At 33.9% G+C, this 288,358-nt stretch overlaps 9 protein-coding genes and 3 long non-coding RNA genes across 15 annotated transcripts; 10 read left to right on the forward strand and 2 right to left on the reverse strand.

The window, feature by feature from the left end:
- The first annotated feature begins 6,199 nt into the window (after window positions 1-6,199).
- On the forward strand, window positions 6,200-26,801 carry LOC123553557 (uncharacterized). The gene is made up of 15 exons (XM_053524165.1): window positions 6,200-6,220; window positions 6,665-6,857; window positions 7,421-7,459; window positions 9,364-9,453; window positions 13,649-13,812; window positions 16,030-16,185; window positions 16,494-16,650; window positions 18,517-18,737; window positions 19,529-19,751; window positions 20,723-20,926; window positions 21,083-21,325; window positions 22,671-22,866; window positions 24,103-24,323; window positions 25,692-25,742; window positions 26,794-26,801. The coding sequence occupies exons 1-15, from the start codon at window positions 6,200-6,202 to the stop codon at window positions 26,799-26,801; spliced, it is 2,187 nt and encodes a 728-aa protein (XP_053380140.1).
- A 155-nt stretch (window positions 26,802-26,956) lies between these two features.
- On the forward strand, window positions 26,957-28,146 carry LOC128548873 (uncharacterized). The gene is made up of 3 exons (XM_053524390.1): window positions 26,957-27,265; window positions 27,631-27,678; window positions 27,979-28,146. The coding sequence occupies exons 1-3, from the start codon at window positions 27,098-27,100 to the stop codon at window positions 28,090-28,092; spliced, it is 330 nt and encodes a 109-aa protein (XP_053380365.1). The 5' UTR covers window positions 26,957-27,097; the 3' UTR covers window positions 28,093-28,146.
- A 1,195-nt stretch (window positions 28,147-29,341) lies between these two features.
- LOC123560988 (plasminogen-like) lies at window positions 29,342-40,782 on the forward strand. Its single transcript, XM_045353140.2, has 7 exons — window positions 29,342-29,576; window positions 30,680-30,758; window positions 31,278-31,423; window positions 32,733-33,308; window positions 33,505-33,616; window positions 40,071-40,316; window positions 40,501-40,782. The coding sequence occupies exons 4-7, from the start codon at window positions 33,183-33,185 to the stop codon at window positions 40,719-40,721; spliced, it is 705 nt and encodes a 234-aa protein (XP_045209075.2). The 5' UTR covers window positions 29,342-29,576; window positions 30,680-30,758; window positions 31,278-31,423; window positions 32,733-33,182; the 3' UTR covers window positions 40,722-40,782.
- Window positions 40,783-41,168: 386 nt separating this feature from the next.
- Window positions 41,169-56,925, forward strand: LOC123553696 (very low-density lipoprotein receptor-like). The gene is made up of 6 exons (XM_053524166.1): window positions 41,169-41,366; window positions 42,720-42,833; window positions 43,315-43,434; window positions 49,585-49,770; window positions 54,347-54,555; window positions 56,818-56,925. Exons 1-6 carry the CDS (start codon window positions 41,177-41,179, stop codon window positions 56,923-56,925), a joined length of 927 nt encoding a protein of 308 aa, XP_053380141.1. The 5' UTR covers window positions 41,169-41,176.
- An 11,740-nt stretch (window positions 56,926-68,665) lies between these two features.
- On the forward strand, window positions 68,666-121,347 carry LOC123550629 (G-protein coupled receptor GRL101-like). The gene is made up of 10 exons (XM_045339061.2): window positions 68,666-69,716; window positions 70,254-70,391; window positions 70,906-71,022; window positions 71,759-72,283; window positions 90,194-91,241; window positions 93,052-93,581; window positions 94,277-94,404; window positions 96,512-96,560; window positions 116,301-116,539; window positions 117,154-121,347. Exons 1-10 carry the CDS (start codon window positions 69,581-69,583, stop codon window positions 117,289-117,291), a joined length of 3,048 nt encoding a protein of 1,015 aa, XP_045194996.2. The 5' UTR covers window positions 68,666-69,580; the 3' UTR covers window positions 117,292-121,347.
- A 7,525-nt stretch (window positions 121,348-128,872) lies between these two features.
- LOC123550641 (GTPase IMAP family member 4-like) lies at window positions 128,873-132,121 on the forward strand. Of its 3 annotated transcripts, none has more exons than XM_045339075.2 (3): window positions 128,873-128,996; window positions 129,975-130,105; window positions 130,521-132,121. In XM_045339075.2, exons 1-3 carry the CDS (start codon window positions 128,972-128,974, stop codon window positions 130,641-130,643), a joined length of 279 nt encoding a protein of 92 aa, XP_045195010.1. In that variant the 5' UTR covers window positions 128,873-128,971; the 3' UTR covers window positions 130,644-132,121. The 3 variants fall into 3 exon arrangements, 2 of the variants coding, with proteins under 2 accessions (XP_045195010.1, XP_045195005.1); XM_045339070.2 differs by having other exon boundaries at window positions 128,910-129,020; XR_006686250.2 differs by lacking the exon at window positions 128,873-128,996 and adding an exon at window positions 129,605-129,797.
- Window positions 132,122-137,398: 5,277 nt separating this feature from the next.
- Window positions 137,399-143,468, forward strand: LOC123534257 (uncharacterized). The gene is made up of 4 exons (XR_008367418.1): window positions 137,399-137,499; window positions 139,550-139,688; window positions 140,364-140,453; window positions 140,801-143,468. It is a non-coding gene; the product is annotated as an uncharacterized LOC123534257 (long non-coding RNA).
- A 17,916-nt stretch (window positions 143,469-161,384) lies between these two features.
- Window positions 161,385-203,002, reverse strand: LOC123550549 (steroid 17-alpha-hydroxylase/17,20 lyase-like). Of its 2 annotated transcripts, none has more exons than XM_053524960.1 (7): window positions 202,827-202,986; window positions 179,039-179,607; window positions 178,445-178,657; window positions 169,687-169,825; window positions 168,814-169,079; window positions 167,826-167,953; window positions 161,385-165,289 (listed from the first exon to the last, which is right to left on the reverse strand). In XM_053524960.1, exons 2-7 carry the CDS (start codon window positions 179,597-179,599, stop codon window positions 165,067-165,069), a joined length of 1,530 nt encoding a protein of 509 aa, XP_053380935.1. In that variant the 5' UTR covers window positions 179,600-179,607; window positions 202,827-202,986; the 3' UTR covers window positions 161,385-165,066. The 2 variants fall into 2 exon arrangements, with proteins under 2 accessions (XP_053380935.1, XP_053380936.1); XM_053524961.1 differs by having other exon boundaries at window positions 165,150-165,289; window positions 168,902-169,079; window positions 202,827-203,002.
- LOC128549015 (uncharacterized) lies at window positions 171,829-174,938 on the forward strand. The gene is made up of 3 exons (XR_008367419.1): window positions 171,829-172,224; window positions 172,818-172,985; window positions 173,513-174,938. It is a non-coding gene; the product is annotated as an uncharacterized LOC128549015 (long non-coding RNA).
- Window positions 203,003-221,175: 18,173 nt separating the features above from the next.
- LOC123550582 (uncharacterized) lies at window positions 221,176-227,940 on the forward strand. The gene is made up of 3 exons (XM_045339017.2): window positions 221,176-221,432; window positions 226,986-227,100; window positions 227,491-227,940. Exons 1-3 carry the CDS (start codon window positions 221,256-221,258, stop codon window positions 227,664-227,666), a joined length of 468 nt encoding a protein of 155 aa, XP_045194952.2. The 5' UTR covers window positions 221,176-221,255; the 3' UTR covers window positions 227,667-227,940.
- Window positions 227,941-255,663: 27,723 nt separating this feature from the next.
- On the reverse strand, window positions 255,664-262,621 carry LOC128548689 (uncharacterized). Its single transcript, XR_008367237.1, has 3 exons — window positions 262,548-262,621; window positions 261,370-261,454; window positions 255,664-259,981 (listed from the first exon to the last, which is right to left on the reverse strand). It is a non-coding gene; the product is annotated as an uncharacterized LOC128548689 (long non-coding RNA).
- A 13,355-nt stretch (window positions 262,622-275,976) lies between these two features.
- LOC123560963 (uncharacterized) lies at window positions 275,977-287,047 on the forward strand. Its single transcript, XM_053524962.1, has 3 exons — window positions 275,977-276,179; window positions 282,610-282,740; window positions 284,438-287,047. Exons 1-3 carry the CDS (start codon window positions 276,152-276,154, stop codon window positions 285,833-285,835), a joined length of 1,557 nt encoding a protein of 518 aa, XP_053380937.1. The 5' UTR covers window positions 275,977-276,151; the 3' UTR covers window positions 285,836-287,047.
- Window positions 287,048-288,358: the final 1,311 nt, after the last annotated feature.

Raw genomic sequence — 288,358 nt, forward strand, 5'->3', positions numbered from 1 at the left:
TCAGAAACTACTGTCATACATACGGATATGTCCGTGCGTTGAAATACGGTGCGGATGGTATTGGTCTGTGGGGAAGGGGTGGGGGGGGGTGCGGCGGGTACTGGGGCGGCGGACACGGATAAGTACGGAGCAGTGCGTCTTAGTACGAGTAACGGGGAACCAAAGAACACAGGACGCGGATAAGTACTACATAGTTCTACTGCGCCTGGCAACTTGCCTAGCCAACGGACGGGTCTGCGTCGAACTACGCTTAAGTACGGGCAGCCTCGGATGACTACGTTTAGCTACGGATCAATACGGCAAGGTACGTTTCAGTAATGATAGCTGAGTTTTAGTACGTTTAACTACGGATGAATAAGTTTCAACTAAGTTGGACTAAAGTCACGCCCAAATGGCTCAGTGTGCATGTTCAAAAGTTGGAGAAACTTGCAAGTTTGGGATAATTCTTGAATACGTCTTGACGAAGTGTTGGTATGGATCGATACGGATTACTACGTTTCTATCCTTGGCTAGACGTAGCTATCCGCGCCGTATGTGTGACTGGGGTATTAAACTAAAACTAAAACGTACTTATCCGTACTGAAACGTATCTTGCCGCAGCTGAACGTAGTTATCCGAGGCTGCCCGTACTTAAGCGTACTTCAATTTAGTTTACCACAGACCCGTCCACGCGCTGGGTAAGTTGCCAGGCGTAGTAAAACGTAATTAAAAGTATTACGTCCTACCTATCCATACCTATTTGGGTCCCTGTATCTCACAATTTTACCGTACTAAGACATACTGCTGTGTATTTCGCTAACAGGGTTCATTCCAAATCACTCCAAGGATTTCTAATTAGTCACCATTCCCAGGAGTCAGCAAGCGAAATTTCTTGACTGAAAATTGACGGGTCAATGAACTTTCGAGACGGAGTCTTTGAACTCGATTTGGGAAAGGATTGAGTAGAATGTTTGTTGTTTTTTTTTTTTTTGCTTTAGCTGTTCTTTCTCTGTTGATAATATCACCGCTTTTCCATGATTGCTAGTAAAGATTCCAGATACACTTGTTCCGAAAATTGGAAGACAATTGTGCATGTGACCTAAATGCCCCACCTCTTCCTTCAAAAAGCTTTGTTTATAACTGAAGAATTTCCACCAACAATCAAATTATATTATCGTAAAATTGGCTTTGTTATTTTAAAGAAAAAATGAAAGAGTAAATCAAAGAGAAAATAATACGAGACGTTTCTGGCTTTTGACATGATCGATACATGACTTTAAAGACACTTGCTGCAGTTTCTTGCATGTGAGATGGGGCAAAAGTTCCCAATAACAGAATCTTTTCAAACTATGTATATGAACACACTCAGTTTCTTGTTAGAAACAGAAAACTGCAAAAACATTCATAGGTCACCGTGCGTGGTTTGGTGTTATTGCATTAAAACTAGATTGTTCTTCAAATGTGCTTATTCTATTGCAGATAACTCCTGAACAGGCATGGTGACCTTCGATTTATTTCATAATTCTGTTTATAACATGATATTGTGTTTATATACAAAGTTTGAACAAATTCTTTTATTGGGATTTTTTTCCCCAAAACTGCCAAATGCGTCCTTAACTCGTGACTGTTCTGAGTGTTTTCATTGATATCATGGCACAATTCAAGAATGAATGATAAGGATAGACTGAATGGTAGGATTGAGCACACCAAATACAGCCAGAATCACACGTCGCAAAACTTGTCAACCACAAAAAGAAATATTGTATAATTATAGTAGACGTGTATCTTAAAATACCCTTCAACAAGTACATTTTATCAATATGAAAGATGTATAAATGGGGATGGAGTAAAAATGGGAGGGAAAATAGTAAAAAAAGAGGTAAAACAGCATATAAAACACTAGTGAAATTGCATAGCAACTATCAAGGCAGCGCAAACCGAAAGACGTATGCTGGGTATGAAGAAATAAACTGGCGTGGCGCAGAGATAACTTCTTTCATAGATGTTTGAAAAGTGAGGCGAACTGTTCATCAATACTTCATGAACCACATGGAATCGAGCAGCTTAATCAGTCTTAAAGAGAAAGGAATTTCAAACTGCTTAAATTAAGTTACATTTACATAACAACATAACAAGTTCATGTTATAACACGGTATAACGAATGACGGAATAAATATCTGGACAATATGATATGTCACGTTAACTCATCTATTCATCTACTGTTATTGCTAATCTATTAATCACTTAAGCAACAGCGTGTTTCTTTCACAAGAAACATATATGTAAGCCGTCCAATGTGATCATAATGTTGCCCGACGTAGAAGTGTGCCCAAATTAAGAGACAATTACCTATAGGGTAAAATTATGAAACAAGTAGTGAAGACATAGGCTTGACAAGAACCATTAAGACAAGGTAAACTTAAAAGCATGTATATTGTTTCTGAGATAAAGCGGACTCACCAGGTATGAGGTTTGACAAAGGACATTCAACCTGCTGTTTATTTGTCTAAAACAAAGTGACCTCAGAGATAGGACCGTTTCCACTGCTCTGATTGTAAAGGCGTAGGCACATCCCTGGGTTGTAACAGGAATACTGTCATTCAAATATGCAACTACTAAAAATGTTAGACTTAACAACACATAATTTAGATAAACAACTTTTTAGTATCTTAGACTATTTTTCGAATATTGTTACTGCCACACACTGTAGTATTTAAAAATTACAAATACAACCGTCAAATGTGTCACTTCTGAATATATTGGAATTTGAAGAACATAATTTGATTGTTTCATCATTGTGTATTTCAAAACAAAACGAAACGAAAACAATAAAACTCAATGACCTCATTTACGTGTCACTTTTCTATACATTTCAGAATTAATAATTAGGTACTTTCTCATTACTGTTTTAGTGTTTTAAAAACACACAGATCAAATACAATAAACGAAGAATTAAAAGAATAACGGTTCAAGCATATCACTATCGAATATTGAAATAAAAATTTAATTATATCATTATATATCTTACTTATTTTAAAATGCAGAAGTACTTTTCAGCTTTGGGGAATTTATAAAAACATTATAATAATATCCCTTATTGGCAGTCACGATTGGAAATTTCACATATTTTAAAACAAATCTTAATTTTAGATTGATCGTCTTTATTATAATTATTACTATTATTATTATTATTATTATTATTATTATTATTATTATCATCTTCATATAACTAACGAACATTTCAGAGTTCGAAAAACATTATTCGAATATGTCGCTCCCGAATATTTCACGATGGGATTCCAATGGATTTTTACCTGATTTCAAGATTTACAATGATGGCACGAAAGGTATGTTGAAAATGTACTTACATTTGAAAGGTTCTTATATTTATATAACACATACATATTTAAAATTGCTGAAATGTCAAAACTGATAAACTTAAACATGCATATAAATATTAAGGAGCATGTTTTGTTTCAGCAGTGTTTGTGCATTTCATCTGTTACTTTATATAAAAGTTTCAACGGAACAGCTAAACTGATGTTGAACGTAATCTCATTGCATTTTCAAAAACTGCATAAATTAAAGAAATGTTTTCACTTATCATGTTTAAAGGTAAAAAGTTAAAGGTATGTTTTTATTCACGTCATATGGTCAGCAGACAGTCAGACAATATGTGCTGCAAATCTCCTAGGCATCCGACTACGTATCCACAGTGATAGGTCTTTTTTAGTCTCCTGATGTCCGTTCTCAGTTCATTAATTTCATTTTATATTTAGACATCGCTAAATGTATTTAAAATATATCTCAAGTAATATTACTTTTTATACGCCCGTCTGAAATACGGAACGTATTATTGGAAGGGTGGGTGGGTGTCGTCCACAAAAATTGTCCGGAGCATTTCTTCTTCATGCATGGAGGGATTTGATATAACTTAGCACAAATGTTCACTATTATATGTTCTTTTTTTTGTAGAATTACCTTCCCTTTGTTTTTACTTTAAATAACTTACATCATAACTTATTTATAACTGGCTAAAAAGAGCCATATGCAAATATAGGTGGTAGTGTATAGAAATTTGCGACGACGGGCGTATATAATAACATTATGACACTCTTCTTATATTTGTTATACTTGTGATCTCTTTAAACATTTATGAACAATCGGTCCCTACAAATATAACTAAAAGAATTGCTATAAGATAACAAAATTATCTGGAATTCTGGACATTGTAAGTTGTAAAATTTCAAGGTTGTAATGCATAGTCGTATTATTTAAAAACAATTATCTTCCTTTCTTGAAAATCTAAACGTTTGGTAGTTGATATAAAATCCGTCGTCAAATGTGATAAATATAATGTAGTGAATCTAGTCTCAATGCACATAGTTTGAAGATGTCGAACACAATATCGCGCAATAAGGTAATATTTGTTATGTACTTCACGGCTCTTATGCAACATTACTAAATACTGAACGATACCTGCATCTTGATAAACCTTTAAAATATAAAATTTCATAAGTTTAGAATTGAAACAGGCAGATATGTGAATATCCATCGAGATGCAAGGACCTTTCAGTATTGTGTAGACAGTAATGATATCAATTATGTAGAATGTGAATTTCATATAGTTTTCCAATGTCCAAGATTTGATGCAATTCGTAATCAATATTTATACAACCGTTACACATCGGCTACAACGGTAAATGACCTTTATGAATTGTTAAAATGTGACACTACCTAAAAGAGTTGTCCTTCTTTTACTTTAATTGCAAAATATGATTGTTGAATTGAGTTGAGTTGAGTACTTTCATGTATCACCAAGAATTAAAAAGAAGTTTCTGGAAAAAACACAGACTTCAAAATAATATTAACACCCTGTTGATTGAAACTTCTAGAAAACCACAGACAAAAGATATTTTATTGACATTCTTGATGTCTCAAAACTAGGACAGACTTTAAGTAAACAATGAGTCATCAATATAGAAACAATAACAAAATGAAGCATTATTTGGAATGACATGTACACAATACTTTGTTTCCAAAGTATCTTCTTTTGAAATTTACTTGATACAGAATGTATCTTTTTAATCAGATGTTCTACAAATGCAACTTTGTACTCGGAGGATTACATATAACACATCTGTTAAAGAAGAAGATGCTACCGCTTTTGAATATTCTCGTTTCCCGGGCATGGATTTAGACTCTCAGTGGACATCTTTCTTTTTGATTAAGGTAATTATTAATAAATAACATTGCCGCAATTAGATTTTAATATCCAAAAAAATCTGTCATTATATTGCTACTGTATAGATAGTGGAAAAATATATCTAAAGCTTCAATGACAGTTCTTAAAAGTTAATACTAAAAATTGTTTTTCAAAGACTTTTGAACACATTAAATGGTTGCGTTTTGTTTTCGAAATCAAAATTACCTTTTTTTATAAATAAAAGTTTATAAAAGGGTTTTCTCCATGTAGTTGGACTCAGTGTTGTATAATTATTGTTGGTCCTTTTGGAATCATAGATTATATTCATTTTTACTATTTTAATAGAACTCCGCTTAAAGCCCCAACTTTTACTACCCTGGCAGTAGGTTTTGTAGGAGGAGCCTATCAAATAACAACGCTACTCTAGGCTGTCTGTTAGCTAAAAATAGCTCACTTTAAATGATTCACAGGCAAATGTAAACAATGGTCAGTTGAAGAAGAAACTTGAACTAGTTTGCATGTTTTGATGGTTAAAAACTATTATTATCCATATTGTGCATCCATATCAGTATCAATCCTATGAAAAATTGAGTCAAGACTAGCATTCCTGATTTTTAATCTTGTTTATGTAAATTTAACAATGAAACTCAAAATCAAACATTCATTTAACTAAAATTCTGTCATTGCTGGCTGGTCCATTAATTGAGATAACCTAGCAATAAATGTAGAAATAATAAATTATTTAAGTCTGGTATGCAGAACAATACACACAAATTCGCAAGTGCTGCTGTGATAAGGACTAATAAAAATGATAAGCTATTTGAAATAATATTTATCACTGTATGTCTGTAATTAGTAGTTCCCTATTTCTTTAAAACATTTTTTTATGATATGACATATAAAAATATAACTGTAGAAATGACTATGATATTCTACTTGGTTTAAAAATTCAAAATTATTTTCTGGAGAAGTTTTGCAATGCACTCTAGTTAGGTGTTAATTCCATTGATACATATGAAGCCTTCTGACGATCAGGTTTGTTGATAAAATTAACCACGTGGGAATTGTTTACATTCTCTGTTCCTCTAGGGTTCATGACCTCATTAGCTCCTCCCGGCAAATTCAAATTTTTGGCAGCTAGGTTTAAATAATTTTTTGAAACTATACTTCAACATTTTTTGTTTTAAAAAATAAAACACCAATTGATAAAGAATATTTCAATGTGTATTTATGCAATTTTTCATAACGTTTGATTAAGTGAATTATTTAAATTTTGAAAAAGGGCTCTCTGGTGTGAAACATGCATGATTTATATAAAAACCTGCCCCGGCACCATCTTGTGGCTTTTATATGGCAGTTGGGGGCTTAAGCCGGTGCTAGGGGGCGTGGGAGGTGTTCCACATTGCATTACCTCTCATGAACAGACTACATCAAGTTGAGTTTGCTATCTTGTTGCTTGGTTGTGTTCTATATTTCCAGAGGATTCTTTTCAGAGATTTCATTGCTTATACTCATTATTTCTTCCAGAACGATAACATTTCATGTCCGACATTTAAATACTCCACAATGACCGAGGAAACGATGTATCTTGAACAATATAGAGACAATAGTTCATATATGATAAAGCTGTCTGACACGTTGTGCTATTATGAAATAAGCACATTTTCTGAAGGTAAGTAAAGTGGACGTTTTCATTGTTCGAGTACGTATCTTTAGGAGCAACTTTGGCGATCATGCATTAGCTGCCAGTAATTGCCTCTGTTACTTCTTTGAAATACTATTACCCGCCCACATAAAAGGTACAGACTGTAAATTTTTATCAAATTATGATTGCAAGTATATGCTTTATGTACAAATTAAAATAGTTTGGTATGAAACTTGATATTGATGTCACGGTATACTGAATGCCTTAATATTTCCCCGGTTTTAAAACGTAGTTTTATACTGTAACTGTTTACACTGGAAAGCTGGGAATGGCAATCTTTTTAGCACCGATCCGATCTAGACAACACATTTCCATTACTTGTTGTTTAATGTTTAATTATATTTTTACTTTTTTTAATTATTTTTGTTTACTTTCTGGTATCTGCAATCTTCATTTTATCTTATATAAGAGGACACGTATTAAGATTTTATTTCGTTCAAATAAATGAATTGCGTTTAAAAGGAATACGAATGATGTTAAGTTTTAAAGTGAAATATATTTTTATGTATCTTTTTGGGTTTGTTTTTCAGATCAAGAGGCATGGCTGCTAGAAAAGAGATTAAAAAACGGTAAATTACCTTATAACAAACATATTTAGGTAATGCAGCATGTTCTGCGATAGCCTTTCTGCAGCTTGTATATCAGTATCAATTAACATGTCGACAGTTGTTTTTGACATTTACTTAAATGTAATCTGCATCCATGTTTTACCGAAACTTCTATTCTCTCTCGATATTTAAGTGATATTTTCCGTACAATGAAGAGTACGTTATCAATATTCTCACACGTTTAGCTACATAAGTAAGGAATAATATATTAACAAAACCAAAGAGAAATCATTTCATTTATTTTACGACCTCAACTCATTTTTAAACATTCCCAAAATAATCATAAAAGTAGTGATTTTATAAAATAAGTGCAAATATCAAGCAGCCGATAGACTCTTATTTTAGTGTACTTCTCACAACAGTATGCCTGGGCAACTAGTAAACGGCAGAAATTCGTTGACATGAAAAACTTTCGTTAATCTGTTCGCGAAAGAGAAGTATATTGATATAATATTACGTTCGGGTCCGAATGACTATTATGTTTTGAAAGAAATAATAGACATTAAAGCAACACAATAAGTGTTATTTGTTAAAGTTTTGGATATCTCCATGCATAAGAATGAAAACTGTGACCATTGCGTAAAAATACATGAAACAAACTCTTTACAGAAGTGCTTTCTAATTTCATATATGAACCCCTTTATAATAAACACCACTACAGCACTTTGTGGAAAAGGGCGGAGGATTTAATCTTTTAACCGAAAGCATTTGAATCTAATACTGTACAACGTCTTCAGACCGACCCTCTGTTAAGCAAAATCTTCTCTATTAAAACATCACCAAAATTTCCCTATGATGAAATATACAATTTAATTTACCTATCCTGAACAACCTCTACAAAACAGTCAATATTTATATCTCCTAAAGGTTGTTGCTCTACAGTGGTTGCACTGTACTTATAAAGAGAGTTTGCCCCTGTGTTTAATATTTTGTTTTTGTTTTGTTTAATTTTGTTTTAGTAAATGAAATCTGTAATATGTTCCGTTTGATGCATAGATTGCAACCAGACAACATAAAAGCAGATTGATTGAATCAGTTCACGAGAAGTAAATGTAATGTGCAATAATCCTCACGTCCTCTAGGAGCGGTTTTAGCGGAGCTCTATTGTAGTACAAATGAATATGATCTGTGTCCTCCCAAAAGAACCAGACAATATAGTAGCCCTGATATACAAGCATGTTTTCATATATTTTAACACTCTCTCATCTCAGGTGTACGTGTTCTGAAGTTTAAAACTTACTTTCATTTCTTGTTAGCTTCATGTTATACAACATTATTTATAAAGTTTGGAAGTTCTTATTTATATGTGTTATATATTTAAATACTATGTATTATTACATTAATAGAAAAGCAAATATTTCAATACTGTATATGGACTTATAAAATAACATTCACAAAGGAAAGTAACAATAAACAATGGATTCAATAAAATTCTACTATGATGATCAATATTCAAAAATTTGGCAAACAACTTGGAAATAGGATTTAACAAGATATATATATCATTTCTAACGAGGTCTATGTTTTCAGCATACAGTGTGTATACAGCAAGCATTACTAATGGCAATTCAACTGTACGAGTACTTTCATTCTTTGGTATTTTTCTTTCTTTCTTTTATTGATAAAGTAGTAATATCTTTTCCATTCAAACTTCGAAGATGACGTAAATAAATGTTTTAATTTGATGGGAAATTATACGTTTTCTGATAACTGTTTTGAGTTTTAAAAATTTACAGTTATTTATTCCTTATAGATATTGATTTGTAGTTATTCTTACTGATTTAAAAAGAAAGCACGCAACATTTCATTTATCAAATTCTTTTCTAGTATACTAAATGAAATCAATTAGTTCAGAACTGTTTCAGATTTCTGGATCACTAAATATATTCACTGGAAAATTGTTGATCTTGGAAGGATGGTTGTTGTGTCTGCAGTTGACATTACAGACAATGCAGGTTGGTAACAACATACTCTTAGTTCGCCTTGATTTATAATTCATGCAAAAAAAGCTTTCAAGCGAAAAGTTCAGAACATCCAGTACCCACTAGCTATGTCCTTTCACAAAGAACCTAAATATAACCAAGCGAAATAATTGCCCACTGATTTTCAACCTTGTTGGAATCAACGTTACCGTAGAACCTCCCCATTTTTTAAAACATTAAGATGAAGATTTTGCGTTATTGTTCCGAAGTTGGTATCCACCCTTACCCAGCTAAATCTCTATAAATGAACCTGTCTGTCTTTCAATTTTGACAGTGCTATTAACTGTTAAAAGGAGTGCTTAACAATGTATATTGACTGATCAAAAGGCAGAATAAGTTGTGTCCAGCATGATAAGTTTTGATAAATAGCTTGACTTATAATCACAATGTAATACAGAAAATGTAGATTTATAATTTTTGGAAAATTATTATTGGAATTATCTTTTATTTATACAGTGTTGAGCGACCTGTTGAGTTTCCACTTTCCATTTTGTAAAAGTGTACATTTTGAAAGTTTCATCAGCAGAGAGAAATGGGATTTTAAGAATGGAGGTGCTTTGTTATGCCAACACATTCCTGTTTGCCGGATTCAGGACAGGGCTGTCAGTCTACTTTTTCTAAGGTAAGGTGACTTTTATCATACAAATCCTTCAAAGTAATTTACATTGAAATATTTTATGTAGAAGAATTAAACGAAATTGATTTTATCAAATGTGCTGTAACCTTCAGTCCTGATATTGCTATCATTTACCTTAAATCATTAAATTACCATTTAGAGTTTAGTGACAGAGCAAATTGTTGGAATAGTTATAGAAACGTCCATTGGTATTAAATGATTTCATAGAAGATATATCTAACTAACTTTACCTTCATCGGTAGTTGCTCAATAAATAGTTCTTAATGTCTAAATACACTTGCTGTTTGTACGTGAGTTGAATGTAGCCATGTATTTTAACTTTTTATTCATTTTGATAGGGACATGGAAGGACGTTTCCTGACTTTGTCGCACGATGACGCTCAACTAAATGTTGATGGATTGTTTATAAAAGTATTTACAGAACATATTGGTAATGGTAAGGAAATGCATGCTTTATTTCATCTTTCAAATAAAAGTCTAATATTTTATTTACTATTGTCAGAAAATTTTGCAACAGATGTTTCTGTTGACATGATGTCCAAGATGGTGAAAAATTTTAGAGTTATCATTAACGATACAAATATTTAGGTGGTAGTCTTGATAGCAGTATAAACTAACAGTTTCTAAACACATGCAAAGATAATAACTCAGTGAACCTTGGTAGTACGAAGGGCTTGTTCACTTCATATTTCTATCTTAAGTCTAAATTTTCTTCGCTTTTAGTAGAGATGCTTTGAACTGAATCACTTTCATGTACAACGTACATTCGTGATTTTTATGCTTAATTATCGTTATAATCCCATGTAATAGGTAAGGTTGAAACTGTGAATAATACTGTAAATCGGCTAATGGTCGAAAGAACGACACAAAACTTTAAATTATAGTTATAAGTTGATTGTATGTAATTTACGTAATAAGTAAGGGTGGAACAGAATCTGAAGTTGTGAAACGTACCTCTTAATTAGGCAAGACTCGATTGGAGAGCATGAATTATTTTCTTTAGGTCAAAGCGCCTTCGGTAATATTTCTAGCAGATTTAATTACATTTTTGATTGTGCATAGTTATTTAATTGGAGAACATATCTAAGAATTGACTAAACTTTTGAAACGTAAAGGTACAAACAAGTCTTCCTATCATATAGTAATGCAGCATTCAAAGCAAAACACTGCTGAAACCTTTTGATAGACGTTTGTTTGGCATGTTAAAATAGTTCAAAGTAACTCGAAATGATTAATATTCCCTACAACCTTTTAAACACCCTTCGTTTTAAATGGGTGAAAAACAATAGAGAAAGGAAATTACAATGATTGTACACCTAAAGTGGTACATAGAGACTAACAACCTATTCGCAACGCAACAAGCTGGCTTCAGACTATCCCGCTCCACTGAGGACCAGACCACTTATCTATCGCAAGAGATAGAGGACGCATTCCAAAAGCAGAACGTCGTTCTTACAGCATGGATTGATCTGCAGATGGCGTTTGACAAAGTCTGGACTGATGGACTCCTCGTCAAGCTGATGAGGACTGGAGTAGGAGGTCACATGCTGAAATGGATTAAGTCGTACCTCCACAACAGGAGAGCAAGAGTCAGTTTAGAACATGCCAGCAGTAGGAAGTTCCTGTTGCGTCATTGTGTCCCACAAGGCGGAGTCTAAGACCCTACACTAGCACTCTTCTTGCTTTTCATCAATAATCTGGTGTCTGAACTACCAAAAGGAGTTAAGGCTGCTCTCTATGCTGACGATCTGGTGTTATGGTATAAGGAAGAACATGCCACTGTAGCCACATACAGGATGCAAGAAGCCAACAATAAGCTTTCAGCTTGGGTTGAAGATTGGTGTGTATCGATCAATACAGAGAAATCGTCCACCACATTATTCTCTCTGTCGTCAAAGCAGAGGGCGGGTAAAATCAAGATGGGAAATACTTCGCTGATTGAAGCAGACGAGGCAAAACACCTCGGAGTTACTTTTGACAAACGGCTAACCTGGAAGCCCCACATTAGTCAAGCAGAAGGGAAGGCCCGTAGGAAGCTTGTCATGATGCGCAAACTTGCTGGAACAACGTGTGGAGCAAATGAGCAAATACTCAAGACAGGATATCAGGGAACAGTGAGACCCCAATTAGAGTATAGCTCAACTGCCTGGTCCACTACTGCCTAAACTAACCAACAGGCTTTAGACAAGGTTCAGAACCAAGCATTGCGGATCATGACAGGTGCTACAAAGTCTGCACCAATCTCCTTCATGGAGAAGCTAACAGGCACACAGCAGTTACAATACAGAAGACATGCAAAGGTTCTGCTTCAAGCAGAGAAGTTCAGGTCTTTTCAAGACCATCCCATGAGAGCCAAGCTAGATGGCTACACAAAGAATCGGCTCAAACGTAGCAGCTTCGTACATGATGCAAAGAAACTCAACCGAGAGTTCAAAACTGACCTGAGCATAACAACGACTCCCCTAGGTAGTGAAGACATTATAGACCCACTAGCGAATGATCCGTCCTCAGTGACTGTGAGACTTGCTGTTCCTCGTCTTGACTACGGGAAGCTAGAGGATGAAGGCATTCGAAAGAGCCTCACACTTGCTATCATCAATGAAGATTATCCTACGGAATCATGAACTCATGTCTATACAGACGGATCAGCCACATGCGCCGTCAAAGTTGGAGGAGCAGGAGTTTTCATGAAATATCCATCTGGCAAGAGAGAAACACTACATGCAGCCACAGGAAAACACTGCAGCAATTACAAGGCAGAGACTGAAGCACTCATGAAGGCCGTCTCAATGGCTGAAGACTCGGCAGACGAAAGCTCCTCAGTCGTCTTTCTCACAGATGCTCTGTCTGTCATGGAAGCTCTGACCAAAACTAAAGCTCCGCAGCTAGCCAGGAGAATGCAGAGCCCGAGTATAACCTGCAAAGTAGCACATCAGTGGATTCCATCTCATTGTGAACTTGCAGGCAATGAAGAGGCAGACAAACTGGCTAAGCTAGGAGCTCAGAACAACCAACAGAACCTGTGAGTTAGAAGGAGAAAGTCACCATCATCAAGGCATCACTAACGAGACCAAGGATGGAGGAAGATGCTTTTCATCTCCTTGATCGGTCTGACCAAGTGATGATGGTCAGGCTCCGCACAGGGCACAACAAGCCCAATGCTCACATGTACAAGAAATACAGACTGACATCATCGTCAACTTGTTCATGTGGTGAAGAACATCAGACTGCGGAGCATAAACTTGAGAAATGTAAAAGGCATGACCAGAAGCGAGCTGCGACTTGGCCGATAGATACCTCAATCCACGAGAAACTGTATGGAGGCATTGAGGATCTGCGGCAAACCACAAGTTTCATCGAGGCTACTGGTGTGACAGTGTTGTCGCAAACGACAAGAAGAAGAAGACAATGATTGTAAAATAAAAATTGACCTGTCACAAGACCAATAATTTTCGTTTCAGTTTATACTTCACCTTTCCCGTTCATCAAATTCTGAAATACTATGTAAATCATGCATTTTTATTTTCATAGATGCTTCAAGCAGTTGTAATACTGATCTTGGAATGAGTGACCTAAGTGTTACAGATGATCAAATTTCAGCCTCGTCTTACCTACCAGAGTTCCCGCCGTACATGTCTAGGCCGTATTATTCCGGTTGGTGTCCACAGTTTAATGACGAACAACCGTTTATTCAGGTACTTAATTGCTTCAAGCTCCTCCTATTAACGAAAGTATGACCATATTGTTCGGACGTTTATATTGATTCATGTCTTATTCTTTAGGCGATCATAAAAAAATGAGTTTTCCTCGAGCAAGAGCAATTAGGGAAAGTTTTAATGTGCTCTTCTGTATTGTGTCAAGTATCAACCAAAAATAAACGCGAGTCAGTTTTGGCAGAAAAGAGAAAGGTCGCAACTCATGATTTACCTAAATCATGATTTTCAAAAAAATATATACATTATTTTTCATCCTACTTAAACCAAGTCTTGCAATTAACCTATATTATGCTGGTCACGATAGATTCTGCCTTTGCGACCAGTGTAGATCATGATCAGCTTTCACATCCGTGCAGTCTGATCAAGACCTGTACTATTCGCCATTCAGTCAGTATCTGTTTGCTTAACACCCCTTTTAAATGTTAATGATACTGTCCAAATTGAAAAATGGACAAGTTCATTATAGAAATTTAGCAGGGTATGGACTTAACTTGACACGCACCTTTATTGACTTTCATTTTTCGTCATTCGGTTTGGAAGTATGTTTATACTTTGTTATACAATCCTTGAATATGAATAGGGCGTAAAAATGTTTGTTTCCGGTATCCCAACCTACCATAAATATTTGGCCAGACCCTTATTTTTTTATGGCCTTGGGAAATATTTTTGTTTAACTTATTTATAAAAAGTTGCTAAACTGCGCTTTACACATAGTCAGTGATGTTAGAAATCAACTTACTGATGCTCTAAAGGCATCAACCCCTTATATATTTTAATTTATTGACATAGAAATTATTTCCGAAATTTTTCACTGAATATACAGTTGAATATCGTTACCTCGATATCGGTTAGCTCGATACTCCGGTTAGCACGATGTGTTTTGGTCGGTCCCGATTTTTCCCTATATATTCTAATGTAATTATTTATCATTACCTCGATATGATTAGCTCGATATTTTGTTTAGCTCGATGAGATTTTTCAGTCCCGTCAACTTACCTGTAATGTTTTTACACCTGGTTTCGTCGATATCACAGCGTGTCAAAAATATCCATGTTATTTGTAAAGTGTGAAAAGCAACTTATTGTTGTCCGGCGATGTATTCATCATTATCAAGTTAGTGTGTTGTTATTTAATCTTTAATCCAATTCAAATGTTAGGAAGTTTCCTTTAATTCCCATTGTTTTCCAATACAACAACTAATTTGGATGAAATATTTTTCTGTATCTGCCGTTTAGGATTGAGTAAAAATACGCGTATTAAACAGGTAAACATTTTCGTTATCGAACACAGTCAAAATGACTACACAACTGAGAACATTACAGCTGCATTCAGACTTGTTTATGGAAGGAATAAAATGCTAAATTTTAATGTTTACACGTATATTTTGAAAAATTTAAAACTTAAATGAGTGTATGTACTATTTAATTAAGATGTTTTTTGTCAATAAAATCAAAATATTTACTTCTTATATTATTTCTTTTCCCTTTAAAACCCTCTGAAAAAAAAAACCAAAAACCTTGGATATAGTGACAGTAAAGACGTCCGACACAAGTATAAAGTAGTCCCAGAAAGCCGATATCGTTACGTCGAACTTCGGATACGTCGATGCAATTTTTACAGTCCCTTGAATATCGAGGTAACGGTATTCGACTGTATATTATTTTTAATCCGACCAACCTACCCTATTCTTGAGCATGTTACCGGAAACTATATGTTTAGGTCTAGACATACATCTACGAGTAAATGCTGGAATATGTTCTGGCACTGGAAAACTTGGTTGTATTTGAGATATTATTTCATTGTCTGTTCACAAAAAGATCATCTCTTGTCATGACAGGTATATTCAATATACCTAGGGTCGAACAGTTTACAGATGGCGAGTTTCAATGAAGCAAACAAGTTAGAGGTATATGCACTACGTTTTTGTAATGCTGATCAAGTGGCTAGTCATCTTAACAAGTATAGAATAACAGGCTCCACCTTCTATAAATTAAGTTTTTGTTAAGGCTAGATTTAGAATCTAAAAACAAGACTGATCTTAGCCCTTGAATGAAGTCATAGATCGTCACATAACTGTAAAAATATATGGAGAACATTGAAGTTATCAAAAGAAATATCGATATATAAGAGTGCCCGACATATATCACATCCTATTCACAAAAGCCAATTAACGCAAAGCTTACTAATTTCATTCAGATTGAGATGCCATTTAAAACAACGATTGAGGGAATTACTGTGTATAATTCTCGAGAGGCAGTGTGTATTGGAAAGACGAAATCTATAACGCTCAGTCAAATTGCACTGGCAGTATATTTTGCAGAAGATGTCAAAAGGTCTTTCATATATTACCATGTAAGTAAAATGACATGTCAAGTTTTGATCAGAACATACAAAAAAACTAATACAAGGGTTTTATATCGGAATTTCATTTCAACCCTGATTGTCTACGTAGACCAATTTAGCAAAACTATGAAAATACAATACAGAAATTCAACAATATGTTATAAACAAAAAGGTATTAATGATAAATCTTTTAATTGACTGTGCTAATTTTAATTTATAATCGTTTGTTCTTGGCAACATTTAGATATAATTCATAATAGTTTATAGGTAAACGAAGAATGAAAATAAATGTTTATTTCAGTCTGGTAATTTTTCAGACTTTTATCGTCGATACCTCTTTGCCGGATTCCCACCCACAAACATTCTGGTTCCAGGAAAGGTTACAAGCCATGCTAGTAAAGGTCGTCATACAAAAAGGCGATTTGTCAGAGATGACCTGTATACGAATCGAACTTCACGGCTGTAGACATGCTGGTAAGTTCAAAGGGGTTAAACACCGTTTTAAATACCATTAAATTTATTTAAGAATGTATAGATATACGTTGTGCATTCGGGCGTAAAAGTACTTTTAATATTGAACTAATCCAAGTAAAGGGTTGCTATAGTTTACTGAATACGTATTTTATACATAAAAGACCCCAACCAATCGGGCATACTAAACCTGTCTCGTTGGCGCAGTAAGTTGGAGTGAACGTTGCATACTATGTATGAGGTGTAGGTGTGGGTTCGAATCCCGGAATGGTAAGACTCTTTTCCTTTTTGGATAACTACATTGTATTATGTCCAGCTTTTTTCTCGAAATAAATGTGCAATTTTGTGAAAGCAAGTTTGTGAATATACTTTATATGTAAAATATGTCACAGTAACAATGTCGAAACCGGTGTACAGATAAAATGATGAAGCTAGAGAAATTATTAGAAACGTGTACTCATTTTTTATGGAAGAGAAGGAATCTGGTTTGAAACTTTCACTTGTTCGTGCATGGGACAGAATCTCTGCTTTCCCCGGCGTCAGCAGATCTACGGCACAAAAGATTGCTACTGAGAAAGATGCCAGACAAAAGAATGAGAAGACAAAGAATAACATCATCTTAGATGACAATCAATCAGGGTGTGGTGCGAACTATTGCAGGGATGCACCCACAGAAGAAAGCTCTTCCAACGTTGGCGAACGTTCAAGTTGCGCGTGATGAGATTCCTGAACTAGTCGTTATCAACGTTCATGATTCAACGGACGATTCATAAACTGACACTGCCAGCGAATCTGAGGATTAACTTTGTTTGTGAATTGAAATAATATTTTTTTCTGATATGTATTAAATTTTGAGAGAGAAAAAATATATAAGAAAACGAATGGGAAAATAATGAGAAAAAAAAATTCAAAACAGTAAATATTAAAATTAAGGCAAGGAAATTTGATACGTACTTTTTGAATTATAATTCATAATACAATAAAAAGAAATTCTGTTGGGATTCGAACCCACAGGTTGCGTGCATGCCATGTATCAGCGCCAATCACACTTACCAATACACTCTGCAGTCTTTGATCGCAACTCGGTTAATTTCTAACACTACATACCTATTTCTTACATAAATCATCAGCCGAGGTGATCCGAATACCAGATCCACCTTGGTTAATGAACTCGCCCAAAGGTCATTTTTGAAGTTCAAAGTATATCTATACTTTTGTGCACATTGCCAATCCTAGTAACTACTTATTTGAAGGACAGTTAGTTAAGCCAGGCCCAAATTTCACGCAAAAAGCTAAGTGATTGTTTAGCTTAGTTATTTCAAATGCTTGTTTTTACCCTTTTTGAGTTTTCAAAGTTGACATTTTCATCTATAATTTTCCATGCCGTATGTCGAATCTCATGTTTTGTATGTTAGTATTTACATCCTTCGTATTCTTTTCCATTTAAAATTATGACGTTCATTTCGTATGAACAGCAAAGTAAAGGCACGAAAGTTACGTCAAAGCTGCATAGAGATAACGGGCCGCTGTTTTGACGACAACCGCGTATAGTCAGGGAGAACGTTACTTAGGTGACGTCGCAGCTGTTCCGTCTTGTGTGAACAGAATGGCCGGGAAGCTGATTTCAATGTTAATTGCAACAAAATGTGTGAAATTGATAATGTCAACCTGCTTACAAATGGAAGGGAAAGGTAATGTAGATATAAGAAATGAAACATTTTTCTCGGTGTTCATGCAAAATGGAAGACAGAATAGGATCGGCAAATCCATGAATCGCAAATAAGTTGGTAAAAGACGTCACACCATGACCTGTGGTTTATCAGTTGTACAGAACTACCTTGATCGGAAATATTTTTTTTTTCCTTTCAGAAACTTTTCAGACAATCAATGCATTTGTACGAAAAAGACAAATCAATTATCACGAAGTTGTGGGATTTACTAGCGAAATTGATGAGTTCGAAAGTATACTTACAAGCATTGGTTTTCCAGGACATTATTCAACCAGCCAATCATATAATTGGATTATTCGATATCCTGAATTTCACTTCATAAAATTAGTCTTTACCCACATTGAGTTAAACACCTTGAAGGTAATTATCAAATATTTGTACAGCCATGTAGGAGTTCAATTCTTAATCACGTTCAATCTATTCATTGTTTAGTTTTGTTAGTTTTAATGACGCAATGGCGAAATTTATGTGAGAGTCAAGAGAAAAGCTAGATGTCGCTTTTATTGTTGCAGTCAAAGGTTGCCATCATACGTTTTATTTCAAGTTTCAAGAAGCTTTTAATTTCGTGTTCTAGATAAATTTACAAAATAACGCCAACTAAATAAATTGTTTGATATACAATTCTACAACATTTCTGAAAAAATACATTGATGTATTGATGGCTATATTATTGTACACATGATTTAAAGACTCATGCTTCCAGACGAAATTTTATCTGTAAAGTATTTTATGGACCTGCTCCCGTCCTATCTTTTAACATTAAATTGTCACTGAAAAAATATGAAAATCCTGACAATGAACAGTGACGCCTGTCAAAATAGAGTTTACGTGCTAAAGTGTCGCGCGTGGCCGTTAACTGTTACCTATTGTAATCATGGGTTGCACACACACACACACACGCACGCACGCACGCACACACACACACTTTGAATAGCCGCGGAGCAGGGCTTTAAGTACAGAACATGTATCTTAAACAATTTGAATGCATAAATCAATAATATTTTAAGTTGAATTAATATAATCAATATATTCCTGTTTAAGTTATTTAATTTACTTCCATCACATTTTCATTGCGAGTTTCTACATATCCTAAGTTAACAATACTTTGATCAATGCAACTTTCTTTACAGACATCTAAATTTCTATTTCAGGGTACTGATCACACGTTCTTTACATGCAATGATTCCATAATAATATCAAATGACCTTGCAGACAGCGATTTTGCAAGAGTTATCGATAGCAGATACAATGGAGTGAAACATTCTTTAACTGTGGAAACAAAAGAAACTCAAATTGTTGTGTCTTTTGTAACATGTGCAATATCCTCCCCAACCAATTTAGGAAATGGTTTCAGAACATTTGCAACATTTGAAAGTATGAATATATTGTTTTAGTAAAAGTATCATTAAACGTTATGAAATATTAATTCGCTTTTTCCAACTCAGCCAAAAAGATGGTTTACGTTTTAGACACATAATTGAGTAATAGAATAATAAAAGATCATACCTGGCGATATGCAAAATAACTTTATATGAGGAGATATGCTGCAGCTTCAGAATATTATAATATATTCGTCTTATGATACACGCTGTACAAAATTTGAGTTAGGTTTGTAAATAGAAGCTCTAAACTACGTGACAACGGATTTTCAAAAATGGCGCACACTTTGAATTTGTTCATTCTTGTTCTACTTCCCCCTTCAACTTCCTCCCTCCCCCCCCCCCCACCCCCCCCTTACCGCTTCCTCCCCCTCTATTTATATTTGGCATAGATTTATATGTACTTGCTAGATTTTTGAAGCAACTCGTCTGTAATATTTTTCCATTACGGCTTCTTTTTGTTGTCGGTCTACTTTGCAAATGCGTGGCTCTGAGGCTGTGTTTTTACTGCTCTGTGCTTCCGAGAAATCTACCCTTACCTATTATTTATTGTAGTAATGTGCTTGTTAATCTATTATTACAGTTCTCGATATTTACGTTTTTATCAAGGAGTCCTAAGCCAGTGCACTAATTGTACAGCCCCAGGAATAACTATTCATTCAATTTTAGAGTTTAGTAAAATATTGTCAAAGAATCGTTTGTAAGTAAGAATATCTAAAATAAAACAAACGGCCCAAAATGCATAATGTTGGATGAATATCAGATCCCCTTTCAGAAAGAGACAACTGTCGCAGGACTACACACACAGCTTTCGTGTAATTTAGATATATTAAAACGATAATTCAGTTCGTTTGAATGACTCATAGTAAAAGCTGCAGGGCAAGGTATCTAGGTTTGTATAATTGCTCCATATATAAGTAAGGATTTAGATTCTCTGTATTCAAATATTTACTTTTCTTTTTGCAGATATGCCAGCTTGTTTTTCACTCCGTCCAAATATACCTTGGCACGAAGGATTGCGGGAGACGTGCAATCAGTTAACGATGCTTATTTCATCAATGTCTTATCTTGGGTTTTCTTTTTCACAAACTTCCGAACAGTGGACAATTCATATTCCAAATAAGCGAGTTCATGTTGAAATACTTAACTTCCATGTACCCTGCCAAAACGGTAACTTTTTTTCATTTTGTGATACCTTATACTGACAATTTTCCTTAGTGCAAAATCTCGTAGTAGCGTGTATCAAAACGATGACATACATTTACAGTTTTGGGTTACATATTTTCTGTTGCAAAACCTAAAGAAAAAAAACTTTCTTTATTTCAGAAAACTACCCGTTAGAGTTCAAGATAATCGAGAATGGACAATCAGTGTCTTACTGCAATATAAATAGACCTCCGGATAGTTTCTATTCTTCATCAGAAAAGCTTACAATATACTTTTTAAAAGGTTTTGTAACCCCAATGTACAAAAACGTTGTTGCTAGTGTAGAAGGATTTAGAATTATTTATAGTACAGTTCATGACTCCGAAGAACATCTGGTAGACTACAAGGATGCGTTTTTTAAAGGTAGAAACCAGTCTCAAATATATTAAATTGTTATAAAAGCTTTTTGCGTGTGCTTGTGATTTAATCTATATTTACCCCAGCCAGACATTTAGCTGAAAGAAATTACTAAATTATTCAGCGATAGATTGACGTAGACCCTTTAATAAGTTCTAGTTTAAAATTAAACGTTTACTATATTTAAAAGACCTGCTACAGTCCTACCTTTTAACAGTAAATTGTCACTGAAAAAGCATGAAAATCCTGACTATGCACAGTGACGCCTGTCAAAATAGAGTCTATTTCATACAAAAAAAAATCTATATAAAATACCTGTGGTTTTGCATGCTGAAGTGTGACGCGTGGCCGTTTACTGTTACCTATGGTAACACAATAGAATTTGAACAGCCGCGGAGCAGGGTTTTAGCACTTAATCCAAAACTTTCAAGTGTTTTTGAAATCGTAAAGCATTTGGGTTTAGTAATGATAGCTAAGGAATATCTATAACACTGAAAACAGCAAATATATCTTAAACACATCTTTTGAATGTCAAAATTGAATTGCTCAAATAAAATAAAATCTATAAAATGCAAAGAAATAGCTAAGTGTTTATCATAGGCACGAATACCGGAAATATCTAAGAAAGCGGCTCTACAAAAACCATCGGGTGATGTAAAGACATATCAAATGCGCATTTAAGGAAACTTACTCTTAAATGCAAATGGTAAAAACTACCAGATAATAAGAAATGACATCCGAATAGTTGATATAGTAGTTAATAGCTGAGAGTAATGACTGGGGTTGGTTTTTGAGTATGAAATGACAAACGGTTACACTTTTAAGTGTTCCATTTTGAAATGCTATGACCTTTGTGTTGCTTCCCTTGCTATACAGATGTCATGGTTTTTGATATTTGTCTTTGTTTTTTATGAGCACACCTGTGCCGTGTGGCGGCCGTAAAAAGTCTATATATTATATTTTCATCCTTCAGGGATTGTTATTCGTTCTAAACTCTCGGCCTCTATCAAGATGAGCTGTGGGTTTTGTTTTGGGGAGGCTGCGTTTTTGGTACGTGGCATTCCCTGTTTGATATTTGTCTTTGTTTCTTATGCGCACAACTGTGTTGTTTGTGCCGTGTGGCGGCCGTAAAACGTTTCTCCGTACATTCAATCAATGTTGTTATATTTTCATCCTTCAGGAATTGTTGTTCGTTCTAAACTCTCGGCCTCTGTCAAGATGAGCTGTGGGTTTCGTTTTGAGGAGGCTGCGTTTTTGGTACGTGGCATTCCCTGTTTGATATTTTGTCTTTGTTTTTCCATGTACTGAATGCCTTTATTAACATTGAAAAATTAATTGTTCTTATTTGTAGTCAGAAATATTGCTTTGGATAAGCCAGCTGTTTCGAGAAATGTTCATGTTGACAGGCCTGCTGTCCTAGCCACTGATGGAATAACATTTCAAGACTGGTCGTCTGGTTTGTGTTTTGGTAGCGATTCAACTTGGTGGCTGTTAGATTTGCAAAATGTCTACAACGTATACTACATAGTATTATATAATCCAATTGGGTAAGTATTCTTTTAATATCAAAATAAAGGTATATTAGATCCAAATTTAATATTTTAAAACATGAACAATTTCTTTATGTACATTAACTACGTGTAGTTTATGTAAACATAACATTAACAAATTTATGTATATTAACATGTATAAAACAGTAAGCAAAGTATACATGACTGGATAAATCTCCGTATAAATGTGTACTAATAAACAAGTATGCCCACTGCCAGAATGTCGAGCTCGCCAGCTGTCAAGTGCGACCTTGACTTAGACCTAGGGACCTGGTTCTCGAGCATGAAGATCCGTCTCATAATAGTGAACACTCATGCCAAGTTACATCAATGTCCGACTATGCATGAAAACATGCTCTGGACAAACTTATATTTGATATTTGACCTCCAACTGTGACCTTGACCTTTGAGATAGGAAATCGAGGTTTGCTCGTGACACTCTGTCTTACTGAGGTAAATATTCATGCCAAATATAAACAAGATTGGTCGATGCATGTCAAAGTTATGGTCCAGACAAAATTGGACGGACACATGCACGCCAAAATTCTCGACAAAATCGAGCTCACCGCAAGCGGGCTCGACAAAAATGGCTGTGTTTAACATTCTATGGTTATTTTATGACATTTAATTATGAATGTAGCTCTGTATTATGCAAACTTAATTTATATACTTAGTAAATTTAAATACACTTAATGCGAATTTTAGACAGTTTAAGTAAATATCTAAAGATGAACTGTTTTAAAAGAGGACCATTTGGTATCTTTAAATATCGGTTTAAATGTTTTATATAATTGTTCAAGAATAAAACTTCATAAGGTACTGGAGAATTTAAATATTTTGTATGTCCTTTTATAGTGAAAATTTAAAAAAAAATGTATTTCCTTTAATAGTGAAAATTTAAATTTAAAGTGATTGAAGCTGGTAGTATATGTAATCATTAAGAATTATTGCGAAAAGTTAAGATTATTTCCAAATAACATAACCTGAATAAGTTAATCCACAAACAGTGTTTTTACAGGTTTTATGCAATAACATTTTCCAGCTATAAAAGTGATCAGTCAAAGTATTTAGCTAAGTGAATCTAATTTTCGAATACTTTTGTTAATTTCAACTGGCAACTTTATGTATCCTCTTCTTACCATGTGAAACCTTGTTAAAGTGTACACTGTAAGTCAAGTATCTGATAACTTGCACCCGGAGAAATATACAGACATTGAATTATTTCTTTCTTAGCACTAATAATGAATTTCAATGCGGCGCAATGGTTATTTTGTCTGGCTTGGCTGCCTTCAACATGCAAAGAACTGCCTATCTATGTGATGAAATAGAAACAGGCAGAACAATACGTTTGCATAAAATCGTTGCAAGATACATTCAACTGCAGTTAATAGAATGTGTAGTAAAGGATTTGGCGTCTCTTTCATTATGTGAAGTGCAAGTGTATGGCGAATTAGGTATACTTTTTGTTATTATTCAATAATGACGAAGAGAAATAGTAATGAGAGACGTCTTTTTGTGCGTCCCTGTCGTTTTCAGACTTCGACGAGGATATATTTCCACAATCATTTGCAGATGAATTAGAATAAAAGAAACAATAAACTTGAGCATGCGTTATGGCTTCATTGTGTTAAAATGTAACACGAATATCTTCATTTCCTATTTAAAATATTTCCTGCAAATCTGTTCAAATACTAGTAAGAAACAACAGTAAGATGCATGTAGAGAAGCATTGTTATCAGAGATAGGCGTTTATTGTAGCTATGAATTACATGTACCTTATGTCAATATTTCTACACTTGGTCTATTTGAACATTTTCTCGTTTATATATTACAGAATACTAAGTTCAATTTAGACTTTGCCCATGAACAGACTCAATCAAACCGAGTCTGCAATTTTCACTATTTGCCTTGTTCTCGGTGCTTCCGAGGGATCTACTTTCCAGATTTTATTTAAAGAAAGGGTTCTTTCCAAGTAGTTATTTCTGTGACAGCATATACGTGTCATTCAGTGATTCGTTTTATCTTTATTCAATGGTAAATATTCTCTTACAATGTATTCACATGATTATAAAGCTCTTCAAGCGTTTGTTCAAGTGCTAATTCTGTCATTTTTCAAAAAGTTAGAGGTAACCAAGTATGCTTATAACCGCCCATTTGTAAAGTCAAATCGCTTTTTTTGTATAATCTTCTGTAAAAATGAACAGAATATTCGTGCGTATAATGAATATGACTTGGACTAACTCGGATCGGATATACCGAGTAAATTCGCGAATGATAAAGTAATGTGCTGTACTCTCTATCAAATACTACAATAGTAACTAAATAGTTATATTTTTCTGTCACAATGTAGAACTTGAAAATGACCCGCCATCAAAGAAGAGTTATTGGGGTATCCCGTCGGTGAGGCGGAGGAACATTCTTTGGCAAACATTTTGTTTCCATTGCTGATGTCTATGAAATATGATTACGCTATTGTTAATTTTTGTTGCACGCCCAATGACTTAAAAGCAGCTCTTTTTTGAAACTAAAGCAGTCTGTAAAGAATTATTTTCAGTTTAATTAGACTAGAATATATGATCTCTTGACCGAAAAAAACAAACATTCTAATTGGAAATAAGGTCAAACTGTAAGATAAGGTCGTCATAAGTTGATTCCATTGTCTTGTAAAAAGATAATTTTATTTATATCAGTATGCAGTTGGTAACCTTTAAAGTAGAAATATGTCTTTCTTAAGTTTCAATGTTCAATGCTAAATTGACATATGGCAATAAATCGACCTTATTTCTCGTATTATTTATTCTTATACATGTTTATTTTTTAAGAAATGGGATATGCTGAACCTACAAGGAAGGAACCGTTTTTTCCAACTAAAGGTAATATTAATAAGATTTTCAGATCGGAAATATTTCACGTCACTTTTATTTTGCTGAATTTATATTCACGCTTTCTAACATTAATAAGGAAAAACTTTCAATGTATAGTACGTTTGACAGTTTGCAAAACGTGGCTGATGTTTTCTTTTCGTTTCATTTCAATTTATTTTATGTTTTATATATATAGTTTGAACCTTGTTATCCAAAATGATAAATGCCAATGGTACTAATAGCATTTTCTTCCAAAACTATAAAATGTTACAAACAGAGTAATTGAATTTTAATTTGCAGACACAATTTCAAATTTACAGTATATTGCGATCGCTTTAAAATCACACGCTTTGGATCTGATGATTGGCCATTGACTTGTTCTGACGACCTTTCCGCTGGCCAATCATAGCATTGCTTTCAACATTTTAAAAGTGAAAGAAGAAGTTTAAAACATATAGATTTAACCTGCGATTCCAGTTTTCGATATTTCATTATCACGTACGGGTTTATAATTCTAATAAATAAACTTATATAAACACAGGAGAATTAGCTGTATTCCTATTTTGTCCATTCAAAATGGAAAAGCGTTTGTAAAACTACCGGAGGTAAACTGCCTTAATTATAATTTTATATTCAACCATCGATAATTACGTGTTCTTCTGTTGTGTATTGGTCAAGTACGCAGGAAAATATTTATTGCCGCAAAACCTTATGTTCCTATGTTCATAATATGACGGAACTTTTCATCGAACGAAAAAAAATAGCAAAAATCTGAGTCCAGTCCCATTTTAGCTAAACGCTTGTTGAACCGAGTCGCCTGACTGGTTCAAATAGAAATACATTGGTGGAAATAAAAATAGCAATATTGGAAGTCTGATTATACAGATAGATGACTTTGAATAGGCTGTCTTCAGATCGAACTTTTAGAATGACCGAGAACTTCAGTGAGACTGTACGATATGTTACTGAGAGTTTTCAACTTCAATCGGCTCATAAATTGGGAAAATATTTATATTTTTTTATTTTATTAGAAAGTAATGTTAGTAATTTTATATTTAAGCATTTTAATACAAAAGGAGTGTTTATTGTCCGAAAAACATGAGTAGAGACATTTTATTTAGTTTTGTCACTAAATTGTATAAGCAAAATGATATTGTGTTAGACAAAAATAAAATGACAATTTCTATGCTTCAAAATTTGGTTCTTGGATCTAAGTTTACTAGAGTCCCTTAAAATTTGCAAATAAGATGGACGTCCTTCCTGTTAATGCTGGTCTGTAATATCTATCCGAATTTTGAGTACATTTTAGATTTGTGAATTTTAAATGGTATAGATTTTATGTTTACACGCTTGTTGATCAGTTCATGGGGAATGGGGTAAATGGTCACCGTGGACAGGGGAGTGTTATTGTGAAGGCCGCCAGTTCCGGCACCGACTTTGCGACAGTCCGGAGCCACAGTTCGATGGAAACACCTGTCCTGGAAAACCTATTTCTTCCCGACCATGCACAAATGCCACAACCGATTGCAAAGGTAAGGTAATACAGTCAAAATCATCCGAAGTAAAGACCACATGTAAATAGAAACCAGCGTTCTCTTAAGACATCTAATTAACTCGGGTGTATTTTTGCCTACAAATAAAAAGCTGTTTTTGTCATTCGGAGCAAATTTGGCTTTGTACAGGTTTGTCTGTACATATATCTCCACCGCTTATTATATATAACAATAAGAACGAATAAGAACGAGAATACGTTCCTTGTCTTAATACATGTATCTAAGTTTTTGTTCATGAGGTTGTATGGTAGAACGTTATATGCTATGCTTTTAACGTTATCACAAAATTTAGAGAGAAAATTACGAGAAACCCTGTAACCAATACACGTTTTGCTTGTTTATAGCATATGATGAGCCTAAGAAACAAAGTGTTTGTGAAGATGACTTGTCAGGTTTGTGAAATATTTATCAAAATTTGTGTTACAGTATTACAAATTTTAATTTTTATATTAAATATGATAGCTTTGATTTCGTGTGAATTAAATTAATAGTATTTAATCAAATATTAGCACATTGTACGATGTATGTTGTAGGTTTTTAAACGTCTTCCTATTCCACTTTGATATTCTCGTTATAAGGAGGGGCAATAAATCATCAACGTTAAATTAAAAGTCGATGAAAATATAGGGAGCACATTACCACAATAACTTTTAATCGACTTTTTAATCCTTGAACATGATTTTTATTTGAAGACTATGGTGGGTTTAGTAGTTGGTCAGAATGGAGCTCATGTTCCTCCGAATGTGGACACGGGCTCAGTTCAAGAACCAGGCAATGCAAATGGTCTGCGCCTATGGCGGGTATAAGACCTTGCACCGACGATGTTGTCGAAAGTCGACCCTGTCGAGGGAAAGGAAACTGTCTAGGCATGTAATCTTTTTCAGTTTGTTGAACATATTATTACTTATATTACTTATGCTAATTCAAAGAGAAGTGCATTTATTCGGAGAAAGGAAGGTCCTTTGTGGCCGAGTGGTGGCTAAGGTAGCTTGCGACGACGGCTTTCCTTTCCTGAGAAAGAGTTTAACTGTATATAAAGCTAAGAGATTAGTTACAATATTTTAATTGCAGCGTGTCATCCTGTTTGGACCATATATGTAATTATCATTATTGAACGAAAGGGAATTCTACTAGCTACTATATACATACCAGTGTGTCTGGGCAAACCCTTGAATATTTAAATATTTGATTATTTGGAGATTTTTAAACTTTGATCGCTGGTTAATAGAATTATTTCCGAAAAAAAAAGAAGGAAAATGTAACAGCCTTCAACTGATAGTCTGCGTTATCAAGCGGTTTGATTTTCTTTCCTTGAATTCTGGAGAACCATAAACATTGTTCAAGAAAGAAAAAACTTAATAAGGCCTTTGAAGTTTTAACAAGAGGAGAGACATATTTTTTACCTAAACGTGCAATAATACAATTATAAATTATTTCTATTGAACGCTTCTTATTAATTGAGTTTTTTATCATAAAGTTCTTTCAATGCGTGTGTGAGTTCTGCTTAAAGCCAGTGCTAGAGGTCATGTCAAGGGGTGTTGCATATTTCATTACTTCGTATAAACTGACTTAATTGAATCAAATGTGCTACTAGCGTGCCTGGTTTCGTTCTAAGTTACCATGGGACCTTCCTACAGATTTCATTATTGTAGTTATTTCTCATGTTTATTGTAAAATGTAATTTCACTTCAAATTATATGGTTTTGGTTTAAAAAATATGTTTCAGGACCATGATTTAGTTTGTATGATGTGTATAGTTCAATTCAAAAGTGCTATTTTAATAAAATCTTGAAGTTTCAATTGTTATCTAGCGTGTCTGTCTGGCTGCAAAGAAAGGTGGAAGATCTGTTATTGTATTCAGCTATGAAATTTCTGTAACGGAAGATGTTGTCGTTTTACATTTCATACATTAATTAAACAGTTAGAAACATGTACGTGAACTATTTGTCTTTGTTTAAACACAAAGGACTTTCTCTAATGTTGGATCATCAGTTTTTATGATTCTCACACAGCTGAGTTCAATACCGAGCTTACGTTTTACAAAATGAATACCTTTTCTTAAATATGTTTTTTCTAGTATGCACAAAGACGTTTCAGAAGTGTTATAGCATAATATCACAACTCACTAACTGGAACCAGGCCCGACTGGAATGCTTGAGAAAAAATATGTCGCTTGTGTCAATGCTGTCATTGTCTGAAATGCGTTTTATCAAGTATTTGCTACGAGAGAGAAGATATCTGGACGGACTTCCTTCTAAATTCTTTGATGCCGAGTTTTACGTTCACATAGGTACGTGCACTGACTGTGAGAGACAATTTACAGTTAATCTGGACAATCATAAAATGAACAATTTTAACATTAACATATCTATGAATTCATGAATGGAACACATTAGGGATTGTCTGATAAGAACTGCAAATCTCAGCCTGTTGAAGCATTTCTTTTAAATTAAATATTCTTTTGAAAAGAAAATGTTCATGTTTACATGAAAAACATAGGAATTATATATAATAGGGTTTTTATTAGTAGCTCGATCTGGAATGCTATATTCGGCTCGAGTGGATTTTTGTCAGATCGGATTTTACGAGGGTGTGATCCGACCTTGCAAAATCCACGATAGCCAAATACAAATCCCAGATCTAGCTACTGTTATAATGACACTTTTATAATATACCGCTGCCTTTTTGTTTTTTGTTTCATTATTAAACAAAATCTTCATTTGTTCGATATTAAAATGGAATTCAGTGAAGTTTTCATGTGTGCTATTTAAAGAACTGTGTTAGGTCATGCATATTAATGAAAGTAGTCCGGCAGCATACGGTACGAAAGGTACAATACGGAATTTAAAATGTACAATACGGATTTTTTCTCTGCTTTTTCATATTTAATTGTGAAATACAAGCCAATGTTTTAATAGAATTTATATAGGTATTATATAAATAAAAAGCAGAATTTATACTTTAAATTTGTAATATATTACATATATAACATGTTTTATACTCCTCATTTGAGTTTGACAAGGGCATTTGGAGTCTTTTCGATTAAATCGTACGGATTTTACAATGTACTGAAATTTGAAATGTCAAACGCACTATGAAATGAAAAACGAGCTGTTACACCTATGCGTATGTGTAAATATAAAATCTAAAACTCCTATATAACGTTTCGCGCATATTTCTTTAACATTTATATGGTGATACATGGTACATTATATTTATATATACTGTAACACCAGAAAACTACAAGTGGAAAGTTAATTCGCCGAAATACCAAAACCTACGCCGCCTTCGTAATAATCTTATGATGAGATGATGTTTGTTAAACACCTCTTCAAGGTGTATTAGTTTACATAATATAGGCTTCTAACAAAAATGTATATCATTTATTTTCAGGATTAAGTCTTGGATCAAAATTTAGTTATGAGTTTCCTATTTGGGATAACGGATTTTACGCAACATATTTCACAGCATGGTGAGTATATGAATAAAAATGCTCATCGTCAAACCTGCGTAAACTCTGATAGCACACTTAGAAAAGCAAACAAGCGGTCTTATCTGATACAAGAACAATTTAAAGGCAAGACTAAGCGAAGAACAGATTTTACATAAGGTAGGCCCTACATTTAAAACGACGAGCTGAATTTCGTAATTTTAGCGTCATTTTTTTCTGTAGAAAAAGTGAACATACATCTTTATATTAAGATAACATCGGAAATAAAATCGATTAATTTCTTTTCTTTTCGAAAATTGCAAAATGGCTAGTGTTTTTAAATGTACTATATATACCAATATTCTTGATAAAGAGGCTAAAGTGATCTTGAAATAAAAACATCTTTAACAAACTTTATTTTGTCCGTAATTAAAACGCGTATGTTCGGAAAAATAGCCATTTTGGAATGTTTTTAATTCACACACATAAAAAAAGAAAAATTAGGAAAAAACATCGATTTGCTTAAAATATTTAAATTGATCATTTTCTCGTTTTTAACAGGAACAGACAGAAAGTTTCAAAAGGCAATTGCACTCGGATGAACTTTAAGCTTTTCGATGAAGATTTTACATGGGAGTACGAGGATTGCGAACATAAACTTGCGGAATATACTATGTGTGAATACAGACAGCAAGGCACACGCACTCGTTAGTATATATCATTATAAGAATATACCTTTTCGAGGGCTGAGCGCGAAACTATTATAACTGTATCTCAATAAAGAACAAGATAAAATAGTTTCACACTTAGCCCAAGTTTTTGAATATATAATGTGGACATGGCACTGCACAGTTAAAATCCGTTTCGGTATGATAAAATTTATAATGAATTTCGGTTGCTAATAAGATTAAAGAGAGTTGAATATCATTGTAGGTCATTGACTATATTTTGACGGTCCACTTTGCCCACATATTGTTATTTGTCCTGTGACTACCTAAAAGCGGATATTTTGCACGATGCTGAACGTAAGCGATGGATGTGAGAAATGTTAACAGCTAAATCTACACTGGCTCGTTTTCAACGACTTAGGACACTTCAATATAGAACATGACGCAGGAAATTTGATTAGCGCATAAACCAAAACCTAGTGACCTAATTTGTCCACCCACATAAAATTCGTGAAAAACGTTCTGAAAATACTAGTATAACACATCTATACTACCAGATGCAGGCATAGGAAATAGAGATCATTATAATTGCACATTTAGTAATCCTACCTGTTCTGTATTACAAAAGTGCTTCTATTGAGTTAATTTGATACAAGTAAAACTGTATTATCTGCACTACAAAATACTTACTGGTATTTCATTTTATTATCGGCCTGTTAAAGGTTTATTTTTTACCAAAAGTAAGCCCACAACATCTTATGAAGCAGGTTTTAAAGAGTAAATCAAACACATATGAATAAATCCTAAATGTTTTTGTTGTGCAAAAAGGTAAGATGTTGTGTCTTAAATATTTATCATTTTCCACTCAATTGTACAATTGCAAGGGAAGTAACATTACATATATCTCTGCTTATAAGTACTGACCTAAGGCAGGAGTTGATCACAACTTTAAAGTATTATATTAAAACTTCTGTTATTGATATCAACAAAACTGTTATAAAATTCACAGTTTTAAAATCATTTTTGGCTGTCTCAGGGACTTAAAAATTTATTTCTAGACTTTATTTAATGTATTTCTATCGTTGAAAATGTTATGGTCTATCTCTACAAGAAGGTGGCCCCCCTTAATTTATGTGTTCACAACTTCTTCTGCAAACATAATCGGTCAATCTCTTTTAAACATAGTTTAAGAAACGTAGATACTGCTTTATTCTTCACATGGTAAACATATTGCGTTTACCTAATATATGTCACTGTCAATTTGTAACTTAATACTAATTGTCCCATTTTTGTCTATCTAGTATTTATTCCATTAATTACCATTAATCTATTTTTGGATACATTAAAGGTCAAGCAAATTCGCTGTCTACTTGGGTTGATACAGAAGTAGTTGTATTACCGGAGCAAATACCAGCTTCAGAGTATAACAGCAATATAGATATAACAGTGTCTGGTAAAAAGTGCAAAGACTCACAGTGCGAGTTTAGTGAGTCCCTGAAATTTGTTGCCTGTGTAAGCATCGATGGAAGATGGGAAGAATGTAGTGTCAAGCGTATGCTCCAAATTAATATTTTATTTTTTAGTTTTCATATTAAACAGCATTAATGAAAATCAGCTCAATAATAAATCCTACAAAATAATTATTAGCGTACCTTGCATAAAATCTTTAATTGTTATATATTATTTCACAAAAATACATCGTACAGCTATAAACTACGTTGGATTTATAGAATTATTACTACGCTTTCCAAAATTATAATGCTTGTAATAACTTGCCAATATATTAGTACCCACCAGGATGAATTCAAGCAATGTCTACTACAAATATTTGGGAAATCAGAGTACATCCTTTAGTGGAAAAATATGTCAAAGATGGGATGTAACGTATCCACACAAGCACGATCTACATGGAAACCTTTTTAAGGTAGATCAAATTTTTACATAATTACCTTTATACATTTTTTGAAAAGTCTGTATATACTATTATTCATTACGCACATCTTTTTGCAACGCAAAATTGAGTACGTGTGGATGAATAATTATTGCTGCCAAAATTTTCATAAGTTTCGCTCCTATACAGTATATATTTAAACAACTTAAGTTTTGTTTTCTACAAATAGGGAGAGGGCATATCAGACGCTTCGAATTACTGTAGAGACCCTTCAGGAATGGGATATCTTTGGTGCTTTACAACAGATGCAGACACAAGATGGGAACCCTGCTCATTAAATGGTACATTTTGATATTAGCTTACCTAAGCATAAAGTCCTCATGGTAGGCTTTTGTTATCACGCTGCGCCCGTGGCCAATCGTGTATGCATGCGTACGTGCTTGTGCCCGTCCGTCTGTAAGTCGTAACAACTGCTTTACCGACATCTTTTCCATAACCACGTCATCGATTTTGATAAAACTTGGCTTAGATGCTCCTTGGATGGTCCTCTTCTAAATTTATTATATCAGTTTTGCTCGGCATAGCGTCAGAGTTAAAAAATGTATTAACTTTTAAACGCCATCTCCTAAACCGCTGATCCGATTATGAATACTTTGACACAAATTGTCAACTTACTTCGTGGGTTCTGCGAAAAAGTTAACTCATTGCGTTTCTAAAGTGCTACGTTTTATCAATATTATTTTTATTAAATTTTTCAAAAGTATAGCCCCTTTACCGAAACACATTTGGTAACCGTTTTACCCAATTACGAAAAGCAGATAAATAGTTTTCTTTTGGTATCTGTTTGAGACACTGATAAATGGCGCTGGACTTGTATTTCTTTTCAGAAAGCATTTCCTTAAGCCTTGGAAATACAACAGTCACAGGGACTCAGGTCAGGTGAATAAGGCGGATGGTTTAACTTCCGCCTTTTCAGAAGACAAAAAGACATAACAACTTCGGACTTGTAAACGAGGCGTTGTCGTGTTTAATATCGACTCCTGGCCCCGTGTTCACACAACATTTTCAGTCTCAGCTGAGTTTGATAATGAAACTTTATTCGTCATTTATATCTAAAAAGCATGTTTAAAACTAAATTTTAAGTTAATTGCTATTTTAAGGTGGCAATTTCATGCAGATGGTCAGTCTCAGTTAGAATTTAACGTTGAAGTTTGGGTAAAATTTTTATTAAAATTTCAAACTGAAACTCAGCTGAGACTGAAAATTGTTGTGTGAACACGGGGCCTGACGATCCTTTGCTTGGACGCTTCTTAGTGTAAAGTTTTTTCACTTTTTTCAGAACAGAGTTCTTGTAGAATCGTCCAGTGATAGTATGATCAGATTGACAAGGCACTTAAACGAATGGCCTACTAGAACTGAAGAAAATTGCGTACACCATCTTTTCAGAAGTTGTGGTTGTCTTGGCAATACAGGGGCTTTTCGCTTCCATTGCTTATTATCAGCCCCTTCTCTGTGGCTCAAACATGTGCACCTAGGTTTCGTCACATAACCCGACAATCACAGCCGTTTTATGTTTTCAGAAGTTCCCGGGCACATTTAAGGCGTTGTTTTTTGCTCCTCAGTGCGCAAATGAGGTACCCGCCTAGAAAAACCTTTCTCAAAAAGCAAACGCTTTTTCAAAATCTCTTGCACACTGCCTTATGATATTCCAGTACAAAACAGGCTCTCACCGACACTCATGCATTCTGTTCGACCACAGCTTTTACAGCATCGATGATTGCCTTGGCAATACTGTTTCAGGCCTACTAGAACGGGTATCATCTTCGACAGATAATTTCACAGTTTTAAAAGTTTTACCCCACCTAACATCTGTGCGCATTAAAATGTCCTGAGGTTCATATATACCACACAATTCATCAGATATCTGCTTTGAATCTATATCTAGGGATGGTAATTAAATAATTCAAATTCATCTTTATGTCTTTTTTGTTGTTATTTTTTCAGTGTGAAATGATAGCTAAGTGCACCATCTTACTAAATATATTGATAGATTTCCTCCTCTCTTTGTAAAAATAGAAATATTCGACCTGAAAGCACTCGTAAACAGATAATTAAGCAAAAATACTTGGCCGCCAAAGGACGTAGTCACTTTTTTACCACATGTTTAGAGATAAAATTTAAAACTTTTCTTGTTTGAATCTGCTTGTCCGATTTAAAGTAAATGTTTTTTACGCAAATGGTCCTTGTGTGACCCTCTACAAAGATTGTTCAAATGATTTCGATTCATTTTAAAACATGGCACCAGACGGCGTTGTAACTTTCCCCTGTATGTATGTTGCCGAAGCATTAAAAGTGCTCTTGTGTGAAACTGCTGGCCCAAATTTGAAATTATTTCACAAAAATTGTCCTTTAGCGACCTTCTACAAAGATTGCTCATATTATATTGATTCGTCTAAAAGAATGGCCACCAGAATGGCCACCAGAGGGCATGGCCACTTTTCCTTAAATGTATGAAGTATACTTTTGCTTGAAACTACTGGCCCGATTTTAAAATGGTGTCACATAAATGGCCCTTGTGTTACCTCTACAAAGTGTGTTCAAATTATTGTGATTCGTCAAAAAAAAAAAAAAAAAAAAACAGCCGCCAGAAGGCGTGGTTACTTGTGCAGGCATGTATACAAAGAATGTTCAAATTATTGTGATTCGTCAAAACAACATAGACGCCAGAAGGCATAGTTACTTGCGCATACATGTATACAGCGGAAACTTAAAAAAATTCTTGCGTGAAACTGCTGACCCAATTTTTACAATAATTTCACAAAAATGGTCCATGCGTGACCTTCTATCAAGATTGTTCAAATTATTTTAATTTGTCACAAAACATTGCCGCCAGAGTGACTTGTCTCTTTTTCCCCATACAGTCTAACCCCTCCTAACGGTCACCCCTGATCGGCGGTTACCCCTTTCCAACGGCCAGTCTGTGACGCTCCCGTCGATTTTTACTCTATTTTATTACCCGCTTCAGCGGTCACCCCTCGTACGCGGTCGGTGGTCAACGAATTTGTCTCTCGGCCACAATATTTACCCCTATCAGCGGCCAACTATTTCTATTTTTCCAAAATCTCGGGACCTTTCGAGCACAAAGGACGTACCCGAAAATATGAACATTTGTTTATTCAGCGACGGATTGTTTATTTCGCGACAGTTTTATAATTATTACTGATTATGATCTCTTAGTTGGAATTCTTTGTGTTAACAAGGATCTTGTCTTTTAAACGGAAGTGTATGACTTTTGATGCCCACTTCGCGGTCTTGAAGATACAAAATGGCATGAGCTTCTCAATTCAAACTGATAACAAAAGGTGTGATCGTCTTTTTGTTATGATCAAATGGTCAGTAATTTTCGGCAATTAGCGTGTCACCTCGTGCCAGTTTTGTTATTCACAGACTGACCTCGGTAAATGATAATACTCGATCTTTAATTAGTATCAAGAGGTTTGTGAATTTATTTATATTTTTTTTCAAAATACTAAAAAAAATGTTTTGAAAGAAATTGAACCATCCGATTCTTTTAAGGAACATAACGGCGATCATAGATTTTAGTCTAGAAAAAAGGCGCGTAGAGTACTTTTCCTTTACCGAAATGGCGAAAATGTCACTTTGTTCCAACACACGCCGGAGTTGTCGATTGCGGAAAAGACCATTAGAATTGCGAAGTTAAATGCACGTCCATGTATTGTGGTAAAATGATAAGAGTAAAACGAAAAAGAAACGGGCCTGAAGTTATGATTGAACACTGGCCAGAAGTCTGTAATATGAGTGAACACAGGTCAGAAGTCTGAAATATATAGATATTCTGACTGCCCCTCCGATCAGCGGTCAGCTCGGTTAAGCGGCCAAATGGTCTGTTTCCCATGGCTTGCTGCTTAAGAGGGGTTAGACTGTATATATATATTGGAAGCTTTAAAGGCACTGACCTCTAGATTTTGCTAAAAAAAATCTTTATTTCAAATTGAAGTTTGGTCATATTATGAACATTAGAATATGAGTTTTTTTTTTTTCTAAAATATTTTTAAAATTCCAAATCAAGAAAAAAAGCTGACCTCGTCGGGAATTGAACCCCGGACCGCCGCGGCAATAGAACATTTTTCCATCGTTTAAACCAATAGAGCTATAAAAGATTTAGTGAATTATGTCTCAAAAATATAGTTACATGTATTTATAATAAAGACGTTTACCTGGACTAAAGCGTTACAGACGCTTTTCCATTTTCATCAGTAAAAACGTAGTAAAAACAGCAAATTCCTTAACATATAATTTGTCAGTAATGAAGTTTTAAAGCCTTCTTAAGAAATATAGCATATACTTCCAGATATCAAAACAAAGTGATTTTGTTGTCGAACGCACTGGCGGCCAGTTCCTTTAAAAATGTTCTTGTCAAAAACAGGAGGTCTAATTTGAACATAAAACACACCTATGTTTCTTGGATATGTAGCTTGTGGCATCAGGGTTTGACTGTCTACCGTAATTGTTCAAATTATTGTCCTAGGTTAAAAAAGACCATCCCCGTGCGTTACATGTATATATTGTATAATATTGATTAACATAAAAGAAAGTTTGAATATCTTCTTCGCTGAATCCATAATAGCTAGAGCCTTGATATTTATATAAACCTAACTTGTATCATTACGTTATACAAACACACTTGAGGCCTTTGAGCAGTTTAGGGTCAATGTCCCTGTTGTTTTCATATCATAAACACCCGTCAACGGTTTTCACGAAAAGCAAACTACAAAACAAACTTTTAGACTGGATCATGAAATGAAAAAAAAAAATCATGTTTCGGTGCAGTTAAAGCAGTTTGAAATAGATGACTGAAAGAGAACAAGTCTACAGAAATTTAAAAAAGATAATAGGAAAGGGTAGATTTCTCAGAAGGACAAAGCACCAAAAACACAGCCTCAGAGTCACGCGTTTGCAAAGTAGGCCAACAACAAAAAGCCATAATGAAAAATATTACAGACGGGTTGCTTCAAAAATCTAACAAGTATATATAAATTTATGCCAAATAAAGATAGAGGAGAAGGAAGTGATAATGGGTAAAAAAGGGGGTAAGGGGAGGGGAGGAAGTTGAAGGGGAAAGTAGAACAAGGATGTATATACAAAGGGAATGCTACGTTCCTTAATCACAGCTACACTACAACGTAAACCACACTAGCGCAGGCATTTATGTACCAAAGATAAACACACAACCACACCCAACTAACTAACATAGAAAAATAGACAAGTTAGATACAAAATAGAAAAAGTGGAAACTCCACAGGTCGCTCAACACAACAAAAACGAAAATGTTGCAGGCTCGGTTTGATTGAGCCTGTTCATGGACGGTAGTGGAAATGCATGTTACCGTCCACGCCCTCTAGCCCCAGGTTGAGCAGAACTCAACATTTACACATGTTAAAAGTTCAAAAAACAATTTAGAGATATCCGCAGATGTGTTCATACGGCGGTGCACATGGAACCGTCAATGCTACACTAGTGTGTAATTCCATGAAAAGCGGCGTATGGTCCCCAGTTAAAATAAGGGGTTTGCCCTAAACGAGAAAACAATGAGCAGAACTAAACAAACTGGAATTTAGAAAGGGGATCTGAGGTTATGGAGCCTGCATATCACAAAAACTGCCAAAAGACAAAATTAAAAAGCAGGCGCCATATCCAAGGGGTGATTATACAATACCCAAAGCTATAAAAGCGGGAGTATTGGAACCACCCAGACCGAAATGCTCATGTTAAGAAACTAAACAGTACCAATAACACGACATAAAATTCGTGCTGAACGATCTGAGAAGATCGAAATATAACAGCCCTGATTGAATGTACGGGGAGACTTTTTACGGCCGCCACACGGCACAAACAACGCTGCTGTGATAATAAATAGAAAAAGTGGAAACTCCACAGGTCGCTCAACACAACAAAAACGAAAATGTTGCAGGCTCGGTTTGATTGAGCCTGTTCATGGACGGTAGTGGAAATGCATGTTACCGTCCACGCCCTCTAGCCCCGGGTTGAGCAGAACTCAACATTTACACATGTTAAAAGTTCACAGTAGGGCACCGTTTGAGACTCAAAATCACACAAACGCACCACTATAATTAGGAAAAACAATGTGTACCGCCTTATGATTCCGGCACAATGTTGTTGACCGTGTTGTTGCACTTGCGGAAAGATTTGGTGTTTAAATAATCAATGGGAATTTTGGTTGTAAATTCCTCTCACTTGAAATATATTGTACATTTAGTGTTGATAGGTTATCTAAATGGTGTCAAGTATAGAAATACAAGTTTTTGAGTATTAAGAATTTGACAATTTGCGTGTATCAAACGATAAGCTGTGAAAATAGAAAATAAAATCTGTAAAAAGATCCTTTGGAAGCAAAGAATACAAAGAAGAATAATAGCAAACTCGGTTTGATTGAGTCTGTTCATGAGAGGTAATGGAATTGAATTGTGCAACACCTCTCACGCCCCCTAGCACGGGCTTAAGCGGAACTCTATTACACATGTGTTGAATGGACTCCATGATCCCAAAGGACCAGAAATATAATCTAAGTTATTAAGCTCTCTAGTCTCTTATAGCAATTTTAATACGGAGAAAGCAGTCACTTTGTGTTGTGAGTATCTGTTCAAGAGTGACCATCTAAAATTATGACGGGTGATTCTTTTTCAAAACATATAAAAATAATATAAATTACAATAAATGAATTTTTGTAAGTATTACTTTTCATATTTCTCACAGAAATAAAAGCAGAGCGTCATTGTACAACAAATTCAAGTCGAAAATATACAGAGAATAGAAATACAACAATAACTGGAAAGACGTGCCAGAGATGGGATGAACAGGATTTGAAGGACGCTGAATTTCCAAAAATAGATCTAGCTGATGCATCAAACTATTGTCGTGATCCTTATGGCTTTGGTTATGATTGGTGTTACATAGAATCCTTCCAGCAGGATCAGACATGGGAACCGTGTCAAATTAATGGTATATTCTGTAAATTCGTGTAAGGAAAATAGAATATATGACTCAAAATATGTTACATAATTGCCTTTCAAAGTTTACATTTTCGGTCTTATTTTTTAAAACATTTGTTAAAATTGTGGTTTGAACGACAATAACGTTTCTTTTTCTATTCAAGAAATGAAATGTGATTTTTACATATTTTCAGAAATAGATAGTGTTGAACTTATTGAAGACATCATGTTTGATAATACCTCGGATAATGCACTTATATGTGACAATGGAAGATTGATTCAATCGTATTTCAAATGTGATGGCAAATTTGACTGTAAAGATCACTTTGATGAAATAGATTGTGTGTACCCAGGCAAGTTTATCAACATTGAATTTTACTGTTGTGATTTCTTTTTAAATGTTGTAAAGTTTTAAACAAGAACTCAATGGACCGCAATGTATAACAAGTTTTAAGAGCAGAATATTTCATGTTGAATTGTTGAGCCTGTTTTTCGTCGGGTCCTTAAGTGAACAAGTGACTACTGCCTTAAATTCGGGAAAACGTAATGGAAAAGCATTAATTAAAATCTGCATATGCGTACAATATCTGTAAATGTTACAAAAGCGAATTACAGCTACGCCATAATTTGCCGTTCTGGCTCTTGTGTTAAAGAGTTGAAGGAGGACTCCAGCTCCTTTTGGACTACTGAGTTCTGATTTTGATCACATTGGCATAGCTATACACTTTGGCTTGTCTAAAACATAGGTTGATTCAAGTAAGATGTATTTAATAATAATAATAATAGAAATTTAGCAGGGTAAGGGTTAATGAAATGTTTCTTCTACAGTGATACCAGTGAAGTCTTTATAATTGAATTTCAGTGCATCCAATGATGAAATCACATATCAATAAAACCACTTACGACAATACAACAAATTCGACAAAGTCTTCATTTGAGATAGGATCATACTTCAGATGTAAAACACAGGAATGGATATCTATTCTTGCAAAGTGTGACGGTGTAATAGACTGTTTTGACGCTTCAGACGAAATAGAAGATTGTTATGGAGGAAATTTTGGTATGTTCTTAAATTCTACTTTTAAGTTAGTGATATGATGTTAATTAGTATATGAATAAAGATTTATCTTTAGGTGACACTTCTGGGCTTATTTGGAATTTGGTTAACAGTTATCACATTGTGTGACGTATTTCCATGTCGGAGAAATTTTATTCAGGATTTATATTAAATATCGACAGTTCAGCACAAACTAAGTCCAACTTGATATAGTGTGATGAACACATGTTTGTCCAATTAATTCTGGAATAGTTGTGAGAGCAACAAGTTTGAATATTTCTCTTCCAATAAATACATTTTGATAATTTTCACGCATATTTTAGCTTTTATTGACAAAAGGCAATTTCAGAAAGCATGTAAGTTGAACATTGTTTGAACTGGCTCTTCGAGATATGATATTAGTATATAGATTAACTGTCTTATTCAAACTTTTATGTAGAACCAAATTCAAATGTGCTATACATACAAACGCAGCCTGGTCCCCTAACATTCTCAGAGTAAATCATAGATTTTACGAAAGCGTACATGGAACAAATTACAGCTACGTTTTAATTTGCCGTTCTTGCTCTTGTATTATAAAGTTGAAGAATGACTCCAGCGATGGAAAGATGTCATCTAAGCTCCTTTTGCGTAAATTGATTCAATTTTTTTAAAACAATCTGGGTACCACAAGAACATAATATTAGCTTTAACCCTTACCGTGCTGGACACGATTGGTTCTGCCTTTGCGATCAGTGTAGATCATGATCACCCTGCACATCCGTGTAGCCTGGAGATTGAAGCACTTTTTCCATGGAATAAGAACTATGAATAGATGTCATTCCAAAGCATCTCAGAAATTTCTAGTGCCAAGACTAAGACTTGAAACTTTGCACTCAGGATGTACATTAAAACGTGTTACCTCTAGATTACCGGTTCATTGTAATAAGAGAAAAAAAATTCAAAGAATCTTTTACAGGTTTTAATCTTATATATTCCATGGTACATATTCCATTCAATTCAATTTTCAAAATTGTTGCAGTACTTTTATCCAGACGCTCTAGACTAGTTTGCATTTCATCTGATTTATCCAAACCTGACAACACGAAAATGTGGTAAAAACATACTCATTTTCTTTCATTTTTTAATTTAGTCTGGTATACATATTGATTAAAACGCTACTTTGTCACAATATCCTGTAACGACAATTTTCACATATGTCGTCTGATGTACAATAGCAGGTGAAAGAAGTCAAAAAGCGGCTAGTGTAAGTTCCATTAAGAAAATTCATTTTGACTAAAACAAATTAGAAATAGCTTCTGTCCTAAGCAACACAGATGAAGCATTACACTTAAACTTGATATTTTCCTTCATTAGGAGATCTTGTTTGTAGTAAGGAACAATTCCAATGTGCTGATGGAGACTGCATTCATATAAGTCAAGTATGTAACTTTATAGATGATTGCATTGATGGATCGGATGAATATTGCGGTATGTTACATTGTATTTTGTACTTTGAAACCTGTGCTTAAAGCATTTGTGTCACTATATAAAAGTATTTTTTTCAGAATAACGGACACTTATTTCATCAACGATTACTAATTATTCACACACATACAGTGAAGTCACAAGAATCATTTTGTAGAAGCGTTTACAACAATGATCGTTGCGACTTTATGTATATATATTTGACAAAGTATGTGCGGTTTTTTTTTCGTTTGTTGTTTTTTTTTTTGGAAGAGGAAGAAGAAATAGAAGAAGGTTATTACAGTGTATTATGTAGTTATTTATAGACCATTACTAAAATAAAACGTTGAACTATTTTTTCTTCCATTAGCATGATAAGGAACGTTAAAAATATACAAATGCAAAATTTACAGTACCAAAGTACTATCGAAACTTTACAGTACCAAAGTACTATCGATATACACAATGCAGAAAGTGGTTGTACAATTATTTGTTATTTCTGCAGAAATTGTGCAGTGCTCATCTCTGACCGAGTTTCGCTGCAACGATGGACTATGCATTCCGTTACATCAACGATGTGATTCTGTTCAGCACTGTAACGATGGTTCTGATGAATTTGCTTGTGGTTTGTCCTTTTTTGTATTTATTAAAGAAATATTTGCACTATTACTTTAATCACAAATGCAAAGCATTGGGGAAACTGGCAGAACTGGCGTGTTTGTTGCAAACCTGTTGTGTTATACCACTGACTGTTTACCTTATGACTACTCGTTGACTGTTCAGATAACTTAAAGCAGATGATTGCATTGACAGGTTGTCTGTTAACAATTACTATAAGAACTGTAATAAATAAAATCTTATTTACTCTTTCAAGCGACATTGAACTTAAAAAGAGAAACAAATAGATTAGGTGTTTGAATTGAAAATGAGAGCAAATGCAACATAAAATCAGCTTTTTACACCTCCGCAAATATATGAATTGCAATTAATTGTGCAATTAATAGCGCACTTATAAATAGTGATTTTGCATTCAAAAAGAAACGAACGCCTAAGTACTCAAACATTTTAGTATAAAATCAGCAAGCCCAAATACAGATTTTTTGTATTGCTAATCATTTAGGAAACGCAAAATATCTACGTTTTATGGACAAATAGTAAAATGAATGTAGAATTATCATTCCTGGTTCGTCGATATTGGATATACCTTTCTTTGATCTGTTCAAAGTAATGTTTATCCTGTAGAATGAAGACCTCAGATATAAAGCCACACATCAATCAGGAACTTGCGTAATCTAAACTGCCGTCAGTGACTGGATTAACCGTTGATTGGATTACGTCATCATTAATGAATATTAAATTTTATCTAAATAATTAGCTTGACAGTTAGTGAAAAGAGGCCAACAGTTTTTATTTTCTGTTTTACGGGAGGATTAAACAAAATGAGTCGAGGTGTGTGTGTGGGGGGGGGGGGGGCAAAAACAATAAAATAAAATCCACAATATTGAGCAGTGGAACATTAAATAATGTTTGTACGAAAATAAATGCTTTCAAACTTTAGTAGTGCTGTTTTCTGTATCCGTAACTTGTATGCATGATTGAGAGGTTCCATGTTCATCGCCGTTTGAATACATCTGCGGATGTCTCTAAATTGCTTTTTGTACTTTTAACATGTGTAAATGTTGAGTTCTGCTCAACCCGGGGCTAAAGGGCGTGCACGGTAGCATGCATTTCCACTACCGTCCATGAACAGGCTCAATCAAACCGAGCCTGCAACATTTTCGTTTTTGTCGTGTTGGTCGACCTGTGAAGTTTCCACTTTTCTCTATTTTATGGCCACATTTTGCAATCAACATAAATAAAACTGCACACAACTTGTATGTGCATACTATCTAGGTTTCTTTTGAAAACTAGGCAGATCCCATCATTGGTTTTAGAGTTATGGCCCCTAAAAGGGCCAAAATTAGCCATTTTTGGCTTGTGAACACAAAAGAGACCACATTTTGCAATAAATTTAAATAAAACTTGCACACAACTTGTATGGGCATAATATCTAGATTTCTTTCGAAAACCAGCCAAATCCCATCATGGGCTGCAGAGTTATGGCCCCTTTAAGGACCAAAATTTGCTATTTTTGGCTTGTAAATGCGATAGAGAACATATTTTGCAATCGACTATTATCACTGGTATAATATCTCGGTTCCTTTTGAAAACTGGCCATCATGGGTTGCAGAGTTATGGCTCCCTAAAAGGCCAGAATTTGCTTTTTTGGCTTTTGCAGCCATACAGAGACTTTATTTACGGTTGATTTGATACAAACTTGCAAAATTTCTTGAATAACAATAAATCTTAGATTCTCTGATGAATCTGTCAGATCTTGTCATAGGTCTTGGAGTTACGGCCCCTGATTGACCCCTGAAAGAGCCAATATTTGGTAATTTTTACATTGTTAACACGATAGAAGTGACATTTTATATTTGATTTTAACCACACTTACATGTACATGTACATACAACTTAAGGCAAAATAAGATCTGAGTTCCATTCGAAAACTGACTGGATTTCGTCATGGGTTCTAGATTAGCTGCCCCTGAAAGGAGCAAAATTTTCTATTTTGGCTCTTTCAGCCATATAGAGATATCATTAATGCTTTGTTTTGATAAAAATTGCAGAGAATGATTACCTTGATGATCTCCAGGCCTATATCGAAACTAGGTCATGTCGGGAGAAAAACTAGGTCATCAGGTCAAATCAAAGGAAAAGCTTGTTAACAACATAGAGGCCACATGTATGATCCTATCTTCATGAAACTTGATCGGAGTGTTTATCTTAATGCTTTCTAGGCCAAGTTTGAAACTGAATCATATGGGGTCAGAAACATGGTCATGAGGTCAAATCAAATAAAAAGCTTATTAACACTCTTCTGGCCACATTTATGACCATATATTCATGAATCTTGGTCAGAATGTTTATCCTGATGATTCCTTGGCCAAGTTTGAAACTGGATTATATGGAGTCAAAAACTAGGTCAACCAGTCAAATCAAAGGAAAAGCTTGTTTACACTCTTGTTCATTTGATGTGCATGAAATATTGTCAGAATGTTTGTCTGCATGAAATATCAGATGAATTTTTATCTGCGTCATGTGGGGTCAAAAACTAGGTCACTAGGTCAGATCAAAGAATAAGCTTGTTTACACTCTAGAGGCATATGTTTTATTATATCTTCATAACATTTAGTCAGGATTTTTGTTATCATAAAAAATTGGAAGATTTCAAATCTGGGTCACGTGGGGTCAAATACTAGGTCACTAAGTAAAAACAAGGAAAGCTTGTATACACTCCAGAAGCCACATTTTTGTTCCAATCTTCCTGCAATTTTGTCAGAATGGTTGTTTGCATATACTTTGGACAAGTTTGAATCTGGCTCATGTCGGGTAGAAAAGTAGGTCGCTAGGTCAAATCACAGAAAATGTTTGTTTACATTCAAGAGGCCACTTTTTTGTCAAATCTTAATGCAAATTGGTCAGAATATTTGTCTCAATGAAATCACTAGGTTAAATATGTTTACACTGTTATGGTTAACCAGGTTATTGACCTACGCCATCTTGGTCCTCTTGTTATTTTGTTTTATCAAAAAGGATGAGGTGGTGTTCTCATAAAACATAAAATAAATGAATGCTGACCTGATGTAACCATGGTCTGGACTACTACTTTATCACTGATAATTCATCCGCGTTGTTTTTGTAAATGAAACAGTTACTATATTATATAGCGCTGGAATTAATATCTATCACAAATGATATAAAGTAGAATTGTGTCCCTTAGACACTGATCCCCCAACCACCCCCACCTACACACACATACCGCGCCATCCTCTATATTGCAGAAACAATCAAAGGGGTATAACTGCAGTAACATTTTCCCGGAAGCTTGTTCATCAGTGAAAGTATGAAGCAAATCAGGCTTAAAGTCTAGGAGGTGTTGGACATATAAGACTTTGCTTTATTTTCCTTATAGCAAAACTATATCAAAGGGTCATTACTGCCGCGGTAGAAAAAGTCGCTGAAAACATTTATTCCTTTATTGTCATCTGCACATCAAGCTTGTTCATTTGTGATAGCGTGAAGCATATCAGGTTTATAGTGTTAAAGGAGTTGGACACAATAAATCGTGCAGGAAAAATTCATGAGATGAAAAAAGTCACTAAGGAAACCCGTTTATGTTATGAATGACTTAAAAGAAGTGAACCATAATGTTCTTATGAGTGTTAAGCGTAAGCAGCAGGAATTTGTTGATTATGACTGGAAGAGTAATGGTCAAATATACTATAAAAATAAAGTGGGAAATATACATAGAGTGCACTTCTATGAATACGATAGTTGGTTAAATCTTAAGTGGCCAGCGAGAGACACGATAAAGTAACCAAAAACTTGTAAACTACTAATATTATATCTTCAACCAGTGACCAACGGATTTTGTTTTACAAATCGACCAAACATGAACTGCTTATATAATTTGACTACTGGTATAGTAACAACTCATGATTTTTGCATGACAAATTAACTATATATATATTACTGTGTGAATTTGCTGAATATTTGTTAAATATGTTACCTTTTCTCGTAATTACATACTGTAAATGTTTTTGAGAAAAAAAATGGTTTAGCCTAATTAAAAATAAATTAAAATGTGTGATAGAAGAGATTTCATACATGCAAATATTGAACCTGACTTTTCTCTATAAACCTTCGGGATCATTGATTATAATTCATTCAGATTTGAAGATTGAATACTGCAGAAATATGTGTTAAGAGATGTGTACAACAAGGATGTCCCCTTTCTACGTCATTATTTATTCTCTGTATGGAAATACTATTAAGTAAAATTTCTAATTATGACAGTATTAGTGGAATTACTGTAAATGTTACAGAAATAAAAGATACCCCTTTCGCCGATGATGCAACTTATGTTAACAATGGTGAAAAAGAATATTTTGAAAATCTTATAACTGTAATTACAGAATTTGTGAAAATATCAGGATTGCAGTTGAATTGAAAAAATGGTAGTATTACGACTAGGAACTTTAGAAGAAAGTAACTTAAAATTTTGTGTAGATAAACATTTCTTATGGACCTCGGAAAGTACAAAAACTCTGGGATTTACATTTACTGCAAAACACCTAAAACATTTAAAATTGAATTTAATGCCAAAATTAGATCAATTAAAATTGTTTCAAACAGTGGCAGCATAGAAAATTGAGGCTATTAGGCAAAGTTACTGTTTTGAACCTTCGCATTACCAAGAAACATATACCCCCTAACAGTCTTGACCAATCCATCAGAAATAATTCTAAATGATATATAAAAGCATTTATAAATTTCCTTGGGATGGAAAACCAGACAAAATTAAACGAAAATTACTACAAAAATCTTACAAAAATAAAAGGATTAATTGACAGATATTTATGCCTTTTTAAATTCATTAAAAGCTTGCTGGGTTAGAAGAATTATTGATGAAAACTATCAAGGCTTATCAAAACAGAATCTTACTGGAAAAATATAGATTTTAGAAAGGAACAACTGGACCCCTTCACACAAAAATGGCAAAGATTCCTTTGACATCTTCATTACTTTTTTCTCTCAATCGTTCTATCTTTTAAACATCTACAACAGTGTAAAACGTTTTTAGCAGTGTTATGCCTTTTTAAATTCATTAAAAGCTTGCTGGGTTAGAAGAATTATTGATGAAAACTATCAAGGATTATGGAATTTTACTGGAAAAAGAATAGATATTACAAAGGAAAAACTGGACCCCTTCACACAAAAAAATGGCAAACATTCTTTTGACATCTTCATTACATTTTTTCTCTCAATCGTTCAATCTTTTAAACATCTACAACAGTGTAAAAATGATACAATCATACTTTCCCACATCTTGTTGTCTTTTGTTATCCTTTTAACGTAGTCTTTTTAATGTTATTTCATTTCTCAATTCTTTTATTAAGTGAGATAGCAACAAAAATGTCATTATTTTTCTTAACATTTTATATTATTAAATACATGACATTTAAACCTAAATTGGAATAAAAGATTATGTTAACCATAATAGTGTCATGTTTGTGCATATATATATATATATATGAACTGTATGTTTAAGTATAACGTATAAAAATAACAAGGTTAACCACAAGGTTCCTCAAATGAAAAAAGTAAATCGGCACGTACGGACGGACGAACTCACGCACAGCAGCAACGTTAAACGCATCCAAACACTTTTAACTATTTCAAATTTACTGTTTCTAATAATCAATACACAGCTTTCGTTCTACAAATAGATTATATATTGTCAATCGGATAAAATATATAAACATTGCTGCGGATAAGAAGTCTTTCGAGGTGTTGATGTTTAGACGTGTAATCATTGAGGGAGTTGGACACAAATGATTTTTCTCTATATTTCATATAGCAAAATATCAAAGGGCCAATACTTCAATAAAAAATAGTCACAGAAAGCATTCTTTTCTTTATGGTTATCTGCACATCAAGGCTGTTCATCTGTGATAGCTTGAAGCAAATAAGGCTAATAGTGTTGGAAGAGTTGGGCACACACTTTTTCGGAACCTACGAACAGCTTTCGTTCTAAAAATATATATTGTTGATTGAATAAAATATATAAACATTGTCGCGAATAAGATGGATGTCCTTCCAAGTGTTGATTTTAAGACTTAAACATTGTACGTTAACGCACTTTTTGTAATGATTTTTTTCTTTTAAATTAGAGGAATGCCAACTGGATATTGCCTTTCACTGTGACGTTGGAAGGTGCATACCAATGCGTCTTAAATGTGACAATTATGACCATTGTGAAGATGGAACTGACGAACATGCTTGTGGCAACAGGGTTTACACATCATGTCAAGATGTTTGGGAAGCCGGATTCCGAAAATCGGGATACTATATGATAGGTTTGTAGAAATGTTGTAGTAACCGAACTACATGTATCAAAATTCTTTTTTGGAGGTACAAATTTAGTACAAAGACAAGTGTTTTACAGGATTGTTTTCTTTCCTGATATCTTTGATTAATAATCATTGCATGTACGGAAACAGTGTCAAAATTTCATCTCAATATTACCAGCTGCTATGCGCAATTTCTTCGCACCACAAAACAAAATGCTATTTACAGTTATAGGACAAGGGTAGAGAGGGAATTTCTCCTAGATTGCTAAGATGATGCATGTAATTAATATTAACCCCCAAGTCAATAAGATGGACATTAACACTCAGCAGTGGGACTATAAATTACGACAGTGGTCAATTCTGGACAATGTGTGAAATGATAAGAAGGATTGTGTAAAACAAAAAAAACTACACATGTATATTGCAACAGCACCGACTCTTTAAGTCCACAGTTTTGATGGCTTAGCTTTCTATTTCTAGTCTCAATGTTTCAATGTTGCATAATTTTATTAATGTATAGAATGCATTGAGATACATTTTTCTATCAAAAAATGTGTGTCTCATCTCAGCTATGTTCACAATGTAACTATATACAAAAAAGCATTGATTTGTTTTTATTATTAATGAAAATCACACGGCTCTTTTTCAACAAGTTCAGTGTCTGATTGCCTGAATTATTCCTTTGAATTTACATGTTTGTGGAGGTAAATAGCATTTACTACACTTTGCTGAGAGTTATTCCTTGCACTGAAAGCAGTCTTCTCATCTTTAGACGGACAACTGCTACACACTTAGTCATTGTATGGTCAACAGACTTTTATTTACCCAACTTGACATAAGAGTTGTGAGTTTAGGTTTGTTTTTCTGCATTACTGTCATAGTCATTCTGGATTAATTCTGAATTAATGTCACTTTCATTGTAGTTACTTGATTTAAAGTCATTGTGAATAAAGGTCACAGTTATTCTGACTTGTGATCGCAGTCATTTTGGCTTAAGGAAATAGGCATTCTGAACTTGATTCAAAGTCATTCTGAATAAAGGTCACAGTTATTCTGACTTGTGATCGCTGTCATTTTGACTTAAGGGCATGGGCATTCTGAAATTGATTCAAAGACATTCTGAATAAAGGTCACAGTTATTCTGACTTGTGATCGCAGTCATTTGACTTAACGGCAAAGGGATCCTGAAATTGATTCAAAGACATTCTGAATAAAGGTCACAGTTATTCTGACTTGTGATCGCAGCCATTTGATTTAAGGGCATAGGCATTCTGAACTTGATTCAAAGTCATTCTGAATAAAGGTCACAGTCATTCTGACTTGTGATCACAGTCATTTTAACTTAAGAGCATATGCATTTTGAACTTAATTCAAAGACATTCTGAATAAAGGTCACAGTTATTCTGACTTGTGATCGCAGTCATTTTGACTTAAGGGCATAGGCATTCTGAAATTGATTCAAAGATATTCTGAACAAAGGTCACAGTTATTCTGACTTGTGATCACAGTCATTTTGACTTAAGGGCATAGGCATCCTGAACTTGATTCAAAGACATTCTGAATAAAGGTCACAGTTATTCTGACTTGTGATCACAGTCATTTTGACTTAAGGGCATAGGCATTCTGAACTTGATTCAAAGATATTCCATTCTGAAGAAAGGTCACAGTTATTCTGACTTGTGATTGCAGTCATTTTGACTTAAGGGCATAGGCATTCTGAACCTGATTCAAAGACATTCTGAATAAAGGTCACAGTCATTCTGACTTGTGATCATAGTCATTTTAACTTAAGAGCATATGCATTCTGAACTTAATTCAAAGACATTCTGAATAAAGGTCACAGTTATTCTGACTTGTGATTGCAGTCATTTTAACTTAAGGGCATAGGCATTCTGAAATTATTAGTCCCAGTTATTCTGAATAAACGTCAGACAATCTGACTGAAGGTCTTTCAGGCATTCCGACTTAAGATCGTTATCATTGACTTAATAGCATAGGTATTGTGAATTATTGTCAGGTAGAGTCAATAAAAAGTAATATTCTGTAAGTAAATTTGGAAGACCTTTAAGTATTTACTTATTGTACATAATGTTAAAATATAAATTGAATATTAAAGTACTAACGGTATTTCTTCATTAAATGTACACACAGTTTTACAGAAAAAAAAACTGGAAATATATGTGTGTACTAAATAAACATTGGCGTCTTTTACTTTGGAAAGAGGCAGTGCAAAACATATATCATTATTTTATACTGGCCATGCATTCCCTTTCCAGTGTTTTAGTCTGCAGCATCGATGATTTAAACACCGGAAAGATTACAAAATACGCCAAAACGCATCATTTTGCATTTAGAAATTAACTAAGAATGCAAACATTTTCCAGGGGAGCATGCCTCCTAACCCCTTGAACAATTGCTTACACTTCTATTTTGGCCCAGCTACACTGACACGGATGTACTTTCTTTGAGGTACAGTAGTTGCCCCCTGACCTACACTTCATTAGGAAAAATGTTGAAGTCCTGATATACACCAAACTTGCACCACTTTGTATGTATATTGTAAAAATTCTGCAGGGAGCCTGCTTCCAAACACTCTTATTACAGTGGCTTAAACTTCCATTTTGGCCTAGCTACGCGCCTGAATTATGAATTTCGCCAGAAAGCACCATATTTTGCATTTAGAATGTAAAAATCTTCCGGGAAAGCATAACTGTCCCTCCCCCACTAAACACCCTAAAACAGTGGCTTACACTTCCATTTTGGTCCTGCTACCCACTTGAAACTGGTGTACTTTCTATATGGTACAGTAGTTACCCCGGGCCTACACTTCATGAAAAAGTTTAAAGGTCCAGATATACACGAAAAACGCACCAATTTGTATCTTTAATGTGTATTTTTTCCTGACCCGTTCACCCCCCTAGGACAGTGGCCTACACTTCCATTTTGGCCTTGCTAAAATCCGAAATTATTAATTTTGCAAAAATACACCATTTTGCATCTAATTTGTGCAATTTTTATGGGGGAGCATGCCCAAGAACCCCAAGGACAGTGGCATATACTTCCATTTTAGCCTAGCAAAGCCCTTGAATTATGAATTTCGCTAAAACGCATCATATTTTATCTGGAAAGTATTTTTTCTCGGGAAACACCCCCATCACCCTTAGAACAGTGACTTTTACTTCCATAACGGTCCGGCTACGCCTTGGACACTGGTGTACATTCTAAATTGTACAATAGCTTTCCCGGGTCTACACTTCATTTTGAAAATTGAAAAACATAAAAGTCCAGATATAAACCAAAAAGCACCATTTTGCATATATAATGTGAACATTTTCTGTGGAAGCATGCCATGTGAGACACAAAAATTAACATTGACTAAAGTTATACAATCATTAAACATGTTCTAAAATTCTCAAACCACCATTAGAACAGATTCCAAGCTTATCAAATTGGTCAGTGCCATTAATTCACATTATCTGATTCTTCATGGGACATCATGCTGACAAGACAACAAGCCTGAAAGTTCCAAATCAAAATTGATTCTCCAGCTACCCCTTGTCCTGTAACTGTTTACTTTAATTTCCTTTCGCAGATTTTGTTTAATAATGAAATAGACTGCGATAAAGAAGTGACAGGGTTATTATACATTTCGAAGAGAGATTATCTTTCTTAATCATTATATAAATGTCAAAATTTAAAATTTGATATTAAGGTAGTTCTGCACATTTGGGCCGAAATTTTTTCCACAATGTAGAATTTGATTAACTGATTTTTCAAAACTTCATAATATACCTAAAAATTCAGCAAATAAAAAAGATAGGGTCGTGTGCTTGATTTTTTGCTAGACTGATTTGAAAAATTTGGACCTCACGCAAAATTTCGTAATGGGAGTCTATTGGAAAATCATAACTTTCATAACATTTTCGCAAATAAATTTTTTTCTACAATGTAGATTTTGATGAAACTTCTCACAGTTGTAAATAAACATATGACCTTTAATTTGGTGAAATAAAATGTATAGGTCAGTGTGCTTATTTGTGAGATGTTTGACCAAGATTAAAGTGAACCGGACATTTCACGCTAATTTTAAGACAGGGTTTGAATATTTAACGTGTCATATATTTTAATACCATATTTTGACTTTAGTAATATAGCAACAGTGCCATTGTAATAAATTTACTCACAGGTTTCGATTAAATCATAAAATTATCTTCATTTCCATACGCCGAATCCAAGCTTTATTCTACATTTTCCGGATAAATGACGTTACGCCACCACTCCCGGTTTATCAAACGTGCAGGACTACCTTAAAATAGTAATAGACACGTATCAATGCTATGAAGTATTCTCCATATGCGATAGCAGCTGGTTGCTAGTATGAACTTCATAAGCAGCTTGAAAATACAGAAACTGCATACATAGAACATATCATGGCACGTAAAAAAGCGAATTTTTTAATGGACCGTTTACCTTAAACATAAGAGGTACCAATGAATAATTATTCATTTTGTAAACTGTTTCACTATCAGCACTTATCTTTGTATTAATATTTATACTTTATCTATACATAAATATTTGGCAGGAAATGTGAAAGTTGAGTGCATGTTTGGTGACGTTTACAAGAAGAGTACGATCACCACTGTCTTCACGTTTGACTTCCATTATACATCATTTTTATTTTATTGGGTGCGCTTTCGGGAAGCCCATTTTTACAACATACCAACTACAGCTAAAGAGAGTACGATCAATTTTGCAATCTACAACAGAGATAGTAGTAGCTGTATTCAGCAGGTAACGAGCATTTTAACGTTCGTTGAACTACCAGCATCAATATACATGTACATATAAAGTCACCAAGGCCTATATGCACGCAAATAAATCATCTTCGACATTTAAAGTTCATTTAGGCATATACGTACGCAACAAATTTCTTATAGGCAAACATGCCAAGTTTATCTATCGTTGTGGCATAAATGTAATGTTTAACCAGGCTTATCTGCCAGAAAATTATTTTTCGGCATATACAGATCTTCTTGGCATATATAGAAAGATTGCCTAGGCCTATATATTTGCAAATAAAACATTTGGGTATACACGGAAAGTTAATTTAGTCCTTCATGTATGCAACACCTTTCCTCTTCGCATACATATTCCTAGGGTAATATTTATGAAAATAAACTAGATTCGTTTCAATATACATATTAAGTTCACCCTATATATAGCACAATGAATGCAAGTTCATCTATGTCCATATTTAAACAAATAGATCTTTGCGTTTCATACTTTAGATCCATTTAGTATGCAAATGTATGTAAATTTGTGACAAACATGTAAAGGTCAACTTGGCTTTATGTACGCAAATTATTAGTACAATATTATATGAAAGTTCAACTAGGCCTACATATATGCTGATAATTTGTTTTCCTTTTAAGCATACATTTATGTTCATCTTGGACTAAATATACATAAATTTCTTTTTGAATTTATGCAAGTTCATCTTAGCCTAGATGTATGAATATAATAAATTGCTTCTTGATGTACATTTAATGCTCATCTAGGCCTCATCTAGGCCTTCTAACACGACCTCTTTGTATGCAAGGCCTCTGTATGCAATCGAATTTCCTTTAAGCAAATATGTAATGCCAATGTTTGCTCAATCTTAGAACTTCAAAGAAGAAATGTAACAGAAAATGTAACACAAGATTTGTCGAATATTGAATATATTTTACATTGAAATGTTTATAATTTTTTCTGTAGTGAAATAATTATACCATACCAGTTTGTAAACATATGTACCTTGTACGTTATTTTTGAAAATTTCCCAAACTCACAATTTTCTTAAACTTGAAAGACGACATGCTTACCAATAATTCAGATATCATTACTATTTTTGTCTTGGCACTTTATATTTTTCAGTTCAATCTATACATATAGAAGCACATGTTTTTTACCTTCAGATAAAGGAGGCATGTGTTCCTACATATGAAAACGTCGTAAAGCTTAATGATACTACCAGCCCATGTTATTGTGGTATATTTCATTATGAAATAAAGACGTGAGTACTCAAACAGCAATTATATCTTATTATTGATTTGTTATTGCTAGTTTTCGCAGATACAGAGACTGGCAAATTCAAATCAGTTTTGAACGTCGTCGTCCGACATTTTGAAAAATACTTCACAAACCTTAAATCACTCTTAAAGAACCAAAATAGCTTTGTTTGTTTGCTGTGGCTGCCGTTTTTCAACAGTTTTTCAGTTATGTAACGCCGGGCAGTTAACCTAACCAGTGTTTCTGGATTCTATACCAGTACAAACCTGTTCTCTGGATGTACCTGCCAACTCCCCCACATGAATCAGAGGTTGAGGACGAATGATTTTAGACACAGTGTTTTTCACCAAATCGTCACGGAGAACAAGCGCCCCGCCCGGGAAACGAACTCACGACCCCACGATCCATAGGCCAACGTTTCTTGCTTAGCTCAGCGAGCGGGCCCAAATACTACGGGCTGTAAGTCTGGAAATTAACCAAGTTTTATTTATAAATATTTATTTTATCCATTTAGTACATAGTTATCCGAATTTATTTCCAGTCCGAAATATATGTATGTTATGAGACTCGTGCATTTCAGTCTTTCTGAAAATGACATAATTGATCTGCAGTTGACTAAAGGTTGTCTTGATAGGAACTTATTTGTTTTTGCAAAAACGGAATGCAAAGTCTGATTACATTAATAACTTCAACTGATCAATTGGCTATTCTTTAAGAACACTTTACGCTAGAAATATATCGTTGTCATCATCTTACAAATGATACGAAATATATTTTCAAAAACTATGTAATGGTATAAATTGATATCGTCGTCGGATTCATTTGGTTAAATTGGTTTGTTTTAAACATTATCCAACGATTTAAATGTTATGAAAATCATACATTTCAAGTTGTCTCGTTGCGTTATTGAAGTTTACAGCGCTAATGTGTTAACGAATGCTATATTGTACCCGAAGATTAAAGTTGAAAAAACTACCTGCAGACCTAATGCTTCTTTTACAGTTGAAGCCTCGGCGGGATCAGGAAGTCCCGGTTCCAACGGCGGAGGGTGGCAACTTTGCCATTTTTCAACCATTGAAAAATACTAGTCATATCGTCAACGATAGATAGTTATGACTTAGTATCATAAAAATATATTAACGTATTTTCTCGGAGAAAAGATGAGAATGATTAAGATTGTTTCTGATCAATTTTATATATCCTCTTGAATGTTACAAAGATTATTCGCACATGCCATTGTTGTTTTAGAGTAACTGCGCAGGCGCCATTCATAATAGGACTTCAAACATCTCGTTTATTTTAGTTGACCCTTAAATACTTTGTCATACTTTACCTTATCATAATGTCAATTAACAGCAATTATCAGTCTTGTTGTTTATTAAACAAGGCCATAAAACGGACCGCTCTGATTGACAGGCAATACGTGGTAATGCCACATGTGGTACTAGCGATTTCAACGGAAAAAAAATGATTTGTTTTTTAATTTTATATTTTTCTTTCTAAAATTGAAAATACTTTAATTAAAGCCCGCGCGAAACAGTCTTTTTTTCACGTTTGCGCAAAATTTCATGCCAGCGAACTTAAATGATTTCCTAACATTAGAAACCTACCAAACATGACACATACGAGTAAAAGTTCTGCTAAAACTGCTTAATATTCCATGAAATAAAACAGAATTTTATATTTGTTATATCTTTTATGATTAGCGCTGTGTTCTGTGTTACGACGGGCAGTTAACCAGCAAGTGTTGCTTGATTCTGTATTCTTATCTAGTAACTTTAAATTCACTACTGTAACATACATTAGAGGTTAAGGACGAATGCGTCACGATACGTGCCCTCTATCAAGTCGCCACGCCCTACCAGGGGACCGTACATACGATTCATAAATCTGCGCTCCTTCTACTGAGCTCAACGTGCGGGGGTAAAAAAAGAATCGCTGTTATCCAACGGAGGTTGAATGTTTAATTTGTGTAATTCTATGTTGCCATTATGTATATGGGCGGCTCAAGAATCGTAACTTTGTACGGAGCAGCGACGGCACAAACTTGCAACTCTTTGTTTCGTATTTACGATATATTACAATTTGCACAAGAACGTGTATATATGTGTAAGGTTTTACTTCTTATTTTGATAACCGTCTAAAATTCTGAATGCAACTATTCTAAGACAATTTAGCTGTACACTCACTGGAAACTTATAAGGATACGCTAACGCATATATGTCACGTTGGGATAGTATCTCATATATCATGATTGCGGAAATTATAGAAGTTATGATTTCTTGCAAATAGCGCCTGCGGTATAAAATTCAAAATAATGAAAAATTACATTGACCTTTTAAATCGAATTCAGCCCTCAATATATGTAAACATTTGCTTGGAACAGGTAATTAACCGTGCAAGCCTATGGCAATTATTCTTATTGTCAGATGTTACAAGGCTAAAGTATGACCTAGGGGTGTTTATGCGTGCTTAGGAAGGGTTATGGATAATACTTATACGAAAAACAGATTCAAATATCCTTTACACCCGTGGCGGGACTACTAAGTCAATGGTCATACGTTTGCAATCACAATCTTTAAACTATTTGAACTTGCTGCATGAGGCTACAATAATGATGTTTCAAGTGTTAAAACCCAGAACTATATAAACAATCGCATATGCATATATTCTTAGCAGTGAATTACGATTGAAAAAAAAATGTTTATTTGTATTTTGAATGAGAAAAACCATTGAAAAAATAATCAATATTATATAGAAAATAAATTTAAAGCGAATTTCAAAAATAGCATGATCAGTACTATACGCAAAGTTGTCGCATTGGCGAATGGAAAACATTCTGCATTTGGTGGTAGGGGAAGCATATTGTAATTTTACGCGAAAATGAATAAATGAATTCGGTGACCCCATAATTTTATTCCTATAATCGACAGAAACTGAAGGTTTCATCATTATTAGATTTTTCCCAAATTCTATCGTTTGGGTTTTACACGAGACAATATTAAAGAAACTATTTATTAAAAACTCAACGTCAAGGTTGTCGGTCTGACGTCACTTTAACGTTAATTTCGACTTTTACGTTAAAATGATCTCCACAAATAATACACCATTTTAAAGACATTTTGTAAATAAAACTATGGTGAGTGACAAGCAAATCGATATTTGTTGAATGAAAAAAGCGATTTACGAAATCAGTCTGACGGATGTGAAATCATGATAAAAAAAGACGTCAATGGTCGTGTTGGCATGTTTGCAGAGAAAAAAGGAATATAAAAAGAAAATACGCATTATATGAGGAATATGTTGAAATTTATATTATACAAAATGTCGATACATAATCTAATAACTTCAAAGGTAGCGCATTCCACCTTATAGAGCAACAATAAGCGTCATCGATAAAAAGTTGCGTTTTATGTCAAAAACTCAGGACAGTTTGTCTTCAACACAACATTGCGAAAAACTGAAGAAATCAAGTTCCCTTTGTCATTTGACATTTCCTTTGAAAATTGATCACTTGTGCTGAAAAGCAGACTTTTGATGGGCCTGTAGTTTTTTAAAGATGTCAGTTTTGCCTATATTTTCCGATTTTTGACAATGCTTTAATCTAAGAGTACATTTGATACGGATGTCACTTTTGCCTGGCAAATGACCTATAATTATTGGTTTGAGGTCAGTACGTCAAACATCCAGTGCAAGGTTCCAAATACTTTTTGTTCCTTGTGCAGTTACTGGATACATCGAAGGGGTGGGTGGGGGTGCATTTCGTCTTCTACGAGCTCTTGTTTCTCGTTGATTTTACACTTTGTATGTTTAACCTTATGGGTTTTCTCAATTACCTTAGGGGCAAGTTTTGTCTTTGTTTTCATGTTTTTGCATAATACATGTCCTTAGGGAATATTTACAGTAAAGGTCAAAGTAAGCATTTTTACCATTTTAAAGTACATGTACAACATTCACATAAAGAAATATACAGTGAAAAAATAAGTAAAACAATCAATTTAATCTCATTTCCTGCCTAATAAATCTTGGGGCAATTTTGCCAGCATAACGATGGTCAAAATTATTGGCTAAAATCGCCAAGAGCTGCTGAAGCTCGCATAAAGAAAATGCATGACAATAGAAATAAAAATGTTCTGTTAAAGGATTTAGGCCCATCGTTTTCCTCTTATCCTCTTTTTACAAAACAAAATGATTGAAAGAATCATTAGTATGCATTTACTAACTAATAGCCGGCACACCATTCTGTAAGTGTGTTATTGCATGTTATCGGACATTAATTTCTATTATATTTATCATTTTATTGTTACTTTTTATATAGAAAACCTGTATCGAATAAAGGCTTGCCATATAATACACACTACGGACAGGCATCTTAAATAAATATTCCAGTAATACTTCTACATCTGCACACAAACTTGGTAAAAAATCTTAAAATTCTTACTGGTCATTCCAAACTTGAATCTCTTTTATTTAGTGGAAATAATTGCAAACACGTCGTATACGTTTTAATAAAAGATGACGTGAACACGCCTTCAAAAGTGGGTATGGCATAAATTCCATTAATAAGCTTACACATTTCAGATATTAGTCACCCTGAAGATGAAAATTCGCAAAATATTAAGCTAATCTAATTCTAATATATGTGACATTTGTATGCAACCGATAAAACAGAGCATTGAGGACTTTTGCAGATATTCCTCAATAGAACTATTCCAAATTAATTAAAGCTTTAAAGTACTAGAGTTACACACATTACGGCAGATGCTGAAATGCTATTTCAAAAAAAAAATGGTAAATTGTTCAATTTTTTTTTCTTACTGGAAATAATTGAAGTTCTAATGTTTGAAATAAACATTCCTCAGATAATTTCAAAATAAAACCCAAGTAAAACATTCAAGTACGGTTATAGAAAACGGTTATTGTATTTTCTAATAAGTTAACTGATATCTTTAATGTTACAAAAGATAGATATCTGTGTCATACCAGAGCATTGCTATGCGGTTGCAGACGCTCATCTGATTATCTTTGGTCTCTGTGTTAGCAGAATAGCAGACTAGCAGAATAACTCCAGCAGAATAGCAGAATAACAGAATAGCAGAATAACTCCAGCAGAACAGCAGAATAGAAGAATAGCAGAATAACTCCAGCTGAATAGCAGAATAACAGATTAGCAGAATAACTCCAGCAGAAAAGCAGAATAGCAGACTAGCAGAATAACTCCATCAGTATAGCAGAATAACAGAATAGCAGAATAACTCCAGCAGAACAGCAGAAAAGCGGACTAGCAGAATAACTCCAGTAGAATAGCAGAATAGTAGAATAACTCCAGCAGAATAGCATAATAACAGAATAGCAGAATAACTCCAGCAGAATAGCAGAATAGCAGAATAATTCCAGCAGAACAGCAGAAAACAGACTAGCAGAATAACTCCAGCAGAATAGTAGAATAACTCCAGCAGAATAGCATAATAACAGAATAGCATAATAACAGAATAGCAGAATAACTCCAGCAGAACAGCAGAAAAGCAGAATAGCTCCAGCAGAATAGCAGAATAGCAGAACAACTCCAGCAGAATAGCAAAACAACATTAAAAAGACAAAAATGCTAAATGACTTTTTTTTCATTTTACCTCTCATCTGTATGACAATTAAAATTAGCCTAAGGCTATATTTGCGGTAAACATGTTACCATTATAATTATAATGCTATTTTGCTGGAGTTGTTCTGCTATTCTGTCTGCTGTTCTGCTGAAGTTGTTCTTTCAACAGACTAAAATGATTTACTTACAGTCATTAAAGCAATAATGGTAGCATGTGTATCGCAAAAAGAGTCTTATGTTAATGTTAATTGGAAGACGTATAATGTTTAAAGGTGTTTTAACTGACAGAAATGTATTTCTAACAAAATATAAGGGTAACATGCTTACTGCAAAAGTAGTCTTAGGCTAATTTTAATTGTCATACAGATGCGAGGTAAAATGAAAAAATGTTATTCTGCTATTCTGCTGGAGTTAAAAAAAAATCATGTAGCATTTTTGTCCTTTTAATGTTGTTCTGCTATTCTGCTATTCTTCTAGAGTTGTTCTGTTATTCTGCTCATCTGCTGGAGTTATTCTGCTATTCTGCTGGAGTTATTCTGCTGCTCTGCTGGAGTTATTCTGCTATTCTGCTGGAGTTATTCTGCTATTCTGCTGTTCTTCTGGAGTTATTCTGCTATTCTGTTATTCTGCTATTCTGCTAGAGTTATTCTGCTATTCTGCTATTCTGCTTCACAGAGACTTATTTTTGTCTCTGTATAATAAAAATATTGACCTACCCATGTTTTTCTTAGTACAAAAGGGGACACAATTCTTTCTAAACGCAATGCAGAGTTACAGTACTTGGTGTGCAGTGTCAGCTCTTAATGGCGAATAAATGATCGAAGTTTTATAGCAATAGCTTTGACCATAAAGGAGAAAAGTTGACCTAAACGCAAAACTTAACCAAGAAATCTGATATTTTCTAAGTCCAAAAGGGGCCATAATTCTTGCAAAAAGCAGGATGGAGTTATGTTTCTTGTTGTACAGAGTCAGCCTTTAATGGTAAACAAGAGCTGCAAGTTTTAAAGCAATAGCTTCGATAGTTTAGGAGACAAGCTGACCTAAACACGAAATTTAATAAAAAAATCTGATTTTCTAAGTCCAAAATGGGCCATGATTCTTGCAAACGCAGGATGGAGTTATGTCTCTTGCTGTAAAGAGTCAGCTTATGATGGTGAACAAATGATGCAAGTTTTAAAGCAAAAAAAATTACAGTTTAGGAGAAAAGCTTACCTAAACATAAAACTTAACCAGACAACGCCGACGCCGATAAAGTGATGACAATAACTCATCTTTTCATTTTTCAAAAAGTCAGATGAGCCATAAATGACTCACAGAGAATAAATATATCCGAATAAAATCGTACGAGAACCTCAAAATTGATTAAAACAACTTGAAACAAATTCAGATGATACCAATTAATATTTTTTTTACTTTTGACTTAAACGTTAAAAATTGCATCCTTAGCAGTTTGTGGCAAGCTGTTTCACAGGTTACAACCATTATATGCGAATTTCACCGGAACCTTTTACTTTTAGAATTGCAAATTGTTCAGTTTCTGAATAAGAATTGTTCATATTGTCCAAAGTAGAATTAACTTTTACACTAAATATTGTAGGGTACTTATGTACTGTACTGCTCTCTCATGTAAGCAGATGCAATGTTAGAGTGTATCTTATAGAAATGACATAGGGTTATTTAATTGGCCTTACTTTCCACAGGTGACGAGTTAAGGCGTGCAAAATGTTTTTGTGCCCCTGGGAATACTGGGAGATTTGGTCTTGTCTGTGCGTGCGTCCGTCCGTCCGTCCGAAGATCGTGAAGCGCCTAGCTCAAAAAATGTTTGATATAAATTGATGAAACCTTGCATGAATCTTTATCATGATATGAACTTGCGCACCTTCTACTTTTTGTCTGGCTCCGCCCTCTATTTCCAAAGTTATGGCCCCTGAAATAGCCAAACATCCACATTTTCACCTGGTGACACGCCTAGCTCAAAAAGTATTTGATGTAGATACAAGAAACATTGCATGAGTCTTACATGTAATCATGATAGGAACTTGCGCACTACCTATATTTTATCTGGGTTTGTTCTTATTTTCAGAGTTGAGGCTCCTGAAATAGTCAAAAATGCACATTTCCACCTTGTGACGAGCCTAGCTCAAAAAGTATTTAATATAGATTTATTAAACCTTACATGAGTCTTTATCATGATGTGAACTTGTGCACCTTCTATTTTTCAACTAGGTCGGCCCCCTTTTATCCAGAGTTATGGCCCCTGAAATAGTCAAAAATGCACAGTTTCTCCTTGTGACACGCCTAACTCAAAAAGTGTTACATATGAATTGATTAAACCTTGCATGAGTCTTTATCATGATATGAACTTGCGCACCTTCTGATTTTCTTTGTTTGCATCCGCCCCTATTTTCTGAGTGACGGCCCCTGAAATAGTCATAAATGCACAATTTCACCTTTTGATGCACCTAGCTCAAAAAGTATATGATACATAGATGAAAACTTGCATGAGTCTGATATCAACTTGCACACCTCTTTCTTTTTTGCTTGGCTCTTTTCTCTATTTTTTAAGTTCTGGCCCCTGAAATAGTCAAAAAAAGCACATTTTCGCTCTAAGCGCTTATTACATAGTTATGATCCTTGAAATATACAAAATAGTAGATTTTTTTATTGTGATGCTCATAGCTCAAAAAGTATATGGCCTAGAATAATGAATCCTTTTCATAAAATGTTTGTTTAGGCTATATCCCATTAAGACTGCAAACTTTTGAATTATTTCCTCTTGTTTGTGACAAATGTAGCAGGGGAGGGGCACACCCTGTGTCCTACAGGCACATTCTAGGTTTAATTAAAATATGTAACCTTGTGTTTAGATTGAAATAATTTTGAATAATTTGTTCTGTTTTAACTCTTTGATTAACTCCCTGAGGCCGAAATCGTAATATACCAGCTGCGGTGTGGTAAAAGATATCGCCTAACGTCGGAGAATATTATCTGATTTTATCATAATCACATGTAGTCTGTTTAAATCATGCACGGAAATAAAAAAAACTTAGGTGTAAATTAAAATAAATTAACAAAAGCTTCGAATATTTTATATCCAATTTCATATGTAATACCACAGTCACACATACGGCGCGGATAGCTACGGAAAGAAACGTAGTAATCCGTATCGATCCGTACTTGAACCGTACCTTAACGTAGTAATCTGTACCTATCCGTATCAGTCCGTACCAATCCGTGCGGCTCAGGTACGGATCGATACGGATTACTACGTTTCTATCCGTGGCTAGACGTAGCTATCCGCGCCGTATGTGTGACTGGGGTATAACTTATATCCAAATATTCGAACTATTTACAATTTTAACACATATTACGTTTAATAATTATCTGAACATTTCTGATCTTTTTACTTTTTCACAATAAAAAACATTGAATTTCAATAAATAGAATTGCGTTATTAAAATAGAGAAAAGTGGAAACTTCACAGGTCGCTCAACACGACATAAACGAAAATGTTGCAGGCTCGGTTTGATTGAGCCTGTTCATGGACGGTAGTAGAAATGCATGCTTCCGTCCACGCCCTCTAGCCCCGGGTTGAGCAGAACTCAACATTTACACATGCTAAAAGTACAAAGAGCAATTTAGAGACATCCACAGATGTATTCAAACGGCGGTGAACATGGAACCTTCAATGATACACGTGTTGGAGCGTGTAATTTCGCGAAGAACGGCGTTTGGTCCCCAGATAAAGTAAAGGGTTTGCCCCAAACAAGAAAACAATGGGCAGAACTAAGCAAACTGGAATTTAGCAACACATACTATTTACATCAGCATTACTTGTAATTTACAATCGTTTTTTTTTTTTTGTGAATTTCAAAGGTTTATTTGATGTATAATATATTTGTAAACATGTACATTTATAAACATGTACAAGTATTTGATGTAGATTCATGAAACCTTGCATGAGTCTTAATCATGATATGAACTTAAGCGCCACATATTTTCATCTGCGTATGCCCCCTATGTTCAGAGTTATGGCCCTGAAATAGTCAAAAATGCATATTTTCATCTTGTGACGAGCCTAGCTCAAAAGGTATTAAATATAGATTTATTAAACCTTGCATGAGTCTTAATTATGATATGAACTAGCGCACCACCTATTTTATTCATCTGGGTCAGTCCCCTTTATCCAGAGTTATGGCCTCTGAAAAAGTCCAAAATGCACATTGTCACCTTTTGACTCGCCTAACTCAAAACGTATTACATATAAATTGCTTAAACCTTGCATGAGTCTTTATAATGATATGAACTTGCGCACCTTCTATTTTTAGTCTGCCTCCACCCCCTATTTTCAGAGTTATGGCCACTGAAATAGTCAAAAATGCACATTTTTACCTTGTGATGCACCTAGCTCAAAAAGTATATGATATAAATGGACAAAAACTTGCATGAGTCTTTACATTGATATAAACTGTCAAACCTTTATTGTTTGGCTAGTTACTTTCCCTATTTTTAAAGTTATGGCCCCTGAAATAGTAAAAAAATCACATTTTCACCTAATTTTGTGGCCAGCTGAAAAAGTATTTGATGTAAATTCATGAAACCTTGCTAGAGTCTGTATCATGATGTGACCTTGCACACTTGGCATTCTTCTAGAGAATCTAAGCGCTTATAACAGAGTAATGGCACTTGAAATAGGCAAAATAATGGATTTTTGTTTGTGATGCTCATAGCTCAAAAATACATGGCCTAGAATAATGAATCCTTTTCATAAAATATTTGTTTAGGCTATACCTCATTAAGACTGCAAACATTTGAATTATTTCCCCTTATTTGTGATAAATGTACCAGGGGAGGGACACACCATGTGTCCTACAGACACATTCTAGTTTTATATAGATATGTGACCTTATGTTTAAATTAAAATAATTTTGATTAATTTGTTCCGGGTTACTTGTAACTTCTATTTTAACTCTTTGGTTAATCCCTTAGGCCGATATCATAACATACCTGCTTCGGTGTTATAAAAGATACCGCCTGACGTCGAAGAATATTATCTGATTTTATCATAATCACACTCGCATGCAGTCAATTGAAATCATGCAGGGAAACAATAATAACTTTGGTGTAAATTAAAATAAACTAACAAAATCTTCGAATATTTTATATCCAATTTCATGTGTAACTTATATCCAAATATTCGAACTATTCACAATTTTAACACACATATTACGTTTAATAAATATCTGAACATTTCTGATTTTCTTACTTTTTCACAATTAAACACATTAAACTTCAATAAATAGAATTGCATTATTAACACATACTATTTATATCAGCATTACTTGTAATTTTCATTCATTTTATTTTTTGTGAATTTCGAAAGTTTATTTTGATGTATAATATATTTATAAACATCTACATGAACTTGCTGAGTTACACGTGCTGAGGAAGTTATGTAAAGAACAGTGAAGTTGTGATATTTACATCTTTGAAGAGTTACACAAATGGATAAAATAAACACAACAAATCATATTTCCTAGAAAACGCATGTTTGTAAATTTGATAATTCTTCAGCTAACTGAATTAACTGAATTCCGTCTTCGGAATCATCATCCGTAAGAATCAGAATATTAATGATTATTTTCTTCATTTTCAGAAAGATCACTGGCAGACGACATCATTGTACTCAAATACAAAAAAAAACAGCGTTCATCTTTTTCATTTCAATAACATGATCGCATAATTACTAACATTTATTTTAACAAGGGAACTAATTATTAGCTCATTTGATAATTATAGCATCTAAGAAATAATAGCCAGTATGCATATTAATTTTGTTTTTGTTAGGATTATCAAAAAATTACAAGTACATGATGCAATCAGCATGATTTCGGTACCGTGACTATAATTGTCTCGTCAATGGCCGTCCCGGGGAGTCCTAATAACGCGCATATAGTCGGATATCCACGCTTCAGAGGTAGAACTAAAAACCCTTTAGTCGCATTTCGGCTCCAGGGAGTTAAACTATAGACCAAGCAGAAGATGCATAATTGGAATGGCATTGTATGAGGGATGCTGTTTCTTTGTATGTGAGGAACTGACTTTTCCTGTACAAAACCTTTATTCTCGTATCCGATTTCTTTATCATAGACCTTGTCATAGTTTCAAAAGATAGACTTTGATCTACAGTTGCAACAAGGTATTTGACAGTTTTGGATTCAATGCTATGATTTTTGCATTATATGTTGTGCTGGGACTGGGACCTAACCCTTTTATAGACCCAAATAGGATGGTGTACAGTTTGTAAGCAATAAGCCACTCGCTAACAGTATTCAAGCCCTCCCTCAAGAGACATTCTATGTTTTTCTGATATTTGGCACTGACTAAGATTGCGTCGTCTGCATAAGTAGTAGTTAATGTCTAATAATAACAAACATATCAGTTACGGAAGTTAAAAAACAAAGAGCCTAATATTGACCCTTTAGGAACACCACAAGAAATATTTGCTTTCGTAGACAATATACCTGATATGTCAACTAACTGAAGTCTGTCAGAGAGATAAGACGTAACCCAGCTGACTGTAGGAACACCAAGGCCAAAGGCTTTTAATTTCATTAAGAGAATTGAATGGTTGACTGTATCAAAGGCCTTTTGTAGGTCAAGAAGGACCATAACAACAAGGTGACCTTTATCCATCTCTAAACTAATATATTCTGACTGGTGGATTAAATAAGTCTCTGTTGAAAACCATGTCTGAACCCTGGTTGAAACTAAGAGGATTATTCTGAACAAGATATTAATCTAACTGGTCAAAATAACCCTCTCAAAAAAATTATACAATACTCAAAATCGAGACAGGACGGTAATTCCCAACATCCGTCTCGTCCTTTTTTAAATAGGGGAACTACCCGTACACATTTCAAGTCATCTGGAATCACCCCTTGTATTATCGACAAGCTAAATAATATCTGAGAGAGGTCCAGAAATGGAATTGGTAATGCAGAGTCTTTCACAAAACGTGATGGGATCCCATCTTAGCCTGTTGCGTTGCTGATACAAAAGATTATTTAGGTATTTAAATATTTTTGTTACTTTCATGCATAATAGAAAATGAAAAAATGTCCTGTTTAACACCTTTGGAAGAATAAAAGCTATAAACAAAACTGCTTCCAGACTTATTCACCACATCTATTATGTAGTTTATTAACAGGCTTATCTGAAACTGTAATATAAAAATGTTTCGGCAATTTTCAACTTGTCAAAACATATTTCTCCCTTTATGTTCAAACTACTTGAGCAGTGATCTTTCTTACATGGCATACTCAATTCTTTAAGACTTTTCCACATGGATCTGAATGATAACTTTCTAATGATGACTTGAACAATAATTCTTTTAGCATTCAAAATAACAATATTAGCCTTATTTTTCATGGACCTAAAGGGTTTTAAGTTTGCTTCAGATTTATCTCGCTTTCTTTATCTCTTGTCTTTTATACATTACAGGTCTTCTGAATCTGCTCATTCTTCATTTCTTTTCTTAATACGTATAGACATAACAGGAGCAATGGTATCTAATGTAGACAGTAAAATAAATTTAAAAGTATGTCAAGCTGTATTTACATTCATCACTTCATAACTCTTAGGAAGGACCTGTCTGCTCCCAAAACTGCAGAAAGCTAATTCTTCAAGAAACGTACAGTGACAGTGTTATGTTTACCAATGGAGTCACGTAACAATGTCCTGGTACAAAAAAGTCATCATGTGATCAATAATGCAAGAGAAAGTTACACCACTCTTTTAAATTTAATGTGGATCAGATTCTAGAATCAAATCAATAGTTGATGAAGATGAAGTTGATTTTCTGGTGAAGTCGTTTAGCACGTGTACAAAACATGTCACAGAGAGTTTTCAATTCCTCGATTTATGAACATTTGCTGGCAGACTCAGTTATATCGTATCATTTTTCACATCTTTGATGCCTCACACCGAGGGTGCCAGACTGCCGAGGGGGCATTTCGAAGGAAAATATGTACGCATATATATTTTGATTTTAAATGTAATATTCATTTTTAATATAAGTAAGGATAAAAATATATTTACAGGTCTAATTATGAAAAATATATCAGCGTAGAAAAATGTACAAGTGCGGAGAATAACAGTTGGGCAATGTCTTTCGAAAACACTATTCCAAAAACGTCAGGATTTTCTTACTACCAAATTCCTGGCTCCCGCAGTGTTAGATTAAATCTTGATTTTCGGGAATATAACCAAATAGTTGCAGGGCCGGCCACATGTATACAAGGTAAATGCTTTGTTTTCGAAAGGGTCTGCCATTTGCTTAAAAGAAAACTTTCAATTAAACAGTTTTCCATCTGTCATCGAGGTAAATGAAGAGTTTGATATCTGAGGATAGAGTAAATGTCGCGTTCATTATGTGCACACAATGGAAATTTCGATGGCAGAGTTCGCAATATGTGAAAAAGATAGATATATCGATTACAGGATTGACTCGCGGTGCACACGGAAAATTATGATTACGTAATACTAGTGTGCTTTATAGGTACAAAGTGCATTTCGATATAAATTAGTAAATGTTGATTGCATGGTTTTGCATTAGAGGGTAAATTCGATTAATATCCTTGCCAATAAGGTAAATCTAATAAGTACAAAAACTGATTGTACATTACTATAAATTGTAAATAGGTTAATATAGATAACAGAGTCTGCCATTTGCTAACAAGAAAAATGTTGATACACAGTCGACAGGTATACTAGTAACTTTGTAGGTTCGATTAAAACGAAATATGTCTCAAATTTTTTAATTGTTATCCAAAAACAGATTATCAAGCTGATGACAATGACTTTGTTTGTGATATCAATGGTAAACACATTCCCGCCTATCTACGATGCATGTATGACATTGACGAGACTGGTTTTCCTGTCGGCTGCAGAGATGGGAGTCATTTAGACAATTGTGGTAAGTAAACCGCTGTATTAGTGTGCAAGATGCGTCGTTCATATGTCGTCCCCTTCAATGAATTAGCACAAGAATTTACCAATCTTTCAGCAATCAGTCATTAAACATACCATGGCACGTCAACTTAGTCCAATTAAATTTTGTTGTCAGCCTGTCTCTGATTAAAAGAAGCTGTCAGTGAAATACGGAGAGCAAGACAACAAACCAGTATCCTCGAGACAGGAGAAACTTGTAGGTGGCTAATACTCGCGTATTACTCAATTATTGATAACAACGTTACAAATTACAAGCAAACAAGCATGCCTTTAATTTATTTGAAACCTAGAACCAAAATGACATAAATTGAATGAACAAACATTTGCTTTAAACTGTTCTTGACGGGTAGAAATGTAGCAATACTTATTGTTCATTTCGATTAAGTAATTAAAATTGTGTACATATTGCTACAACAAATTAGATAAACAAAAAGATTTGTTTTATTTCATTTTTGGTTTTATTTTGACTTCATTTAAAGACAAATTTGAATGTCCTCGAAATACAGTAAAATGCCCCGACAGTTACTGTATTCCACAACGATTTCTTTGTGACGGGCTGTTACAGTGTCAAGGTGGGGAAGATGAGGAAAGCTGTGGTAAGTTCTTCTCTGCATTAATTTTACCTTGTTTGGGTTTGTATTTTTGCGTAAATATCAATGTAAAACTGCCGCATGGTTTCATTTTAGAGAGCCTGAGACTCTTGGAAACTCTAATATTCTTGTTTCACTCTACTCTCCATGTCCCAACACAATGACGCGTTTGAAAACTGATTTAATAAAAAAATAAAATTGCATAAGCTATAGTATACAATTTCTTAAAGGAAGCATTCTAGAAAAGTTATAAACCGTTAAAAGAATTGAAGCAACGTGTTTACTTGACGATTCCACTACGTTAAGAATATAAGTATAGGTAGTCCGCTTACTGATAGGAGTGTTTGCCAACGAAATAGTTGTCAGCCGATATAACATTGTACTTATATAGTTAATCATTTATTAAAATGGTTGCCAGTACATAACATAAAGGATCAAAACGAACACAAACACTTGACATAGGTTTCTTTCTTGAAAGCGCAAGCTCAATTCCATTTCATTTTTTTTTTGTTCGAGCCCTGCTGGTGTCGTCAAGTGAAGCTAAACTATATCTCTGGCTTGCGGATAATTGGTGGTTCTACCTGAATATCAGCTAACGTTTGAAAAAAGTTAGTAACTCCGTCCGCTATAAATACTTGCAAATTTCAAGTAAACTACAATCTTTTATCAAATTTATAAAGTTTAAATAATCTCCTTTCAAATATCAAATGTCAAATATTATCGTTATAAATATAAATTTCAGGCTGCAGTCCGTCTAATAATGAAATAATCATCATTCATGACGAAGAAAGTTCAAATGGCCCGCCGATAGCTCAGTTTGCTAGACAGTTCAGCACACATAAAAACATCGTACGGATACTGGGTTACAAAGCATCGAGACCTTTACAAGAGTTCGGTATCAGCAAAATTTTCCTTGAAATACGCGACAAAGAAATTAACCATGCACCAGACATTGAAACATCGTTTGAATGTCGTTACAAAATCATGGCAAGGGAACTGTTAGAATCTATTCATTTTACAAATGATGAAATCAAAGGGATAGTTATTATTCAAAGTAGTGAAATATCAAAAGAGGTCATCAATGAAATGTTAGAAAAAGTATTTTTCTCGAAACCTGACTTTAGAATTTACAAAGTAACTGAGAATTTCAATACGTCATACGCTTCCAAAGTCAACGTGCCTATATCGAATGTTTTTGACGTACGAGTAAAAAGATGGCGAGTTCTGGCGGGAATAGGTGCAGAGTATTTTAGCGAGATATGCAAAGGTACGTAGTTTCACCACAGTGATGTTATGGAAATCTTACAGCCTATATAAAATTTGATATTACGGTTATTGTGAATGTTTTCAATAGAAAAACCTAAATGCTTCATTATTTGGGTCTTAGCTTAAAAGCTTGTAGTTTTATTTTGATTTACACATCCTTGCGCCAGGGAATATGAAAATTGGAGAAGTGACTTTCTTTGTACTTGTCTATTCGTCCGTCTGTAGAAATGATACTTAAGATTTGTTTGTTGAACTAATATTTTGATACAATTTCGATTCAATTAATAGTGTAAATCTTAATGGTCTTCAGCATCATCATTTTTATCATTGACATCAACAAATGTGAGTCAGTATTATATTCACATTCGTTTTTTTTTTCATAACTGCCCAAAATAATTCTTGAATATGGGCAAAATATAAAACAGCAAAATAATATGTATATCTTAAAGTCAAAATAAACGATGAGTGGAACGACAAACGTGCATTGCCAAAACAGAAGACTCGAGCGAAGGCAAGCATTGTCTCATTATACAACCCATAAAATCACGGAAAAAACTAACATCTCTCAGAGGAGATATTTAGTTACATGCTTTACGAGTTTCGGTGGTGGCCACAAACCAGATTGTCCCCCTGGAAACCAGAATAATTCCATTGATATACAATTGCTTACTATAACAAATTATATCATTATTGTAGATATTAGTTTGATTATTGGTTTTATTATTCAGACATGATTCTTTAAATTACTATTATTATAATTATTATTTTTTGTGAAAAGAAACGCGTGTTTGTCCAATGTTTTGCTAATTGCTTTGATTACATCCCTAGTAGTACAGATTATAGCGCGATTAGCGCTATTTGACCTTATTTAGCCTTTAGCCCTTGGTCAAAAGTGATCAATGCCGACCAATTTAAAAGATATAAAAACACAGGTTTTAACAACTTACTGTAAAAACCCCTGGTTCAACCACATGAAAACCTTCAGTTTAACCACAGGTTTTAACAAAGTGAAGAGAACAGATATCTTATATCAAATATATTTCTCTAAAAACCGGAAGAAAACTTTAAACTCTACACTGAAAAACAATTTACAATAGTTTTGTCCTGATTGATTAAAATAATTTATAATTATTTGTTCATTTTTTCTTTGTTTATGAATATTTAGTATTTTGTACAGTAAATTATACAACGGTACTTTGTCTTGTAACATTTTCATGCAAAAAGAACAATAGTAACCGCATAATACACTTGTTTAGTTTTGATATTGTAAATTATTGTATTTTACATCCGGGATGTAATTAATTACTTCTTTTGGTGGAGAAAGTCCAAATGGGTCAAAGTACAAAGTACTACGAAGAAAACCCTTGGTTTGATCAAAGTATATTTAATTTACATAACAAACCCAATGTGTTCCAGACCCAACAGAGTCGTCCAAATTTATATTTCCACATTCATTCTTTAACTTTGTTTTTGGTAGTTTTTTTTCTACTTAATACACCCCTAAAGTTTTTAATTTTTAATTGTTTTACCCATTGTTCAATTTCAAAGTTAGAAATTGGTTTGTTTATAAATTTTAACTTTTTTACAATAGGAATTTATCTGTACGGTCTTCTTTGATAGTCAATTTGTATGCCTTTGCCACTTAATAGGGATGTAATCGAAGGTATCCCTAGACTAGCAGCCAGCATACCCAGAAACCCACCGTCTTGTTTTTTGTGTGTGTGTGTTAATTTAATTACTCCAGATCCCACTAATTGTTTTCTTTGATTAGGTGTAAGATAGGGTGATATCATATTGCTCTTATTATTAGCTACCATTTCCAAGTAACTTACTGACACCAGTACTTGCAAGTCCTGAAAAAGCTCCAACGCCTAACAGTCCTAATAATTTTTGAGCTTTTTATTTGCAGCAACCGGAAGTACTTTTCGGCTTAACAAACCACCCAAAGCTCCCAAACATCCGCCATTTTGACCTTGACTGGACATTTGTTGTTGTTGTTTTTTTATTGTTTTTTGATATTGTAATTTCTAATCCCTTCTTATTTTTAATAGACTTTTTCAATTTGATTAATCGGTGTTTTGTTAAAAGTAAAGGAAAGTCCACGTAATTGTTCATGTTTTAATCTAGAAGTATGTGGAATCTTGTTGTTATAAGCTTGTGCTAACTTTTTTTTCTGTCCGTCTGTTAAATTTACATTCTATTCAATATAATTTGATGTCATTATATATTTTATATAAATATTATTTACACAATAACGAGTTCATTTCCAATAGTATTTATTTCAACTGTTTCTTCATACAATACAATTGCGTAAACACGAGTATTAGCTGCTGGCGGAATATTTATTTTAGCTGTTAATGTAATATGCTTAGGATCTTCTGTAATTCCTTCCTTTTTAAATTCTAAGTTAAAATGAACAAATCCAAACAAACTTAAAATTTGATACATTTAAGAGATTTCCAGTGGTTTTGTTTATTTGTTTATGAAAATAATTAAGAACATCATCATAAATTCTTGATATACTTGTGTATTCCGTTTCGGGATAAAAACACCATTACCAACTTCAAGACGGCAATATTCCAATGTGCAATTATAATTTGCTGCATTAACTTTAAATGTATTCAATAAATGTGGGTTATGTTCTGGTGAATTACTTTTATCAGGTCGTTGTAAATAAACAAACACATGTTCGGGGTTTTTACACCAGCTGTTATTCTTAAAGTTATATTATTTTGCTGTGTATCTACAGATTGTGTTATCATTTCACGAAGATATTTCCAACTAGTTGCTTTCATATGTCTTTCAGAAATTAAATTAAGTCCATATGGATTAAAAATTAAACGTTGAACCCACAAAATTAATTTAGTTACAATACCCTACCTGCATCAGCAGCATTAGCTCTGTAAATTAATTCATCATCATTTGTTAATTGTAATGTTATTTGTATTTGGCTTGGGGGTACCCTGTTTTGTTCCAAACTCTGAAAAAAAATGAATAATTATTTAACGGTATTTTAGCATTTACATAATTACCACCCTGGATTAATCCCTTTGTAACAGCAAAACCTTTATTATATCCAGCTTGACCATCCCTGCTTTTAGCACTAGCGGTATCATCTAAATAAATAAATTCGTTTGTTCCAGTTGATTCTGCATAATCTTTAGATAGTTCAACTATTTTATTTTTAAAATTAATTACCTTATATAAATTGTTACAATCATAAACAATTTTTCCATTTTGTTTAAATATTAGCTGATCAATTATTGAGGCTACATTATTAGTTAAAGCAATTTTATCTCCATCAGTATACTTATTACCATTAGCAAGTTTATTAACTTTAAAAACTTACTTCAAAATAACCATTAAACCAATCAAAATATGAACTTCTATCATTAATTGTAAAGTGATACCCACTAATTTGTTGTTTAACATAATTTCCCAAGACAGGCGTTAGTTCGTATTTTTCACAATACTGTTTTGTTCTAAACATATATATTATACATTATTTTATTTTTCATAGATTAATCTGTTAATACGTTTACGCTGAGCTTAAGTCCCAGATCCTGATAATATTTTATTTATTCTTATATCAATATTCTCCTCCTCATTATTTGAATTTGCTTTTTGTAATTCCTTGGCAATTAACTTACCAACAGGGGTTCCTTGCATAACAGGCGTTACAGGTTTTTTAAAACTTTTGATTTTTTCTGTAATTTTATCAGCAGCTAAATTCCCGACTTCCGTTTCAATTTTTTTTGTTTTGTTTCACTTTCAAGGGCTGTTTCTGCAGTTGCCAGGGCTTTTTTTTTCAAGCACTACTAATTGAAGATGCAACGGAAGATGAAAACTATTTCGTTAAAGTGTCAAAGATACCCGAACCTTGCATAATTTCTTCTCTCGTTTGATTATCAACATAGATAAATATTCCTTTATTTTTGTCATAAACTTTCTTGTACATTATATATTTATATTTCTTTTAAAATTAGTGTAAAACTTGTTTTAACTCCTTTAAAATTAATTATTCTACCAAATACATCTGTAATATATATTCTAATTGAATTTATAACATTTTTGTTAATTTCAGAATATCCGACTCTGTTTGGCTCTTTTGTAAATGGATAAGCTCTTGTTAAATCTGCAGTACTTAAAGCATAGATAATATCACTAAAATTACCATCAACAAGTGAATTATCAATAAGATCACAATTAATGTAAATTGTATCCACAGAGTTAGTTATATATTGGTGTTGTAGTTCCCAATTCGGTTTTGTTTAAAAATATTATCAAATCCAAGCAATGTATGAAAATTTGACATTATTAAATCCAACATAAAATTATCTTTAATTGAAATTAGGATTTTAAAACTACTTAAATCAAATTCTAAACTTATTGAAGCAATGTCTGATTTATCAAATTCAGAATCACCATTGGTTATTAATGTTTCTTTGATATAATTGTTAATGTCCGTATAACTGTAAGGGCCATTTGTAAATATGACATCTTTCCATTCTTTACCATTATTATAACGAATTCTTTTATTATCGTATTCATCACTAATAGTATGCCAAGAGTAAGTCATAGTGTTAATACTATCCAAACCAACAACATAAGTTCTATTTCTATCTAAAATTAAGGAACGCCTAAATCTGACTGTAAAATCGCTTGGAGTATTTTTATTATCGTTTTCAACAGCTTCAGAACTTAACACTATTTTTTGTTCCATTTATATATTCAAGAAAAATAATTTTTATATAACATTTCATGTTGTTCTGGTAACAATTTATTCATTTTTATTAGCTCATCAATTATGCTAATACCTTCATTTTTAAGTTCTTCATTATTATTTCCAGCATCAATTGAACCACAAATAAGCTCTAAGTTATTAACCAGCTCTTCTGGATTACATGGACAAACGTCATAGCCTTGACCCCTAATTACCTTTTTAAATTTCATGGATCTTTTATTGATAGGTAATCCTGATTTTTCTGTTAATTCTTTAAATATTTTTTCTAGAAAGTATTGAACGTTTTTATTATTGTTATATCTTTTATTAATCAAATCAATTAAATCATTATCTACCATAACGTCAATTACTTTTTTCCAGTGTTTTTATTTTTAGCAATTAATTTGTTTTGACCATAAAGTTTATTAAGATTTATCAATAAATTACCATATTGTCCATTTGGTAAAACTTTATATGGATTATGATATCTTATTCCTTTTCCAAATACCTCTGAGTCTTTAATCATTTTGATAAGCGTTCATTGTATTTTCTAAGATTTTCTCTGTGTAATACTAACTCCAAAACATACTCACCTGCAGCCATAGGTTCTGCATTTGTAAATTCAATTTTTTCATCTGGTTCTTTTTCGCTATATTCATTTATATCACGAGTAAAGTTCTTTAAATTCTTGGTAACCTCTTTTCTTGTTTTTGTCCAATAGCCTTTATCTTTGCTTATTGCTAACTTTGTTAATGTGGGTAATCCATATTTTGATAATATATCTTGATTGATATTTATATCTAAATTTGCCTTAAATCCTTCTTCTGATTCTTCTGATTCTTCAGGAAATTCTTTTTTTTTCTACTATAATCCTTATATTATTTTACTAAATCAAATTCTTTTTCCCTGTCATAATCTTCCAGTATTTTATCAACCTCTTTGTCGTCTAGTTTTAGTGGTAATGGTGGTAATAATGGTTGTTGTAGTTCCGGAGGTGGCGGTTCTTCTTATATCTCTGCCAATTTGTGTTGCTGTTCTACTTCTTGTATTTTATCAACAAACATTTTTGGAAGTAACGTTAACTGCTCCTTGATTCCAGGTAATGCTTTTAACTGACTCAATTCTTCTTTTTGACTTTCTATTCCTTCTGTAATTGGTTTATAAATTTCACTATACATTTCTCTACCAGTAGCTTTGCTTAATTTTTCTCTTCTTATTTCTTCTCTTTCAGCTTTTACTTTTTGTCCAACTAGGTTGTTTATTTCTCTCATTTCTTTAAGTTTTGCTAGCATTTATTAATAATGTAACATAATGTAAGATAATGTAATATTATTATATAATGAAAATTCCTAATTATGATACAAAAAGTGATAAATTTTATAACTTTAAGCGAATTTATCCTTTTATGCCAGATTCATGTTTTAGAGTGTTAATATGTGGATCTTCCAGATCAGGAAAAACAAATACATTAATGCATATGCTAGGAAAACCTCTTATATATTATGATAAATTATACCTGTATGCTAAAAACCTATAACAATCTAAATATCAGGTTTTAATAATTCACTTAAATGAAATTGCAGATGAAATTGAAGTAGATCCAAATGAAATACTTGAATATTCGGCTGATCCCAGCCAAATTGAACCTTGTAATAGCCTTGAATCAGAAAAACAAAACGTAGTATTAAGTAATATTTGATGATTTTATATGTGAAGAAAAAAAGGTTCAGAATAATATAACAAAATACTTTATTCAAGGACGTCACAAAAACTGTTCTTTTATTTATTTAAGTCAGTCTTACTATAAAACACCAAAAGATATTCGAATTAACTGTTCACATTATATTTTGTTTGAAAGTCCAGGTAAAAAGGAAAATGATATGATTTGTAATGAACAAAATATAAATCGTGATTCTTTTTCTAATGCAGCAAAACAAAATATGATTTCTTATATGTTGACAAACCAAGGAAGTTTTTAAGAATTTAAGAATATAATAATTATATAATGGGAGTTTTTAATGATGTAAAACAAATAAGTGAACCCGACAGTATAAGTAAAGTTAAATTTGATATTGATTTAAGTGATTATGCCACTAGAAAAAAATCAAAAAGCTTAAAAACGAAACGGAATCGTATCTTCATAAAAATAAGAAACTTGATAACACAATGAACAGAGCATTAGATATGGGCGGTAATGAACTAATCAACCTAGGAAATCAAGATAAACCCAATGATGCAGTTCCAAAACAGTTTGTGTTTAAAAAAAGTCAAAGTGTAATAGAAGACTATAATCTTGAAGATAACAAAAGCATTAAAAAACACTAGAAGAAAAAGTAAAGAATATTGAAGAATTAGAAACAAGGTATTGGAGAAGAAATGAAAGCTATGGTTGATTTAAAGAACTTGAAGAGAAATCTGATTTGACAGATAATCAGATAAAAGAAATATTCAGAACCAATTTTGAAAGCTTATACAATCAAGTTCAGGAAATAAATTATACTATGATTAAACATGAAGAACTAAGAGATAAGATTATTGAAGCCGAGAAAAAGTTACAAAATATGCATCAGTTAGAAGTCAGAACAGAAATAAATAAACTAAATACTGAATTTACAAAAAAGCATCAAGATTTGTTGGATACATTTTCAAATAAATTTGCAGAATACAAATCTGAACACAAAGAGGTGATGACCATGACACGGTATTAGATAACCTTGGAAAAGAGTTCAATTCTAAAATAGAAAATTTTAAGAAACAACTTCGAATCTTGATTAGTACTGTTGACACACGTCACAATTTAAAGTACGCGGACATAAGAACATTTACAAGTCTATTACTAAAAGATATTAACGAATATAATGCTAAAATTAGAAAAAAGTAAAACTGAACTGGACTTTGTAATTGAAAAATCTGTTAAACAAGGAGAATCAATTGCTGCTAATAATAAAGCAATTTCCACTAATACCGAAGAAATTACAAAAGTAAAAAATGTTTTTTGAAAACAAGAAACACTATTAGCTAGAACAAAATATACTGTTGACAATTTGTCTGCTTCTGAAGTTGCTACAACAAAACGACTTGATGATTTAGCTGAAGTAATTCTTGAACATGAAAATAAATATAAAGCAATAGAAGAAGAACTGGAAAATATAGACGTGAAGTGTTTCTTTTTGAATATTACAATAGCAGGCAACTAAATGTAAAGATATATTCTAGTTTAATATATTATGATATTGAAGATAAACAGTTACAACAAAAAATAAGAGACACCCAAGATTTTTATGTATTAGTGTGAATACGAGTTAATGAGGTTACAGATAATAAAAGTTTTATTGAGAGAAAATGAAAAAGATAAAGATTTTGGATTTGAAATCCAACAAGACGGGGATTACATAATTGAAGTTAAAATTGAAGTTAACATTATTGGTGAATACTCTGGATTTGAATTAGATCGTTTTATTTTTAGATGGCGAGATGATAACACAAGCAGACATGAGTATATAACAGCTGAGGCTAAAAATACAACACGGGTTTTCAAAAAAAAATAAATTTAAGAAGAGGAACATGGTTTGCCATTTTTCCAGATGTAGAAGTATTGCCACCATTTAATTTTGATACTAAAATTACTAAAGAACCAGGAAGTTATGTCAGATTCTATCTAGTTAATTAATTACTGTGTTTTTTATATATATATAATGGGAATATTTAATAATATAAACGAAAAAGTAAATAAAATAGAAAGATGGACGTTAGTCCCTGAGAGCTGGAAGCTCACACAAATAATAAGAAAACCTCCATTGTTTTTAAAATCTGCAACAGAAGATGTTGCTGGATTATTTCAATAGAAAGTTGTAAATGCTAGTCCTGGTTTAGTTCAAAATGGTAATGATGTAACAATTAAACAAAATTGCATTTTAATTATTCTTATAGATGCAATTAAATTAGATAAAGGAGAAGCTAAATTGGATTTTTTTTAAAAAACAAAGAAAATAAAGTCCTTCAAAGATATTATGCAAAAAATAACAGAACAAAATGAATCTATTTCTATTAATTATGCTAATGAATTTAAAATGAATGATGTAATTTATATAGATGGCTTAAACGTTATGAATATTTAATTAACAATTTATGGTTCTGTAATTTAATGATAAGCTAATGTATCAATACCATTATCAAGAATATATCTTCTACCATCATAACATAATAAAGACGTTTTATTCATAAAATAACTGGAAAGATTGTGCTTATCAGAACGAATAGGTTTAAAGGTGTGATTACTTTGAGTTGAATTAAATAAGGTATCTTTGTAATTTTTATGAACATTTGTTTTTTTACAACATGTTTTTTCTTATTCCTTTACATTTTTAATATTAACCTTAGCTTGATGCTCAGATGAATTTTCTAATAAATATGAATACAATTTACTTCTTAATCAAACAAATGCAACAATGGGAATGCCGGCAGCTTCATCTTTGAATTTTCCAATTACTTTTTTGTTGTAATCAAAATAAAACTTTGAATTTGGGTTGCAATCACTATTATCAAACAGTTCCGAGTCTTTATAAAAAATCCTTATATGTATCTTTGGTTTTTATTTCATAACATAATGTGTCAGTAAATAAAAGCTTTGCTGAATCTTTATATTTTTCTTTCATGTAATTATAATGAAAATCATACATTAAGTATTTTGATAAATCTAGAATACACATTCCAACATAACAAGTTCTATTTGATAATAAACTTTCTTTTATTTTATGAATACCAAACAAATTCTTATTAAACATTGTTGAACTAACAAATGAAGGTTTTGCTATATATTTTAATAAAAGATTTTCATCATATATTAATTCAATATTGATTCTTTTACGTAAATTCTCCATACATGTAGTCTTACCGAATACACTGTTGTTCATGAGTTTAAAAACGTCTGTTTCAAATGAATTTTTTGCTTTGTCTTTCTTTTTGAGTGTTAAAATCAATATATCATTTTAACCAAGGACTTTCGTCAAAAGTTAATATTCTGTGTATTTTTGTTATTTTTAATCCTATTTGTACATTAAGTTCAAGATTTTTATAATGAACAACATAATTTATTTTTTTTCATTAAAGTTGGAACTAATTTTTTTACATTACGTTTTCCTATTTCAAATTTCGTTTTAATATTTTTACTATAATTTGAAAGCCATTGATCAGGTATTTTATTTTTTTCAGGAGCTAAGGCCTCACCTAATTAAAAAGTTGTTCATCGGATTTGCCGCTCGTATATTTTCAGAAACACAAAAAAAATATTTTTTTTTTTGTTTTTGGCTTGCGCTCGCCCCATTGAAAAAAATCAATCCAAAATTTTTGGTGCGCTACTTTTTACGGACGTAAAAGTGTATAAATGCTTATACTTCCAGTCCCAGATTGTTCTCAAATGGATTTTAATCAAAATAAATACATACTACGCACACATCGTTTATAATAAAGCATAATACTTATATTTAGTTGCATTAAAGTTATTTCCCCTTCATGCAGTTACGCCATTTTCTTCAAATGTTTACCAAATTACATACTACAAAAATCCATTTATTTCATTGAAAACTGGATGAAGAAAAACATACTAATTTGTTTGATAACATCAATCTACATTATTTTGGTAAGGGTAAATACTTATTGATGCATGTCACTTATCTGTTTTCTGTTTTTTCCTGTCCAAATCATCAGCATTTGCATACGAAAGTTGGTGGGGTAAGGAATTTACATTACGAGTTGTTTTCAGGACAGTTTTGATTTTCAAATTTTCCAATCATTTAGTAGACTAATGTTAATGCACGTTAATCTCCATTTCAAACTTTAATTGAGACTTTGTTTCAACAAATTTAATATGTTATGGAAGTTTAAAGTTAGAAAAAAGAGCTGTACATAAGACATCATGCTCGACTTTTCTAATTCAGAGCTTTGCCAGTAAAAGGGGCATAACAGTTAGAAGCTATTAAAGTACAGAGCTATTGGTCATTTAATATATAAAACTTAATTAAAAATATTCTATGTTAAAAGGGAGTATAACTCTGTCTAGATTCAGACTTAAGAGTATTGTTTCTCCTGGTGTAGACTTTGACAGTAAATAACTGTTCTAAGTTTTAAATCAGAAGCTTTAATAGATCTAGCAACACTCACATAGATATTTGATGTATCAAAAACTTTGTAAAGTCAGCTAAGAATGCCACATTTTCATAGCAGTAAATATTCGATTCGATATTTGATTACAGTGTACTGTATGACAATGTTATTACCTTTTTTCACGAGTTCGCTTTGTTGTGCGTCTGCGGGTTAGATTTTCTCAATCTCTGGGGACTTTCTTTTTAATTTAAAAGGGCTATACATTCTATTTTAAGATTTTTATTAGTCAGTCGAGAGCCAAATGAGGACAAATATATTTCTTCGCTCTTCGCTCGCTCCTGATTTTCTCAAAAACCAAAAAAAAAAAATTTTTATTATTTTTTCGCTCGCCGCCTCAAAATTTTCAGAAGAAAATCCGATGAACAACTTATCAATTTGGTGTGGCCTAAGGGATAATCATTGTGAAGATCATATAATTCTTTTGGATATTCAAGATCACATTCAATTATAAAGTAAGTTTTATCTTTTGCAATTAATTTCTAATATTGTTTTTCAGTGACCCATTTAAAATTTCCAGAGGGTAAAGGTCGACACATAGCCCAACCGTAAAGGTTATTAGCATCTAAGTACATAATGTATTTAGTTTCTAATGCAGGATCATAATCTTTCATATATTTATTGTTTGCTATACTGTAATGATTAGCTATAAAACTTTTTCCTCCTCTCAGTCCCTTTTCAATAAAACGATACATATTAATATCAGTTATTAAATCCAAATTTATTCCAGTCATTTTAACATTGCATCCCAAGCTAACCCAGTACTACTAAAGTAATGACAAGGGTCAAGTTTATAATATTCCAAACATAGTTTTCTAAAATTTTCAAAAACATCAGCTAAAAGTAAATGGTCAGTTTTAAATATAGATCATGATATTCTCCCATTCTTTTAATTTTAAATTTATTCCAAACATTTTGAGCATGCTCATATTCATTGTCAGATATATGTGTTTCGTTTAAAATTGAATAAAACTCTTTTTATGAGGTAATTTTGTTTCTTTGAATATTTCAAATGAATCCATGTAATCATATGGATAAATACCTTTTGTTTTTAATAAAAAGTTTACTTTTACTAAATTCTTGAGATGTGTACTTAAATTCTTGAATATTTTTTACTAAGTTATCCAATGATTGAGACATAAATTGAAAACTATCTATAAAAATCAAATCACTTACCATAAATGCCATATATCTTTCCATATTGTTAGGAATTACAATAATTTCCTTTTTGAATTTTTCTATTTGTTGCATAATAAAATGACCATCATAACCTCTTAAATTATGAAAAATAGCAGGCATTTTGTGTGTTAGTCTAAAATTAATATTACAGTCTTGATGAGCACTTCCTCTAAATTTTCCTGTTATATGACAATGATCTCGTACCGGAATGTCAGTTTTCTTATATTCTTTTATACAATATGACAAAACTTGTTTGATTTTTTAAAATAAAGCTTCATCTTCCTCAGACATTCTCAAATTTTTGTTCAAGCATTTTTTCAATAAACTTATAAACTGCATTAGAACCTCTGTAAACTTGTGTTGATTTAGTATATTTAACATCATAACAAACAACTTTATAACCGTAACCACAATCTATATGTTTTTGATATGGTTCTGTAAATGAAGATTCAGGTGACGGTAATGCAGTTGATTTAATATTCTTTCTTGTAAAAAAACATTGTAAACATGATTTGCAAAAATGATTTTATGTTGATATTTGTTTTTTTAACATTAATCTATTAAAGTATTTTATCCAAACATAATGTGTTATTTCGTTATTACTGATTAGCAACATGTCACAGTGTTCTTCATATTGATATTATGATACGTACAATGGATAAACATTATTATCTTCATAACCAAATATATTAAATGAAATATCATTCGGAGTTTCTATTTTAGGTATTTGATTTAATGTTACAGAAAATTTTATTCCTTTATAATTGAGTTCTTTTCTATGCTTTTTATATTTTAAAACCCTTTGAGGATCTTTTTCAACAGGATATTTGTAAACTAAATGACACCATCTAAAACATTCGTTATCATCATTCTTTATATTTATTAATCCTTCCCTTGGATGTTGTAATGGTTTTGGTAATTCTAAATAACTTGAAGCAGCTAATGGATTATATTTATATCTATTTATATAATGAACATCAACTGACTCTATTCTCCAGCCACTTCCTTCTGAAATACAATGACCAATCCTAAGTTGTATAAGAAACACCGCAACGGGCGCATTTTAACCCCAAACTGACCCTAACCCTGAGCCCAAAGTGTCCAATGCCGGCTAATTTGCCAGTTTGTTTTGGCTTTTTTTGTTGAACGTAAGTGGACTAAAACGTCCCCGGAAGATTTTAGATTAAAATAAAGTACTGAAAATTATATATTTAACTTTAAAAAATATATATTTAACCTTAAAAAAATATCTTAAAAAATATCTTAAAACCGATATTAACTTTACTAGAATTAGGCGGCATTGGACACTTTGGGCTCAGGGTTAGGGTCAGTTTGGGGTTAAAATGCGCCCGTTCCGGTATTTCTTATACTACTTTCCTATTTATTATTTCATCAAAAGCTTGATGTAAACTGTTTTTTATTTCGTTTGTGTTAATAATGTCTAAAGCCCTTGATTGAAAATAAGCTGATTTACTCATTTTCACAAAAGTTATTTTTAAAACAACATTTATTTTTATACTTTTCAAAGTTTTAAATTCAGATTTAAGAATATCAAACTTTTGGATCTTGTCTATATGTAATTTTAATTTTAAATTTCTTAAAATATTGCTTTGTAGTTTTCTCAATTTCTCTAACAGCCATCTATATGTTATATTTAGAAAAAAAATCGCTAAGTTGAAATAAAATAAATCAATAAATAAAGTTTCAGAAGGAATAAAATATTTAAGTTTATATCTTTTTCCATTAGTTTTTGATATTCCACTTTTTACTCTGTTTTTCCCTTCACAGCACATTTTTATTAACCCAGAATTAATATCAAGGTCTTTAAATGCTGCGTAAGTACTTCTATATATTTTTTCTTCATTAGTACCACAATCGGTTGCAATAACTTTTTCAGGATTGTTTCGATGATTATTTGGTCTAGGACAATCACATAATATTTTAAAATCAAAGGTTTTAGTACCCAAGGGTACATTATTTTCCTCTTTTAACATTAAACACACAATCCCATTCAAATATATTCTTTTTTAAAAGATAAGGATCTATAACATTTTGTAATTTATCAATCACATGTCTTTTATAATCATCGCTAACTATTTGATCAAGTTTTGTTTTAATAACGTTTCTTCTTTTTAGTACTTTTATATGACGTTTTATCTTCATTCATTATTTCTCCTAAAGTGCTAGATAGTTTTGGTATAATCATTCTATCTAACTTTCTATTAACTATCTATATAATATACTTATAGAAAAAAAATCTTTAAAAACGCACATAAAGAAATAAATTCAGCAATCTAAATTTAATACAACTATTCTTCTTTCATACTTTTATATCCGTTAAGCTTAAATTCCTCCATATGCATTTCAAGTGGCATTGAATAGTCTTTTTCTTTCTGCATTTCTAACAGTATTATAAACAAATGACTTCAATACCTTTTTTTCTCATTTTGTTTACTTACTTTTCCAATCCGTGCTTCTGTTATTAGTTGTTTTATCTTTTTATGATGTGATTTTAAAATATTTTTTTTGTCTTCAACCTTTAAACCTTTAATAAATATTGTTATTACTGCTGGAACAGCGGCAGCAAATGCCACAAATATAGGAATAGCAGGAACAAGTACTAATGCAGTCGAGCAACCAAAATACCTGCTGTAATTTGTAATTTTGTATTTACTCTTCAATAAAATTTATAAATTTTTCTATAAGCAGCAGCAAGTTTAGTTAAGTGGTCTATTAACTTATCTATTGTTTCTATTTCATTACAAATTAGACTTTTATTACTCATTTATATAATATATTTTTTAAATTTAATTTCTTCCAATTCACTAAATGGTGCCAGCTATTAAATTTTTCATTATAACCTTCCCATTTTACTAAAGCTTGTTTCTTCTTAAAGCCTCGCCTAATAACTTTTTCTATTCTAAAAACCTCTTGTTCAGTAGGTAAAAGTTCTTGCTTATAAAATGAACCCTGAATTAATTCATTATTTAAATCTTTAATAGTGTATGTTCTAGGAGTTGTGTTATTAATTCCATAAATTATAAATATTTCCTCTGTCCAGTTTGGTGTTTATCCTTTTTCAAATTAAATTACCGTATAAATTAAAGTAAACAGTACCTTTATTTAAGTGTTTACTGGCTTCAGATGGTGTCATTTTTTATACTAGAATGTATTCTTTTGTTATATTTGTCAACCATATCCTGCAAATTATCTAAATAAGTGTAAGTATTATTTGCTCTAAAATATTTCCACATTATTCTTACATTAAACTTCCACATTAAACTTTTATTAAATCTTTCGATTACTACAGTTTTTCCTTCATTAAATGTATGATTCATGTTAATCTTATTTTTATTCAAAAATGATTCAAACTTTTTATTATAAAATCATTTTCCTTCATCTAACAGATTCTCCAGTTTTATTCTTTAATGGAATAACCCAAGCGTATTTGCTGAATATATCGATAACGGTTAACAAGTACTTTATACCTTGATTATATTTTGAAAAAGCTTGCATATCAACTAAATCAGCAGACCAAGTATCATCAATATCATTAACTATCACTCGTCGTTTCGTAAATTTTCGTTTAATTGGTTTATGTACATGTAATTCTTCTGCTAATTCGTCACTCCATGTTGTTTCGGAGGTCTTTCTGAGTAAGCTTTTAGCTCCCAAGGACTTACGTTCAAGTAAATACTCTACCCCCTTTTCCCGTTTTTTTTTTTTTTACTTTTGTTTTTTGTCAAAGCCCAAGTTTGTAGTTAATTGCTGGTTTTACAACTAAATGTTTTACAATCTTTTCTTCAAATGTGTTTGATTTAGTGTTCTTTAAATTAGATAACATTTTTATCGCATTTGCTTTTATTTGTACTAGTATCATTATAGCAAAAGTCATGGTCCGTGCATATTGTGTCTAGTTCATTAACAGGAGGTCCATTATCCAAAGCATTTTCTGGCCCACAATATTCATATCCTGGTAATGTTATACCTTTCTTAGGTAATAAAGGTAACATTGCTTTGTGAATATCAAATGCTCCTCCGACGAGTGAATCTTGATCCCCGGTGGCTTGCCGCCGCTTCGCTGCTCACAAACTGTGTTTTTATATTACCGCAGGATGCATACTGAGCTCTTAACATAAGTTTACCACTTTTTGTTGTAACATATTAAGGATTTATACTATCAGTAAATTTCCTTTCTTTTACACAATATATTTGTTTCTGATTCATTTATATTATATGTATTTAAAATTATTAAAAGAACATTTTTACCAAGAATACTATCAGTAAATTTCCTTTCTTTTACTAAAACACTTTTGCTAACAAAATACAGCGTAATAACAAACGTCATTACGTGCAAGTGGATTACAGTGTAATTCTCAATCAGCTGTTTCAACAAAAAACTGACATATATGTTTATTTTAAAAGAAATGCAATAAATCGTCTGTTTAACTTATCATACCGATTGTAAACACTGTGCGTCATCAAATTACAAAGATATAATCTATACGTTTAATGTTTTTAAACATTTCTTCATGAATTACAGCGTAATTCTCAATAAACTGTTTCAACAAAAACTATTTATCAACACCGGTGTCATTTTCAAGTTTATCAATATCAACAACTTTAAACAAATATTGGTTTAATGCACCGGTGCCGCGTTATTGATTATTGCAAATAACAACTGATCAAAGGAATGTGATAATGAATCGTCTGTTTAGCTGCGGTATAATAGTTAGTATATAAATAAGAAATTCGGAAGTAATATTACAGGAGGTACATTTTATAGTTAATTATTTTTAATATATTTTAGATTTTGTTCTCATTTTTGTTAACTGGTAAGGTTTTGTCAATTTAAAGCAACCTGCCAAAGTTATGCAAAAGTTTGCCAAATGTTTGCCAAGTTGGCAGCAATGTAACAGTATCTACCACCGTGGCAGAATTTTGGCAGAAATTTTGCATAAGTGTTTAATTATGATTTACTGCAGGTATTCATAAAGTACTGTGAAAACCTTTGTTTTTTTTTTATATTTTTTTAAATTGGTCGGCATTGGTCACTTTTGACCAAGGGCTAAAGGTCAAATAAGGTCAAAAAGCGCTGTTCGCGCTATATTCAATACTACTATCCCTAACAGACATTTAGCTATCTTTTTATTACATGGATGTATTTTTATCAGTTTCTTGGCAATATGTCATTCTTAACAGATTCTGACAATACATATGCTACTGACATGTCATTATTTGTGTTTATAAATTTAAACATACTTAACAATTAATAAACTGTTTCAGTAAAATAGTATAATTAATATCGTCGAATGGTGTTTAACCCTTATCATGCTGGACACTGCCTTTGCGACTAGTGCAGATCATGATCAGCCGGCACATCCGTGCAGTGTGACCCGGATCTGCACTGTTCGCCATTCAGTTAGTATTCTTTTGGTAAGCACCTTTTTAACAGTTACTGGTACTGTCAAAATTGTTTGTTTGTTTGTTTGTTTTGGGTTTAACGCCGTTTTTCAACAGTATTTCAGTCATGTAACGGCGGGCAGTTAACCTAACCAGTGTTCCTGGATTCTGTACCAGTACAAACCTGTTCTCCGCAAGTAACTGCCAACTTCCCCACATGAATCAGAGGTGGAGGACTAATGATTTCAGACACAATGTCGTTTATCAAATAGTCACGGAGAACATACGCCCCTCCCGAGGACAGAACTCACGACTCCGCGATCCGTAGACCGACGCTCTACCTACTGAGCTAAGCGGGCGGGCCTGTCAAAATTGAAAGATGGAAAAGTTTATCATAGGAATTTAGCAGGGAAAGAGTTAGTAACCCATTGTCACACTTCATTTCAGTATCCACGAAAGTACATTGTCCAGACGGATATAAGTGCGCTTCGAGTAAAACGTGTATACCAACAGAGCAAGTATGTGATGGATTCAAAAACTGTTTACATGGAGACGATGAAGTTATCTGTAACTTTCAATGTCCATACAAATGTAAATGCGTTGGATTTATTTCAAACTGTAGTGCTACAGACTTCAATATAACGAAGTTGAATACAGTCCCAAAGAATACACGTTCTCTTGATTTCAGTTTAAACAAAAAGCTCAGTCCAGTCTTAGAGGAATCAATGCTTAATATTCGGGCATTATCAGTCTTGAGTCTTTCAGGTTGTAACATAGAACGGTTATCCCGCTATGCATTCGAGAGAATCAAGAACTTGCTGTCTCTAGATTTAAGTTTTAACAATATAACCACAATCTCAAGTTATGTCTTTAACAGCCTGAAACATCTTACAGTCCTTAATCTTCGGGGTAATTTTCAGCTATCAGTAATTGAAATATATGCTTTTGCCGGTCTGAGCCTTATTCAAAACTTGGACTTGGCAAACGCTAAACTGGTAAAAGTTCGAGCAGACACATTTTCTGGGCTGACACTAAAAAAACTAGATTTGTCAAATAACAAACTTGAGGAATTAGAAGACTTTACATTTCGTGACTCATCAATCGAAGACATCAGTTTCAAAGAAAATGGTATCAAAAACTTCAATAGAGAAATATTTACTGGATTAATCGGTTTGAAGAAGCTGGTAACACCTGCTTTTAAGTTCTGCTGCATTCGACCTAATTATGTTCAGGAAGGAGATTGCTACCCACAAAAAGATGAATTTTCATCTTGCGACGATCTTATGAGACATTCTGTTTTGCAGTTTTTGATATGGTTAATTGGAATAACAGCGTTTTTTGGAAACTTCTTCACGGTTATTTATAGAGTGAAATACGACAGGAAAAGGTTGAAACTAGGTTTTGGTATATTTGTCACAAATTTAGCAGTGGCGGATTTTCTGATGGCTATATACCTCATTATCATAGCCGTAGCTGATTCTGCATTTAGGAAAAGGTATTTTACAATTGTTTCGAATAAATACTTTTGTTTATAAAGTTCTTCTTTAATTTTATATATGTTTGCATCAGTGTATATCTTTTCTCCAGCATTAGTTCTCTATCTATCAGTCATTTTTACGATATTGAATAATATCACTCAATATTAAATATGAAATTGTACACAAGTGGTAGTTGTTTTTGCTTTTGTTCTATCTATCAATTTTCCAGTTGTTGTTGTTCATTGTGGTGTTTCTTCTTTTTTTTCTTTTTTTTTCTCTTTTTTTTCTGTTATTCAATTTAATCATTCATAATGAAATAAGTTTACATGACATATATGTAAATGTTTATGATTAGGTTACGAACGCTTTATTTGTTACCTCCGCCAAATAAAGCTTTTATTACTATCTTATCATCTTCATCATCATTATCATTATTATTATTATTATTTTTAAGGTCATGTCTGTTACTTCAAGTGATAGATTATTTTTCCTTTCCCCTTGCATATATTCCTGAATATACAAATGTTACAAGAAATTGAATAACAAAAAATCTTTCTGCACTAGTTTCTTATTGACGTGTATTGAAACGAAGCGCGAGAAATGTATGTTCCCTGCCCCCCCCCCCCCCGTATATAGAAATGCCGTCATGACCTTTACCTTTCAAAATGTGCGGCATAGTAGAGGTATGGTTTAGTGTTATAAGTAACTAAACGTTATGTTTTTTTCTCTTATTAAAAGAACAATCAGGAACGAAACACGCGCGCAAATGCCAATGTATTTGTTTTTTATCCTGTTACATGTAAAAATATTTTGATTTTTGGGGTTAAACTAATTACAACATAAACCTTTTGGTGTTGAATAAGTAGTATATAAGGAAATGAAACACACAAAAAATGTCCTTAAAATATCATGGTACTGCATCTGGAATTCTGAAATAACGTCTAACACGTATTTTGCTGTTCTATGGACCATACTATTCTGCTGTATAGTTGTTTAATTGTATACTATAACATAAATCTTTGCTTGAAAATCAGGAAAAAAAGATATATATTGAGATTTCTAGCAAGTACTGGTAGGCTACGTATAGTGTCAAAAAGCGTCAGGGTTTCAAAATTCCAAACATAGGTGGCAAAATTCAGAACATAGAATTTCTGCCAAAGTATATACATACTTATTTCTAAAACAAACGCGTCGTCATTGGCGGTAAAAGGGGTTGTATACCAAACATGTGTATCTGTAAGTCAGAAACAAGATGTTATTTATAAAATGTTTCTTGAACTGCTTTATTAATGTACTGCATGCATGTAATTAAAGAAACGATACTAATATTTCGTTTAATTGATTTTATTTTGAATAAATTTGCAATACCTTTTTAACTAAGATCCAAAGGAAGCTACCCATAAATATCACCTAATTTTCATAGTCTGGCTTTGATTTCGTTTAAGGACAATTTCCCTGTATTGCATATTTAAGTAACTAAAATTAAAAATAATTATTAAAACTTTATGTTGGAATTAGTTTAAGGTTCTGACGTTATTTCCAGTGCTATAACTGGCCTATTACACAAAGTTATTACTTAAGTGTATTTCGATATCATGTTATTTAAAAATGTTTATTTTAAACCATCTTGCACTCTCGCCATTTTATCCGAAAACTGTAAACATTGATATCTGATAGGGGAGAAAAGTCGTTATGTTCCAGTGAATGCGTGTTTATTCTTTTTTTAATTTGTGCTGTTATTATTAACTGTTCATTTACATGTATATTTTGTTTAGCTTTCACCGTACCCCTACCAATTCACAAATATTTCTTTTGTTCATTTTTAAGATATATCTTCGTCGACGACTACTGGAGACACAGTGTATGGTGTAACCTTGCTGGGATACTGTCTACTATTTCTTCGGAAGCCAGCGTTCTTTTTCTGTGTCTCATAACCTTGGACAGGCTACTTGTCATCAAGTTTCCCTTTGGTGGTGCTAAAATGTCCCCAGACAAGGCTGTCACTTGTGTTATTTCCACATGGTTGTTTTCTACTAGTGTCGCCATATTTCCTGTTGCATACGAGGGGTATTTCAAAAACGAATTCTACTCAAAATCAGGAGTTTGTATCGCTCTGCCGTTAACAGGAGATCGTCCGTCTGGTTGGGCTTATTCTCTTACAATCTTTGTTTGCCTGAATTTCGTCACATTTCTATTGGTTGCAGTTGGGCAATTGTCTATTTTTATTGAGATACGCAAATCTGCCGGAATTGCCACTTCTGTAGAATCTGCAAGAAAGAGGGATTTGAAAGTTGCAAGAAACCTATTGCTAGTGGTAGCAACCGACTTTTTGTGCTGGTTCCCTATTGGAGTTCTTGGTGATTGTTTTCATATGAATATAAATCTGATATTTCAATTCCTGATTTGATAAAAATTGCGAAGATTGAAACAACTTTTTCAACTTGTTTGCTGTATTTTTCGGATATTTAAATCTTAAGACAAATGTAAATAAATGCTGTAAATATGCGCTGAAGGTAAACTTGCACTAGTATTACATCAGTAGTAATTCCAAATTAATTTATGCAAAAACGTCGGTTGCATTGAAAGATTTATTGTATCAAACACAACGAAATACTGAGATAATCGGAAAACACAAAGACACTACCATTGAACTAGTAATTATAACTATTTAATTCAAATCACCGGAAAATGTTTACATCGGAGCACACTGATGTTAAGTGATTTCTTAAATTTGAAACTTTAATTAACGTGTGTGCATATTTAATCATGTTAATCTATTGTTTTGAATATTTTCAATATTTTATGTCATAAACACAGTCTTTAAGTCTTAAAAAGGGATGATTTAATCGTTCAGTTTGTGCGGAACATTTCAATGTTACTTCGTCAAATATAGTTTGAATAATATGCATGTCAACTGACAATTTGATATTTTAAACATATTTAAAGTTAAAATTAACATTTATGGTTAAAAAGACAGATTTGCTAAATTTATATGTTTTTAATTTATTTTTTGATATTCTTATTTCAAACAAAACTTTACGATTCTTTACAGGAATGCTTGCGCTGACCGGTTACGTGATTTCCGGCGAGGTTTACGCTTGGGCGGCGGTCTTTATACTGCCTGTCAACTCGGCTCTTAATCCAATTTTGTACACTTTGAGTGCAATTATAGGAAAAAAGGTAATAAAACTATCTTATTTAAAAATTAAATTTTTGTACAATGTATCATAATCATACGGTGGTATGTTTAGGACATGCATTTATTGTTTTCAATATTATATTTTCTCGTGCGCACTACATCTTTCCTCGAGAGCTCGACATCTTATCTCGTGCGCTCGACATTTTCTCTCGTACACACAACATCTTATCTCGTGCGCATGACATCTTATATCGAGCGATCGACATCTTATCTCGAGCGATCGCCATCTTATCTCGTGCGCAAAAAAATCTTATCTCGAGCGATCGACATCTTACCTCGTGCGCACGATATCTTATCTCGAGCGCTCAACATATTATCTCGTGCGCACGACATCTTATCTCGAGCGATCAACATATTATCTCGTGCGCACATCTTATCTCGAGCGATCAACATCTTATCTCGTGCGCAGGACATCTTATCTCGAGCGATCGACATCTTATCTCGTGCGCACGGCATTTTATCTCGTGCGCTCGACACATTATCTCGAGCGATCGACATCTTATCTCGTGCGCACGACATCTTATACTACATGACATCTTATCTCGAGCGCTCGACAACTTATCTCGTGCGCACGACGTCTTATCTTGAGCGATCGACATATTATCAATATATATTAAGGCCCTTTTTGTGAACTCAGATCATCAGTAAAAACATACGACTGCCACCGTTTTTGCTTTTGTTTCGATTATACTTATAACCGTTTCACGTGTTTGCAGGGTTATAGTTTAAATACGCAAACTGATAAAAAAGGCAGCAGAAATTCAGTGATGACGCAAAGAAATATATTTAAGTCCTTGACAAAAAAAAAAAAGATTTAGTATGTAGGCTCCGCCCATATATTAAAGAATTTCCTTGTTTCACCTTAATTCATGCATGCAATTTCATAACTTTTCTGCGCGAATTTATCAGTCGAACTGCGATTTGTTGCTATTCTAACATGCAGTAAGCATCATTGATTATATTCATTTAATTTTAAAGATAGGATGACCAATTATGTGCACTGCTCTCCCAAATGATGTGATAAACTTGTACATGTACTTGTGGGAAGTTTTAATAACGTCGGAATACGTCCCTAATAATCAACTGGTCCGTGTATTTTACTGATGACCTAAATACACATCAAGGGCTTTAATATATATAGATAAGATGTCGTGCGCTCGAGATAAGATGTCGATCGCTCGAGATAAGATGTCGTGTGCACGAGATAAGATGTTGATCGCTCGAGGTAAGATGTCGTGCGCACGAGATAAGATGTCGATCGCTCGAGATAAGATGTCGTACGCACGAGATAAGATGTCGATCACTCGAGATAAGATGTCGTTCGCACGAGATAAAATGTCAATCACTCGAGAGAAGATGTCGTGCACACGAGATAAGATGTCGATCGCTTGAGATAGGATGTCGTGCGCACGAGATAAGATGTCGAGCGCTATAGATAAGATTTCCTGCGCACGAGATAAGATTTCGAGCGCTCGAGATAAGATGTCGTGCGCACGAGATAATTTAATCTTAAAAATATAATTGCATGTGCTAATCATACCACCGTATAATCATGTGTAACTTTTTTATAAAAGTACGTATAATCCAGTAGCTCTAACTTTTACTGACGTTTTGTCCTGAATCTCACGCACGTAATGACTGTCCTAAAATGTAATATCCGTAATAAAGTTTCTTTTTGTAATAATACCAATGGCGCTTTGTCTAACAATCACATGTACATAATAAAGTTTTGTTGTTATATATTATTTTCTTCCACACTTTCCATACATGAAAAGGAAGTATAGAAATGAAACAAACAAGACATTTTCCTTAACTATCCTGTTATAGAAAGACACAAACACGATTCTGGGCAAACATATCAATATAATATAACTTAATATATTTGAAAATGATACACATATGGTTAAAATGTTTGGGTTAAATGTAAATGACATGATATTTTACACAAATGCTAAATAATAAACAGAAGATAACGTGTCTTTGCTTGTGTAACACTTTTGATTTTTGTTTTCCTCAGAATTCTACTTTGAATTAAGCAAACAAAAGTGCTCAGAAATTAACCTTTTGTTATATTTGTTTTATTCTCAGAGTTTCAATCCTAGTACTGACGAACAGTCACTCACGAAGATAAGTAAAGGTTTGTTATTTTCCTAGCTGTTACTCAACCCGATTTTCGTAACACATCTTGCATTTTATGTGAATACGCTGATCTAAATTTCTAAAAATATGGGATATGAGTTGAATTCTTAGAGTATTTGGAAATTGTCGGTCCGAATGTTTTCATTTTGTCTCTAACTGGCTCTATGACGTGACCCTATGACTCAAAATTCATCGAACTAATCCAGTGTCTACTTAGTAAAAGTTACTCATATGTCAGTTAACTTTCCAGACTGGGCACTTTGTCAAGTTTTCACAGATGTTCAATATTTTCAATATTTTGTTTAAATTTACCAAATCATATGTATATGACAGTAAAGTTGGTAGGCAGTTGGTAGTTGGTAGTTGAACATTCGAATAACCAACTACTTACTAGTTGCCAGTTGGTTATTCAAAATGTATAAGCAAGTCTGATTACCTTTTAAAACATAATGATAAAAAATCATTCTAATCCATGTTTTGTTCTTTAATATTAATTTTTATTTCTTAAAATGCATTCAGCAGTCTCAAAAAGTACCTTGAGACCCAGTTGCCAATTCGCGATATGTTTCAGAAAAGCTTTTTTCAGTCACAAATGGATAAAATCATTCAATATGACATTTTATATTGTTTTTCATATAAATATCTGACACTTTCAACATAAAGATCAGTCTTGGAAACACTAAGGAGAGCCAGTTGCCAATGCGCGTGCGAATAACCAACTGCCTACTGGTAGGCAGTTGGTTATTCGACATTTTACTGACAATCAGTGTTTTGGTAGAACATGATAAAAAATTTATTCTAACCCTTGTTTTGGTGTTGTTTTATGTTAGTATTTATTCTTTTAAATGCATTAAAGAGTCTCAAAATGCACCAGGAGAGTCAGTTGCCAATTCGCGATATGTTTCAGAAAAGCCGATTTTTCAGACACATATCTATAAAATAATTCAATTTTAAATATATTTTGTATTTTCATATCAATATCCGACACTTTCAACGTATAGGTCCGTTTTGGGAAACACTCGGGAGAGCCAGTTGCCAATTCGCGTGCGAATAACCAACTGCCTACGGGTAGGCAGTTGGTTATTCGGCATTTTACAGACAGTCATAGTTTTGGTCGAAAATGATAAAAATATCAGTCTAGTCCTTGTTTCGTTCTTTACTGTTAATATTTATTCCTTTCAATGCATTCAACAGTCTCAAAATGCACCAGGAGAGCCAGTTGCCAATTCGCGATATGTTTCAGAAAAACCGATTGTTCAGACACATACAAATACAATAATTCAATTTTACATATATTTTGTTCTTTCGTACCAATATTCGACACTTTCAACGTATAGGTCAGTCTTGGAAACACTCAGGACAGCCAGTTGCCAATTCGCTTGCGAATAACCAACTGCCTACTGGTAGGCAGTTGGTTATTCAACATTTTACTGTCAGTCATTGTTTTGGTAGAACACGATATAAAATTCACTCTAACCCTTGTTTTGTTGTTGTTTTATGTTAGTTTTTATTCTTTTAAATGCATTCAACACTCTCAAAATACACCAGGAGAGCCAGTTGCCAATTCGCGATATGTTTCAGAAAAGCCGATATTTCAGACACATATAAATAAAATAATTCAATTTTACATATATTTTGTTCTTTCGAACCAATATCCGACATTTTCAACGTAAAGGTCAGTCTTGGAAACACTCAGGAGAGCCAGTTGCCAATTCGCGTGCGAATAACCAACTGCCTACTGGTAGGCAGTTGGTTATTCGACACTTTACTGACAGTCATTATTTTGGTAGAACATGATAAAAACTTCATTCTAACCCTTGTTTTGTTGTTGTTTTATGTTAGTATTTATTCTTTTAAATGCATTCAACAGTCTCACAATGCACCAGGAGAGCCAGTTGCCAATTCGCGATATGTTTCAGAAAAGCCTTTTTTTCAGACACATATAAATAAAATAATTCAATTTTACATATATTTTATTCTTTCATATCAATATCCGACACTTTCAACGTATAGATCAGTCTTGGAAACACTCAGGAGAGCCAGTTGCCAATTCGCGTGCGAATATCCAACTGCCTACTGGTAGGCAGTTGGTTATTCAACATTTTACTGACAGTCATTGTTTTGGTAGAACATGATATAAAATTCATTCTAACCCTTGTTTTGTTGTTGTTTTATGTTAGTATTTATTCTTTTAAATGCATTCAACAGTCTCAAAATACACCAGGAGAGCCAGTTGCCAATTCGCGATATGTCTCAGAAAAGCCTTTTTTGTCAGACACATATGAATAAAATAATTCAATTATACATATATTTTGTTCTTTCATATCAATATCCGACACTTTCAACGTATAGGTCAGTCTTGGAAACACTCAGGAGAGCCAGTTGCCAATTCGCGTGCGAATAACCAACTGCCTACTGGTAGGCAGTTGGTTATTCAACATTTTACTGTCAGTCATTGTTTTGGTAGAACACGATATAAAATTCACTCTAACCCTTGTTTTGTTGTTGTTTTATGTTAGTTTTTATTCTTTTAAATGCATTCAACACTATCAAAATACACCAGGAGAGCCAGTTGCCAATTCGCGATATGTTTCAGAAAAGCCGATTTTTCAGACACATATAAATAAAATAATTCAATTTTACATATATTTTGTTCTTTCGAACCAATATCCGACATTTTCAACGTATAGGTCAGTCTTGGAAACACTCAGGAGAGCCAGTTGCCAATTCGCGTGCGAATAACCAACTGCCTACTGGTAGGCAGTTGGTTATTCGACATTTTACTGACAGTGATTATTTTGGTAGAACATGATAAAAACTTCATTCTAACCCTTGTTTTGTTGTTGTTTTATGTTAGTATTTATTCCTTTAAATGCATTCAACAGTCTCACAATGCACCAGGAGAGCCAGTTGCCAATTCGCGATATGTTTCAGAAAAGCCTTTTTTTTCAGACACATTTGAATAAAATAATTCAATTTTACATATATTTTGTTTTTTCATATCAATATCCGACACTTTCAACGTATAGATCAGTCTTGGAAACACTCAGGAGAGCCAGTTGCCAATTCGCGTGCGAATAACCAACTGCCTACTGGTAGGCAGTTGGTTATTCAACATTTTACTGTCAGTCATTGTTTTGGTAGAACATGATATAAAATTCATTCTAACCATTGTTTTGTTGTTGTTTTATGTTAGTATTTATTCTTTTAAATGCATTCAACAGTCTCAAAATACACCAGGAGAGCCAGTTGCCAATTCGTGATATGTTTCAGAAAAGCCGATTTTTCAGACACTTATAAATAAAATAATTCAATTTTACATATATTTTGTTCTTTCGTACCAATATCCCACACTTTCGACGTAAAGGTCAGTCTTGGAAACACTCAGAAGAGCCAGTTGCCAATTCGCATGGTTATTCGGCATTTTACAGACGGTCTTAGTTTTGGTCGAAAATGATAAAAATATCAATCTAGTCCTTGTTTCGTTCTTTAAAGTTAATATTTATTCCTTTAAAAGCATTCAACAGTCTCAATATGCACCAGGAGAGCCAGTTGCCAATTCGCGATATGTTTCAGAAAAGCCGATTTTTCTGACACATATGCATTAAATATTTCAATTTTACATATATTTTGTTCTTTCATATCAATATCCGACACTTTCAACGTATAGGTCAGTCTTGGAAACACTCAGAAGAGCCAGTTGCCAATTCGCGTGCGAATAACCAACTACCTACTGGTAGGCAGTTGGTTATTCAACATTTTACTGACAGTCATTATTTTGGTAGAACATGATAAAAAATTCATTCTAACCCTTGTTTTGTTCTTTTATGTTACTATTTATTCTTTTAAATGCATTCAACAGTCTCAAAATGCACCAGGACAGCCAGTTGCCAATTCGCGATATGTTTCAGAAAAGCCGATTTTTTAGACACATATGCATAAAATAATTCAATTTTACATATATTTTGTTCTTTCGTATCTATATCCGACACTTCCAACGTATAGGTCAGTCTTGGAAACACTCAGGAGAGCCAGTTGCCAATTCGCGTGCGAATAACCAACTGCCTACTGGTAGGCAGTTGGTTATTCGGCATTTAACTGACAGTCATTGTTTTGATAGAACATGATAAAACATTCATTCTAACCATTGTTTTGTTGTTGTTTTATGTTAGTATTTATTCTTTTAAATGCATTCAACAGTCTCAAAATACACCAGGAGAGCCAGTTGCCAATTCGTGATATGTTTCAGAAAAGCCGATTTTTCAGACACTTATAAATAAAATAATTCAATTTTACATATATTTTGTTCTTTCGTACCAATATCCCACACTTTCGACGTAAAGGTCAGTCTTGGAAACACTCAGAAGAGCCAGTTGCCAATTCGCATGGTTATTCGGCATTTTACAGACGGTCTTAGTTTTGGTCGAAAATGATAAAAATATCAATCTAGTCCTTGTTTCGTTCTTTAAAGTTAATATTTATTCCTTTAAATGCATTCAACAGTCTCAATATGCACCAGGAGAGCCAGTTGCCAATTCGCGATATGTTTCAGAAAAGCCGATTTTTCTGACACATATGCATTAAATATTTCAATTTTACATATATTTTGTTCTTTCATATCAATATCCGACACTTTCAACGTATAGGTCAGTCTTGGAAACACTCAGAAGAGCCAGTTGCCAATTCGCGTGCGAATAACCAACTACCTACTGGTAGGCAGTTGGTTAATCAACATTTTACTGACAGTCATTATTTTGGTAGAACATGATAAAAAATTCATTCTAACCCTTGTTTTGTTCTTTTATGTTACTATTTATTCTTTTAAATGCATTCAACAGTCTCAAAATGCACCAGGACAGCCAGTTGCCAATTCGCGATATGTTTCAGAAAAGCCGATTTTTTAGACACATATGCATAAAATAATTCAATTTTACATATATTTTGTTCTTTCGTATCTATATCCGACACTTCCAACGTATAGGTCAGTCTTGGAAACACTCAGGAGAGCCAGTTGCCAATTCGCGTGCGAATAATCAACTGCCTACTGGTAGGCAGTTGGTTATTCGGCATTTAACTGACAGTCATTGTTTTGATAGAACATGATAAAACATTCATTCTAACTCTTGTTTTATTCTTTTATGTTAGTATTTATTCTTTTAAATGCATTCAACAGTCTCAAAATGCACAAGGAGAGCCAGTTGCCAATTCACGATATGTTTCAGAAAAGCCGATTTTTCAGACACATATGAATGAAATAATTCAATTTTACATATATTTTGTTCTTTCGTATCAATATCCGACACTTCGAACGAATAGGTCAGTCTTGGAAACACTCAGGAGAGCCAGTTGCCAATTCGCGTGCGAATAACCAACTGCCTACTGGTAGGCAGTTGGTTATTCGACATTTTATAGACAGTCACAGTTTTGGTCAAAAATGATAAGAAAATCAATCTAGTCCTTGTTTCGTTCTTTAATGTTAATATTTATTCCTTTCAATGCATTCAACTGTCCCAGAAAGCACCAGGAGTCCCAGTTGCCAATTCGAGATATGTTTCAGAAAAGCCGATTTTTCAGACACATATGCATAGAACAATTCAATTTTACATATATTTCGTTCTTTCGTATCAATATCTGACACTTTCAACGTATAGGTCAGTCTTGGAAACACACAGGAGAGCCAGTTGCCAATTCGCTTGCGAATAACCAACTGCCTACTGGTAGGCAGTTGGTTATTCGACATTTTACTGACGTCATTGTTTTGGTAGAACATGATAAAAAATTCATTCTAACCCTTGTTTTGTTCTTGTTTTATGTTAGTATTTATTCTTTTAAATACATTCAACAGTCTCAAAATGCACCAGGAGAGCCAGTTGCCAATTCGCGATATGTTTCAGAAAAGCCGATTTTTCAGACACATATGAATAAAATAATTCAATTTTACATATATTTTGTTCTTTCGTATCAATATCCTACACTTTCGACGTAAAGGTCAGTCTTGGAAACACTCAGAAGAGCCAGTTGCCAATTCGCGTGCGAATAACCAACTGCCTACTGGTAGGCAGTTGGTTATTCGACATTTTACTGACAGTCATTGTTTTGGTAGAACATGATAAAAAATTCAGTCTAACCCTTGTTTTGTTGTTGTTTTATGTTAGTATTTATTCTTTTAAATACATTCAACAGTCTCAAAATGCACCAGGAGAGCCAGTTGCCAATTCGCGATATGTTTCAGAAAAGCCGATTTTTCAGACACATATGAATAAAATAATTCAATTTTACATATATTTTGTTCTTTCGTATCAATATCCTACACTTTCAACGTAAAGGTCAGTCCTGGAAACACTCAGAAGAGCCAGTTGCCAATTCGCGTGCGAATAACCAACTGCCTACTGGTAGGCAGTTGGTTATTCGGCATTTTACAGACAGTCATAGTTTTGGTCAAAAATGATAAAAAAAATCAATCTAGTCCTTGTTTTGTTCTTTAATGTTAATTTTTATTCCTTTAAATGTATTTAATAGTCTCAAAATGCACCAGGAGAGCTAGTTGCCAATTCGCTATTTGTTTCTGAAAAGCCGATTTTTCAAACACATATGCATAAAATAATTCAATTTTACATATATTTCGTTCTTTGATATCAATATCCTACACTTTTAACGGATAGGTCTGTCTTTGAAACACTCTAGAGAGCCAGTGCGGTTGGTTATTCGGCATTTTTACGCCTTATGTCCGAAAAAAATTGTTTATGAAACGAGAACTTGCTCTCCTGGTCTTGCAAAGACTAGGAAATGTATTTAAACGGATTAATATTAATATTTAATTTTCGACTGAAAAAATGACTTTCTGAAAATGGCATCAACAATCTTACTGCTACATGTACGCGTCAACATTAAATCGCCTATATTTAATATACGCACCTATTGTGTGTTCTATTGTGTTCTATACACTGACTAAAGGTTATGGTTAGGTTTAACATAGGTTTTACTAGTGTACATTCAATGTATGCGTAAACTCAATGCGTGAGATTTAATGCCGACTACAAGTAGGCAGTTTTTTTTTGTTTTTTTTTTTTTTGTTGTTGTTTTTTTGCACGCCACAGGCTCTTCTGAATGTTTCCAAATGAAAGTGTCAGATATTGATTTGTAAGTAAACACTAATGTTTAAATGGATATTTCTATTAATATTGAATACTTCTATGACTTTCGACCGAAATAGTGAATTTTTGACAAATGTAAAATAACCAACTGCCTACCAGTAGATATATTCACATGGCAGCAAGTCACCAATGAAAATCCTCGGGAAAACAAAGCTGCAGATCAAGTTCAATAACACCGTTCATGAGATCGAGTTTCAAGAAGTTTCAAGTCATAAATCAAGCTGGACGAGGAATCTTAGGTCATAAATCGGTTGTGCTAATGGGGATATTACGCATCGGAATGTAAACAATGTGCAGAGTTCATCAGGGCCGAACATCTGACTGGGGTTAAAATGTCTAAGTTCATTTCAGGACAGGTTCAAAGGCATTGTAAAATTGAAAGATTTTCAGTTAAAGGCCGATCAAATCAGTTGCTCAACCCGCGAGAAAATTTACCTTCCAAATTGGAAAAAAATGTTGAAAACGAAAAAAGACAAAAAAGGATAAATAAACAAAAAACTGGTCTTCCTGAAAAATGCCGAAAAACAAACTGTTAGTAGACAGTTTCTTATTCGCGACCGAATTGGCATCTGGGTCTTCTGATTGTTTCGAAGACTCTAAAATAATCCAACCTAAAGTACTATTTCTCTTCGCTATTTACCGGTCCTCATAAAAAAGTCGCCTTTGGATAACAACTGTCTATTCACATTTTTTCAAAATATCTGTTTTTCTGTTGAAAATGAAAAAAAAATCATTCAATTAAACTGTTGGTTTGTTCTGAAATGTTTAAAACATTTAACCGTTTAAATGCATGCATTCGTCGTAAGAGCCAGGAAAACAGTTGCAATTTCGCGACCTGTTTTAGAACAGATTGTTTTCACTACTAAACATGCTAAAAGGGTTAAAGCATTGAATTTAACGTTTAGCTGCAAATATCAGAGTTGTGTGTTCGAGTCCTACGTCTGACCATATCCCCAACACCCGCCCCCTGCTGCAATTTTATGTGCAAACTACCACTTATTGTATCAAACGTATAGATCTTATATTTATGGTTCATTTATTAAAAGTTATCATATTTAGATTTACCCGTTTTAAAGAAGTGGAATAAAATTGTTTTATTTAAGTGTCTTAGACAAAAAGACAAATTACTTGACACCAGCGTCCCAGAAAAGAAAAAACAATTAAAATTTTTGAAATATGACACATAAAATAATGTAAATATTGCGTAAATCAATGAAAACGCCCGGAAATATTTGAGAAGATTAATTAGTGCCAGGTCAATACTTACGAACAATCGTGGATATATTGTCCGGAAGTATTGACCTGGCTGTCATGTATATTCCGTGTATTTCCGTAATTTAATTCTCTGTGTCCGAATCTAAATAGCGATCTAATTATTGCTTAAATAATATCGCTTGTGCAAGTAGCTACGGGGACAAAACGGTTAAACATCGATCTTGGGCTTGTGAGTCCGAGTCCTCAGTCTGATCATCGTTTGTTTTTTTGTTTTTTCAAATTTCATCTCCAAATTTTACAGGCAGGAAAATTGATACATCTATCTCATCAAATTTTATGGTTCATTTATTGAAAGAAATACACTTGTATTCAAGATATTATGTTATGATAATTTTGTATTTTTATTGATATGGCATTCAAAGCGAAGGAAAGGAAAAATGCCGAGAGCACTCGGAACTGGGCCTTGCACGAAAAGTGACGTCAGGGGCCATGTTTCTAACACAATAGCAAAAATCTCGAACAATATGGCGACAAAGTAAAATCGAAACTCAATCGCATATATCCTGAATTTTGTACAGTATAAATTTCAGGACGAAATTCAGCAAAACAATTTGGAGCGCATCCCACCTTAACTTTAGACGTTGTCATTGTAATAAACTTACTAACGGGTTGTTATTTATTCATAAAATGACGCAAGATTTTGGTTATTGCTTTGATATTTTCAATAACTAAATAGTCGAGTTGAAGTGTTTCAAATTCATGATTTATATATATTCTACATATCATAATGAGCCGCGCCATGAGAAAACCAACATAGTGCGTTCGCTAACGGTTTCTCTAATTGCAATAGACTTTGAAAGTGAACAGCTTGGATGCGCAGTCTGGTTGGTTTTCTCATGTCACGGCTCATATAACCATGTTTTTGTTTTACACATTCCTTCTAATTATTTCACACACTGTCCAGTGTAATTACCAAAGTTGACCACTGCCGTAATCTATAGTCCCGCTGCTGAGTGTTAATGTCCATTTTATTGACTTGGGAGTAATATTAATGACATGTATCGTCTTAGCAATCTAGGACCTGATATATGATGTGGTAAATGCACTTCCGCATTTGACCTATTTATACAAAGACATAGCTACTCTATATAATGAACAATCCACTACGCATATTTTCATTTTTTTTGGTCAAGTATCCGCTTTATATACTGAGCGTTTCCAAGACTGTCCTATACGTTGGAAGTGTTGGATATTGATACGAAAGAACAAAATATATGTAAAATTGAATTATTTTATTCATATGTGTCAAAAAAAAAGACTTTTCTGAAACATATCGCGAATTGGCAACTGGCTCTCCTGGTGCATTTTGAGACTTTTAATCATTTAAAGAGATAAAAATAACTTTAAAGGGAAAAAAAAGGATAAATGAATTTTTTTATCATTTTCAAAAAAACTGCTGTCGTAAAATGTCGAATAACAAACTGCCTACCAGTAGGCAGTTGGTTATCGCACGCAAAATTGGCAACTGGCTCTCCTGAGTTTTTTCCAAGATGCTATACGTTGAAAGTGTCGATATTGATAGAAAGAACAAATAATTAAAATTGAATTATTTTTTTCTTATGTGTCTGAAAATCGCTTTTCCCTGAAACATATCGCAAATTGGGCAACTGGCTCTCCTGGTGCATTTTGGACTGTTGAATGCTTTTAAAGGAATAAATACTTAACATAAAAGAAAAACAAGGTAGATATTTTTTATCATTTTCACCAAAACTAGGGCCCGTCGTAAAATGCCGAATAACCAACTGCTACCAGTAGGCAGTTGGTTATTCGAAAGCGAATTGGCAACTGGCTCTCCTGATGTTTCCAAGACTGCCTATCCCTTAAAGATTTTGGTTATTGATACAAAGAAAAAATATATGTAAAATTGAATTATTTTATTCAATGTGTCTGAAAAAAAGATTTTCTGAAACATATCGCGAATTGGCAACTGCTCTCCTGGTGCATTTTGAGACGTTGAATTCATTTAAAAGAATAAATATAACATAAAAGAACAAAACAAGGGTTAGAATAAATTTTTTATCATGTTCTACCAAAACAATAACTTCAGAAAAATGTCGAATAACCAACTGCCTACCAAAAAAGTAGCAAAGTTTGGTTTTTATTCGCTTTTTGCGAATTGGAACCAAGCTCGTCTTTTTGGGGAAGGGGGTTTTTTCCAAGACTGTCCTATACGTTGGAAGTTTTTGGATATTGATACAAAAGAACAAAATAATGAAAATTGAATTATTTTATTCATATGTGTCTGAAAAAAAGACTTTTCTGAAACTTATCGCGAATTGGCAACTGGCTCTCCTGGTGCATTTTGAGACTTTTGAATGCATTTAAAAGAATAAATATAACATAAAGAATAAAACAAGAGTTAGAATGAATTTTTATCAGTTCTATCAAAACAATGACTGTCAGTAAAATGTCAATAACCAACTGCCTACCAGTAGGAGTTGGTTATTCGCACCGGAATTGGCAACTGGCTCTCCTGGTGTTTCCAAGATTAGCTATACGTTGAAATGTCGGATATTGATATGAAAGAACAAAATATATTAAAATTGATTTATTTTATTCATATGTGTCTGAAAAATCGGCTTTTCTGAAAAAATTATCGCAAATTGGCAACTGGCTCTCCTGGTGCATTTTGAGACTGTGAAGGGCATTTAAAAGAAAAAATACAACATAAAAGAACAAACAAGGTTAGAATGAATTTTTATCATGTTCTACCAAATAATGACTGTCAGTTAAATTTTGAATAACCAACTGCCTACCAGTAGGCAGTTGGTTATTCGCACGCGAATTGGCAACTGGCTTCCTGAGTGTTTCCAAGACGGGCTTAACTTTTAAGTGTTGGATATTGATAGAAAGAACAAAATATATGTAAAATTTGAATTATTTTAATCTATGTTCTGAAAAAAAAAACTTTTCTGAAACATATGGGAAATTTGGGCCCAAATGGCTCTCCTGGTGCATTTTGCGACTGTTGAATGCATTTAAAAGGGAATAAATTTTTTAACATTTAAAGAAGAAACAAGGACTAGTTTGATTTTTTATCATTTTCAACCAAAACTATGCTGTCTGTAAAATGTCGAATAACCAACTCCTACCAGTAGGCAGTTGGTTATTCGCAGCGAATTGGCAACTGGCTTTCCTGAGTGTCCCCAAGACTGGCCTATACTTGAAAGAGTGGGTTATTGATACAAAAGAAAAAAATATATGTAAAAATTAAATTATTTTAGCACATGTGTCTGAAAATCGGTTTTTTCTGAAACATATCGCGAATTGGCAACTGGCTCTCCTGGTGCATTTTGAGACTTTTGAATGCTTTTAAAAAGAATAAATACTACATAAAAGAAATAAAACAAGATTTTAGAATAATTTTTTATCATGTTCTATCAAAACAATGACTGCCCAGTAAAATGTCGAATAACCAACTGCCTACCAGTAGGCAGTTGGTTATTCGCACGCAAATTTGGCAACTGGCTCTCCTGAGTGTTTCCAAGATTAGCCTATACGTTGAAAGTGTCGGATATTGAAATGAAAGAACAAAATATATGTAAAATTGAATTATTTTATTCATATGTGTCTGAAAAATCGGCTTTTCTGAAACATATCGCGAATTGGCAACTGGCTCTCCTGGTGCATTTTGAGACTGTTGAATGCATTTAAAAGAATAAATACTAACATAAAAGAACAAAACAAGGGTAAGAATGAATTTTCTTATCATTTTTGACCAAAACTGTGACTGTCTATAAAATGTCGAATAACCAACTGCCTACCAGTAGGCAGTTGGTTATTCGCACGCGAATTGGCAACTGGCTCTCTTGAGTGTTTCCAAGACTGTCCTATTCGTTAGAAGTGTCGGATATTGATACGAAAGAACAAAATATATGTAAAATTGAATTATTTTATTCATATGTGTCTGGAAAATCTGCTTTTCTGAAACATATCGCGAATTGGCAACTGGCTCTCCTGGTGCATTTTGAGACTGTTGAATGCATTTAAAAGAATAAATACTAACATAAAAGGAAATAAAACAAGGTTAGAATGAATTTTTTAAATCATGTTTACAAAACAAGGGACTGTCAGTAAAATGTCGAATAACCAACTGCCTACCAGTAGGCAGTTGGTTATTCGCAAGCGATTGCAACTGGCTCTCCTGGTGTTTCCAAGATGTCCATACGTTGGAAGTGTTGGATATTGATACGAAAGAACAAAATACATGTAAAATTGAATTATTTTATTCATATGTGTCTGAAAAAAAGACTTTTCTGAAACATATCGCGAATTGGCAACTGGCTCTCCTGGTGCATTTTGAGACTTTTGAATGCATTTAAAAGAATAAATACTAACATAAAAGACAAAAACAAGGTTAGAATGAATTTTTTATCATGTTCTACAAAACATGACTGTCAGTAAAATGTCGAATAACCAACTGCCTACCAGTAGGCAGTTGGTTATTCGCACGCGAATGCAACTGCTCCCTGAGTGTTTCCAATTACTATACGTGAAGGTCGATATTGATAGAAGAACAAATAATTAAAATGAATATTTTCTATGTGTCTAAAATCGCTTTTGAAAATATCGCAAATTGCACGCTCTCGGTGCATTTGGGACTGTGAATGCTTAAAGAAAAATATAACATAAAGAAAAACAAGGAGATTATTTATCATTTCACCAACTATGACGTCGTAAATCAATCCCAACGCCACAGAGGCGTTGTTATTCGAGCGAATTGCAACGCTCCTGATGTTCCAAGCCTATACTTAAAGGTGGTTTGATAAAAGAAAAATATATGAAAATGAATTATTTATCAATGGTCGAAAAAATTTCTGAACATATCGCGAATGGCAACTGCTCTCCGGTGCATTTGAGGTTGAATCTTTAAAAAAATATAACTAAAAGAACAAAACAAGGTTAAATGATTTTATAGTTCTACCAAAAAAAATTAAAACTCTCAGTAAATGTCGAATCAAAAACTGCCCAACCATAGGCAGTGGTATCGCACGAATTGGCACGCTCTCTGAGTGTTCCAAGACTTCCATACTTTGAATGTTGATATTGATAAAAAGAACAAAATAAGTAAAATTGAATTATTTATCATATGTGTCTGAAAAAAGCTTTCTGAACATATCGCGATTGGAAATGGCTCTCGGGCATTTGGACTTTTGATGCATTTAAAAGAATAAATAATAACAAAAAGAATAAACAGAGTTAGAATGATTTTTTATTCTTTCTATCAAAACAATGATGTATAAATGTCGAAACCACGCTACCAGTAGGATGGTTATTCGCACGCGAATGGCACTGCCCCTGGTGTTCCCAAGATACTAACTTTTGGAAGTGGGTATGATAGAAAGAACAAAAATTTTAAATTGATTATTTATTCAGGTCTGAAAATCGTTTTAAACATATCGGATGCAACTGGCTTCCTGGGCATTTGGACTGTTGAATGCATTAAAAGAATAATACAACAAAAAAACAAAACAAGGGTAAAGATTTTTATCAGTTCACCAAAATGACTCATAAATTGAATAACCAACTGCTACAGTAGGCAGTTGTATCGCACGCGAATGCAACGGCTCCTGAGTGTTTCGCTCTATACGTTAAGTGTGGATATGATAGAAAAAAATATGTAAAATTGAATTATTTTATGCATATGTCGAAAAAAACTTTCTGAAAAATCGGAATTGGCATGCTCTCGGGTCATTTGGAACTGTTGATGATGAAGGAAAATAAATTTAAAATAAAAAGAAAAACAAGGACTAGATGATTTTACATTTCACAAAACTATGCGTCTGTAAAATGTCGATAACCACTCCTACGTGCAGTTGTTATTCGCACGAATGGCAACTGCTCTCCTGAGTTCTAACTGCTATCATTGGAGAGTCGGTTATTGATACAAAAGAACAAAATAATGTAAATTGAATTTTATTCCCCCCCCCCCCCCCCCCCCCCCCCCTGAAAAATCGGCTTTTCTGAAACAATCCGAATTGGCATGTCTCCTGTGCATTTTGAGACTTTGAAGATTAAAAGAAAAATAAACAAAAAGAATAAAAAAGAGTTAGAATAATTTTTATCATGTTCTACAAAATGATGTAAAAATTCGAATACCAACTGCCTACCAGTAGCTTGTTATTCGCACCGAAGCAACGGCTCTCCTGATTTCCAAGATACCTACGTGAAGTGTCGAATTGAAGAAAGAACAAAAATTTAAAATAATTATTTATTATATGTGTCTGAAAAATCGCTTTCTGAACATACGCAAAGGAACGGGCTCTCTGTGCATTGAACTGTGAATGCATTAAAGATAATACTAAAAAAAGAACAAAACAAGGTAAGATAATTTCTATCATTTTGACAAAAGTGACTGTCAAAAATGTGATAACAACTGCCTACAAGGCATGGTTTTCGCACGCGAATGGCACTGCTCTCTTGAGTGTTTCAAGACGTCTATCTTAAAGGTCGGATATGTACAAAGAACAAAAATATGAAAATGAATATTTATCATATGTGTCTGAAAACTGCTTTCGAACATATCGCGAATTGGCAACTGTCTCTGGCATTTGAGACTGTTGAATGCATTAAAAGAATAATCTAACATAAAAAACAAAACAAGGTAAATATTTTTTACATGTTTTTACCAACCAGACGCAGTAAAATGTGAATAACCTGCCACAGTAGCGTTGGTTCGAAAGCGATGGCACTCTCCCTGGTTCCAAAAGCCAAAGTTAATTTGGGGGGGGGGATTATACAAAGACAAATATGAAATTTGGGGAATTATTTTTTTTATAGTGTTGGTTTTAAATTATGTTGGTGGTTGGGATTTTGGATTTGAATGATTTAAAGATAAATATAAATAAAGGATAAAAAGGTTAGTGAATTTTTATATGTTCTATAAAAAATGAGAGTAAATGTCGAAAAACCCAAACTGCTAAGTAGGCAGTTGGTTTTCGCACGGAATTGCATGGCCTCTGAGTTTCAAGATAGCTATACTTGAAGTTCGATTGATATGAAAGAACAAAATATTAAAATTAAATTTTTTATTAATGTTCTGAAAAATGTTTTCTGAAAATAGGATTGGATGGCCGGTGCATTTTGAATGGAATGTTAAAAAAATACAAAAAGAAAAACAAGGTTAGAATGAATTTTTTATCAGTCACAACATACTGTCAGTAAAATGTCGAATAACCAACTGCCTAAGTAGGAGTTGGTTATTCGAAGCGAATTGGCAACTGGCTCTCTATGTTTCCAAGACTGTCTAACGTTATAAGTGTTGATATTGATAGAAGAAAAATTATGTAAAATTAAATTTATTTTTTCATATGTCGAAAAAAGATTTCTGAACATATCGCGAATTGGCAACTGCCTCCTGGTGCATTTGAACGTTGATGAATTAAAGAATAAATAGTAACTAAAAACAAACAGGTTGAAGAATTTTACATGTTCTACAAAAAAATAACTCTCATAAAATTCGAATAACAATGCCTACATAGGCAGTTGGTTTTTTCGCATGCGAATTGGCAACCGCCCTGAGTGTTCAAACGTCCAACTTGAAGTGTTGATATTGATACAAAAGAACAAAATATGAAATGAATTATTTTTCAAGTTTGAAAAAAAACTTTCTAAATATCGCGAATGGCAACTGCTTCTGGCATTTTGGACTTTGAATGATTAAAAAAATAATACATAAAGAATAAAACAAGAGTAGATGAATTTTATCATGTTCTATCAAACAATGACTGTCAGTAAAAGCGAATAACAACGCCTACCATAGGCAGTTGTATTCGCACGCGAATGCAACTGTCTCCTGGGTGTTTCCAAGATAGCCATACTTGAAAGTGTCGATATTGATAAGACAAATATTTAAATGATTATTTATTCAATGGCTAAAAATCGGCTTTTCTGAAACAACGCGAATGCATGGCTCTCCTGGTGCATTTGAGACTGTGAATGCATTAAAGAAAAAACAACATAAAAGACAAACAAGGTTGAATAATTTTTATCATGCTACCAAATAATGATGCATTAAAGTTGAAACCAACTGCCTAATAGCATTTGGTTATTCGCACGCGAATTGACGGCTCTCGTGATGTTTCCAAGAGGCTTAACTTACAGGTCGATATGATGAAGTACAAATATATGTAAATTGAATTATTTTAATGCATATCTCTGAAAAAAAGTTTCTGAACATATCGCGAATGGCATTGCTCTCCGGTGCAGTTGAGCGACGTGAAGCATTGAAGAAACATTAATTAATAAAATAATAACTAAAGAATGAAACAAGGACTAATGTTTTATCTTTCGACCAAAACATGGCTGTCTGTAAAAGTCGTATAACCAACTGCCTCCAAGGCAGTGTATTCGCAGCGAATGAACGGTCTCCTGGTGTCCAAGACTGCCTACATGAAGGTCGTTATGAACAAAGAACAAATAATGTAAATTGATTTTTATGACTGTCTGAAAAATCGCTTTCTGAACATATCGCGATTGGCAGGCCTCCTGGTGCTTTGAGACTTTGAAGCATTAAAATAAATAACATAAAAGAATAAAACAAGAGTGAATAAATTTTTATCATTTCTATCAAACATGACTGTCAGAAAATGTCGAATAACCACGCCTACCAGTAGGCATTGGTATTCGCACGCGAATTGGCATGCTCTCCTGGTGTTTTCCAAGATTACCTATACGTAAAGTGTCGGAATTGATATGAAAGAAAAAAAATTAAATTGAAATTTATCATATTGTTGAAAAATCGCTTTTGTTTAGTTTTGGTGGTTTGGGTTTGAGATGTGTGTTTTTTTGGGGGTGATTTTTTTTTGGTTGTTTGTGTGTGTGTTATAAATTGTGGTTGGTGTTTGTGTTTTTGGGTGTTTGTCGGTTTGTTTTTTTTTGTGTTGTTGTTTTGAAACATACGCGATTGGAACTGGCCTCCTGGCATTTGAGATTGAAGCTTTAAAAGAATAATCTAATAAAGAAAAAACAAGGTAGAAAATTTTTTATCATTTACAAACTGATCATAAAACGAATAACCAATGCTACCAGTAGCATGTTATCGCAGCGAATTGCAATGGCTTCGTGTTTCCAAATGCAACGTGAAGTTGGATATTATAGAAAGAACAAATTTATTAAAATTGAATTATTTATTCTTTGCTGAAAAGCTTTTCTGAAACAATCGCGAATGGCAACTGCTCTCCTGGGCATTTTGGACTTTTGAAAAAGAATAAAACACATAAAAAAACAGGTTAAAATGATTTTTACATGTTCTCAAACATGATGTCTGTAAAATGTCGTATAACCAACTGCCTACCAGTAGGCAGTTGGTTATTCGCACGCGAATTGGCAACTGGCTCTCCTGAGTGTTTCCAAGACTGATCTTTACATTGAAAGTGTCAGATATTGATACGAAAGGCCATATAAAATGTCATATTGAATGATTTTATCCATTTGTGACTGAAAAAGAGCTTTTCCGAAACATATCGCGAATTGGCAACTGGCTCTCCAGGTACTTTTGAGACTGCTGAATGCAATATAGGAAATGAAGATTAATATTTAAGTACAAAGCATGGATAAGAATGATTTTTTATCATTATGTTTTAAAAGGTAATCAGACTTGCTTATACATTTTGAATAACCAACTGGCAACTAGTAAGTAGTTGGTTATTCGAATGTCCAACTACCAACTACCAACTGCCTACCAACTTTACTGTCATCATATGTATTTATTATTCTAGCCGGTACAAATGCAACTCAAAGATATTACATCATGCAGTTCCCTCTTTCATTATGCCGACAGCTATAACTATTATTATACTAGACCTTTAAGGGGAAATGGGATAGTCGCCTATATGTACATAGGGCAACAAATTTCCTACGGGCAGAATTTTGTGTACTGCCTGGGAAACAAGTTTAAAACAGAAATATGTATCAAAAATCATAGGTACCCAGGCTTGATTTTTTCAGTTTTTTCCGACTTTCAAGGGCAGATAATTCATGACCAAGGCTGGGTTCCTATGGTTTGTTTTATTTCATATTTCTGTTTTTTATTTGATTCTGTCAGTAAAAAAAGTTTAAAGAAGAAATTCCTTCTGTAAGAAAATATTTGCCCCATGTCAATATAGAGACTGTTGCAAATGTCATTAAATATGAACATGACAAAATGATACCGCAAAGTCCTAGTCTTCCCCATGGACCGAATTTCTTTAAAGTTTGTATACTGACTGCAAGTGAAGTCTGAAACAGAAATAAAATTTAAAATACACAGTTCCCTTGCCTTGATCTTGAATTATCTGCCCTTGGAAACTGGATTTTTTAGTATTTTCTGATTTTCAAGAGCAGATAATTCAAGATCAAGCCTGGGTACCTATGATTTTTAATACATATTTCCGTTTTAAACAGGATTCTTAGTCAGCACACAAAGTTTAAAGAAATTCTGCCCGTAGGAAAATTTTTGCCTATAGGCAACTGTACCATTTACCCTTAAAACGGAAAGTAGAAAATGTATATAATTGTTCTGCGTAAGAATTATCCCTTTTTAAAAACCATGTCCATCCCAGACATTATCTTGAGCCCTAAGACGGTGAATGGACTAATTATATTTTATTAATTGCGACTCAATTCCATGACTACATTTGTTCTGGCTGATTTAAATTCCGTATGTCGTTTATCCGGATAGTTTGACCTATAGCGTCACGTAAATGTTCAGTCGTGTTCTAGTCGGATGAAAGTGCAGGCCGTAGATGAATATTTCTCGGTTCCTCGCTAGAGATAACCGGCGGTATGACATTGTGGTGTCGTGCATAATGAAATAACTATAAAGTCCATTTGAAAGCATAGAACATAAACAACCAGTATGTTTCATGCCCGGTTTGAGTTATTTCAGAGGTAGAGACCACCTTAAGTGGAACTCGAACAAAACCGTTGAATGGACTCCCGAATTCCTAGGGACCAGAAAATTTAACAAAATTATGTCCACTACGGGGACATTTAATGTCGCTACTCGGCACTTAAAGATTATGTTTTACAAGAAGATAATCTGGAGCCAGTAAACATACCCAGGCAAAATAATAGCAGACTCGTTTTGATTGAGACTGCCCATGTGAGGTAATGAAATGTGCATAGTTGCATATCATACGAAATACAGATAGTGTCTTCATCACAGTGCTAATGAAGTTTTACTACATACGCTATGTGATGAAGATTTATTTGAACATTAAAAGTTATGTGTAGTTCTAGAGAAAATTTTAACCTTTCTTGCATATGTTTTGCTTAATTTGATGTCTTAAACATTCTTTAAAAGATACAAGAACAGTTTTTATTTGCAGAAATCGGCGAAAATGCGATAAGATGTTTCACCGCAAGCCGTCGACTAACTGCGAAGAAAACACTCCCGAGGTTTCAAGCCATAAATGAACTTGCCGAAGAAGATGTGCATATAACTGTAGATGTCATTCTAGCAGTTGCTGCAAAACTTGCCCAAACTCTAGACGCGACTCATTCTAATTCTTTGGGAATTAAATGTCTGGACGTGACAACAGTCATCGTTGGCATTGCCAATAAGAAGGTATCATTTATTTATCAGATATTTAATTCAGCTATCGTTTTCAGTCACAAGTCAGTCCACTTATTAAGGGATGAATTAAAAAAGGTCTGAGTTTGAAACTAGGAAAGCGTTGTTATTTAGTAATGCTATTTTCAAAATGCAATCCGTATTATACTAATAGATATAAAACTCTATTACACTGGCACTAGGAATAACCTTAATTGTCTCGGGGTCTGAAATGATAATCATGCTACATCAGTTTACGAGTTGCCATAACGGCACAAAAATGTTGACGTTAATCAATTCTGTTAGAAAATTGCATGGGTGTGTAGGACACGAGCAAGAATAGCTATCAGAGCGAAAACAGACTGTCTGGGTCTGATTATGAAAAGTTATAAAACGTGTAACACCCCTAACGTACCTTTGAACTCTGTAATACAGAGACAACGAATGGACCCAGTGATCCTGAAGGACTCAAAATAATAACAACAATGGGGAAAATTACGGGCCTCCTACCACTTTAGAGTAAATGTATAAATTAAGAACTTTAAAAAACATTGTTTATTGGCTTTATTTGTATGTCTGTTTTGTTTGGCTTTATTTGTACATCTGTTTTGTTTTCTTTTTTGTATCAGCTTACAGGAGCGGTGAAAATTAAAGGTGAGCTGTTTATTTCTTACAAACCGGAAGATAAAACAAATGATATCAACCAGCTAGGAGTACTGTTGAGGAGCATTCTTGCTGCGAGAGAAAGGAAACGTTTATCAAAATAGGTGGATTTAACACATGGACATGTCAATTCGAAGGATCAATATTGACTACGAACACATGTTTTTGCTAAATAGAACTGAAATTGAACTGAATCAAAAGAAGATCATTTCATCTGTTAAGCTTAGTTTTATAAGACGTCTATTCCTTTAAGCTGTTGTCTATCTATGTTAATCAAGAAACAATTAAGCGTCAGCTCGTGGAAACACAAAAATATCTATGTTCACCTTTTTATCGACAATTTTAAGTACTGACCCATACAATAGCTAGGTTTAAAATGTATACAGACTATACGAAACGATAATTAAATTATTGTTTTGTTATTTAAAAGTTAATGTTTTGTTTTTGTTTTTATAATTATCAATGAGTTGCTTTTAAATGCGTATTTTACTTATAGACATTGTCTTTTTGTAATAAGTGTATTTTATCCATTCCTGATATAGTTTTGTTTCACTTGTTAAAGGCATTGTTCATGAAACATTAAATAAAGAATGTGCTATTTAACTTTATAATGTCTTTTATAGTTTTAGATTTTTGTATTTATTTGTTTTATCATTGTTACTTTTAATCTGTTAAGCTTAATTATAAATATTAATCTATTGTCTAGAAATGTGTAAAGCAGTAATTCTGCGTGTTATTTCTAACAACTAAACAATATAGCCAATGCAAAATATTGAGCCATACAAAAATCATTAAATATTTTATTTTGCATAGCTTGGATTACAATCAATACAAACAGCTGTAGTTGCACAAAACGGTATGCAGTAGTGCAATATAAAAAAAACGTTTTGCTTAAAAAAGTCATATACAACAAAAAACACCTTACGTGATTAATTCTTAAAGTAATTAAAACAATGTTTGTTGTCGTTGGTTTATCTAATGAAAACCTGAATGCACCAGTTATGTTTAGCATTAGTTTTTGTTTCTGTTTTAACTGCATTATCTTTATTTCTTGTCTGACTATATTCCTTAAAAGGGTTACTATAGATGGCAAAGTCGTTTATACGTGATATCAACGTTTATCGTTATGTGCTAATTCTGTATGTATTAGCCGGGCTGCCGCTTCCTTTGAGTAATTTCAAGGCCGCATTTATAATCGACCACACTTCTTTTCACCGGCTTAATTGGAACTTGAACGGACTCCCTGATTCAAAAGGTATCAAAAATGATGCATGAAAAATATACCGGCAGCGTAAGGCCTAAGGTTAGTTTTTAACTTTAATCTTTAAGATTTTGCAAAGGTTGTGCAAGTAGACTGTAATTCTAAATAAAGTTTGCATTAATAAAACATGTACTAGTATCCAAAATTATCAATACGTGTTTTTTTATCATCAAGTGTTGAATTAATGCGAAATAATTAGTACTATAGCAACATTGTGAAAGCTCTCTTTGTATAAAATAAAGTCCTATGCCTAATTTTCATTGTCGTGTAAACACTGATATGACTATCGTATATCTTATTTTAGGAGTATCATCCAAATTCTCATAATTATTCTGTTTATATCATTGTTCTGTACAATACTGTGATATATCTGGACGAGTACCCTTTCGAAAATATGCAAGACTAATGTTTTTTTCGGATGGGTACGAGTCAAAATATATCCCGTATTATAAAGGGAAATGTTTCTTTTTATTGCTTTAATTTATTTATGTTTTATCTTATATAATGCTATTTTTCTCAGTAAAAATGAAAACAATCAGATGGACGTGATTCCATCTTTAAAACGTATACCGAAACATCGTATCAAGCGTTTATTGATGTTTCATCTTAACTTAATGGATCAGATTTATTCATTTCCTTGTTCAAAGTACTAAATCAAATTGTCTGTCTATTGAAAATCTTTGAGGAAAATTTTGTACAATTAGTCATGAATCGTGTCAGGTTTATTGCATAATAAAACTGTTATGGTCATGTTCCTCTAGGAGTATGTAAATTTTACAATGTAAAATGAAATATAATAATAGACATAAAAATTTTTGGTTATTTCTCAGAATCAGAATTCATGTTAAAAATTAGAGTTTTACAGGCAAAAATATATCGAAACTATCGCAAATCCCCCTATACAAAAAAGCTCTTTCTTGACCTTTGACGAAGTTCTAATTTTAAAAGATCCCTAAAATGGGTTTACGAAATGTGAACTTAAGAACGCGACATCCTACTGAAGTGTTTCCGATTGTCGTAAAAGTAGCATCGAGTGTTGGCTTCCTGTACGAAATATTACAGCTGTAAAATACCTGTATTTTTGTTCAAAATAACAGCCATGCTTATTCCAAATTTACACCTGTAGATTGTATATAACAATATTGATTTTACAGCTGTAGATTTCAATTTACAGCTGTCAAACGACTGTAAAACAGTTCGAAATATTCAAATGAGCTACACCTGTAAAAAAAGTTACAGCTGTAAAAATGCCCAAAAGTTACAGCTGTAGAAATATTATAGATATTGAAAAAGAGGGCATTATTTTAAGGGACGAAAGTAGAGGTGAAACAGTTTTAGGATGAATTGCAGTTCTTAGATAAGGTAGCAATTACTATGAAAATGGCAAAATAAATGATCTAGTACTAAAGTATCTGTGATATGATTACAGTACAGCAACAGCAAAATTCAAGAATAGGATACAAAGAAGAACATATGCAGATCTTGTTTATAAAACTTTCTTTGTTAGTCATGAAAACATATGACAATCTTGTAATTATTTCTTTTAAACTTATCAGCTTCCAGTATAGAGTAAATAGTTAATGTATGTACTAATACATGTCCTTTTACAACTATAAATGATAATTAAACATCTGTACTTACTCTATACCGCTTTAAATTCCAAAATTTTACAAGATGTGATGTCTGTGTGAATTTCAGTTATATCCCGCCAAAATGCATTAAAGATGGCTGACAATACTCATGTTTCCCTCCAAAAATGTTACAGCTGTAATTTTGAGACATGACTATTTTACAGCTGTAACTTTCAACAGTAAAATTTTTACAGCTGTAAATTGAGACCTTCATATTTTACACCTGAAAATTTTAACTGTATTTCTGATCAGTTTTCCACTTACAGGTCTTTTACAGTTGTAATTTCAAAATACAGGTCTTTTACAGACGTTTTACAGCTGTAAAACAGGCCCTTTTTTCGTACAGGTTGGAGCATTAAAAAGTGTGCCTTCAGGAGTTAGTCCTTTTGCAAATTCATTGATATACAGACAAACCATTTATATCGGTTCCAATATGTATTGTAGTATGTGCCATACTTCTGTAACTTATGTAATACCTTATTACAAGTTTTTTTTTTTTTCGTTTTTTTTTTCATATATATATTTTATTCGTAAAGCACACACTTATAAGTTTGATGCATATATTACTATGCCTGGCTTTGTTTGATTCTTGATATTTTAAAGTTTTAGGGCAAGTTGTTTTCGGTACTATTCTTTAATTTTTATTATGTTTGTTTGTATGAATATGTTATTGTTTGTGTTCGTAAAATAATAATGTGCTGCTTTTAAATAAGTAGTATATTTTCTTAATAGATGTGGTCCATTTGTTATTTTTTACCTATTTCAAATACTTTTTTATTTCTTTGGTTTAAGACATTATTTTAGAAAAAAAATGTATATAGAATGAAAGTTTTCTGTCTGGTATATCTTATCGTCGTTTATGTACACAATAGCTGTGAATTATGTCCTATATTTTTGCCTTGATATTTAAGTTTCTTTTTACATGTTTTTGTCAATCTTATTTTAAAAATATTAAAATAAAAGACAGACGATATTCTACAGAACAGCTTTAGTGCATGCTGTGTGTTATTTTCTGAAGTAAGTAACAACATTTTGAGATAAGGTACCCCGTTCGCCCTAACTTAGAATTGCTTACTCATTCTTTTCAGATACATTACTCGACATTTGGACCCCAAAATGAAAACACAATGAACGAAATAGCTCTTTAAGTAAGATATATATATTATGACATCTAGCTCTCATTAAATGTTAGGAAATAGTTTAACAACATCTTTGCCCGTTATATTTTTATTTCCTTTCAACTGGCGAATAAACGATCAACAAATGAATTTGCTATTTTCTGTTCCGCTGTTATCCCTTCCAGCAGTATATATATTAATTGTAGTATAAGCTTTTAATTATACCTTATTTTTTATACAGAGTTTATGGTCTGAAATACAGCCTGTACACTAATAAAACTAACCCTGTATAATGAAACAACTTCCGTCGGATATTGAAATGTATTCAACGGTGGGACTACTTGTTTCAGTCGTGATGAAAAAATGTTCAAAAAATCCATCGTTTGATATGAGCTTTTAGTCATATCTGTCTAAAGTATATTCCATTTTGGCTGATTTAGCATATATATAAGATATATAAGATTTTACATATATAAAAGGGTCGTTAAGACCTTGCACTGCAATCATGCGTTCGGCTCTATTGGATTTTACCAAATGCTTTTTCAGACCGATACAAGCCAGAAGATTCTCAACAAGTAACATATACTTTTAGAAAATACTCTGAAGTCAAAGTTAACGCTATTCGGCAGACAGTAATGTACTAACAGTATACAACAGCACAAAAAAACGCGATATGCAAATTAATGATTCATTTTATAACTTGTAAAAAGATATTATTTCATAAACTAATAAAACAAAGTCATTGAAATAATCATTTAAGTAGTCCGGCCAGCAGCCGTGATAAAAAACTGGAACGTCTGTCAACAGTATTTAGAATACGACTCGCAATGCTAGGTTAACCACTGTTTGGAAATACCGTTTTGCTTGAAGTCAAAAGATGGTAACCTCAAACCACGATGTAGCAACATTCCTAGTTATATATAATGCAACGTTCTTAAAAATTTGAATAAATACCTAAGCCTGTAATAGGAGACACGAAGAGCTATGTAAATGTTGCGTCCGGTAAGTATGATTGTAGCATTGTAATTTTTATATCAGATACTGTTTTCACATATCAGACATACGTGATCGAAAAGTAGGTGTTAAATCTGAATCCTGCGTTGTATGCATGTTGACTGACATGTAACGTGCAATTTGGATTTATATTTCAGACACTTGTTATTTGTAAAGGTGTGTCTAAACATGATTCACCTGTCTAAAACTTTGTGCTACTCTAATAAGTGTTCACGTTTATTTGAAATAAATAACCTCATTTGAAGTAGAAAATTGAGGCATATATACCAACAACCATATTCCGACCTATAAAATGGTTTCATGACACTTATGTATTCAAAATACATCAAAAAATGCATTGGCAGATCTTTTGAAATGCCGTCATATCCACTGTCTTATGTAGTTTCGTTAGGCTTTCAGACACAATCTATGACAAAATTTTCGTGACATTCCAGCTTATATGCGACTTTCCAGCATATAGCGGAGGTCTTCAGTCATTTTTTCAAGTAGGCCTTTAGAAAACTAGCTAGATATTACTAGTTAGAGCTGAAACTAGTAAAGGATATAACATGTGTGATTTACAATTGATTTTGTGAAGAAAGAATAAGATATGCACGTTTGCATTTGCGACTGAAAAATTTATTGGACAAAGATTAAACGTGTGACGTACTTTATGTAATTATTAACCGGTTTACACAGACTTAAACTTTTACAGATGTTTTGAACATATTTATGAATGTTCAGAAAATGAAGCAAGCACCTGTGACGCTTACACGACGTATCTAGAAGGCAATATTGTAGCGAGAGAAACAACTGTTCTCCTTCGACAGACAGTTTAATGCTTGGAGTACCTGTAGATGTATGTTAGTTACACCATAGTGCTGGCTCGCCTCGGCGAGACAGTATTACATTTGTACGATAGGACTTTACTATAAAAACTGCCTAGAACGCCGAACATTTCCAATTGAAGGGATCTGTGCAAAAAGGTACCTATCTCCATTTAGTAAAAATGTTGGGAAAACGCAGTTTTGTAAAATTTCGGTGAAATAATTATGATATTTCCCAAAATAATTGCAGCTGTAGATTGTATACTATTTATACAGTCATATTACAAAATTTCGTGTATTTTGCACTATTTATATCATTTTTATAACATAAAATATTGTTTTTGTCGATTATATTTATGCAAAAAATCGGCGTGAGCAGTAGCAGCAGTAGCAGCAGTTAACTGCTGTAACTGCTGGCAGTAGCAGCAGTTAACTGCTCCTACTGCCAGCAGTTACAGCAGTTTATTGCCTGTCGCAGTTAACTGCTACCAGTTACAGCAATTGATCGTGTTTGCTAACATCAGTTAACTGCTACTACTGCCAGCAATTATAACAGTTCATCTAGCTGTATTACCAGGTGATGAGAATGACATAAGGTATTTATTTTGTCGGTGTCCTACATATAATACTGCCAGTAGTTAAATTGTGTTATTAAAATCATTTACAAGATTCCTTCAGATGTGTAATAGGCCGTAAAACCTACCCTTCTCGCGTATCGTTTAAAGATCATTGAAGCGTTCTTAATCTATCATGAATTATCTGGCCTTGAAACCGATATTCAAGGGCAGTAAATTCAGGATCAAGCCTGGGTACCTATGATCTTTAATACATATTTTCGTTCTAAATTTGATTCTCAGACAATATACAAAGTTTAAAGAAATTCTGCCCGTCAGAAAAATTTTGCCCTATAGAAAATAATTGTCCCATTGACCCTTAAATTCTCCTGTAAACTGTATAATACCAGCAGTTAAATGGTTTAAAAGTCTCATTTATGTTTCTGCCAGCAGAGTGGTCTATGAGAACATGTCACTTCCAGCATTGAAATGAGTCAAATGACCAATGAAAGCAGTTTTCTATGTGTTACTGGCAGCAGTCAAATGGTTTATAAGACCAGTATACCAGTTTTTTAGATGTAACTACCAGTGATTAAATGTTTACAAGGCTCCTATTACTGCTAGCAGTAACATGTTTATGACAGCAAATAACAAGGCTCCTGTTACAGCTAACGAGAGCAATTTACCAGTTTCGTATATATTTCTGGCGTATTAACTCCTGAAAGAAAACCACTCAAGTAGCATTCAGCCTCGAGTCCCTAAAAAAAAGAGTTCTCCTTGGAAACCCCGCCTCACACCTCACCCCGGGTTCCTCCCAGACAAGAGTTTTCCCCGAATGGCGGCCACCCGTGCCGGGTGGGGGACGACCCCCTCTACAACGGCCACCAGGTCCGATCCAAAAGTCAAGGTCTGGGGCGGAGCTGGGGGTGCCCAAACTGAAAACTGTGAAAATTTCCAAACACGGCCTCGGACCAAGTTTGAGACCCGCTCACGAGTAAACAAGAGTTTTTCCGGGGTAGCCGCTCTGCTGGGCCCAAACACACCGACACCCTCTACAACGGCCACCCGGTCCCGTCCCAAAGTCAAGGTCCCGTACGGTCCTCCTATTAACAGCTGTAAGCATTTTAGGCCACCCCCACCTCACACCTCACCCCGGGTTCCTCCCAAACAAGAGTTTTCCCCGAATGGCGGCTACCCGTGCCGAGTGGGGGACGACCCCCTTTACAACGGCCACCCGGTCCGATCCAAAAGTCAAGGTCTGGGACGGAGCTGGGAGTGCCAAAACTGAAAAATGTGAAAATTTCCAAAAACGGCCTCGGACCAAGATTGAGACCCGCTCACGAGTAAACAAGAGTTTTCCCGGGGTAGCCGCTATGCTGGCCCCCCACACACCGACACCCTCTACAACGGCCACCCGGTCCCGTCCCAAAGTCAAGGTCCCGTACGGTCCTCCTATTAACTGCTGTAAGCATTTTAGGCCATCCCCGCCTCACACCTCACCCCGGGTTCCTCCCAAACAAGAGTTTTCCCCGAATGGCGGCCACCCGTGCCGGGTGGGGGACGACCCCCTCTACAACGGCCACCAGGTCCGATCCAAAAGTCAAGGTCTGGGGCGGAGCTGGGGGTGCCCAAACTGAAAACTGTGAAAATTTCCAAAAACGGCCTCGGACCAAGTTTGAGACCCGCTCACGAGTAAACAAGAGATTTCCCGGGGTAGCCGCTATGCTGGCCCCCAACACACCGTCACCCTCTACAACGGCCACCCGGTCCCGTCCCAAAGTCAAGGTCCCGTACGGTCCTCCTATTAACTGCTGTAAGCATTTTAGGCCACCCTCGCCTCACACCTCACCCCGGGTTCCTCCCAAACAATAGTTTTCCCCGAATGGCGGCCACCCGTGCCGGGTGGGGGACGACCCCCTCTACAACGGCCACCCGGTCCGATCCAAAAGTCAAGGTCTTGGGCGGAGCTTGGGACCCCCAAACTTCTGTCATTTAAATTTCATGATTTTAATCTGTACAATGTACATGGATGAATACATTGATGGATGACTGCACTTTCCTGTTTTGCATGATCTAACTCGCCATTCTATTTTTAGTCAGGAGCTGGGTAATTCGATTTTAGCACACAACAACTTCCTTCAAACTGTTACTGTTGTTTGTATTTTTACTTCGTTTATCGTTGAAAATAACTATTTGAATATAAATGCCTATAAAATACATGTACTCATTTTATTCAGAAAACGTGCCCGGGCCTAATACGAAACCATCCCTTCCTATTTAGTAAAGTGCGAGATTTTCTACTTTCAGTTTCTTCAGATGCAAACCGGGGAGGTAATTACATCATAGTTAAGGCCAATTTATAGGATTGTCTTTCGCGTGTTTTATTATGTTCACTTCCTGTCTAAATAAAATGGTGTTGTAGTGGTTGCCTGTAGTATTGTCACGTTAGAGGTTGGGACTCTGTACTCTGTCAATTCATTTTTAGGAACCTTTTATGTGCGATAAAATTCATTCTTTCACTTATATGTTTTCCATTCTTCTTGTACAATAAATTTCATCTTAACACAAAAAATCATGCATAATTTTCATTATCGGTAAGTCTCGCCAGCTATTTCGTCAGAGTACACTTTTTTCTAGGCAAAATAATAACTAATTCTATTTGCACATGCATGCATCTCATACATTGTGCATTATATAAAATATTTTGTACTAACTTGCAAAAAATACTAAAATACGCATTACACTTCTACGGTGGCACAGAGGTGACATAGATGTTTTTATATTAATACGTGCGCACGTAATAACTAATACGTGCGCACGTTATAACTAAAAAACATCTTCGTACGTACTGGTACAAAAAACATCATCGCACATACTATAAAAAACATCTTCGTACGTATGAAGTAATACGTGCGCACGTAAAAGATTTTACGTGCGCATGTACTAGTTTATAAAAAATATCTACATACGCATAAACTTATACGTGCGCACGTAAACCCTTTACGTGCGCACGTATTACTTTATACGTACGACGGTGTTTTTTTATACTAGTACGTACGCACGTATTACTTTATACGTACTAAGATGTTTTTTATAGTATGTGCGATGATGTTTTTTGTACCAGTACGTGCGCACGTATTAGTTATTACGTGCGCACGTATTAATAAAAAAACATCTTTGTCACCTCTGTGCCACCGTACACTTCCGATCTGTTATGGCTTTGCATAATACTATGTTAAAAATGAAAATTTATGTAGATAAAAATACGGATGGATATTTAAGCAATGCTTATACATACCATACTATCACAGCTATTAAGGCGGTTCATCTTTTTGTTGCAAAAATTAATTATTATACAAAATAAATCTATACTGCTATATTGTATATGCAAACACTATCTAAATTATAGACCGTTCCTTTATAAAAAGTATAAAGCATCACTAACTTTATAATTGAAAAGTAACTCATGCCAATAGCAGCACTTCACTTCTTTAGTGCAAGCATTGAACTGTTCTAACTGCTGACAATAGCATAAGTTAACTGTATATGCTGGCAGTAGCAGCACTTCACTTGATCATCTTCACTTGTGGTAGTACAAGCATTTAACAGTTGTAACTGCTGGCAGTAGCAGCAGCTAATCATTGTAACTGTTGGCAGTAGCATTGTATATGCACAAACTATCCAAATTATATACCGTTCCTTTATAAAAAGCGTAAAGCATCGCTAACTTTAAAACTGAACATTAACTCATGCCAGCACTTCACTTGTGGTAGTAGAAGCAATTTAACTGCTGTAACTGCTGGCAATAGCAGCAGTTAACTGTTGTAACTGCTCGCAGTAGCAGCACTTCATCTTCACTTGTGGTAGTACTAACATTTAACTGTTGTAACTGATGGCAGTAGCAGCAGTTAACAAATGTAACTGTTGGCAGTAGCAGCAATTAACTGCTCCTACTGCTGGCAGTAGCAGCAGTTAACTGCTCCTACTGCTGCTACTGCTGTACTGCCAATTTCACGCCGATATGCAACAAGGGTTCTAAGTCCATGGAGTTATGCAACAAAGGTTCTAAGTCCATGGAGTTAGGACCATTGTTGCATTTAAAACATGATTTGCGAATCCTTTTTGCCTCAATATATCAATGAAATATATTAATTTCACATATCTGGTGACTTTTAAAATTGTTGATATAGTTTATTTACATTAGGCTTGTGTTCTTTTGATTAACCGATACAGCCGTCAAAGCCCTGAACTCCTTGATGTAAACTCATTGTGGAGTTAGACCAAATGTTGCATACATGAAATACTATTTTTTCACTCTTAAATAAAAGAATACGTTGCTGGGGAAGTTAATCAGGTGCGGAATGTTCTTTTTCATGCCACAAATGCCCTAACTCCATTTTGACCAAAAATGGAGATAGGTACCTTTTTGCACGGACCCCTTCAATTTCCAGCTGCCAGCTTTTCCTTTAATTAGCAACCTAAAATAGAATGTCAGTTCAATTATGAAAAGTGACCAATCGAAAGCTGGCTTACAAAAGCTATTGTGCTCAATAATGTCGCGGCAATCTTTAACGAACAAAAAGAGCTAGATGACACTCATGACACTCTGACGTCATTATCGTTACAGACCGGAAAATTTAGTTTACTCTATCAACACCTTTTAGGCAGCCTTGGGCATAATCACAAACTTACAAGTACTCATGCCCAGTAAAAAATAGTTCAATATGATTTTTGAATCTAAAATATTTTTGAAAAAGCTAAAATTGCGGAAGAAAAAATATGAGTCTGGAGCTGGCGGGTTTCCTCAGAAAAAAAATCCTACCATCTTCACCAATATACCACAAAGGAATAATTAATGATCATTTATAACTAAGATGCAGTTTATGTCGGTACCCCGTGGCAAACGCTTTTCAATTTTAATGGAAAAATAGTAAATAAAGCTAATGTCAGTAACTACGCTTCAATGCTTTCTAATCCTTTACCCTGCTAAAGTTCTAAAATGGACTGGTCTATCATTCAATTTGGGCAATACCATTTATTAATCGAAGGAATGTTCACTGAAAATATACTGGCTGAATAGCGAAATGTGCAGGCCATGATCAGCCTCGCAAAGACAGAATAACTTAATGCCAGCAGGCTAAAGGTTAAGACATATAGCAATAATTTCTGATATCTGAAACTTTTATTTTTATTTTTTATTGTCGCACGATCTAGAAGTTTAATGCAAAAAAAACTGACTATTGTCATTTTAAACCCATGCAAAATTTAAACTTGAATTCCCCCAAATTTATTTCAATCTATTAATAGTTGCAGTAATACAACAAATTGTGTTTACATTTCGAAAGTGTTTAAACCCGGAAGATCTAAATCGAAAGTAGAGCTCTTTGTTTGGGATATGAAATGGCTTCTAACTTATCCGAGTCAGGTGGGATTATCAGTAATAATGATTGTAAATGTTTATTATCATTATTATTTACAGGTTAATTTTTGGCCGTGTATATTTTTGCCAGTTTTGGAGGATATCCTAGTTAAAGTTGTAGTTTTGACTTGTGATTTATGCGAGGTTTTAATTATTTCGTTCACACTTTTATAAACTGAGTATATCATTTAAGTAAAATCCATGTAAGTTTTATGTAATGACTGGTACAATAGTGCATAACGATGATTTCTGTAAATGTCACGCTTTTCATTGAAACGAATACAATCTAATATTTAGCAGCCAGTCACACAATTACTAATCTGTTTTCTTAAGTAAAGTAGAACAAAAGGTCAATTTGGAAAGTTTGAATTATTACATAGATCCCTTTATATTGAAAACGTAGTTGCTATTTATATGAAATAAGTTATAATAGTATAGTTTAGCTTTACTCTTTGTTTACTATACTATGTAGTTTCGTATCTTATATATACTTCATTAGATAAAATGAGACGCATTCATTTTACTGATTTATATCATCATTCTCTATGTCAGTTTATGTAAATTTTAACATTTATATCCGGATAAAACTATTATATCGAGTAGTTCATTTATAATTTTTGAGAGCAGTGCATTCTCCACTTATAATACATGTGATAATTTTAAGCGATATATCCTGTCACGATATCGGAATGCAAACATAATGCACTGGATATAAATAAAAAGAAAACAACAAAATACAAAATATGATGCTTCTCCGTTTTGTTTCCGCTATATATAAGTAAAACCTAATCACGAATGAACTATTATGTAAGCTTCTTTATAATATTAAGGGGGAATAGTGCATGGGAGATGTCGGAACAGTTATGTTTAACCAACGCAAATATGACAAATCTCTAACACATAGGCTAACTTAAATTACGCTTGTTTAGAAAGTCTTTCGACATTTTGCAGTACATTTCTAATTATTTAATATCTTATTTCTAGACTTCAGAATTTTGCTGATTGGACGTACTGGACATGGCATAAGTTCCACTGGTAAAACAATCGTAGGGGATAATGTGTTTGAAGTTTCTGAGTCATCAAAATCGAAGACAAAGACATGCAAATGGTCAAATGTGAGACAATTTATAATTTTTATTTTATATCAAAAGAAATATTTCATTTATTTTAATAATCGACTATTGACAACTTATTTGTTTTTCATGCCCTCTTCGGTAAGATAATATATATTAGCATTTTTATGCCACGGGTCTTAAAAAATGTTATTAAGATATCCGTGCGTACATGTGTGTATCCGTGCGTGCGTGCGTGTGTTTGTGTGTGCGCAAAATTGTGTCAGGCCGATAATTTTGTTGTGCATTGTAACTTGACATAATTAGACGATGTACAGTCAAATTTCATATATATAAACTATTGAATTGTTTAAGTATGCTGGGTATGTGCAAACATATCAGATGAAAACAAAACAGTTATATATTCTAACGTTTTCTTAGCCCTAACTTCAATTGTGCTTATTACTATGTTTTGTAGAAGTACATGCGATTTGGAAAAGTAGTAGAAGTAGTGGACACTCCGGGATTTTTTGACACGGATTCCAATCACACTGCCGTACACAAGGAACTGCTGACAGCTCTAGTTCTGGCCACTCCTTGATTCCATGTCATCGCATTTGTTCTGATGAGAGGTCGATTTACAGAGGAAATACAGAAAACACAAGATCTATTTTTTCAGTGGTTTGGTCGTGGTGTAGAAAAGTTTGCATGCGTTATACTTACCGATACGAGTAGTGAAGATGCAAAACGTAAGTATATATATGACGATCCACATGATAAGCTTGCAGAATTGGTGAGAACTTGCAATGACAATGTTGTACCTTTGAACAATGTCGCTTCTGATGAAATAAAAGACAGGCAGATAAGACGACTTTTCGAGGTGGTTGAAAATATTAAACAAACGAATTGTAATCAACATTTTTCTAATGTTGCGTTCCAACTCGCAGAGGCAAATATAATAAACAAATGTCCAAGTGAGCTGACCCAGGAATCAATTATGATTTTACAAAACTCTGGATTACGTATGAAAATATCAGACGACAAGTGCAAATATTTAGATAGAGTTTTTACAGTAGAAACTGAAGACGAAAGTACAAATGAAGAAGATCAATACAATGTAGGTTTAGCCGTGAATATGCAAGACAAAATACAATCAACACCCGCAAGTATAGTTGTTGTCAATGAATAAAGTGATATATGTGGAAGTGGAAGCGTTGGAAATCTCCCAATATTTGACAGCAGCTCGAACACACAGGCAAGTCAGCAGCATTTGAGACAAGAAGTAGCAACTTCAAACTCAAAGAATCCTCCATCATCCGAAACACAAACTTCGGAAAAACACTCTTTTTCCAAGACTTTTGAGGTACCTGGGAGTTTTGATAATCAGTCGAACAGCAATATATCTCAGGATTTTGTACATGCCAAACAATATCAAAACCAAAGTGGAGATTATTCAGATAAAATGCAAGCCTCTGCATCTGACCAATCAGAAGAACAGATTCACCGCGGTAAGCGCGAGGCAAGTTCTAGACGAAACCGTAAAATAGACATCGAAAGTGTACACTATGAGACACCTAGGCAGCCAATAGATGATTTTAAAGATAAGATTAACAAAGGTGAAAATGGAGATGAAGCATTGCATGGATTATCGGCATTTTTTAAGAAAGCTTGGAATTTCTGTAGGCACAAGCTTAGCAGCTGCACTTTGCTGTAAAGTTACAAGGACATTGTACGGTTACTGTAATACTTTGTCATGCTCATCTCTCGTTGAAATGAATTAGGAACATAAAGCTCGGTTTTATCAAACAAATGAAAAATGTAAAATGGCATACAATGAGTTTACGACACCAGAGGCCATAAATTAGGCACCTGTGTGTGTATGATGTTATTTCAAGTTTTGTACCATGTATACTAATAATTATGAGGAAATAGTGATAAATCTGTCAAAAAAGCCAATTGTATTGATAAATGTTTTAAAGTTTTGTAATACTTCTATATATGATAAGTAATGTCTTTCAAATAATGTAATACATACACAAATGTTTGAGGCTTGAAACGAATAAATTTTATAAAGCATTATGTGACAACCACCTTAAAATAAATTGCAGATAAGTGGTTTACATCTATGTATGAAATAAACCTAATATTTCGACAAGAATATACTGGGCGTCATTTACCATTTAATATATACCTCTTTATTTTTTTATACAATATCGACGTCACTTTTTCATGGCCTGTGCGCGGGCTATCACTCAAAGACCCTGTCTGATCATGTCTTCTAACCCATTTCATGACTGTCAGGCGAGAATAGCACATACGACGTGCAATTTCACGATATGAAAGTTGGGCGTCAACCACGCCAATGGCCTGATGGCGTTGATCGTGCCTTAAACGCGGCATTCTACGCAAAGATATTTTGGTTTCTTAACGTATTCCTTTTAGTCTGTCGACTAACTTTCAAGTGCGATAATGATTTGGGGGATAAAAATTTTCATACATATCCACATTGCTTGAAAATGCAGCCTGTGCCTCAAATGAATTTCATTGAATTTGACAAATCTTTACACCAGTGACGTCTTAGTTACGTCAAAATGATAGTCGAGTTATGCTTGTAACACAGTCCAATGCGTGTTTTTTTTTTTTTTTTTTTTTGTTTTTTTTTTTTTAAATATAAGGGCCATAAGGGTGGTGACTTTTCAGTGAAACCGAGTATATATACTGATGAAAACAAAGATAAAGATGTGGCGAAATACTTAAATTATCAAGTTTTTTTTCTCTACGGGTACGCAACTCCTGAAAATATTGCATCCAGTGTTCTCTTGGAGAAATTTTTATTTTTTATTTTAAACCAAAAAAAAAAACAACAATTATCTATATTTAATACATTCATGTACCATTAAAATCTTTAAAAACCCGACCTGGTCCTTACAACAAAAAACAAAGAGACAGGAAACAAAGTCCATGCTGTACAGTTATATACTGTATTGTGCATGTTGCCGGACGGAGTATTTTCGTAAACTAATAGTCACGACCTGACACAGTTTCTATAAACAGCACACACAAAACTACCTTCTCAGTTCTTTTTAACAATAAAACTTGAAAATTTCGTCCGATCATCATTGATAAATAAAAACTCGTTCCAAAAATGTTAATGTCCATTGCTTGAAAATGTAGTATATATACACGATATCTTAAAGAATCTAGCTATTTTAATTGGCACTACCCTTTTTACATACTGATGGGATCAGCTACAACTTTTGCAGACATTTGCGACTAAACTTCTTTCGTGATACAGTTTTGGCAGATAATGTTTACTGTCTTTTTGTTATGAATATTACGTCATATTCAACGGCTCAAAAGTCAACAATTATTTTATTACATCAATGTTCCTTTTAGGCTTAATGGAAATAATCAACATTTGATAGACAATAAACTTTTAAATTTTAATTTCAAAACGTAACATATCTAATTAAAATCAGCAAACAGTCGTATGTAGATATTGTTACTTTCTTAGTATCGAAAACCTCCTTTTCATTCATAATTATACTATTATCAGAAAAAAACTCATTTTTGTTTCTGTCATTTGTCTTGCTTTTCATAATTTAACTTACTACTACTTCTACTACGACAGCAAATATTCAACGTCAATCAATAGTAAAACAGGAAATTGCTGTTTTTATGATGGCATATTTCTGCCAACCGCAAATCCACAAATATGTCACGATATAGAACTTAAATATTGAAAGGGGGAGAACATGTGCAGGTGGTTTGGTAGCCCAGTCCGTTGATTATCGGAACGGTATTCCGAGGCCAAGGGTTCAAGTCTCGCGTCTGGCTTCACATTTTTCTCATCTTGTAACAGAATGAACGAGTGTATATCCACCCATCCCCTAACACCTCCCCTAATGGCTTGTGTCAATCGATATGATTTGAAATGATAAGTTTGCATAATTATTATGCCCCTTTATGCATTTTCTTTTATTCCGTAATGATGGGAAACAATTGCGGAATATTGCCAGTAACTGACTAACTGACAAAAATCAAGATACGCAGTTAACGTAAGTGAATATGTGAATGGCAGTAGTGGGCACTAAGAAGCATTTTTTTTTTTGTCCTGGTAAGATACTTAAGTAGATAACAAGCAGTTTTGTCACGTGCCAGATAATAACTGAATTAGTGACATTTTTACGAGAATTTCGAGATAAACATGTGGGTATGTAGCTGGCAGAAATAGGCCACCGTAGTTTTCGTTCGTAAATAAATAGAAAACCCACTCTGATATATTTAGACCTAATATATCATAATTGGTCGGCAACTGAATCATTCCAATTTGGTTTTTGGTTGACCAATTCTAATTTGGTTCTAGTTTTTATGAATTTCGTAGTGGAGTCCAACCACGAAATTTAATCCCAACGAACAAGTAAGATTTCCATTCATTTTATGTTCAAAAGTTGAAATCCTCGAATTAATGTTCCAACGAAATTGCCATTTTGAGCAAAGACACAAAATTTCATGCCCACGAAATTAAATGATTTTACGGTAAATCTACTTCCAAAACACGCAGAAAAATAAAGCACACTATTCAAATGTTGATTTCGAGTCATAATTTAGTAAAATTTTAATAATAGCAAAACCAGTGAGCAAGTGCAAACTGAACATGTGGGTGCCTATTCATGCTCTTAGAAGAATCAGCATACAACCCACAGGGTGATACTGTGGAAAATAAACGCGCCACAGAAATGTTTTGGAATCGTCCTTATCCCACAGCTTACAACTGTAAAATATACTTTTCACAAGCCAAAGAAGTGTTTACCATAGATATTTCAAACCTTAAAGATAAACAAATAATAACTGCACATATATGCAGAGAAATACTTAAATAAAAGATAAATAACCAACAGGGAAATCCACATTCCAAAACCTCCCAACAAGCGCAACACATAGCACAGAAACGTACAAACGATTAGCACCGCCTTGGAACGTTCAGTGGCAAAAACACGTAATACTGAACATCGTGATTGAATCAGTTAGCTGCAGTTAGAAGGCCGTTACACAAGCTTCGACGTTGCATAGCAACTGCCAAACGTGAGGATGACTATAAATCAAAAATATAGCAATTGCGCTTTGATAAAAAAAAAAACATCAGCATTATCATGGATTACTTTACTTTAACTCTTAAGGAATTACTATGAAGGTTAACAAAGGTTACTACATGATATGAAGTCACGGTTCAACATCGGGAATGAAAACTGAAGGCATAAGGAATTGATGAAATGAGTTGCTAGAACTTGATACATGCACAAACTTTCACGAATTTCTGCCATAAAAACGGTTTGAGATAGAAAGTAAATATGACCTATGACGACAGCCAACTTCATTCCTTGTCGCCAGTAAAAGTTGCAAAGAATAGAGCAAAACAACCCAGCTGGACGAGACTGGTGGACAAGTGGAAGGAAACATTCTACAACATTTTAAAGGGAACTTATTCAAAATCACGAGTAAGAATACATTTCATCAGTAATAGTGCTCGTGTTGATGACAAGGAACAGGAACGTGGTACATGCTCAAACAGACAGGTAACATGTTTTAGTACTTTTAGCAGAAGGCATCAGTAATCACATAACAGAATGTTTCATATTTTAAATATAAAGAAGGTGATAAAAGAATAAGAACTACAACTTACTGTTCACCAGTTTGTCCGTGAATTTACCGAGAAAATAAACCATTTGTAATGAACTTACATATATATATATATAACTCATTCAATATTTACAGGGATACTATAAAAATTTTACAAACACAAACAGATAAGCAAATGGGCGTGGCCGCAAGTTACTACAAAATAAGATGACGACCGTCCCCAACAGATATAATACGAAACAAAATGGCGGGTAAAAATATTATGTAAATTTGAAAATGAAGTAAAGCAATATATTTTTATTAGAGAGAGAGAGAGAGGGGGGGTGGTATCCAGCTCCTTTCCCAGCAAACACACGACGTCGCAAAGACGTCTTTTTATAGTTGTTTTGGGGTCGCGACGTCGGTGACCAGAATCCGACGTTGTTCCAACGACTTTACACCGACCAAAGTCCGACGTCGCTATCCCGACGTTGTTCCAACGGCTTTACAGCGACCAAAATCCGACGTCGCTAATTCCGACGTTGTTCCAACGGCTTTACAGCGACCAAAATCCGACATCGCTATTCCGACGTTGTAAAAACGTTGGAACAACGTCATTAGATTTACTGAAACTTTAAAATATTTCAAGCTGCAAAAATAATTTCATTGCGTGAATACTTTATTGCATTTTTTGTCGTTTAGCGCTATTCGTCATGTCGTGAGGTTAGTAACATTAACCATCTAAGGTAGCAGTTGGTAGTTTCCAGCCACAGATTCGAATTGGCCAGGGTCAAAATCTGTCATTAGAGATAAAACCTTGAAGTGAAGGCTGTTTTGATGTTTGAAATATTTGTTGATGTGAGTTTGTGATTAACAAGTTTAAGAATGGTATGTTGCAGAAATTCTGGCAGATACGAATGTAAGCTTGATGGCATCATTTTCATATAAATGCTTGAAATGCATATATACCACTATCAGCATTGAGCGTCTCGTGAACTGTCAAATGTCATATAGGCCTCACACAGTTGAAAATAGTGAAAAAAGTAATCGGTAGACAGGTATTTTTGTCCAGCTCTGCAAGTAATACTTGAAACTGAGTACAGAATGCAAGTGGCCATTTGGCTCTATCATTTCCCCTAACATTTTAAGGCCAGTTGGAGATATTGCTAATTTGGGCTGAAATGTCATGTATTTTCGCGGGCTGAAATTATCTTTCAGGTGGCTTGTGGATTTAAAAATCTATGCTTTGTATGAAGTTTACTATGTATTTTATTTTCTTCTTCAAGTAAGATGTAAACCGGTATCTTTTTATTTTCAGGTCTGCATCTCGTAAGATATCGGAAGCCGTCTGACTTGGCCACATCGCTCGGAAGTCCGAAGTACTAGAAAAAACCGCCATCTGCTACCTAACATTAACTCGAAAGAGTTCCGTCCCATGATTTTCGACATGTGTTCGAAATTGACCAATCAAAACCGGTCTAGCTCACGTGCATTTTTGCGCTCGTTCATGTTGTTTTCTTTTGATTTAGATAATTTAGTAACTGTAATGTTAGGCAAAATATGTTCAAATCTGATACTTGTAACAATTAACTACATTATCTTATTATGTTAACAATTAACTACATTATCTTATTATGTAAGAGCATACTATTCATATGTTTATGTAACTGTTTCTTGACTGTTATATTTTGTTACTTGTGTTGTCATGATCACATGCATGTAATATGCCATGATCGAAATAAATTGAATTGAATTGTTGATCGGAGTTTTGAAAATTCGTGGAAGTATTTAAAAAGCGCCCTGTACAGATTATATGTCAAATCATGGCTTCTCCACCTGTAAGTATGTTGTTAGTTTTTACAGCAGTTATTTTTTGTCATGACGTTTTTAAAACTGTTGAAGTTATAGCTATAACTTATATTGTCATATATTTTCGCGGTAGGCCTATTACCGGTAATTTGTATGTTGACATTGTTGTGCTGCATGAGGATAAATTAATAATTATGCATTTTAGGCTAGAAATGGACTTACTTAAAATATCTTGCATGCGATGAAGATCAGACTGTCAACATTTTGCAGTCTTTTACTGTTTACAGTGCAAAAAATAGTTAGAAGTTGAACTTTCCATAAATCATAAAGGTTTTGACAAAGGGTTTTTAGTTTATAAATTCACGTATGCTTAGTGTCTAACAGTTACATGCCATTTGTATGTTGATATCTGTCACCAAACAGCGCATTACTTGTTGGAAGCGGCTAGGGGTGTGGTAGTCAAACTAATTTTATGCAGGTCATGATATAGGACTAGACTAGATGGTGTTTGTAAACAAATCCGTTGTAGTTTCTATTTTTAGAACTGATAAGACAGTGAGCGGCTAGACGTCCATGTTTTTTTTTTTTGTAAACAGTGATGTTTTTCTAACTGCATCAATATTCTTAAAACACAGATTCTATCAATATTTTTTTTTATCAATTCTGATCAAAATTCTATCAAGCCACCAAAAGTCTGTATATGAAAAAAGTCCCTGCCCATCCCCCCTTCTGCATAATAACGTGCAGTGCATTCACACGCCATCCACCATACAACAAGAAAATTTAACAGAAGTGCCAGTGTGAACAGGTTGTTCCATTATCTAAAGGCAACAGAAATATAGCCAGAACTATGCTTACTTGTCGCTGTCACCATATTGACTAACATAAAATCAACAGTTTTAACATTTTGTTTGTAGTCAAAGCCATTGCGTGACGTCACATGTTTTAGAGATTTCCTGAAAGAAATCGTGCCAAATAAGTTTAGACATGTTGAGACAGCGACAGTCAAGTTATCACACTGTCCCGAAACATCCTGTTACGTTGTATTTGGACATCTTCATATAATATAATTTATTATACTGCTTCACATTCGTTTGATGCCTGATGATTCTCTTCAGAAGTAACATAATAGTCCAATTAATTTGATGCGATCCTAGGAAATGTTGGGATAATTCTTTTCATATGGGCAGTATCCCCACTTGCGTCAAACACTCGAAAGACCAAAATAGTTGAAGCAATTTCCGATGAAATTTTCATCGCTGCCAACGCTTTACATGCTATAGGTTTAAATGCCGATTATTTTCAAACATTAGTCATAAATTCAAATAAACTTACATGTATTGAACAGGGATTCAATTTCTCAATGATTTATGCCAAAACTATCAAATAATATCCAAAATTACTTATTTTCTGGTGATTTAAATGTATGTATGTACTGTACACGATTAAAGTTTACCGTGTCTCTACATGCAAATATGCGAAAACGCAAAACCAATAACTTTACATGACTGTGTACTGTGATTTATATTCCATTATTTTGGTCCTTCAAAGTTTTGACGTTTAGATTGCCCGTCACAAATATAAAACAATCTGAACGGCGAATTATTTTGACTAGTAACATAATTATATGCCTCGTGCAGAAAACCTAGGATCTGTTTTACAAAGACTTTGGTATGTCTGAGTTTAGTCAGGCATAAGTTTTCATTAACCTTTACCCTGCTAAGTTTCTAAAATGAACTGATCCATCGTTCAGTTTGGACAGTACCATCTATTTTTCGAAGGGGTGTTCACTGAAAATTTACTGACTGAATAGCGAACAGTGCAGACCATGATCTGCCTGCACAGATGTGCAGGCTGATCTTGGTCTGCACTGGTCGCAAAGGCAGAATCACTTGTTGCTAGTAGGCTAAAGGTTAACTGTAAACTAGTTGTGAAACTGATTCAAGGTTGTTTACATCTAAAATGCAAGACAGTAAATTCTCAAAATTTATTTTATGCATGGGTGTACTACTGTTGTGTGTGCTTAAAATGTAGATTATTACAAAGTAGCTCTAATTTGAAATTTTTTGCTGTTGACAGGTTTTCATGTTGTCTGCTGTTGGAAGAACATCTATGAGGGACTGTGAATAGAATCTTTATCTTCTGCTTATATACAACACTTACTCATGGGCCAGTGGCACAATTTCTAGCTGTACAAGGATATCATGGTGTTTGATAAGTAAGTAATATTGGAATAAAGTTTCCATAAATTTATTACCTGTTTTTTACTTCCTCTTGAATAAAATATGCGTGAACTTAACTGAAACTCATCTGAATCGTGTTTCACAAGCATTTTTGTGCATGTTTTAAATTTAGAAGAATACTTTAACAGAATGAAAAATAATAATTATGCAAGAGTTGTATTTGTCTTGTGTCAAGTTTTTGTTGAACCCACTTACGGTGAGCTCGATATAGTCGCCACTTTCGATGTATGTGCTTGTGTCTGTCTGATTTTGTCCGGACCATAACTTATACATGCACGAACCAATCTTGTTTATATTTGGCATGAATGTTTACCTAAGTGAGAAGGTGTGCCATGCGTAAACCCCATGTTCCTGTCTCAAAGGTCAAGGTCACAGTTAAGAGGCCTACGGTCATACTGAAGTTTGTCCAGAGCAGTTCTTCTTCATGCATGGTGGGATTTTGATGTAACTTGGCATGAATGTTTACCATTATGAGACGGGGTGTCATGCGCAAGAACCAGGTCCCTAGGTCCAAGGTCCACTTGACAGCTGGCGGGCTCAACACTCTGCTCCTTGGCATACTTGTCTTAATGATTTAATTTTTAGTGATATAGATTCAAATTGTACCTTTTTTATTAACTTTTTATCACCAAGTTCATTCTGTTTCACAGGTTGATGACAGTGAAACTAATGACCATGTTAACATCAGAGGAAAAGCAAACTGGGAGAAGAAAGGACAACATTGTTTTCGATCTTGAAGGGTAAATATTTAAGAAATGATATTTGATCATACTTACGTGAGAATGGTGTTAGTAAGAATAGAAATTCTAGCATTTGAATGAACCCGTCCAATGTATTCAGGGCTCCAGAAATTTTGAAAACTCAGTATGTCAGAAATGAATTCACGACATCGGCGCTATCCCACCCACTGTATTACCGTATAAACTTTGTGATAAAGTAAAGAAATTAGTATGTCATGCATTAAAAATGATACACCGTCACCTTACCATACATTTAACTTTATACATAATTCTAATATGTGTGATCATCTTCTAGTTTTTAACAAAACGTTTTAAGTTTACATGTGTGTTAAAATGTATATTTTCAGCCTGCGTAGACATAGGACCAGGAAGGGGAGCTAGGAGTGGGAGAAGTGCCTGTGACTGATATATGCACTATCAGATAGAAATCCAGTTCAAAAGGAAATCTGAAATAGTGAAATAGCAGAAATCATGACTTACATACTGTGTAATCTGCTCTAAAACACAAACATTTGAATTTAAAATGTGTTAAATGCAAAACAGTTCTACTTACAAAATGAATCTTTCAGTAAATTCTAAATGCAGCTGAAAAGTGATATACATGAAATGTGTGAAAACAGTGCAAGTTAAGTTTGATTTTTTGTTGTATACAAAACTGAAGAACTTGTATCCAATTCATTTTCTGGATGCACAGTGTTATTGGAATTTTTTTCAGATAATTTAAAATTCTACAAGGTGAAGAAATTTCAAATAGTATCTCAAGAAAAAAAGTTTGCACAATGAATTGTTTTTCAAAAATTTGCAGTTGTTTGTTCATTGTTTTGCCAGTCCATTACACTTAAACTTTACTTTATTTATTCTTAATATTTTTGTGAATGGATTAGATTACTCATTCACAAGGCAAAATCAAGAATTTGTTGGTTAAGGTTAATGTTGTCTCAAGCTAAGTGATGGGCAGACTTTATCCATTTGTAGTGATTTTGAGAATAATTAAAATAATTTGTCACATAAATCAATATTAAATGACCTGGCTGAAAGTTATATAAAAAAAAAATGTATTTTGTTCAGATTGTTCTACATAGAACTTTTTTGCAAGATTTTTTATTAAAATCATTTTCGGAAACTGCATAAAAGATGCCGCAATTGGACCTTTATAACTTTACTATTTGAACTATAAGAATAGCTATCCTACTCGATACGGCATCAGCTTTGCGTCACACCTTGGTTAAGTTTTTGGTACCAGTTTACATTTTGACAAAACCTTTGGGGATAAAGGTTTGAAACTTTCAACACTTGTTATCATCACCATATCCAATTTTAGGCAAGGGCACATAACTCTATCAAGGACTTTTGCTGAATTAGGGTACCTTTTATTTCCTACTAGTTCATATTTTGTGTAAACTGTTTGACATATGACATTGAAACTTTTATCACTTGATTATTATTATACCATAGTCTGTATCTGTAGATAAGAGTACATAACTCTTACAAGTATTTTGGCTAAATTATGACTCTTTTTGGACTTGGAAATTGGTACAATTTCTTACCAGTCCATGTTTTGTGAAAACTGTTTGATGTGTGGCTTTGAAACTTTGAACACTTGTTTATTATATGATCGCCATCTGTAAGTAAGTGTTCATAACTCTGTCAACTATTTTGGCTGAATTATGGCCTTTTTGTACTTAGAAATTGGTTCAGTTTGCGTACAAGTACGTGTTTGTCAAAACTATTTGACATATGGCTTTGAAACTTTGAACACTTACTTACTTACTATCATGATTTCCATCTGTAGGCAAGAGCAGATAACTCTGTCAACGAGTTTGGATAAATTATGGTCTTTTTTGGAGTTGGAAATTGGTTCAGTCAAACTTATTGGAATGATTAAGCAAGATATTCCATTAAATAACAATAAATCTTGTGCAGAATGTAGTATACTAAATTTGAAATATTGCAGAAAATTTACATTCCTGTTGCATTTTTACCAATATCTAAATTTTATTCTCAACCGTTTTAGATCACATTTCTGTGTCAAATACACATTCTCTGCTAAACTTTTTGAAAGGAAGATGTTGAAAAATTTCACCCAAACTGTGGGTGAGTAACTTTAAGATTTTAGCTAGACTGTACAAACTATATGCAGAGCTATCCTACTTGTTTTCTGTCAGCATCTAAGATCAGATTTCACAGACCGAAGTGTGGTATCGAACCAGTATTTCTTGAATTATTTAAAGGAATTTTAGGCAGTTTCACTCATTTATGGCTATTATTCAATGCTTTTTGTTCAAACATAAAGTAATTGTGTAGGGATAACGCATGTTTTCGTGCTACAACATCTCCAGAATCCCGAGGGATTGGTTGGTACCCAAGCCAGGTACCAATGATTCCCGAGGGATTCTGTAGATGTTATAACACGAAAATAACATGCGCTAACGCTATTCTGGCATAAAATGCAAAACCAAGTAAATGAATATATTGTCCCTCAACGTCATTAAATTCCCATGAAATGCGCGGTAAAGTTTGTTTTATCACGTTCACGTCATTTCCTTTTGAATTATTCGTTTTGGGGCCGTAATACGTTTACGCTTTGCCACGGAACGCGCATAAATAAAAAGGTGTTACAACAGCATGTGAGCGCGAGAATCTCTCTGTTAATACACGTTTTCTCTCCTGTTAAGACACCCCCGAAAAGTGACAATAACTGCAGTTTTATGCTAGAATTCAAGATAATGTTTCTTCACTTAGTATCAAGTTTTAAAATAGTTAAACATGCTGCTTCTATGACAGCTCTTGTTTTTATATGCTATGACACTTTATTACATTCAAGCAAAATGGTTGCCCATTTCCACAAGTGTTTATCGTTGTATTCATTGATGAAATATTTTGTTAAAAAGCTATTGAATAGTCGATTGACTGTTGCTGTCCCTGAACAGCTCTTTTTACAGATTACATGCATCAACAAAATTTATTTTTGATTGAATGGTATATGTACTTTTTAATAAAAACATTTCAGTTGAATCATATCTAGTATGTTTTCTTACTAGACCCAGTATGTTAAGATACGTCTTGTGACTATTCTATTATTCAGTACACTTTTGTTTAAAACCATAGACTGTTGGGGGTTTTTTTGTGCTTTTAGACGGAACAACATTGAGAAAAGATGTCATTCAAATGTAAAAAATACATCTTTCCAAAGTTGTTAAAAATATGTCGTTCCAACACTGCAGAAGACGTCAAAACACCTTTCACAATCAAAGAAAAAACTATGTCTTTCAAACGTTGTGAAAAAGACGTCTTTCCAAGGTGGCAAAAAAGACGTCAACGCACCTTTCATTATCAACCAAAAAACAACGTTTGTCCAACGTTGTGAAAAAGACGTCAACACACCTTTCATTATCAACCAAAAAACAACATCTTTCCAACGTTGTGGACAAGACGTCTTTCCAACGTTGCAAAAAAGACGTCTTTCCAACGTTGTGACAAGACGTCAACGCACCTTTCATTATCAACCAAAAAACAACGTTGTTACAACGTCAGGAAAAGACGTCATAACAACGTTGTAACAACGTGGTGTGTTTGCTGGGTTGGAGGTCAATCTAATGTATAAGACATTCCAGTATTCTCAACTTTATATTCTTATTCATAATAAAGTACATTACTATTTAAATCTTGCAGTCTTTGTATGTATTTTTGAACCTCTCTTCATCCGTATATCTATCACTACCAAGAGCAAAACGTCTAAATTAAGCGGATGGAACATACGAGAATCCCGAAATAAGTTAATTCTCTGAGTTTTAGAGTAAATACACTCGAAGAAAAAATGTTCTGCGTCCTCATTTTGATGATTACATTGGTACATATGATTGTTACGCAGATGATTAAAAAAGATTACCATTTAGGTTACTACAATAATTACAAATGCGTGCATGATATACTGAAATTTGTCTCTTAAACAGTGTTACTTAGGAATGGTATGCGCTTTAAAGTTTGTCTTAAATTTAGTTTTGAATATATCTAAATGATTGCGAGTTTCGTATGTCTACTTCAAGATAATTCCAGAGAGAAGTTGCTGATGGAATAAAACATGAACTGTTTATCTGAGTACGACGAGCAAATGTTTCATAGTCGTTTTATTACGAAGACGGTAGGGAGTAGTTTCAGAATCAATTGCAGGAAATTCACACGCTAGATAATTTGGCTGGTTTCCTTTTCTTGCTTTATAAACAAGTACATGTATAAGTTTTTGAATAGTGCGCCTGACTTTTAATGAAACCCAACTTATTTCCTTCGTTAGCCGTTCAACTGATTAATTTTAAATTTTGATGATCTCATTGATCCAAGAACTTTCGAAGCAGATAACATTATATTATTAATATGATCCTGCCATTTTCCATCAGCTCTAAATGTTGCTCCTAAATGTTTATAACTTTCGACAAAGTCAAGACTTACATTATTGAAAATTAATGCAGGTTTACGTTCTGATCCTAATGTAAACAATACTACCTCTGTTTTACTAAGATTAAATTCAACGAGCCATTGCAGAGACCAGCCACTAATGATCTGAAGATCATTATTTAAGATTTGTTGCATGAAATCTATATCTAAATATGCGACATCTATAAAACTATCATCAGCAAAAAGACAAGCTACACTTAACAGGTTATCAGTAATTTCATTCACATATATTAAAACAAATAGAGGACAAAGGACCGAATCTTGGGGGACTACAACAGGTACAGATTTGAGATCAGAGAAAGACGATCACTTTTTGATGACGATTAGAAAGATAACTTTTTGTCTACTGCAAAAGTTTTCCACAAAGTTTTAATTTGAAAATTAGACCCTCATACCATACTCGATCGGACGCCCTTGATAAGTCGCAGAAATCCATACAAGTCATGTGGGTGTTTTATTATCGTAAGACGAACATTATTATTTGGTGATAAATATGTAACAATTGAAACACATTAGGGTGACCTGGTAAGAAACCCTGCTGCTTTGAATATATTAAATCGTTTGAATACTAATGGTTGTAAAAATGTTTGAATATGACTCTTTCCTACACAACTAATCACACTTGCTGCTTTCCACATACATATGTACATGTTTCTGGATATTCACATTCAGTCAAAGATCTATTATCAAGTATACAAGCCCGCCCGCTTAGCTCAATAGGTAGAGTGTTGGTCTACGGATCCCTGGGTCAAGAGTTCGATCCACGGGCGGGGCGTATGTTCTTCGTGACGATTTTATAAACGAAATTGCGTCTGAAATCATTCGTCCTCCACCTCTAATTCATATTGGGAAGTTGGCAGTTACTTGCGGAGAACACGTTTGTACTGGTAAAGAATCCGGGAACACTGGTAAGGTTAACTGCCTGCCGTTACATGACTGAAATACTGTTGAAACACGGCGTTAAAACCAACACAAACAAACAAACAAATAAGAGTATACACAGTGGTTTACAAATTGAATTTTCACATTCTTTTAGCATTCTATGACTAATTTCATCCGGGACAGAGGCCTTATTAATCAACTCTTCACTATAAACGGTGGAAGGTTAGGTCTAAAGGAGTCAACCGTTGAAATTGAAACAAAGTAATTATTAATACATTTTGCTTTTTCTATATCCAAAATAAAATGGGAAACGTTGCCGTTTTCGTTTACTTCGAGTGGAAGAATAACTTCGCTACCTTTGCACAGTTTCACTAATAATTTAACAATTTTTAATAGAATCTCGGGTTTCAAAGAGAATAAATTCTAAATTATTGAGAAATTTCTATTTTGCATATTGCATTAAATACTTTCTTTAAATATTACGTAATTTTGGGTCTTTGTTCCAGTCAGACATATTTTTGTGGGCTTTTTTGCGAACATTTTCGGTCTCAGCTGAGTTTAATAATGAATCTTTATTTGTCATTTGTGTCTAAATGGCATGTTTGAAACTATATTTCAAAGTAATAACTATTTTCAAATGGCTATTCAGTATTAATGGTCGGTCTCAGTTGGAATTTAACCTTGCAGTTTTCGTAAAATTGATATTAAAATTTCAAACTCAAGCTCAGCTGAGACCGAAAAATGTTTTGTGAACACGGGGCCTGGTCTTTTTGTCACATATGTGGATGGAATACAGGTCTTTGCTCTATCTATGAATTTATTAGAAAAGGAAGTAGTTCCCTCGGGGATTGTGCTTGAACTGATAAAAGACCAGTCTGTTGTTCTAATCAACTCATTCATTTTTTTTAAATCTGCTCGTTTATAGATCCAAATACGTCATATATATAGTACTGAAGAAGGTCGGTCAAATCTAACCTAATGTGCCTTAGCGATCACTAATGTTTGCCGGAGTAGTAAATGTTCCTTTATGTTAAACTGAAATATCGTTTGAAATAACAATTGGGTCTAGAAAGGTGGATGAATAAAGTACATAGGTTCTACTATTACATTGTACATATTGTTCAAAAGTAATATAATCTCGCAGTTTATGATTATTCATATTAAGTTGGTCTTCATTAATGGCTCCTAAAATTAGAATGTTACTGCTAATATCGAAAGCATTTTCTACAGAAATGTTTATCCTCTCAAAAAAAATTGACAGTTGTATTAGATGGTCTGTATACAGTTGCAATCAAATATACTTCATCGCGACATTTTCTTTAGCCCATAATGAATCAGGCAGTCTGATAGATATTAAGTATTTTGTGATGAAAATTTAAAAGCTTTCTGAATGACAAGTACTATCCTTAAGATAGATATGATTCATCAAAATGGTATAAAGTTTAAACATTTGTCTTTACTGAAGTATTAAGATGCGCCTCAGTGAGGCAGATAATATCAAAGTCTAACCAACTTTCAAGAACAAAATCTAATTTGTTACAGATACTTCTTATATTTTGATGAAAAAATCGATAAACAGGCGTCGTCATTATTTACCGGTCCCGGATTTAACTTAATATCACCAGCTAATAATAGCAATAGTTAAATCAAAGTGAAAACATATTCAATATTCTAAAACAAACTACTTCATCAGATGAAGTTTCGCTGAGTCAGCCGCTGAGCACTACCAACGATACGAAAAGTCCGGTTCGCTGAGCACTACCAACGATACGAAAAGTCCGGTTCGCTGAGCACTACCAACGATACGAAAAGTCCGGTTCGCTGAGCCCTACCAACGATACGAAAAGTCCGGTTCGAAAATTAACGATACTAAAATATTAACCTTACTTAGATACTTATTATTTCGATTCTAGCACAACTTACTTCAAGTAATTTTAGACGAAAATCAGAGGAGTATTTTCATAAACGTAAATTACAACTGCGTGCTACGCAGAAGCATTATCCAAAACACGGTGCGTGTACAGCGTAGTTCGGGGTTAATTTATTGCAGAATAACCAGAGATATATTTTGCTCTAAAGTTTGTATGTTATTAGCTGGTCCTGTTAGAAATGAAAATATCTCCAAGACTGATTTGTAATCTATATCCTTAACCCAAAGGCCAACATTATCATACAAACGGTATTACGTCTGTCGTAAAATATACATGAAAATATAGTGTTTCTGCCTCTTCTCTTATGGATGAATATCTTTTCTAATTTAGATGTTTTTATCAACGCACAAAAAAAGACCTTTCCTCAACACACCAGCTTATCCTTCAATTAGCCCACACTGCTGTGGTTTTGAAACTTCATTTGCGGTGCGGAATTTTTTGTGAGGAAGCCATACAAATGGCATAAGAAAGGTGGGTCGTTCTTACTCAGGTGCCCGGCGCACCCATGATTCCCAAAGCGGCACCTCGTGGACATCCTCAAAAATTCGGTATATGTCCGATAATTGTTTCGGTGTATCCATTGAAAAATAACATAATAAAAAATTTGATTTGTGTTTATTGTCGTTACGTGTTTATTAGAATTACTACATTTGCAAATATCTCTATCCTATATACTGCATCTTCTCTCTAATTTCCTGAGTTTATGTGACTCTTACTTACCCTGTCGTTTTGAGAATAATCATAATTTTACTATACACATGTATCATTAATTGATTTCATTATTGTTAAATTCAATCACATTTTTTCAGCAACTGACTGCTAAAAAATAAGTAATAAGAACGTACATACGGCAAAATTTAATAACATGCATTATTTTTATTTTAGTGGTGTCTAGTTCAATAACATCGTCTGTAGCAGCTCTAGCCGGTCGAGACCGGCTCTATTGCGTCTTTAGAATGCACAAGTAATAATTGTGTAAGGGATGAACTCCAATTACCGGTGAAGGTTTTAATGTTTCAAAATCATCAAAGTTGAAACTATTTCGAATATAAACATATTAATCTAAGAGAACTCTCCAATGACTCGTCATTTTTTGAAGTGTTATCTAAAATGATTATTGTTAATGTTGAGCAGCGGTGCGTTTTAATGTTAAACTAAAACTAAACCCCATGAAGTAAAATCATACAGATCCATATCGTCTCTTGTTGTTTTGTAAGGTCTATGAACTGTCAAAAAATGAGAACATATATTAAAAACAAGGTCAAGTAAAGTATATGAATAAATTGGGGTGTTTTGTACATGAATTATAAAATTGAAATATCACTATGTTAAGATAACGCTGGCTGGCAACACTTTATGTAATATGGATAATAAAGGCAAACTATTTGGCACATTCGTTTTTGAAATGTGTTGAGCATACTTACAAATGAAATGCATCTTTAAAATACTTGCATTTCTGCGTAGATACAAAGACTATCATTTTTCTAAGGAAACGCTATAAAACATTGAAATCCGAAATCACGACTGAACCAGTTGGTCTTAGTCAAAGAAAAAAAAACAATATTAAAATAACATAACAAAGTTTCTTTATTTGACAAAGTGGTTAACCCTAATAAAAAAGTTAACTATCCGTTAGATGCAATTTAGCTGTGTTCGAACTTTCGATATGCACATACAGCCTGATGGACGTGCTAGGTATCATACTTGAAATAAGTAAACATATGCCGGCAAAGAAGTAATGAAAGACATGTTCTAAGAAATGATTAATTTTCCCAAATTTTACTATTTTCTGAACTTAATACAACATAATTGCATGCAACAATTTACAAAAAGCTATCAAAAAATACAAGGTTTTAAAGTATATAATGTTGCAGTCAAATTGTACCTTACCTTATTGTTGTATGTCATCGGTTTGAAGTGGGCAGTAGCACTAGCAGCATATTAAGAAAAACCGTGAAATTGGCAGAAGCAGTAGCAACAGAAAAGCTGTGAGGCTAGAAGTAGCAGTAGCAGCAGTAGCAAACATGTGACATTTGGAAGTAGCAATAGCAAACAAGTGAAACTGGCAGTACGAGTATGAAAAATATGAAATTGGCAGTGGCAGTAGCAGAAGTAGCATAAGCAGAATCATAAAATAGGAGTAGCAGTAGCAGCAGCAGTTGTAGCTGATAGTATAAAAACCCCAGTGTCGAATGGTCCACAGTTTGGTGTTTTACACCTGGCAAGCTGAAGTACCATGGAAGTTTCTGGAACTGAAGTGTCTTCTGTGTCCGGAGACTAAAATTAAAAATTATTTTTTTGGGAATCGCCGATATGGGTTTTAAATTAACGACTATAAATATTAAGCTTAGTTGCAACACTGAATTTTGATGAACGTGAAACAGACCGATCATCAGATCTGCAATTAATGTACATTACTCGGTTTTTAACGTTTGGCACTACAAATGTGTATGATGTTTGGTCGGCTTAATAAGATTCTTCACCTTAAAAAGTGTGAAAATTGCCGTTATGATATCTTCATACGTATTTTATTTTTGTTACTGTACATCTGTATAGCATGACGCCCATAGATGCCGTTTACGCGATTAATTAATCATTATAAATCATTTCCTATCTTCCTGATTACAATTACACAATTTAATAATGTCTCTTCGTATATTCATACATAGAGTTTTTATTTATTTTCTATCATTTCGCCACAATTCAAATAATGCACCCCACCAACTTGTGCTTCAAGCCTCAGCTTCTTATAGACCTTGAGTTGAACTTAGTAATCAGTAATAGGGTTAAAAACGCTATTCTCTTATTGACAAAATCAGTCTGTGCCAAACCATTCCATATGAATTTATTTCAGTTTTAGAATTCAATGACTAAATCATTCTGTATTTGACAAGTAACAGCCGACTTAAAGATTTTATGCACATAATTATCTAGGGTAACAGTATTCTGCAGCAACAACAGGAATATCAACTCAATGTCTTTTTTTAATAAATTTTAGTTTACATTTCATAATTGGAGCATGACATATAACACGAGGCAATTGTTTCATATAATGACTATCGTGTGAACATTGAACTGTACACTTTTCAAGTCAGAGGTAACAAGTTAAAAGGACCATGTATTTAGAACGATATTTAAAAAAGGATGATATTTAACCTATATTGTGTTATCGAATATGTTTGAACATCATAAAATCCACAATCTGTTTTATACGAAATTATTTTAAAGAGGTTGTCAACTATTCTAATTGACTTTGTCATGCAACTGTATGCAAAAAAAAAATAATATGGGTTTCATTCAGTTTTGTACAATTTTTCATGCGAAATGGCTGAGTAGCGGAATAGGTAGTTGTAAGGTTTTCTGTGAATACAAAATTGGTTGGAATCCCGCCCTGAAGTTGTTCATTCGGCATTTTATTTTTTAACTATGAAAATTTAAGAACACCATTTGTTTATTCTTTGAAGCACTTTAATTAATGAAGGTTCAGGGTTTTGTTGAGATACCAAGCTAAAGCATTCTTCTTCTCTACTGTGCAAAATGCATGGTCTTTTCAATAGTCACTATAATTGCATGTAAATGAAGAGAAATATTTGGTGAGCTGAGAACTGGATTATTTGGTAATTTTCTGCAAAGGTACACGAGCATAGTGTGACCAGAAAAAAAGCTCATTTGTAGAAACAAAAGATTTAAATTTAAAAACAAATGATCGCGTGGATCGACATATTTTGTAAATGTTTTGCACCTTTTCATACTTTTTTACATATGTTTGCATACTAACCGTCCGAGCTATCAAATATTATATTGACGGCATATAAAGTTAGAATGTTTTACTTGAAAGAAAATCTATGTTTCTGAGTTCAGACTGTACAATGTAAATAAATAAACAACATTCGTATGTTTTGCTTCAGAGTTCCTCATGAAGGCCCCAAGTTCGTGTTGTCCCAAACTGTTAAGTCCAAAGTGTGGTTAAAAAAATATTTTCTATCTACAGTGATTATCGCATTTATGTTGTTTAGAAGGGCAGAAAAACTATTTGTTCCTGATTTTATCATGGCAAGTAAGTGCCAGCTTTCTGTTAATTTTCATATGAGTCTCATTATTTCATATATACGTACTTACAATCACAACACTTTATACCATTCACAGATTTACAAGAGTGTGCAGGAATATCAGTGTAAAACATTTGGTCCATTTTTAATGAAAATTGTTAAATAAATTTCAAAGCAGTCCTTACAAAATGTTATTTAATAGGATTATCATGTAATAAAATGTAGTAAATGCAAAATCTAACTGCATTTGTAATAATAAAACTTAGCAGGCGTATAGCCACATACAGTTGTTGGTGGGACTATAGTTTTGTCACAGGTATTCAACAAATGATTAATGTTACTAGTTGAGCTTTTATTTTTGAACTGTGAGACTTTAAACTTATATAAATCGACTTCCCCTTTATATGTTGAAAGGTCAAGAAAAAATTTATCATTATATGTAGGTTTTTGTCGACATTTAAATATTCATAAGGTAGTCAGTGATGCGGTGAGTATTTGAAACGTGTCTGCATTAGTATATAATGCATGCTTCACTGAATGAAAATCAGGTTTTGATATACCCAGAAAAAGTGCAGGTGAACTGGTTTTTACGCGTTTTGATTAATCGTTTCAAAATATAAAAGATGCATATGTGCTCAAGATGGATATTTTTAATAAATTTGCAGACTTACTTTATCAAATTCAAATTAGAAAAGGCTGTCCAAATAATTTGAATTGATACTACCACATTCGTATAGTTTAGACATTCTGCAGAATCAAGATCTATACAAGAGACACATGCAACAACAGGTAGTACAAGTATGACGTCACAAAGAGAGGTGGTTCTTATTAGTGGCATTGTGTGTCGTCTGCCTAGATCGAATAACATTGAAAAATAATCTTTTAAATTGTGTCGATATGGTGAAGCACTTCAATTGATGAAGAATATAATTGAGCCGCATCGTGAAAAAACCAAACATTCGCGCAATCTGGTCAGGATCCATGCTGTTCGCTAACAGTTTCTCTAATTGCAAAAGGCTTTGAAAGCGAACAGCATGGATCCTGACCAGACTGCGCGTATGCGCAGGCTAGTCTGGGTCCATGCTGGTCGCAAATGCACTATGTTCGTTTTCTCATGGCGCGGCTTATATCTGCATCAGGTTTTTGCTAAGAGGCAGAGTTAAGGCATTCCTCTCTTCTCTACCGTGTAAAATGCATAGTTCGTTCAATAGTCACTATAATTGCATGTCAATGAAGACAAATATTTGGTGAGCTGAGAGTTTGATTATTTGGTAATTTTCTGTGTAATGGTACACGAGCATAACGTGCACAGACAAAATTTAACTTAAAAAAATTAAAGTAAATATGATGGTTAGAGCCGCGGACCGACATATTTTGTCAATGTTCTGCAACTTACCGTCCGAGCTACCAAATATCATTTTGACGGCATATAAAGTTGGAATGTTACACTTAGTGGAAAATCTTTCTGAGTTCAGACAGTAAACAAGTAAACACTATTTGTATGTTTTGCTTCAAAGTTCCTCACGAAGGTCCCAAGTTCGTGTTGTCCCAAAGTGTGTCGCATTCATGTAGTTTTGTAGGGTAGAAAAATTATTTTATACTGATTTTATCAGGGCAAATTTTAGAGGCTCTCAAATAAGTGCCAGCTTTCTGTTAATTTTCAAATGAGTCTCATTATTTCATATACACGTACTTACAATCACAACTCGTTAAACTATTCACAGATTTACAAGAGTGTGCAAGAATATCAGTGTAAAACAAGTTTTGTGGTATAGGCGAAGTAAGTCTTAATTACCCAGTCGGTTTTAGAATAAGCATGATTGTAATATACACATGTATCTTGAATAGATTTCATTACTGTAAAATTTAATCAAATTTTCCAGTAACTGACGGCTGAAAGCAAGGAATAAGAAAGTACATGTATACGGTAAAATTCAATAACATGTATCATCTTTATTGCATGGTGTGTAGTTAAGTAGCATCGTCTGTAGCAGCCTTAAACCTTACCATGCTAAATTTCTATAATGAACATGTTCATCTTTCAGTTTAGACAGTACCATTAACTGTTAAAAGGGGTGCTTACCAAAAAGATACTGACTGAATAGCAAACAGTGCAGATCATGATAGACTGCACGGATGGACTGAACGGATGTGCAGACTGATCATGATCTACACTAAGTCTTGTCGCAAAGATAGAATCAATCGTGTCCAGCATGATAAGGATTAACTAACGAGACCGGTTGTCGGGAAAAAATGATCTACTGCGTATTTGGAATGTACAAGTAATAATGGTGTAATGGAGTAACTCCAATTATAGGTCATGGGTTAAATGTTACCAAATTAACAAAGTTGAAACTATTGAAAATGACTCGTCATTTTTTTAAGTATAATATTAATTTTGATCAGTCGTGCGTTTTAATGTTAAATTAATCTTAAATCCTATTAAGAAAAATCATACAGATCCATATCGTCTCTGTTTTTTTCCCGAAAGGTCTATGAACTGTCAAAAATTGAGAACATATATGAAAAGCAAGGTCAAGTAAATTATGTGAATAAATCGGGGTGTGTTATACATGAATTATAGCATTGAAAAATGGCTATGTAAAGATACCACTGTCATGCAATGGTAGTATACTGTGTAATATGGATTGTAAAATTGAACACACGTTTTTAAAACGCGCTGAGCATATTTGCAAATAAAATGCATCTATGAAATACATGCAGTCCTGCGCAGTTGCAACGACTATTATTTTTCTAAAGTAAAACATTAAATTTGAAACACTTGAACCAATTGGTCCACTATGTTTTATTTAGTTTGTTTTCTATCAACAATAAGGTTGAAAACGCTATTCTTTTATTGACAAAATCTGTCTGACAAATAACAGCCCACTTCAAGATTTTATACACATAGAGAGTACCAACAAGAGGAATTAACTAAATGCCTTGTTTTTGATAAACAAGATTTTCTCATTGCAGAACTGGAGCATGACATATAACACGAGGCAATTTTTACATATGATGACTATCATAATGAACATTGAACTGTAAACTTTTCAAGTCAGAGGTAACCAGATTAAATGGACCATGTATATAGAACGATATATTTAAAAACTATGTGTTATCGAATATGTTTGAATACCATAAAATTAGCTAAAATTTGTCACTGTCTGACCTCTGAGCATGGTCTTTAAACGAGATCATTTTAAAGAGGTGGTCAAATATTCTGATTGACTTTGTCATGCAACTATATGCAAAAAAATTTCGTTTTCATTCAGTTAGTACATTTTTCTTTTTCGAAATAGCTGAGTAGCGGAATAGGTATAGCTGTGAGGATTCTGGTGGATTAACGCAGTCTGGTCAGGATCCATAGTGTTCGCCAACGGTTTCTCTAATTGCAATAGGCTTTGAAAGCGAACAACATGGATCCTGACCAGACTGCGTATGCGCAGGCTGGTCTGGATCCAAGCTGGTCGCAAATGCACTATGTTGGTTTTCTCATGGCACGGCTCAAATAAATTTCAAAGCACACCTTACATAATGTTCTATAATAAGAATATCAGATTGTAAAATTTATTAAAATAAAAAACAGTAACTGCATTTGTAATAATAAATAAAACTTATCAGGCGTATAGCCACATACAATTATGATTGTGTGAATATAGTTTTGTCATTTTTTCATATTTAAATCGTTATTTAACAAAATTAATATTAAATTTAACTAATTGAGCTTTAATTTTTGAGCTTTGAGATAGTATAAATCGACCTCCCCTTTAAATGTTAACGGGTCAAGTAGAAATTTACTATTAGAGGCTTATTATTACAATGTAGCTTTTTGTCAAGACTTATATATTCATAAGGTAGTCAGTGAAGCAGTGAAAGGTGTCTACATTAGTATTTAACGTATGCTTCACTAAATTGAAATCAGTTATTGATATACCCAGAAGTATGGTGGCTGATTTCTGCCATCTCGTTCTGGCGTGTTGGCGCGTTTGCAGGGCGCCAGAACGCCAGGACGCCAGGACGACAATTATACGCGCCAAGACGACAAATATGGCATTTGTCGTTCTGGCGGGGGCGCCAACACGCTAAATTGGGAAGTTGTCGTCCTGGCGTTCTGGCGTCTTAGCGCGTTTGCAGGGCGCCAAGACGCCAACACGCCAGGACGACAATTATACGCGCCAAGACGACAAAATCCATATTTGTCGTTTTGGCGCGTTCATTTGTCGTCTTGGCGTGTTGACGCGTTGACGTTTGCAGGGCGCCAAGATGCCAACACGCCAGGACGACAATAATATGCGCCAAGACGACAAAATCCATATTTGTCGTTTTGGCGCGTTAATTTGTCGTCTTGGCGTGTTGGCGCGTTGGCGGGGGCGCCAAGACGCCAACACGCCAAGACGACAAATGAACGCGCCAAGACGACAAAATCCATATTTGTCGTTTTGGCGCGTTCATTTGTCGTCTTGGCGTGTTGGCGCGTTGGCGGGGCCGGGGGCGCCAAGACGCCAACACGCCAAGACGACAAATGAACGCGCCAAAACGACAAATATGGATTTTGTCGTCTTGGCGCGTATAATTGTCGTCCTGGCGTGTTGTTGTCTTGGCGCCCTGGTTACTATTAATTCAAAAATTGATTTTTATTTCAGTACGCCTAATCCAGGCTTTATTCTGCGTTGTCCGGATAAATGACTTTACGCCATCACATCCGGCTTATCAAACATAAAGAACTACCTTAAACAACAGTTGCCGCACAGACCGGTCAGAGAATATTATGACGTCAATTATGACGTCAACTTTTCACATGACGCCCGGTTCATCACTACTCAGATAAATAAATTATCAAAACATTTTAAAGAGCAAGTAGGAATGAAAATAGTCAATGTCTTCGTGTAGTTTATTGTTCAGATGCTTAGGTATTTAATCACTTCGGCTCATGACCTCGCGGTTCATTTCCAGCGCATCTGATTTCTGACTGATAAATCACTCAAAGGCCTTGATTATTTGATAAATTAAATCTACATGTCTAAGGTTCACCAAACGCAATGTAATGACTATGGCCCCTAAAATGTAGATCTAATATCTCTACAAAGGGCTATAAATGTAATTTTTTGACAACGGTCCATAAAGTGTTATTATGTCTAAGCATACTATACCCTAACAGCGTTGTCGAGCATATCCTTCACCGTGTCTTCCTTCAGACCCTTCCAATCTAGGTGTTGTAACGCTAGTTTAGGAATTGCCAGTACAACCTTTTTGGCACATGCACGCTTTGTCGATGCAGACTGTAATAAAGACTGTTAGTAAACACACTCACCTCCGCTCCGTAACAGCTATGTAACTGGGTAGGTGATTTTCAGTTTCGAGGTAAATGTTACTTCAGCTTTTGATCTAATTATTCCAAAACAATACAGGTTATCAACTGACCAAAGGCAACATACGCCCCGCCTGGGGATCGAACTCACGACTCCGCGATCCGTAGATCTGCGCTATACCTATTGAGCTAAGCGGTTGGGCTCTTTTGAATCCGTAATCGATTTAAAAAGCAATAAGGACCATCTAGTGACCAATGGCTATCATAGTTTGATGTCAGACTTCAGGCCGTGTGTATTACATTTCAGTCTTTTTTGTTTTTTTGGTTTTGAAATAAATTTTACATATACCCCTTCTAAATCGGATAATACGTAATCGTTTTACTTCAAAAATATCCCTTCCCTATATGTATTACAAGAATGGAGACTCTTTTGCCTGGATAAACAACACAGCTCAGACAATTTATTGTTCGTCCGCTCAAAAGAAAGTGCTAAGACGGTTGAAAGCGGGACACTCTCAGAACAATGCTAATACTGTATCTATTATTTTTAGTTTCCCGTCGTCTGCTAGTATCTCATGGAATTCTCATAAAACATACACGATATACATATTAAACCAAATGATTTTCACGTACTTCTTAATTTTGTTACCGTTGTTATTGTTGCTGATTTTCGAATAGATCTTTTAGGACTTCATATTTCAGACCCTATTAAGAAACAAGTAGCGTAATTCTTGAATATGTTTGTAGAATAAAACAACGTTTCTTCAGTATATGTTTCAGAACATTCTAGTCGTATCTATTTCCAAGTAGTATTGTCGGGATATTTTGGTTTATCTAATTTTTTACACAGTCAGTGGTCTTCCGTATATTACGTTTTTTCATTAATACATGTTTCATGCCCAGATAACATATCGTCTACAGTATCACAAACAAACAGATTTGACACTATAATGCCTTTTATATTATTTTCTTAAAATCCTAGGGTTCTGGCCCCAATTGAACGAAAAGTCGCGTAGCTATGTCTGTTATTTCAAATGCTTGACTTTGCCTTTTATTCGTCTTTAATGTTGATTTCTCATCTATATCAGAGCCCTATGCGACCTCTTCACAGATCGAAACGCTGTGAACTATTCTGAATTTTTCAGAAAACAAAGAATTGAAATACTTAAGTTAACCTAAAATACGACACTTGCCACTTCAAAGGAAATGATAAATATCGCCCATATCGTGCTTTTATTAGTGCCGCTTTCGGAGCAAATGTTTTAACTGTTCCACACGACAATCAGATTTATAAAATGGTCTCTGTACATAAATACAGTTCTGTAATCTAGTCACTTATGTACAATCCCACAGACGATATTGAGTATAATAAACCATTCCCCCTCCTTGAATTAAACATGGCCCTTGATCAATGTAATAGTTCTGCCCCAGGCGAAGATGCGATCCATTATGATAACCTACCAAAACATGCCAAAGAAAAACTCTTAAAGCTATACAATCAGTCTTGGAAAGAAGGCTCCACCCCAGAAAGCTGGGCCGAGGCCATTACAGTACCAATACTTAAGCCCAATAAGGAAAAAACTAACCCTGCTTCATACCGCCCCATATCACTAACGTCAACCCTCACTTAGGTCATGCAAAGAATGATAAAGCCAAGACTGGAAACTTATACTGAAAATAATAACTTGTTCTCCCCACAGTCAGGATGTAGGAAAGCCCATTCGTGCGAAGATCACCTCCTTCGCTTCGAATCAGACTGTAAAGAGGCCCATCGCAAAGGTTATTACCTAATAGGCATATTTTTAGATCTAAGTAATGCATTTGATAGGCATTGGAATAAAGGGTCTCTTTTAAATCTTATATCCCTAGGCATTAAGGGGATAAAGGCTTACATGGATCGCTAATTTCCTGGAAGGCAGAAAAATTAAGGTAAAGGTCAATGGTCAATTGTCAAATACAGTGGAACCTGACAATGGTACACCCCAGGGAAGTGTGATTAGCCCGCTTATCTTCAATCTCATCTTGAACACTCTAAACACGGCTATAGATACACACAACAAGCAGTCTCCTCCCGGTAACCGGGCCGAACTCGCCCAATTTGTAGATGATGGAGCCACATGGGTAACATCACCAAACCCTCATAGTACACTACTAAAAGGTCAAAAGGTCCTCGAGGTTATAGAAAAATGGAGCAATGAATGGGAATTTACCATCAACCCTAATAAAACCCAAGTACTAATGGTGTGCCGGCAACCATATCTTAAAGTGCTAGCAAGATCGGATAAAGTAACGCCGGAACTTAAATTATGTGGTAAAACCCTCGAAATAGCACCGACCGCCAAATTCTTAGGAATGTACTTTGATCAACATCTAACGTGGCACCATCACATAAATGAGCTAGTCAATAGGTGTGAAAAAGATATTAACCTCTTGAGACTATAACTGGGGAGCTAATAAGAAAACTAAACTCCTTCTATATAATTCCTTAATTATGAGCAAAATAAATTATGGTAGCACAGCATATGCATCAGCCTGCAAAACACAACTGAAAAGGCTAGATGTAATACAAAGTAAGGCCCTAAGAGTAGTTATTGGAGCATATAGAACAACTAATAAAATGGCAGTACTAGTAGAAACGGCCCAGCTACCATTAGATCTAACAAGAGAGGTTAATATGCTCAAATACTGGGCCAGATCAAGCCGACTAGGTGAAAATCTGCCCATAAATAATACAATCAAAGCACTGAAAGACTGCCCCAGTACCATCGAAAGGGTTAGAAACGGTCACACAGGTAGAAAAGAGCTCAAAACACAGCCATACACTCGAGAGGTTAATAGGTTACTAGATAAATACCAATTAAATGACGTAAATGTACAACTGCCGGTGTTTTCATATAATGCTGGGATCAAGGTCACAGCCCCCGATTTAAGCCTTAAATGCTTCATTAATAAGACAGAAGATGCCACCCAGGCCAAAAATATAACAGAAATGCATATAATGAAGCATTAAAAGTCACATCACCGAATTTATACAGACGGAAGTAAAAATCCCAGCGAAAATAAAGCGGGCGCGGCCTTTGTTGTCTTTGATCCCTATGGCAAAGAAATTTGCTCGTCGGCCCTCAAATTAGACCCCAGGGTCTCCATATTCACGTGCGAGGCAATAGCCATCCAATCTGCACTGAAATGGATACCCGAAAATAGGCCCAGTAACATAGCTATATATACAGATAGTTTGTCTGTGCTACAATCGATAAGTACAGGCAGGTCACTATCAAAATCTGAGATAATAGTTGATATTATTCATAAAATTAGCCATCTCAGTAAAATAGGTATACATGTTTCCCTAATATGGATCCAGAGTCATGTAGGCATTATGGGAAACGAAAGGGGTCAAATTAGCAGTATCTGAGGTAAACAGCAAAATAAAGGCCAAATCAAGGGAGTTTTTTAAACAGAGATGGCTACAACAGGACACAATGCGCTGCGCCCTTTCAGAACATATCCCTAGTGAGATGCAAATTTATAGCACAAACAACGGCCATGATAAAATCATAACCAGATTAAGGCTGGGGCGGAACGGTCTGGGATGGGAGAACTACTCAGATAAACATCTATGCCCACACTGTCCACAATACGAAACATTCAACCACGTATTCTTTGACATCCACCAAGAGTGTACACGAAATGCAGAGCACAGATTGGAACTGGAATGTGGACTCCTGAAACTCGGGTTGGTCTGTATTGACAAAAAAAAACTCCTCTTCCCTCCAAAGGAAGTTGAGCAGCAGGTCTACAGCCTCATAATACATTTCATCACCAAAATAGGTTATTTGAACAGAATGTAATCAAAACATAAACATTACATAGGTGGGGCCTGACCGAACAACTAATTTTATAATTTTGGCCTTAATTTAATATCACAAAGTACCAGGGGGTTTGAGTCTCTATATGCACCCCGTCTGGGGGTACCGTGTAAGCCTTAACGGCACTGGTGCGGTCAATAGAGGTAATATAATCTCAGGGGAAACGTGTATAAACATATTAAAATCCTAAACTTCGTTCAAAAGAGATGGCGTCAATAATCAGGGGGGCTGAGCTTGTATATGCACCCCGTCTGGGGGTACCATGTAAGGCTTAACGGCACTGGTGCGGTCAATACAAGCGATATATCCTTAGGCTGAAAGACGCTATCTATTAAAGTTGCTAGGATCGGGCTACAACTATGAATAGAAGAATTAATTTTAGAAACAACATAGTACCAGGAGCCGATGTATATGAAGCATATCAAAAAATAAGCCCGAAAGAGGTTTTAATATTATAATTTCTATTATATTACTTTATATTATAGTAAGTTAAAATGTATATATACATATGTCATTTTTATTGTTCTATATAATATAATAAAAAGGCCAAATACTATCTTAGCAACCAGTATCTTTTAAATTATTCTGATTCTAAACATATACGTAATTTTAAGCCATATCTAGGCTAATTTTAAACAATGATTTTAAAACTAGGAGACATATCCTTGCAACCACTTTACATTTCGGCAAGGATGGTCACCTGTTTTTACTAAATTAGTTTTAAATATATTTTTATAACTAGATTTTATTAAAACTTTAGGTAAAATAAAAATCAGAAATAAGAGTCTTTGTGTTTTCGTTTTTCGGCAAAGGCCGACTCTGATTTTGTCAAATTTTAGCTAGTTTTAACAGTTTTAACCAAATTTTATTCAATTTCAACATGTTTTACATAGAATAGAAACAAAGGCAATAAAACTTTAATAAGAAATAACTATATGTAATCAAATAGTAAACACAGGCAGCAAAATTATTTAAAAGAAAAGTTAGGCCAGCACTTGTAAATAGATGTTAGGGACCTATGGTGGCATAAACAACATAAAGAACAGGGTAATAGGTATAAGAAAGAAGCCACCATAGGAAAATCCAGTAGTGAAGACGTACAGTAAACAGGCAACCGAAAACAGGTAAACAGGTTAATTTTATTTAAGAATCATACTGCGAAAATTAGGTGTCCCATACACAGGAAACGCGTGTAGAGCTTTTAATACCAAATAGATTTGCTTCAAACTTTCAACATCTATAAAAGATAGATGTAGCTAGAATATCGCGGCATTTCCATCAAGATAATAGCATTAAGGGGACGCATACTTTGAAATTAGAAAAAAGTGGGTGGGGTATTATAAAATTTACCTGCAAAAAAGTACAAAGTTTTGGTAAATGAAATGAATACTGTTTCAACTGTTTTAAGTACACAAAGGATTGCTCACTAAAATAAAAATGAGAAAACCTGAAACAAGAAAGTTATTGTTGAATTACGTAAGACTTCTTGTGTACATTCAAAGTCAACAATTAAGACTTTTTGGTGCGAAAATAATAGTGCTTCACTTTGTCTAAACATTTATCAATGTCCTACAGATTCTAATTTAAAGAAAGAATGTGAAATAAGTTCACTGTCTTGCTTTTCATTTCGCATATGTGAGCTAAAACACATTATTTAGTTTGTTTAAAAGTAGTTCATAAGAAAAGATACGGTGGTCAAGGAATGCCACATTACAAAACTAAAAGAGTATATTCCCCTTAATACATTAAACATTTATCGTTACAGAAGTCTAGTGGCTTACAATAAAGGCCTAGAAATGTTGCCATTATTAATTTTTAACTTGGTATTCATGAACTACAATGCACTTAAATATCAAAACACATTCAACAAACTTTTGAAAATGTATTGTCTTAAAAATCCCTAAAATAAGGTATGAAATTTGGTTGAGAGGTCCAATCAATGTGTATATGTGCAAAAGCAACATTCTAATCTTGTTCACAAAAGTTACTAATAAACAGCAGGAATGTCAATGATCAAAACTGGACGAATATACAGTTATCCTCACTTTAATGTCATTTATAATTTGTCCTTGAATTCTCCACCATACTTTTCATAACTCTGTTTGCACGAGTTGCACGAGAATGCTGTCATTCACGTAAAAAAACGGGGTCAAATAAGTTGTAAATGCAGTATCATCTAAACGTAATTAATGGATTATGCAGTTCAAGATAAACTTTATCTCATATCGTAACGAACATGTATAATGTTGTAACAACAACTTTACTTACACTGATTTAAGTAGCAGTCGGTTTATAAGTGACTTTATTGATTCATTTTGTGTTTTGTTATTGTTGTCAAAAAGTATAACGGAAGTGCCTCACAACTGAAGCGGAAACCAGTTTGATGCGCAAAGTAGTCCACTGTAAGTATATTATTTGACAAATGTCCACAGAAATTAATAATTTTCTAATATTAAAGACGAATATCTGAATAGGATTCATTATTTGATAAGAAATTATAATCATCGACATGTTTTTTTAAAAATCGTACACGTGCTGACACCTAAGTTGTCTCCCGTTGTTTATTAGAGTTACCTTTCGTCCGGCGCAGTAATACATTTGCAGTGAATCGCCGAGAAGTCGTGGGAAAACTAAAAACCATGTAAACAAACTAAAATTAACCGCCTTTTCAAGATGAATTTCAAGTGATCGACATTATGCATTTAACCCGCCTGACCTGTGTAGCATCTTAGATATCTGTTCTAAGGTATTCATTGTGTAGAATGTCATGTTATGCCCTTGCAATGCTAATCCCACTCTGATTTTTTTGTTTACATTTTTTATCAATGAGAAATATGGCGTCCATCCCGAGATGAACAGACGTGGCGTTAAATTTTTACATGTTTAAGCAAACCTGGTGTGTTAGAAAGAAAATCTCATCCCTTCAACATTATTTGGAATACTGTTATTGTAAAAAACCTGTATTTTTCTTATATTAATATTTTGTGTTGAATGTACTTTCACAAAGACCTCTGTTTTCCTATTACATTCATAGTACCACATCCTTATCCACAAAATACTGAATATTACAGGTGTCCATCAGTATTATATCAGTTTAGGAATATGTTTTTTATTTTCCTACCATCGATTTCTTGAATATGCACCCCTTCCGCATTGCTGTATGAACTGTGAATGTAGCAATATGCGTCCCCTTAAACAAAACAAAATTACATAAAAACAGCCGATTTTCCATAAAATTACCGGTAAAATTTTATACAACGCGACCGTAAATAGCTATTATGTCTTATAAGTAAAGACATTGAAACTAATGCGAACATTAAATTTGGACTTTCTGCTAGAAAAGGCAAAAAACAGAATAGAAAAATCTTTATTAATAAAAAAATGCCATCAATTTAAAAACATACAGTAAAGCGAAATTGTTAACCATAATGCGAATAGTAAAGTACATGGAGTAACATAATTATCGATATGACATATAGGCGTGGCGTGTAATCTAAAAATAAATACGTGTATGGAAGTGTATCGGACGTAAATAGAATGTTTTTATACAGGTGTTTTTTAACGTTTTAATACATTTTAAAGGTTTTTAAAGTTAATAAATAAAGTAGTAGCGCATAGACTTAGTCCATAGGCAGTGGCAGTCTTTTCTTGTGTGGCTTATGTGTAAGTCAGGAAGGTAACCGCGGGACTCCTCCTAGATGATTTTATTAAACAAAATCTATGAAATTATTACAATTTTATATAACTTTTTGCAATTTAGACAAAACTTCAGCAAATAAAATCAGACATTACAAAAACAAATAAAAACACCTCTACCATTGAATACTCAGACATGTTCTAAACTAACATCTGGGCCTTAATTTCATCAGCTAAATATCTATCACATTCTGGAACATATTCAGGCATCGACCTGTATTTGATAACAGGTCTCAAAATTCAAATTCGCTGGGCCTACGATTGATTAGTTTGGCTGGAAACAGCCATAACTACGCAGCGCAGCGTAAACAAATAAAAATGAATAAAACAAAACAAAACAAATCACAAGTACAGTTCTCTTGAGTAATAACAGGTATTATATTTCATATACTAGTTCCATTTTTTCACATCTCTACCCCCGTCTTTCTACTGTTTGTAGCGCTCTTTAGCCTTACAGGAAAATGGCATTGGCTTAATTATGCCTACCATGTCGAAAGAACCAGGTGTTCTTGGATCACAACTCATCTCACTGCCTTTTGGAAATTCAAAGGACCAGCGCTGCAACAAGGTTGCCAAGTACAGAAAGATGCGCGTTTTGGCAAGTGTTTCCCCTGTGCACTGACGTTGTCCGCACCCGAATGGCAAGAGACTGGAAATGCAAATGATATTATTTCTTTATTTGACAGTGTGGCTTCCATTAAATCAAGTTACAAATATCAAGTATACAATATACTTTACGCAACACTTTGGTTTTTATTGTTATCTATGTCAAACATTTGCACAGTAAAAATTAGACACAATATCAGCTGACAATTCTATATCAATAAAGTGGCCTCTTTGGCCGAGTGGTTAAGGTCGCTTACTTCAAATCACTTGCCCCTCATCGATGTGGGTTCGAGCCTCACTCGGGGCAATGAATTCTTTATGTGAGGAAGCCATCCAGCTGGCTTACGGAAGGTCGATGGTTCTACCCAGGTGCCCGCTCGTGATGAAGTAATGCACGGAGGGGCACCTAGGGTCTTCCTCCAGTATCAAAGCTGGAAAGTCGCCATATGATCTATCGCCACATGACCTATAATTGTGTCGGTGCGACATTAAACCCAACAAATATATAAATAAACCAGTTACTACATCCACAGATGTCGGTCACGCGGAGAAATGGTTTCGGACGCCCCTTTACAACGGCGTCACGGTTTACAGAAGGCTTTTTATAAAAGACGAAAGTATGTTGGCATTATACAGAATTAATATGTCTGTTTAATATTTAATTCGTGTTGATTAATTGATAATATCACTCTAGTGTGATAAGAAAGACGCTGACTCTGACATCGACGCCAAAGTGAGTAGGCTAGTTCTCCATAGACTTCGTATAGTCAAGCTAAAAATAAAGGCATATTCAAGGTTGATTTCTTTAAAATTTAGGTGACACAAAACGGCTATTTCACTCATATCGATCTCAACTGAAATCCTTTGCTTTGAATTTCAATTTGGTAATCCATTTATCACTGAAAATGGTCATTTTGACACTATGAAGGCCGTTAATTAGAATTTCGCAGTAGTCACTAGTAAGAGATAGTTGTATCAATTTAATTACAGTTAAAATTGTTATTGATTTCAATAGTTCTTATACTGTGTATAAAAACAACACAAAATGCATTTAAAGCAAATTTTGTAAATTAAGATAATTCAATACTAGTATTTGTTTTGTTGTGTTGTGTGTCCATATCATTCTGTTATATGTAGTTTGCACAGCGCTTTTGCATTTTATAGACAAAAAGACCGCTATAAAGATCTGGTAAATAATAAATAATTATATCATGATATTACATATAATTTTCTTTTTACATAATCAATGCAATGCTTATGAAAAAAATTATTATGTTATCAAAAAAAAAAAAAAAAAATAACAGAACTCGTCATGAAATCAATTACACTTAAAATCCGTTACCAAGAATCGTCCAAAACCATTTCTCCGTGTGATTACAATCTGAAAATCAATTCTAAAGCAATACAGATGTTTAAAATCTCCGTTGTTTGGCAGCTAGTTCCAATCTTGAAGATAAAATAATTTTTCAACCAATCCTTTACTCTTAAAGACGCGAATACGGGATATCGGGCTGTGCTTTATTCTTCAGGACACAAGTGCGGTCATTCCCTCTACTGATCAATGCATTCGTCTAAGTATTATCGACATTTGAGCCGCACCATGAGAAAACCTACATTGTGCATATGCGACCAGCATGGACCCAGACAAGCCTGCGCATCCGCGCAGTCTGGTCAGGATCCACACTGTTCGATAACAGTTTCTCTAATTACAATAGGTTTTGAAGGCGAATAGCATGAATCCTGCGCAGGCTGGTCTAGATCCATGCTGGTCGCAAATGCACTATGTTGAACTTGGTTTCCTCATGGTGCGGCTCAATTTTGAGGTAAAACACTGATCGTTATCGCATGTATGTTAAACTATATTAAAAGGACAATTATATTTTTTTTCTAATTTTCACAAAAATATTTCAATATAATTTTTGAAGGAGATGCATTGATATCAAACTTTAGTTATAAAAGCTGCTAGGTACGATCTAGAATTTGAAAAATCTGTTCAGTTTAATTGTATATACATTGATTAGGACTTTGGTGAGCATCTGAGAGATCCGCCAACCTTGTCAGTCAGCTGGACGGATTCTTCCTACAAAGTAATCTTTATTACAGGCAAGGCTTCGACCCCACATCGGTAAGGCGGTAAGGGGCTATCAAATCTTATTCAGCGAACTCTCAGTACTGAGGTCCTTGACTTACTTTATGATAATGACATTTTAGCAAATTGGAAGTTAACCTTGCGGAAAATGTAGACTGAATTATGATACACGAAATATATACAAACGATTATCTGTCACGCAATAATTTAAAACATTTGAAGATTTTCCTCTATACAAATATCGTATTTAAATACCGATATCTTTTCTCCTTTGTCTGAATACATGAAAGCGGTATACATATTATCGATGAAAATCATTAATGTCATATATTAAATTAATGATAAGCGCATGATTAATGTAAATCTCGACATTTAGAATATTCACACTTACAAGTTTAGACTTTAAGTAACGTTAATGCTAATGTCACATGTAAAATGCATAAATGTTTGTGCAAAATTAAAAGAAATAGAAATTTATTTAACTTTTTACCTTTTGCGCAGTTTATGTTCTCTTGGTAAGAGCTGTCCTTCATCATTCAGGAATCTTTCTGGTCTGAAAGTCCAAGGGTCTCCCCAAACCCCTTTGTCATGATGAACATACCATACATTTGCCAGGATCTGGAAACACAAATTGGTTTCTATCAGGAATACTGTTATCGACTCGAGTTGATTTTCCAGATCGGATCTCACGAGGCGCTCAAGAGCCGATTCTGATCCGACCTTGCAAAATCCCCGAGAGCCGGATACAAAATTCCATATTTAGCTACAATCATCTTTGTAGATGTTAAAATAGCAATGGTGAAGTTTGTATTTGCTCTATTTATAAAACTGTATCTGGTCATGCATATTAAATAGTCCGGAAACATACAATACAAAAGGTACAATACGGTTTTTTTCTGCCTGTTCATATTCACTTGTGAAGTATAATTCATATATGTATATAATAGAATTAATAGATATTCCTGACAGGACAGGATTTCTAATACATGTACTTGTGTAAACACATTCTTTACTCTGTACGGCCGAGTGATAAAGGTCGATGGCCTTGAATTACCTTCCCTTTATCGACGTGGGTAATAAACCTCGCTTAACTTGTAGTATTCTTCAGGTTCTGACTTAAGGAAGATCAGAGGTTAAAAGTAAGTACCCGCAAGTGAGAAATAATGACGGACGTAAGAATGAGGTGCACGTGTCTTCCTCCTCCATGAAAAGGTGAAAATGTCTCTGTATGAAGACATGTGACTCTCAACCTAACTAAACAATAAATTATTCTTCATTATTTGTAAAAATAATTGTGACAGTTGTAAAAACCAAATATTCATTTTGTGCACAATAATTTTACAGGAATATATTTTAGTAGTAGTTTCCAAGTCAGTATGTATCATCATTTATTTGTCTTCAAATCAAGCATTATTTTCTAAGGACCATTTTCCATTTTGATGGAGACATATTGCTGTTCAGCTTTTTAAATATCTTACCAGGCTGTTGGGTTCAATGTCATATCCCAAAAACTCTATATGGTCTTGACAGAGATGTGGAAGTAAGAATGGGGTTATGGTAAGATACCTATGTATCTCCATCTCAAACGCCTGAAGATAGTGACAATTGTTCCTATCCGAGTAGGTAGGATGCCGTTCCTTTCCAATAACCGTGTCGATTTCTGCTTGTATCTTGTTTTGAATCTCTGGATAGTTCATTAACACCAGTATCGAATTAGAAAGAAATATACTTGAAGTAGTGATTCCTGCAAAAAGTACATAAACAAACTTCTTTTGCAATGATGTATACATTAGTTTGAATACTCGCTGTGTGTTTAAATATATATTAGGACTTGCTTTATACTGGCAGAAATCTTTAGAACTGGGTATATGATCATTTTCTTTTTTGATTTTGTCATTGGCGAAACATTATCTATTGATAGACTGGGACCCAGCTTGTAACCCTATGTCTAGATTATTTTTCCCAATTAACTGTTCATCCTGTATCTAACACAATCTATAAGGAAATAGATAACTTTCCAAAAAGAGGTACTCCCTTGGTTAAAGGAAGAACTGTTACCCTGACCTACATGATGTGGAGTTGTATATGTTTCAAACGTACATAATTTCAAATTTCGACTCTTAATCTACTTGTTTGATTATTTCATCAGTCCAGGTAAGCAATTAGTCCAATGTTTTAAATTAGCAGCAAAGGAACAAACTTATTAACGACAGTAAACGCTGCAGATCATGCGCCCGTCGAGTGTTTCAGCTTCATTCAACAAAACCCTGTTTGTAAAACGTTACTCTAAAACAAAAGATATTTAAGGTTTCATCAAGTACATCAGAGTTAAGACATATTACTGCGGTCACCTGCATCTACAATTTCTTCAATCTGCACCATGATTCTTTCATCAGTGAAGAAAACGTCACTGCCACTCTCACGCTCTTTACTCTGTTCTTCAATATAGAAATCAACGATTCCTCGGTGTTTGCCAGGAACATAGGTGTTCTAGTATCAAAATATGAAAACGTATTGCTTTTAGTGGAAACGAATTGACGTCATTCCAAGACATGTTTTTTTTTTGTTAAAGTCCATATATGTGACGTCGTCTTTGAAAACCGGTCCAAATGCGGCATGACGTAATATCGAGAAACGACGTTTAAAGTTGCACCAAGTTTACGCGCGCAGATTTCTTACACATGTTTTAGTTATCACAAGTTTGACCATTAAAGTACGACTGCTTGTTACATGATTGATGACAGCCTACTACAGAAAGAATATTTAGACATCAGACATGTAAAAAAAATAGTGGTATTACGGTCAAAATATTTCGTTGAAAATCAGTTGCTTCCCCTTCGCTATGTTACCGGTTTCGGATTTTAACAGTAAAACAAGGAAGCATGTGAAATTTACTTTTGTTTAACTACCTTTTGTTCAACGATGAAGGGATCTGAGACTTGTAATACTGTTTACTGATTTGGTAAGTACCGTTTATAAACAGTTGTTAATGAAGTTCTCTAATATATTTGAAACTTTCACTGAAATAAGTCGTTTTTTACACGGAAGTGAATCCAAACATACAGAGGGAAATTTATGAATTTTATCTTGTGGCCACTGAACACAGATGATTCCACTATGCCTGTGTATTTAATATAAAATGGCCAGTTGGGTTATCACAAAGATTATTGAAGGCAGGCAGCTTCTTACTCGAGGTGACCAGGATTCATCAAATTAGTTCATTGTCCATAGTAAGCATTATTATGGGAAAATACTATATACATGTAGCAATGATAATTAATAAATTTGATGCAGACATTTAGATGCCTGCCTGTGTCACATCATTTCTCAAAAAGTCCCCTCTCACATAGTAGCCAAGGTATTTTAAAAGGAAATATGCAGATGTCCGGTAACCGGACGCCTACCCTGCATTCTATCTGTCTGGCAACAATACGACTAGCCTCTCTGCGAATGTTTTTCTAGCTGTTCGGCGATCTTTTTATATATGAATACTGTAAGGAAATAAATTTATTGTATCATTTTTGGCATAGGTTTAAATATTCACCTGCAAGGCGTATACAGTATTTTAAAATTGATTACCGTACACCTAGAAAACCCCTATAGGATAGAAATTTGGATAGGCTAGGCGTCCTGTTACTGGTGGGCTAGAACACCGGCTAGGTTTCTGGTTACCGGATGTCTAGACACTTCCATTTATAAAATGGTAACTGTTTTTGCTGTGGGTCTCATAAGTCATGTTATTTCTGTCTGGTGACTACTCTCTTTTTTTATTATTGTTGATTCAGAATGTTTTGTAACAGGATGATTTTTTTTTTGGATAGTGGGAATTTATGCCATATAATGAAAATTTTTTAATTTTGAAATTTTTGAGCCTTGCTGTGTGTAAAACAATTTATGATCCTGTAAAAAATAGATTCATAGTATGATAACTTTTATAGTATTTTGTGGTAAGTTAATGAAACCTTTCACAATCACATTATTAATTTAGTATTCATGAAGTTTTTGATTTTAGTGATGTTTACAGTACATGTAATGTATCTTCTTTCAGATAATATTCCTTGTTCCTTTGATGGTTCATTCCACTATACAGCTGGTTCATATACCCTACAACACTATATCACTGGGTTTCCTACGCAGAAACCTCCCGGTCAAAAACCAAAATATTAAAGAAACCTCCTACAAGACTCTAGTTAGGCCACAACTAGAGTATGCCTCTACGGTATGGTCACCACACACACAAAGAAACATACATAAAATAGAAATGGTGCAAAGAAGAGCTGCCAGGTGGGTAAAGGGTCAATATTCATATTATGATAGTGTAACAAATATGTTAAATGATCTCAGTTGGCAGACACTCGAGGACAGACGGACAATTGCTAGACTTTTCATGTTTTACAAAATCGTTCATGGTTACGTAGCTATTCCAGTCCCTCCGTATCTAGTACAGCCATTGAGACGAACACGTCATATGCACGAATACTCCCTTAGGCAGATCCATACAAACATTAATGTTTTTAAGTTCTCTTTCTTTCCATACACCGTTACCCTATGGAATCAGCTGCCACCCCTGATCGTTAATCAGCCTGATCCTGAACATTTCAGACATGCTGTTAACGCATCCCACTACTATTAAGTGACTACACCCTGTTTTATCCTGATTTTACTCTTGTTAATACAGTTTTATCTTGCACTATCTTCCTTTTGACATCTTACTGTCATTCTTTTAACTTTATTCTGGCACAGACGCGCACCTGCTAGTTATACCCGAAAGGGGCGTCAAGCAGTATACATACATACATACATACATACATAACAGCCAGGAAATTGGCCTGTTTACTTTAAGATCCCAAGAAAATGTAACATATTTTGGATGTGCTTTGAGGAATCAGGTAAGTAACATGCAGCTAATGGCTCTTATTAAAATTTTAATGCAATATATTATTTATTTATACCTCTGTCTAGGTTTTTTTTGGAGTCAATTCAAAATAAGTCTACTTCTACACTAATGATTTGTACAATGTATGTACATGTACTATGACTATTAAATGGCTTAAACTGACAAAACTGGCTTTATTGAAATTTAATTTCAACAATCTGGTTTTGAAGAGGATCAGTTGGTGTAAAGTCTTCATTACATTGGCTATTAGCCTGAGAAAAGTCTGTGGCACTCAATAAGTACATGGATGATTTGAATGCTTAACACAACATGTACATGTGTATAAGTTGATATCTCATTAACTTGTAGAATATAGTTCTAAATAATAGGAATTTTAATTAAGTATCCAAAGTAAATCAATTAATTGCAATTTAGTTTAATTGTAATGTGATTATTTTCAAATTTAATTAACCCATTCTTTGTGATTGAATTTTTTTACCAGTTTTATTGCACCAAGAATATAGATTAGAATGAAGACTGTAAAGGTTCCTGAGATACATGAAGGTAACAGATACTTTTACCAAAGACTTTTAAATCTTTTTTCAGGAATGCAAGTGTTTCCTCTTGTTTATGAAGCAACTCAGTTGGTTAAGGGGCAGACAACTTGTGAGCATGGTACATCACTACCTGTATTGGTATTCCATTTTGACAATGTTGCTAGCTAGAATAGAAATAACATCTTGCTGTGGTACAGTCTGTGGAGACTTTTACTAGGTAACAACCATTTTTGATAGCTGTTAAAAACAGTGTATCCTTTAACCCTTAGGCTGCATGAGGCAGCTATGTCTGTCTTTGCAACCAGTGCAGATCAAGATCAACCTGCACATCTGTGCAGTCTGATCATGATCTGCAGTGTTTGATACTTTGCAAATTTTCTATGAGAACCCCCTATAAGCTGTAAATGGTACTGTCTCTATTTAAAGATGGAGTAGTCAATTTTACAAATTTAGCAGGTTAAGGGTTAACCCAATAAATGCAAAAAAAAAAAAAAAATATTTTTTTTAGAACATCCTATTTGCAGTAATCAAAATCTACAAACGAAGTACTTTTTATATACTGACAGCACGCTGTTGTCAGTCTGTTTGTCAATATTTTAGAGCATTGGTTGTAAGAAATTAAAGAATCATCTATTATCAAATAGTGATAACTCTGCTTTTATTAAATAAAGAGACTCGTAGGTTAATTATTTAAAATAATATGGTTAATTATTTAAAATAATATGTTTTACTTATTTGTTACAGGATATCACAGATCGATTGAATATTCAACAATGATCACAGACCATGCAAAGTTTGAATCTGACTTGCACTTTTGAATTTAGAAGAATCTGTGGAGGAGGGTGAATGCTGAGACCTTTAATAATACATGATATTGCTGACACAGTGTGTCAGACATGAAAGAGGGCCGTAACACTGCACAGTTGGTCAACAAAGATTTAAATCCTGTCACATTCTACCAGTGGAGAAATATCTTATCACAATATTTTAAACTTTTGAAGAAGATAACCAAGTATTACCACTTTATCATGTCTGCAGAAACACCTGGATTGTTAGTGTTAAAAGTGACAGTCCAGTTAACTTACTAAAATCTACTCCCCCTTGCTAAACGAATATTATTGACAAGGAATGACACAAGCCTGACAATGGTACCTGTATGAACTCATAAGAGAAAAGTATTTGTCTGAAAAGTCAAAGGATTCTGTTTGTCCCAGACCACTTCAACTGAAAACTGAAATTGTGATTGGCGAGGATTTTTCTGAGAACTGAAAAAAAGGAAGTGAATGTAAAAGATAGAAATTGTTGTTGAATTCAAATCTTTTAATACACAACACTTGGGCCTGTTTTGCTGTTCATATAGATGTGTTTAGCTGTTAAGGTTAAACATCAAGTAAAGGTTGTAGTTTCAGTTACCTACATTAAAGTATTGGCTGGAAATAAATATTTACTTTTCATCAGAGTTTGTAGCAGTGTAACCTTCATCAAAGGTTAAGCTGTTTTGTTAATTATTAAAGTATTTTTAGAAAAAGGAATTTAGTATGTATGTTGCCATGGTAACATAATTCTTATATTTCATTGAAATTATGGATTTGTATTTCAATAAGGGATCTACAGTATATAATGTAATGGTAAAAGAATGTTCACTTTTTTGTATTGTCAGTTATAACTAGCCAGTGAAAAAAACAGATTATGAGGAAAGGGATGACTGAAATGTTTATTCTTACATAACTACTTTTATTACAGAACATGGCTGTTTTAAAGTTTTTATGTGAAATTTTCAGATTTCTTTCCTGAATACTTATACTTTCAAATATTTAACTTATTAGAAATACTTTTTTAAAATAAGCTCTTGCTTTTAAGTATTATTGTAGGAAAAGGGAATTTAAAACATATGTCACCATGGTAACGCAATTTTCCTAGAAAATATAGAAAAATTTTAATTAGCTGTACTTTCTAGTATTCTACTTTAAAATAAGCATAAACAATAAAAAAATCAATAGTAATATATGTTCCATTTATTTCAAAATAGTTATTTATTACCACCAGGTAGAAGGCAAGTTATGAAGAAACAATGACAGAAATGTCTTATTCTTAAAGTAATAAAACAAAACATTTAAATTTTTTAACATGAAATTTTGAGATTGTATTCAAAAATATTTTTGAATACATACCACTTTATAATATTCAAGTTATCTGAAATACTTTTCCAAATTTAGCTCTTTTTTAAAGTACTATTGAAGAAAACAGAATCAAATGCATATGTTGCCATGGTAACATAATTTAATAATGTTTTTATAGAAAATGTGAAGGACTTTAGCCAGCTAGATCTTTGCACTTTAAGAAAATATCTAAATATTCTTTGTAAAAGAAGATTCATTTATTTAAAAATAGCCAGTGATTACCAGTAAGTGAAAACACAAACTGAAGAAACAACCACTGAAATAGTTTATTCTTGTGGTTATTACCCATGTTACGAGATCTGTCATAAAACCAAACATTTTATATCTTTTCACATATAATTTTCAAATTTTACTTTCGAATACATATACTTCATTATATTCAACTTACATTGTACAAGAAACATTATTTTAAATTAAGCTTTTATTTTCAGTAATATTGTAGAAAAAGCAATTTATTGCATATGTTGCCATGGTAACGCAATTTGAATAATGCTTTCATAGAAAATATGAAAGATTTAAATTAGCTGTATTTTTCTGTTTTAAGAAAGCATCACAAAAATAAAATTGCATAGTAATAGAAGGTTCTTTTTTCCCCAAAGTAGTCATTTATTATCAGCATGTAAAAGTCAAGTTATGAAGAAACAATGACAAATCTATCTTATTCTTATGGTTATTACCCATGTTACAAAAACTGTCATAAAACCAAACATTCTTTATATTTTTATGGGAAATTTTCAGTTTATTTTTGTAAATACATATGCCTTGAAATATTTTACTTTTTAAAATCCTTATTTCAAGCTAACATGTTTTTTTTGTAAAGTTTTATCATAGAAAAGGGATTTTAATATATTTGTTGCCATGGTAACACAATTTTAGAAATATTTTTATAGAAATTGTTGTAGATTTTAATAGATTATCATTTTGTGTATTAAGAAGGGATCTTATTTAAGACATGCAATTGTAACAAAAGATAAATTTATTTCAGAATTGTTAGCCATTACCAGTATGTGAGAAATAAACTGGAAAGAAAGGATAACTGAAATGTACTGTTTTTATTTTTAATCTCTATGTTACAAAATCTGTCATAAAATTGACAATTTTGAAGATTTTCGTCTGAAATTTTCAGGATTTATTTCTGAATGAATATACTTCCTAAATATGCAAAAACCTGAAAATATCAAAATTCCTCATCTGGACCCATTTTCTCAGTCATGGTCACATATACTATATATGTAAAATATTATCTATTTACATTCACGGGGTGAATTTCTAATAGAAAGATAATAACTTTTATTCTTGTATTGATAATACTAGTGTCATAATAAAAAGGGCGACTAATGACAACTAGCGTCATTCACACAAAAAAAATATAACAAAATGCCGTCTTTCAAAACATCGTCGAAAATCGGAAAGCAGAATTTCATAAAGAACATTCAATGGCCACTGAAACTCCTTTGATCATGGTAAAGATAAAAATAAATCGACATAATTTTTCAATTTTCCATGCGTCTGTTTGGTTTTCCAATATATATATTCTAAAGGTTGAAAATTAAATTGTTATATGATTAAAGAATCTCAAGACATATAATGACTTGCTGTTAGTTGTTGTGACTTTTTACGGGAATAAAACACATTAGGACTTCCGCAAGCACGAGTAATGGATTTGCAAGAACTCTTATTGTGAGTGTAAGTCAAGCACCTAATTCTAAACTGTATTATTTATACATTTCCTAACGAATTGATATCTTTAAACAAAATTCTATTTTATCCAAGAACGTTAAGCAGAATATGACATACAGAATACGTAATATGTCAATGACATTACAAGTCATGAAGCTGATACGTTATGATAGGGCATGTAGATAAAATTTCCATACCCGGTTTAAAGATAAACAAGAGGGCCATGATGGCCCTATATCGCTCACCAGAGTTGATCTGGTCTACTGACCTAATTTTTGACCCCAAATGACCCAGTTTCGAATTCAACCTAAAGATCATCAAGACAAACACTCTGAACAAGTTCCATTGAACAAGTCACAACTGTTGCCTTTAGAGTGTCCACATACTTTTCCTTTGATTTGACCATGTGACCTAGTTTTTGACCACAAATGACCAAGATTACTGCACCGAGAAATTATCAAGACAAACATTCTGAGAAAGTTTCATAAAGATTGAGTCACAACTGTGACCTCTATTGTGTTCACAAGCTTTTCCTTTGATCTGGCCTACTGACCTAGTTTTTGACCCCACATGACCCAGTTTCAATCCTGACCTAGAGATCATCAAGACAAACATTCTGAGAAAACTTTCATAAAGATTGAGTTATAGCTGTGACCTCAAGAGTCTTCACAAGCTTGTCCTTTGATCTGGCTTACTGACCTACTTTTTCACGCCACATGACCCAGATTCAAATCTGACCTAGAGATCATCATGGTAAACATTCTGACAAAATTTCATAAAGAGTGACAACTGTGGCCTCTAGGGTGTTCACAAGCTTTTCATTTGATCTGGCCTAGTGACCTAGTTTTTGACCCCACATAATCCAGTTTCAATCTTGACCTAGAGATCATCAAGACAGAAATTCTGACCAAGTATCATAAAGATTGAGTCAAAATTGAGGACTCTAAAGTGTTCACAAGTTTTTTCCTTTCATTTGTCCGGGTTACCTAGTTTTTGACCCGACATAACCTAGATTCGAACTTAACTTAGAAATCATCAAGACAATCATTCTGACCAATTTTCATAAATATTGGGTCACAACCTTGACCTCTAGACTGTTCACAAGCATTTGATCTGGTCTACTGACCTAGTTTTTGAACCCATATGACATAGTTTCAAACAAACCTAGAGATCATCAAGACAAATATTCTGACCAAGTATCATAAAGATTGAGTCAAAAGTGTGACCTCTAGAGTGTTCACAAGCTTTTCTTTTGATTTGACCGGGTGACCTAGTTTTTGACCCCACATGACCCAGATTAGAACTTGACCTAGAAATCATCAAGACAATCATTCAGATTAAGTTTCATAAATACTGGATCACAACTGTGGCCTCTAGAGTGTTCACAAACTTTTCCTGATCTGGCCTACTGACCTAGTTTTTGATCCCACATGACCCAGTTTCAAACTTGACCTAGAAATCATCATGACTAACGTTCTGACCAAGTTTCATAAAGATTGTGTCACACATGTGGCCTCTAGAGTGTTCACAAGGAAACTGTTGACGGACGACTGACGACGTACGACGGACGCCGATGGACGCCGGACAATGACCGGTCACAATTGCTCACCTTCAGCACTTTGTGCTTTGTTGAGCTAAAAAGAGACTATGTACTACAGAAAATACATGATTGTATCGACTGATTTACTTCTTTATCACTTAGGTCGACGCCATTGTGCATTTTAACTCTAAATCGTACTAAATCGAAAACCAATCAAGCTTATGAGATGATAATGTTTGCATTTTGTATATGAAAAACAGTTTTCTAAAAACATACCTTCATATCATGGAAGTATTTTTGTTTAATTCTGTCATTTGCAGTTTCAGTTTTCATGTACATTTCTCTAAATTTCCCTGGAAGAAATCGTAGAAATGGAAGTGATGTCATAACGGAGTTTACTGCCGAGTTTAAGAAGAATATAGACCCTTCTGTATGTTGCAAGAAAATGTCTCTGTCTGGTTCATCATCGTGTATAAGTTCTCCACTAAACTGAAAATGTACAAACAGGAATATGTATTTGTTCTTACTTTTTCACAGTTGCAAAATATCAAGAATAAATGCACCTATGACATAACATTAGACTTCAATAAAACAACCTCTTTAATTTTAGCACCATAATAATAATGATTTCTTTCAACAGAAAAATATAAAATTGATGTGGTATAGTACCCTTATTGTAAAATTCAAGAAAGGAATGTAATATTACTTAACAAAAGATGCGTTTCTCAAAAACTAATATAAACCGTTAGCTGAGAGAGAATGATCAGTTCAAATAACAAAAGAGAAATAAAAAAGAGTCATTCTGCCTAAATGAAAGCAGATGCTAAAATTAAATCGTATATAATAGACAGAACTGTATACACAACTTACTAATAAAGAAATAACGTTTGAGAAAGACCGACTGAAAACATCCATACATTGAAACGTCATGTCTGGCATTTCTTCTATCCTATTAGCTAGGAGATCCATTTCAGACATAACATTTTTCTCCAGGTCCATCAGGCCACTGCCATATGCATGTACTGCTTTTACAAAATGCTTTCTTGATGTTTTGTGAAACATTCCAAAACCCTCTGGTACAGATCCTATTGTTTGGTGATGACAACGAAAATATTCACCGTAGAACATCTTAGGACGGTCGTTAAAGTGTCGCTTAAATTTTTCGTCCACAAACGCTTTATGTATGGTTGCAGGACTGTTCAACACAATAAGGTTGTCTGAAAATATTCTAAACTGAAAAATGTCCCCAAACGTCTCCGCATACTCTGTTAGTTTCGAGCATAAATTTGCTTCGTTTATTTCTAGTGCAAAGCCAATAACTGGAAGTCCTTTTGGTCCCGGGATGATGTTCCCTTTCAAGCTGATTCTTCGTTGAAACATGTAAAATGCTCCACAAAACAGCATTACAACTACAACTAAGCAGTAGAGCATTATGTCACCTGAAAGAAAGATTGACATTGATGAACAAATATGCTTAAGTCAAATCTTTAACAGTCAAATTAATTACTAGCTATTATTCAAAGATATTTCCAACCCAAACGGTCTAACGGGCAAGCAAGACCGATATCTGATCGAAATGGTTTTCAATATTGGCTCGGTAGCATTTTGTCAAGTTAACTTAATGTCGGTCCGAATTTGCTGTTGACAGAATGAGATAAGATGCATTTGTGACTAATATCGGATCAATATCATAAATAGATATCGGATTATCGATATTGGTCCGATATTACATTGTTTTATTTGATAATCATTAATGAGAAAAGCTGCACAAGGGTTATACATATAACATTTATATGATAATACTTTTAAATAATAATGAAAATGATATTCAGGGCTTCATTTACCACTTTATTAAATGTCATACTGGACAAGAATAAAACTTATTGCACAAATCAATGGGATATGTTTTGTTTCTCCATTTTTAAAATAATACAGCCTAGCAGTCTGCTCTATCAGGAAAATATACAAAGGCGATTCAATAAATTCAGCCAAAAATGATCTTCGATGGAAACCATTGTACATAACGTTTACTTGGAAACGCATGTTAACATGTTCTCACCTAGTTCAATAACATTTAACTTCCACTATTTAGAGATTCAACTTGTTACTGTGTCAAATGTAATCAAATGCATACAGTTATTTTAAAATTTCATTTATCGAACTGCAAAAGTGCCAAACACATGTCTTGGTTAACTGTAGTCATGCAACATCAATCACTTCTCCAACGTATAAGCATGATTAGAAGAAACTGTTCTAGCGTTATGTGATGAAATATTATCTAGGCACAGGAAATACAGATCAACACAATTGCAACTTTACTAATCCTACCTGTTCTGTATTATAAAAGTGCTTCTATTAGGTTACTTTCGAATTTCCTTCCATTCCGTTAAAATATGTTTAGATTATATATATCGAAATGTTTGTGCTAATACTTCAAATTTAGATGTTTTGGCTTGAAACAGAAACTGAATGACAGAAATTGAGATTTTAACAGCTTTAAAAGAAACCTTGTGAATATTTTCAAAAAGAAATATAGTTTCTAGTATCTAATAATTTTTAAAGACGCAACTAGGGGAGATTTTTAGTCAATGGGAAGGCAATGTAATTCTTAGTGAAATGTCTTTGTGTACCACAAAATTAAAACAATTTTTAATAGTTTTATAGACATTTTCTTATAAGTAAAAAATTATCACATGTATGCTTCTATCACACTCATGCAAAGACAAGTTAAATTGCTGTTTCAAAATCTTTTATAGCTTATTGCAGGCTATTAGACTCCTTTTGGTTGAAACCAGTTTCGGTGACTATAGCTTTCCGTCTGTCCGTCCATCCGTCATTCCGGAAATTCCTACATATGGGTATTTATGTGGCTACTATTTTGTTCTCTCTTTTGTTCTTTTAGCCACGTAAAAGAAAAATAGCCACATAAAAGCCTTGCGGAATGAATAGCATCAAAGAAGAGTACAGTTACCTATTGTTTCCATAGCCAAGTATGCAAATGTGGGCTCGGACGCCCTTCCGTCCGCGATTTCGTGTCTGATTTATAACTCTGCCTTTTATCAAGGGATTTTGATATCACTTGGAGCCAATGTTTCCTTGATGAGAAGACGTGCCATGTGGTCATATGGTCCAAGAGCTCACGGACTTTTATTGCAACAATTGAGGCCAAAAGAAGTTTATACATTTTTGGAAACAATATTTCATATCCTCCATAAAAACCCATTTCTTAAGTGTCAAAGCCGTGGCTATCTATATTTTGTTCACTTATGTTTGTGATAGGGGAGGTAAAACTCACTTGTTAAAATTTAGGGGGTAGGGTAAAGTTTACGACTACCAGTTTTTTTCACTGTTTAATTACAGTAGCTATATGATTGTCAGTAAATGGGGTCTGTTAGGAATATATTGTCCCTTTTCTCCTCGCTCATACTGTTCGAGTGTCGCCGATGTGAGGGCTTGCATCTGGATCTGTAGTTGGAGCGTCTCTCTTGCCGACTGTATAAGAGAGTATGAAGGAGGAGCTGTCTAAAAATTTGATGTAGGCACCACTCCCAGCTTTCTGAAATGCCTTTTCCACTGATCCATTGGTATATGCTTGGATCCAAGAGTGTGCTGGATAGCGGTTATTGATCATTTCTAGCGTAAGAGATTGTTGGTAAGCCTGATATTGCTTTCCCCTTTCTTCTACTCCTGGCACCTCCAATCTGATCTTGGGAGCACATTGTCTGGTGAACCCATTCATTGGGCTCAAGCGGCTTTGCCTCTGTGTCCAGTGCTGCTGCTTTCCCTTTTTGCAGTTCTTTCACGATGTAATTAAGACTATGTCTTTTCAGTCTGTTCTTGGTTCTGCTTTAGAGTTTTGAGTGGAGTGGGTGGGATGGTAGTCTCTTTGCCATCTCTGCATGCACAAAAGCTTTGTACTCTCGTCTTGTCTCTAATGGCTCAGGGTTGGCTGTCTTTTCGATTTATTTTATTTGAGTTGTTTTCATTGCCCCGGGATTATCCTCAGACCTGAAATTTAACCTTGTCCAGTTTATCTTTATTGGTTTTGGAAGCAGGTACCAATGAGGTTGATGCGTACTCTGCTATGGACCGTACGTTGCCTGAGTAGACTTGCAGAGGATCTTTGCATTTACTCCCCAGCTTGTTCCAGCCAGTATTTTTTTCATAATGCCGAGTTTTTTGAAGGCCCTCTCCTTTGACCTTTAATGTCAGATTTGACCTTGACTATTTTTTTTATCATTATTTCAAGAATGATATCATCTGTTATATATACTTTAAAATGAAAAATAATTAGTTAACAGGTTTTAAATACCCTCAACAAATAATGAAAAATCATTACAAAAATACTGTTTTCACGCAAATTTGACCTTTGACCTTTGAAAATAGGTTTGGCTTTGCCTTATTTGGATAAGACCTACATTCCTGACCTTGCCTGACATGTATACATTAAAATAAATTGCTAACAGAAAATTCTAACAAGAGCTATTATTTTTGAACAAAGTAATGAGTAAGCATGCTACAATTTGATCTTTTACACAAAAATGACCCCTGACCTTTAATACCAGGTTCGACCTTGACTTATTTTCTCTTCCATGACATCGTCTGACATATATAGAGTAAAATGAACAACGATCAGTTACTAAAATGACAAAACAAATACTTTTAAACAATAAAAATTATTACAAACAGGTAATATTATTGCAACATTTTACTCACTTTCTTTACCTTTGACCTTTAAAATTATGGTTGTCCTTCAATGTTTTGAAATAATACGTGCATACCAGACATCGCCTACTTTTTATACATTAAAATGAACTGATATAACAAAATATCATTAACAAGAAGAAAAGTTAAAGAGCTATTTTTTCATTCTTTTACGTGAAAATGACCTTTGACCCTTAATATCACATTTGAACTTGTCTGATTTTAGACGATAGCTTTATTACTGACATTGTGAGACATATATACATTAAAATAAATCACGAGCAATTACAAATAATGATCAAAAATAGCTGTTATTTTTCAAACAGGAAACTATTCATACAATTTTTCACACAAATTTTTCCTTTGACCTTTGATATAAGCTTTACCCTTTGCAGTTTTGGGCTTACCTTTGCACTGCTGACTTTGCCTGACATACAGATATTAAAACGAATTAACTTCAGTGACTAACAATGTGAATACATATTAAAAACGTTAGAAAAAGTAAATGTAACATTTTTCATATTTTTGCATGAAAATGAACTTTGACCTTCAATTATCAGGGTTGACCTTGACGTTTTGCAATAAGACATGCAATTCATAAGACTTTGGCTGATATATACACATAACATATATAAAGATGAGTGACTTATGATGACAAACTAATTTTTAAGAATAAAAATGAATTTCAACTATGCCAATTTTTGTGATTTGTTCATAAATTTGACCTTTGACCCTAAATATCAAGTTTGCCCTTCATTCCTTTTTGATGAATTTCCTTTTGCTGACATTGGTTGACGTATATACATTTACTGACAATCATATAGCTAATGTAATTAAACAGTGAAAAAACTGGTAGACGTAAACTTTACCCTACCCCCTTTATTTTTACAAGTGAGTTTTACCTCCCCTATCACAAACTTAGTGAACAAAATATAGATAGGCACGGCTTTGACACTTAAGAAATGGGTTCTCATGGAGGATATGAAATATTGTTTCCAAAAATGTATAAACTTATTTTGGCCTTATTTGTTGCAATAAAAGTCCGTGAGCTCTCGGACCAATAACTTGAGCTCAAGCGCCAATAGGTTTTTTTTTTCAAGTCCGATCCATATTTCTGCCATCCATGAAGAGATTTTTATATATAATATGACACTAATATACCAAATAGTATCATAATATGTCAAGCATAATTCTCACACCCCTAGCTCAAAGATCAAGGTCACACTTGGAAATCAAATTTTGGCAAACAAGGTCTGTTTTATATCCGTTGATAACTCTGCAATTCATTAAAGGATGTTATTATTGTTTGGCACAATTTTTCTCGTGATATGGCAACGTGTCATGCGCATACCCTCAAGGTCATAACTGGAGGTCAAACGTCAACAGGGCTTCTTTCCTGTTCGGTCCATAACTCTGCCTCCCATAAAATGATTTTGATATTACTCGGCACAAATGTACTACATACGTAAACAATGTGTCGTGTTTAACGTTTAGACCCCTAGCTCAAAGGTCACGGTCACACTTGACAATCAAATGTTAATATAGCTTGAACAGTGTCTGTTTCGTGTCCGGTCGAGAACTCTTTCATAAATCAAGGGACTACAATATAACTTAGCATGAACATTCAAAATGACGAGACAAAAAGTCATGCAAAAACCTAGAACCTAAGCTAAAAGGTCAATAGGACTTTTTTTCCTGTCCAGTCTATAACTTTGTCATGCAAAACAGGATTTAATTATCAGTTGACAAACATATTTCCAACTTGTCATGAACAAAACTCATAGCTGAAAGGTTAAGGACACACTTGGAAGTCAAAGGCCAAAAGGTTTGTTTTTGCTGTCTGATCTGTGACACAACTGTCCTTAAAGGGCGTTTGATATTACTTGGCCCAATGCAGTCAATGATAAAAACACGCGTCATGCACAAAACCTAAAACCCTAACTTAAAAGCCAGGGTCACACTTGAAGGTCACATCAATAGGATATTTTCCTGTATAAATAATAAATTTGTCATCCATGAAGGGATTTTGATATTTCTTAGCAAAAATGTTTTCCCTAGGTCAAGGTCACTGCAAGAGGTCAAAGGTCAGTGAGATGTTTTCCCTTTCTGATCCATAACACCGTCATCAATTAAGGAATGTTATCATTACCTGACACAAATGCTCGTCATAATGAGTCAATGTGTCATGTGCAAAACAAGACACCTGTGCAATAGTCAAGGTCACACCTGAAGGTCAAAAGTCAACATTGATCTTTCCCTGTCTAGTCTGTAAAATATTTTAATTAAGCTCATGTTTATAAGGACCAAATTAAAAAAAAATGTTGGTGTAATATCTTCAGAATAATATTTCTTACATTTTTCTCATATTTTCCCACCAATTTTAAAATAACATGTTACTAAAATTGAAATGAAAAACTTTTAATATTTATAGATGTTATGAAACAATCAACAACTGTAGATTTTTGTATATGCACATCTTAATCGAAATGTTATGCTATTACATACTGTATAGATATTGCATATATAATACAATATTGTTATTTACATCATTGACAGATATCGGATCATTATGTCATACTGCAGTAGAGAAAATGTGGTGTGTTCCAGTAAGGGACTTAGAATTGCATGACAATACTTAAATTGCTTTTTAATTTTATGGGTTTTTTTATTCTCTTTCTCTCAATATGCTAGGCTCTTTCCAGCATACCAAAGCTAGAACAAATACCTTTGCTAAACTTTACTTGACCAACACGAATAGGGTAGTTCGGTAGGGATTTTTCTTTTGTTAATTTTGCTAACCTTTTTTTGTCTACCGACAAATAGGGATTAACAAGTTAGCATAATCCAATCATAACATATCAGAATGGAATCTGTAGTGAATCAATATTTATGCAACATTATATTCAAAACATTTAGGACTGAAAGGGTATAAAGTTTTGCACCAAGGTCTCATTTACAAAATAACTTAGACCCTGGAATAAAACCTACCCACCATGCCTTCTTGAATATCCAGTTGATGATATTCAATTTGTTCATTTTTTTTTCAGTCAGCTTACAATATGAAACGGGTATGGGCTTTCTTCATTTTACAAAAGGTGCAGACATTAACAAGTAATTAGAAAAACATTTCCAAGTTAAACAATTTGAATATAAAACAAAATTAAAATTGTTATATCATAATTATATCAAAAGTAAATTTGTGGAATGCCTCTCAAAAATTCAGGTATTGGAAAATTTTGTATACATAATTTCTTTTCAAAAACATTCTTTATCTCTTAAAAAGTTGCTATAAAATCTGACAATCTTAACTTTAATATTTGAAAATTTGCCTAATAAATTAAAGTTATTAGTAATATGAATTTAACATTAATTAAACATACACTTCAATTTGATATTTTATACATTAAGACATCTTTTGTTATTATCAACTACAAGTAATAATTTATGTTAAGAATATTAAAATAAAAACACTGATACACAGCAAATACTCCAATTTTATAATATTCTTGAGTACATACAAAAAGTTAGACAGTCTTATTAAGATAACACCCACAGCCATGACACAAACATCAAGCATTAAGCAAAAATAGGCTAAAGTTACCATTAATATCCCTGAATATGTTATATTCTAAAATTTGTATGATTAATTTCAGTCTCATCAATGCGTTTTCACTACGTCTGATTAACTCGGTACTTTAAGATAAAGTTTCCAACTCTCAAACACAATCTGCCTTTTAAAATTTATTACTGTCCGGTTTTATTTAAGAAGTATTTAATTAGCTTTTGTTAATATAAGATGAATATTTTCATTATTATTACAGTAACGAAATGACTACAAGGTGACTGTAATGTACAGGCTAAAATGTGACTGTAAAGTATAGGCTACAAGGGTATTAATTCATAAAGACATTAGACACAGATTCTGCAGTTCTTCAGTCAGTTAATTTAACCAGTGTTCCTGGATTCTGTACAAGTACAAACATGGTCTCCGCAAGTAACTGCCAATTTCCTGCATAAATGAGAGATGGAGGACGAATGATTTCAGACCATTTTCTTTTATCAAATCGTCACGGAGAACATACCCCAACCCGGGGATCGAACACACGGCACCATATTCTGTAGATCCGCGCTCGCCCTACTGAGCTATGTGGGCGGAACCTCACCTGCCTGCTTGTAACCCTGTTTTTTAAATCTGTTATAGTTTAAAAAGCTGATAATTGCTAAACTTATAATTGCGTGCGGCAATAGCGCGTTTTGAAAGCGCCCAAACCTTGCGCATTTATAATCAAGCAAAATATTATAGATTGTTTACTGGAAATCAATCACATAGAAGTCATGGATATAACAACTGCTTATTGTATCATTTCTATTTTAATGAATATAGATAACTTAAATGGACAACATACGGTTGTATCTCAGGTATGTTGTTTGTTTTCCATTGTTAAAATACAGGATTGTTATATTAAAGGCACGGACCTTACATATGTATATGCATATATTTTGACTACGGTACAATTTTAGACTAAGCTAACAACAGATCATACATGTAGGTTAGAAAAGGTGATTCTGGCATAATGTTTGTTATATTGATAAGTCTTATGCATGTAGATGTGTAGGCAGATGTACCCGCTTTACATTGGAAGATTCATAACAATTTTACTCTAGTGAGATCACTTCAATTATTTACGATAAGGAGTTGCAAGGGTAGACTATAGTAGTCAAAATATATGCATATAGATATGTAAGGTATCATGGGTTAATGTTCCGTTGTGGCCCGAACCGGTTTTAAAAAATTCAGACTTGATTGGAATAATGAGAAGACGCTTCTCTGACATGCACTGAACTCTTGGACTACCTATGTAACATGATCTTGCTCACAATTTGTAGCTCGAACCTAAAAATACACGTCCATGAGTGTATGATATTATGAGAATATGTGCCGTTCTAGAATTACCCCGTGCATTTTAAGAATTCCAGTAATGTCTGGTAATGTTGGAATTCTTAAAATGCGCCGATCAATTCTTGAATAGTCCTTGCGCTCTTTTAAAGATATATCCAAAGTGGGAATCGTCTCTGATAAGGCGAAATATAAAACTTTGTCAAAAAAGTATATTTCGACAGCAGCTACATTTTGGTAGAAAATTGTGATTCCCATTTTCTAAAGTTGACATGGATAAATCTTCGTCGGATTGGAAAACAAAATACAATGTACTGCTCAAAACATATATATCTCGGTCATAGCAGCTCAATGCCGATTAAACCCCACAAGACAACAAAAAGGCTATATTGTCTGGAAAACTGCGTCGGTTCTAATAACATGTTATTGACACAGTTGTCATGAATTTAGGTTCGGCAAATTAGCAGCCATATAATATATTTTTATTAATTTGGCATGAACTAATGAAACTCGATGTAACACACTTAATTAGTGTGTCAAGATGCTATAGTCTGTCCCACCTAATTTTGGACCTCAACTTTGGGCTGATATGAAGAAATGAAACGGGATCAAAGAACATAAAACATGTTTTTGTGAATAAAAATAAAAGTCACCCTCGAGAATTTCAAGGATTTTTTAAACAATCGTCTGTTTTTCCCGTTCGACTAAATTTCATTTTCTCTATGGGAATTCACTGTTGTTTATTTCTGGTCGCCATTGCCAAATATTCTCTATTTTGGAGATTTTCGGGAAATTTCACGTGTTATTCCGTGGGGATGTTTCACACTTATTTTTAACACTGACTTAGCTATTTTTCCTCCCGTGAGAAACAGAATGGGTTTTAAAAAGAATTTACAATTTAGATCCGTAGTATACAGTACAAACAAAATTTTGAAAAATGTAAAAATGAAAAATAGAAAAAGAACTTACTTTGCACGAAAGAATCCGGCCGTTAAGTAATGTATTCAGTTATAAATTCCTTTAATCATTATTCGATTTATCCTTAAATCCTTCCAAACGATGTCCAGTTCAATGCACAATTTTCAAAGTTTTATCTTCATACATTGAAAATCCATCATCCGAAAATTGATCCAGTCAATCTGCGGCAGTCTTTCGAAGAATTTCAGGCAAATAACTGAACTATGCATTTGAAACAATATCTTTAATCACAGTATTTTCCAAATGCATAATCCAGGAAGAACCTGTACGATACAAAGACGTCAACTGCTTCAGCCTCCTTAGAATATAGCCTTCTACACATTTAACAAGCTCACCATGACACAATAACTTTTCAAACGCTAAATTCCAATTATGTCATTTTCGATATTTCAACAGATTGAATTACCATTATCTAGAAAAATCCAGTTATTTGATATATTAGTCGGTTCCGTCCTAAACTTTTGCTCAGAAATCTGGGGAGTGCATACCGCAACGGACATTGAAATGATTCATGTGAAATTCCTACGACGTATATTAGGCGTTAGGAAATCAACAAATTTATCCGCCCTGTATGGGGAATTGGGTAGAGTACCGCTACATTTATTTCGTAAAATAAATATCCTGAAATATTGGAGAAAATTGTTGGCACAAGATAATTCTTCTCTGACGTTTAAAGTTTACACTCTTTTGAGAAATGATGCCGAAAATAATTTAACATATGGGGGAAAAAAATTGGGCATTCCATGTTAAAAATATACTGGAAGAACACGGCTTTGCGTACGTATGGAGGGATCAATGGATTGATACAAACACTTTGATGCTGATCAAACAAAGAATATTTAATAATTATTATCAGTCGTGGTACTCTGACATAAATAATTCACCGCGTTTATATTCATATTGTCTTTTCAAGCATACATTTGAGCGCGAGAAATATTTGGAAAGCATACATAACCGGAAATATTTATTAGCTCTCATCTGCCCATCAGTTACTTATCGAAACAGGAAGATACAACAATATACCTCGAGAACAACGGCTCTGCAAATCATGTACTATGAATAAAATCGAATCGGAATTTCATTTTCTACTTGTTTGTCCCAAATACAGAGATTTAAGGAAAAAGTACTTTAAGCCATATTTTTGCCATTGGCCGAATCTGAATAAGTTTGTGCTACTCATGAATTCTTCTTCCAAATTAGTAATAACTAACTTGTCAAAATTTATCTATTTCGCAAATAGAATTAGGGTTACTGAAAAAGAATAAGCTACAGAATGTATTTTCTCTGCTTGCTAACTTGTATGTTATATTTAGAATCTGTCAAAATATTTATATAGAGAATCTATATTTGCAACCGTTTTTACTGAACTTGTAATGACCCTTCAGAAAATGGTTCTTATAGTTTCATGTATTTCCATGTTTTCTCTCTTTTCTCTTTGTTACTATAAACATTGTAATAATGTTTTACGTAATAAATTTTTTGGTATTGGTATTGGTATACAATATAGATATGACGTCACTAAATATCTCGAGCGATCAAGAGCATGGGCGGCACATGTCGGCTTGTTACGCATAGCTACCCCAACGACAATTAATTAAGTAAATATGGAAGCTAACTGAGTCCCGAATTTAAAGAGGATAAAGCAAATTAGTTGTCGACTGTGCCAGTCTGACTACGTGGATAAAATTTAAATCAAAGGCGGGAATGATTCAGTTTGCTGTAAGTTTGAGCCCAGACCTAAATCTTTAAAAAAATAGTTAATTTATTTCCTTTATAACATATCGATAGATCTACAGCTACTTTAAAAGAAAACGTGTAAAAAAAGGGATTTTCTATCACCGACAAAAACAAACAACCTTGACGTTACCGGTTACGGAAGGTGCGCAGGCCATGATCCAAGGCCGGGCCGAGGGAGCCTGTGCCCCCTCCCCCACCCAAAACCCCCAGTTGGCTAAGAAGTGACCCATACTCATGAAAGATTCACCCTAGTGACCCTACTACTAGTATTGTGGCAAAGGAATAATTATTTCTCAAAATTTACACCCAGAGACGCATCAGAGGTCACCATTTCATACCTGTATAATTATCAAACTTTTCCGGGGGAGAGCCCCCTGACCCCCTGTCCTCATATCCCCTCTGTCGCCTCAAAATTAAGACCTTAAGTGCACCAAAGGCCACCGTTTTATACCTATATTTCAAAAATTGTCAAGGGGGTGGGGGGCCTGACCCCTCTTATATGAGGGAAAGTACATTCATCTATAAATACACTAAAAGGACAACATGTACTTAAAAAAATCCAGGGGATTACCCCTGATACCCCTAGACTTACCCCCCCCCCCACACACCCCCAGTCAAAAATTTCTGGAACCGGCCCTGGTGCGTAACATTTATAAATTTGAAATTTTGACTTCTTACCTGTAAAGTGATTGTTGGAAAGTCTCCATTATGACCTAAATTGTGTCAGTGTGACGTAAAACCAGGCGTAGAAACAACAACACGAAAACCTAATGATGGCTGTCAACATAAGTTCTGAAGTTTCAGGAGATTCCGCAGGCCAGGATCCAGGGCCGGATTGAGGGGGCCCGTGCCCCCTCCAGTTGGCTGAGAAGTGACCTATAGGCCTACTCATATTATTCATCAAAGATGCACCCTACTATTTTGGTAAAGGAATAATTGTTTCTCAAAATTCGCACCCAGCACGCACCAGAGGCCACCATTTCATACCTGTATTTCAAAATTTTCAAGGGGGGAGCCCCTGACCCTCCGCCCCAACATCAAGAGAGGAGTACGGAGTAACCCCTCCATTATTAGATCTATATTTGACCAAAAACTGCACTGGAAGCAACCATTTTATGTCTGTATTTCAAAGATTTCCAGGGCAGAGACCCCTGACCCCACTAAAATGAGGGGAGTACACCCACTAATAAATGCACCAGAGGACACCATTTCATACCCCAAAGAAAACAGAAATAAATATGTTAAGAGGGTATGTGTGCCAACAGGCTCATAATGTTTTCAGATTAAAAATTACGGTGTTCCGTTTGGACAATCGTGACTCTTTTTTTAATACTTAACCGCGATGCATGATAGTACGATGACAAAAACACGATGGTGCGATGGCATGATGATGAAACAACGATGGTACGATGGTGAAAACGCGATGACACGATGATAAAATCGCGATGGTGCGATGGTACGATGGTGAAATGTCGATGTAATAACGCGTATTCATCATCGTACCATCGCGTTTTCACCATCACACCATAGTGCCATTGCGTTTTCATCAGCGTACCATCGTGCCATCGCGTTTTCACCATCGTGCCATCGCGTTATCATCATCATACCATCGTACCACCGCGTTTTCACCATCGTACCATCGCGTTTTCACCATCGTGCCATCGCATTATCTTCATCGTACCCTCGTGGTGTCATCATCGTACCACCGCGTTTTCACCATCGTACCATCGCGTTTTCAAATACGTAGTTCCGTACACTTGTATTTTTGTCAAAAATAGATAGAATAGAATGTATCTCAATGTATTTTGTGAGACGAAATTTACCATTAAGATTCTGCTGTTTTGAAAAATGTTTTAAAAATGTTCAGTGCTCAGTTTATTACAACTGTAAACTCTTCAAGGCCACGTCCTTTGTATTTTATGTATGCATGAAAATAAATTAAAAGCTGGGTGTAAAAGACAAATGGTATTATTTAAACTCAGCTTATTCTTGTCAGGATGTAGAAGGGACATAGTGCAAAGTGAAAATGAGATTGTATCAAGCCTGTATTTTACTGACACATATACTGTACCACTGCGCATGACCACCGGAAGGCGATGGTACGCTGGTGATAACGCGATGGTACGATGGTGATAACGCGATGGTACGATGACGAAAACGCGATGACACGATGATGAAAACGCGATGGTACGTTGATAAAAAAACGCGATGGTACGATGATACGATGGTGAAAACGCGATGGTACGATGATGAAAACGCGATATTACATCGACATTTCACCATCGTACCATCGCACCATCGCGATTTCATCATCGTGCCATCGCGTTTTCACCATCGTACCATCGTTGTTTCGTCGTCGTGCCATCGCGCCATCGCGTTTTCGTCATCGTACCATCGTGCATTTCGGTTTAGTATTAAATAAAAAGTCACGATTGTCCAAACGGAACACCGTAGAAAACCATCCTAAATAATGTAGATTCCTAGGAAAAAGTCAACAAAATGAATCTGGCCATTGAATTACTGGATAGGCGTATTAGTAATTGTAACAGAGAATTATCAGCATGTAAATTGTCGAATAATGGTATAGTACACAACTTCACATATTTATATATTGATAACAACTTAACTAAAATAAAATTCATTTGGCATGTGACTATATCACGGCTTATACATGACCGCAGTGATATTCCATGTATACTATGTTGCATTAGTAACAAGTTGTGGCAATTGATACCGTCATTTTTGCCAGAGTATATTTTTGTAATGATCTTGATGCGTAGATAAGCTAGTTATACACAGTAAGGTAAAGGTCATGCAAGTACGAATTTTTCGACTGAATATCTATGTAAAGTTTGAATTGCTACAAATCATTTTTTAAGGAATAACTGGGTTTTTTGTTGTTGTTGTTGTTGTTTTGCGTTCAACGTGTTTTTTGGTTGAATTTTCAATATAGTTATGTACTGCCCCGTTTGTAATAGAAGTAAATGTTTCGTATACGTACTTCTTGGTGAAAAAAAAACACACACAAAAACACGTGTTTTATATAATCGAAAATGAAGTAACTGACGCGCTTGAACATGCTTCTTTTATCTAGCTGAAGAACAAAATACCCCTTCAAAAAGTCATATGAGCCGCGCCATGAGAAAACCAACATGGTGCATTTGTGACCAGAATCCGCGCAATCTAGTCAGGATCCATGCTGTTCGCTAACGGTCTCTCTAATTGCAGTAGGCAGTTGACCAGATTGCGCGGATGCTGGTCGCAAATGCAATATGTTGGATTTCTCATGGCGCGGCTCATATTTTTATTTTGTCTATAGGTCTACCATGCCTATCAATAGCACAAAAATGTTTTAAAATGCCACTTTGGATTTCACCGAACGGTCGAGCATGGGAAATAAAGACGCGAGGATGGAATTGAAAAACTGGTATTATATTATAAAAAATAAAGGCAATTATTAATTTGTTTAACGTAGTCCGTTATATAGGCTGTTGTCTCAAATTGAAATATATATATTTTAAATCATTAATTGCATTGAGGAATAATGTTTTACCTTGATCGAACGGTCACAAAAAATAGTGAGCACAAATCAGTACATAAACATGTATTCATGCTATTAAAAAACAACATTTTAACAGACGTTTATCATCCGAACCTTTGATACGATTATAAACAACTGTAACCAATAATGAAAATTAGTTAAATGGGTTGCGCGCATCTCCGCTGTCCCCACCTCTATTACATAGAACGGCTGAAACAATGATACGCACTTGACTTGAGACATGTATTTATTTGACGTCAATGCGAACGAGTAAGTACAAACACATTTTCAGAAAAAAAAACTGAAAACCTGAAACGGAAATAACTTTAATTTGAAGTAAAATGTTAATTCAGGGTCTTCCGTACAAGAAAATATTACAAGTTTTGGACAGAGTTTGTTTTAATTTTCCATTTCTGTTATTCAACAATAAAAATATTAGACGTCGCTAACTGTGAGCACCCCCCCCCCCAAATGACGTTTGTATGGACGCCGCCATCTTGAAATAGACGTCGCGTCATTTTACAATGCAAGTCTATGGGGAAAAACATAAAATCTTGATTTTTAACTTCATTTTACATTTTTTCAAAAAAATGAAAAAGGTGCCTAGAGATATTAACCGTCTGGTATTAACGATGTCATTTTTGACAATTTTATATACAGTATAAATAAATTATCGGAGGTCCAAAATTAGGTGGGACAGACTATAGTTATCTATTGCCCCTTTGAGGCATTTTACCCATTTAATAACCAATTGTATGTTATATAGTATTTAAAAGAGCAGCCATACTATAAGCATGTGTAAATTGATAACAGAACAGCAACTTTGTACCCAATTGACTGTATCATTCCCAGAAAAGGAAATAGTCATGTTTTTTTTTCCAAAACAGCATCTGTAACGACTTGCAAAGACTTATATGGTAAAAGGTAGAGTTTTTTTTGACGTCATTATTTGGCACTTAAAGCTCATTTTATGAAGTGAAATAAATTTACGACCAGAGTATTAAGGAAAAGAAATTAATCATTTTATAAAGACGAATTAAATTTACCATTTTCCGTGTCATGCTATTTTCAAATATGGTAAACATTTCTATCTTAAAAACAAACAAAGCTAGTATTGACATAGAATTAAATAATGTTTAATCTGTTTAGTTTTGTTTTAACACCGTTTCTATTATTGAAGAATATATCAGTTTTATATCAAGATCAGTTAACATACCCTGTGCTCTAGGATTTGTATAACCTTACTGATATATTTTCAACCACACGAAACAAAGGTTGAATACAATTCTTTTGTGTTTGTATACCTCCCTCACAGATTATTTACCCCACCGAGTGGTTGGAATTTATAGGATTGGATTTGTGAACTAACTGCGCGTCAATAAGTTTAAAATCCATTTTAAAATGGATTGACTTCTTATCATTCAATTTCAATCATCTAACATTTGTTGTATTCAGTTTACGCAGTAACGGGTATATAAGGTATGAGCGTCATCAATTGTTTAATTTAGGAAAAATCCCTGTACTTTATATTGATAACTTCCCTATACAGTTCGAATCGACATGTATCACGAAAGCATTATTTAAGAAAATTTAGATCAAATATGATAGAACTTTTATTCGGGCATGCATTGCGCCAAATGGTAGGTCGTCGTGCTCCTTTGTTTATATACGCCAGGACCGAAATGGAAATACGTCTTTTGCAAGAATTTAATTTGGGCGAAAATGATGAAGAGTTATTCTGCAAAGTGAATAACCAACTCACCAATCAAGACAGTTGTACAATGTGACATTTCGGTTTTAACATGCGATTAAGTAAAGTATTTGATAAAAATTTGAAAGCGCTGTTTCTAGATGCATACATCGGCGTGACGTCAACATAATAAGCATTGCTGGCCATATTAGAATTTGTTATAATGACAGATCGGAAATCAAATGTATTTATAGATTAACAGCAATACCATTTCTCAATCATATAAACAGCTGCTCTTATATAATTGTTCGATTTATTGAGGGTAAATGTATGAACAATAATATATATCACTAGTTTGTAAGGTGAAAAGAACTTAACAATATTATCCCCACATTAAGTATTGGTAGGCATCATTTCGTCTGTCCATCATAACATTGGTGTAAGATCAAAGGGTACGCTCTTTACACAGAAAACTTTTGGTGTGTTTGTATTGCTTGATTATAACTTACTATACCGATGAAGTGTAGATGTTCTTAATAGAGAAAGTTTGACCCTTTTCAATCATCCAGCTCTCTCTCTCTCTCTCTCTCTCTCTTTCTCTCTCTTTCTCTTTCTCTCTCTTTTCATGGTTAACTTTCAGTTTGTAAGCAAACGTCGTAACTTTAACTGGCTGAATAATTGTGTAAATGTTTGATCTTTTGTTTCGTTTGATGATATTTTTACGTCAAGATTTATCACTAGTCTGAAAAAATATGTTCTTTCACTAAAACCTGTTTACAAAGACTACATGTACTTCTGGTAGAGCTAAAATGGCCTTGATTTACAGCTAGTCTTTAGGGATTTCTATACGTTGCAAATAAACCTTGGGACGTCTGCAGCCGGGTGATTATGGTCGCTGACTTTGGGTCAATTGCCTCTCACCGCCTTGGGTATAAATTCTCACTTGGGGTGTTAAGTTATTTTAGAAGACATAAAGCTTGCTTACGACCAATTATTCATTCTGCTAAGATGCCCACCCGTGTCTAAACTAATGCTTTGATGACAATCTGGGGTCTTTTTCAATTAAAAAGTTAGAGGCCGCCATATGACCTATAATTGTGTCGGTGTGACATTTAACCTAACAGAAATAATAGGACGCAGGTGCCCCATTCCTGTCATTGTTCTTGGTTTCATGACTCTATGTGGAATATTTTTAAAGATATATGCAATACAAACTTTTAAACACTTCAAGTGTTTTTTCTTTCACTAAGTGAAAGACCATAACACTGGCCTAGCTGAGTGAAATCCAAAAAAAAAGAAAAGAAAAGAAGACAGTGTGCATAACTTCAGACATGCTATACAACAATCATGTAATAATTCATAACTAAGGCCAAGTACATTTTGAGATATATTGGACACAAACTTGTATGCCCTTTATGCATATTTTTGACAATGAAGGGCCAAAAGTCTGGTAACACTGACAGAAATCTAGAACACAATTCCAGGTGCACAGCTTCATATGTTGAATGATATTAGTATGATATTCATGACCCTAGGTCAAACACTTTTTGAGATATTTGCGACACAAACCTGTCATGTATATTTTTGGATAAATCAAGGGCCATAACGTTGGACTGGCTAAATGATACCGTTGGCAATTCTCCGAGTGTATAATTTCACATGATGAATATTTTTCCTATAATGAATCATAATCATACGTAATATACTTTTAAAGATACATGCAATTTATATACATTTTTATTATGCATATTTTTGACTTAGTCAAAGGCCATAACTCTGGTCTGGCTGTATCAGATCCCAAGTAAAACACCTGAATAACAATCCTGTAACGTTTGATGACTCTGGGTCAGGTACCTTTAGAGACATGCATGACGCAAACTCTTATGGACGGACGAACAAGAGTAAAGCCAAGTGTCCCCTCCTTTACTAGCTACAAGCAAATGTCTAAATATCAGTGAAGTTCTGTAAAACAATGAATGTATTATTGGTGACATTTTGGCAATGAATAAACAATTATACTGAAAACAAAATCTGGATTGTTCTGGATTCAGCATTTAAGTTGTGTGTGTGTGTGGTGGGGGGGGGGGGGGGGGTTGTAAACGCTGCCAACTGGGTAATTTCGTATGAATACATACCAACGTACTGGGGATACGCCGCGAACCGGGGAATTCCGCAGTTCATTTTAACAATACCACGTTATTCCTGACCTTCAAATTAGTCATCTCTCGAAATTTGAGCTTATTCTGAGCGATAGAAATTTATTCCCCGGTACGCCGGTTCTGGTCATACACATATCTCACACACAATCAGAATTTTACAACAGTGTGTATCTTTCGCCATTTACTGCAGTTCCCAAGTTTACCTGTATACAACTCGTAGTACATACACACAAAGGTTGAAATTATTTTCACTAATTTAACATACGTTTTCGTCATTATAAGCTTATGAGTGAAAAGTTTATGTTGATTAATTTATTAATTACCAATTAAATATCTTTTAACGTTCACAAGACTGTATTATATATTTATGTTACCGCATATATTTTCCGGTTTATTGTGTTATGCGCTTTTATTTCTATATTAATGACTTGATTTGACAATATTAATGTTTAACTGAGAATATTATAATACACAGGAACACTACTCAAAATATACATTTTATGTATATTCATCACATTGAACAAACTTTCAACTTCAGGCGCGGTGCTGAAATATACTAATTCCTGTTGAATTACCGTGCTGCATTTGAAAAAATAAATGTAGCATTACCTCCAAAGATGTTCATATAATCAGCTCATAATGCAATTACCTATGTAAGTTCAACAGTAATTAATACAGCAAAGCCAGAGAATTTTAATACAGTTTCATTATTTGTAAAAAAAAAGAACAACAACATTTGTACATTAACTTATTGATATAATTTACTACACATAAAAAAAAAGCATAAGAGGATCTGACTCCAGTACGTTTAAAATACTGATTAAGAACACGTGAAAATTATAAAACCTATATCATACAGTAGCTAACTCATGCAATTATCTTAACACAGGATTTTCATGCTATTTTCGCGCTGATTTTGTTCAGCAATCGCAATGTGTTGAAATCAATGATGTAAAAATGTTTCAACAAAGCATATAGGCTCATATACATGTCAGAAATTATTGTATTGTACGAAATAGGTATAAGTATAGATATGGCATACAGTTATCTGAGCGTGATGTTATTGTTTTAGGGTTGTTTTTTTTTCTACTCCAGGGCCGTTAAAGTTAAACTTGATCAAAACTGAGTTTTAAGAAATTTTGTTTGATGGAGCACTATAAAGTTGGGCATGGTGCTCACTGCTTCAAGTAGACACCGTTGTTTATATGACTGAAAAATTGTTAAAAAGAAGTTAAACCGGACACACACACCTTAGAAAGCTTTCAGAGAGATAACGACATTCTTCAGTTTTGCATAATGATTTATTCAGTTACTTGGACAAAGTTCAGGCGAAAAATTCTTGGCATATACTTTCAATACTGATATTAAACAAGTTTGCAAAAAGTAGCATCATATATTTGGTTATTGTACAGAATCAGAGACTTTTAACAGTATCATATCGAACTTTGTTTTATAAAGTACATATTTAAAAAAAACCTGGATTACTGGAAAAACGTCTACATTTAACACAAACAAAATTATATTACTACAAAAACGGGTCTGTAGCTCTGTTTTTATTAATGAATTTTAAGGTTTTGATCAAAATTTGAAATTAATGATAATTTAAGATTTGATAAGCGTCTTTTTTCCAGAAGGCACGTTTTCTGTATAAAGTGTCAACTGGTTTACATACTTATATAAATGAAATATTTCTGCAAAAGCACACATCCTGAACTGTATTTATTATACCTCACTTTTGTCTACAATGGTAAAATCCCATTACCCGAAAAAGAGATATTTTGACTATCAGAAACATTTTCAACCTTTTCGACACGTGACCAAGCGAAAGTGACTGTCAGGTCATGTGACCGCGCTGATATTTTGAATGTCATATAAGGGCAAATAACTGCTTCGGTTTTTTAGCCATATGATTGCCTCCCTTGTACACATTGTCGTACTGTAATGACGTCGCTATTCAATGTGTACACAACTGATTACCGCGCTAAAGATGAAACTGTTGAATTTATTAAATGAATCAAAAACATTTTAAAAACTTTTATGTGTTTAGTTTTGTTCGGTATAATAAAATAAATACCATATGGCAGCGTGTGTGACATTGATATTGTCAACCCTCGGAACAGAATGTCACCACTCGGCTTTCGCCTCGGGTGACATTCTGCCCTTGGGTTGACAATATCAATGTCACACACGCTGCCATATGGTATTTATATAATATCAAATACAAACTGTGAACTATTTAAAGATAGTCTTTTATATTCCGGGCAAATTGTATTGAATTGTTTGCCAAAAGAAATCAAAACCTAATTTTCATTACCATGTTTTAAATTTAACTGTATAAAATTGATCGATGGATGAACGGATTTTAATGCTAACTCCATTTCATATCTTGTTTTATGCATACATAATTTCTCTGATTTCTGTTAAATATTTGCTACTATATATATACTATGTTTATTTCCGTCTCTTCTATATATGTACAAATCATAATATATACAATAAAAGCATTCCTAAAGCACAGTATATAGCCGCATTTTATAAAATAGATAAAAGAGACTGTGATAAGTGCACCCCAACACAATTACAAATGTACTCTTAAAACAGCAGATGTAAGAAACTTTTAAAATAACATAGAATTAACATGGAAAACATTCGCCAGCACTTACAGAAGTCAAATAGTAAAGAATACTTATATTAAGTTGAAGCCACTGGTTTCCATGTTAATTCTATGAAATAAGAAATTTACATAGAAAAAATACATATGACGCTATAAAATGTTAAGGCAGGTTTTGGCAGACAACCTTATCATACTTAGATTAGTAAACAGGAATACCAGCTTATCATGTTTAGACATGTTTGTAAAATTACTATCAATGCTTACAGCTTTGTTAAACTGTTTACTTTGATCAAAATACTCTTCATTCTAATCCAAAGAGGGCCCCAAAGAAGAATATGTTAGGTAACTGGGACCGCTATAAAGCAAGAATGTACTGACTTACTTACTTACGTAACTGACCAACACTGTTTAACTGACCAACACAGATCAAGACATTTCCCTTTTCGCCGACACACTAACACGGCATAATTAGGAATGCCATAGAACACATAGATACCAACTGTGACTGTTTCTACCCGTAATAAATATGCCATTGTTATTTTTGTAATACAGAACTACGGCAAGTCATTCGTCGCTGACGAAGATCTCTTAACTGTACAATTCATCATGTAATTAACTAAATTGACAATCCAGCTTTTATTTCATCATGTCACATTTTAAGGGTTATGACGTTCTATGTGTGTGTTTTTCGCAAGACTTGAGTTTCACTTGAAGTGTGTGGTATTTCTATCTAATACAGTACATGATGGCACCATTTACCGGGAGGTTGAACCACTATATGCAGCCCGTCTGGGCGTACCAGATGTTTAAAGCACTGGTATTGGCAATAGGGGTAAAACGACCTCAAGGGTGGGGGTGCGGTCATGGCTGTTTGTTACAATAAGGCTGTAAATATTATCATTGTTCATTTATGATATTGTTGTAATAACTATTATTTTTTATTATTATGTACAACGCCATTGAATATATCATTTATAAAAAAGGCGTTTAATCAAATTGTTCAGTTTCAGTTTTGTGGTTGCATATGTCATGTTTTGTTATTTTCCTACATATCTGCGATGTGTCACATGTTTAATTGTAAAGCGCCTTTGAACGTATATTCCATATGAAAAGGGCGCTCAACAAATCTGGTATTATAATAATAATAATGCAAGGGCATTTATCTTTAGTTTTGACAGTGCATATATATGCTTTACTGGTATATACAGCATTGAAATATTCTTTTTTTTTCGGAAAAAGAAATGTAATATAATCATTAGGATACGAAAGTGTTTATTAAAACAACAACAATACCAAATGCATTTAAAATACCTTCATTTCACTAATGCTTGATCCAAAAAATCCGAAGTCAGACGCTCATTGCACGTGTCGGAAGTACATCTTGTTTTCATTCGATAGTATATATCTCATTCGGTACATCGCATGTTGCCGTAGAGGGATCGATCCCGATTTTCGTCGCTTGCAAGAAATTACAATTTATATGCAAAAATTTTCATTGCCGTAGCGACTACTGAGGCAACTTGCCATGGTCATTTTTAATTTTTTCTGCCGCCTCTGCCTCGGTGGTTTTTTTTTTTTTTTTTTGCAAGGCCACTATTTTTGGTATCCAAGTTTTGTTTTGCCTTTGCTGTATGAATTACCAGCCGTTCTTCAAAAAATTGATCTCGGTTTGGTAAGTATTATTCGAATAGAAGTGTTATAAAATCTATGGAACAAACTATAACATATATCTACGACGTCACAGCTGTGTGACGTATGTGAGATATGTCAGTATCGAACTACCGTTGTTCAAAGTGCGCATTTCAAATAAGTGTTTTCAATATTCCCAAGGCTCAGCATCATCCGAATATACCAACCTGTACAGGTCACTCCCGGGTGCGTAGCGTGGAACACTCACTGCTGATTGCGCTAAATAACATTTGCAATTAAAGCCTAAAAATGGGGGATAAAAGATCGAGAGAAGCAAAGATCAGGCGAGGCCGGTGTTTGCGCATATATTAGTAAACTGTATTACTGTAGATTTGTAAATTTCGGAAGTAAATACAGGGCTGTTGCTTGACTAATTTGTTTGATCTTAAATACCACATACCTCAATCTCCTCCCCTCAATAAAAACTGTTACAAATCATTGCGCAAATTATTGCATCTATTTCGGACTCCTACTTACGAGGTCATGTTAAAAAAATATATAAGATTTCTATTTTTCAGTCGTTCAATTTTAAAAAATGCTCCACTTTTTAACGCTATTTATAAGCCAATTCAGCGAGTGACAAAACATTCGGTTTCATATGCAAATCTGAAACTATGGGATACGGTCAAAATAAATGTTTTGTATTTACCTTATGCAGATTTTGGTACTCCTAATCCTGCAGCTTAGTAAATATTACACAATTGTCATTCATATAATAATCGCGCACCTTAATTTTACTGTAAATGTTCACCGTGCTCAAAAGTAGATGATACCATACTGGTTTATGTCAAGATAAGTTTTACCATTATTGCAAGAAGTGGATGACAGAAAACATAATTTGATATCCTTTCATGATCCTTTCAACATTCAGACACGCCAATGAAGAAATTTTAGTAATCTTCAAAAGATTTATCAGATATAATGGCGGTCAAAATATGTTTACTGTGTAAAAAATTCAGTGTATCATATCAGATACATTTGTATCATAATCGAAACATTGCGGCTAAATGCAAAAAAAAAAAAAAAAAAAGAATTTACAATACAATGAAAAAATTGCTTTAAAAAGTAAATAGCGAAATGAATGCCGCGAAGAAAGTATTTTGCGTTTCAGTTGCTTGGATCACATTACTGTGTTATATGCACATAAGCTGCAGCGTCATTGCATTTGTAAAACAAAATGAGAGAAAAAAGCTGTTGACAGCTGCTTTCTAATGATATTAAGAGACAAAACTTCTTGTTACACGTTTATACTTACCATTCTTTCAAAATTGCACGGGTATTTTATACTAATAAAAAGTTATGATACTAGAACAGCTGCTTAATTAATACCTGCGGTGGCCGCTACGGCAGGATGTAATGTATACCTGTATCGCAGTTTAACATTACATGTGTGACAAAAAGTCTCTTTGAATCTTTATTTCATCTTACACCTCATCTCTTCAGTCTTTAAATTTTATTTATTGAATTTCTGTTGTTTATATATATATTCGAAAAATGACTATATGTCTGTGCGTATGTTAGTATGCTGAGTTACCTGCCATCCATGTGCATTATAGATCTACTCCGGTCATACTGGCCAGTCGCTTTCCGAAGAAGCTACAAGTATATTTCTTTTCCCAGAATCTTCACCCTTGGGGAGATTCAACTGACCTGCACAAAGAGAAGTGGATTCCCATTTTTCACATCCTCCCGCTGAATAGTTTCAGAATTAGTTGCGCTACGCCTTGACCCCGTATATATGTAATAAAATAGGCGTGTTAAAACGTACCAAATAGCTATTACCAAACATTCACCTGGATTGCATTTTGCATTCGTTTAACATTCGGATCCCGAATTGAAATTCGCGCTCTTTGCGTCGTCTTTTCGTACTTGGGCACTTACAACCGGTGCAAAAAAAAATCCACAAGAAAAGTTTACATCCTACGTTTTCTCGCGATTTTATGTTTAATTTCCTACAATATAAATTCATTTTTTCCCAAACCAAATCTGAAATTAAAGCATGGTTTAGATTAAAAAAGGAAGAAAAACGACGATTTTGTTGGTGCCAAAAGCAAAATCACTTGAAACTTAATTATCATTTTAGTTTATATCATATGTATTTCATTTTATCAAAGGGACAACGGTGTGGCTTATTTTCACTAATTTTAAAGAATATTAAGCGCTAAGTTGTTGTTGAAGCGTTATATGCAGACAATAGGTAATGCCGCGGGGTTATGTGGTTTCATGATCAATTGATTAAACTTCATTTATGCTGTAATCATCAATTAATATCTATTTGAATGTTCTTTTTAACTTCATGAGGTTTAATTCTAAGTTAACGCCACAAATAATGCATTGATGATTTGATACGCATTTTGCACTTATCTCTGTTGTGAGTGAAAGAAGCCTTTTTTAGAGAAAACAAATGTCCTTTTCAGCATGAGAGCAACATTAGACGGAACTTTATAGGGAAAATGGTTTGAACATTTTTACATTTAATTCTACTTGAATGAGCTTCATCAAGAAATATATTATACATACACCTCCAAAAAAGTAGGTCTTGTTACCTCCATCGCAAGAGAGACACATTACAAACGAACCACAAATCGGTATAAGTACCCGGGGTAGATCGTGGTGTTAGAGGGTAATGTTTATTCCTTTTAATTATAACAAAATTATAACAAAAGAGCAACAAAGTGTGTCTTTACCAAATATCCTACTTTCTTGGGGGTGGGGTGGTCCCCCACAAACCCTCCTATGGGGGAGTGTGGGACACAACCTCCCTAACTAACCCCTCTGACTGTCGCCACTTTGCCTTACCACTCAAATACCCAACAACCATGAACAACGCGCGTACTCAATTGCCTCGGTAAAATTTAGTCTCTCGCTACGGCCATGAAAATGAAGGGACACCGTATCATTGCGGAGTTTGAATGAACGATTCCCCGATTTTTATTTCCTGTTTCCACATATTGAATCTGGAATTTTACTTTGCAAATAAGTGCGAACGTTTTTTCTAAGAAAATCTAGTTTTCGTTAGCCTACTATCGGAGAGAAAAACGCAAATAAAAATAAATGCTTTGTCACTGTCATTCTTCCTGATTAAGGGTTATGTGTTTGTATCAGTTCTATCTTATTCAAATTAATTAGCTACATACTTCTATTGTTTTCGTCTTAACTTTAACACATATTTGCCTTTGACAATGTATAAAATGTATATATAATAATACACATTTCAAATGCTGGAACACAACAATGAAATATTACCCCGATTGGGAGATAATCCCAGTGAGTTGTCTGTTTGTTTTGTTTTTTGTTTTTTTTTGTTTTGTTTTTGTTTTGTTTATTTTGCATGATTTCCTTCATCCGAATGTTTTTATAAGAATCACTAATATGTTTTGACTGTTAATTCTGTCTTTGGAACGAGTAGAATTGAAGCAAAAATGAATTGTCTGCTTAGCACAAATTTGTGAATGCCTAATGAAAATATTTAGTTAAAACATGAACAAGGAACTAAAATATACAATATTACTTAATATCGAAGTTCAACAGTTGCTGAAGGCAATGAAAAGTGATTTAAACATAAAATTGATACAACCAGATACTGTTTTGTGCTTTATTGTGTATCTGTATCATGTGTCTGGTTTGTTATTCGATTGTTCTATGTCTTTTCATAAACAGTTATTTTAATGTTAGCTTTTGATATAGACAACTTTGATTGAATGTCGAATATTAACGTACTACATGTACGAAAATACCAAATATAGAACTTCCTCTATTGACTAACCGCCTCTAGCTGTGTTCGGGTGGTTAGAATCGCTGACTTAAAATCAGTCTAATCTTTCACTAATCAAGAAGCATGAGTTCGATCCCTGCTACCGACAGCTTGATTATATTGTACTAGTATTTGATTTTTCCAGAAACGATTTTTTGGGTAAACTGCCCCCCTGACATAACTGAAATACTGTTTAAAAATGGCGTAAAATCCGTCAAATCAAATTAAATCCCTTGATTGACTTTTCTCATATATATGATATGTAACAGGAGCTTCCGCATACACCATTTTAATAGCTAGTTCCTCGTTTCAACTATACACACACACCCGTTTAGTTATACACTTGTACCTCATTTAGTCTTTACACTAATTCCCCGTTTTCTTGAAACACACGAGTACGCATTTCGTCTATACACAAACACCCGGTTTGTTACACATTCACCTCAGTTGGTTTAAACACAAAATTCCCCGTTTTGAATGTGAAAAATCGTATTGCTTATTAATTGAAGATAGGTTTAATCTAAAGTCTCGGATAATTTAAAGATGATAAGTATGACTTGATAGAAATATGATAACTGTAGCTACAGTAATAAAGAAGTTCCCAGTTGGTAACTTTATAACTTACATTCCCGACTGGTAGCGTTTACAAGTATGCGTGTGTGTGTGTGTGTGTGTGTGTGTGTGCGTGTGCGTGTGCGTGTGCGTGTGCGTGTGCGTGTGCAAACGAAGCCAACCGGGTAATTTCGTATGAATACACACCAACAAACCGGGGATACGCCGCGAACCGGCGAATTCCCCAGTTCAATCTCACAATACCACGTTAATCCTGACCTTAAGATTAGTCACCTCTCGAAATTTGAGCCTATTCTGAGCGATAAAAATTTAATCCCCGGTTTGCAGGTTCTGGTCATACACATATCTTGCACACAATTAGAACTTTACCAGAGTGTGTATCCTTCGCTAATTTCTGCAGTTCCCCAGTTAACCTGTATACAACTCGTAGTACATACACACCAAGGTTTAAATCATTATCACTGATTTAATACATGTTTTCGTCATTTTAAGCTCATGGGTGAAATAAAAATGTTGATCATTAATTAATTCCCGATTATATATGTTTTCACCTTCACAAAACGATATTATATATCTATGTTTCCGAATATATTGTCCGGCTTATCGTTACACCATTTTGCTGTTATTGCTATGTTAATAAAATGATTTATAATAGAAATATTAAATTGAGAATATTATAATATTCAGGAGCATCACTCAAAATATACAGTTTATTTATCATCTATCAATATATATTCATTTTACAAACTTTCAACTTGAAGCGGTGAGTAGTGTAAAACAGAGTGCTCTCCACATACGGTAAGGGGCATACGTTGCCACGTGACATACCACGTGACATATCACGTGTCACCATGTGACATACCACGATTCAGACCATGTGTCATACCACGTAATCACGAGGTAAGTTGATAAGGGAATACGGTACCCACGTGTCATATGGTAAGAAAATAATGTACACGTGTCATATTGTAAGAGAATACGACAAACACGTGTCATATGGTTAGAGAATACGTTGTCAAACGTATTATACATAATATGAATTAAGGCACCGCCTAGCATTGGGGATTTATCTTTTATATATCCGCTTAGAAAGAAATATTCAACGCTCAAGAAAGTGAAACTTTGCTCTAAACTGTAGTTTACATTTAGTGTCATCATACCTCTTACAGCGAATATCATACTTTGCAAAATTTACGGAAGCCATGCCGGTGACGTCATTCAGCGTTCTCGCACTAGCTTTTAGAATTTTGTTTTGTTTGTTTGCACTCCACGCAGAAACTTGACGGTCTTTACACTTCCTTACTGTTTTAAAAGTGTTTTTCAGTTGCATGTACAGTTTTCATTACGAAAAAGAAGTAAAATAATCATGTAAGCGCGGTTTACGAGTTTCTATGACTGATTCGGGGTGCTCGGATGTTCATAAAGACAACCAGTCAGCGGATTTTACATAAACTGGAACCGGAAAACATCAAAAAAAAATTGCCTCAGTATATGCAAACAGCAAAGACGAATATCTATATACGGACGTTACCGTCTCGGGGATTTTCATCCCCTATTAAAGTCGCTGTTATTGTCAAAAGCGTCCTTTCATATAAATTATCTAAGGAAGACAAATCTTACCTGAGAGTTACGAAAGTATGAACGCAGTAATGCATATTGATTACAAAATTTATTAGCATACAATAATTCAGCTTGTTGCAGCTGTTTTATACAGTAAACGTATGAAAACGAGGGAACATATATAATGCGTATAAATTTTATGAGTAAGGAATCCATACGCTTACATGAAGCATCAAAAAGCTTCAAACTTATCCTTCACAAGTTACTTATGTTTCGGTAATTTTTCAAAAATTAATTTAAATGTTATCTTTCAACACTATCATCTTTGCGGGTGTCGTCGTGAGCATCTCTTAAATAGATATAAATATGGAGGTTTTTAGGGTTTCTTTTATCCATTCTTCTAATAAAGTTCTCACTGAAACTTTCCAAAAAGAGTGACTTATATTCCAAGTCATTCATGATAGCAAAAATATTTGCTTGGTTTTGTCTGTATATTATGTCACAAAGTTCATCTGCCATCTTCTCACACATAAAGAAGTCAAACATTAAAATCAAAAAGTGTACATTGAATCGATAGAAAAAATCGCTAATATCTGCATTTGGGTCTTCCAGAAGAAAATGAACTCTTCCACATCTTGTCTACAAGAAAACTGTAGTTCTTTTTTAAATAAATGCGATTGTCTCAACGGTGATGTCCATTTATGAACATTTTTTCATCCCACTGCAAAGAACATTTCAAAACTGGAGATCTGCTCGTTTATGTATTTTTTCTAATCAATTTCATTTTATAGTATTAATTCTCTTTTATAGTATCAATAAAAGATAAACAAAAAGGTTGATGAATAAAAGTCCAAACGCGCGTTCTGTGTAGGTATCGTGTTTTGCAAAAATAATGCAATGGAACTTTCTAGACTCGCGTGATTGAAGCTAGTGTTAACTGAAGCGTGTGCTAAGATGTCAACGATGATTTATCTTTTAGGTGAAGGATACATTTCGGGGAATGCGTTAGAATAGTGACCTTTACATTATTTAGCACTTTTAAAAAGGTGAGTCAAAGACATCTGGTACATGATGTTTATGAAAGCATCCCTTTTGTTCTTCAAGATGGCATGATCTTTCAGTACTTTTCAAGAAACTTAGTAAAAAATATTGGTAGGCGTGATGATTTGGGTGTGGAATGTGCTGATATTACACACAATCACATTCTTCATAAATTCTGTCACGTTGTTTGAGTCAAACAAAAACCTTTGAAAAAAAAAAACGTGAGGTCACCTTATGTTAAAGTGCGTGGGTGAATACTATAATAAAAATAACAGTCACACGGCTCTAATGACTTTTTGTAACCTTTTAAACTGAGATTGTCATTTGAGAGCATAAACGATTGCTTAAATTTCTATAATTTATCTTTACACTTGAGATGTCATTTGCGAGCGACAACTCCTATGAACAATTAATAGTGTTGCATCAATTTGTAGATATAGCGGTCCATTATATAAGTATGGCATGGTAAGAAAACAAAAGTGTGAAAGCACTGTTTCATAACTGTAGCGTACATGCTCTTACTGAACTACATGCATAATACGATAAAAATCACCCGTAACGGAGATGTATTTTTATGTAAATGACCTTTAGTGAATCAACATCGTATGACACAATTATGATTGACGTTTTATTTATGTCATGAGGTGCGTAAATGTTATCTCTACCATCGTCATGACATTTTTTTTTCATATCATTTCTACTAAAAAAAAAATACCGTGCTTAGAGCACAATAGATCCAATGATGATGTACACAGTTTAGGCAGACTTTGAACTCGTGACTCTATCATTTCTCAAGCACCCTTCCCTATAAAAGACTGCCATACTTTCCTGCAAATCATAACATGTCGTTTTTGCTAAGTAAATACTTAACAAACGTAACAAATATGGATCAATATATGAATAATATTTTGGATTTGGCTGTGTCTATGCACCAGTCTGAAGTAAATGCAAATACTACAACAATCAATGTGTTAAATACGGAGAAAGGTAGTCTCGGGTATCAAGTAATCGATTTGAAGCAGGAAGTCAAGGGTTTACAAGCAGGTCTTTTGAATGTCAGTACCCGGTTAGAAGACAGTCAGACGATTGCTAATGATCGAGCATCTGAAATAGTAGATTTAAAGAAAACCATACAAGGTCTTAAGGATTCTCTAAATGCAGCAAAGGCTGAAACCAGAGCAGTTATGAAGAAAAACACCGACTTAAAGATTCAACTATTGAATTTAAATGCAGGCGGTGATGAGAATCATGATGAGAAAGAAATGGAATCAACAGGACTAGTCATGGTAGCGAGTATTCTGATATATCAGAGGCAGGTAATGACGAAGCCGACAGAACAAAAGATCAGAACGAGCTAATATATCTTGGTACAGACTTACCATTAAGTAGCTCTAACAAATGGAAAAGCAAAACAGGCAACGGAGGTCCTTTTAAAAAGTCCCGCTCTTGAATAAGGTAAATATTCTTTTGTTTATTTAAAAAATGTGAGTTTTCTTTTCCAAGCCATGATTTATGATGGTCACCACCTGTTACAAGGAAAATTGTGATGTGACTGAGATCTATAAAGCAATATTAGAGAAAATTCTATAACTTTAATTAAAACAATTCTATAACTTTAATTAAGAAAAAAACAACATCAGAGATAATCTCAACATCATAATACGTGTATAGTGAAATATCAGAAAGTACTAAAACATACTTCTACTGCATTTTATCACAACCTAAAATATGCTTATCACTGTTCTACAGTAATTAACATTGTGAATTTTTCGTCAATAGAAATATGTTTGCTAGCAGTAACGTATCAAACAATATATAAACAAAATGGTGGATGTTTTTTTTTGTAAATGCTTAATTTGTGTATTTATATATTTTTGATTAAAAATCATTCTTCTTATTTTCGTGTTATTGTATTTTTGCGTTAACAAGCTGATGAATTTAATGTTAAGTTATTGTTTGACTTCTGCTTATGTTGAAGCAATCATGTTAAATACATAAACATGAGAACTAGAAAAAGTCTGTATCCTCTAGTGGAATTTCTACATTAGGCACAGTTTTCATACTGCATGTATTTATAGTCATGCTACTATAAGCATATGCGTTAGCTCCCTAACAAAGTTTTAAAATAAATGTTTGACAGGTTTCATTCATAAATCCAATAACACCAAGCAAACAATGATGGAATGTGTACCCGCTTCAAGGACTTTAACTGAGGAAAATATGTGTTATTTGAGGTAGCTTACCTTGTTTCAAGGGTAAATTCAAATTAGTTGAACCGCAGCATTTTTTTTGTATTTCGTGTTATATGAAGTTTTAACTGCTACAATCTCAATTTCGTTTGTCTTTGTCTCTTCAAGTTCAGTTTTTATCCAGGTTTAAAGAACATGACCCTCCAAAGGTATTTCATATTGAAAGAAGAAGGAAAATACGGATATTTAACACTTTTCAGTGTATTTTAGTTTCATTGATATCCGTAGAAGTCTGCATAATTGATACTTTTACTAGTATGCACGTTAGCTTTCTAATATAAGCTTAAAATGTATATGTCGCGGGGCTCGTGTTTCCATGGTAACGCATTTTCTCTCATTTTTAAACAACTATGTATAAAAATAGGGGTTTTCGACGGCTTCAGTGCCATTCTGTTAATGAACAACATGGAATATTTGGGTAATATTATTACTAATAGCAAAATACCAAGCACTTTACATGGTACCCTATTTTTCTTAAAGTTTAAAGTAACCATGGCAACAGAGATGTTTAAAATAGCTTTTATCTTGCTTTTTGTCGTAATTTCTTATATGGATTATGTCCATGATGCATGCCTAAAAATGTGTACTTCCGCGCATTATAGGTTTTAGATCTATATTATGATGCATCTCTTGATCTCAGTCTATGTGCGATTGGACTTGGTGTAATCTGAGCATTTGAGTCTTGAGGATTCTCAGCATGTGTTTCCACTAGTGTACTATTAATTCGCGGTGAAAATATTATTGGTTCAGATGATGTTCGCATCAGTGTTCTCTCTGATGTTGCAGATGAACTAAATGTGAGCTGCATCTGACCCAAAGTGATTCGTTTCAGTTTTTTTTAATCTTCCATCGGTGGAGTACAATCACAATCACCAACACAATCACACAAGTCCCAGCGGTGGCTGATATAAACTAGTAGTATTTGGAGTCTGGTGATCTTTGTGCAAAGGTGTGACGGTACGAGATTAATTTATCATCTTGCATGGTAGCCTTCGGAATGGAAATAATGCAGCATCATATAATATTCATGGAAACTATTAGTCTATAAAGTAAATATAAAAAAGTCCAAGGAATACATTACACCGCGAAAAAAGGGTCAATATACGGGAGTATACGGTCCCGTTTATTTCGAAAATACGGGACTATACGGGATGTATATTACAAATATACGGACCTAATATACGATCCCGTATTCGGAACATCTAGTATACGGGAAGTCCGTATATTTGTCATGCATATACGGGATCCCATATACGCCGAATATACCGTATATGATAATGTATATTTCCCGTATATATGAAATATACGAACTTTAAATTTTTTTTCCATAGAAATGGTGTTTATTCGTGTCCTGCTTTAACATTGGTTTTATTTTCATGTATTCAAAGGGTCTTGAGACTTTTTTCCCGTATACTTTCCGTATTTTAGAATATACGGAACACATATACGAGCCTGTATATTCCGGATATACGTAGTATACGGATCCCGTATTTTTGTCATATACGGACTGTGATTGCATCTAATATACGGGGCATATACGGACCTGTATTTTCTAATATACGGGCTTCGGATTTTTTCCGTATACGCATGATATACTTAGTATACGGACCCCGTACTTTTGTCATATACGGGGAATATAAGAAACTGTATTTTTTGATATACGGGCTACGGACTATGCAGATTTGTTTTTCGTATTCGGGGAATTCACGGACCAGTATTTCTAAAAAATATGTTTACCAGACTTTTCCCGTATATGCACTATGTGTAGTATACGGATCCCGTATTTTTCTTTTATGTGAACTGATTTCGGATATGGGTACACACTGAAAGATGACATGAAATGAAAGTTAAACATACCTTCAGCAGAATACGGTATGTTCGGAAAAAAACAGGGTATGAGAAAAAATGTCATATTATTATTATTGGAGACATGTCAGATTAAATTAACATTTTATTCAACTTAAATACTTTTTAAAACAGTTTTTCATACGATTATGAATTATTTTCATTTCTTGTCCAAATGAAATAAGCAGAAAATATGAGAAATCAATAACATCAAGCATTTCTTATGTTCATTTCTAATTGAAAAACTAGCAATTCGCACATTTAATTCTGCGCCGTTGACTCAACTTTTCGTTATTCCCATAAATGTTGATTATCGCTATAGGCTTTTCGATTTGTCGTCTGCTAAGAAGAGCAGTACACCCCTTCTAATATCCGAAGATGTATCCAAAACGAGCGCTTTGAAAAGACGCATGTTGCTTCTGTGCTGGAACTCGATATGTAAGCAGGTTACAAATGATGCATCCCATGGAAATATTCAGTTCCTTGATCTCAATAAGTATAAGCTTTTATCTGTTGTTACGAATGTCACTGGGAACGAATGCCTCATCCGGGCTGCCTGTCTGCATCTGTTGATCAAACTAGTAGAAACTTCTCACATAAGCATATTCTCTATCGTGAAAATAATTCGTCGGGGGATGAGTTCGCTCTCAACTCCCAATTTGTAAGAAGTGCTTATTGATAAAAGCATTTGTGTCCTTTGAAGAAAAACTCTCACTAGTTAATCATGGTGTAAAAAAGTAGCAATGTAGCTATATCTTCTATTCTACCAGTACAATATTATTTAAAAGAAACTTTGTTATTGCTAGGCTTTCTGTGATATAAGACTTAAAAAAAATAATAAAATGATATCCTTTTGTGTCGAACTGGGCAATAAAATGCTTTGCCTGTTGTTGATTTTGTTCTTCAGGAAAATACATTGGAAGTTTTGGTAATAGGCCGGGGCAATATAAAGAACTTATTATTCTTGCATAAAACCTTTGTTTTTTGCCGATTTCGGGCATGCACAAACAGGGAAAAAACGTGTACAAACAAGGAGATTCTCGTGAGCACGCGCTGTTGGTGAACGTTTTGAATATGCTGTTGCAGGTCCAACGTAAGCAAATTATGGATCCCGAATCAATTTTGGCCGAAGTCGAAAGGTCCGAGATTTATGAAATCTTTTCATCTGCATTTTTATTAAAAATATCATTTTTCAACCTAACTTTACTTTAACTTGTAATAAGCGCTACCTCTCTTGATACGCGACTGAATTGACGTTCCTTATTATTGTATTATTACGCGTATTAGACTCAAAGTAAGTTTACACGCCGCGATTTAATCCCTGAAAATGATAGGCAAACAATATTTACAAAAATACAATTTCGTTTTCCAAATTAATTTGAGTCGAGAAAGTTGACATGCTAACTTTAAATCTTACACTTAAACTTTTAAAAAATGTTTGTGTCTACTTTACACATCTATGCAGTCTACTGATGTAGTGATGGTGTGTAATGTAAAGCATAAACATGACGAAGCGTAAAGTTTGAAGAATTTTTCCATAGTTAATGAACATTTGATGAACAGAAGGTATTTATTATATATTTTTCAATTTATTTGTAGATCTCACCAACCATGTTTGAGTTTATAAATCCAATCTAAGTTGATTATATCGATGTTGGAAAAATTCAAATTTTTGTGTTTATCAAACTTTAATCGCGATGGGGTGGGGTGCAAAGCAAAATTTTCTAGTTATAGGCCTAGAGATTTCATTTTTAACGACATGAAGAATATAGGTATCGATACCAGTTTCTATTAAACGATAATATTTACATTTAAAAAGCGTAAGGGACAGACTATTAATTTAAACCAAGCAGAATTGTATTCTGTCGGCACCTCACCTGCAAATTGTCTAAAGACAGGATGCCGTGTACAGTATGCCCTTTTCTCATAATTCCGAGCCTCTAAAGCTAAAGTTCCTACCGATATATCGGAAAAAGGGGAAGTCATGCTTATTTTACTTATATTTAATATTAAAGAAATTACCACAACAAGAATGTCCGTTCGACATGTATAAAATATGCACTGTTTCTGTATGCCCTGGAAATGCATAAATAAAACATGTGTCCATAACAACCTGAAACGGCCGACTTCGATCGGCTAATGTCAGCTGAATAGTCTTGCTTTTTCGATATTTCCAGCACTTTAGTTGTGTTTTATGCAAGAATAGCGATAACACACGTTTGTTTCGTGAAACAACATCTGCAGAATCCCTCGGGCTATGTTGGTGCACTCGCCCTACGGGCTCGTGCACCAACCAATCCCTTGGGATTCTGCAGATGTTGTTACACAAAAAAACGTGCGTTAACCCTACATTGCTTCTGGCGAAGTCAAAGGCTATGATGCATACAATGGGGCGCCATTTTCTGACGTCATAAGCAATGGGAGCGTTAAGTATCTTGATTTGACTCTACCACAGTATGAATTGCCTCTATATGACTGTGTTATGAGTATCGAAGTGGCAGAACATATTCCAAAGCGTTTTGAAAGTATATATATTGCTAACGTTGATAAGAAGGTGTGATTTTAAGTTGGGCAAACGTTGGACAGGGTGGTTATCACCAAATCAATAACAGACCATTTGAATACGTTAGAGATTTAATGGATTCTAAAGGATTTATTCACGACAAAGAATTATCAGACATTTTAAGATCAGCTGCCAGTTTGCGATTTCTGAAATGGAATTTGAATGTCTTCCGAAGAAAAAATATCCTTTCAAAAGACGTTTTAATGTTACAGACTTAAAATGCAAAATATAACAACAAGAATTCTAGACGCATTTTTAGAAGATTTTTGACTAGACTTCATATCATATGTAGAGATTTTTGACAAAGGGTCAGTGCGAATAGGCACCTTAGCGATGTGTTTCCTATAGTGGCAGGGGCCAGTTTCGTATTTGGCCCGGGTACAGCTTTTAAATAAAATAGGTAGATGCACTTTAAAGGCATTTATATTCAACTGGTTATTTATGTAGGGATAACGCATGTTTTTCCGTGTTATGACGTCTGCAGAATCCCGAGGTACCAACGTATCCCGAGGGATTCTGAAGATGTTATAACACAAAATGAACATGTGCTAACGCTATTCTAGCATAAATCGCGAAAAAAAAAACGAACTAATAAACGAATATTTCTACCTCAACGTCATTAAATGTCCATGAAATTCGCGGGAATATCTGTTTTGGGGCCGCAATACGTTTACGCTTTGCCACGGAACGCGCATATATAAAAAGGTGTTATAACAGCACGTGAGCGCCAGAATCTCTCTGTTAACACACATTTTCTCTCTTGTTAAAACATCCCCGAAAAGTGACAAGAACAGCAGTTTTATGCTAGAGTGATGTTTATAGAACTAAGGATTCCTGCGTACGAGTAATCATTGTCTAAAATAGATATAAGCTTGAATCGATTTTCCTAGCTCCGAGTAGACGGCCGGGTCTAAACACTTACCTGAGGTAACGGAAGTCAGACGAAATGGAATTCATCCATCTAGATTCAGCTTAAATTTGCGGTAAAAGTAAACGGTTATGAGCCACTTTTCTTCCAACCATTATTTTTGTCTCGTCATATGCTTTACAAATATACATAATTATGTTTTAGGTCAGTCATTTGCAGATAATACGGTACAGCTCGCGCAAGGTGTCCATTTTTGCCTAAAAATTTTGTGTCCTGAAACCAGAGTTTTACTCGTTCTTATCATAGAAGCAACGGCATCGGCAGGCTGTAAATGTCACATGATGAAGTTGCGAAGTATATGCAATGCATCCGCTCAGCACTTCCCCGGAAATTCTCAAAATTGGATTTTTTGATGATTTTTTTCGCCCAGGTATCGGCGCAGATTTGTGGAATTTTCAAATTTACTGTCCCTTGCCCCCCATTTTAAGTGTGATTTATTAACTATATTTTGATCAAAGCGACACCATAACGGAATACAAGGTTTGACTTTTGGTGGACTAGATTGAATACTCCATGAGAGACAGTTCCAACTGGATCAGTGCATCTCAGATATTTTTGAGTGTTAGGCTACATGTATATGTTTTACTTTAACGTTGTATGTATGTGTATTAATCATTCATTCACTTCCATAACTCACTAGAGATGCTAGAGATACGGATTGAACGGCAGCTACAAAGATCTTTTGTTACCGTCATTTCACAGTTAGGCAAAGCTAACAACGTCACATGTTTCAACTTAACAATAGCATGTCGTTGGACATGTTTCAAAGAGAAACCGGAACTACATAATTATACAAAATCTTAACGTAGACGTTTACCGTCTGTTACACGACATGCTCAGAATGTTTTTGTCAAATCGATCAATATTTATCCGTAAGAGCATTAAAAATATCAATTCTATAGAAGTGTTTTACTTCTTTACCTAAAAGCCGAAAGTTGTAGTTCAATGACTTCGCATCATTTTCACATTACTATATCTCGCGAAAAGCAGAGAGATATAGATTTGGCGTTGCCCCATGTGCTGTCCGACCGAATATCCGTGCATCCTGTGCACTAGTTACAACAAGTCACATTGAGCTGATATTTGGAAAGCGTGTTTCCACTTTTTAGGAGCTGCTATCCGGCAGTTATCTTATATTATAAGCAGAGTTATTGCATTTTACTGAAATAATAATTACAACTTATGTCGTTCCACAGCACTGCTATATCTTAGGTATGGTTTTGCAGTTCAAGTTGATATTTTGTGTATGTGTTTGTTATACATACATGTATATGCCCAATAACTTTTCTCTCGCTCTAAGTATCGGCATATTTCAATGACAATTGGACATACCCTTTAATGATCAGTTAAGTTAAATTAAAAATAACAACAAAACAAGTAGACATAAATGCGTTTAGCCTTGACAGTTAAAATAAAGTAGTGCGAAAAAATTGGTGCATTGACAGTTAAAATAAAGTAATCCTAAAATAAAAGGTGTAAAAATTGTGCACTTTAGTACTGTCCCCTATGTGGTAAGTAGCGCCATATATATTGGATTACATTTTTTATGGCCAAATTTCCACTCGTCAATGGCTAGAAGACGTCCTTATCCGGACATATGATACTATTTTGAAATTTTGCATTTAGTAGGTCATCAGATCTGTATATTAAAAATATGCATGAATTTTATAGGGGAATTATTGTGCGACTTTATCGGGGCAGTATAAATCTGTACAAGATTTCGACGCAAAGCTGTCGTATTCGCTTTTACTTAAATATGCTACACTTTTTGTTTTTTTTTTTGGCTAGTGGGGGGTTTGACATTAACTAAAGATAGAAAGTTATCGACGTTAATGTCGTCTAAACGCCGCGTCATCCATCAATGCGGTATCAATGATATGACATTTACACGTGGACATTGAAAATATTGACAAATATTCTATTCCTGGACGGAGTTTAAAACATGATCATGCATTTATTTAAAGTTCATCAATTCGACACAGTCAAAGTATACTCAGTCATTTGTGATTTACTGATTGATTACGTGAACATTTTTATTTTATGGTTACCTTTTCGCAGTCGTTACGGCTAAATAAACTTATATCCGCTTCTAATCATTGATATGTTTTATTAAAAGAAAATAATTATTTAATAAAATATTTGAGAAGATCCTTTGGTAGCATGGAATACAACCAAGCAAATTAATAGCAAACTAAGTTTGATTCAATCTATTCATAAGAAGTAATGTATAGAGCAACACCCCTCACACCCCGTAGCACCGGCTTAAGCGGAATTCTGTGACTTAGATATTGAATGTCATTCATGATCCCAAAGGACCAGAAAATATAACAACATTGAATCCTAGTACGGTGAAATTGTATCCAATTTACATTCAATTCCTTCAATATCTGACAATGAATAATGCAAACAACTGGTTGCTGTTGATTATAGATGCTACCCTGCATTGAATTTGAAGACCAAAGTTATTGCCTTTTAATTAATAAAGAACTGTTTTCCTTCCACAGCCATATATTAGTAATGGACAGTCACATTTACCTTACATTTAATATCGCTGTTTGCATTTTCTTATGTCAATGTCTTTTACATTTCTTTTGAAACTCGATTAAATATGATCTGTGTCGTTTCGCTTTAATATTAAAAACTACATTTTTTGTTATTCTGTATCCATGTCTTGACAATAATTATTCAGATTTAGTCGATATTTGTTGTTTGAAATTACTCATATCTACTTTTTCTGTATTTATTAAAAGTCATATGACTATGACGAGAGTTACCGACCATCAATTAATTAATTACTGCACATTTTCCTTCCCGTCAATATCGTTATTATGGTTAGTCATTGAATATATATTTAGTGTATTACCAAGTGCTTCTATGTACTCATATCCATATCCCTGCAGTTTTTGTTTTGAATATTTAGATATCAAATTAATACTACTAGAATTATTGCTATTTAATTAAGTAAAAATTGCCATTTTTGTCTCCGATCCAATTAAGAGACAAGTACTGGTCTTTCTATGAAAGAGAGCTTCGCGTGTTTCAATCCTTTACACTAAGCGCGAAGAACCAGATTGTCCATTCAAAAAGGGCTAGGCTAAGTTAGCCGGACATTTCTGCATATAAAATTTCTCTTAGTCTGTCTTTGGAGCTTTGTTTCGCCCTGTCCCTCTGATCAGATCGCTCTGTATCTGCAGTGGTAGAGGATGAATTTTGTGACTCTATCAGTCATTTAATATGACATGCGCAACAGCGTTATTTTGGTTTTCTGCGCATGTCGTATCATTTTTCATACTTCCCGTTGGGTGATATGATACATTCACATTATTTAAAAGACTGCAACGATCAGTTTTGACGAGGTGCTTATATACAATATAGTAATCATGCATCTGGAACCCTTATTCCTTTTTAATGATTTGCTCTTCGAAAACAACATTTTATCAAATTATGATCATCTGTTGGGAAATGACCTTAGAAAAATGAATGCTCACATTTATATGTTTCGTCTAGAAGTAAGAAAGTTATCGCCGCTTTTCTAATGTTACTCCTGTCGGTTTCAGAATTGATGCAACGCCTAATTAAATACGCGCATATATATATATATATATATATATATATATATATATATATCCGAAACCGACTGGAGTAACATTAGAAAAGCGGCGATAACTTTCTTACTTTTAGACGAAACATATAAGTGTGAGCATTCATTTTCTGGGTTTATATGGGTTTATCGATGTGTGAGGTCTCGGTTAAACTAGTCATATTGCTTGGATTAAAGTCTTTACGATTTCGAAGTGATCTCTAGTAAAGATTCCTACTGTCTTTATTTTATTGGGTAATAATAATATTGATTTTCCAGTAAATGTTTTGGTCTTTGTATGTTTTCGGTATAATAAAATAAATATTGCATTCCTGAGAGAGTGATATACAAAATGTTCACCCCTCAAATATATATCTCACCCCCCAGGAGGAATGCAATATTTATATAATATCTTTGTAACAGTATGACTCATTGAGGTGATATATGGTGTAAATGTTTGTGCATGCATAAAGCTGCTTCCCATCAAATGTTTTTAAAATCAACCTTGCATTACCTTTGGGCAAAATTAAGAAGCTGAATCTGTATCTTGCAAACTATTTTCATTTTGTTTAATAACTGTTTATTTTGACTAAATGGTTTCTCATCTTCTCGTTAGCAGCTATACAGTACTTCAGCTAAAAAATGGAAATTCTGACTTCTATTTTCGGAAATATTAATTGTTGCAATCTTTGTTTCCAAAATTGTCTCATAGATTTTATCATTAGTCACTTTCGTGCATGAGACTTTTAATTAAACGTGCCAGTGAGTAAATATATTTCAGTAAGTTATAAATATCATTTTCATTTTACTCTTAAGATAAGACAATGGGATTAATCAATACGCATTTGTGATTTCTTAACAAACCATGCGAATAGAGACTTTACATGACAAAAGGCTTTGTCATTATGAATGTTGGAACAATGAGGGAACGCATAAATTTTTTGCCGTTCTAGGAACTTTAATTCTTCTAGTGTTTACTGTTAAAATGGTGCATTATGCAAAACTGGATTTGACAAGCGACTTTAAAGTCTTCCGTTCATCCGACAGTAGCACTGGAATGGGAAATCTTAATGACATTGGACGCGTTCTTTTAGAGCAAAGAAACAATATATCAAAATTGCTGAATATAAAACAACAGAAAATTGGACAACAAGAGTGTCAGGTAAGAATCATTCATTTGCATACTGACGAGAGTGTGCTATAGATCATAAAATCGTTAAATCATAACAGTTGAAAAGCGCAAAACAAGTGTTCAGATATTGCACCATCGCTATTAACATATATTAGTTTAAAAGGTATGTTTCAATATAAAACTTTAAAGATTTAAATCTTTGCGGTAATTGACCTTACAATGATATATGAAATATCCAAAGAAAATCTAAATTTAAGGTATTGGACCCCTAATAGTAATGTTTAAAAATGGCATTTGCTTTGTATATTCTTAAAGTTGACCGTGTTTCACACTGTGTTGCAATTTTTAAAAAACTTTTACCGTGCCGTTTTTTTTTATATAAATTTTGTATAATTTATGATATTTCCTCAGTGATGGCTACTGTCCAAAACGTTTGCAGAGAATTCATTACACCATTAATTTTGATAAAAGAAGCCTCAAACTATTGGTAAACATTTATAAAACACAAAATAAAACTGTCGATATCATTTTTTTCTAGAGTGTCTCAAGTAAACGGATTTAATGAGACAGAATTCCAACTTCAACATTGAAAAATTGAGACGAGTCCTGCTGGTCTGTTTTAAATTTTGCTCACTTCATTCAAAAGTAATCTTGGGGCAGAAGTAAAACCTGCCTACATTTCTTCAACAATATGTAATCTAAAGAGTAAAGGCGAAACAGAACTTTTACCGCATGTAACTCAGTATTTTTAAAGATGTCTAACTCTGCCCCCTCCTGTTTCAGAGGTAAATTCAATCTGAACAGCAAGAACTGGCTTGTCAATTGAAAAATTTCCATTTTTGTACAATAAATCAATAGTAAGTCTTGAAAAAAGTAAAAACTTACTAGAAAAAAATGAGAATAAGAAGAAAAAAAAACAAAACAATTGGTCCCAGTGGGGCTTGAACCTACGCCCCCTGAACAATTTCAGTCAAAGTAGGTTTATGGTAAGAATTAAATACTCTTCAAAAGGAGGGTTTAATACCTTAAACACATACTAATCGACCGCAAGTATAAATCCATGTAAAATATTTGACTATGTCGCATTGATTTTGACAATAAGACACGATTAAATGTTTCAAGTACTTCAGTTCAAGTAACTTAATATATATATAAAGATAAAATCTGTTATTTGATACGTTAACGCTAATAGTTTAATATCTTAAGCGTTAAATATCAAATTTTATGGATGATTTACTTTTATTTTCATATAAAGAAAATGTGCAAATATTTGTACGTTATTATCGGAACATGCCTCAAAATAAATGCTTTCATTCTCTGACTAATTTCTTGTAAATTCCGCTTATCTCACTGGTCGATTACTGGTCAGATGGATGTCCATAGAAAGTGATATTCAGCGCTAATACATTATATTCTTTTAAACAAACTTGAGCAGCAACTATTCATCAAAACAAACCCAGGCGCTAAACTAAATATAGATCTGTCAAACACTAGTCAATCATATCTGCATTTTAAGAACGCAGTGTCCAATTACCTCGTTACATTTCGATACAATTGTGTATTGACTGTCTGTGAACATTTTGTTTTATGAACAATCTAAGATAATATCCACACTGTTTCTTTTACGTGTAGTCATAAAACAAAACATTATTGTATGATGATTAAGTAAAGAGCTATAAAAGATTCTTTGGATTAAGTGAAGATCCAAGCCTATGCACCTGACCAAGGTGATATTATTCTTGGCCTATTGGCCTCGGTGAATATTAAAATTGGTCAGGTCCATAAATTTGGATATTCACTTCATCATCATACAATAACTATTTATTATTCCATAAAGAATAGATCAATGAGTGCTATTTTCCACTTGAAACACTTTTGATATTGTGAATTTCAGACAGGTCTCGGGCAGGGCAGTCCGTAATATGTTGCCATGGACAGAACATTATAAACTAACCATTTGATTTTAATGAAATATTAGAAAATCTGAAAATGATAAGACATAGATCACAAAACCTTAAAATCTTCGACGATTACATTTTTGAGGATTTTATCCTAGCAGATTATCAGATTAAATATTTTTAACAGGAACATTGAATCGATTTTTCAAATTGCCAATGCAGAACTGTTTACAATTATACATATAAAAACACGAACCGTTTTTGTCTTAATATTAGATGTCCTAAAGCAAATGTGTATGTAATGTACTATATATAAATGTTCTAGTAAACTTTTACACTAATTTCGAAGACAAGTCGGGTTTGTTACACACTGTGGTGGTAACATAAACATGTTAGGACATCGTGATGTCCAGGAAGTTGCGTAATAAAAAGGATACTTTATTAAGACTAGAAAGAGACTCGGAATACACAGTAAAGGAGTCTAAAGTAAAAATTATTTTATTGCTTTGCCTGAAGAAAACATGGCGAACTGAAATATTTCGTATATATCACATATCGGCTTCAGATATTTCTCTGTTGTTGTGTCATAGAGAAAATCTGTATTATAAGGAATCTACTTTTATGCAAAAATAAAACGAAAATTATCTGTTGCCGCTGAGTTTCGAACCAACTCGGAAAAACATCTGATAAATATAAACCGTATTCTTTACCTCTGAGCTAATTTGTTATTGGTGTGAAAACAGAAAATATTTAGATTTTGAAAAATTACACACAAAGTTGAATTCCCTGTGCTTCATTTAAAGACACTCGCTACAGTTTTTCCGGACGGGTCGATATTTAGCCCAACACCGTGCCAATTTGGTTGTGTTTCTAATCGATGTAGCTCACTACAGAGTTGGAGCGGTTTTCTGCGCATGCCCGGAAGTGATTATCTAATGTCGCGTACGGCAAAAATTCGCAAATTATTGTATGTTCGCATGCATTTAATGTAAAATATGTATAATATACTGACTAAATGTTAGGGTAAGTATCACCATGGTTACAAAATATATAATATTTAAAGTACATTTAGTTCAAATTGCTTCAATCCGACATACTCTGGAATCTGTAATTTATACCAGCGCTCCAATGCTGCATTGAGTCACAGCTGTTTCTAATCCCGTACCGTACGCATACCGTATATCCGTATTTGTAAACTATAGGCTTTGTTCGGAGAAAGGCGGAAACTTTCATCGTTCTATGACATCAAAATGCTTCAGAAACATCTTAAAATCTCCGCTTATTAAGAAATCTGCCGTTTCATATTTTGATATATCTCTAAGTCATTTGCTCAAACACTGAAAGCGTATTTCGTACCAACCTGCGTGGTGACCTATTAATTTTCTTTTTGTTTTAGATTAGGTAGACATTACTAAAGGTATGTGCAGAGTTTGATTAAATTCTATTATGTGAAACTCGATAAAAAAGCAGAAGTACCAACTTAAAATATGCAAAAATAGCCCTTGGGTCTGCTGAACAAGTATTCCTTTCTTTACAAAATAATTGTAATAATTATTGTACTTTACTGAAATATATTTTAGAATTATAGAAATTTTGAAAAATGTTAAAAACAGCACCATATCTAGGGGCAAATTAAATTGAAACAAAACTGTTGACCTAGTATTTTTATTTCATTTTTCAATACATCATAACATGATCTTTTAATACAAAACATTTCATCAAAATCTATTATTGAGAAAAAAAAACGAAACTGTAGCGAGCGTCCTTAAAATTTAATCTATTTATAGTTATGTTTGTATACATCACGTTATCGTTGGCCGTAGAGACTTACCCTAAGCCCTCTTTACACAAGGGAAACAATCTGTTTATATAGTGAAACTGTTGAGTGAACACCGTTTGTGAATCCTAATCCTGTCCATGTTATATCAGTGCAATGGAAAAGTAACCTACCTGTGTTAAATGATATGCAGAATAAGACAGTCATGCATCTAACAGTCCTGAAATTGATTTCTTTGATTTTCTCATATTTCTAGATATTTTATTCCATATTTTGACGCATATATATGTGTAGTAGAGATTGTTCTCTTTCCAGCAGTAGCCTTATCAACATATTTTACCTTGTGAAATTCTGTGGGTTTTGACTTTTTCAAAAAAAAATCGTCTGTTTGTTGACAAATTTCACCAAAAAAATGTCACACTTTCCCCAGGGCATTAACTGATTTGATCTTTACATAGTTTTCTTTTCAGATCGCTAATCCTTGTGGCAATCATGCTTTTTTTCTGCCTAGAGGTAAAAAGTGCATAGTTTGCATGAGGTACAATGTCAATAGCCACTTAAATCTACCATAAAGTCTTAGCGGAGTTGTCTCCATTTTTTCCAAATATTTTACCCGGGATCATTTTTTTTCAGCTCAAATAACTTTTTTTTCAGAAAATGATAGTTTGATAACTGTTTAAGTCTATGTACTTTGATGCAGTTAACTACACATATATCTAAAATAGATAGTTCCTACTTGAAGTTTGTACTTTTAGTTCCACTGCCTACGTTGGGGCATAGTACGTGCCACTCCGCTGATATTAGATCAATAGGCATATTAAAGATATCATATTTTATCATTACTTATCTAGTGTGACCAGGTAATGGCTGGATAGTTTCATTTTCAAGAATTGCAGGCATTTATTTACATTTTTTTTTCTCTGAATTTAAATAATATCTAAAACGTATACAAGTCCAAATGTCATCTGCAGCTTACCGATGGAATTCTGTATTTCTAAATGATAGAGATCATTCGATGCGTTTTAATACTTCGATAGATTCCTCGGCCGATGTAAATGATTAAGATTTAAAAACGTTTCCTAAAAACCATCATTTCTGTTGAACTGTGACTAATAATACAACATATTATCCCTTATCCTACTGGACACGACTGATTCTGCCAATGCGACCAGTGTAGATCATGATCAGCCTGCACATCCGTTCAGTCTGATCATGATCTGCACTGTTTGCCATTCAGTCAGTATCTTTTGGTAAGCACCCCTTTTAACAGTTAATGGTACTGTCCAAACTGAAATATGGACAAGTTCATAGAAATTTACCATGGTAAGGATTATTTTTTTTATAATTCGCGAGTTCCTTTGTTCGCGTATATTAGCAAAACTAATGAAACTAAAGCTAAAATCCAGTCTATGACTTGCATTTATGGTGATTTAACCCATGCTGCCAACCTTTATGCCAGTTGACCCTGTGAATGACAACAAACGATTCCTGCATTGTTCATATATTGTCTAATATATAAAATTCGTTAAAAATTAGAAACCTTGATAGTTGCACTTTGTTTCTGGTAGTATATTTCTCAATTTCAAAAAATAATTATATTATGAGAGAAAAAAACCCACTACAAATGATCAAACTAAACCGAAACTTTGTTGGTGTGCAACTCTGAAACGTCCTGACGTCATTTCTGTTTACGGACGTAATTTTCCCGCACTTTGTCTAAATACGCTACTACAAGAAAGGGTGCTAGAAAGAAAGTTTTTCTTTCTGCTTTATTTATACACTAATCTATAAAATACGGTATGGAAAAAAAGTAATCCCGGATAACTCTTTTAGCGGTAACACGACTATTCCAAATTGCATCTACAACCAGTGCCAGATTATAATAATAAAATATATTGCTTATTGCAGACAAGAAATACCACAAGTGCAACTGGAGGCTGGTGTGAGAAACAGAGCAAAGAGAAGGGAGGAAAACATATGACCGACAAACAGCTTGTACCTACATTAATACAATTTTTAAAAGGTATTTGTAACATTGGTACGGATAGACGTCATTACTACCACCACGAAAAGTAAAACAAATAAATAAATAAAACGGCTTATAATCTGAAATCCAACCTTGAATCCTGTATCTCCATAGGTAAAAGACAGCAATTGAAGATTTAAATGGGATACAATTTTGGATCAACAAAGCGGACTCATTATTGATCGAGTAGCAAAAGATTTTTACCAACACACTTCTGTTTTTCATAAGGAATTTCTAAATGTCACGTTTTGATTTGATATTCTGCTGCTATCTTGAAGCATAATCCTAACTTAAATATGTCTTAATGATCAAATTACCTTTTTGCATCTACTTGGTTTTTATGCCGAACGAGTTCATTGTTACGATGTGTTGACGTTAATTTTACAGGGAAATACATTGGAAGTTTTGGTGATGGACCGGGAAGATATAAACAACTTTTCATTGAATCTGGTGAAGTCAAAGGTTATGATGCATATGACGGATCGCCATTCTGTGACGTCACAAGCAATGGGAGCGTTAAGTTTCTTGATTTGACTCTACCACAATATGGACTACCTTTATAGGACTGGATTCTGAGTTTTGAAGTAGCAGAACACATTCCAAGACGTTTTGAAAGTGTATATATTGACAACATTGTTCGCCACGCAAAGGAAGGTGTTGTTTTAAGCTGGGCAAAGGTTGGACAGGGTGGTTATTTACATATCAATAACAGACCGTTTGAATACGTTAGAGATTTAATGGATTCACTGGGATTCATTCATGACAATAAAACATCAGAAATATTAAAATCAAATGCAAGTTTTCGATTTTTAAAATCAAATTTAAATGTCTATCGAAGAAAAATATCATTTCTAAAGACGTTTTAGAATTATACACATAAATATATACTGTTTACATCTTTTACTTACATATTGCATCACAGGATATTAAAGGCATTGACCTACGAGGGTCCTGCTAAAAGTTCTATCAATGGCTTCCGTAGTTTTATCCCAGGTATTTTCTTTTCATTACGCTTAAATGTGTCCATTAGCTAAAGATATCCGTTTATTTCGTGCAAATTGCTTTTCAAATTAACGAGTTATTTCAAAATGAATACACGCAGTCATATACACTGACCAATTTACTTGTCACATTGTAAAATGAACGAAAAGACTGAAATTCGTAGCTATATTAAATGCCGCATTAAGCGGTAAAGGGGGAATACATTGAAGATTTGTAATAAAAATAATTTTGATAAAACGTAGCACTTAGAAATCCGAACCCAATAAACGTAGCACTTAGAAATCCAAACCCAATGAAAGAACTTAATGCTACATTTCTTTAGAATGCTTTGAAACTTTATTATTACTGATGGCCATTTGTTTTGGAAACACGTGGAAATTAGCTGCTTTTACTAATTTTGACAACGAAAATCGAAGAGTTCGTAACGCTTTACTAGAGGTAAACTGCCTTAATTATAAATATCAAGTATATTTAATGCGCATCAAACGCATAATCTTCCGTGGCGGTATTGGTAAAAAGAAATTATTGCCACGGCGGCCCGGGTTCGATTCCCGACGTTTGCATCCTTTTTTTTCTTCTTGATTTGGCATTTTTAAGAAACAAAAACTCATATTGTAGTATTCATGATATGACCAAACTTCAATTTCAAAGAAATATCAGTTTTAGTCAAAATCTGGAGGTCAGTGACTTTAGCGTTAAAAGTAGAAAATCTATATTAACTGTATTTATCTTGATTAAATATATAGTCAAATCGCTCAAAACACTTATAATAATAATAATAATAATAATAATAATAATAATAATAACATCTTTATTTATAGAATGTAGATCAAAGTACAAATGATACATCTTAATTTTAAATGTGGCCTTCTGAAAAACAAAAACATGCAAATGCAATTTACACTATCACCTAACCTAATTAATATCACATTCATTCTTAGACAAATACCCCTTAAAAAAGATATTGCCCTTAAGTATCAATTTATACAATTTCCATTTAGTTTATACTTATTTGTTTTACCTCGATTGTGATGAAAGCTTCAAGCTTATTGAAACCACTCTCGAGTCCGCTTCCTGGAAAAACCAGTGCTGGTGTCATATGAGAAGTCATGGTCGTGACCCCAGTGGGGCTCGAACCCACGACCCCTGGATTGAGCGGCCGACGCCTTATCCACTAGACCACCGCTTCCCTCAATTTCCATTTAACCAATCAATTAATGACATAATATATACATGCATAATTATATTATAATGGCATAGTTATAATTCAACTGATACAAACAAAGAGATTCTTAAGGCACTCAACTGTAAGATATACTTTTTATATTTCTTTTTAAAAGATGTTAGAGAACATATGGAGTGAAGTTCATTTGGTATTGAATTCCAAACATTTGCACCAGTGTGACAAAAAGTTTTTTTTACCATAATTTGTACGATGTGTAGGTATAACTACGTCATTATGAACAGCAGATCTTAGATTGTATGTTTCATTGCTGGAAAAGGATCTTAGATTGTATGTTTCATTGCTGGAAAAGGTTAAAATTTCAGATATATATGAAGGTGCTAAAGTGTTGCAAGCTTTGTAAATAAGACAGCCCGTGTTGAAATTACATCTTTCATTAAATGACATCCATCCAAGTTCTTTTAGCATATCTTTTTTTCTTGTTTGGAACGTTTTATTCAAAATTATTCTGGCAGCTCTACCTTGAATTCTCATTATTTTCTTTAAAGAACTCGAATTTCTTCGACACCATACAGTACAACAATAATCAAATATTGGCATTATATATGCATTATAGAATTATTTTTTTATTTCATCTGTCAAATAGTACGATATATGTCTCAACAATGCTATTTTTGAGTTAAGTTTAGTGCAAAATGTTTCAATTTGAACATTCCACGACAATGTGTTATCTATATAAACACCTAATAAGCTTTGCACCTTGACATTTTCTATTGTTTGCATGGAAATACTTAAAAATAGTTAATTACAATTGTTACATTTTTGTTTAGTACACAAAACCATGCATTTTGTTTTCTTTGGATGAAGTGACATATTATTTAAATTGCACCATTGTTGCACAACATCTAAATTCTGCTGGAGTTTAGTTTGCACTTTATCTAAATCATAATCTGATTCATACATCGGAGAGTCGTCAGCATAGAGGTCTATATTGCCACTTAGGTTACAAGCATACTTTAAGACTTGGTGTTTCCCACTTTTATCATTTGGGTTCTGTTTGATAGGTATGATTTGAAAAATTCAACACTTTTATCTGAAAAATTTATGCAATAAAGTATTATGATCAACCAGATCAAAAGCTTTTCATAGATCTTAAAATACAGTTCCGACATGTTTACCAGAATCTATATCTTAAATAAAATCTGAAAAGTAGATCCCTCGGAAGCACCGAAAACAAGGCAAACAGTGAAAATTGCAGACTCGGTTTGATTGAGTCTATTCATGAGCAGTAATGGAAAATGCAACACTGCCCACGCCCCCTAGCACCGGCTTAAGCAGTATTCAATCTTCAAATCTAAATGAGTTGAAATCAATGATCCCGAAGGACCAGAAAATATAACAACACTGAGATGAAGCCATGCTTCTATTAGTGTAGTTAGTGCTGTATGACATGAATGATACTGTCTAAATCCTGATTGAGTTTTGTGAATGATGTTAGTTTTCTTAAAGAAGGAATAGATCTGATTTGCTATGTGTCTCTCAAATATTTTGGAAATTGTTATCCCCCGCCGAAGAAATCGGGAGGGGAGGGGGTGGGGGGTGTTTGAAATGGCGTTGTCCGTCCGTCACGCCCGTGCGTCCGTCCGCAGCCATATCTCAGTAATTAGCAGGTAGAATTTCATGAAACTTGAAATAAACATGAACCAACATACTGCGATGATGCCCGTAAAGATTTTTTTCTGATTGGTCAATTTTTCTTAGAGTTATTGCCCTTGATTTAATGAAAAATGCCCAAAAATGTCCGTCCGCAGCCATTTCTCAGTAACTATCGTGTAGAATTTCATAAAACTTGAAATAAACATGCACCAACATACTGCGATGATGCCCGTCAAGTTTATTTTTTATTGGCCAATTTCCCTTAGAGTTATTGCCCTTGATTTAATGAAAAATCCACGTCTGCAGCAATTTCTCAGTAACAAGCTGGTAGAATTTCATGAAACTTGAAATAAATATGAACCAACATACTTCGATGATGTCTGTCATTTTTTTTTAATTGGTCAATTTTCCTTAGAGTTATTGCCCTTTAATTGTTTAAAAATCTACAGATATGTATATAACAAACCAACCAATTGGTAGAATTTCATTAAACGTCTTTCATTCTTTTCCATGAACATTTATTATAAACATGTGAAGTTGTGTACCCACACCTAGTCATCACCTTGCCTTGCTCAAACCCCCTACCCCCCCCCCCACAAAAAAGATAATTATTCATTCCTTTTTATTTTCAAACCTTCCATGAATATTTTTCAACATGCAAAGTTGTACCATTCCCCCACCCAGTCATGCCCACCACCTCAAGCATGCATCACCCCGCCCGCCCCCATCTTTTTTCATTTTTAATATTCCATCAATATTTATAATCAACATACGATGTTTTGTACCCTCCCACAGTCACCCCCGCTGCCCCCCCCCCCCCGCTGCCCCCCGCCAACCCCCCCCCCCCAAAAAAAAAAAATAAAAATAGCATCCATTTTCTGTTAAATTGATTTTGACTAATGAAATTATTTGCCTCTTAGTAACATCCTTAACTTTTTGCCGGATATACTGTTTTTGCCGTCCCTCACCACAAATCCTTTCGGCGGGGGATACGAATTCATCGAATTTGCTTGTTGGCAAAATAGATATGGGCCTGTAGTTATTTAGGTCGTCTATATCACCACCTTTGAATATTGGGAGAACGTAAGCTTCTTTGAGAGCATCGGGAAATGAACCATTTACAATGCTTGTGTTTATTATAAAAGCAATCGACGTTGTAATATGGTCACCACAGTAGCGCAATATGGACCGATTCTATCCAATCCTGTTGATTTATGTATCAATATATTTTTTAACTTTCGAAAGGTGTTATATGTTCAATAACAAAATATGTATGGGTGATAAGTTTACTGTCAATAAAGTCCTTAAGGTTTGAGAAATCTGATTCTACAAAAGCTGTTTTCTTAATAATATTTGATATATTGCTGAAATGTTCATTTAACATATTTAATATATTAGTCTGCCCCTCTATAACTCGACCATTACTGATTAACTTAGCTGGTAATACTATGCCCTCGTCTACAGTACTCATGTTTGAGATATTTCTAATATTTTTCCAAAGATAACTTGTGCTTTTGTTTTCTTTTACAGCATGATTACAGCCTTTTTACTTTTCTTAATCATTGATGAAACCTTATTACGCAGAATTTTATACTTTTTAAATTTTTTATTCTTATGCAGGTGGTCTCTTTGAAAAATCGCATGTTTTATTTATTCATTAAAACATGTTAGCTGAGTATCACGCTTAAATCTTTTTGTTTTCAAAGGCGCATGTTTTGAAAGAAAATTATTAATAATATAATAGAATAATTGTAAAGACAGGTTGGGGTCATTCACTGTTTCAGTAGTATCAAATGGCGCAATAGAGAGTTCATTTCTAAAATTTACTTCATCAAATTTTTTAAACGATCTGTAAGTTATAGTTTTATGTGTTTCATTTTGATTTTTGTATGTTTTAGTGATCTTGTAAAACATACTGGGAAGTGATCACTTATACTATAAGCGTAAAATACTGGAAAGAAAATGACATCTGAGGAATTCTTGCAATAAATCAGAAAAACAAATACTTTTTTTTTGCAGCATTGTCAGGTTTTTAAATTTCATTAAGATTAATGCATGTTCACTGCTTGTCATTGCTTGCATACACACCGACTGAGTTTTTGATTGATAGTGTTGTTCTTTTGTCGATTATCGGTGAAGGAAACTGCAACAAAACTTTCACCTAATGGTTTTTACAATAAATAAGAAGAACGAAATATACATTTTATCCAGTCACTCAGCTTTTTAGATTTCTTTAAAAGGCTTTTGAACACAGCCTGCCGTTGATATATACACTAATGGAGTCCTGGTTTGGTTTTCATAAGTCTTTTAGATTATTCAGGTCTGCAGCTAGTATATGTCAGTAAGATACCTAATAAAACAAGCTGCGATGCAAACATTGCCGCCCTATCTGTTACACTTCAAAACCTATAAAATCAAGATTCCAGGCTGCCTTACACGTTGATATAGGGCCGTCTAGAGATCCCCGGTAACCGATTTTAATATGCAGAGAAGAGACCATAATTCAAATACCAAAAAAGAAAGGAGATGATTTCAAAAAATGATCTTTTTTTTCGCAGTTTTAAATATTATATTATATTTATATCAGTAGTTTGCATTTGTTTTGCAGAAATAGATGCTTTTATTAAAGTCGTGCCTTTCTCTGGATTGAAGGACTAAAATAACAAACATTTTCTTTTCTTTAGTATTTTAAGACTTGAATCGTCCAATTTATTAATGCTCACATACATGTAGGACACAAACAAATTTTCTACATTTTTATAATATTAACTAGATCAGTATTTATTCCTTCCGAAAATAATGAAAATGCCTCTTTCAAACTGTAGGGGCATGTTTTCTGTCATTAAAATTTTTCTAAGACTACTTATCAAATATCAAGTCAGAATTCGAACCTGTACGGCTTATAAACATAAATCTCACAAACATTCCGATGGATTCATTGTAATTAGCAGTTGTCAGTCTATCAAAAACTTTAGTCGTGGTAGCTTCTAGTACTTAAATACAGGATGCCTGTGTTACAGTATTGATTTGTGGCGGCTAATTTCCTAGTTTCTCATTATAAGGCCATATGTAAACTATGTAGCACTGTTACTGAAAATTATACATTATCACTTTTTATTTCATTTTATATTATTCTTATCGATTAAACACTGTTGCAGTAGGAGACTATACGTTTATTTTAAATTAAACAATAGTTTTTGTCATCAGTAATGTAAATAAAGGTATTGATCTATCAGAAATCAATTAGTTGGCAATAATTTCGGACGAAACAGGTACATGTACTTGTAAACCGACGATACTAGATGCGCCAATTTTCCGTGGACGATTATAATGCAATTAAATCTGTTAAAAATGAATAAAATATGGTTATTATAACAGTAGCGGCTCAAATCGGATCTCCCGAGGCGCACATGTGAGCACTATTTATATAACTGTGTCAGCTCATGCATAGTTATGAAAGTAGTCCAGCAACACACAATACGGGAGGTACAAAACGGGATTTTTGAAAGGTACAAAACGGGAATTTTTTTCAGCCTGTTCTTATTTCTTGTGAAATGCAAGCTCTATTTTTGACAGAATTTATAAAGGTATATAATAAAATCTGTTATCCGACTTGCTACAGTTTGCCGTCTTAGAAAGGTTAAACCGAGCCTGCAACATATTCATTTGTGTCATGTTGGGTAAACTATGGGTTTCCGTTTTTCTATGCTATTTCTGGGACAGTATTATGGTATGTTACGTTGATTAGGAACAACAACATTTATAGTTCATGTGAAAGCGTGACCATAAATGTGCGTATTCATTCACTTGGTTGTTTTGATTAAAACGCAATCTTCATTTTATGTTATTTTTTGTCAACGAATTTACAATTAAATGGTTTTAAGGTAAACCTGGTAGGACTGTATATAGGATAGTCTGAAGAACTGGCATGGTGGATATCTCAAAGTCAGTATATTTTTTTTTAAATTGGACAGTAGCCATCAAAACAAAAACAAAATGCTTGTGTTTGTAGAGCTGCTTTCGCGGTAAAATGTCATGTAGTAACAGTGGTTTATGAAATTGGAGGTCATATTTAGTGGAAGTACAAAGTATCATCATGGCTATTTATATATTTATAGTGTATACTTATTGGACCAAGCACACAATACTGTATATACATACACAAACATGTGTATTTCGTGTTTACATAAATTAGATGAAACGTAGAATGGTTCATTTTTTTCAAATATATAGTTTAGGTGAACATGAATTACAAAAAATCAAGGGGCTGATAATTATAACAAGAGGGTCATAGTGGTTCTCCTAAGGAGCTCACTTGACCTTGACTGTTTTGCCTTGAATATATGTTTGCCACACTGAATCATGATAACAACTGTGTGTAATATAAAAAACTTAAAGCAGATCAAGCGCCAATTTGAAGATATTTGAGTGAAGACCTTACATGGACACTAAGATTATGCAGTTCAATCGAAGGAGTAACTTAAAGACATTTCTATTTTTAGGTCACGTGTTCCCTGAAAGGGAACAAGTGATGTACCCCATTTGACGTAACTTAACAGAGGACGTTATAAGAATACTACATACAAGGTTTAATGAAGATCCATAAAGCACTTCATGAAAAGAAGTGTGTAAAGGTATTTCCTTTTTAGCCCTAATTGCTCCAGTTGCTTAGTGCGCCTATTACAGAACAAATTGAAGGGAGGACATTATGAGGATGCTAAAGTTTGATGAAGATCTACCAAGCAGTTCATTTGAAGAATTTTTTTTTGGTGCATCAGACCAAGTTTGATGAAGATGTTTCATGAGAAAAAGTCTTTCACACATATTTCTATTTTAACTCTAGCGGTACGTATTCATATTTCTTGTACAATCTGTATTTCACAGGTTTTTTACTATTTATTAGCTAAAGTACATACCTTTGTACTGCATTATGAATTTTGTACCAGTAAATTACTGTATAGACTGTAAATACATACATGTATTCATATTACTTGTACAATCTGCATTTGGCAAACATTTTAAAAATATACCACTAATATTTATACTAAACTATAAATTTTGTACCAGTAAAATACTTATTCTAAAATATCAATATTTATTTTACTTAAAACCTAATGTATGTGTGTGTTTAGTCTGTGGTATGGCTGTTCATGAATGTTTGGGATTCTTATGTTGTGACTATGCTTGCTCTTGTGAATGTGTGTAGGTTTCTGTGTGTGGTAATGTGAGTGATAGTATGTGGGAGAATGTGGTTGTCTGATCTGTGTGTGAGACTGTGATTGTCTGAACTGTGTATGAGACTGTGATTGTCTGATCTGTGTGTGAGACTGTGATTGTCTGATCTGTAAAATAAAGTTGATATAAAATAAATCAACATAAAAGATAAAAAAGAAAAAGAAACATCTTTATTAAACACTTTACTAAAAGTGTCATGCTTTATATATATAATATACTTAACATACCTAGTTTTGTTTGTTTTGTTTTTATCTGTGCAAAGTATTGTTAGATTTGAATGATTATTTGACACAATGTTAAATAACCATTTTATTTCAATACTAACATTTCTTCTTTGTTTCTTTGTTTTTGTTTGGGTTTAACGCCGTTTTTCCTGGATTCTGCATACGCACCAGTATAAACCTGTTCTCCGAAAGTAACTGCCAACTTCTCCAATTGAATCAGATGTGGAGGAAGAATGATTTCAGGCACAATGTATTTTTTGTCAAATCTTTATGGAGAACATACGCCTCGCACGGGGATCGAACTCAGGACCTCGCGATCCGTAGATCTGCGCTCTCCCTATTACGCTACACGGGCGGACTATATCTTAATACAACATAACAACAATAACAAGTAGACATAATATGTATTGAGCAATAACGGTGACAAAAAGTAACTCTTCAATCAAAAGTCACATAATCAACGAATGATCCAGAGTAAACTTTGAACGTATCGAATTAATGAAATTCATTGTTTTTTGTTATTTAATTATTCAATCATTTTTTATCTATGTTTAGTTGAAATCGAATATTCGTTATTATTTTCACCATCATCGTGTAAACGTCATACCATGAATGTCACGTCACTAATGACGTCATTAATGGATAACGCGGCGTTAAAAAGTGCATAATATTCGACTTTACTCAGTCAAAGAGACAAAATGTATATCAGTTATAAATAAGAATTCACAAGTTACAAAAATATAACCTTTGCATCGCGAAATATGCACTCGTTCGTTCAGATTAATATTACGTTGCTAAAATCGCACATATCTCTCCCTCAGTCCTCGTGCGTATTTCTCGATAGAGATCTGATAACCTGCTAATGCAAAATTTGTTGATACCACATATAGGCCTACAACAAGTTATACTCATTTTGTCACCACTTGTTTTAGGCTTACCTTAACTGTCACAGCTTAACGAACTTACCTCCGATTATAATTTTTCTTAGGCATTTCAATCACTCAATAGCTTGTCCAGTTTTTAGCGAAATATGTCAATCTTTAAACGAGATCACAACGAAAAACTAAATGTGAAGTTAGACAAATTGTTATAAAAATTGTTATATAAAGTTTTAAAATAAAATTTGTTTCATATATTTTCTAAATATCAATACAAACAACAATACATTATCAGACAAAGGGTTCATTTATTGAGCCACTTACTTAAGGTTCTCTTAAAAATCCATCAAAAGTGAGTACTCTGAAGTAAGCTGGTGGTACAAACTTATTGACAGAAGATATCTGAAAAATATTTCTATAGATAACCAAAACTATTGTGCAGAAGGTAATAAACCGTTGCATCGCTTTTGAAATGATGCATACAATTTACATTCTTCTTGCATTTTTACAAATACTTAACTTTTATTTTCATCCACTTTAACATTTTTCAGTGTTATATATACAACTTATGCTAAACTTGTTGGAAATGAACATGTTGAAAATTTTATCGCAACTGTGGCGAGTAGTTTTTAAAATTAACTGTTTAACATTCTGCTGATAGTCGGATAATTCTATATGCAAATGACATCATACTTACGGTACCCGGTTCACACACGGGAAATGCTTCAAAGATAGCAAACTTTGATAATTATCTTACATTATCAACATTTGATTCTATATACGTTTGTGCTATAGGACGTTTTACATATTGCATCAGCCCCAAAATGGTTGAAGAGACATCAAAATCAGTATACATACATTTCACATGCCCAGTCTTGTAATCATTTTAATCCGAAATACTGTTATCGTTAAGGCAGAACGACTTATAGTAAAGTACACTTAAACTTCCTCTTGCCTAAGATAAATGCATTTTTTAAATATTGGAAAAATTTTCTCTCGTTCTTTCGACCTTTATTAATGTCATCTTTGAGTTCATTTAAAGGGTCAGTATCAGCAGTTCCGTCATCAACATATTGGTTTTCCGGATCTTCTGTACCTGATGAACATGATTTGTTAGCTGAATCTAAAACACGAGGACTGCTTTTGCCATATTTTTGTACAGAGAATGACTTAGTCTCTGGGATATTGACATATCTGCCTGTCTGCTTGGTTTTATCGACATTCTGTGATTGCATTGAAGTCCTTGGCTTTAACGAGCCTTCGTATATTTTCTCTACCTTTTTAATAGAAGATTCTTGGTTACTTGCTGATGTAACGCGGGTGTTGTCATTGTCTGTTGTAGCTGAAATCGCTTGCGGATCAATCATAGGCGTATAGCGTACACTTTTAAGATCTACTACCCGCTGACTTCTAGGTATTCGTTGTGTTTGCTCAACAAAGTCGGATCCAGTGACCATGTCCTCAGAATCGCCTTCAATTTCAAATACTTTATCTAGCATTTTGCATTCCTTGTCCGATAATTGCATCTGTATCCCAGCTTTTTGCAAAATGCAAATTGAATCTGGTGTTATTCGATCTGGACATTTGTTGTACGCGTACGATGTTGCTAATTCGAAAGCAACATTTGAAAAATGAGTGTTATTGTTGCTCTTTTTAATGTTTTCAATCATCTCTAAAATGTGTTTAACCTGTTCCTCCTTTTTTCCTTTATCAGCCTTGTTATCGATACATGCTACCCTACCTTTTCCGCCGCAACGCTTAATCAAGTCTACCAAACCAACTGTGGTATCTTCAGATAGGTATTTGTCCATTGTTTCTTTATTCTCTGTTCTTGTAAGTACAATGCATGCATATTTCTCGACCCCAGGACCAAACCAATCAAAAAATAAATTCTTTGTTTTTTCAAGCTCCTTTGTAAATCTACCCATTTCAAGAACAAACACAACTGCATGAAAGCCGGGTGTCGTTAAGACTGAGTTCCTTGTGGATCTCATGCGCTGGTAGATGAGTGTCAAATATGCCTGGTGTGTCAACTACTTCAACATATTTTCCATGTCGATATACTATCTGAAAATATTGCAAATATTTTTCTTCATTCCATACATCTATTTTAGAAAAATTGTATATATTTCATACACGTAATTACCCTTTGTTACTTAAAATTATAATTCTAAATCAAATTCATTTTTGCAATAATAAACAAATACCTACTATGTCAATATCAACCAATCTTCACAGGGTTCCTTGGTTGATACCCTTTTAGATTCCTTCAAGTTTAGCTCATTTATTCATGCTGAATTCTTATTTTCATGGCAACCGAAATGCAGAACTAATGTGTCTCCAACGTAAATTATAAAGTTGTTGTATTTTCACTGTCTTGTAAGCTGTACGACCGTAAATGTTTAGACACTTCCAAGATGGCGGACGCTGAAAGTCAACACAGGTAGGTGTTCCAGTTTTTCATCGATAACATGTTTTATTCAACACTTTTAACGGCCACACTTATAGCAAATTATAGCGGAATAACATGTTCCTCCTCGGCATTATCTAAAAGTTTGTTGATTTCATTGTTTCTCGAATTATATTGACGCAAAAAGTGCCACTTTGATGAAATTAAAATCGAATCGAGGAACGCACATTATTTTCGGTCGTATCTTATTCAATAATCATATCTGTTTGAATATTTCTGTGGTATTTTGAAGTTTTTTACCGGTTCTTTACGATGGTAATGCTTGATTTTACGAGACATGTCTGGAAATATCAAAATTTTTTACGATTTTTAAATTGTCAATACAGCAGCGTAGACTATACCAACATATTCACGCTGAGCGGTGTAGACACGATTTTTTTGTGAACGGTTTATACATAGAATTAAGCGAAAAAACTGAACGGTGTAGATACAAGTTTATTTCGTCTATGCTAAAAATGCCACTTAAAAATATATGTAAATTAACTACGGTTTCGTAATCCTAGCCTCCGAGTATAGGATAAAGGAAGTTTCGACGGAATACTTAGACAACTCTATCAGAAAAGGATAGGATTACGGCAGTATCTGAGGGACATCATACATTATATTTGTTCGGATCCGTAATCCTAGCCACTGCCATTAGTTTTTCACTTTTTTGTGAATTGTTTAGAAATTTGTTTTTACCATCAAATTTTAAATTCCGTTTGTTTTTTTTATTCGTAGATATGATGTTTATATTGTTAACAGTTTCACCTTAGTTTAAAGTGTTGTCGGGGACACACGTTGTACGTAGGTTAGGTATTTTTGCTGTTCTGGCCGTTTTCAGACGCAGTATTTGAAAGGGAGATCATTATTTTGCGCTAATAAAAGACACACTACGGATTTTAACCCTCTCTTGCGATAAAAAAGCTTCAATATACTAATAGAAATATTCAAACAGATATGATTATTGAATAAGATACGACTGAAAATAATGTGCGTTCCTCGATTCGATTTTAATTTCATCAGATTGGCACATTTTGCGTCAATATAATTCGAGAAACAATGAAATCAACAAACTTTTAGATAATGCCGAGGAGGAACATGTTATTCCGCTATAATTTGCTATAAGTGTGGCCGTTAAGTGTTGAAGAAAACATGTTATCAATGAAAAACTGGAACACCTATCTGTGTTGACTTTCAGCGTCCGCCATCTTGGAAGTGTCTAAACATTTACGGCCGTACAGCTTACAAGACAGTGATTTTATATGCTAATATATTACATTTGCATTTTAAGTTCATAATACGCTAAATAACAGGCTAAATAGGTTTATAAAATTGTAGCACGATAAGGCAATATTAAGCATGCACAATAAGATGAACTTTGGACACTAGCAGATACCGCTTTGACAAATTTCTGTTTCTATTTGCACGAAACATAGATTCTGATTAAACAGAAGCAATTTGATGGCTTTGAAATTAAAAGCAAAAAAATAATGCCTACTTTTGCTAAAATATTTTAACATTTCCGGTTGTTATAAAGACGCACATTTACAAAACTACTAAAACATACCAATCATCAGTACTTTACGTAAAAATATCATTAAAAGAAACTGACAAAAGGTTAATGACATAATTATATTTATTATTGGTGTGTATTTATAATATCTATTTCTATTATTTACATATCTATTATATACGTAATTTCTACTGTTTGATTAAAAATGAAAGCTCGCTCTTAAAGTACTTTTTTGAATGCAAGATTCATACCCCTGACCAAGCTGTGGTTTCTGTTACTGATTTCGCTGCAAAAGACACTTTAAATTTCTCTTCGCCAAGAATAGAATTTGCTGTTGAACTTTTTCCATGACCAGTCCTTCCAACCAGTAGGATACGAATATCTGAAATAAATTAGTTCGAGTGGACGTGAGGGATGTTTCATTACCTCTCATAAACAGACTCAACCAAACCGAGTCTGCCATAATTTTACTTGGTTGCGTCCTAAGCTTGCAAACAATTGGAACAAAAAATTGTCATAAAGTCATCCATACGACAACATAACATGCATGAAGAGAAAGAAATCGGCGATAAATGTATTTATGAGGGTGAAAATTGGATGAATTTCTTAATTAGAAAGTGATTAATCTTACTAAAAACATAAAGACCTGAGTAGTGTTTAAATAAATGTACACTAAAATGGACAAAAAAGTGAAGGTCTTTCAAAATATCACCCCAATCAGCCAACTGGTGCCTTCAATAATGTTTCTGTTCTTAAATCTATTAAAGCCAAAACATAGAAACATCTGAACTGGCCATATTGAAATTAAGATAAAAAACTTCAAACAAAGTTACACTTTCGAAGCTTTTAGAAAATTCTCGACAAAAAAAAGCATCATTTTCCGCCATTTTGACTCCCACAACAACAACTCCTCACATTAAGACTCCCACAACAACACTTTACGTCCGACCCCCTGATAACGTCCCTGATTTTGTACACCTTAATTGGCAGAAATAGTCAAATACATACTAGACATTTAGTGGTATGTATTCATTATCCTCGTTATATCTACTAAACTGATAAGCGCTGTCAGGTTAATTCTATATCACCCCTTGCTGGCTTTATTTAGTTGTTTGGTTGTGATCTATGCTTCCAAATGATTTATTTATAGACTTTTTGACTCTTAATTTAACAAAAGACTGTATTGATATCATTATTTTCATATATAAACTAGATGTGTGTCCATACGACACTGGTGCTCTATTTCCTCTCACTGTATATGGTTACACTTGGTGAATAACTTTCGAGATATATGTAACACAACCTTTTATGCACTTTATGTATATTTTTAAGGATCATAACTCTGGTCTGGCTGAGTGAAATCTCAAACAGAACACAACTTCACATGCTATATAACAATCGACTATGTCAAATAATTTTTGAGATACATTGTACGCATTTTTATACCCTTAATGCATAGTTTGACTAAGTCAAGAACTATAACATTGGCCTCACTGAGTGAAATTCAAACCAAGATCCAGGTGCTTAAATATACATGCTTAATATTATATGCTTTATAATACACGGTTTCATGATTTATTTGTAAGACAGTATTATGCAACATAAAAGCACCACTAACATTGAAGTACTTTAAGTCTATTTTTAGATAAGTCAAGGACCATAATTCATGCCTGGTTGAGTGAAATCCCAAATAGAACACCAGGTGCACAATTTCACATTATTACAATTTTCTAGTGTTTTGTGACTCTAAGTCAAAAACCTATTGATATACTGGCGATACAAATATAATTTTTTTCTTAATCGATGGGCATAACTCTGGTCTGGTCAATATAAATTCCAAACAAACCCTAAATGCACAACTATGTATGCTTAAAATAATAACCCTATTTTATGACCCTAAGTAAAATAAGGTTCCATTACAGCTTCTTTGTGTTGTGGGCCTACTTTGCTAATGCGTGGCTATGAGGCTGTGTTTTTGGGTGTTCTGTGCTTCCGAGAAATCTACCCTTACCTATTATCTTATTAATAAGATACGTGCGACACAAATGTACGAAAGACCCGTGGTAACATTTCAACTTCATTATTTCACGATTTCTGCTTCCTGATTTCACGATTTCCACTTCATGAATTCACGAATTCACGATTTCTGCTTCATGATTTCACGATTTCCACTTCATGAATTAACGATTTCCACTACATGAATTCACGATTTCATGAATTCACGATTTCACGAAAATACTTCACGATTTCTTGATTTCACGATTTCCACTTCATGAATTCACGATTTCTGCTTCCTGAAATCACGATTTCCACTTCATGAATTCACGATTTCCACTTCATGAATTCACGATTTCACGAATTCACTATTTCCACTTCACGAATTCACGATTTCACAATTTCCACTTCATGAATTCACGATTTCACGATTTCCACTTCATGTATTCACGATTTCCACTTCACGAATTCACGATTTCACAATTTCCATTTCATGAATTCACGATTTCACCATTAAACTTCACGAATTCACGATTTCTTGATTTCATGAATTCACGATTTCACCATTAAATTTCACGATTTCACGATTTCTACTTCAAGAATTTACGATTTCTCGATTTCACGATTTCATAATTATGTACAATTTCAACTTTTTGCGATTTTATTAGTCACATGACTGATGTATGACGTAGAAAACCGCGGGTGAAATTCGCTACATGTAAGATGGCGTGTTATATAATTGTACAACCAGGTTTAGGTACTGAAAGTGAAAACTGGCCGAAAATGCCTCAACTGATGAGGAAATAGACTTACAAACAATACTTTTAGAATGCATTATTGCTTAAAATGTGAAACTGTTCCAGTCCCTTTTTTCGGTTTTAGTAAGCTCCTCATCTTTGTGCTATTAAATGAAAAGCGATGCATCTTATTCACATGTAAGCTATTGCCATCTGCTGTGTAAATGGTATGCAAACTGAGTTGATCAAGAGTAGGGCCGTTTAAAATGTAAAAAAGCGGCTTAGACGTTACAGGCGTGGAAAGGATATACATACAAAATATAAATTGAATCCATGCAAGCATTCACTTTTAAATGAACAGAAACCAATGTGTCTATAGACGGAAAGGCGGATTCCAAAATAACGGACTGACGGACGCAAGGCTTAATGCTCCGTCGCCATACATGGCGTGGGCATAATAAACATACTTATATATTTTGGAATTGTCTAAAACAGAAAAGGTACTTGGGCATCTTATTTTGTTCATACATGTTTTAGTGTTGAGAGTACCAAATACTGTGTTGGTACAGGCACCAATATCCCTCCCCAACCTCCACACAGACGTATGCAGGAGTATAAACTCATCCTCTTTAACCCAGACCATTCATTATGTTTACACTTCATTGAATGGAGAGTAACGGAATGGATAGGCCAAACAGAACAAGTGAAATCAAGAAATCATGAAATCGCGAAGTTTAATTGAGAAATCGTAAATTCAAGAAGTGGAAATCGTGAAATCAAGAAATCGTGAAGTTTCTTCGTGAAATCGTAAATTCGTGAAATCGTGAATTCATGAAGTGGAAATCGTGAATTCATGAAGGGAAATCGTGAATTCAGGAAGCAGAAATCGTGAATTCATGAATTGGAAATCATGAAATCGTGAAATCAAGAAATCGTGAAGTTTTTTTCGTGAAATCGTGAATTCATGAAGTTGAAATCGTGAATTCAAGAAATCGTGAAATCATGAAATCGTGAAATCAAGAAATCGTGAAGTTTTTTTTGTGAAATCGTGAATTCATTAAGTTGAAATCGTGAAATCGTGAATTCATGAAGTGGAAATCGTGAATTCAGGAAGCAGAAATCATGAAATCGTGAATTCATGAAGTGGAAATCGTGAAATCAAGAAATCGTGAAATCAAGAAATCGTGAAGTTTTTTCGTGAAATCGTGAATTCATGAAATTGTAAATTCGTGAAATCGTGAATTCATGAAGTGGAAATCGTGAATTCATGAAGTGGAAATCGTGAAATCAGGAAGCAGAAATCGTGAATTCGTGAATTCATTAAGTGGAAATCGTGAAATCATGAAGCAGAAATCGTGAAATAATGAAGCTGAAATGTCACCTTGGGTCTTTCGTACAAATGTCTATGCATATTTTTGACTGGGCTAATAACTCTTGTCTAGATTTGTGAAATCCAAATTAAAAAGCACAACTTAAACTGAATGACAATTTTGTCAGGTTTGATCACCCTGGATGATATTTTTTGAGATACACACGACACAAATTCAGACGTACGGACAGACATTTGAACAAGAGCATCTCTAAGTGCACCCCACCTAAAAATATAAGAATAGGGGCCCGAAAAACAATGAAATATCATAATTCAGAAAAAGGGGATGAAACACCTTTGGCAGAATACAGCGGTAAAATCATGGTTGTTTTAAAATGCCGACCTTGATGGCAAAGATATAGATCTTGTTGGAAGTCTGTGTTGCGAGTATCCATTCTACAGACATGAAGCTTTACATGACAGAAGTTGTGCACCTCCAGGTTTGACACTGGACTGAATCACTGACAGCAGAATCTTGTAATTGACAAAATGGCATTGAATAGTAATAACCAGTTTTCCTGTTTAAACTCCATTGAGTGTATTTTAGACCACACTTCATTGAGCAGTTCAACAAGTATACAGTGATTTCGATTACCCGTGTTGACAAAACGGTAATTTACATTTTACAAGGTCATTCTTAAAAGCTTAGATCTAATGTTTTAGTGCCTAACATCAATTTTACATCTATGTTTTTGTCCCAGCCGACTTGCTAGCTGCTTTAGACGAATATCAATTTTATCTAAAAATGAAATGCATATATTTTCAATGGCGGTCCATTACCTTTCCAGCTACATATACTTTTTGTTTAAAGCAGGAACAGTAATCATATGATATTCACTTACTTGAATCTATGCTGCACTGCTGCAAACTGGAAGCCATATTTTATATATCTGATCTTATCTTGTGTAACCTAGATCCACAATGTAAAACTATGAAACCTATATATGTTAAACTTAACCCTTACACATTTAGGCCGTATATTGTACACTCAATGCATGCGTACATTCAATAGCGGCGATTTAATGTTGGCGGTGTAACCTAGCTTCTTCCTGTTTGATATGTAACTTCATCCAGGTATGATATAAGTTAAATGTTCGTATATAAATCGAATGGAGTAGGGCTATCCTATCCTACTCTCTCGTAAACTACACACTTATCGAAATGTGATACTGACATTTCATACCATGTTATGTTTGAAACCCGCTTTCGCACCCCTCCCCCCAACACACACACGAAAAAAAAAAAACAAAAAATAAAAAACAACTGAAAAACTAATGTATAAATGCTAACCAATATCGGAAAATTGAATAGCTGTATCTTTCAAATCAATTTTTGCATGTATGATATTTTAAAGTTTATTTACTACCACAATAGAGTTGTATATATGGACAACCGCTAATTACAACTGGAATTAATGGAAATTTTAAAACTGCTTATCAAAGATTGTTCCCTCTCCTCCGTCTGACACAATCAAATCGTAGTAAAGGCATTTCGTTCCTGTCATTTTGTTATCATTGTTTGTCCAGTAGCAGTTTTGGCTTTATAAAATGTGAGTGTACACTACACAATGTTGCGAAAATCAGTTGTGGTACATAGGAAGTAAACGCGTATCCGGCTATTTATCCCTAGTCCCATTGTTTTGCATTCCACGTTATTTTTTTTAACACTTAAGTGAGCAGCATCAGTACTCGAAAACAAGATTAATAAATAGCTGTCACCAAACTGGTGTATAATCCCGAATAATATCCTGGTCACAGGGAGTGCACAAAATTTATATATTTATATATATAGAAGTTAAATGAATAACCGAAGAATAATAAGAGGGGGTGTATTTTGCTACTAGTGCAAATACGTTACAATCTAAATGTATCAAATAATATGTCAGTTTTTTTTTTAATTTCGAACTTCACCAGTTCAAATATATTGTATAAAAAAAATCTTATGCAAACATACGACAGAAATAGACAATAAATATAGGTAGATATTTAGAGATTAATGTTTCATTCATATTAGTTCTAAATGGAAGTCTGTTCAGTAATAGCACTGTACTGTTACAAAATGTAAAATTAAGTATAACAAGAGATATTTTTAAAACATATGGTCGGCAAATTGCAATAAGACAAGATGTTTATGAGGTTATCATATCATTTGTGTTATTCTATCGTCTGTCTAACATTTTGCAGATAGAAAAACTAAGCACGACACATTAGCAATTTAAATGGTTATCTTTTAATTTTTCACAAAGGTTTCGTAGGGATTCAGTTTTGTTTCGTTTTCTCTATAATTACAATAATGGTCTGGAAAACACTTCTCTACCAAGAAATCTTTAATCGATCGGCTAATCACATCCTGGTAATAAGGTACAGTTACCTGCCGCCCTTCGTTACCAAACTAAACGAAGTGTATTCGAGAAAAAAGAGGTCCATCATTTCATGATGGATTTGATTGAAAATAGATACCATGAGCTTCTGAAAGTAACCAAATTTTATAGACCTGATGTAAATGAAGACAAAGGGGTAAAATATTGCTGGTTTCTTTTGCAAATTGTTGTCTGCGGATTTGTACAAAAAGTAGATTGAACCGCTTCACATCTGACAGATGTGAGGAGAAAAGTAGCAGTTCAACAAGTCACTTAAAAAGGATTTTTTGTTTCTCTCAGATAGATTTCTAAAGAGAAAGTATTTGCTTTTGTCTTCAGAACATTGTGTCAAGTCTTGCATTGATATATTTGTATGTAACTGTATAGGAAATTAATTGTAATTTTGGTCCTGATATGAAGGCTAAAACTGAACTGGCGAGGATAGTTGGACTACTCTAACTGCACAGAGGATCAGTTACGTGGTGTCCGACAGGATCTTGGATTTACCCGAGGGGGTGTCTCACACCTGTGCCACCAACATCTGTGCATTTACCGAGACTATCTATCTATTGAGCCCCACCATATTAACTGTATACGACAGAGATGCAAACACATCTGGCATTGTGTTGGCCACAGTCCATAAAAGGACTGCATCCTTTAATGGTATGCGTACTTGCTGAATGTGTCCGCGTCATGTTTGAAATTGAAAAGGTCATGAAACCAAGACTGATCCCCGTAGAATATGGCCATTCAATGTGCTGTTTGCACCGTGGCAGCAGATTTTCTGACACAAGTGCTATGCACTCAAATGGCCTTTATGTACTCAGATGACCTATATGTTCTTAGGAATGTACAATATTATAGCTATTATATTCTCATTGTTTTAAAAAAGACACGGCAAATCTCCTAATCAGCTTGTTTAGCCCGGTAATCCAGCTAATTTAGCTTACTCGATAATTTTTTCCTTGATCGGGATATTACAAGAACAATAGAAATAGTACAGTTTACAAAATAACTTTTTCAGTAGACAGACAACAGCTGAATTATATTTACATTTTCAGATTTCTGATTGATTGAATATATACATCATGACTTGTTATTATAGGATATCAACAAAAAGCTTCATTTGTTATAATTGTCTTTGCAATATTTACCCAAAGCTTCATTGAAAAAACCTGTTCTTGTTATATCCTCAGACCAGGCTAGAAATGCCCCGGTGTGGATAAATTAGCCCTACCGGCATTGTAAAATCTGCCATTCACTAGTTTCTGAAATATATCGACGGATGTGACAGGAATTCCCAGGGTTCTTTGTAATTAGCAATTGTCTGCCAGTTACTTGCCGTGATTTATCAGTTTGATAAACTGGTACCGTACCGGTTATCGGTAATGATTATTGCACAGAGCAAAATTAGTAAGCCATACAAAGTTGGCATATGACGTTGCTTGAAACCAGTCATATATTTTTCTGGAAGAAGTCTGCCCAGAACAGTGGGGTTGGTGCTTAACAAGTGTGTAAGATATAACAAATCAGATAGAGAAAAAGTCTACACAGTATGTATGCAGTTTCAAACATTCATTTACTTTGGTTTATGCATTTATTTACTTTTATTTATTTATTTATTTATTTATTTATTTATTTATTTATTTATTTATTCATTTATTTATCTGTTTATTTGTTTGTTTATTATATTATTTAATGGTATAAATCACTATTTGTTCATTTTGCAGGTACAGTCTGCCTCTCCCACCTCACATGGAGTAAGAGTGGTCAACATTGTCTCCCCTGAATGTAGATGGCCTTGGCTCTAGCCGACATTTGCTGTAGTCCGATGTAGCGGTATGTATCTTTTTATACTCTTAATGTTCTTTCAGATTCCTTCCTTGATTTTGTAATTTCCTGTGGACTGTTTAAGGTTTTTGCTGGTACACCTTCATGTACTTTTCACTACTGTCCATTTGTTTCAGATAAGACGTAATCTTTTCCGAGAGTTCTACCCCAGAATGTTCATATTTCTGTATGGCAGAAGTCCCAATTCCATTATTTAGTCCGTCCACAGCGGATACAAGCCGGCCACCAACATCCCTGCCATAGTTAACGTTTTTCAGCAATGACGTACTGATTGGGCGATTCACAGCCTCACATCTATGTGTACTGGTAAACAGACGCATTGTTTCAATAGCAGAGACATTCAGTTTCATTTTGATAATTTCTTGTAGTATAGCTCTGTCATTATTGTCCATATTCCGGTTAATTATCTGGTAGTGATGAAGAAACTTGGACCTCTGCCACCAGGAGTTTGAGTCGGAAACAGAGCATACGTAGGAGTGACGGGCACACTTAGAGCAGTCTTCATCATTAAAAGCTGTAGCACTGACGGAATTGAGCTTGTCCTACGTATGTTGGATCAGCAGGTATTTCTACCTTCCATATGGGATTTAGTGCTTTAAGTACTGCATCCACGCCCTCAGCTGATCTGGAATCCCCGCCTGTTGTAACGTATTCGATCAAAGTCCCTTGTAGTGCTCACTGGGTGACGATAGATTTCCCAATTTCAAACTCTTGAAAGAGGGGCATGTGTCTCGTAGTTTGCTGTGCAGTCTGCATACCCTCCGGGACAAATCACATTCATTCTTTAACTTTTCAGCCAAGCACCTCTCCAGCACAGGTTATTTTGAACAAAGGCTGCTATAATAAACAGTTTGGAGGTCATAGTCTCACATGCTAAACCGATAGCCTGAAAGGCATTCTGTCCTGGCTTCCGGCGGCTGGCAGTGATTGGCGAGTTGTACCGTCCGTTCATGTTTATATTTATAAAGTTCTCATCGTTCCCACGTTTCTTGTTTACTTCTTTGAGCATCTGCACCTTCTCACACTTGTCGTCATTGTTCAGGTTTGTCACAGCTGTGGTAACTTTGTTAGAAGACTTTTGCATACTGCGACTGGATGGTTGTGGTATGTTTATATACTGCCAGATACCGGAACCTTGTATAATTACCAATCGAAGTGTCCTGCAGACCAGTGGCCAGTCCTATATTTGGAGCTGCTGGATTAGGTCCAGGCTTGGGAGAGATGACTTCTTTGTACATTTTCTACTCAGGCGCGACATAGTTACAGTTCAAGAATTTCAGTGTAACCTTCCAGCACATACCCCATTTTATTCTCGAGCAACTTGAAAGTTTGACTGTTGGCATTCCGAGGAGTTAGCATTCATATGGCCTTGAAAAGCTGTGTTGAATGCTTGTGTCATCTTTTCACTGTCTACTAATCTCATGCCTCACACGGTTTTGAATTATTTCCCGCTAATTTCAGGTCAGTGTTAGTGTTTTGTTTCGGTCGTAGCAGCCGTGGAGCTCTGGTGAATCCTTCTCAGCCAGGGGTTGTTAGTGTTGAGCCGTCTGTAGACATCTTGGTCTCCAGGGAGAACTTGTCACCTTTCATCCGTGAAGTGGAGGTTGCATTTCAGGTTCACTGTCATCAGAAGAGGACACAGGCAGTTTCAAGCCTTTGTTCCAGGGAGTATAACCCTTCTGGAAATATGTTTTCTTGTGAGACATTTCACCTTTCTTTTCATGGTTGTTTGGATCAGTAATGAAGCCAATAGTGTTATGAATAGTCTAGCTAAAAAATACCCCATTTATAATGAAAACCTGTGTATTAGACAGAATAAGACATAATTTTATGTGAAAATTTTTTTAGTACACATAAAGCTGTATATTGAAACAGACCCCTATGACAAGGGGTGCGAACGAGACACTTGTGAATTCAATTGGAAGAACTGACATGCTTTAAGGAGCTGTATATTGTTCAATGTTTGACATGTACCCGAAAGTTGCCTGTCACTTAATGGGCATAAAGGTGTTCTTTCAAATGACACAATATATTGCATATACACTGTCAGTTTTCTGATCATTTGCTGACTTCTGACATTTAATCGTAATGATAACAAGTGGGTTCTTCTTTTTTCGAAAAAATACTTTCTGGCAGAATTTTATATATGCACTAAATCATGTGTGTTTTCAAATTACTATGAATGCAGGAAAAACAGCATTTTTTATTTCATTCAATTATTCAGACTTTTAAAGAAAATATTGCAATTTTTTAGTTTTCCCAATGCTGAAATTGTCATTCTAAGAATTGTAGCAAAAATGATGTTTTCACCTGTCTTAGCTATATTGCTGGCATTTTTCATATGCATAAGTCAGAATGTCAAAACTGTACTGATTGTTTGCTAATACATTAGATATGAACACCACAAAATATTATTTGGGTTCGACAACGATTTGGGGTTAAAAAGGTAATAAGGTATAGGTCCCTACCCTTCGTTACCCACCTAAAGGAAGTATATCGAGAGAAAAGAGGTCCCTCATTTCTAAAGAAAATGTACTTGCTTTTGTCTTCAGAACATGTGTCAAAGCCTTCCGTTGATATATTTGTATGTAACTCTATGGGAAATTAGTTGTACTTTTGGGTCATCTTATTCATGTGATACGCAGCCTGTATTCAGCTCTCTCTGTAAATCGATATCTGTTGGTATTTGACAGGTTGTTATTTTGTTATATAGTTATATTTATCAAACGTACTTATCATATTAGATATATCAAAATTCTTTCTAAATATGCTGAGCGAAACGTATCTTTAAAACTGTAAACAGCGTCATTAATGATAACACTTTGCCTGAAATTTCACTCAACGTTGCACAATCAGCAGAGTGATAAAACACACACCCTCGTCCAATCAGGCAAAGTGTCGAATAAATCTTTCATTTTTATGAATTATCTATAATCCGTTATCAAATATTCTGATTTGCAAACTTATGTCATGTGACATGGGATAGTCTTTGATAGACGGCGTTCGCCGCCGAAAAAAGGAGATTTATATCAATGATTATATTATCTAAGAGTAGTTTTTGTCTCAAGGCCTTTGCATTTCTTCCCATTGATAACGTAATCTAAGAGCCTTAATAAATCCATTCTATAGCTGCATAAATATTGAGTAATGATGAATGGAAGACAACTATTGAAGAGATTAATCGATATTTATTTAAAAGAATATTATGGTTCTTGCTGGTTTAGTACATATATATTCTATTAGAACTTAAGTAAGTATAGGTAGGACTTAAACTGATTGAAGAAGTAGGCAATAGGTGTCGAAATCGTAGCTTATATTTCTATTTCAATGTAAATGAAATGTGGAACCAAAATTTTTAGATCTGCTTTTTTTTTCAGTGCAACACGTATTTTATCCCGTAAAATCTAACCCCAAAAATCGACATATAGTTAATTAATCGGGCCATTACTTTTGATAAGAAATGTTCTCATTTTATTCTAATTTTAATTACCATCGGAACGTACTAAATAGTAGTTTTACAAGTCTTCTATTTTGAATTCTTCTGTTCATAGACGAGGGAAACGACTACTAAAAAGGCATTGAGTACATACGATTTTGATTCTAAAGGTTTGCTTTTTATATATTTATACATGAGCATTTTTGTGTTTTACATGCCATGCCTTTTTGTTTCCATTACGAGTGTTAGAGATTCACCTGGAGTGGATTACTTTTATCTACATTGTCCCGTGTCTTTGGAACATGGTAGGGGTAAGAGTGAGGTTGGGTGCGCACCATATACCGATTTAAGCTCCCAAGTGGTGTTTTTGCCACTGACCGTTCCAAGGCGGTGCCCCACTGTGTTCCTTTGTTTGTTCGTTTTGTCCTAATGTGTTGGCTTTGTGTGTGGGCGCGTGTATGTGTATGTGTGTGTGTGTGTGTGTTTGTAGTGTGCGCGTCTGCGTGCTGTGGGTTTCGTTTTGGGGAGGCTGCGTTTTTGGTACGTGGCATTCCCTGGTTGATGTTTGTCTTTGTTATTTTTTTTTCTACTTGTGTTATATATATATTGAAAAGAATGTTAAAACATAATATAGAAGTAAAGAGGTCTAATGTCTTAAACCTTAGCCTTATTCGTAATTATATATATTGACATCATCATGTTTGGTTGCGAGTAGTAGTTTCATTGCATGAACCTCTGTCGCATAACGGTAACTTTTGCCGCCAAGCGTGTAGATTTATGATATTACATATTAAACACTTTGTATATCAGCGGACAAGTCATCACTGTAGACATGATCAATTAGTGCCAGCAAAAATAATATGATTTCTTTCTATGCGTTTAACCTCATGCATATCTGGTTCCTTTAGGGTATGAATTTCAGGCCTACACAAACAACAATTTCTTCGTTAAGATATCAGCCGGTTTGTAGGATATGTAATATAGTAATATATGAGCCGTGCCATGGGAAAACCAACATAGTGGGTGTGCGACCAGCATGGATCCAGACCAGCCTGCGCATCCCCGCAGTCTGGTCAGGATCCATGCTGTTCGCTAACAGTTTCTCCAATTCCAATAGGCTTTAAAAGCGAACAGCATGGAGCCTGACCAGACTGCGCGAATGCGCAGGCTGGTCTGGATCCATGCTGGTCGCACACCCACTATGTTGGTTTTCCCATGGCACGGCTCATATATATTTGTTTGATCATGTTCGTTCAAATATATATTCAAATTGCCTTAACGACAGAACGAAAGTATGTCAAGACTAAGAGTACTTATTAAGAACGAAAAAATTTTGGGGATTATCAAAGAAAACGCATTTAAACTGTAGATATAATGTATTACACGAGCAAAATAAGGAAAAATCTAATTTTACAAGCTTAGTGTTACATTCACTGCATCTTTTAATTTGTAGATCGTCTGTGTCATTCATAATCTAACCTGAAAACAACTGTTACAGTAACAAATAATTACACATTTCACTGCATACTTTATGGCATGCTTCATCAAACGAACAGATATAATTACACAGAAATATATGTATAAAAGACTTGAATGGTATACGTCTTTGTTCTGCAGCAAACAACTAAATACATAAGATTGAGAACAGTTTCTAAGCAAACATTAAAATAAAGGCATCTATTCTTTGGTATATCATACATTACCTACAATTTGTGGTCCTGTAGTAACTGAAGAACAGTTCATGTTACAGAAGTCTGACTGACAACAGTGCGAACATACCGGTGCTTTGCGAGTAGGAATTCCATTAATTGAACGATGAGGACATACCTATCAAACATGGACCTAAATGTTGCTGACGAACCCGAAGAAGCAGTGAACTGCTAAACAAAATTACTCCCAAACAAATAAGTTCAGGCATAGTATTGTTAATATAGAACAAGAAACATATTTAAAATAAAAGACTGTATGTGCAATTTGATGCATTGGAAGTCGTTACAGTTTCGTGATTTTGTCGTCCTATGTACAAACTAAGGACACATTTTTAAAGAATAAACAATCAGAATGAAATTTATATTTACCCATCTGTACATTAAGTTTTTATTTTTCCGTTTAAGAATGTTTAATGATATTTCCACATACTTTGATGAATCAAGAATAACATATTTGTTTTGTAAAACACAGAAAGGTATGTTTCCATATTTATGCCACCGTCATCTGTGTTGTAAAGCGGTGGAAGATTATATACTGAGTAGAAAAAGTTCATATTTTTTATTCACAAACTGTGAAAATTTACGTATTTAATGATTCTAAGCATGTACACATTCTGTATCAACAAATGCTTTACAGGCTTTTATATATGACATTCTATTTCTTAATTTTTCGTAAATGCTTCTTACACTATTTTACCTCTGCATAAAATAATGTAAAATATTTCTAAAAAGATATGATTTTAATATATTTCAACAAACAGATATAAGAAACACAAAGAAGGAAAGAAGTAATACTACATGTATACGTGAAAAGAAATTCATTTAAATCAAACCTGCGAATCTGCACATCCCATAAGATAGTGGAAAATTTCACCCCACTCAAACTTTAAAATCAAACAATACTGAAAAACCAGTATAGTATAATTAAAGTATATAATTATCATGATTTGTATGACTTAACCTACATTCAGTCATAATGAATATTTCTCGATACCTATCTTATACCATACAATAACTTTGTTTTTCTCATAATAAAAGAGACAAGGAAAGTCATTGATGCAAGCATCAAGGACGCCTGAAAGTGTTTTAATACACTTCCTATCAAAAGTGAATATGAGGTTATGACATTATACATATCTTTTACTTCGGTTAAATGAGCAGTCATGGATAAATAGATACTGTCGAGAAAATACGGTTGTGTTTACCAAAAGCGACGTTTTGTTAGGTAGCATATTTAGTCAACTAGTTTTAAACAGTGTAATTAAAGCAATCAAATGTTATATTTATCATTGCAAGTTGAACGCTTGTGTTCCCGAACTAAATGTTTTAAAAAAACAATTTTCATTCAAACTGAGAGATTCAACTAAAATAATTTAGAATGGACAGATTTAATAAAAATGTGAAGACATTTTGCCAGTACCAATCTGTAGAAATACAGATTCTAAAATTGAGTTGAAGTTTTAAACTTCACTTGATATTTTTCTCAAAGAAACCGCCACCTTATATGTAAAATATTGTTTTTGTATTTCAATCTAAGGCGTGTTTTTTTTTCTCAACCGGACCACTTTGATCTTCTAAATTTCTCCCTTTTTCCCACCGATGTTTCTTTTCAATGTTCTCTATATTTTAATATGAGACATCAAGAACAGTGTCAATTGGATCAAGAGAAGTAACTCAAACATGTTTTTTTACATATTTAAGGCGGAATTATCATTCAGTGGGCAATATGCCTTGACACAGCTAAATCATTTAGTTAGAAAATGTGTGATAGTATTTACAATTCAGATTCAATAACAGCATTTTTTGGTTTGTTTACACAGTACAAATTTCTATCATTTCTCGCCGAATTCAACCAGATATTCTAACTGACTACTAAATGTGCTGATTAACATCGTGCTGGCAAAGTTACATTTTGTAAACAGAGAGAATTTGTATATCCCGTTGAGAATATTAACCGACTGCACAGATGATGAAAAATTGCTTTAAATGTGTGGCATTGTGTATTATCACAATACATGGATGTTAAAGGGAATTCCTATAATTTTTTTCCTTTCATAGATTTTTTTCAAATTCACATACTATGATAGGAAAATTTGTGCCGAAAACAATGAACAAATAAAAACAATGGGTCACTACAGGTATCGCACAGTAATAAGGCGCTTTGAAATGTAAACAAACATAACAGTAGCATAAATTTCAGTCAATACACAACGTTTACGCTACAATTAGTAATTCTTCGTTGGCCCAGCGGTATTAGTATCCGTCTCATACTTTTTCGTCGGGAGTTCGATTCCCGGACCCGTAAAAATATTTGATAATTTTATTTAATTTCTTTTTTTTTTTCAATACGATTCAACGTTAACAGCAAAAGTGTGTTAATCTAGTACTAACTTATTCACTTACTTATATATGTCATTAATAGCACGTTATCATTTTTAAATATGCTTCATTTTTAATATGATTTAAAGTTTTTGAGATTTTCGTGAATAAATTAGAAATCAGAGAAAAACAAAGTTACACAAAGTATATAAATAAAATGCAAAATAAAAAAAAATGACGGATGCAAGGTTCGAACCATCAAAAATATTACTACAAAATATTTACAAGTCTATCCACTCAACCTACTGCGCCATCAAGCCAACTATTGAAATTACTTTCAATATCTTTCCTTAAAAGAGATTGCTAAGTACTGATTGTTTTTTTACATGTTGATAAAAATAAAAACGCCATAATACTGTGCGGTACTTATAGGCTTGTTTTTGTGAAAAATTGTTTTGAACACACCCGCTGTTGCTGAAACTGCCGGCGATGTTTCAACATTTTCATAATTTTCTGCTTTTCTATAAATACCAACTAAAATATACATCAAAGCAGCACAATAAGGTTTATTCTTTTTACAGATTTTATTATATACTTATTTGATATCATAGTAATATTTGTAATACTATAGCCTTACAATAATGGGTACAAATGAAAAAAAATATATTGTTTCATATTCACTTTTGTGAACTTTTTTTCAATGAAAAATACCCATAGTGAAGAATATTTTTTTTAAATTTTGAAAATAATGTTTCATAGAACTTTTTCCTGTTTTTTTTTCTCGTGTATAGATAATTGTATTGTAAGCATAAAAATAGCTAAAAATGTATGGGTCACCAGGCTAAATGTTTTGTTCAGACCGCTAGAATACAACACCTGTTCGGACGGAAAATGGCGCGAACCTGGCCAAATTAATTAAATGTATGTCTGCTAGAAGTTAAAAAAAGTATTAAAAACTCTTAATTCTTACTATAATTGAACACTAAATAATCTAAAAGGTGATGTTGTCTTATCAGTACAAAGTCAATTGTCTTACATTATATGAACAACACTGTCTTTGTACTAAATTGCGATGTGAAAACACAACCACAAAAATGGCAAGATACCTGTCAGGCATGATACTTGTCATTACAATATAACATAAACCAGTATCAACATTTGATTACTGATAAAATTTATCAAAAATGTTATTTCATTCAAGATTCCTCATATTTAAGATTGTCTGTCACATGTTTTAACAAATGTTGACTTCACTTCAGTTTCCCACAGAAAGTGTCGGCTGCGCAGAAAGATGCGCATAAAAAAAACTATGGGAATTCCATTTAACGGAGTAACATAAAGAATCTGATATATTTTGCTAGCGAATGTTATGTTATTACATATACTGTGAAATATGAGTACACTGTGAAATATGTGAACTGATAAAAAATAAAAATAATAAAAAGGACAAAGTGAAGCACCCGTTGCTTTGCATAATTAGATATGGATTAGCATAATTGTACTGAAATTATTAAAAATTAATTTGTTCCAAATAGAGTGGTTCAGATGATAATCATATGTTTTCAGTCACTGCAATGTTGAATTGTGCTTTTTACCAATTTACTTAATTTTGTAAGACATGAAGTATCATTAAAATATTCAGCATTCAGTAAGTCGTAACTTATTTTTGCCCATGCATTTAATGATATATTGTCTCAAAAACTTTACCTAGATATGTTACATTCATTACCTCATTGTTTAAATTACTTGGAAACGAAACAATGGCGAGTACCTTATCTTTGTTAGTATTTAGACTTAAATCCGTTGCAGCTGGAAAAAATGAAACACTTTATATCGCATAGAACAACTTGCATTCATGAAATGATTTTAAATTTCGATAAACAGAAAAACAAAAGCAAATACGTTACTGGAAAATAAAAATGAATTACGCTATGTGTAGTGGATGCTTAATCCTCCAACAGATCTTCAGCTGACAGGATTTGAAGTATGTTTTCTCCTTTAAAATTGTCTAGTGGTTGCTTAAGCCCCTCAGAGTTAGCTTCTTTGTACATAAGATTTCGACGCTTTGATTTTGGAGGATACCAGGCAAGTCGGTAATCTGATTGACCAGTGTTTGTCGTGAGGAATATATCTAGGATCTAATTTTATCTAGTAGGTAGGTCAAACATTTGCGTAAGGCTTGCATCACTCAAGGTCTCAAGGATTTCTATATTAATAGGTTAAATGTTTGCAACCGGAGGATGCGTTTATAGATTTCGATTCAATCTTGGGTAGATTCAGATACAAAGCTTTTCAAACATGTAAGTTGCGTTTGTGGACTTTTGCAAGAGATTGTGTAAATCATTTCGAGCTTCTGTGTCTACCTCATGAGATAAGTAGTATGTGCCTAATAAAAGGGTTTGCTGCCAACTAGAAGAACCTTACTGCAAAGTTCCTCACAACTAGCTTAAATGTCTGATATTTTTTGAAATTGTATCAATATCTAATTGCGACGGAAACCATCACCTACATGTGTCATAGTTATTTCTACTTCTAAGCAATCTAGATCTGGATAAAAAATTTATTGGTGTGATGTTGGAGTTTTAACCAAAATTCGGTGCTTATTCATCTGTTAACATTCTATGCTTCCTAAGGATCTTCTAACGTGTTTTGATATTATAATATCCAGCTTAGATTTTTAGGTTCTTAAACTCGAGTCTCTTCAACTACTGATCAGCTATTGAGAACTATTTGGTCCTTTTGTTATTTGTACTGCATATAAGTGACAAACCGGCGTTATACCAACATTCAAAATGTTTGCCTGTATATTGGACACTTTGCCCACACTTCTGAAAGCATTGTATTGTTATTCCGAAATACCTGATCAGCATGACATAGCTGTACTGTGTTACAGATCTCGTTTTCACCCATATGAATACAGTCAAAGCAGATAGGGCCCCTTTTATCCAGAGCTTTGAAGCCTGAAATTACCATGTTTTTTACAGATTTATATCATAAAAGGATCCTCGTACGTTTTGCAGTTATACACAAAAGACAACATGGCTGGTATCTATAGTTTTTGCATAGTAGATGTATATCACGTCTCGTTTTGGAACTTAAACAAATCTCTGTCATGGTGATAATAGTATCTTATTACGCATAAAACATTTACAATTATATTTATACTTTTCTTTCTTTCATTTGGTTGTCTCTACTTATCTCGTATATGATATTTTTCTGTCAATTTTTGGGGATGCTTTATCAGGAGAGAAAACGTGTGTTAACAGAGTGATTCTCGCGCTCATGTGCTGTTGAAACACCTTTTTTATGCCCCCTTCGAAGAAGGAGAGGTATATTGTTTTGCAGATGTCGGTCGGTCTGTCGGTCGATCAGTCTGTCGGTAGGTCGGTCGGTATGTAGAACAATTTCTTTCCGGATGATAACTCAAGAACGCTTAGGTCTAGGATTATGAAATTTGATATGATGGTTGGTCAGAACAAGCAAACGACCTCTATTGATTTTGAGATCAGTAGGTCAAAGGTCAATGTCACAGTGACCCAGAACAGTTAAACGGTTTCCGGATGATAACTCAAGAACACTAAGGCCTAGGATCATGAAAGTTAATACAGAGGTTGGTCATGACCAACAAATGACCCCTATTGATTTTGAGGTCCGTACCAGGAACAGTTTAATGGTTTCCAGATGATAACTCGAGAACGCTTTGGCCTAGGATCATAAAAGTTGATAGGTTGGTTGATTATAACCTATTGATTCTGAGATCAGTAGGTCAAAGGTCAAGGTCGCATTGGCCTTGAACAGTTAAAAAGTTTCTGGATGATAACTTGAGAATGCCTGGGCCTAGGATCACGAAACCATAATACGGAGGTTTATCATGACCAGCAGGCAATCCCTTTTGATTTTAAGGTCAATAGGTCAAAGGTCAAGGTCACTTTGACCGAAAACAGTAGCACTTTTGTGCACAGTGACCAAATAATTTCTGTCCCTTTTGCAAATACTGAATGCATCAAGTGGCGAGGGGGTGGGGGCATTTCGTGTTCTACGAGCTCTTGTTATTATGTGCGTTCCATTGCAAAGCGTATACGTATTATTCAAAAGGACGTCAACGTGAAAAACTTAAAACTAACACAGAAATTTAATGATGTTGAGGGATAATCTATTCTTATCTTTCTTCAGAATCCCTCGGTAGAAAGTTGTACCCTCTCTCTACCGGCGTACACCAACCATTCTCTCGGGATTCTGCAGATGTTATAACATGAAAAAAACATGCGTTATCCCTACATTATGAGTTTTTAAACTGCAGGATACTAAAACGTTAAATTATGTTATTATAAGTAACAAATGATCTAACCGTTATCCCCACACCCTTCGCTGTTACAAAAGTCATCTTTACAACAATGTAGACATCCGCCATTACTGCCATCATAGTTGCAATGCTGAAATAAAGTAATATTAAAAAGAAAGCATATGGTGACAATTCATCTCAAACGTAAATGATAAAATATATTTATATTAAATGCACATCAAGCGGTTTATATTTTGGCCAATCTTCTTTGTTTTAATTGGTATGTAGAAGGCGTTCTGAAAGTAATTTTTCACATGTTTTGAAGCTCAAAAATATGTACTTTCGTGTGTTATTATAACATAAAGTCAGTGTTTTCTTGGAATGAGCACATATTTAACTATTTCTAAAAGATTGCCATGCGCATGATATAGAAATTCATTCTGAACAAAATCTGTCTACAAATTTCTTTAAAATATAATTTTTGTATGTTGTATTTTGCATTTTTCAGTAAAATGGGATTAAATCATTTTCAATTTATTGTTCTAATCTGTTTATGTTTGTAATACTTGTCAAATCTGCTTTAGTACTGAGAGCACTTCAAAGAAAGTTAAGACTGTACTTTAATTGAAACGAGATTAGATATTTTTACACGATATCTGCATTTTTGATAGTTTTGCGTTTGTAAAAATGTAGAACATGCAATATTTTTTTTTAAACGAACATCGTAATATATATATTTCATTTATTTAGAGGTTTTTCTTATTAATTTGTGCGAAACTTTTAGGAAATCTGTTTATTAGAAGGCAACTGAGAGATGTGCTGTTAAGTCACGTGTGGTTCTGAGACATTCGTGTATGCACTCGCTTTCATATGCATGATCTTAAGAGGCAGCTTCCAGAGTCTAAACACTCATTGGGCTGTACCTCTGTCCAGGAACGTACTGGATTTTTGGTTCCATATATAACATTTTCATTTTCATTTCTATGTTGATGAGATGTGAAAACCAAAATATTTAGTCTTTTTAGGCCACTTTTAACCCGTACTGTGTTGGTGCGCTGTAAAATCATAATCAACAGAAAATTCGATGATTTCTAATTTTTAAATAAATGTATTTGCGAGTTCTGTTCCTTGCTCATTCGTATTATACCAGATCAAAATTTCTTTAATCTCCTGGTCATTTTCTTTATGACTTGGTCAGGTATTTAACTTGTTGTGCTATCTGTATGGTTATAAATGCAACAAACCTGAGCTTCATTACAGCCGGAGTTGTAGAAATCTACATCAAAGCTTCTTGTGTAACGCTGAACGAAACATACCTGATAGATAAATATATTTACAGGTAAAAAGTAGTGTCACTCTGACTTAAGAATTCAACTTGATTTTAAAACAATATCGGCTACCAATAAACTTGCTCTGAATAAAAGTATTGCTAGCGCTGAATAAATTCTATCTATTGTATAATGGTGAAAAAGATGTTCATGTTTTAAAATAGCTGAAACTCTGTCTGACAAGATGTAAGAAGCATGGGAATATAGTCTAGGATTAACGCACGTTTTTTCCATATATTAATATTTATATCAGATTCCACATATTCCCGAGGGCACTGATACAATTAAGATATTGAAGTATCATTTTCTGATAAAGAATTATTTGAAGCGTAAAGAATTATCCTGTGAAAAATATTTCAACATTGGAAAAAAAAGTAAGCAACTCCTTAAAAACGTTATTGTAGGCTTAAGTGACTACTAGGTACCTATCATTTCCCACAAACCATACACATTTTACTTCTAGGCAAGAAATAACGTGCATAATTATTGCAGTGGCAATTAATCCGAAAAGAAAATATGTAAAGATCAAATCAAGAAATGCCCTTGGAAAGTGTGACATTTTTACTGATAATTATCAACAGACGATTTTCACCGATTCACAGAATTTCAAGGTAAAATATGATGGAAATCCTACTGCTTGCTCTTTCTGCTACTCTTTTTATATAATTATAAGATGCATGACTGTGTTTTCTTGTAAAGCAGGTAACATAAATAGATTACTTTTCAATTGCATATATTGATATGGCATGGACAAAAACGGTATTCACTCAACAGTTTAACTTTTAAACAGATTATTTTCCTTGTGAAAAGAGAGTTTAGGATTAAATTTCTAATAGATGTGTACAGAAGAAAGAAATATAACTAACAAGACCTTGTGTAAGATTTACATTTATCATGTTAACTTTGAAATTCGTGAGTCAAATTTATAAAGATAACGAAATTTTATATTGTCTGACTACTACAAGTAATCACTTACTTGAAAAAAATAATTTCTTCTAAAGAATTTTATCTCAACTCTCCTGCCAGTGTTTTCGCTTTTCGGCTTCGTTTAGTAGTAGTTTTATTGCATGGTTTCATTTACGATACTTTAAAGTTTGCCTTATTTTGTTGATATCTTTCTACTCTGTCAGAGTACAGTGAATGTGTCATGCCATCACAACGGAAGCGCCATATAAGCAATGTAAGATTAGATTTAAACTAAGATATATATCTGTATTAGTAAATAATTGTAAGAATTAAAGAGACTAACCCACACATTTAAGGCAAAAAATAATTTCAGTCAAAAATCCATCATTGTAACATTTCTCTTTGAAGAAAGCAGGTTTTGTTTGTTTGTTTTGAATTTAACGCCGTTTTTCAACAGTATTTCAGTCCTATTAGCATTATTTCATTCTGAATCAACTAAAAGTTACTACTTTTCCCCATTCTCAAAAAAATTCTCGGAGATTCTTTGTATAGAGCAAATTATAAACAAGAAAATTATTTCATTAATGAAGTAATCATATATATCGTCGAAAGCCCTAGAGCCGTCCCTTTCCTTGACCCGCCACCATGTCTGTTTTAACTTATATCTCGCGAGATTATCACTGCGCATGCGCAAACCGTGGACATTCTTAAAATACTATCATGATTGTAACATTTCTCTTTGAAGAAAACAGGTTTTTTTTTGTTGTTTTTTTTTTAGTTTAACGCCGTTTTTCAACTGTATTTCAGTCCTATTAGCATTATTTCATTCTGAATCAACTAAAACTTACTATTTTTCCCCATTCTCAAAAAAATTCTCGGAGATTCTTTGTAATAAAGGCTAATTTTTCAGGACAAAATTTACGTCTTCTCTGTTTACATTTTATCAATGAAAGTCACGTGATGTGACCAAAAACTTGGTGTGACGACACAAGGGCATTCCAATATGGCCGACATCTTAACTGACATATGCTGTTTTTCTGAGTTTCATATATTGATATGGCATGGACAAAACTGTTGAGTGAATACCGTTTTTGTCCATGCCATATCAATATATGCAACTATATGCATATAACTTAGAAAACTGTGCATGGATTGAAAGGAATAGGAACATTTAATAAGGTAAACATTTCTGAAAGTGTTATAGATTATAAATGCATTTTTGCTGAAAATCATTAAAGGGATGGCTCACGGGCATCCGAGGATAATATTGTACAGCTGCAAACGTACACTTTATTGATAGTATTACATTTAAAGCGACACTTCATAGTTGCGCTGATATTCCAGATTGAAAAATATGAAGTACTAAAATCCCGTCAAGTGCCAGTGGGTCAAAAGGTTTTAGGGATTTTGATCGACTAATTGCCAAACAAAAAAAAAAAAAAAAAAAAACACAAACACAACGGAAAAATTCCTAGGCATCACTAATTGGACGTATACGCCCAGTCCAATTGGGTTCAGTTTGTAAATTGTGCTGAGTTACAACGAAAAAGTAAAGAAGATAAAACGTATCGTAAAATAATCTTATATAACATGTACACTACTAATAGTTCATCGACGCTTTTGTGTATGTTTACCTGGTGAGTATGAACTCATTATCCACTTATTTCCACTTTTGGTTTGGACGCGCTAACAGTAGCATGCTGATCTCGTATAAATGTTACTAAATACATTTATTTACACGTTTTCAATAAGTGCTTACATCATATAAGTTTATAATAATTTATTTAAAATATGTCGCCTTGACATAAATATTTAAAGATAATCATCTGTCTCTAAGGAAATGTTATACTTAATATGATCTGGTACAAAACTGAGGTCTTTATAAGAAAGACTCGTCATGTTTGGCAATTTAAACATTAATAAGTTAACACCACAACACTACATTTTAATGTGTTTCGCTGTTTTATGAGATGAAAGATGCATGAGATAAAATTAATGGTATAAAAGGTGAATTTACAAATTATAAATTATAAATAGTCCATCTTAACTTTAGCTTGGCAAACAAAGCCAAAACTTTTTCCACATATGTCGTTATCAAAACCTATGGTTTCATTCTTTGACCGCAACATACGCAAACAATCTCGTAGTCCTCGAGATCCGTTATTTGGTTGATCTGGAGCCCACCAATTTTGGCAACATTTTTCACCAGTGACACACTTGTATACTGCATAACGATCGCCACTTGCTTCTAGCCAGACACTGTTTATACCTATATGTTCCAAAGAAATTTTTTTTTTATCTCTGAGCCCATAATATTGAAGGCTTCAACTTCTGTTTGAATTTATCCTACCTGTTATAAAAGTTTTTACGTTGAACTTGCTGAAGGACATTGCTTATCATGTATAATATGCACTTTAAACTAAAATCGGATGGCTTTTTCAGATAAAATCTATACATAACTAAGTTTCAAATGATTATATAGACAACTAGTTCACATTCTTTAAATCTAAAAGAAATGCGTTTATTGGAAGCTGTCGATAACACTGCCATAATTATGATGCACTTAGCAAACCGTTCAGATTTTTAAAAAATTGAATCATGCTAGTTTGAATTTCATACTTACTGGTATTGGAGAATATCGATTTAATATAATTGTATACGTCGGAAGAATTTACTATGGCAAGATGTCCTCCAAACATGTCAGTGCAATATTTATTCGATCCGTTCCAATTTCTCTCCTCATGAAAATACTGGAAGCAAGCACCATCAAATTGAACTGCCCCATCAGAGTATACAACACCTTAAATTATATAATGTCAAAGTACTCGACTGCGTCAAAATGCAATATGTAATACCATACACACAATACAATAATTAAAATGAATTCCAAAAATAAATATCCGTTAACATTGAATTAAAATTCTGTAATAAATAAATATATCTCGATAGATTTATGATTACGTTTTCAAACCATTTTAGTTTTGATAGGTAATGATTAACCAAAGGTATTTGTACAGTAACAATTAAAGAACAAATGTTTCATGTATTAAATTAAATGAAGCAAAAAAAAAGTAATGAACAAAAAATAGAAACACACAATTGAATGTACATATATGATACAACACCTGACAAGTCGTTTGTTAACTCTTTTCCTGAACAGATAAAAAGAAGCACCACAAATCGACTCCATACGTACGTTGCCTGTGACATTTCAGAGCTATATTATTTTGTACAAAATGTACACCTGGAAGATAAGATTTCATGTACGCTATCAGTAGACACTGCTATGGTATGTATTATCAATTTAACATGTCAATACATATTTAGGACAACGCCATGAGGATATAGACAAAAGAGACAATAAAATATGTTTAAAACACCGTTTACTTTTAATTTAGATATGTCACATGTTGGTTACGTTTCAGCGAATAAACAATCCGTTTATTAGAGAAAATTTGACTAAATGTACACAAAAGCGACAACCAATCGTTTCGACTGTCTTTGTGTGCATTCGAACATTTTTCCAAACAAATGTTGATAAATTTTCAAAGTCATCATGCAGGAAGGGACAATGGCACTGATATAAAAACAAGGATAAATATCCAACAGGAAATGCCACGTTCCAGAAACGCAGCCTCCCCAAACCGCAAATCACAGCACTCGAACATGCATACGACTTAAACGCACGCGCGCACGCACGCACACACAGAGAAAAAGCAACAGGACACAACGGACAAATAAAGGAACACAGTGGGACACCGCCTTGGAACGGTTAGTGTCAAAAACCGCAAATCACAGCACGCTCACATACACATGATAAAACACACGCACGCACGTACGCGCGCATGCACACATACACAGAGAGAAAGATAGAGCAAACACAAGAGGACACAACGAACAAATAACGGAACACAGTGTGACAACGCCTTGGAACGGTCAGTAGCAAAAACACCACTTGGGAGCTGAAACCGGTTTATGGTGTGCATCTTATCTCACTATTACCCCCACACCCACCATTATGTTCCAAAGTCATAATACAGTGAAAATTTAAGTAATCCTCACCAGGTGAATCCCTAACACACGTTATGGCAACAGAAGGCATGACATTAAAAACATAAAATGCTCTTGTAAATGTTTATAAAAAGGAAATCTTAAGAGAAAAAAACGCATGTACTCAATGCCTTTGAAGGCGACAAGAGCATCTGACAAATACCCTTATAGGCCCGACGTACACATGGCAGTAGACAAATATCAAATAGTTCAGTCCCATTGCGATTTTAAGAACTGCCTATCACAGAGTCATCCACTTCTTCCGTCAGACACAATCAAAAAGTGTAGTATCGGCATTTTGTTCCTGTCAAGGCCATTTTGTTGTCATTGTTTGTCCAGTTGCAGTTTGATTTGGTAAAATTTGAATGTACAATACACAATATTAACAATCAGTTGTGGTGCACAGTAAATAAGCAGTTTATAAGTATACGACCACATTGTATTTTTTATCCAAGAACCATTAATTTGCCTACAGCTTTATTTCTTTCAACACCTAAGTGATCAGCATCAGTACTCGGAAACAAGATTAATAAATAGCTGTCGCTAAATTGGTGTATATTCCCGAATAATACCCTGGTTACAGGGAGTGCAGAATATGTTCATATAAGTGTATGAATAACAGAAGAAATAATAGGAGGAGATGTACTTTGGTTTCTAATGCATATAAGTTATATTCTAAATGTATCAAAACATAAATCAGTTATTCACTTTCGAACTTAAACTGTTAAAATATATTGTATAGAATATCTTATGCAAAAAAAAAATATTAAATAAAAAGAGACAATATATGTAGATGACTACTTACGAGAGAGTTATGTGTCTTTCACATTAAGTTCAATAAAATTCTATTCAGTTATAACAATGATCTGTTAGAAAAATGTAAAATTAAGTATAAAAGTGGGAGATATCTCAACCCCTTCGCTTTTCTTCTTACTGGTAACGTATGCTTAAAAATCCATTCTGTAGCTGCATAGACACTTGTGTCGTGTTATGAAGAATAGAAGACAACTAAATACAAAAGGAAGATCAATGATCGATAAGTATTCAAAAGAATGTAATGGCTTTTGCTGGCTTAGTAGATCAATATTCTATATTGCAATGAAGTAAATATTTCAGTATAGGTTTTAGAGCATCCAAGGACTTAAGCTAATTGACTTGCAATATACTTGGATGTAATTCTAATTAACAATGTTTAGTTTAATTCCGTAAATGAAGAAAGCTATAAATTAAACTTCTTATGAATGAATTGGAACAATCTTTAACAAACTTACAATGAAATACACTCATGACTATATGCGCAAGTGCATTTAACAACTATGCACTACTGTTAGTCTGGGTCATGTCCATTCCTACTGTTACAGATGCTATTTATATAGTCATTTATATATTTTGTTAATTTAAAAAGGGCATTAACTCTTTTACAAGGCATGGTTTACTCATGTCTTTGTGATATGCGGAAGTTCATATCATAGAGGTACACTTCTGAAAATTGAAAATTGACAAGCTTTTTATAAGTATTTTGCATATTGTAAAACATTTTCCTGCCAATTTGCACAAGTTCTCTTCATAGTGATAAATTTCTGTAAGTAAGAGTCATATTCATCACAATCTGTAAGCGGCGTTATCCGGTCAAGAGATATACTTTGTATCATTATTGCACAATGTACATTTGAAAGGGCCATTACTCCTACATTCATGCCCTGAAAATATGCGCACGTTCACCCCATAGTGATACTTTTCTGTAGGTTCATGTTGGGTCGGAGAAGTTATTTGGACAAGGAGTAAATTTATCTAGTATTGAAAAATATAAAGAATTCTGTGTAATTTCAAAGGGCAATTACTCTTGACCGTAGAATGGTACATTCATGACCCGACAACATGTACTCTTTCCTTTCATATTGATACTTTCGTATAATTAATTTTATCATGTATATATCATGTACAAGTATATGCATTAAACCTTGATTTTACAAAACTTCAAAATACACTTAGAAAATTCACCAAATAAAAAAATATGATCTTGTGCTCGTTATATTTGCTAGACTGATTTTAAAAAAAGATGACATCACATATTTTCATGGTGGCAGTGTATAGGAAAACCACAATTTTGATAACATTTTCGCAAATATATATATATTTTATAAGATGTAGATTTTAATGAAACTTCTCACAATCGTAAATAAATGTATGGCCTATAAAATGGTGAAATACAATATATTGGCCTGCGTGCTTCTTTTTAAGATATTTGCCCATGATTAAAGATATCCGCGCAGTTCAAGCTAATTTTAAGACATCTTTTTGGAATTATTTAACGTGTCAGATGTTTTAATATCATATCTTAACTTTAGAACGACAGTAACTTTGCCGTTGTAATAAATTAACTCACCATTCGTCGTTAGTTCATAAAACCGATTTTTAAATCCGTACGCCGAATCCACGCTTTATTCTACGTTTGCCGGATAAATGACGTTACGCCATTACTCCCTGTTTATCAAACGTGCAGAACTACCTTAATTCTATTTCATAAGGTTCTGGCAGTTATTCACAAAGAATAAAAAGGACTGTTTAGTCCACTATCAAAATACCTTATAATCCAGGATTTAAACCTATGACCTCCCGGCAAGGAGTTAAATACTCTTTCTTTGCACAATAGCGCCGCATAAAATTCACTTATTTCGATAAGGCCAACCATATGCGCAGCGGATCACAACAACATATGTTACAGGTTATTAGTTAATTGAATATTTGGTCTGATATATATGGAAACATGTTATGGTCATTGTCGTATTATTGCATGCGCGAATGTACGATGCCTTTTTTGCAGCAAGTCACATAACGGAACGACACGAAACACAATATTTGGTTATGCTACGATCGTACGCACGAACAATTTTCTTTTGATATTATTCGCCGTTACAAGGAGAAGTAACTAATATATAAAAGTACAAAAATATGCATGGATGAACACGTTTTAATTTTGAATGGGAGTAAATGCTATGGCTCAAATGAATTTCACAATGAACACATTGACAAAAGTACGTTTTATTAAAATGCATTTCATCGTTTATCCTTATAAAAATATAAATGTTCATATAAATTAATGTATATTATCATTTTGTTCTCATTAAGTTTTGCCGTCAAATGTTCATATTGAAATGTATTTGATCGTTTTAACGTTTCACCAAAGAATATGTATTACACAACTTTCAACAATCGCTTAGCAGCAGAATACATGCTGGCATACTATTAGACAGATTCCCTAACCAGTAGACTTCAAGAGGCACAGAAGTCCAAACAAACTAGCAAGAAAGTGGAAATAAAAGATACTTCATAACTTTTTATTGAAGAGCTGGTACTGACAATGCCGGCGTGATAATTTCCCCCCTCTATCATCTTTAAGAACACAACCGGCTCTCAATTTCTATGGAATTGTATCTACAGAGAGTTATAGATACGTCAAGGGTAGCTGGTGTTATTTGGAAGAACTCTCCCTTATCTATTAAACAATATAAAGCATTTGAATATACAATTAACGCTGCTGCAACAATCTGACTGAAAGCACTTTGAATATTATTAATTAAAACTGTTTGTTTTAGCTGTTTACATTGTGCATAACCTTAGCTGCATAACTAATCGGACACACAATTCAAGGATCCATAATTTATCAAGTAGAATTTTATTGAATGTCAATTCTATTACCATACGAGTTTGTCTAGACAATTATGTAAATGTGATACTTAATCAAATGGAATGGATATCGTTTTCTACACAGGTTTCATAAAACGCGCTTTTTATTAATTATCGCTTAATTCACACTCGAATCTATCAGACAGAAAATTCCACTACAGATAAAATGTTTTGATTTGTATTACAGGTGTTAAGCATGCTTACATACTTTAAAGCTGAATCAGTATCAAGCATTAAATCAACATTATATGTCCGATGTTAAAACAAGTATTTTCTGTCATTGTGCCCAAAGAAGATCTTTTATGTGAGCAAGACGTGTACATGCCTTTCAGAATGTAGATAGCGTTATTATTCCATATATTTGATGCACTGAAACAAATTCATGTGTTAGGCCTAAAAATAAATGTTCACTTTTTACACATCGCAAAACGTACAATAAATATACAACTCAATCAGATTATCAAAATAAATTTGTACGTACATAGAAACACAAACTTTCAAGTAAAACACTTAATAATTTACGTGTTCTGCATATTAATACAAACTAACTGCGATATATTTATACGTATGTAATATATAAGTACCAAAACACCAAAGTAACATATCATAGGAAAACGTTTTCAAAAGCATTCAATGCGTTATAAGTATACACATTTCTTTGTAAGACTGCAAATATACATAGTCCGTAATAAAACGTATTGCGTTATACGAACAAATGCTTCACACAAATCTCAAAGTAACACAGATGAAACTGTACATTGAACCTGTGTTATATTAGACGTAAAACAGAATAATACGATTTACATTCTAACATGAACAGAGCATACATTTTATTAGAATTAAGCATAAACAGGTCATCTTCTTTTATAATACAATATATTTGCATGCATACGAAAATGGTAAGTAACTAAGCATTGATCTTGTTCCTACCCCTATGACATAGGCAATGGTATCTTTTCATAAATACACATCCATAAGGCATGACAGGAATAATGTATAAATGTCTATTCTTAAAGAATCTAAGGTTTTGTCATTGATCATCCGCTGTTTGTTTTTTTTTTGTTTGTCATGGGTAAAGATAAGTCAGAAACCAGGTGATGTACTCTGATTCTGTCCAGATTGTAATAAGTCAAGCATTTACTAACAAAGTAAATGTAAAAGAAAGAAGAATCGGGCCAAACGCAAAGGGATATGGAAGAAATTATCCATACATTAAAATTTCTGTTTACATTAATATAGCTCTGCTACGTAAAATCATGTTTGATTAGATACTGTGTTTAGGAGTATTAATTATACCGCGAATACTGATGTAATTAGTGATAACTGAAATATTTATAAAATTTGGCGGTTCCGAAAGACACGTGTTTACAATCAAACACAAGCTTTAAGGACATGACAATGTGGGAACCATTATTCAGATAACAAAGAAATAACGGGTGTACTAATTGACCAATGAGAACGTTTGTAACTAAACAGGCAGCAGCCTCGTTTCGACTTTGACAAAATGGATGATGGCGAAGAGAAAAAGAATATTTGGAACGAAAGGAAACTGCATTTACTAGAAAGTGAGACCAGGTTGTATGAAGTTTCAATTATTTTTAAAAGTACATACCTGCATGTGGTGAACAGTTGTTTACGTGGACATGCTGCTGAATGGCTGCTAGTACATAACATTCCACATCACCATGATCGCTTCCGAGAAACGCAATTGCCCAATACATTTTAAAACCATTTATTAGCAATGAACACTGTCATGAAAATGAAGTACCCAATAATTAAATGATACATTGCCTTTTCTTGGCATGTAGACATTTGGCCATATTCCTCCAATCCTTGCCCTAATGCCCCCTTTAGATATCTCAATTACTGTCTCTACTATGCAAATACTAGCAGTTTAGTTTCTTATGACAACAGAACTACATAGGAAAATGGAAAACCCTAAATATTTATGACTTTTATCCAATGAAAACGATCATTATCTAAAAGCATTTCTTCCCTAAAGGAAAGTGTTGAACCTATAACTCTGACGTCGTTAAATTGGAACAATAACACTTGTATTGATTTAACATTTTGATTCCCCAAATTTGTCTGCCTATCCAACGCAAAATTTTCAATTGCTAACGTAAATTTCAAAAGGATTTTTAGGCAAGAATATTGTAAATTGTATTATAATTTTACAAAATGGAATATAAGAATATTATTAAAGTTAAGTTTCAAAATGAAATCTAAGCTTGAAACGTTTTATTTTCACAATTTATAATCAATGTTGTGTATCCAAGAACAACTGAATAAAATTTAATTCTGAAGCAGATCGGTGTCAAATAAAACAGTTAAGGAGGTAGGTTACCTTTATATTTGTATGTGCGCATGTCCAACCGGAAGCTAACGTGACGATTTACGACGACGTTTACGACAAACTAAATGTGTTTGTATATTCATTCTTCTGAAAACAAATCATAGACCTGTAATCGATCTGACGCTTTATGGTTTAATAATGCAGAAATAATGATTAAATTGCCGCAGAAACGCTTCAAAACAATGTTGCCTTAAAATGACGTCATTGACGTCATGACGTTACGTGTCAGTTACCGCGCAAAATAAATAGCTTTTATCTTGAAAGTACGTAATTCTGTGCATTTTCTTTATTCAATCTATTTTCAAATAACCATTATTTGCTGAAATATTTTTTATGAGTCTTTTGCTCTGAATAATAATCAATAGTTTGCTTCTTTTCTGTAGTTATATTGAAATGTTATGCGGAATGTAAGAAAATGGATAATGGTAACCAATGTTATTTGGAATATAGTTGGGTGAAAGGTTACTTGTTACGGCCATTTTCAAATAAAAGAACTTGCAGTTTGATTTGTAATATCTATTTTTCAGTTTTCGTTGATAGTCTTTACTTATATACTAAAACTAAGCTCTAAAACTGTTCCAATTTCAGTAGAAAACTGTGGTTTTATGAATTGAATTGATGTTACCATGGAAACAAAGCCCGTGACCTATATATCTAAATGTAAAATTCAAAAGCTTTGACACTGGTCTATTTAAGGAACACAGCTTCGGCTTTTTATTTTCATTTCAACAATATCAATGAGAATAATAGAAGCATGCTGAGCGATTTTTCCATGAAAAATGCAGGACGAAGGGTACTGCTGTAAGTATTTTAAGCTGTGAATTTTGTTTAAATAAATGCAAATAACACGAAAATATAAATTACGTTAGAAATAATATGTTTTAAAGCTACGTTAACAAGAAAGATAATGGTATTCAATATTTTTAAATAAGAAATTACTACAGAAAGCAAGATATAAGCTATTTTAAAAATCACTGTTGCCGTGGTTACTTCAAACTTTAAGAAAAAAAGGGTACCATGTAAAGTGCTTGGTATTATGCTAATAATATTACCCAAATATTCCATGTTGGTCATTAACAGAATGGCACTGAGGCCGTCGAAAATCCCGTTTTTTATACATAATTGTTTAAAAATGAGAGAAAATGCGTTACCATGGAAACACGAGCCCCGCGACATATACATTTTAAGCTTATATTAGAAAGCTAACGCGCATACTAGTAAAATTATCCATTATGCAGACTTCTACGGAGATCAGTGAAACTAAAATACACTGAAAAGTGTTAAATACCCGTATTTTCCTTCTTCTTTCAATATAAAATACCTTTCGGGGGCCATGTTCTTCAAACCTGGATAAAAACTGAACTTGAAGGGACAGAGACAAACGAAATTGAGATTGTAGCAGTTAAAACATCATATCACACAAAATACAAAAAATTGCTGCAGTTCAACTTATTTTAATTTACCCTAGTAACAAGGTAACCTACCTCCTTAAGCGGCGAATGTGTTCGAAATCTAATTTAACAAAAATTCTCAATCAAGGGAAGTTACAACGATATGTGATAGAAGCCAATAAAACATACGAATAAGAATATACTTATATAATGAAATCATGATATTTATTAAATGCAGTTTATGTTAATACTGCAAAACAAGGACGAACAGCAAGATTTAATTTTTTCGGTTTAGCGTGTGAATTGTACCGGAGAATAAAGCCTATACTCGGCATATGGGAACAAAACTCATTTTATGAATAAATGGCAATCTGTGAGTAAAATAAACGACAAACTATCTTTCTATCGATAAGATATGGTACATGTATTTAAAAGTTTGACACGTTACATAATTTCAAAAATATGTCTCAAAATCAGCTTGAAATGAAAGATTCTTTTGAATCATGGTAAAATATCTTATAAATAAACACATGAGCCTAAACATTTTATTTTACCATATTATTCACAATATGCTTGTTAATAGTTGTGAGAAGTTTCATTTAAATCTATATTTTAGAAAGAAATATATTTGCGAAAATGTCATCAAAATTTTAATTTTCCGATAGACTCCTATTATGATTATTTTGTTTGGTCCAAGTTTTTAAAATCAGTCTAGCAAAATATCAAGCACACGACCCCATCATTTTCATTTGCCTAATTTTTTAAGTATATTCTGAAGGGTTAAAATTCTACATAGAAGAAAAAGTTAGATCCAAACGTGCAGTCTACCTCCACATAGTCGACAATTTCTGTTGAACGATTAAATAACCACACTAACTACACTAATAATCTAAAACAGGGAAGTTAAAAGCTATTTTATATGGGTATACTTAAACCATAAAATGTAAGGCGGTCGTAATTTGGTCGCGACTTAAACGACATATCAAAATATAAAATTACACAGTTGGTTTTCTGTTGAAGTCATATGATAAAAAAGTCACGTGTCAAAATCCATTGCGGAATTAGAAAATCAAACAAATGTTCTTTGAAATGTGCATTGATGAAACGTTAATAAGGAAGGATAGAATAGAATGGCATCGAATTTGAACCCGGACACAGGTAAGAATGCACATGCATATAATATACCTTTTAAAGGTGTAACAATAATGTATGATAAATCTAAATTATATTGAAAGGCTAGCTTTCTTTAAGGTATACAGTTAGGTTTGTTACAGAAACAGACTTGCAAGTAGCCTTTTACCCACGTAAATGATAATATTGAACTATTACGTCAGATGATAAATTGTACTGTTACACTGACAAATAAAAATTTCATAAACAAACTTAAAGTAATATTAAACCCAATTTTGGTATTTGATATTTTATATAATATATGTAAACATAAAAGTAACAAACTTATGCGTATGAACAAATACAATGCATTAGGTTTAAAACTGCATATCTTTGTAGCTAAACACAGAATAAAGTTGAACAGCTGTTTTTGTCTAACTGATAGGTTAGTGTTGAATCGGTAGTTTAAAGGCATTGTGCCAAAATGTAATACTTTGCATTAACAACAATGACAATGTATTTTTCGTAAAGTTTGAAAATAATACACATTTTACCTTTTACGTCTAAGCAAAAACGTTATGTGTATAACCTTTGATGTAAACTTGCTTCGTATACTGTATCAATGTGATCCGGATCATGGACGATAGTGGAAATGCATGCAACTGCCCATGCTTTCTAGCCCCTGGTTGAGCAGAACTCAACATGAACGCATGTCACAAGCACAAAAATACAGGTCAGAGACATCTGCAGATGTACTCATATGCCGGTGTACATTGAACCTTCAATGATACAGGGGAGTGAAATTCCGTGAATCGCGACATATGGTCTCCAGTTAAAAATATGAATAAGCCCTAAACTACAAAACAATGTGAAGAACTATACAAACTAGAATAATTAGGTAATGGTAGATTAAGTCCTTACATGTTCCCTTTAGTGTAGGTTATAAGCCGAAATATTGTGCACTTTGTATGGTTCTTGCGAATTATATCATACTATTACAATTCTGATGTAAAACCCATTAGATATTTTGTACAAATATTTGTCTTTTAATTCCGATGCAATACATGTATTTGTTTGGTGTGTAATGCAAAATTACTTGAGCGTGTCGAACTTTATTGATCCAAGCAATTCTGAATGTGTAACATGTACACATGGGCCTATTTTGTAAAAATGCATGTAAAAAACAAGTTGCAAGCCGTGCCAATTAGAATTGTTACAAAAGTGGATAAAGCCCGCCAGCTTAGCTCAGTAGGGAGAGCGTTGGTCTACGGATCGCGGGGTCTCGAGTTAGATGCCCGGGCGGGGCGTATGTTCTCTGTGACGATTTAATAAAAGACATTATGTCTGAAATCATTCGTCCTCCACCTCTGATAATTCATGTGGGGACGTTGGCAATTACTTGCTGAGAACAGGTTTATACTGGTACAGAATCCAGGAACACTGGTTAGGTTAACTGTCCGCCGTTACATGACTGAAATTCTGTTGGAAAACGGCGTTAAACCATTAAACAAAACAAACAAACAAACAAAAGTGGATAAAATGTCAATGTGCACATAAATAGACTTTTCTGAAACATTTTCAGTTGACAATTCCTGAAGCTTATGGCAAAAACTACTGGACCGAGACAAATTGTATTAATTGTTGCTAATATGCATGTATTCATTTGTAAATATTGAAAAATAGTTTAAAAAAACATGCAGATGATAGCCAATTAGACGTTCATATGAAATAAGGCAAAGCGTCAAAGCGAGCTGGACGACTTCGTTACAACGAAACTATTCACTACTCAAAAGAAACTGGAGATTCGTGGGAAAGTATTCAAACAAAGAAGTATACGCTCTTTGATTCAAATAAGAAAAAGAGGTAGTAATTCGCCGAATATGTCTGTGTGGTCACACCGAATGTAGTCAATATCAGTATATAGTGCTATTTTCCCGCCTAGTAAAGGTCATTTAATGCCAGATATAAGCTGTATTGATACGTTATTGTAAAGAAGATTGTCTGTGGATAATTTAAAGCCACGTAACGCTGTATTCTTCCAACAATTGTGTAGAACCTGCTGGGTAGAATGGAAGTGAATGTAGATGCCTGTTGATGTCTTCCTTCGCAATATTCGTTTTTATCATGTATCTCAGTCACGTGACTATGGTTTCACTGCTTTATGGAAAACCCCAATATTTTTTTTGTTATTTATTGATTGTCTATAGACAGACATTCATGAAAAAGGACTATCTCGAAAGAAGTGAAAGGCTTGAAATGCTGACAATTGTCGTTTTACATTGAAAATAGTAGCGGAGATATTCAGTACTTCTAACCTATAAAGAAAAATTAGCATTTCGTAAAAATTGTTTCAACCCAGGTAAAACTGGTACTTTCTTACCAGAATTTTATTATGAACACATTTTTTAGAAAAACATGGTATGTCATCTTCACATTTAATGCAAATTTGAGACTTTTTTCCAGAAATTAGGCTTAATCCTGATTTTGTAGGTGTTCCCCGCACCTTGGTTTCGCATCAGAGACATGATTACAGATTACGGCTTTTCGAGTACTTACAGCTGTCTATTGAAAAGTAATAGAAATAAGAAAAGTAAGGTATTAACCGTTCTATCAAACATTTGCAAAACTGATGACAATCGACTTATGTACAATAATTTACTGTAACTAATATTTTAATGATTTTTAAACCTTTGACATTTTTACAGGTACTAAGGTAGTAATTCGCTAAATATGCCTCTGGAGAGCCGATTGCACCGTGACGTTATTTGCCATTCGTCGCATTTGCTTAAAAATATTACTAGCATGCTTTTCCAATTTCTTTCTAGAATTTTTCTTTTAAAAATGTTATTATTTTTCCATGGAAACGTCTCTTTAGGGACTTTAAATTGATAAGTTACTTTGAGCAACCGGATGACGTACTCTCTTCACTGCAAAGAAAACACTTTTTCGCCAACAGCTGCGCCTTGTTATCTTCCAGTGAAAGTTTTAGAATCTATCAAATGTATGAAAGGTTTTACGTTACTCCAGCTCTTTGTTAAATACGAAATGAAATGTAGCTTTCTGTTGCGTTCTATATATGTTTATCAGTTTCGTTTTATCACGTTAGCGCGCGTACCAAAACAACACACAGAGATTTCAAATATTTGTTAGGGTGTGTTGGCGTGTGTGCAAGGACGACGCAAAGAAACGTGTTGCATAAACCGCACGCAAGCCAACGCAACATCACGAAACAATCTAAATTAGCCACAATAGATAAACCAACGACAGCCTTTACACCTGACGACATGCTGCAATTATTACGTATGTAAGAAAAAAAACATCAAGCAAAATATTTAAAAACGATTTTCAGATGTTATCATGGAAGAAATGAAATTTGTTTTAATGGGCTGAATGCAAATAGACAAGTTTTAAATAAAAATGTATATATCTGTTGGCATTTCCGCGGTAATGTTTTTCGCATGTAGGTGACTATAAAATGTGAAGAACATGAAAATGTGAATAAATGCAAGGGCCATAACGCCCCTCTAATTACCTGACAACTCGTTTTGTAGATTCTCATTGACACTTGTTTTTAAATTTAGCTCAATAGTATGAATATGTATGGATACAAAATGTGGAGCCGTGCTTTGAGGCGGACAGATGTCTCATTTTCAAATAAGGCATATACAATTGACATTAAAACAATATGAAATAAAGAAAAGTAATACCATGAGAATATCACTTTCTCTATTGTTCCGTCTCTTGAGACGGAACACTTAGAATCGGTAAGTCACACTTGACTGAGCAACTGACTTCGAAAGCTGTTGTCATTAAAAACTGGCCTATCAAACTCCGTGACCTTAGAAATAACGTTAAAATTATTCTTTCCTAATTGAGGCACTCTCTGGCTGAACGCGTTCTGTGGATTGCACATTACTAAACCCGAGGATGGAAAAGTGTAGTTGTTGAAACATGCCAAACATCTCATTTATCACAAAGGTTAACATTACGTCGTTATCTTCGAATGCATGTTTAATATGTGAAAACAAACCCTATTGCGACCCTCTTATTGTGCGAAACAAATTCACGAATCAAATGCCCGGATGTCACATTACCGAGATAAGGATAGATACTACTAAATTACAGCCATGAATTACTTTATCAGTGACCACTAAGTTCGTTGTGTGCGAGGTCGTAGACTGTGAGTGCATCAAATCACTAGTACTTTAGGATTCCACCATATATCTAGCATAGAAATGACTCAAGTTACCAGCTTTGAAAGGGTGATCATTTTAATTCCAAGAAGTCAGGCAAAAAGTAACTGATTAAAATCAAACACTTCCGTAAAATATCCATTTTACATGTTAGAAAATAAAACTAGCGCTAAAATTCTACACGCGCGTGTACGATTTTCCAATAACACGTGGACATTTTTGAACTGAGTTTAAATCCGGTTCATGTGTACAGCAAGTGTTTTCTTAATTGCCGTATTTACTCAACTGAAAGTAGTAACGGATTTACTTTGTTGTTGGATTTAACAATTTATGTTAGCGTAAATACTGTGGAAATATCGGACTTGACTTTTTTCAGGCAATAGAAAACAACATAGTTCTTTTTCAAAATTTTAGTTTTCTTTGTATTTTGGTGCAAACATAAACGCCCCTTGGTGTAAAATATAACGCCCCCGTTGCGCTTATACGGGAGATACGGAATGTCAATAAGGTAGAATGGTCTAGTCATTGCGTCCAGTCCTATAGTTCCTCACACTGATGACCAATATTTAAAACAGACATTGCAACCAAAATTTTACAAGATGATCATTATAAATTTATATAGATGTGCCCTGGGAGGAACTTTTGCTATGCTTTAACTTGTATAAAATAATAACTGGTGAAAAACTTGTGAAAAGGAATTAGAATGTCAAAATGCAATTTTTCTCTGATGACATTGACCTTTATTCTTACAAAAAGAAACACTAACATTGTGTTCATCTACAAAGTAATATATAGAATATCAAAATACTTGATATAGAACTTATTTGATATAAAAGTATCTAATGTGTCATTTCTTCTAAACTGGTGACATGACCTTTGACGTGGAAACAACAAAATGGGATTACGACGGCTCTAAACGACCGTAAAATCGTATTTCAAACGTAACAACGCGATTACATTGTACGCATGAAGATCGATAGAGATCGATATAGAAAGGTTTTGGCATCTTCTTTTATTTACATTTGGCATCTTTTATCTTACATTTTAGACTTTGAGTTTGCGGACACTACAAGATTACTTTTGCCTTTGACTCCTGATTAACTTGAATTTGAAACGTCACGTGTATAATATTGTTTTATTTAATGTTTAAATTTTATTAAAATCATGTCCTGCAAACGATAAGCTTACATTAAGGGAACATCTTAAAGCTTTTGTGATGACAAGCTTATGGCTAATGATTATGTTTTTATAATGTATTGGCTGTTAATCACATCTGAACTTGATCTGAATGTTTAAACCTGTTCTTGAACTTGAGGTAAAACTGTTGGATATTTCTGTACTGTCAAATGAAATGCTATTCATGGTCAATCTCTATATTAAGTTGTGTTATCCTAAGCCCAAGGGTTTTCAAGTTATCGTCCAGAAACCGTTTAACTGTTCCGAATCACTGTGATCTTGACCTTTGACCTTCTGATCTCAATCTCAATATAGATCAACTGCTAGTAATGACCAACCTCCCTATCAACTTTCATGATCCTAGGCCCAAGCATTTTTGAGGTATCATCCGAAAACCGATTGATCAACATACAAACCGACCGACCGACAGACAGACCGACCGACATCTGCAAAACAATATACTCCTCTTTCTTCGAAAAGGGGCATATAATAGAGTTTCATAACCCATGAGCACGTCCTTTACTACTTATAACATCGTTTTCGAAAAGATAGCTGAACGAAACTATTCAAAATCCAAACTTAACATGTACCATTAAAAGCGATGTCGGATTTTTCTACAATCGTAACTCTCATAATTATATGCATTTTTTTCATTTCTGAGCATCCAGACTGATTAATAATTTCCTCCGTCATACATCTCGCATAAAATGGTGGGACATTTGTATTACATAAATAAGTATATGGCGGGTTTTGTATACCAATGCCTGTTATAAATGATTTCAAGGGACATAACTCTGACCCTTATAATTTACCATAGAAAGGGCTGATAGAGGTTGGTTCTACAGCTAAAATGTTTCGTTATAGATAATAGTTATGTATCAGATAAAGATCCCAACTCTTCTAAGAAGTACACAATTCGAGCCTATTTTCAGTTTTATAACCTCCACTACTTATCAATACAAATTGTGTGTGCATTGTGTATGAAACATTTCAAGAAGTTCAACGTCTTTGAGACAATTTAATATCATCCTACAAAGATACTTTATAAGGCTTACAAACGCAATTTATAATAATTTCTTTAACAAAATGTTGCATATTTCCGCCTTCAGATATCCGTATTCTGCTCATAGGCCGGACAGGGCATGGAAAGAGTTCAACGGGCAATACTATACTTGGACGGAATGTCTTTCAAGTGTCTGATGCCTCGACATCTGAGACGAAAACCTGCATGTTGTCGACGGTAGGTGGGAAGAACTTTATATCACTGGGCCCATTGCGGAAGCGCAGTTGGTAACATAGTCAGGTGTGCACACGAGCCCGATCTGATAAATGAATATATTTACAAAGGAATTGACATTAGTAATTATTGTCAAATAACTTTGCGAAGCTTTTAAAATGAGAAAAGACAATTAAATGCTATTAAATACATATATCCTATCTTATAGTGCTTCCTGTGACAGTTGTATTAAATAAGTATTACTTTTTGTAGTGCTGACAGTTGGAAATTTATCCAACTTTTTATTTGTACATGTCTGAATACAATACATGTATTATCAAGTACACAAATTTTAGAGTTGATTTCTGATTAATTTTTATAAGGAGAAGACGAGAGACAGGTCCAGTTCATTCTGCGATGACAGTTAAGTTTAAATATGTGTCTATAGCTACGCTTATAAGACATTCGATTTGCACTTTTTAGTAGAGGCAAACCATGAACATAAAATGATTAAATGTTATGTCAAATAGAAATCTGGATATGGAACACAGACTTTTCGCACATTCTCTTTTTAGTGGCAGACAACCCATATAAAGAATATTTTAAGCAAATTTCTTTTTTAAATCGTCATATTTCGCTCAGTTTTAAATACAAATTTAAGATTTTTGGGATGTAAGTGTTTTGTGTTAATTTCTTATTATTTATAGTAACAAAAGTACGTTTGCTTTCAAATTTATTCATGACAATATTGTTATATAATTTATCTTTACTGGAATGCAAAACTGAAACAATCTAAATAAATCATATATTTCATAAAAATACAAAAATATTCATTGTGATTTATATACAGCTGTCGATCCTTCCTTTTTATCAAAATTACCGTAAAATGTGTGTAATATGATATTCATTTTTCAATACAAAACCCTTAAGACAATGCTATTTACAATTTTGTGACATTTTCCGCGATAGAATATATCTTCTTTTTTTTTAAAAAAAACCCCATCAGTTTATTCAATTAAAAGGGAGGTAATCGGTACATGGAAATAGATTGTGCATATTATTACTGTGGTTATTGTGTTATTGTATTGGTAAGGTACGAGTATCCGGGCACTTACCTATTTAGAGTAAAAGGTTCGTGGTCACAAAAAAAATGACTGAATGGAATCTTTCATAGAAAAATACAACTATGATTATGTCGTACATGTTTTCACAAAATCTTACTAGTTTAGTTGCAGTTAATAAATCCATCTCATATAAAACATTGAGCGATTTACCATTAGATAAATTATACATTCTAACATGGCTAAAGTTTAAAAATTGCAACACAGTGCGAAACACGGTCAATATTTAGAATATTCCAAGCAAATGCCATGTTTTAAACATTACTATTAGGGGCCTAATACCTTACGTGACGCTGACACAGTTCATGTCATATAGCGTTGCAACAGTATGTTAAATAATTAGGAACAGAAAACTTTGAAACTAAATATGTGGCTACGTCTTTAGAAGAACACATTTGTTTTCAAACCATCAAAGTGGGAGTCATGTTTTTTATTCATTTTATTCATTCGTTTTTCGAATCGATCATGAGTAAAATATTGGCAACTATGATGGTTCCGTGCACGTATTGACTTTCGAACTACATCCCCATTAAGGTTTGTGAAGAGTTGTTATATAAGTTGATTTTTTTAACTGAAATACCGTAACACTTCATATTGCAGATTGTCAAACGATTTGGAAGGACTGTTGAAGTAGTTGATACTCCAGGCATGTTCGATACCGATCAACACAATCACAAAGTTCACAAAGAGTTGTTGAAATCACTCGCCCTTACTACACCTGGTTTCCATGCCATAGCTTTTGTCCTGGATAGAGATAAATATACAGAAGAAATACAGAAAACACAAGATCTCTTTTTCGACTGGTTTGGACCAGGGGTTGAAAACTTTGCTTGCGTCATTTTAACCAATACAAATGATGAGGCAACAATGAACAGATATTTGAAAAACAAACCTCACCAAAAGCTGACAGATTTAGTAAATAAATGCAATGGAAGAATTGTACCATTAAACAACGAGGCACCATGTGACGTTACTGATGGTCAAGTTCAACGCATTTTTCAGACGATCGAAGAAATTAAGAGAACAAATAACAATCATCATTTTTCAAACGTTGTATTCAAGCTTGCTGAGGCGTATGCGAAAAATAAACGCCCAAAAGTACTAACCGCTGATTCTATTCACATGCTTCAAACGGCTGGATTGCAATTCCATGTCACTGAAAAACAGTGTTCGTACTTTGATTTTGCTTTCGATATTGCAAAGAAAGAAAGCAACAAGGATGTAGATCATTTACAGGATCATTCAAGCTATTCGGAATCTGATGACATCAGCCAAACTGAAGACACTAAGTACCAGATATCTAGAACATATGGAAATCTGCCTATATTCGATAGTAGCACTAATGAACCAATTTTGAACACACCACAACTTGATGCAGCGAAACAATTGAAGCAGAAACGTACTTACAGTTCCAAGGAGCAGGATGCTTCATCAACATGCCCTCGTCTTCCTACCCTTATCGCCGAAGTCCCGGGAAGGATAGCCGGCGGATCAGATAAGTACCATACAGAAAATGAAATAGATTACGGATCGGCAGATGTTAGTTCACTATCTATTGAATCGAATAGATTAAGTAAAGGGCGAAAAGAGGAAAAGATCCGACAACTTCAAGGTAAACAGACATATGACCCTCCTGGACATATGATACCAAAAGAGATCCATGAAAATTCACGGAAAGTGCAGGAAGACGGGAATCGCAGTCAGAAACCAGGAGGAAGAAGGGCAGGTCGTGTCGTTGACATGAGCACTGTACACTTTGTTCCAGAGGACAATTCGCACAAAAGAACACATGGAAATCAGCCTTCAGAAGGGCAGAATCGCAAGTCGCAAAGCTCACGCGCAAACCGTGTAATTGACCCTAACACTGTTGAGTATAACCCAGTAAACGAATTTAAAAATGATATTAATAATACTGACGAAGAGTTGAACGGATTTCTGGACTATATAAAGGAAGCTTGGCTGTACTGTAAAAAGAAACTTTGTTGTATAATTTTGTAATTGACTATGGCTTGACACAGTTGCTAGTGTATGCAACTGTAAGAAATCGGAATCTGAACTGAACGAGTGTTGGTACATTTTTCTTTTACTGTTAAATATACTTCTTATATAACTCGTCTCAGAGGACGAAATCGTTTTGATATTTAGAAAGCAACAGTCAAAATAAAAAAGATTCGGTTTGATTGTACCTGTTTATGAGAGGAAATGAAATATGCAGCACCCCTCATGCCCAAGGCACAGACTTAAGTGGAATCCTAATGATACAGATATGTCGGATGTACTCCATTTTCCCAAAGGGCCATTTAATATAGCAACACCGAGTCCACGTACTGGAAGACATTTTACAATCACCACACGACACTTGAAGACTACTGTTTTAATAGTTAATAGATATAAGAAGATCTTTTGGAAACATTGAACGCAACAAAGCAAACAATAGCGACATGGCGTGATTGTGCCTCTTCACGAGAATTAATTAATTGTGCAATACCACTGACACCTCAAGCATCGCCATAAGCGAAATTTTATAAATATAGATGCTTTTGATGCATAGAGACAATACCCTTTACACACTCTAGCACCGTCTTAAGCGAAATGAATAATACAGATACATTGAATTGACTCCATGATAATAAAGAAATAAAACAATATAAATCAAACAAAATCTAAAACCAAGTATATTGAAATTCTTACGACTGCCACACGTCATCTTTATAAATACTGCTGCTATACTTTCTATATAAAGCATCTTTTGAAAGCAACAAATCAAAATGATAGCAGAGCCTATTCATTAGATATAACGAAATGCGCAACACCTCTCACATCCCATAGCACAGGCTTAAGCGGAGCTCTGTTATACAGATACGTTGAGTAGAATCCATTATCTTAAAGGACCAGAAAATATAATAACATATTGTCCAAGTACAAGTTTGTCAATACGATCTATGAACATAAATATTTTTTTTATGTATTTAAATACCACACATGGCGTAGTCAACCAGAAGTCTCTGTTGCAAATTGTCGTTATTCAAAGGTTATCAGTTCTGAAAACGTGAAATTATTGATGTTTAGAGGCGGTATTTCGCCAGTGAACAATTTATCATTTATCTATAAGGTATAATTGAGAAAGCTGTCCTCTTTCAATTTAATGTCCCTGTGAACTCGTCGGCCTTACCTGTCTGTACATCCGTCCGTATGTATGTCAAAAATGTATTCTCTTTTATAAACAATACACTTTTGCGAACATATATCTTAAGCCCTGTTATGTGTGGCTTGATCTTAATTGTTTACTTACCTAGAAGTGATGAATATGTCTGAATAGTTTTTTATGGGGAATATGTTGTTTTCGTTCCGGTCGTCCGCCCGTATATCTGCTCGTCTGTCGCAAAATCGCGTCCGCTCTGTATAGTTTTATCCCCTAAACGTCTTATATAATAACTTGCCACAAATGTTTAGTCGTAAAGAGACCACATGTTGAACACAACATTCATCCATGCCGGTTTATATTTTAGGTAGTACAGATCAAATGATTTATGGTTCTTTTAATATCCTAAATCATATAAATGTATCAAATAATAAGCATTGTTCTTTTCCTTTTGTTAGTTTTAACGTCGCTTTAACACAATTATAGCGACTTGAAAAGCTTTGTAAGTAATAAGCTTTGTGATTTTAATGATATGTGTGGGAAAAAAAATCAAGAAAAACATTACATCCAAATAGTTTTATTTCGATATAGTTAAGAATCAATTGGAACATATCTATATTTCTTGAAAGGGACCTCCGTGGCCGAGTGGTTAAGATTGCTGATTCCAGTCACTTGCCGCTCACCGATTTGGGTTTGAGCCTCACTCAGGGCGTTGAATTTTTCATGTGGGGAAGTCATCCAGCTGGCTTGCGGAAGGTCGATGGTTCTACCCACGCAACCGCCCGTGATAAAAGAATGCACGGAGGGGCACCTGGGGTCTTCCTGCAGCATGCATCAAAGCTTGAATGTCGCCATATGACCTGAATTGTGTCAGTGCGAAGATAAACCCAACAAAACAAACAAATATTTCTTGAAAAGCTTTGTTGTAATGAAAAGTTAAATGTTCTATTTAAGGAGAAGAATTCTATAAGACATTGTCTTTCATTTTTATCCTTTCCCTAATAATCATGTTAATTTGTTGTTGTAATTGTAAAATTCTGTAATGCACTCTTGGGAATAAATATGTTTAAACTAAACTAAATGTTCTATTTAATAATTATGTCTTTATTTACTGGTTTCTTGATATAATTTACTATAATCAAAGTTGTTACATAACCACAATTACGTACATGATTACTTCATCTTTTGCACGAACAACTAGTAACCTCTAAACAAAATTTACTTTAGTTGCAGCTGAAAGCTTTTTCCAAACACGACACATTGTTGGGATAAGTCACTCGTCAAGAAGCTATAGGTAAGGGGAGTGGTTGTCTAGCGGTTAAATGTGGAGGCCGCTCAACCCGGGAGCCGAGGATTTGTGCCCCACTTGGATCACAAGT

The sequence above is a fragment of the Mercenaria mercenaria genome, chromosome 15, assembly GCF_021730395.1.
Source record: "Mercenaria mercenaria strain notata chromosome 15, MADL_Memer_1, whole genome shotgun sequence".
In the NCBI taxonomy this organism is placed as follows: Eukaryota; Metazoa; Mollusca; class Bivalvia; order Venerida; family Veneridae; genus Mercenaria; species Mercenaria mercenaria.

Coding starts and splice junctions, on each gene's coding strand:
- LOC123553557 (XM_053524165.1), top strand. CDS start 6,200: ATGAAGCCTTCTGACGATCAG. Junction 9,454..13,648: donor TGACATTACAGACAATGCAG/GTTGGTAACAAC, acceptor TTATTTTCATAG/ATGCTTCAAGCAGTTGTAAT. Junction 21,326..22,670: donor CAAGGATGCGTTTTTTAAAG/GTAGAAACCAGT, acceptor TCTTATTTGTAG/TCAGAAATATTGCTTTGGAT.
- LOC128548873 (XM_053524390.1), top strand. CDS start 27,098: ATGGGGAATGGGGTAAATGGTCACCGTGGACAGGGGAGTGTTATTGTG. Junction 27,266..27,630: donor TGCCACAACCGATTGCAAAG/GTAAGGTAATAC, acceptor GCTTGTTTATAG/CATATGATGAGCCTAAGAAA. Junction 27,679..27,978: donor TTGTGAAGATGACTTGTCAG/GTTTGTGAAATA, acceptor TTTTATTTGAAG/ACTATGGTGGGTTTAGTAGT.
- LOC123560988 (XM_045353140.2), top strand. CDS start 33,183: ATGAATTCAAGCAATGTCTACTACAAATATTTGGGAAATCAGAGTACA. Junction 33,309..33,504: donor TACATGGAAACCTTTTTAAG/GTAGATCAAATT, acceptor TTCTACAAATAG/GGAGAGGGCATATCAGACGC. Junction 33,617..40,070: donor GGAACCCTGCTCATTAAATG/GTACATTTTGAT, acceptor TATTTCTCACAG/AAATAAAAGCAGAGCGTCAT.
- LOC123553696 (XM_053524166.1), top strand. CDS start 41,177: ATGATGAAATCACATATCAATAAAACCACTTACGACAATACAACAAAT. Junction 41,367..42,719: donor TTGTTATGGAGGAAATTTTG/GTATGTTCTTAA, acceptor TTCCTTCATTAG/GAGATCTTGTTTGTAGTAAG. Junction 49,771..54,346: donor ATCGGGATACTATATGATAG/GTTTGTAGAAAT, acceptor AATATTTGGCAG/GAAATGTGAAAGTTGAGTGC.
- LOC123550629 (XM_045339061.2), top strand. CDS start 69,581: ATGTCTTTCGAAAACACTATTCCAAAAACGTCAGGATTTTCTTACTAC. Junction 69,717..70,253: donor GCCGGCCACATGTATACAAG/GTAAATGCTTTG, acceptor ATCCAAAAACAG/ATTATCAAGCTGATGACAAT. Junction 70,392..70,905: donor GAGTCATTTAGACAATTGTG/GTAAGTAAACCG, acceptor CTTCATTTAAAG/ACAAATTTGAATGTCCTCGA.
- LOC123550641 (XM_045339070.2), top strand. CDS start 128,972: ATGGCTTCTAACTTATCCGAGTCAGGTGGGATTATCAGTAATAATGAT. Junction 129,021..129,974: donor GATTATCAGTAATAATGATT/GTAAATGTTTAT, acceptor TCTTATTTCTAG/ACTTCAGAATTTTGCTGATT. Junction 130,106..130,520: donor AGACATGCAAATGGTCAAAT/GTGAGACAATTT, acceptor TATGTTTTGTAG/AAGTACATGCGATTTGGAAA.
- LOC123550549 (XM_053524960.1), bottom strand. CDS start 179,599: ATGCTCTACTGCTTAGTTGTAGTTGTAATGCTGTTTTGTGGAGCATTT. Junction 169,826..178,444: donor AATACTTCCATGATATGAAG/GTATGTTTTTAG, acceptor TTTTGATACTAG/AACACCTATGTTCCTGGCAA. Junction 165,290..167,825: donor GAACATAAACTGCGCAAAAG/GTAAAAAGTTAA, acceptor TTGCATTTCCAG/TCTCTTGCCATTCGGGTGCG.
- LOC123550582 (XM_045339017.2), top strand. CDS start 221,256: ATGGTGCATTATGCAAAACTGGATTTGACAAGCGACTTTAAAGTCTTC. Junction 221,433..226,985: donor TTGGACAACAAGAGTGTCAG/GTAAGAATCATT, acceptor TGCTTATTGCAG/ACAAGAAATACCACAAGTGC. Junction 227,101..227,490: donor ATTAATACAATTTTTAAAAG/GTATTTGTAACA, acceptor TTAATTTTACAG/GGAAATACATTGGAAGTTTT.
- LOC123560963 (XM_053524962.1), top strand. CDS start 276,152: ATGGCATCGAATTTGAACCCGGACACAG. Junction 276,180..282,609: donor GAATTTGAACCCGGACACAG/GTAAGAATGCAC, acceptor TTCCGCCTTCAG/ATATCCGTATTCTGCTCATA. Junction 282,741..284,437: donor AAACCTGCATGTTGTCGACG/GTAGGTGGGAAG, acceptor TTCATATTGCAG/ATTGTCAAACGATTTGGAAG.